The sequence below is a fragment of the Sorex araneus genome, chromosome 4, assembly GCF_027595985.1.
Source record: "Sorex araneus isolate mSorAra2 chromosome 4, mSorAra2.pri, whole genome shotgun sequence".
Classification (NCBI taxonomy): domain Eukaryota; kingdom Metazoa; phylum Chordata; class Mammalia; order Eulipotyphla; family Soricidae; genus Sorex; species Sorex araneus.
This window is the reverse complement of record NC_073305.1, coordinates 169,141,759-169,387,171: the sequence shown is the minus strand read 5'-3', so window position 1 is coordinate 169,387,171 and position 245,413 is coordinate 169,141,759. Positions and strand designations below refer to the sequence as shown.

Genomic DNA, 245,413 nt, shown 5'->3' with positions numbered 1-245,413 from the left:
CAACTGCTTAATCTTCTCTATTAAGCAATTATATAAAACGGGCGCAGAGTGTGGAGCAGGTGGGATTGCAAGTGGGAAAAAAAAACACACTGCAAAAATCACGTATTGCGTTCAAAGCCATGTTTTAAAACGCAAAGGCATATATTTAAGAGACAATGTTGAAGGGGAACTTGCTTCCATTTAACTTAAGAAAGACTGATTATTAAAGAACTTAGACAATGAAAGGAGAAGCCTCTTAAGTGGAAGTAGGCCCTACATTTGGCTGGGATCACCCTATAAAGAAACAGCCCCAATCTGGGAGCTTTTCCTCCTTGGGAGAAAACCCTGGACAAAATCACGGACCACTGCTTTGTTGGGTGGAGTTGTCTGTGCCTTGGGGGGAGGTTGGGGGGCGGGGGGGTGCTTCAGAAATACAACGAGCATAGGTCGAAATAAAAACCCAAACCCAAACGAAACCAGTAGTGCTATTCTCTTAGCCATTCAAAGGGCTGCCTCCCCCCGCCCCCCCAACCGTTTTTCTTTCTTTCTTTTTTTTTTTTTTTTAGTGAAAAAGGAAAGGGGGCACATTTGATCCGTCTTGACATTCGGTCCCTTTCCGCGAAATCTGAAACTCGAGACGGCCAAACATTCCGCAGTTGTTGGTGAAATACCTGCCTTAAAAGCACAACCACAGTTAATGTCTGGGCCCGGAATTCCAGAGACTAATTTCCACCCCTCCCACGGAGTCACCTGCTCAGGGGGAACCCCGGCCAGAAAGCCGGGTCGCGCCAGGTCAAATCTTGCTCATCTCTTGTTTACTCCGCCCCGGGCAGGGCGGCGGCGAGGCCAGCGGGTGGGGAGGGCCGGCGGGGCCCGCGGCGCTCGGCTCCCCGCTGCAGGGCGAGGCTGCCCCGGCGCCCCGGAGGTTGCCGCGCCGCCGTCCCCACCCCGCGGGGAGACCACCCGGGGGAGGCGCTCTGGGGCGCCAGGCTGGCCCCAGCAGCAGCCACTCGCCGCGCTCCGGGGCGCCGCCGCCTCCTGGGAACCTCCCCTGCGGGTGCACACGAGTCCACACTTGCAGGGTAACGGCCCGAGGGAGACCCGGTGTTCCCCGGGTGTCACCCGGCTGGGGAGGAAGCCCAGAGCACCAGCCCCTACTTGCCTGGGCTTCCCCGCCCTCTCTCCTCCCCCCTATCCCCGCCGGGCCCGGTTGTCCCCGCTCTGGGTGAGGTGGCCCTGGAGTCCGACGGGAGGGAGGCGCCGCGGCTGGAGACTGCAGCTCGACCCCGGACTCTGCACCGTCCCCCACCCCCCCACCCCCACCCCACGCTGCAACTGCAGGAAAGCCGCAGCTGCTCGCAGTGCGGCGGCTGCCCCCAGACCCTTTCGAAAAGCACTGGAGCAGGGGGCCGAGCCCGGTTTTCTCAGGTCGGAGCGTGGCGGATACCCCCGGGGTGCGACCCCCCGTCACCCCCTCCCCCCCAACGGGTGGCAAGCGGGGCTTTTCGAGCCCTGGAAAAAGTTCGCGCTTCCACGGAGGCGCGGCAAGTGCTACTCCGACACTTTGCAAAAAAAAAAAAAAAAAAAAAAAAAAAAAAACCTCTCCCCAAACGCAGGCGCCAACTATGAACCGATTTGGGGTGTTTTATTTTTCACCCCTCATCTAACAGTGAATCCAGGCGGCGGCGGGTGGGAGGGGGGTAACGGAGGGGGGGGAGGTGAGGGGCGAGAAAGAGGATAAGCGATCGCGACCCAAGGTTAATGACGATCCTCTCCGACGATCCTAACGTTTGTCGTCAGGGCACGATTATGTGGGAAATGGGGAAGTTGGGGGGAGGGGGCGGGAGGTTCCTACATCCCTAAAGGAAATTCTCAAGCTCCTAGAAACGCCCAAAGCTTTTTCTTTTTTTTTCTTTCTTTCTTTTTTTTTTTTTTCCTGCATGACAAGTACGGACCGGCTCTCCCGGGAGTTCCCCCATCCCGGCGAAGCGGGATGAGGTGGTGATCTCCCCGCTCCTAGCGGCCGCGGCCCGGCCCTGCCCTCGCGGCCGCCTCCCTCCCGGGTCGCCCCGCGCGCCGCGCATCCCTCTCGCGCTCGCCGCTCCAGACTGGTTTTTCTGGTTCAGCCTCCCTCCCTGGGACGCGCTGGGGGATCCGATGACGTCGCTGGCTGAGTCTCTCCTTCTTCCTCCCGCCCTCCCCCGCCCGCCCTCGCCGCGCACTCCTCCTAGTAACTTCTGTTCGGGGAGGCGCTGCCAGGAATAACCCGGTGCGTCCACCGCCCGGGAGGGGAGGCGGCCGCTGCGGCTCCCGCACGCAGACAGCTGCGGCCCGGGTCTCGCGGCTCCCTCCCGAGCCCCGCGGCCCCGGCCGGCCCCCCGGGCTCCTCGCCCTACAGTGTCAGAAAAATTAAAAAAAAGAAAAGGGGAAAAAAAAAAAGGGAAAGAGGAGCGCGGGCAGGCGGTCGGGATCTCTTCCCTCCCTCCGCGCCCGCCCTCCCTCTGTCCTTAAGGAAATGCTACCAGACACCCCCCACCAGACACGCTCAGCCTTGGCGAGGAGCGGCCGCCGCGGCAGCGAGAACAAGGGCACCAGGGGGGTTTCCTCCCCCTCCTCCTCTCCCTTCTCTTCCTCCTCCTCCTCTCCGTCCTCCTCCTTCTCCGCCGTGACTTTCCAGGTGAGCGGCCGCCGCTGCTGCGAGGATCTCCCCCCCTCCCTCCCCTCTAGCTCGCTCGGGCTCGGGTCGCCGTGGCGCGCCCTCCCGCTGCCCCTGTCACCCCGCGGCGACCGGGAGCTGACAGCCGCCCGAGGGGGCTCGCGGCCCGGAGGCAGGGCGGGCGGGAGGCGGGCTGGAGGTGAGGGGGTGGAGGGGAGCGGAGCGGGGCGCCGCCGAGCGCCGGCTCTCCCCGCCGGAGGAGGGTCTCCACCGCACCTCTCCGGGGGGAACCCGGGCACGAGTCCGGCGCCAAGTTGCCTCTCGGACGCCGGAGCTCCCGGGAGCCCGAAGCAACTTGGAGGGTCTCCTGGCTCTTTAAACCGTCCTTCCTCCCCGCCTCGACTTTGGGGTGCTGGGTGCAGCCTGGCGGGGGGTGTGTGGGGGGGAAGCGGTGCGCGCGCGGAGAGCGCACCGAGCGCTGGGGAGAGCGGAGCGGCGGGAATCCGGGTTCGTCGGCGGGGTAAGTGGCCTGGGCGCGGGGAATCTGCCTGCCGCGGGGAGCCCGGGGCTCTCGTTTCACTTTAGGGCCACCTCGCCTCCGCCGGGACCCCCGCGGCCCGCGGGGCGCGCGCCCCCCGCCCCTGGCCGGCCGGCCGGGGACGCGGGTGGGAGGGGGCGGGGATGGGGAGCCCGGGGCCGGGGGGGGGGGGGGTGGTCTGGCGCGTTGGGAAATGCGGGGAATACCCTGGCCGCGGCTCCATGCAGATGAGGGGAGGCTGCTTTGCGTAATGTCCTGGGGGGAGGGGGCGGCGCGGGAGCGCCGGAGGCAGGAATGTGCCTGGTTACTAATGAGGGACGTGCACCGGCGCGCACCGCCCGGCCACCGCTGCGGCTGCCGCGGCCGCCGGCCGCCAGTCGCCAGGTAGCGGGGGGAAGGGGCGGGCGGGCCGGGGCCGGGGCCGCGGCGGGGCGGGCGCGGGGGGCGCGGGGCCGCCGGCCTGGGGCCGAGCGCGCGGCGCCGGGGCTCGGGCCGTGGGCACGGGGGCGCCGGCTTGCTGCCCGGGCGCCGGGAGCAGGCCGGCGGGCAGGAGGGAAGGAAGGAAGCGCGGGGAAGGAGGGGACTGTCTCCATGGAAGGCTCCGGCGGCGGCGCCCGCGCCCTGCGGTTCGGCGGCGGGGCTGAGCCGGGGCGCGTGGAGCCGGCCGGGGGCGGTTTGCCCGCGCGTCGGTCGGTGCGTCCGGCCCGGGAGCCCGGCAGGGACGTGTGTGTTGGGGCTGTGCACGGCGGGGCGCTGGGTCTGCGCCTTTATGTCGGTTCCCTGAAGTGGGTGGAACGTTGGCCCGTTCCGGGAATGTTCCATGACGTGGTGCAGCCACAGGAAGGGGGTTAACGAGGGGCTCTCTGCCGCGGCGGCTTCGCCGGCTGCTATCAAAGCAGATGTGCTGCCACCGCTCCCCCCCTCCTCTCTCACCTCCTGTCACCCCTCCCCCGCCCCCCCGCCTTGCCAGTCGGTGCGTCTGGTACTGGTAGGGGTGAGACAGGAGCACACGGGTGTCTCTGTGTGTGTGCGTGTGTGTGTGCGTGTGTGTGTGTGTGTGTGTGTGTGTGTGTGTGTGTGTGCATGGGTGCGGGTGCGGTGGGGGCTGATGTGTGGTGTCTGGCGTCTTCGGTGGGGGAGACTCCGGATCGGCTGTGCCACCCCAGCTGTTATCACAGATCGGTGCGCTTTATACGCATGTGCCTCCCGCGTCCTGGCCCTCTTACATAACACCGCCGGTGCAGCAGCAGAGGACGCGGGGAGATGCGACCCGAGTCCCCCCGGCCCCGTAGGGGCGAGGGTACATGGAAGGTCGGGAAGTGTCCCTGGTTGTTGCCCTTCAGGGCCGTGGCTCCCGGGGGTGTGTGGGAGGGGGGGCGGAGGAGGAGGAGAAGGAGGTTTTTCTCTGCCACTGGCTCCTCCCCGCTCGGACTTGAAAGCATCCAACTATAGAAAGGACTGCAGGAGCTGGTCCTCTCCGGTGGGAAAGCTTTTTGCCCAGGAAAAGTGGGTACTTGCACCCCGGGAGTGCAGGGGAGAGAGGGTCCTTGATAAAGACCCGTGGGAGAGCCGGGCAGGGAGGTGTTCGGGTTAGGGGGTATTGGGGATGTGTCTGAGGGGTCTGGCAGCCGGAGGAATCCCCTGATAATACAGGTCTCACTGGAGGCTTCTAGACACCTGTAATGGATTCGCATTCGCATTCACACCGGAAGCTGTGTGTGCAACTGACTTTGCAAAAGGCTTATTCGCTGCACGGTAACTTAGGCCTAAAATGCACTTAAAAAAAAAAAAAAGAAAGGCTTGTTTCCGGAACTTTCATGATAATGGAAAATTTGAACTGATTTTTCGCTTTTCTATTTTTGGGGCCATTTTAAAAATAACTCAGTTTACCTCCGAATAAATATTGGTGCTCTCCCCCAGCCCTAAAGGCTAGACCTTGGGTATTCATGAGAGGATTGTGTTTTTCTGGCATACTCAGAGTCCCAGTCAAGGGCTATTGATTTTTCTCTTCAGTACAGTTGTTTCTTTTGTAGTGCATATTAAAGCCGAGAAATTACTTGAAATATTAATAAGATCCATTTTAATTAAATTTGCAATGATCTGTCCTCCTAGAAAAAGGGCATTTAACTTTATTACAAAATTTCCTCCAGTGATACTGTGATATTTGGTGATGCTTGTCCTTGACCAGACCAAGTTGTTTTAACTATTTGCACATACACTGCAGCACATTAAGTTTTGCAAATGCCTGGTTGCTTTTTTTTTTTTTAACCTTACAAGAGTCCCAAGAAAAATTTCAACTAAGCAGACTGTGTAAGAGTAGATTAGATGAGATTTTTAGGATACAGGCCAAATGGGTTATCCAAAGAGGCATGCTATTTGTTCAAGTAAAGTGGATATCCTTTTCATTATTAAGAAATTTCTGTGGAATACCAAGAAATCTTGGTATCAAGAAGAAGATTGCGTTTTTATTTTGAGGTGAGAGAGACTTGGCAGCATTCACTTAATGATAGTTTGCTTCTGTTGTAATCCCTTTTGACCACTAGGTTCAAAATATGTGCTATAGTTTTCATACACAGGAACATGTTTTATTAGCATGAGGAATCTTTTGAAAATTGAGTTTCTTTGAACAAAGGTGAGGTATGAATCATGATTTGCCGATTGGCACTATTTTCTGTTACATTGATTGTGTTTTGTGTTATTGACTTTGCTAAAGAGTGTTTATATAATGATGTTTAGTGAAACTGATTTAGGTGGCAATTTCAGGAATGGTAGCATATTAATGATATCACAGACTTTAACATTTAATTCATTTTAAATTGGAGAGATGCTTGAGCTGTTTAGAAAATAGCCTTGAAGCAGATATTTCTGTATTTCTATTAAACACGGAATGCAAAAAAAAATGTATTTTCTCTGTGTATCTTATCACATAGTGAAATCACATTAGACTATATTGGAAGATTAGCTAGCAGAATCTTTTGATTGATCATGTTCACATGAGATGTGTTTTCTAAATGCTCCTGTTACTATGAAAACAAAACAAGGACAACTTGTATGCAGGAGATCCTTGTGGAATAATGGTGCATGTACTTGCTTGAACTCTTGGCACTTTGTCAGTATTCAGAAGACCAAGTTGAATCTTTTGCTGATACAATTTAGAATCTAAGATCTTACTTGTCTTATTTTAAATTGTAACTAATTTATTTTTCTTACCCTGTTTTTAAAAGCAGGCCTTAGTTCAGAAGTATTAAGACCAAATAATAAATATTCTATTTGTGTTGATTTCTGGTTTTTGAGTTTCCTTTAATTAGCTGAAGTTCATTTGATGCGTCGACATAGGAAAAGTAATTTTAAAGATCTGTAGAAAATGTTTTGGCAAGATTGAAAGTGTAATCCATTAGGATGTGGGATATTTTAATATGTGATGTGGTAACTATTATTATAATGGAAAAGTGGCTGAGATCAACTGGATGGATGGCCATGGAATTATGCTGATTGATAATCACCTAAGTCTGTTGAAATGAAACACAATTTTCATATTTTGGTTCATAGCATCAGAAGAACTCACTGTTGGTCTCTGTGGTAACTCTGTCTTTGGGGAAATGGCTCACAATTTTAGTCTCACCTGAAAATTCCAATGATCTGCTTCAGGTTAATGAATTTAGATACGAATTCATTGTGAACGGATGCTTTCAATAGACCCTGCAAGTGTTGCAACCTTTTAAGTGACTCTATAAAAAAGGAGCAAAGGAAGTTTGCTCACTCATCTCAGTAGACTTTAGATTTCGTGAGGAACTTCAGAACATCCAGTACACACTGTAGTCATAGAGGCAGAAACTTCATTACTGCTTTGACTGGAACTTTAGTGAATGTTTCACTTAAAAAAAAAAAAAAAGTGTTTAAAGCCATGGATGAAACTTGGATTGATGGAACTCGGAGAAATTGATGAACACAAGATGTGTTTATTTGAAGGAAATTGCATGAAAAGTGATGTAATAATCTTTCTCTGGCCCTAATACTTAATCAGAACCCACCCCCAAATTGCTTTCTCTATGCTTTTTATAGCAATGCTAACAAAAAGAAGGTTATGATTCAATCTGTGTAGCTTAGGAGATGGCTGGAAGGAATTCGGGAAGATCTTTCTGCACTTTACTATTACTATTACTATTATTACTATTATTATTATTATTAGTTTTGGTTTTTGGGTCGCACCCCGTGATGCTCAGGGGTTATTCCTGGCTCTGCACTCAGAAATCACTCCTGGCGGTGCTCAGGGGACCATATGGGATGCCCGGGATCGAACCTGGGTCGGCCTCGTGCAGGGCAGATGCCCTCCCTGCTGTGCTGTTGCTCCGGCCCCTCTGCACTTTATTATTGTGAAATAATGCAAGTCTCCATGCAGAAGAGGGTGATACAGCTTCCATGGTCTTTGCAGTCTTGGGCTTCATTGAGGTCAACCCTGGATACTCACTTTAAAAGACAGGCAAAGACTAAACTGTTGCCAAGACTGTGTTTAGAAAAGGGCTGAAGCTGCCTGATTAATTGGGTCACTATTGTTCTGGACCAAATATGTGCTAACCTTAACATATTTTCCCTGCCCATCACTTGGGGTGTTAATTATCACTTAGTCTATTCTTTAGGAATTCATGACTTTTAGAATTCTTGTTGACTTATAATTTGGGAATCTAATGATTGAGACATATTTGAAAAATAATATTTTGAGATAAGAGATAAAAATGATGCTTGTCCTCTGGACACTGAAGATGGGAACTGAGGTTACCGGAGGGGCAAGTTGGGGGGGGGAAGGGAAAACTTGGCAACCAGTGCGGGGGGGGGGGGGGGGGCGGGTGTGGCTGTGGAGGGCAATTCAATAGATTGTGGCAGAGAGATTTCTACTCAAATCACAGGTGAGTGTGGCGCATATTCGAAAGAAGTGTGAAGTTGTAGCACTAAAACATAGTCATGTAAGACAGTGTCATCTCACTTAAAAATGTTCAAGGGGAAAAAACAAAGAAGAAAATGAGGTCTGTGTCTCTGAAGGTGATTCCAGGCAGGAAGCATGTGTAGCCTCTGACCTGCCACTTCGGGATCAGCAGAGGGTTGAAGCTGAGGTCAGGAAGTCCTCGGAAGCCCAGCCTTTGAGTCTTGTCTTTCATATATCATCTAAGCCCTTTCTTTAGATGACCGTGCCCTGTCATCACTGATTAATACAATTTACATATCGATTCATTCAACAAGTATTTATTGTGGGTCAGGCCTTGTGCTCGGTCCCGGGAATATGAAGACGGTCCAAACCAGAAAGGGTGTGTCTCCTCTAGTTAGCTAGAAGGATATTAATCACCACGAGCTGAATCAATGCAGGCAACGCCTCCTGATAGAGGTGTAGTGCAAGATGCTGGGAAGAGAGCAGACCAAGGCATATGTCACCTCCGTCTCGGGGGAAGAAAGTGTCCCTCAGAGGAGGTGATATTTGAGCTGAGGCTGAAGGAGAAATAAGAGTCAAGGAGTAAAAGGTGAGTGGGGACTGGGGATTGAGTTGTCCTTGCATGTGTGAGGACTTGGGTTTGATCTTTGGTACCACATGTTCTTACCCCTCAGAGTAGTCCCCGTGACCCTAAGCTCCTCTGGGAGTGCTCTTCCCTCAAAAGGAAAAAACAAAAAAGATGGATGGGAGAAGGCTAGTGTTAGACCAAAGAGGAGAGAATGCAAATGTCCTGAGGTCAGGAGATGTGTGTGCAGTGTTGGAGGAAGGGGGGGTCAACAGGCAGATAGCGGGGGATGGTACAGGTGGGAACAGAACTCTGGGCTGGCTGAGCACATGAATCATTCTGAGACTTGGCATTCTGAAACTGGCAGAACCCCGGTGTGGACCATGTTAGGGATAGATCACTGGGGCGGGAGGATGTGTTTGTGTGGCACACAGGCTTAGTAGATGTGAAGGCAGACACAAAGCACTTACCTATAGCACTTCATAGTGCTTCCTCGTTAATGATGCTTGACCTTCTGGACTTCCTGTATGGTTTTATGTGCTGAATTCAGCTTGAGGGGCTTGGTTGTATAGGCCAGCTATTATGTATTGTAGAAAAAAAAATCATAAGGAAGATATGAAGATTAAGAAATACTTGTTTGGGCCTCCAGCAAATTAATTGGCCGGCAGCATCGAGGCAGTTAATAAAAGACTACAATCGAGAAATCTTTGCGAGGTCACTATGTGAGATTAGCTGTTAATCTTTGGACCCCTGGACTGAATTGGGTCTATATTTCTAAATAACTAGGGAACACTTCAGTCCCCTAGATAATTTGCTCCATGACTTCTCTGTATGTAAGTATCAGGGTCATTGAAGAAATTGAGATCTGATTTTTGTCAAAAATCTGATTAGGGGTCAGTGAATTATTTACTCAAAAAGTGTCAATAAAATAATAGAAAACAAGGTTAGTGAAAATAGCATTTGTAATGTTGGATTGAAATTCCACGTGTCGTTGGTATCATTTAATTAGTTTGCTCCATTTTGCCATTTCCAGAAGGTGGAAATTCAAGTTCGACGGCATAAAAGAGATCTCATATGTAGGACTTCCAGGTTTGGGCTCTGGAGTCAGATGGGGATAAATGGAGTTTCTCAGAGAGGAAAGGAAGATGATCCCGGACTTAGGAAAGGTCCAGCCTAGAGGAGACATAGGGTTTAAAAGTACACTTTATTTACACTTAGATGTGCAAATAGAGTGTACATGGAGGGAGCTATTCTTCCACCTGGCAAGATCTGTCTGGGAAGAAGAGGCTTTGGTCTGGAGGCCTTGAAGATTGTAGAGAATTTTCAGTAAGTAAAGAGCAGAGGAGGCTCTCGGCATTGTTGCTCAGGGTGGGGTTCCAGTTCCAGTTCAGTGAACCTGGCCTGGTGCATTGCTTGGCGATCTTGTGGGGCTGTGAAGCCTTCTTGTGAAAGCCGGATTTCACTTCAGGCTTTCCAGCAGAGACCTGGTACTAGACGAGCAAGAAGCGTATGTGGGATGGTGGTGGAAGGCATAATAGCAGTTAAGTTGCCATTATGCCCAAAAGACAAGAACTAGAGGTTGTCAAGACCTCCAGGAATTTTTCATCCTATTAATGGATATCTTATAACACATAAAAAAATAATTAAACTATTTTAATAAACATGGCCGACTGTGCATGGCAACCTTTCTACTCGCACTGTAGTTTTATTTGTTCTTGTTTTACTGATTTTTTTCAATCGACTGTGAAACTATTGTTTTGCTTTTTGGGCCACACCAGGCGGTGCTTAGGGCTTACTCCTGGCTCTGTGCTCAGGTATCACTCCTCAGGGGGTTTAGGAGACCATGTGGGCTTGCCAGAGCAAACCTGGCACTGCCCCGTGCAAGGCAAGAAGGACCTTACCTTGTTGTCTTGCCTCTCCAGTCCAGAAGGTGCCACTTTTTTAGTTGATTTGCAGTTGTATTTAGAGCCAGCAAATACAGGATGGATGATATTGTGCAGTGTATTTGAAAGGTGGTGGTTTTTTGACAAAGATTTATTGGGTGGATTCTTTTTCTCTGAATAAGGAAACAGGGATCAAGATGCCCTCATTATCTGCAGTGCTGCAGATGCACTTGATTTCAGCAGCCCAACGCCAAGGTGGGACTTTTGAGACGAGGCTGTATGTAAATGTAGACACACCCTCATTTCTGTTTGGTTGGTTCACTGTAGGCGTGCGTATCTGTATAGGCATGTATGCGCAGCCCCCGTGTATACTATGTTTTCACTGAGAGAAATTTTGGGGCTTCCCAAGGGGTGCACTGGAGGCCAGGGGACGCCTCCTGGAAGTCTGCCAGCCTGGATGGTGATTCAGAGCCAGGGCGTGTGTGCTGCTAGGGCACAGGACGGCCCAAGATGCTCCCGGAGCCCTTGACAGTGCTCGGGTCTCCAGGGTCAGACGCTGTGGGTACCCGGGCTTCCAGGGCTGCACCCCGAGATAATCAGGGGACATTGCTTGGTGCTGGGGATCGAACCAGGGTTGACGAAGTGGAAATCATGTGCCTTAATGCTCATACTACCTCTTGCCCAGGGAAGGAAAGTTTTAATACTTAAAATAACTACATGAATTTTCATCCCAAAGGCTGCAGAAAGCATTCCCCCCCCTAAAACTGAGATTATATCTAATGCCATAAAAGAAGATTACAGGAACGATCATTTAAATTGTAAGTAGCTTTGTTCCCTCAAATGCTAGATTCATTTGAAACAGTGTTTTATTTCTTTTGGAAGCCAGACAACTAGTTTAATAGTGTACATATGAAGCACTAATTTGGCTTGTTAATTGGATGCAATTAAACTGAGGTTATATTATACTGCTTAATTGTCTGAAAATTTCACGCAATGCCATGCCTGTGTAATGTGAGGTAAAAACACGGTACAGTGGGGGCGGGGTGGAGGAACGGAAGGTCTCGTTGTGTTCTTTGCAATTAACTTTCTGTAAAAACTTGGAAACAAGTCCCTTAAACTCTCTGGGCTTTATTTGGAAACGGAAAGGATTGAAACAGATGGCCTGGAAAGCCTCTTCAAACTCCGATCAGTTTATAAATTCGACTTTGTAGCTATAGAATGCATTGTCATTATATTCTGTAATTATGGTATTACAAGGATGAACTAAACACTTAAAAAAATCAGCACAGTGCCAATTTAGCAAATCCATTAGAAGGAAGGGAATTTAGGCTCAAAGAGCAGAGACTCCCTGCCAGGCTTCCTAGCAGGCACTCCGCAGTAAGAACCCGGAGAATATGTGGAATCCTTCCCTTCGTTTCTCCACTTAGGTAAGTGGCACCCAGCGAGGGGGCGTGGTTTTTGCAAGGACTCTGAAGAGTCAGTGAAGAAGCAGCAGTGGGGTCTGAACTCATGGCTATTTGTTCCAATCAGCCCCAAAGAAATGGCCAACCATTTTTTATCACGGAGGACAGTGTCGTCCCCTCCCCTTCTATCAGCAGTGTATCTTTTTTAGAATTTTTTTTAAGAACAGTTTATATTTACTTAGTTTTTATTTTGGGGTCACACCTGTGTTGCTTAGGGATCACTCACGGAGGGCTTGGGGTACCGTAGGATGCTGAGGATTGAACCTGGCTCGGCTGTGTATAAGGCAAGGGCTCTACCTGCATTATCCCTCCTGTCCGGCAGTTTATGGATTTTGTTTGTTTTTGTTCGGGGGTCATATCTGGCTGTGATCAGGGCTTCCTCCTGGTACCGTGCTCAGGGATTATTCCTGCTGCTCAGGGATTATTCCTGCCTTACTCCAGGGGCGCCACATGTGGTGCTTGGGGTCAAACCCAGGTTGGCTACATAAAAGGCAAGAACCTAACCCCTGTGTAATCTCAGGTCCCCCAGCAGAAATTGTAGCGAGTCCATCAGCTGGTAGAATAGGCAGGTAGGCTAGGACTTCAGAGCCTGGGTAGGAAGTCAGACAGAACAGTGTGGATTCCAGCTCTGTGTTCTACCACCAGCTGAGAGAAATTTAGAAAAGTCACTTAACCTCCCCAGGTTACAAAATAAGAATAATAATACCTGTCTAAGAGTCATTGTGAAATTTTTATGAGACTGTGTGTGTGGATCTTAATGAGTACATAGTAAATGTTTAATACTTGGCAGTTAGATTATTATTAAGAAGGGATTAGAACAAAAGAAAAGCACAAAGCACCTTAAATTGGTGTGATCGTAAATATTACTCTGCACATTTTTAAATGGTCCGTTAAATTCTTGATTGACATGGGTGGGGAAACGAATGGACATGTTTCTCAATAGCTATATATGAAAAGATCAAAGTTTGGGATGGTTCTCATTTAGATCTGCCAGTGCCACAGGAGTGAGGTGAACTCAATTCTCTGGTACTCACTGGATTACTCTCCTGGAGGTTTTGGTCTAAAAATAGCCCTGGGGGCCTGAATTACCCAATCTGAACTTGTATGTACATCACAAGAGCAGGAGAGCTAGTGTTTACTCTGAGGACTTGGGTCTTGCTTTGGAGATACAACTGGAGTGTTCATAGGTCTTCTAGCTCTAACACAAACATCTATTAATGCAACAAAGATTGGTAAAGGACCTGGAAGAGGTGTTGGTGTAGTCACTAGGAATTTGTCAGTGAATAAAATAGCAGTACAAACAAAAACCAAAAGTTCTGTCTCATGGCGTTTACATTCCAGTCGACTCATTTAGAAGATATTAATGGCAAATGAAGTCACTGGACTATTTTCCAGTGTCTTTGAGAATTCCTAGCTTTGTATTTGGTCTTTGAACCGAACTAATAGTTCAGGACTCATTGAGTCAACATAAATGAAAATATTTTATTTATTATTTCTATACCTATGTATTTTTTCATTCAGGAACTATTTCTATTGGACTATTACAGTTCAAATTGGGTGTATTCTTTGTTTTTTTTTAAAAAGTCTTGTGTAAAATTCAGCATTGCAACCCTTCATATCTGTAGACTCAAGTCATGCCTATTTTTTCACAGGGAAGAGAATGGTTTCCAAGTGACACATTCTATTGGAAAATGTACTAGGAACCTTGTTAGAAGGAAGAGATGACCACGACTTGTGCCAGGAAATGTTTACTTGCAGTCTTATTTAAGGGAATTTTTCACATTTTATTGGTCCCTTTTGCTCTAAAGTTTCTATTGGATTAGAATGTTTTTTTTTTTCCTATTCTAAAAAGTGGGACACTGCATGGTGTGTGTAGTAAACACACTAATATAACTAGTTGATGAGCACCAGTTGGTGTTGAAAGTCTTAATTCTCAAGAAGACTATGGCCTGAATGGCAAGAGAAGGCACCGTCCGCCCGTCTGGCATGGGACTGTGCTGTGTGATGGGGGGATCAGAATGAACGGAGGAGGAAGAGTCTCTGCTCTGACACCGGTCTGTGTTGTGTTTCAGTTTTTATCAAGTCATCCAGGGGAGAGGTAGGTGGCCTAACACCCACCCACGGGTGGGGCCAGACGGAATATGTCTAAACACTCATACTCAGGTCTCTCTGGGTCTGAGCTTCCGTTTGACCTACAGTCAATGAACGGATGGACCATCTTGAGGTTATTGTGGGTTTTGGGGGGGAGCTGGGGGTGGGGGATAAGTGTGGGTGGGGCATATCTGTGCTCAGGGCTTACTCCTGGCTTTGCACGCAGGGATCACTCCTAGGGGGTTTCTGGGGACTGGATGGATCAAATCCAGTTAAGCCGTGTGCAAGGCAGGTGCCCTACCCACTTCCTGAGGTCATTGCGAGTTGCCCTACTGTCGGAGAGGGTCGTTTACTCCCCGCCCCTTCCCTTCCGTTAATGGCTGTTGTGTTGATGGGGACCCCACTTACCACTTGTGGTGGTGCTTGAGCAGGGTCACACGTACCGTTGTTGCAGGTACTGGTGGTAAGGGGATGGGGATCCCTTTCTTAGTGGTGGTGCCCCAGTGCGTTCTGCAGTTACCGGCTGCTTCCACAGGTGCTCCCCTGGGGTTGCATTCCTGGCACTTGGTGCTTGGTGCTGTTTTCAGTATTGCTCACAGGGGGCTGCATGCTTTGCTTGTGGCACTCACACATACCAGACTGTGTGTGGCAGCTGCGCAGTCTGTCGTGGCACCTCCAGCAGCCTGCAAGATGCCATGGGCTATTAGCCCTCAGGGAGGGTACTTTGATCTGGGTTGCTTCCGTATAGAACAAATTTCTCATTTATTTTATTTATTTATTTATTTGAATTGCCCCTCATGGTGTTCGGGGCCTGTGGTGTCAAGAACCAAACTTAGGGCTGTGGCATGCAAAGCTTGAGTTCTAATCCTTTAAACTGCTCCTCAGTCCCTGGACAGATTTCTCTGGTCACATTTGCTTCATTGTGTCTGAGGAAGGTGCCCCCACCCCTGCCCGCACCCCCAGTCTGGGGTTGAGGAACAGTAATTTCCTGGTGGACTTGTTTGAGTAAATTGCATAAAGAGGGATTGTGCGGGAGGTCGTTGACTAGTGTCATTTTGTTCAATATCATTTTATTTTAATGAGGAAAGCAGGACATTCTCAACCAGGGTCCTTCTGTGTGGAGCTTGTACATTCTTATGATGTCTGTATGGATTTTCTCTGAGTATTTTGGTTGTCTTTCACATCTCAGGGATGTGTAGGTTGGGGTTTATTAGCAATCTGGATTTACCCAGTGTGAATGGTCATGGATGTGCGTGTGTGTGTGTGTGTGTGTGTGTGTGTGTGTGTGTGCGAGAGAGAGAGAGAGAGAGAGAGAGAGAGAGAGAGAGAGAGAGAGAGAGAGAGACAGAGACAGAGAGAGAGACAGAGAGAGACAGAGAGAGACAGAGAGAGAGACAGAGACAGAGAGAGAGACAGAGAGAGAGACAGAGAGAGCGCTTGAGTGTGTGTGCCGAATGCTTATGGCCAGGGTTGGGTCCCATCTTGTGCCCTGAGGTACCCGGATGGGCTCTGAATACTTGTGACTTTTACAGGAAAGAGGCAGGCTGCACGTTGAGTGAATGAATACTTTTATGTGCCTATATATACATAAGTATATGTGTATATGCATTTGGGACCTTTTTAGGAGTCTGGTTTTACTTTTGTGATCAGAAATACTCTGGAACTTTTATTCCTATCTATCAATTAGTTGTTGGTAAAGCTGGTTTGTTTCTTTATATATTATTTTACTTCACTTTGTAGTGGTCAAGAACTTATTGACATTGAGAACCTCATATAGTTCTTTCCTCTTTGCTCAGTTAAGGCAAAGAAAGCTTGTGTGTATGTGATTTTTTTTTCCTCTCATCTGAAGCTAGTGATGAAATCTGTCTTTGCAACCCAACCTTACCCCATGGGAAAATCCTGATGGCTTGTCCAACCCTTTTAGGCTAGGTCAGGGGAAGTTCAGCTTTTAATTATTCATGGAAGAAGTATCAAACTTTATTTTTCTTTTTTGTCCTGATACTTTCATTTTGAATAAACTCTAATGCTTGAAGCAAGAAAAAATACAGGAATCTTCTGCTCCCCCTGTTTTTGGTCAATATAAATGTATCAAAATGTATATTGGATGGATTATTGGCTTTGGGGTGAAGGGATGATTTTAAATACCTTTCCTGCCCTTGTTTTGAGGATGTGCTTATTATCAGAGTAGAGCTAACAGTGTCTGGGGCTCCCGAGAACACTGAAATGACTGATCCTGCATCCTGATCCCATTGGTTTATAGCCTGCCTCATTATTGATTTTCAAAATGATTCAGGCCAAGTGGCTGCATTTCTGTTATATTTCATTACTGCTGCGTCTATAAAAATGAAGCATTGTTTATTGCACTGCCCTACCTCCTGGGAACAGAACAGGGTAACACAAGAGAATTGGAGTGGCTATTTTTAGGATATGAAGCAAGACTAAGTTTTGAGAATAATTTAGTTGTTGAAAAGAAGGCAATGTACAGCAGTACATTTGTGTCCAGGGTTAGTAGAGTGTTGTTGAGATAATTGACTGCTATTGATGTAATTTACTATAGGTATAGGTGATTGTTTGAAGAAAAGACTTTGTTCAGCCATAGGCCTCATCGAATTAGCACCTGGTTCAGTTAAATTTTGAGTAGCTCACTAATGCTATGTATGTGTAACAAGGCTGAGATAGTTCTGCTCACATTGAGGCCAAAGCAAAGGAATCCTCAGACATTTGCTGTGGGGTTTGTAACCTGTTTTGCAGACCTCAGTAATATTTGTAATGAACTTGTGCCCATTTCTAATCAAGTGTAGCTTTTTAAAATGGGCCACATGCTAAGAATATTAAAAATGAGTTTTGAAAGATCACCAATGTAGTATTTAGCAAATAATTGGACTCTAAAATGTGGAGGTAGGATTTGTTTTTTTTTTTTTTTTAGTGGACAAATCCAAATTCATTTAGTGATAAGTTGAGTTTTGAGCATGTCTGGGGATTTGTTCAAGTAAACCTAATGAGGTCTGGGGCAGGAGAGAGAGAGGGCTCAGTGGACTGGAGCACCTGCTTTGCATGGTGGAGGTCTGGCTTCTCTTCCCTACGTGCCCCCTCGTGTGACCCTGCGACCCTCCCGCCACCAAACAACAATGAACAACACATCTAATGATACCTGAAATTACTTGTGGTGGATGTCAATAGCTGATCTGAAATCACTTTACATTTTATAAAGCAAATCATCTACAGAGTTTATATTATGAGAAACTTACTAATCTGTCTCTCTTTTCCAGTGTTCTTATGAATTACATGACATGGGGACAAGGAGAAGCACAGAGAAGACATTTTGAAACATTACAAAGTTGGCCTGGCTTTTGAAGCTAGATTAGGGTATTAACCCGTCAAACTACGCTTTTTAGTTGTAAAAGCATGCAGTGCCTAACTATGGATCTCACACTTTTTAAATCTTCTTTATGGCAACTCTTTTGGTTTAAATTTCCTAACACATTTTTACAGTATTCCACTGTAGCACTGTAGCACTATCGTCCCCGTTGTTCATCGATTTGCTCAAGCGGGCACCATAAAGTCTCCATTGTGAGACTTCTTGTTACTGTTTTTGGCATATCAAATACGCCACGGGTAGCTTGCCAGGCTCTGCCGTGAGGGCGGGATACTCTTGGTAGCTTGCCGGGCTCTCCGAGAGGGATGGAGGAATAGAACCCGGGTTGGCTGCTTGCAAGGCAAACACCCTACCCTCTGTGCTCCAGTCCATACCATGCAGTGTACTACTAAGTTGTATAAATCATACTGTTGTTCTTATGTCTGACATGTATTTCTGAAAAATGAGGGAGAGGGGGAGCAGTGAAGAAATGGGATTCCGAGGGTCTTTTGAAAAACATAATTATACAACCTAACATTTCCCAGTGCCTGATGCCAGATTGGGCAGAACCTGGCTCTGAGCAAGCAGCGTCCTCAATATCTGGTCAGCATTTTCCTGAGAAGCTTTGCTGTTTTGTTGTTCCAATGTCTTTTGCAGTTCTGCTATGAGGCTTATTTTGGGGCATCCTCTTAAATTATGCTGATTAATTTGCTTAGGTGTAGGATGTGACGTACTGATTTGTCAAATAGTGACAGGACCCTTTTCTACGTGAAGTCTTTTGAACAATTTCAGAATTAGATAAAACTATTGGAGGCATCATTTAATTCCCAACCGAGCAAGGAGAAATCACTTAGGACAAATCACGAAGGACTGCCTGCATTCAATCTCTCCTTAAATACCTTTTCCTGCTTTCCCTATTCTACTCCTGGACATTTCAGTTTATCAGTAGTTGAGCCTTCTGTGAAGGCTTTGGAGCAAGTTTCTCATAGACTTGCATGACAATCCTACAATTACTTAAAGATAGTAATCATGTTTACCTTAAGTATTCTTCTCTCCAGGCTAAATATTCCTTGTGCCTCTCAACTAGATCATGGAGTTTCCATTTTCATCTTATTAATTTCTTCAGGTTGTTTATATCTGAAATTGACTCCAGGCTATTTTTTTAAATGAATCTTCAAAAATAAATTCCTTATCTCTAGTTACTCCTAGACTTTCTACTCCTTGCCAACTGATTTAGAAACATTCTTCAGAAAAGGCCCAGGAATGCATGTGGAGAGTTTTGGAACTAGAACAGAGTTGAAATGTATAAGGCTATAATGAAAATATAATTTTAACAAGTATGATTGAGATTCTGACATATATAAAATGCTCTGGAATCTAAAATCAAACAAAGATATGATGGAAAAGAAAATATAAGGAAGGTTTCACTGTTTTTATCCTCAGAGCGTCTATAATAGTCCCTTTGCATATTACAAAAAAAAAACTGTGCAAAGGAGATGATTATAATTAAAAGAAGGATAAGAGAGTCAGAAATGGAGGAATTCAAGCAAAAAATCACCCATGTCTGAAAGATGGGGGTTATTTTATGGGAAAAGGGGATGCTTTAGATAGGCCGTGGTTCAGACAGACACCAATGTGGGAAAATTCAGAGTAATTTCAGAGAAGCATCTAGTTCGAAATGCATGCTAATTGAATGTTGGGGTGGTGGAAGGTTCAGAAGGTTGGCTGTATTAAGGACTTTCGTTCTAGCTTCAAGCGATTATATCTCAAACTGTACTTAATGATAGATATACTTGCTGTTGCTCACCAGAAGTTTGGTTTCTGATTTAGATAACTTTACACACATAACTAAATGAAATGCAAGAGATAAAACATATGTAAATGAAAATTCCCATGAAGAATTTTTTTTTGCATTTATAAGTCAGAATCGTGTATTTTATTTTTTGCATAGGAGACATAATGACTTTGCATTAGCATGTTATTACTGTAGTCCTTCCTCGTCTGCAAGATATATGTTCCGGGATTCCCAGTAAATATCTGCCTGACATGTGGGTAGTGCCACACCCCATCTATAACAGAAGCTCAGAAAAGTGAAACTACAGATTGGGGACCACAGTGATGCCACCTGTCTTTGTTCTAGGAGCCCAGAAAACTCAAGGGTAAGGACTTGAATTCTATAGGTATATAGGGCTGGAGCGATAGCACAGCTGGTTGGGTGTTTGCCTTGCACATGGTTGACCTGGGTTCATTTCCTCCTCCCCTCTCGGAGAGCCTGGCAAGCTACCCGTGGCGTATTCTATATGCCAAAAACATTAACTAGAAGTCTCACAATGGAGATGTTACTGGTGCCCGCTTGAGCAAATTGATGAGCAATGGGATGACAGTGATACAGTGACAGTGATTGCTATATTCATACCTATGCCAGTTATTCACACCTTGCCTACGTCCTTTTTCGGTCCATTTAAATGACATGTTACACTGAATGTAGCTCAAATGGTGGATACTTTAGCATAAAGTATATCAACCTTTTCTCTTGCACTTTTTATTCATTACAAATGGGAATATCGAATATTGGAAGTAGTTTAAGTCAGGCACATTACTTGTAAGAACATTTTCTACATCAGGGCTTCTTAAACTTCAACTTGCTTTCCCTTTCACGAGAATTTTTTACATGAGCCAGGTATGTAGGTATATATGATAGATAAATTGATAATACATTTGCTGATACTAAATTATAATAAATAAATTTATTTTATTTTGTTTTGGAGTTATACCCAGCATTGCTCAGGACTTACTCCTGGTGGGGGCTTGGGGTATCATATAGGATGCTAGGATTGAATTTTGGTCTGTTGCATGCAAGACTAGTGTCCTACCTACTGTACTAGTGCTCTGGCCCCAAATAAATTAATTTGAAACAATTCACTTACAAGTTACACACATGACCCACAGTTTAAGAAGGAACTGCAGTACTGTATAAGGTACATAGTGACTTTATTATACCTTAATAAGAGTATTTATGTTTAAATGTTGTGTATATGAGAAAATATTTTTACTTTAAATCAGACTGCCTGTAGTTTCTACAAGAAAACTCCCTTTTAACTTGCCTGCATACATTGCTTAATGGTCCACTTTATAGTTCATATAATGGATAGTCAAGTAGGTGAGTAAGCTTAGATGCACACAAATTTGAGAAGTCCATGTAGATCTATGTGCAGGTGTGATACATCTGAGAATAACTGAGCCTTAGTAATTGCATGTTGGGAAAACAAGTTACCACCTCTTCTTGGACAGGTATTTTGATACAGAAAGAACTCTTGTTTTAGCCACAGTTGAAAGTAATGTAGTTTTAATTGCAGATCTAGTCACACATTTACTCTCTGGAGAAATACACAGGACTTTATGAGGGACTAGAAACAAATAAAAATACTGTATTGTAATAAAATGGTGCAGATCATTTCTAATTTTTCATGCATGTGGGAACACTGATGTTTCAATAAGACAGTTAATTAAAGATCATATGAGCACTTACTATTATTTAGACTTTATTGAGGACCTGTTCTGAAACATTAAGCATTGCTAGGAACTTAAAAAGGAAGTGTACTCTTAAACACTTGAATACTCTGCAGAGCTATTTGGGGAACATATTCATTTTTCCTACGGCCTGAATGTATGAGGTGATGATGCCTCATCGTGTTGCTGTCTGGAGAAGAATGAGTGGTCCTGGATCATCTCTAGGTCTTGGGAGTATCTTGGTGACAGATGCTGTACTTTGTATAGTTACAGTTATCTGGCCTTGAAGGGACCCAGAAACTAGTGATTTGTGCTGAGTGACATCTAATAAAAGACTGCTAAAAATTGTAATGAAAACTAATCATGGGACTTGAACATATTTAAGTAGAAATAGGTTCTCATTGGAACAAAATTGCAAAGCATGTAAGTTGGTAGGTGTGTGTGTGTGTTTCTATCTGTCTACCTATTTTTCTCACTCCTCTCTTTATTCCAGTGCATTCCCATGCATTTGGTGAACAATACCATTATTTTGCTGTGCTTTACATTGCTTTGAGCTGGGCTGTGATGTGGGAAAGTGTGGATATTAGAGCCACAATGCAATCCTAATCTTTATAATGGAAATAAGATGTGGGCCTAAGAAAGCGGGGCTTCCAGTGATGCTTGATTTTGTCATTGCAGTTCTTGGGAGTCCTATTTCTGGGAAAATGAATGATTGGATGCATACTCACTTGAAAAAAACCTCCTCTACATTGACTATAAGAGAAGAATAAAAACCTAGTATGCACTGAATATTTTTAGAGCAACCAGCTTGTGAGGCAAATAAGCCTCTCATAGACAAATATGTTTTGGAAGAATAAGATTTATGGTTAAAATGATGATTGCTATGGGAAGAACTCTTTCTTTTTTTCTCGAAGTGAAAAGGAATGTACCATCTTTATCAAGGAGAGTAGACCTGGATGTTGAGGTTTGGAAAAGCGCCAACATACATCTGTTCATGCAGATTCATTTGCTTGGGAGTCTCTAAGTTGCAAATTTTAAATATACATTTAATTCTTGTGTTATTAGAAATCCTTCATTTTTTTAAAGATTAATTTTAGGGTCACAAAGAATTGAGTGGGAGAGAGATTTCCCATATATTCCCTGCCCCACCCCGTATGGCCTGCCCCAGTATCGCAGTCCTCCACCTGAGCATACATTTAAAAAAAATATTTTTTGATTCACCGTGAGATGCATAGTTGCAAAGCTGTTCATGAATAGGTTACAGTTATACAATGATCTAACACCCACCACTAGTGTCCATTTCCCATCACCAATGACCCTAGTTTCCCTCCTATGCGCCCCCTTCCCCCCCTCCCCCCCCCCCCGCCACACACACACACACACACACACACACACACACACACACACACACACACACACACACACACACCAACCACAGCCTGCCTGTATGGCTGAATGGCAGGCACTTGCCTTCTCTCTCTCTCTCTCTCTCTCTCTCTCTCTCTCTCTCTCTCTTTCTCTCTCTCTCTTTCTCTGAGTGCACATTTGTTACTCTTGATAAACCTACATTGATAATGTCATTACATCCCAAGACCAGAGCCCGCATTTGGTAAAAGCCTAAGTATTTTAATTCCATGTTCCAAAGCAAAAGTTTACTTAATTCAAATACTAGGGAGGGCTATGGGCACAATGTAGCATTTGTAACATTGATTCACCATAAGACCCATTTGATTTGTAACTGACAGTCCCATTCCCGAACTCAAATTTAACTTTAAGTTTTCATCTAAAAAGCAATTATGCAATGCCTTGTGGTTTTAATTTAAGTCCTTAATAACCTCAAGGCACTGCTCCTCTACAATTACACATGTTTATAATCTGGTTTATGATTTGAATGCAAATGGAAGACTGAAAATTTAGAATTGAGAACACTTTAAAAGGTCATTATTTTATATAAATGGGTAATTTCTATCTTAAAACACTAGTCCAAAGTTTTGTCTGCTAATTAAAAATCGGGGCAAAATTGAGGATTATTGAGACATTTTAAAAAACAATGACATTTGATACATAGTCAGGAAACTAATAGCTGAAATAATGTTCTATGTTTCAATAATAAAAACACGAAGTATAAATTTAGAAGCATTAGGGGTGTCTAGTCTTCATCGACCACACAGAAGCTGGACTTTTCCTTCTCCTATCTGACAGTTGCTTAAGAGTAATCCACAATTAGGAGACATAATTGCGACAATACTGAAATGATTTTCGGTTGTGATTTAAAAAAAAAGTAATAATAATCCTAGTAGAAGAAAGAGTCATCTTTCGGGAAATGACGTTAAATATTAAACCAAGAAACTTGCGCAAGGAAGCACCTACACAGGCTTGCGCGACACACACACACACACACACACACGCACGCACACACACACACACACACACACACACACACACACCGCCTGTATCTGCGAAAAATAAAGGGGAGAAAGGGGAGACACGGGGATGCCACACACACACACACACACACACACACACACACACACACACACACACACACACACACCCGCACACACACCCCTCTCCTGTATTTGTGAAAAATAAAGTGACAGGGGAGACATGGGGATGCCAGCTCTGGGTGCGCACGCGGTTCCAGGTGGCTCCGCCCAGTCCCCCCACCCCACCCCGCCCGCGCCCCGCCACGCGGTCCGGGCCTGGGGAGTCCTGGCCCCACCCGGGACCCTCTGCAGCCGGGTCCTCTTGCCCGCCGCTCTGGGCACTTAAGGGCAGGGGCTGAACTTTGGCCCCCGGGGCCGCTGTCCTCCAGGGACTGTGAATGCAGTGACGTCTAGGCTTGTTGCAGCTGCACAACAGGAAATGCTCTTGGCCTTCCCCCCTTCCTGCCCAGAGAAAGTGGGGCTCGCCTCTCCCGGCGCCTCCGCAGCGCTCTCGCCGAGACCTAGTTTCAGGGTTGTGGCGCCCGTGGCCCTCCCACCCGAGCCTTCCTCCGGGGTTTGTGGCGACCCAGAGGAGACGCCTGCCCCGCTGTCGCTGTCGCACAGGGCTCACTTGGGCCCGCCTGCTAGGGGACTCTGCAGTGCTGAAATGACTGGGGTGTCCCGTGATCGCTGGCCTTGGGGAGACCCTGTCACTTAATAGCGCCTGGCAGGTGGCCGAAAGCACTGTCGCCCAGAGCACTTAGGTGTGCTGAAAGCTGCTGATTTAGAGAGGGCCCGGGAGAGCTTCTCTTCCTGTCTGTTGTTTGTTTTGGGGTCACACTAATCAGTGTTCAGGACCTACTGCTGACTTAGTGGCAGGGGGTGAATCTTGCAGATTCTGGGGGGAGGGGGAGGGGAGGGCAGGGGACCATGCCAGGTACTGAACTCGACCCTTCCACCTGGCAAGTGTGCAGCCCAGCCCTTGAACCTTCCATCTGTGCAAAGTTTCCCATCCTTTTCCACAGAGCCCCATGGAAACCCTCTTCTTTGAAGCCTCCTCCAGACTGTCACCGTTGTACTTTGTTGTGGATACAAAACAATGACTCTTTAGAGGAAAGCACAAACAAGTTGCTCTTAAGCATTTGGAGGCAGCTCGTTGCAAGAAAATGGTCATAGTATTCGTAATTGTAATCATGACTTAGGTTATACATCGTGTTTCAAAAAGGACTAGTTTGCTTATAGGACGACCCAGGCTGATCCTTGGTAACATATGCTTTCTCCAGCACTCTTTGGTGTGTTTCCCCCAAACTGTTTCCTCCTCCCCCCAATAAAGGAAATAAATACAGCCATTTTAATGAAAATTTTAAATTTGCAATTGCATCAATGAAACTTCAGGTTACATTTTAGAATCAATGTTTGGGATAATTCTAATTTAGCAACATGCTTCTCTGTGCGTCTGAGCATGTTTATGAAGAATAGTATCAGCTGGACAGGCATTGTGGTCACTTCTCTCCTGGACTCATGAATAGGCTCTGTAGTGGTGGATTGTTCTTTCAGCCACATGGCCAAAATGCCAAAGTTCAGTGGGAGGTCTGCTAAGTATTCTTATGCCAAGGACTTGAACGAGTTAGGATTTAGAAATGAAAATGTTAGGAAATTATTCTGAATGGTAACCCTCTTATACTGTTTACATGTTTTAAGATCAACTGAGTCATGAAGCTAATCATCCACCTATGTTACGGTAATTGTAGCCTAAATATTTTTTTTTAAAAAAAGTCCCTGCAGACCATTAGAGATGTGTTTCGTTTAATGTCATTTCCCTTGGGAAATTTTTTGCTGATTTATGCAATAAGGAAATTTAAGATTGAGTACATTAAGAATAAAAGCTATGGATTTGAAAGGTCTATAGCTTTTCTGTCTGTTCTTAAGTAGGCTTTTGCTTTTTTCCTTTGACAGAATATAAGACAAAGATCTTCTCATGCCATTTGAATCTCACTTAAGTTGTTGTTGTAGTACTCCTCATTGGTTGTGAAAACATAAACTATTTGTAAAGATATGCTCAATGACTCAGGAGAGGAAATACAGTCAGAAGTTAAGACAAGAAGGGAAGTTGTGGGTCTTTGGTATTTTGCCAAGAAGAGTAGATTTCATTAAAACATACTCTTCATGATTAAGTGGACTTAAGGAGCAAATGGATGGGGTGAATGAAAATGTTTTGTAAAACTGGAAAGCACTGTGTTGAGTAACCTTAGTGTTTATGATTCTTGTTTTCCTTTGCTCCCCTTACAGTAACATGTACAGAAGATATTTCTGATCTAACAAGAAACACTGTAGGAGTGAATGCTAGTGTCAGCCTTTATGGCTGTGTTATAGTTTGGTCCCCTGTACTGTGCTTATGTGCTCTCTAATAAGATTGAACTGCTTTTAGAGCTTAGAATGCATTCATAGCATAATGAATGCATTTCATAGTATTATGAAATAATTTATTTAGGAGAATTAATATATATACCAGTCACCCCAGGTTTGTATTAGAATAGCCCTCAGTTTTTATGTGACATGTCAGTTGAGGTGCCAAGTAGGATCTTTAGACACATTAATGAAATCTCACAACAAGCAGAAGATTAGCATTCTCTTTTATGAAAACCACTGTATGAGGCATTCTGTGGACTGTATATGCAATCTGAATGTTTGTAATGTTAATGCAAACTCAACACCTCATCTGTAATTGGGACCCATACTTGCATAATTCACTTCATTCATGAGTTACGAATATATCTTCTTCCACATCTTATGCTGCAGAATTTTATACCTATGCTGTCACCAAAACTACAGTTATGATTAGCGTGTGGAGGATATCTTATTATGAATTTATGCTATGAATTGAAGCTATGAATTTATGCTTTGGGGGAGGAGAATCTTAGAAGAAATATAATCTGTTGTTAGAGTCACGAGTCGTAACATAAAATATCTTTATATGTTTTTTTGAAAAGAATTTCTTCTCGATTTGCTGCATTTCCCAGTAAACTGTGCTTCTACCGCAGAGCTTGTCTTGTTCTTGTTCAATCCCGGATGTCCAGAACAGTGCCTACTTAAGCAGAAACAGGCACAGGAGAAAGACATTAGGAAGATAAGTTGGCATCTCTTATCTTTACAATACTGTTTCATGTTCCTGGGTAATAATTTAGAACCATCTTTTTGATACATAGGTTTATTTTCCAGTGAAAAGTACCTAGAATACTTAACTAGAGGTGCACAATGGACATTTAGTTAGTTGAGAAATATTAAAAGATGTCTTAATTTTTAGTACTTATCCTATCCTGGTGCTGTATTGACTTTTCTTCTTAAAATATTTTTTGTCTTTACTTTTCTAATCATGTGCAACCCTCCTTTTTCATAAAATGAGTGGCATTTTTAAAGAAGCTTATTGACCTGTTGACTTAACAAAGACATTCAGCAAAGCTAAAAAGCAGAGCCCTTGAATTTGAGATAATTTTGCTAGGCGTAACCACAAAACTCTACATAGTTTGAGATACAGATTCTTAAGTATAATTTATATTTGAAGATTCATTGCCTAACAGGATGTTTGATGGAGTGTTTGAACCTTTTTGGAAAATTAAATTGTGGATTCAAGATATTGTTGGATTTCCAGCACCTAGAGTGGTGCTAGGTTTAGAATCCAGGATCCCACAGGGTCTGTAGAACCCTTTATGATCTGCAAAGAGTCCTGAGTTAGGTTTGATGCTCTTGGTTCATGTCTTGAAAATGTTAACATTTAAACAGTGTCCCTTATTTTGTTTTTCACTGGACTCTGCAATGCTGACTTTGGGGCTCAAAATATATTTGTGACACAATGAGTGATGAGTGTAGGATGGAGAAATTATTCTACCATCAAAGTATTTGTTACTGAGCTTTAGCTTCCACATCACTCTGAGGTGTAAGGAAATAAAAAGTAAATTGTTTGGGATCTATTAATTAATGTTTCTCAATGAGAATATTATCTGGAAATGAATATGACTGGCCTTTGAAGAAGAAATTTCCTAGAAAGAATGACTTTAAACACAAATCAATGCAGAAAACTTCTTCAGTCAGTGTGTTTAGCATAACCTCTGGATTAGGCCAAAAAGTAAAACTGATAGAAGACAGACACACAATGGGAAGTGTAAGAAATCAACTCCATCTTAATTTTCTTTATACATTCAGTTATATTTTGCTTTATTATTAAAATATTTCTTTTAATGAATTTTGACTAAAGTGTATTAGTTATTGGACAAGAATAATTGTATGAAACATTCTCTTTCTGGAGAATACAAATGATTATGTAAAATAATGCTGGAGGCTGTATAAGAAGGAAGTTTCTGTGGTCATCTGGTCCTTTGCCTCGAGGGTCATCAGTCTTTAAAAAAATATGTGTACTAAGTCTCTCCAGGGTGTACATTTCATAATTTTTGTTGAGATCCAGTTTTGTTGCTTAATCAGATTTGTGTCTGGAAAAGAGGCAGAATAGAGCATGATGGAGCTTTGGGTGTTGGTGGTCAGCTACCTGGGCTTGGACACTCCCTTCACCACTTTCTTGTGTGTTACTGGGCAACTTACATCATTTCTCTTAGTTTCGTTTTCCCCCTTCCACGTTAACAGGAAAAACCTGAAATCAGAACTCAAAGTCTTGTGAGGTTTGAATGAATTGGCATGTACAATACTTAGTTTATAGTAACCATTTAGATCTGCAAAGATATTATAGCCTAGCACACGGATAATTGGTGCTAACCCTGGCACCTCAGATGGCCTCTGAATCTCACCAGGAGTGATCTCTGAGCACAGAACTAGATTAAGCCCTAAGCACTGCCAGCCTCGCCCCCCCCCACCCCAATAAAAGGGCAAAAGTGGTAAGTATTCAATACTTGGTAGATAAAGAAATAAATGTAAAAAGTATTGCACTTATTTATTTATGTTCCATGTATTATTAAATAATAGCGAAACACATTGAAATGTTCAAAGGTATCATGATCATGGGTTAGTATATTGTGTAATAAGTGCAAACTTGAGAGGAATTGAGGCTAATAAAAGGACCAAGGAATAGTTCTGAGCTAGCCATGAGGAAAGGGTGAATTGAAATGTTCCTTTACCTGCTCTTCCAAGGGGATGTTTGCTACCCAAATTGGCTTGGGGAGAGTTTGAGAATGTTGGATGAGATCTAAATAGTTTAAAATAACTAAAGTGTAAAGAACAAGAGGGAGCTAAAAAAATATTTGGGTCGAGGTGTAAATTGAAGTCAGATCAGGAAGATGAGGAGCACGTGCAGGTTGTAGGAATCCAAATGGGGATGTTCTATCTCATGAGTCCAGAAAGCTGGTTTTCCTCCAAGTGAGAGTTTAAGCACCATCTTGCTATATGGTGTGAATAAACAACTTTGAGTTGTTATTGGTGAGTGTAGGGGAAACATTTAAATGAGAAATTTCTAATTAAGGGCAGGTTGAATCCTCTGATTATCAAAAGTCTTACAATCCTTTTTTTTCTCTAGTGCTTCCAGATTAGGACACATCACTGGTTTGAAATTAGTTCATTGCCCCAGGATATTGTAATCTTTAGTAGGAAGGGAAAACAGAGTCTTACTTATAGAATCTGTTTGAGTTTGTTAATGATAATAAATGGCAACCTGTTTTTAGTATTAGTATTAATCACCTTACTCTTTCTATGTTGCTATCTCATATCTTTAAACCATTCTCCTCTTAAGAGATTGATCTATTAGTCTCATTTTATGGATGAAAAGAAACCAAAACAGAATGCAGAGAGGTTAAGTATCTTGTCCATGGTCATATGTTGATTTGTTTTGGGCCTTGGGTTTAGAAGGTAGCCTGTATTCCAGTTCCCAAATCCTCTTAAAATTTTTTTTTCTAACTTTATTTAAACATCAAGGTTTACAGAGTTGTTGTTCATAACACAGTTGTTTTGGGCATTCAGTATTCCAACACCATTTTCACTACCAGTGTGACCTTGCCTCCACCATTGTCCCCTGCCCCCCACTCTCCCAGGTCTGCAAACTTAACAGGCACAAATGATTCATTTGATATTGCTTGTTACAACAAAATAGCAAATGGAATTACCAAAAATTTGTTCAGTCAGAGAAAATTTGTGAAAATTGTTATATCTCACAGTGGTGCTACTAAAGTCATTGTCCGAGGATTTCCTGAGATGTTTGTTGCTAGTTGAACTTTTTGTGTTAGAGCTCTTAGAGTACGCAGCCACATATGAGGCTGCACCAAGCCTCCAAATTGCACAATACTGGCAGCCCCGTGGGAGCCAGCAAATTCAATGGGAAAGTAGCAAGAAGCTCACTAAATCCAAGTCCTCATTGTTAGGGTTGCCTCATCTGCTTCCTTCCTCTACATTAGTCCTCTAAAATGTGAAGAATGGATGAAGGAGTGAAAATAAATGGATTGTTTAGGTGTGTTTTTTTTTTTTTCACTAGATTAGTAAATCTCACTTAAAACAATTTTTCCTTTCCTGGTTGGTGGATTGTTCTATTTTTCAGTCCTAAGGGAAGTTTATTTTAGTGCTTGAAAGAATTACACAGCTTTTAAATTCTTGATTTTTCAAGATATTGGGAAAGTTGTTTCTTGCTGTTGGTGAAGAGTCGAGAGAATTTTCCTTCCGGTGTGGGCATGGAGATTTAGTTTGTTGGAGAGGTCCTCCACATAACAGACTAGTGAGAATGGTCCGCCACTGGAACACTGCTGGCGAAACTGTGAGCTATTGGTGCAAGGCCAGCTCCGACTACCTTGACCTTTGGAAGTCATGGCTTAGAAGATACAGAGATAACCAAGTGACAAATAAGTAGCCTTATGGGACAGAAGGGGCATTATTCTTCTGTATGTGACTTTCTTTTTAGCTGTAACTCTGTGATCTTCTGTCTCAATTATGTAAAGTGGAGCTATAATTCTTATCTTTGGAGATGAAATAAATGTGAACGGAAATGTTTGCCAGGTTTATGGAAAGATTGAACCACTCCATCTTTACAACGAACAGATTAACTTTAGATCGTGAAATAGAACTTTCCTATTATAGAAATAGTTTTAAATAGTTCTGTGTCCAAGGATGCAGATATGCAAACTTTTCCATTTTTACCTAGAAGAGAATATATTTTAGTTTCAATGGTTGAATATTGCAAAAAGGTAATTTTTGAATTCTTCCTGCCTCCATTAAGGAATAGGATTCTTTGGTACTTGACATAGTAATTATGTGAAGTTAGCATACACTTATTTACTACTTCTTAATAATTGAGACTGATGATTTTAATATTAAAGGAAAGACAGGGAAACCATGTCAAGATATCATTCTTCACTAAGATGTTTTTGTAATCATCAGTATTTTAAAGTGCTACTTTGCTATTACATATATAATGTGCATTACCGTTGCTAAACCTTAATGGTTTAGGACATGGAAGTTACATGTATGGCATAAGTATAAAGCATAAAAGTGGGCCACAGAATAGGATAACAATGAACTTAACTATACCATAAGCTACATTCTGACATATGTTTCATTAAAGGAAATATGATTCTTAAAAAAATGGATATGAAAAGATGATTGTGGATATTTACTTAGAGGATCTTTGGAGAGGTTCCTGATTCGAGCTACAGTTGGTCAGGCACATTCTTGACCTCACACTGATGAGAATCTGTTAGTACTACTGGTAAAATTTTTAAAGCACAGTTGTGAATCAAGCATAAACATACAAAGCTTTGAAGCTGGTTAAGAAAATTGGTAGCGGTGCTGGAGCAATAGCACAGTGGTAGGGCGTTTGCCTTGCACGCAGCTGACCAGGGGGTTTGATTCTCAGCATCCCACATGATCCCCCCATGCACCACCAGGAGTAATTCTTGAGTGCATGAGCCAGGAGTAACCCCTGTGCATCGCCGGGTGTGACCCAAAAAAAGCAAAAAAAAAAAAAAAAAAAAAAAAGCAAAAAAAAAAAAAAGAAAATTGTAGCATTAGGAACAGGAACTTTCCTTATTATCAGAATTTGTTTTGTGCGTTTCACACACAACATCCAATAACTGATTTCTAATTTTCCCTTTTTTTAAATTTAGATCTTGTTCTCGAATAGATTGTTTAGCAGGCTTATTTGAAAGGCCTTTATGATTCTTGAGAATTCCTTTTGCATGTGTTTTTGTAGATCTAAATAAAACCATATTGTAATGGAAAATACACTAGAATAAAGAAAGGCAGTGTGAGAGATTGGCAGCGTTGTTAGACTAGATAAGAGTTATGGGATGGGTGGATGACTTGAATTTAATAAAGTAATTTAAATCAAAGCCAAAGAATATGTTCTTAAAACAAAACAGACAGGGGCTAGAGTGATAGTCCAGTGGGCAGGTTATTTGCGTTACATGTGGCCAACCCAGTTTGATTTCCAGCACTATAAGGTCCTTGGAGCCCACTAGGAGGGATTCTAAGCAGAGTTAGCCCAGAGAATGCAGGGTATGGCCCCAAGTACAATAACAAAACAAAACCCCAAATAATCTAAATAGAATAACTTAAAGGAATATGTAGTGAATTATGTGCTATAAGAAACAACACTTGAAGTATGTTCATTATAGATATTTTTATTTACTGGCTGGAGCGATAACACAGCGGTAGGGCGTTCGCCTTTCACGCGGTCGACCCGGGTTCGATTCCTCCGCCCCTCTTCGAGAGCCCGGCAAGCTACTGAGAGTATCTCGCCTGCACAGCAGAGCTTGGCAAGCTACCCGTGGCGTATTGGATATGCCAAAAACAGTAACAAATAAGTCTCACAATCGAGAGACGTTACTGGTGCCCGCTCGAACCAATCTATGATCAACGGGATGACAGTGACAGTGAATTTTATTTATAAGAAAAGCGGGTGACAGAGATTTAATCTGAGGCTTCAGCCTCTTTCAGTTAAATTGGTTTTATGCCATCGCTTTTCTAAATTACTTGAACTGCCATGTTGTTAAAAGTTAATTTTTACCTTCTTTGATCACAGGAAAGTATATCTGTGTAAGTTTCACTTTGTATTCTGAACATATTACTTCTTTAAAAATGAATAAACCTTATATATAGTGGTGATTGGTGGATAGAAGTTTTTATAATATGCTTTTTTTAATAGCTTTCCTTCAGTGAATCAAGTACTGAAGAGGTCATCTGGGAATGAATAACCTGAAAGCCAGGAATTTTGGGGATACATTTCTGGAACAGTCTTAAGACTGCAGAGCCTCAATTCTGTAGAAGGCCCAAATGCTGGTATCTCAGCCATCTAGTCCATTAAATTCATCTAAATCCAAAACTCAGTCTGAGATAATCTGATGTAAGAGAGGACCGGTGAGTAGTATCAAGAGGAGGTAGTTAGAAGGAAGTAACAATTGGTCCATGAAAATATCCTGGATCCTGTTGCTCGTTAAATTCTACTTGGGTAGCACTGTAGCACTGTTGTCCGTCCCGTTGTTCATCAATTTGCTCAAGCGGGCACCAGTAACATTTCTGTTGTGAGGCTTCTGTTTAATTCTATTAAATTCTATTTAATTGGAAAAATAGAGGAGAGGGATTGAGGGAAGAAAATATTGAGAAGGGAAATAGATTATTGCAGTTGATTTCATGACTATCATAATTCTCATGAAAATTCTGATAAAATGCTATGGCTCGGAAAGCCTAAGTGTATCTACTTGGGAAATAGAAGTTGTTCATCTGATGTACAGCTATGATTATGTTTGGGATATTGTTTGATGGTGCTGTCTTTGAAACAATCAGGTCCAGGCTTGTGGTAGCTAATGTGGATATACATATCACTAGAAACTGTGCTTTTTATGAAGCAAAGCAAAATCTAAAAATTTTTCTATCTTTAGGCAGGCTATACTATGCTATTTTATTTTATTTTTTTCCATCACCCTTAAGAGAGGTAAAATGTGTGAGCTCGAGATTCACATGCGTTTCTAGTTGCCAGCTTGCTGGTGTGTTTTAAAAGGAAGACATAGGTGATTTTGTTGTCACTTTCTCACCACGATACCGACACAAGTGCTCAGAAAATGTGAGGAAAATATTGAAATAGTTCTAGAGTGAATAAGCGACTTTTATTTTGGTGGCCTGACATCAGTATTTTATTTTTCTGTTATTGACATATTTATTTTTTGTATTACACAGATTGATTGGGGGAAGGAAGAGTTGATGATAAAATAAGTAGTACATCATGTACAAAACTGATTAAATTTTCACTTGTATGTGAGCTCTTAGCTTGAGAGTAGGGAAGAAGTGACCAGTTCTCAGGTTGGACATCTGTAGGTACAAGCTAGTAGTTGCTTATGGCAGCATAACTATCAACTAATTATGCTATCTTGGAAGAAGTGTATTTAAAATCCAGTGAACAAAAATCAAGATATTCCTGTAGCATTTATTTCTTATTCATACTGTTAAGATAGAAGTTTTTTGAAAGTTAAAACAACCATATATGCCTTCTAAAGAATGTCTCTGCTGACAATAAGATAAACACAATAGCTTCTTACAACACATATTTGATTTTGCTTTACTATTTATCGCTGAATAAATTTGTATCAAGTGTTATGTGTCAGGCACTAAGAGTTGGGGACACAGCAGAAACAAAATAAATATGGCTTCAGCCCTGTGGGGACCACTTATCCTTATTAATCCAATAATCAGACATATGATTACAAATTATTCTTAAGTGCTGCAAAGGAGATGATTAAGGAGCTGAGAGATGGGAGAGTAGGGATGCTTTATCCGTTGGTGAAGTTAAGGAAAGATTCTTGAGGGAGTCTGATGAGCCCAGAGTGAGAGCTGACACTAGCTAAATGAAATGGGGGGGGGCCTTCCTGTAGAGACCACTGAGGCCAGAGCACGGAGGGCAAGGAAGAGCAGGTAGGGATCACTCCAGGCAGTGATCAACTCAGTGCAGGCAGTCTTTATTTTATATTTATTTATTTATTTATTTGTTTTGTTTTTGGGTCACAGCCAGCGATGCTCAGGGGTTACTCTTGGCTCTGCACTCAGGAATTACTCCTGGCAGTGCTCAGGGTACCATATGGGATGCTGGGAATTGAACCCGGGTCGGCCGTGTGCAAAGCAAATGCCCTACCCGCTGTGCAATGGCTCCAGCCCCTAGTCTTTATTTTAGAATGAATGAAATGAAATGGAAATTTAGCATGGGAATGAAAGGGTCGGATGCACAATTTGAATATTGTTCAATCTGTGTGAGAGCCAAGTGAAAGGTACCAAGAGTGAATCCAGAAGTGGACAAGAGGCAGGTATTGAGGAGATAGCTCAAGTGATAGAGCACACATGCCTGGCACTGGAGAGACCCTCCTGCACTGCATGCTTCCCCCCACCTCCGCCCCCATCCAGCAGCATGGCCGGACAGAGAGGTCTGATGACTCAACTACGATGTTGTCTGTCTGAGAGCTGACCCTTAGACCCCCACCTATGGACAGTGCATCATAGGGAGTGATGCATCATGGGGAGTCGGGAGTCCAACCTTCCCCAACTCCCAGCATTACTGGGGGATGAATTTTATTGAAAAATGAGGTTATTGCAAAAGTTCAGGGGGCGGATTACAATCACATTGATCTAGTTGAGTTGGGAATGGGAGAATTGGAAACAAGATAATTTGAGAGATTTCTTGGAAAACTAGATAAGATTTGATGGATGGGTTGTGGAGAAGAAATAGCCAAGGTTGGGTGCTGGGTGTGGTCCGTGTCCCTGAATGGGAGAGTGACCATCCATCCAGATGAGACTCCCTGTTGAAGAGGCACTAGTGACTTTTGGTTTTGGTCTTCTTGAGTTCAAATGATTTTAAGATGATTTGTGATCAGTGGAACGTGTGTATCTAGAAGAGTTAGTCGAGACATCGGCAGTGGAAAGCCATCAACATGTAAGTGGCACTTGGGCTGGGGAAGGTGAGAGGAAAATAGATAGCGGAGAATATATAGTAAAAGCAGAAGAGAAGGCTTGAGTCAGATGCTGGATGACTTTGAAAGTCCCACAGAAAGGAGTGAGCCTACACACAAGATTAGGAAAACTAGCTAGAGAAGGTCAGAAGAGTGTCCATCCTGTGTCACAGCGTGTCTGTGAGGAAGAGATTAGTTTCCGAGAGCTCCTGTGACAAATTACCATAAATCAGGTGGCTGAAAGCAACAGAAATGAATTTTCTCACAGTTTTGGACGTGAGCAGTGGGAAGGTGTTAGGGCTGTTCCCTTCTGAGGCAGCTGAGGAAAAACTCTCCTATAGCCACGACATGAAAATGAAAGTAGGTCTTGACAGGTGAGGCTCGGGATTTTTAGACGTGTGGAAGGTTGAGCGGGGGGCACTACGGGAGGAAAAAAAAAATCTGTGTGATGTCTGGAGCTTGAAAAATGTTCCCAGCCTTGAGAAAATAGGAATCTGTTCTATATAATTAGCATTAGGGAGCCGTGTGCGTACTGGTTTCCCTGCAGATAGAGGCATAGTAGATGTTTTGTGTGTTGTGGGGGAGTTTTTTGGCATGAATAGGGCTGGATCGTACATTCAGTTGAGTTAGTCAACAGTTATTTACTGAGAATTTAAAATGTGCCAGGCTTGGTGCCAAGATCTGGGGACAATTTTGATCAGGAATTTAACTATCTCTTCACCTGACTTCATCTTAATGTGTCATTATGGTGATAATGAGAGAACCTTGTCTTACAGCTATATCCATTTTCAGAGTCAGATATTTCATAAAAAGTAGCTAATAATAATAATAGTGTATTTTATTCAGGGCAAAACATGACTTCAAATTCTTAACATTAGCTGATTTAATGTTTACTGAAATCTTATCAAGTTTATCAGAATCTATCTATTCTATAGATTCTGACTGTAAGTTGGCCTTTGATGCACCAGTAAGAGTAAGAAAGCTCCCAATTAATGGAAAGAGATCCTGAATCTTAAGATTTGCTCTGATTTCAGAAATGTCGAAATGTGGGGGCTGGAGCGATAGCACAGCGGGTAGGGCATTTGCCTTGCACACGGCCGACCCGGGTTCGATTCCCAGCATCCCATATGGTCCCCTGAGCACCGCCAGGAGTAATTCCTGAGTACAGAGCCAGGAGTAACCCCTGTGTATCCCCAGGTGTGACCCAAAAAGCAAAAAAAAAAAAAAAAAAAAAAAAGCAGAAATGTCGAAATGTGAAAAAAAAAGTGAATATTAGAATTGGTGAACCCCTTAAATTTGATGGCAGGTGGTAACTGTCACTGGCAGCTCAAGAGTGGAGCTTTATGAAAGTCAAGTGTTTGCTTCAGAGGCCTACCTGGCCATCCCGATTCATTGCTTGTTGTAAAATGGCATTGTCTGAGCGCATGCTCACTGTTTTCATGGACCGGGAGCCTGGTAATATTTCAGGACTTGAGTGTGGCTAAGTTTGGAATTTGTTGTGGTGGGAAAATTTGTGTAAAGTGTTTGTTAGGAATCTGGCTCATCCCAGAAACTTTGCTGGCTGTGTCTTTCGTTATTAGTCGGAAATATGAACAATGAAGAAACTCAGTGCTGTGGATCCCTTCTCCTGTTATGTTGTCTTTGGACCTTTGCTGCTTCCTTGCCGGGTATCTTTAAGTCCCACACATTAGAGAGATTGTTTTCTGTCTGCCCCTATACTGCCGACCGACTTCACGTAGAACTCAATAACGACACCATAGAACAAAAAAAGACCATATGGATGGGTCTAGAAAAGGGGGTGAAGATGAGGTTGGGGCAAGATTAGTGACTTCCCTTGTGGAAATGGATGCCTGAGCTGAGTTTCAAAGTTTCACTTCCTCTGACGTCCCCTGTACTGTCCCTCCCCCCCATCTTTATCATGCGTCTCTCTGATTGTCATCTGTTGTGCTGTTTTCTTGGTTTCATTTCCTGTGAAGTTACCTTTCTCTTCGGTTGAAGACATCTCGCGTCTGTGGGAAAGTGTCCAGAAGTTTGGTTAAATGTGGAAAACTGCATTGAAGTTGGCAAAAGAAAACAGTGATGAGTGTGATAACTTTTCCTTTCTAATATTTTCCCTTCTAATATATTCCATCGAGTGTAACCTGGTACATGGGTTTTCCCCCCCTAAACATGTATTTTTTTAAAATGACATTGTTCATATTTCAGATACTTTGAAACTATCCAAAATGAGAACATGAAAGCAATTTTTTTTTTTGTAGTGGTCCAGAAGAAGTTCTCAGAGTGAAAGTATGTTATTTCTGGATCATGGCTTAAGTTTTGATGATGTTATAATCGTATGAATAATAATCTCATTGATCTGAACTTTCTGGGGGAAGGCAGCATACATCCTGCAGTGCTTGGGGGCCACTCCTATGAATGTTGTGGCATTGTGTGGTTCAGGGGACCGTATGGTATGGGAGATCCAACTCAGGACTCTGACATACAAAGCATGTGCTCTGCTCCAGTGGTTCTCTGTGTGTGTGTATGTCTCTCTCTCTCTCTCTCTCTCTCTCTCTCTCTCTCTCATAGGTAGAGGGATACATCTGGCTGTGCTCAGGGCTTATTCCTGGCTTTGTGCTCAGGGACCACTTATGGTGGTCTTCAGGGGAGCATACGTGGTGCAGAGAATCAAACTTGACTTGGTCACTTGCAGGGCAGCACCTTGGCCATTGTACTATCTCTCTGGCTCCAACCAGTGTGTCTCAAGCGGGAGGAGGGCAGCATGACCCTTTATGGGCCTCCATGATATTCTAAGAGGACCACAGATGAAATGAGGTGCGATGGCAAAAGACTCAGGGCAGCCACTAGGATGAGGGCGGGTGTGGCGGGGGGCACAGGAAGGAAGCAAGGGCAGAAGGAGCCCAGGGTCAAAAAAAAGTCAAGCAGCATTGCTTTTAATTCCTTTGAGTCATCTCCAGGTTTTGATGAGCTCCTGATGAACCATGCAGGTAAGCTCTAAGGGGTCACCCTGAGCATCAGGTTACTCATCCTGTGCTGGGGAAGGGCTCTTCTGATTTATACCAGCAACTGCATTTTGGAACCACTTCTAATTTTTCTCTTAAAAGTGGAACACAGACAATATTGCCATCTAAGAAGTTGCCTTTTAGGAATGATTCCAAAATCATACCATGCTTTGACTTCTTATTTTTTTCCCCCCTCCCTTTTATATCAGCATCTTTTTTTCCCATTAGTCATACATTCGACCTAGTAATCTTTCAATTAAGAATATACCCTGTGTTTATGGGACTCTCTGGCTGTGTTTGGCTGTGAGTGTGCTCAGTGGAATCTGAGCCCACTGACTGCAGAGCTCTTTGTAGCGGGAGGGATGTGACAGGGCTTGAGTAGCCACCAAGCTCACAGGAAGACAACCTTGAGAGGGGCAGGATGAGCTGAAGGGGTTAAGAAATCTCTGGGGGAGGCTGGCATAAATGTCTCTTGGAGGGACTTCGGATGGCTCAGTGAAAGGGATAGAACTTGGACCACTCATCTCTGCAGAGTGGTCCAACAGTCGTCCTTTCCACTGAGACATCTCTATGTCTATACTGCCCCTGCATGAGCCAGTCCTCTCCTGTGGCTTGGAACTCTTGAAATGCGGATAGCACATTTTGAGTTGCCCTTTCACTGAGTCAACTCAAGGCCCTCCAAGAGACACTCACATCTCTTGGTTATCTTTCTGTTACGTTGATGGCTACTCAAGCCATGTGGAAAGTAAATTTTTAATGTTGCAAAATGATAAATTTAAATTTATCTATAAGAGCTATATGTGGCTCTTATGTTGGATAACCCTAGGAAACATAACTACCAACAAGTATGGTGACTTTGATGAAGATCATTTTGATCACAAAACATAGAGGTTGATTTTTACTTTATGGTATAATTTATTGGACTAAATGGTACGAGAACACTAATACATAGTGTGCAGACAGACGTGTGTGTATATACCCATCCACACATGTACGTGTGCACACAACACATTGGTTTGCCTGGCTTCTTGTAATGGAAAGAGAGAGAAATGATGTTTTTGAATGGCACGCTATTTGAAGAACTGACAATAAAGAAATGAATAAATAATCTTTCTTTTTTTACCGAGTTAAAATTTAATTCAAAATTAAATGAAAAAATGTATTCAAAGACATTCCAACATCCTAGATCATTCATTCATTCATTAGTATTGAACGATTTGAGGCTCTTCCTGTTCCTGAAGCAAGCAGATATCACTGGGCTGCACTAGCTCTCGACAGGGACAAATGGAGACATTACTGGAGCCAGCTCGAGCAAATCGAAGATCAACGGGACTACAAGTGATACAAGTGATTCATTAGTAATCATGGATCTACATTTACTATACTCTCCAAATGACAATATTTACTAGCTATTAGAATATCAAAAAATTTGACAATTTTAACATAAGTTTTAAAAAGATAATTCTACGTTGGAAATAGATGGTTGAGGTTGAATTGTGTCCAATATCATGATGTCATTATCCAAATAAATAATCTTTTTAATGAGGATAGTGTGAAGAGGACAAGAATGGCTGTCTATTAATAAAATATCTCCCTTTAAAAAAAATATCAGTACCAGATGGGTTTTGGAAGTCTCTTGGGCTGAGTTTTGAGGATATTTTGCTCTATTCTGCTCCTCACAGAATCTCTGGAAGTAGACTGTGACCTCTCCAACCCCCAAAAGTAAGACTTCAAACCTTAATGACTCTCCCGACATCTGTTTGTCCTTCTGATTGAAATGAAAGCTCCTTGGGCAGAGACAGATTTAAATTTCATTCCTTTAAAATTGTTTTTTTGAGGGTGAGGGTTGTTTCCCCAGCCATGCTTGGGGTTCAAACTGAGGGCCAAGGACGCAGTACTGACCACGACCTCAGCCATACCCGGCGACGCACTGGGGAACCGACAGCCTGGGTATTAGATCTTGGCCTGCTAATCTCTACCCACTTCTCTTTTGGAGTTGTAAATTTTATCTAGTGCTTTGTAGAAAGTGCCACATAGTTAGCAGACTGATAGAAAAATAAAGGCTTCGGGTCCTTAGGACTCCGACTACCAACTATCATAAAGACTCTGACTATTAGATCAGTGGTTTCAAGCTTTATCTTGCACAACAAGCTTCCATGGTGTTTAAAGAAACACCTCCAAGTTCTTTAGTTCTATAAATATGATTCTCTGGGTCTGAGGTATTGGGGCACAGTAAACCAGGTTTTGAGAAGCGTATCAGTCATTCTGCCATATGAGTCTGAGGACATGCCTTGAGAAATAGTGGTCTGTATATTACAATATTATTTCTGGTCACTGTTTTAAGACATTTCTTCTTTTTTTATTTTCCTTTTTTTTTTGAGTCACACCCAGCGATGCACAGGGGTTACTCATGCACTCAGGAATCGATTCTGGCGGTGCTTGGGAGACCATATGGGATGCTGGGAATCGAACCTGGGTTGGCTGCATGCAAGGCAAATGCCCTATCCACTGTGCTATCACTCCAGCGCCCTACATCTCTTCTTGTACCAGGACTATTTCTTCAAGCAGAAGTGTAATCTCTTTAAAAAAATTTTTTTTTAATAAAAAAGGGCCTGGATGAAAGGTTGGGGATTTTGTGGACAAAACACCGCTTTAAATTGTCTTCTCAAATATATTCCTGGGCCTGTGAGATACGAGAAGTGTGACATAAGGAAGAACTGGATAATTTTATCAAACCCACTGACAGATTCACTCCGAGTTTATTTGCCCTTATTTCAGGCTCAGTTTTAACAGCCTTAATAATTTTCTGGAGACGCTTAAGAGCTGTACATTGAACGTGAGGAGAGGAATGTCATTGATAAAGGCCGGGACATTGATTGCAAAAGTAATAGCTGACAGAGTGAAAGTGCAGAAGGAAATAGACAAGCTAAACAAATCAGACGTAAGATCTTAAAAAGACAGAGCCCAATGTAGGCCAACGGGAAGCTGAAGAGTGAAGGGCTGAGAAGATGCACACGGCGCAGTCACTTCAAAGGCGTTACTGAGTTACTGCTTCACAATGGCTGCTTGTTGATGGGGCAGTCTCTGCTGTGATCAGACCCATCCCATCTCTGACAGAATCTCTCGCTGATACACCGTGGGCCTCATGGAAGAAACACAGTGCTTTTTCTAGTCATTTTACATAAATAGTAAATAAACAAGCTAGTAAACAGATTCATTGAGGTGATGTATGTTCAGGATAATGATCAGGGAAATTTTATGGCTGAGAGCCAAGTTTCTGGTTTTTTTTTTTTAACACACTCACAAATCTCAAACGTTTTTGATATGTGGAGGCATATTCTAGGTGCTTAGTCCATAGTTCATTTTCCAACTCTCTCTAATTGTGTTACCCTGTCCCCCTACCTACTTCATACAGAAATTTCTTAAAACGCATGAAATTTTTTTTTCAGATGGCAAATGCTCATATATGTATCAAAACAAATATGTTTTGAATCTGTTAGTGTTGGCCCTGAGTAAAATACACTTATTATCACTTTCTGCTATTGAATTTATGACTCTGAGAAAGAACACAGCTCTAAGATAAAATCTTCCTATTATCACCCATAACTGTATTTTCAAATGATGGCTAATTCAGAGGTGCAGAGGGGGTAGTTAAATACCTAATCAAAATCTGATTTGTTCCCAGCTCTTGGCACCAAGCACATACAGTTTTATATGATTAGTTATTCTCTAACTGATTATATTAGTTTCCTTGTAACACACCTATTAAAATTGGTATTTTAGTATGCATCTTAATTAAGAAAATGTGTGTTATGTGCTGGGCAGGCCCATGTGCTCCTTCAAGTCAAGAAAACCAGGATTAGAGAAATCTGAAATGGTTTTCCTGGGCCAGGTATTTCAGGTTAGTGTTCTTAAACATAGTTCTTTAATAGACTTCTCTTAAAAAGTATTATGATTTCTTAGTCTTTTGGACCACACCTAGCTCTGCTCAGGACTTATTCCTGACTCTCTGCCTAAGGATCATTCTTGAGGGTGGGGTTAGGGCTTCATATTGGGTGTTGGAGACTGAAACCCAGTTGGCTGTGTGCAAGACAAGCACCTACCTGCTGTACTATCTCCCCACCCTGAAAAAATGATTATTTTTTTAAAATTATGTGAACCATGCTAAGTTGTGCTTTGTTCCTCTGTTTCATAATTTTGCTGTTATTGTTAGTTGCTGTTGTTATTGTGGGTGGGGCCCACACCCTAAGTACAGGTCTATTGCAGATGGGTGCTTAGATCTCACTTGGTGTTAGAGAATAAACTCAGGACCTCAATAAGACATATGCTCTTCCCCTGGATGACCACATCTCAGGCCTCTCTCTCTCTCTCTCTCTCTCTCTCTCTCTCTCTCTCTCTCTCTCACTCAATATCTGTATACATACATACATATATAATAGATATACATGTATGCACATATATGTGAATTGAGAAGTCACTAGTGTTCAGATGTGTACAAAGTTGCTCTCTCTCTTTTTTTTTTGCTTTTTGGGTCACACCCAGCAATGCACAGGGGTCACTCCTGTCCTGGCTCATGCACTCAGGAATCACCCCTGGCGATGCTCAGGGGACCATATGGGATGCTGGGATTCGAACCCGGGTCGACTGCGTACAAGGCAGACGCCCTACCCGCTGTGCTATCACTCCAGCCCCCTCTTTTTTTTTTTTTTTTGTTTTTTGAGTCACACCCAGTGATGCACAGGGGTTGCTCTTGGCTCTGCACTCAGGAATTACTGCTGTTGGTGCTCAGGGGACCATATGGGATGCTGGGAATCGAACCCGGGTTGGCCGAGTGCAAGGCAAACGCCTTACCTGCTGTGCTAATTTTCCAGCCCCTAAAATTGCTCTCTTCTTAACTAAGGCCATCTGTGTGAACTTGGAGTAATGTGTCAAGCAAGTGTTCTAATCACAAGATGATCCCACAAATCAGGCCCAGGTCACCATCTCCTTGATACCATCTTTACTTCAGTATCACACTGGGCCTTAAATTCTTTTAATGTCTTACTGGCATTCTTCTTGATAAGCTTTGCGAGTGGTTCAGCTCCTGACTTTTACCATCTCTTCCCTCTCCTGTCTTTTTGTATGTCACACTCATGCGCTTTTGAAAGTTGGTCTTTTGTATTGATTCTGGATCGGGACCCTTGCCAGTGAGTGCGTAAGTTGAAAAGTCTGTTGTTTGTCCACTGTTTGCTTATGAGTTTCTTTGTTCTTTGGGTGGTGCCAGGGATTGAACCCAGAGTCCTCTCACCTGGAAGACAAGTGCTCTAATACCGAACTCCATCCCTGCCCCCTTGTTTCTGGATTTCAGCTCCTTGCTATGACTCGAGCTGCATGAAACAGGAGCCCAAGAAGCAGGCCTGGGCTTGCCTAGTCAGAACAGAATGGCCCAAGGAGTCATCGGGCTTACACGATGGGAGTGAACATGGAATTTCATGCATTCAGTCATTCCGTGTGGATTGGGCGTTAGGGAGAGGGAATCAGAACTTGGGGTGGCTTCCTAAGAAGTTCCTTGGGGGAACTCTCTCCCTTCACTTTCTCTAAGAAACTTCCAGTACTTTCACAACAGCTGAGCCCCTCTCTGGGACTCTCTTCGAGACCTCTGGTAGTGGCAGAAGGCGACAACCCCGGGGACAGCAACAGCTGGTTTTATTTTTGGTTCGTGCCAGTCAGGTGTTTGTAAGTTGAGAGCTGCCTGTGTTCAAACATGATTTGGAATGCGACACGCACTACCAAAGAAGTAATGGATGTGGTGCAGTGAACGCGGTAACAGTGAGTGGCCTTGGACATCAAACGGGACAGCCAACTCTTAAAAACCTGGTCATAGATCAATGGCAGGGAACTTATGGATTTTCGGCGGTGGCTCATTCACAGTCTCATTGCGCGTAACGGTCCAGCGGGTGCGTTGGACACAGGGATCTCGCCATTGGGGAACTTGCCTGTGGGACAGACATTGATTCCTGGTAGGTACTGCTTGTTGCATTGGGACGTTTGCCTTTGAAGCTAACTAGATTACTGTAATTGATTTGTCTTATCAAGTTTTCATTGTTCCCTCAAGGAACAGTATATCATGAGTAAGGAAGGGTATAACTCTCTGATTATATTTTTTATAATGAGTCCACTTGATTTAAAATTTTCCTTTGTATATTTTTATCTTTGCTCAAATGCAAACAGTGAAGTAATAACCATGACATTTGAATAGTTCTTATTTTTAAAATCAAATTTCATAATACTTTTCATCCTGTTAGTATCTAGGCTCCAATTTTAATGGCTGTTTATTTTCATAGCTGTTAATTAAATGGCTGTTAATGAAACGGTTCTGATTTTCTTAAAATTTCCTTATATCTGCATATTTAGTTTTTCTCCTGGGGGATTGTTTGTCAGAGAATGCAAATATTTATAGAATACATGGTTCATATTTTGTGATTTCTTTCTGTTTTTATCTCCACTATGCTAAAGTAAAAAGTTTTACTACATTGTTGGTATAGTTTGCCTTCATTTATTTTGCTCTTTCTGAATTGGCCTGTACTATTTTCTATGAGTTATTTTCTAGTTATTAAAATTAGTTTTTGTGAATTCTTTATGTTAACAAATATTAGTTCTGGTTATTTACACTTGGCACTAATTTTTTAATATGATTTAACAATTTTAACAGTATTTTCTGACAAGTTTATGATGAATTTCAAATTTTTTTAAGTTATTAGAAAGTTAGTCATAAAGATAGTACATATTTCTGATGATCTTGTTACTTTTAAAAATCTATTTTCAAGTGGATTATATTCTTAGTAGACATGCATCTTCTAAATACTAGGAAGTGAGCTTGGTAGAAGTGAATTATCTTTTTATTTTTATTGTGTGGGGATGTAAAATAGATTTAAAGGTAAATATAGATAGATTGAGTCAAAAAAGGAGATGATCGCTGCATTTAAGAACTCATACAGTGAATCTGATGGTAAATTAGCATATTTAACTGGGTTTAAGTAACAAAAATAACTATATTTATTTGTAAACACTAAAATAATTTTTTATGTGTTTTTTATGTTTATGATATGGCTTTCTGGTGTCATGATTTTAAAATCTAAGTCTAATTATAGAAATGTCACTTCATATAATTGATATTTTGCAGATAGTTTAGTGATTTCTTATTGTCTTAATTTTGTCTTGCTGGTGTCTTTTTTCTAAGGAAATGATAATTTTATTTTGTAATGGGGATATACATTTGGAAAGTTTAATACATTTTAATATTTTATTTGTGTTGACTTAATTGCTTTTATCTAAGTTATTTGGTGAATTTAGTTTATTGATAGATAGTTGATCTCATAACCAACCAGAACTGTCTTATTGGTAGACATTTATCAACGGTGACTCAAAGACAGGAGTTGAATATATTTTCCAGCATTTCATAGAGTATAGGAAGAATTAAAAGTTAATGCAAGATTGCTTCCCTTGAGTAATATTATAAGATAGTTTTTATATCAAAATATTATAAAATTTAATTGTCAGAAAATAAGCAAAAGTTATTAAGAAACTGTAGGGGACCAGAGAGATAGTACAGGGGTTATGAGTGAATACTTTGCTTGTGTCTGACCCTGTTTAATGCTCAACACTGTGCGGCCATCCAGACATGACCACAAAAAGTCCTGGAGGCTCCTGAGTTCCTCTGTAGGTGGCCTTGCTGGCCTCTGGGTGACCCTGGTGTCTCTCAGCCCTACAGGGCCCAAGTTGTACTGCATCTTTCTAAGTTGTACTGCATCTTTCCAAGTTGTACTGCATCTTTGAGCTGCTCCGTTGGACCACCAGCATGGATAGTTGAGAATTGATGGGAGTGGCCTCTAGATTCTTTTGGGTCACTTGGAAAGCACCCACAGTAAATGTAGTTAAAATTAATTTTAGTAAGCTATAGAGGAAGAGAAATTATAGCAGTTGTATATTTACTATATACCAATCTCTTATTCCAGCCAATAAATACAAAAATCAGGGTTTTCCCCTGTTACCTAACTGACAAATATATTCTTACAATATATTATAGGTCTGTGTCTACCTTTATTTTTTTTTTATATATATATATATATATATTTTGCTTTTTGGGTCATACCCAGTGATGCTTAGGGGTCACTCCTGGCTCTGCACTCAGGAATTATCCCTGGCTGTGCTCAGGGGACCACATGGGATGCTGGGAATTGAACCCAGGTCGGCCGCGTGCAAGGCAGACGCCCTACCGGCTGTGCTATCACTCCAGCCCCAGCCTTTATAATATCTTAAGTCTTATTAGAGATGTTCTTGAGTGTGGGGCTTTTCTTCAAAGGGTAAAAAGTGTATTTTATCTCCCTTGGTCTCTTTTTTTGAGTTGCTGTATTTTCATTCAGAAAGGTAGGAACTTCATAGTCATTTACTTTTGAGACCTAGGTACACTGATAGGAAATGTATCGATTGTGATAATGGCTGGAATGAACTATCTGATTCTGTACCTATTGACTTTTCTCATAGGCTTTCCTTTGCTCTTCTAAGTTTGATACAGAAACATATCTAATATTATTAAAGGAGAATATATGTGATGCTCTGATCTTTTTACTCCGACATTGCTTTTGAAATGTTGATTACTAAGTTCTTTAGGAAATGACTGTTGAGAAGAAATTTAATAAATAGATTGAGAAATCTTGTTTGGGAATGAGTAGCATCACAGAAGGAAGAGAGTAGATTTGTCTTTAAATTCATTTATCACTTTCTACTTCATTTGTCAAATTTTTCAAATGCCGGTTGAAATTCAGTCAAGGCAATTTGAGCTTTGTAAATCTAAAAACAATTGGGAGTTCTAGTTCTCTATTGATACAGATTTCTCTATTTATATTTAGTCTGAAGGCAAGAAGATGCTATACTTGTCTTAGTTCTTCCTTGTCTCCAAACCCTGTCGCTGTACCCTCTGGTGATACAGCAAAATGATTGATCTGTATAAAATCATTTTCAGTAGAAGAGATATTAAGAAACACATTTAAAGTAGAAAATTGGGGTGTTGCTTTAGTTTTGCTGTTTAGTTGTTGTTTTTTGTTGTATTTTAGCAAAATAATCAGTAATAAAGACAGTTGTGAAGTAAATAAGACATGTTTTGTGGGCTCCAAAAAGGCATTGGTGGTGATAAACACTTCACTTCCTCTTTCCCTTCCTCCCTCCCTCTCTCTTTTCCTTCCCTGCTTTCTTCCATCCTTCCCTCCTTCCCTCCTTTCTTCCTTCCATCCACCAAACCTGGGTTGGCTGGATACAAGACAAAGACACCCCACCCCCTTCCCCCACTGCACTATATCTCTAATTCTGGTAGAGTTTTCTTGAAAAAAAAAATTGATCTAAAGGAACATTACCTTGTTGATGATTTCACCATTTTGTTTTGTTTCCTAAATTGTTCTTAGTATCAGAATCATTATGTGAATAAGTGGAAACCATTTGAATCACTCCTGAATACTCTGACTGCACATAACTTAATTTTGAGTCTTGCTACTCAATATAAATGATATACAGTGTTTTATTTCACAATTTCTTGAATATACTATTGATGAGAAGCTCCTGAGCCTGTTATTAATAGTATTACTGTTATTCTCATAGATGAGAGGCTTAAGCTGGTGAATAATCATTTCAATTATATGTTGAATCAGCAAAAAAGGCAGGTCTGTAGAAAATGCCTTCTCTGACCTAATTAAAAATAATATATTTTTTTCACATCATTGTCTCTTTTGGCTTCAGTGGATGCTCATAGCATTTGCGGAGGGTAGAGCGTTCAATGACTCAACTGGTTCAGTGTCTAAAGTCTTAAATTCTGTGCCTAGGGAATGAGGTTGTACACTAGTGATTCTGGAGATTGTTTGTAACAAAGAGGTAAGGACTGTTCGTTGCTCTGAGTTTTGTGAGAGGGGAGCACGATTTCAGTCCCAGTAGCTCAGTAGTTAAGATATTCTCCCTCTCTACCCCTCCTCTTTAACATCCTGTTTCATCGCAAATATTTATCATTTTATTCATTGGTTCTCCACCCTCCTTGTAGACTGTTGTGGTTACTGTCACCCTGCCAAGAGACTGGGGAATGCCTCTGCGAGCAGCCTGGGCGCCCGCTCTGGTACTCAACGTGGCCTGTTACTGGCTCATAATGAACTCCCCACCTTGTTCTACCATTGCAGTAGACACAATATATATCTATTTAAGAAAATGCCAGAATCAACAGTTGAAGACTTGGGGCTGCGAGTCATAGTGAAAGAACATATATGCTTTATGTTAAGAAAAAAATTGGTTTATAGCATTTGGAGGTGCTTTGGCAATATAGAAATCAAAGGAAAGTAAAAAATCACTTTCTAAATAAAATGATTAGGCTCTGTGAGTCATTGGTTAACAGAGAATTGTTTGGTTTTCCTGAGAAGTTTACTTTATATTAATTGGTTACTCACTTAACAATGTTTAATGTAGTGAAATATAAATGCAATATATAAGGGCATGACTGTAGCATACAAGGACATACTGCTTGTTTCAGAAAAGAGAGACTTTTGGGAAGAGTTTTGGCCAGGAAGTAGACTGGAGTATGAATGGGTTTGGCAAGAACAGACCCCAGAGCTGATAGGTCCTTTTCATTGCTGCTATTATTAGAAATGCCATCAGCGTTCATCAGGAGGATAAGGTAGAATGGGCCGGACTTTTCCATGATGAAGTTACCATTTAGCTCTTTCCATATTTCACTCATTGGAAATCAGCCCACACTTCACTGGAGACTAGTTTTTACTCCTTGAAGGACGGGGATTATCTAAACAATCTATGAACTTTGATGTGGTTATTTATTTTATTTTTTGGGTTATCCTACAGTGTCATCACTATTTATCTTGATGCTCATAAACTCTTTTTTAACTTGCTGCATTTAAGTTTGTGTACTCATCACACTGTTGCCCAAAGTGGGTAAGACATCTGGCAAGGGTGCGGGGTGCAGAGGGCAAGGGGTTAGACCAGGGAAGTCACTTTCTATTTGTTTGCTTAAAGAAGATAAAGTTTTAGGGTGGAGGTGGGGGCGCTGAGTAATTTATTTTTTTTCCTGTAAAGGCATACCACAGGCCAAATACATTTAGGAACCTCTGATCTAGTACTATAACGGCTAACTTGGTACAGCAAGCAGTACCCATAGTTTTGATTTCTTCCCTCCTCTATATGTTTATGCTGCTATTCTTCAAGCCAACAAATTTCGGTTTGCTTTTTTTGCTTGCTCTAGTTAGCATTTCAGGTCATTTTCATTATCAAGTTTTTTTTTTTTTTTTGGTCTTCAGGACTCATTCCAGGCTCTACACACTCAGGGGTCACTCCTAGCAGGGTTCCAGGACACCAGGCATTGAACCCTGGTCTGTTGCATGCAAGGCAAGCGCTCTACCTGCTGTCCTATTGCTCAGGTCCTCGATGCCAAGTTCTGAGGTATGCACAAGTTTTGATGTGGGAGAAGTCATAATATAAAACTTCTTGTCTGCAGATTGGCGAATTGACCTGAGAAACCGAAACTCAAGATTGTGAAAATGTGTGAATAAGACCGAAGGCAGATTTTCAGGTAGGAAAACGATTCATTTCGTTCACTCCTTTCCATGTGGTTTTGTACCAATCCCATCACCATTTTCTTATAAAACGCCAAATCCAGGAAAGGGTGGCAAAACGGTTGAGGTTGCATTAGAAAATCCCTTTGTGGTCTTCTTCGGGGGGTTTGTTTTGAAGATTCCTTCTTTGACTTTCAAATAATGAGGTAGGAGCAGAGCAGCTTAGAAACGAAAGCCAAGAGCTCCTCACAGAAGTAGATCTATATTTGCAAAAGTCTTATCCATGTGATTTTGATTGTTAAAGTTAAGTGCTCATCCGAGTATTAAAAAAAAAGTATCATGTCAAAGAAATTAGCTACTGGTTAGAGGGTATTTATGTGATTCACAGAATGTTTATTAAATATGGATGGGTTCCTATTTTGCATGTCTTACAAATTCCCCAAAGATGCGTCAAGGCTGCAAACTCTCTGTGAGAAGGAGAGGAGCCCCCAGAGAGGAAGCTCACAGATGACATGTGCTAACGTTTCTGCATACTGATTGACAAAAACAAGAGTCAGTTTGCTCTCGGCTTCCGTGGTGGTAATCGTACAGAAAGTAAGGGCAAACAGTATAGCGTGTATGCTACTGGGGGCTGGTGGGGCAGGGGGCACAACAGCTGAAAATCTGGAATCCAGGCAGAGCTAATATTATGCAGTGATTCGTATGGTGTTGTAAGGAGGAGTGCAGTGTGATCCTTCTCTCTAGACTACAGAGGTTTCAGCTCCATGGCAACGTGAAGAACCGGTCCTGTCAGAGGGTGCGTGTACACAAATGCATTCAAAGCGTGGCGTTGGGAGTGAGTTTGGTGGGGGGGATGGTGGTGGTGGTGGTGGGGGGACCAACCCTCCAAGTCTTGCCCACGCATATCTGTGTGTGGCTTATAATAAGGCCTTTGTGCACGGAGGCCAGCGAGAAGTTCATGTCAGCTGCCCTCTGTTTTTTTTTTTTTTTTTTTTACATGTTCTAGCTGCCATTGCCTGGTTTTCTGCTTGTTCCAGACAGGGTGCAAGAGAAGGTTCAGTCCAGAGTGCGGCTTCATGGAAATTTCTCTTCTCCCTTTCTCTGTGTGGAATGTCAACGTAGTGACTGCCTCTCGGAATGTCCTCAGGGCGACTTGACTGCTGCTTTTCTAGGGAGAGTCTTTAAATTGCAGCCTGCACGTCAAGGAGGGGCTTTGGAAAGCTGTAATCAGTGCTCTCTGCTGTGGCAAAGAGTGAGTTTTGTAGGTTGGTCATCTGATGTCCTGCCTTTCACTTAAGGCTCTGAAGTGTCATGGAGTGATGGGTGAATTAATTATTCCTGCCCACAATAACTTGGCCTCCGGCTCAACTCTGACACTTCAAGTTTCTCCTCTCCTGCGTCACGGCCACCCTCATCTGTGTCCTCTGACCCCTAGGCCATTGCTTACTTTTTTCACTTTGAAGCCATAACTCTCACTATGTGGCCCTTTATTTTATGTGCAGGGGCCCTGTCTTTCACATTAGAAATGATAGGACAATCTGAAAGATGGCTTTTGTGTGTTTAGTGGGTGGATGGTGCTCCCAGGAGTGTTCAGGAGATCTGGTGATTCACATCTCGCTGGATCAGTTCAGTGCTCGGGCCTGAGGATCCTCCGTGCTTCTTGGGCCCTGTACTGTTTGGGGCCAGCGAGGCTACTTTGATGGTGCACAGGGACCTCCAACGCTATACCAAGTGATGCTCAGGGAACCACGTGATGTTCGAGATCGAACCCTGAAGGGCACAGGCAAGATAGGCACTTGACCACCTGTATTGTCTCTCCAGCTTCGCTAGGACTTTCATTTATTTATTTATTGTTTTGAGGCCATATTAAGTGCTGTTCAGGGGAAATTCTTGTTTGGGGATTGCTCCCGGAGATTGTCAGCTAGCAGTTCTGGGGATTGAACCTGGAACCTCTGGATGTGAAGCACGTACATCTAGCCCTCTGAGCTATCTCCTGGACTCCTGAAAGATGTTTATTTTTGCTCTGTTTCAGTTTAGCTGATCTAGGGCATAGATCCAGTGTTCTAATGTATCCAGATTAACTCAAAATAATCTCTAATAAGCCTTAGGCCATATATTTTCCATCTAGAGTTTGAAGTTGAGCATGCGTGGTTAGCCACACTAGGCGCAGAGATTTGGGATCTGGAGGATATTGTCCTCAACACAGACCACCTGAGTCCCTTTCGTTTCTCTCCAGGATGGAATCCTGAGCATGATAGGTGGCTCTGGAGGAGGAAGAAGGAGGTTACTGATGTGAGACTTAGGTCTTAGGTTCTTGTGGCTACATATACAAAGCTGAATTGTGTACAAAACACAACAGCTTAGACTTCTGGCTCTACTCATCACTTCTAACATGAATGGTCTGATTTACCATTGTTTAGCACATTTTCTTATTTTACCCTCAGACTGAACTTGGGACTGAAGTTGTCTATACCTTCCTACTATTCATGTTCTTTATTAGTCTACTTGCTTAAGTATTTTGGACTTCACTGTTGTCTTCCCAAGCATGCAAGGAAGAAAAAAGAAAAAAAAGAAGAGGCACATGTCTGCCCCTGCAGATAAGTTTCAAGAAGTTGAGTTCAGAGTGCAGTACATTATAAAGTGGGTTTGAAGAGAAGGATGTGTAGACTGTAGATGTGACATTAAAGGGATGCAGATAGCTATACTTGGAAGCTTGACAAAGAGTAAATGTTTGAGTTGCATCTTGCAAGATGAGTAGAAGTTTGCCCGGTAAGAAAAGCAGTCCAGATGAAGAGAATCCTGACATGCAAAATCTCAAAATCTCAAAAACGTTCTTGGTAAATAGGAAGAGAAGGAGTGTAAGTTAACAGGAAGGCTCTTGAATGCTTGGCTGTCAAGGAAGGTAGACCATGGTGGTGTATTGTAATTTTAGCCTGTGTGTCAGTGAGAGGAGACAGGCTTTGATTTGCATTGAACAAAGAACTCTTAGGCAGCATCATGAGAATGCAATAGAGGAACTCAAGCCTGGGTGAGGAGACAGTTGGCATGCCATTCAAGTAATATTTAAAAGAAATAAAGTTGACCTCTGAATAAATGCTGTGATGTTCATGCTTAGGAAATAGTACTCGTGACTGAATCAGCAGTGAGGAGGGGGAGAGAAAGAGGTAATTCGAAGAGAAGGTGGCCTTTCAGAAAAAAAACGTGACTATCTCTTGATTTGTCCTATCTTTGGCCATATGTAATTTGTGGGGAAACCCTTGACTTGGACATAAGAAAAATCTAAGTTTTAATTTACTTTTTTTTTTTTTAACTCCCCTGCACATTTTAATCTCAGGATAGTTAGCTTCCTGGTCTGTAACATGGGCGTGATAATTATATCTTGCAGTCCATTTGTGAGTGGTACGGAGATCATCTTTGTGAACTTATGACTCAAAGCCAGTTCTTGAATAAAGGGCAGCTTACTATCACTGCCCTGTTGTGCAAGCAGATCGCAAGACCTGGATGAAGCCCATCGGACAGGCTGGAAATGCCAGAGTCTTTTTGGAGTCAGTGCAACAAAGAAATTTATCCCGGGGTGGGGGTGCGCTGCTAGAATCCATGGTTGATAACTGGTATTTTCCAATTTCTGTGCAATGAAGCCAAGATGTAAAAAATTAGCTTTTCAGGATCATAGATTCGATAAGGGTGACAGTGAAGAAAATCCAAGAGTTTCTTCAAGTAAAGAGGAGGAGGGCAAATCCTTTTTATCACACTTAAAAAAAATCCAAATATCTAACAAAGGAGATAGACAATAGGAGTTTTCACAAATAAAAGAATCAATGAAAAACTAGAACATTATTATTATTTCTTGTACTTTACCAGTTGCAATACTGACCATGGCTAGCTTGTATCTAATTTTTATTATTCTATAGATTTACCTTTTTTGGCACATGTATGCAGTCCCATGCTGTGTTTTATTTAGTGACTAGTACTTGGCTCCGGAGGAAGTGGAAGAGTGAATGAATGACTTGAGCATTGTGAGATGATAATGCTTCCAAAAGGCGCAATAGAGATTTCATCATATTTGAAGTTGATGACTTTTCCTCAGATTTTTGAGTAGATGATATGGGAACACAAAGGACAGATGCAAAACATGTGGCAAAACAGGGTGGCACATGACCTAGGATGCCGGCACCGGGAATGGTGAAATGGCTCACTGTTGACCCTAGAGAAGAGAGGGAAAGAAGCCTTGAAAAGGAGAGGAAGGAGCCCAAGGAGGTTAGAATGGAGAGGCGCGGGGATTGGTGGGAGGATGGAAAGGAGGAACTAGAGAACTTGAGATCTCTTCAAGATTGAAAATAAAGTGTGACTGTAACAGGTTAGGTGATATAACAAGCTTGACTATGGAGTGTGTATCGTATTGGCTCAGAGCTGAGCTCTCTTAAGATTTTTGTGGGAAATGATTGCTTTAGCACACACCTTTTCAAAAGCGTTAGCCTGTCTCCTGTAGTATTTGTCAACAACCATTTTTCAGTAAGATGATATTTGAAGAAGTTTGAGTATATTTTTCTGATACTATTCCTTGGTTCTTAGCTGGGTCAATAAAGTTGGGCTTATTTAGTAAGGTCAAACATAGAGACTCAAATGACTAGGTTTTACACTTAAAGAAATATGAATTTGTTGAAAATTTACTGAAAACACATATCTGTGCTTCAAAGTCACAATTGGACAATGTAAGTGATAAGTGATTACATGTGTAGTTCTTATGATCCACTCCATTTTCCTCTTGTAGTTTTCTTATTACTAAGCTTTGAAATAAATAATGAACCATGTATATTCCTCAATAAAAATTCCTTTGATTGAAGAACTGTTTATAGGAATTGGAATGTTAATGTTAAAAAGTCTATGTCTTAGCTATACAGTTTACCTTGGAAATATCAGTTGTGGATTTTACCTAGGAAACCTGCTGAAAATATAGACCTGGGAGCCTGTCCTTATTGACAATAATGAGAATTTCCAACAGATTCGACTTGGAGAAACTTCTAGTAGAGTTCATAGTTTTGCAAGATTGCTACAGTATGAGACATCATACATACACATCTTGACAAAGAAAATAAATAAGAATGTAAAAATAGGAAAAAAGATAAGAACAAGTAAGATAGGTAAAGGAAAGAAGAGATATAAACATATGATTTTTTTTCTTTTTTTTGGGGGGGTCACATCTGGCAATGCTCAGGGGTTACCCCTGGCTCTGCACTCAGGAATTACTCCTGGCAGTGCTCAGGAGACCATTTGGGTTGCTGGAGATCCAGCCTGGGTTGGCTGCGTGCAAGACAAATGCCCTACCCGCTGGACTATGACTCCGGCCCAAAATTTGAGACATAAGCATTTTTCTGCCAATTTCTGTATTCACAGAGTTCAACTCCAAAAGACCCGAGACACTAGTTAGGATCATAATAGTTTAAAAATTAGAAACTCAAACTAATTCGAGGTGTGCAAGTTTGCCTGGGAAAATATATCAAAAGATACTATCATTGAAGAAATAAATTAGATATTCATACCCAGTACTAATGTGGGGGCCTGAGTAATGGTACAGAGGGTAGGGCATGTGCTTTTCACGAGGTCAACCTGGGTTCCTTCCCTGGCAACTCCTATGGTCCCCTGAGTCCTGCCAGGATTGATCCCTTAGTACAGAGCCAGAAGTAAACTCTGAGCACCTTTGAGTGTTGCCCCAAACCAATAAATACATAAACGTAGGCCTTATTTTTATTTTCCCATCAGCATTTAAAATTACAATGTGGGGCTGGAGCGATAGCACAGCAGGTAGGGCGTTTGTCTTGCATGCGGCCGACCTGGGGTTCGATTCTCAGCATCCCATATGGTCCCCTGAGCACCACCAGGAGTAATTCCTGAGTGCATGAGCCAGAAGTAACTCCTTTGCATCGCCGGGTGTGACCCAAAAAGCCAAAAAATATTATAATGTGATAAATATATTACTGAGATAAGTTTTGGTTATGGAACAGTAATGTTACAAGCAATTATTTTGACAGCCTTCAAGATTATTTATTGTCTTAATGTGCCCCCCTAACACTGCTGAGAATGGCTCCTATTTTAAAAATACACTGTTCTAGATATATCCTAGGTATAAATTGTTAGACTTAAACCTGTGATATCCACAAAACGAAAATCTATAGTGAATACATAAAAGATAAAGGGAATGAAATGCACATATTCCACAAAAGAAAGTGTAAAATCTCCCAACTAAATATTAGCAAGCCAAATTCAGCCATATGTTAAAAAGATCATACACCATGATTAAGAGGATGGCAAGAGTGGTTCAGCATCTGCAAATCAGTCAACATGATACATCATGATAACAAGTGAAAGATAAAAATCATGCTTATCTTCATAGAGGAAGAAAATTCAACAAAGAAAAATAGTGTTCATTTATGATATGAACTCCCATCAAAGCAGAATAGTGGGCGCATACTCAGCATCGTTAAAATATGTATGTCAAGCCTATAGCTAACATCAGATTGAAGGAAGAAATCTTCATCTTAGAAGAAAAACTTTCAGCTAAGATCAGGAATAAGGCAAGAATGACCACTGTGAGCACTGTTAATGATGACCATACTGGAATTCCTAGTCAGAGTAATTATGTAATCAAAAATAAAAGCATCCAAAGTAAAAAAAAAAAACAAACAACTGATACTGATTTTACATATGTATAGAAAACTGCAGTGTCTACCATCAGACTATTAGAAGTGTCCTGAAATACAACTTCTATTTCCAATTTCTCTGTAAAAATTGTCTAATTAAAAAGAAAACTATTAAAAATAAGGATATACTTGTGGTTTTATACTTTGAAGTTAAAGTTCTCTTAAGCCATATTCATTGATTCTCTATACTAAGTACAGTAGACACTGTACAATGCTAAGTCAGACATGGTCCTACCACCAGATATTGAAGGTTTGGGAAATTATCCTGTTGCACTTGATTTGTATGGATAGAGGTATCACCCACTTAGGGTCAGTGAAACTATGCTTTTCAGTATAAGTAAAGGACAATGCATGAAGACAGGGAAATGTTTATACTTGACTACACCTGGATATATTTCTAAGCGTAATAGCAGCACACAAAATTATCTAGAGCAAGATATAGTATGGAACATGGAACAGGGAACATGGGTATGAAATCCAAACATCTGGGAACTCAAGTGCTGGGTCTCCTATTTCTTTATTATGTAATTATAGACAGCTATCCTGACTTATGTCTCTGTTTCTGCATCTTACATAGCTGCCTTGAGTAGGGTGATTAAATATGGAGTGTTTCTGAAGATGTTTTTTGAAATATAAGATATTATGCATGTCTGTGTTGTTTTAAATATACGTGATGTAAGGGTTTGTGAATCTCTGAAGATCTGTGGCTCAGATTGTTAATAGGATGGCAGAACACTTCCAATTGTCTGTAGAATTGCTTCTAGATTAATAGTGTATGGTTAACTTTGTGTAGAGTAAAGCTCCCTTTCCTCCCCACCTCCCCCCCAACATGCAAAAAATTATAACGGGGGTTGGGGGGAAGAAAGTTTCGAGAAACTGTGACAACAATCCAAGGGAAGGGTTAAGTTCCTGATAGGAACTGCATGGGGGTTCCTCCTTTCCCTGTACTAAGCCCTTGAGTTCTCCATCCTGGGAGGCATGCAAGCTTTGAAGTCAGAATCCAGTTAGAATCTCTACTCTGCATCTTACTAGTTGTTACTAAGGCAAATGACTGAACCTCTGAGAGTTTCTTTTCTCACCTGTGCTTAGGGCAGTGGAATCATTTGTCTGCAGAGTTATGAGCCCCGCAGGTCATGTCTGTAAAGTACCTGCCCTACAACTTGCTGGTTTATTATTTTTCTTAACAATTAACCCGTCGCCACATTTCAAGACAACTTGAATGACACACTTGCTCAAGAGGAATACGAATGCAGCTAATAATAGCCACTATTTAACGGAAGGGTTCCGTGTGCCAGACACCTTTCCAAATATACTACACCTAACAGTGATTGTATTTAATCTCCAAACAGCCTGATGATGTAGGTATTACTGCTCTTGTGACTGAGTCTCCGGGAATATAACCAGTGGGGGAGCACATTTAGAAAGGGAAGCATTTGTATCTCCACATTCCACTCTCCTAGTTACTGGGTTATTCTTGTGCCTCCCCCAGCCAGGTTAGGGATGTGGGACAGAGAATGAAAGGACTAGTTGTTTCCTGGAGCATTGTTGTTTAAATAGGGTGAGTTTTTGCTTTCAGAATCTTCACTATCCCGGTCAGCAGCGCTGGAAGGGGCCTGTACTGACGTGTCATAGACCCGAATGTTCTGAAACCTGCTGAGCTCCACTTTGCTTTTCCCTCCAACAGAATTATTACGCTTGTAAAGGCTGCAGTGAGCATATAAACAGGATAATAACTGTCCTGGCAGCCACCTGCACCTTTAATCTCTACTCCCCACTCCCTTCTTAAATAGCGGGCTCACTCTGAGGACACAGCCTTGGGGGATTCCTTTTTTCCTTCTTCACCCTTTAAGCCAGCGGGGGTTCTGGTTAGTCAGCATTCTAATTTTTTTTTCCCCAACCAATGATGTTCTAGCACAGCCTATTACAGTTCATCCTTTTGAACGGATGTTAAAATATCTTCTAGGATCTACTCTAGACTCTCAGTAGAGGGCTTCTGAGGAAGACTGCTCTGGCCCATCTGCTTCTCATTGAGTTGCATTCTGTGTCAGGATGGGCACACATAGAACGCAGTCCCTTTAAGAACCACCAACGCTCAGCAAAAAATAACCTAGAGCTGCTCAGGTTACTGCCAAGCTCCAAAGACTCTTCAGGGGGTCAGGTTGCTTATTTCTCTGGCACCTTCTCCAGCAGGGATGGAGAAAGAGCTTGATCCATGCCAGCAGATGGGGGCTGGCCTGCCTTTAGCCAGGATCCCTAAACTATGACTCTCTTGGCGGTTGAAAGTTCTTGGTTGGTCACTTATATTGCTCTAAATTAATTGTGATCCTGTCTTTGCGCCTAGATGCAGGGATTGCTCTATCCTTTTCCAATCAACCCTGGATCGGTACTGTTTCTTAGAAAAATACATGAAAAGCTAGTAAAACAGACACACATCTCCCTTCTCCAAATGGTAAATGGCAGCACAGTGAGAAAGGGCATGGATGGACAGACCTGCTCCCCAGACTCCTTGCTTCCCTACCGGTCTGGCTCTCCTAGCCAGCCTTTCTTGTTGCAGAAGTTCCCAAACTTATTTAGCTTACCACCCCCTCCTCAGTGGAAAAAAGATCTCTCAGTGACCTCCTGGAAATCTACTTTAAGAAACAAAGCTCCCCATCCCCTGCCCCAACCCGCCCTTCAGCAAACATAATTGCATCGGAGGCTACTTGAACTCCCTTGGATCAAAAGAGCTCATTTATTATGTCCAGTCCAATTGTAAAAAGATAGATGATTAAGATAAAATAAAAGTAAAATAAAATAAAATAAAATAAAGAAAAATACCTCATTAAGAAGTATTATGGTTTGTCAAAGAAACAAGAACCACCAAGGCCTTAGACCACCTGAAATCTTATTTCAGTGACGTTACTGAATTAGTTTGGTTGCTAAATAACAGTGTTATTAGCTAGGTGGTATCTGTGAGTAACCCTGATATTCTCTTTTCATATTCTAGCAAGAATATGAATAAAAGGCTTTGGAAGATTGGATGACTTATCTGGGGTCACTCAGCTGGTTATTGTCCATCTGAACCCATAGCCCTTAGAATTTTTCCAGCTTCCTCACTTCGACTTGAAGGTGAAGTTTTTTGACCTGGCATATTACATATTTGTAAGGTATAATAAGGGTGTGCTCAATGAGTGTGGATGAGCCCACTTTAAAAAATGATTCAGCTACATATTGATATTAAATATAGATGAGTCGAATATCAAAGTTGAAAAAAATCTACACTGATTTAATCAATAAGGTAGGCCTCAAACCCCCGTTCTCACTGGGTCTTTACATTTAAATTAATTAAACTTTAAAATCAGGTCCTCAGTCAGACTAGCCATATTTCAAGTTCCAATAGCTTTGTATGACTACTAATGGCTATTGTATTAGGTGACACCAATAAAAAGACAGAGTATCAGTGCTGCAGTACTTTTGATGTCGGATATATGTGAGTTATAATTCACATTGGAAATGAAATTATTCTTTTAAACACACTTTAGAGATAATAATAGTTAAGATTAAGTTTCCTTTGAGGGAATAATAGTGATCATTTTTACCTTTTACATATTGTAGTAGGTACAAAATGTATGTTATTCCATTTTATCCTAACACCGTTTTATAGATTGGGAACCTAAGGTTTAGAGCCCTCTTTGGCTGTCCATCTATTAGTGGGCAGTTCTATTATGTGGTCTACTTTCATTCAGCCAATGCACCAGATACTTTACTGGGTCTGAAGATAGAGCAATGAGTATAGCATAGGGTCAAACCTCAAGGCACTATAATTCCAATAGAAATTCAGATATACACTGATACATATATTGATTTTAATCATGTAGAATCTCTGATACAAAACTTTATCTGAGAAAACCAGGAGCCATTGAAGGATCCATGATGTCCAGTAGTGCTATGATGAGATTTATGCCTTAATAAATTCACTTTTTTTCATGTAGAACACTTCTTGGGAGGAAAGGGTAACCTTGGACTATTGACTAAGGCTAAAACTAAGGCTGTGGTGTTGGATTTAGAAAGAAGATGAAAAAGAAGGAAGGTAACAGTACATGACTGGGCCTTGGTGATTAGCTATGGGAGCAGAGCTTAAAGAGAAATGAAAGATGAAACTCACTTGTTATAGGTGTGTGGTGAATAAATGATTATGATGGTCAAAGATTAGATATGAGGAAAGTGTTTGTGCATGTGTTTGTGTAGATATTTTTCCAATTGGTAAGGATAAAGCTAATAACTCAATTGACCATAACCCCAACCACTGTTTCCAAATCAGTCTTATTTACCAGTTGAAAAAGGCCTCTCTTAAGCAATGAGAAATATTCATAATCTAATGGAAAAAAATTGAAAATAAAACAGAAATCTGCTATAATACTGAAACTCAAAAGGAGACCTAGCCTTATCATATGGAGTGATAGATCTAGCTTCAGACTGGAAACAGGAAAATGAACCAGGAATATATTTTCCCAATTTTTTTTGTAGTCATAATATGATAAAATTATCAGAATATTTTATTCTATCAGTAATATCAAGGATGAATTTATGAGGATATCCTCTAGGGAGCTTCCTACTAATTAAAACAGTTATGTTTTGCTTTAATATCTTTAGAATACACCCTTCTCATTTGTTCAAATAATTAATGTAGTCAGAATTTGGTGATCAAATGATTATGTTGCTTATAACACAAAGAAAAGGCTTAGTAAATGATGTCTAATATATATTATATATAGGGTTATATGTATATAACCCTATATATACATACATATATATATATATATATATGTGGGTGTACACTCAGCTATGCTCAAGGATCACTTCTGGCAGACTCAGGGGACCATTTGGGATGCCCAAGATCAAACTGAAGTGCCCACTGTATTATCCAGCTCCTGGTCTCTAATGTTTTTGGGGTAGACTTCAGAATTTTTAGACAATGGATTATTTAACCTCTTCATTGTAGCAGAAAATAATCTCATATTTAAATAATGATAGCATCATTGATTCTAATCTAAGGTAAAGGAGTTCTTGTTTTTTTTAAAAAACTTTGGGATGAGGTTCAGTGATATAGCACCTGTTTTGCACGTGTGAGGCCCTGGGTTTGATTTCTGGCCCTGCAAGCAACACCAAAAGCAAAGTTCTATTTTCCTTTCAAACAGGTAGGGGATTTAACAGTTATGAAATTTAACCTGTAAATCTAACAGATATGGAATTACTAAAAGCACAAGTGATGAGAAAATAATTTTTTTGATATTAAACTTGTGATCTCTGGATTAGTATTATGCCTATGCCATTTAAAACAGTGCCTTCTTTTGAAAATGATATTATTTAAAACTATATGTGTGTCCTTATATGTGTATGTGTATCTCTCCTCTCGGAGAGCCTGGCAAGCTACCAAGAGTACCTCACCCACACGGCAGAGCCTGGCAAGCTACCTGGGGCGTATTCGATATGCCAAAAACAGTAATAAGTCTCACAATGGAGACGTAACTGGTACCCACTTGAGCAAATTGATGAGCAACAGGATGATAGTGATACAGTGATGGGAATCCTAAATTCAGACCTAAGCAGCATAGACCACAAGGATAGAAGGCTGTCAAAAACCCCACTATGTATGGGTGCTGTGTCGACTTTTGAGCTATCTTAAAACATCAGTTTTGGCAAAATTCATGAACCATTTTTGGTTTGTCAGATAGTTAAGTCCATGTTCCCTTTTTCAAATATAAGAATGTTTCTTTTCTTTCTCGTTTCCCCCCTAAATTTTTTCTTTACTTTAAAAATGAAAGCATCAGGTAGAATAGATTAAAACTTCTTTTGTCTTGTTATTTCATATTTTTGCCAGGTATCTCACATTTATGCCATTTAATTCCTGGACTGATGATGAGTAGGTACTTGACAGTATTTTTGAGTGGGGTAAGATAAGTCCATACATGTCTCCTTAACGTTGCCTTAGTGACTGCTGATCAACTGGAGGGGACGAAATTTCTAATTTGTTAAACTAGGCCACATACTGTTGACACATATGCAAAGGAGAGAAACGTGAATGCTTTGTGAAACCTTTGGACTAAAAATAATTCTCACCTGTATTTATAGCAGTGTTACCATACTTGAGGAAAGTGATGGAGAATCTACCAGCAGAGGAAAATGTCATTCTGTTCCTTTTGCTCTCTACCTTCTGCCAGAGGTGCCCACGTTGATTTAACCCACCTGCACCCTTAGGAATTCACCTTTATTAAGTGACCAAACAGAAGGCACTCCTTTATTGCGCCAGTCTATCACTGCACTCCCCCAAAACGTCACCTCATCATTTCAGCACCCTCTGTGGAGTAATACCTCCCACTTCAGGCCACATTGCAATAAGTTTGTTCAAAGTTAGAACTGTGTTGCTAATAGACTTTTGCCAATTGGGTGGGCAGAATTGTTAATAGCATTAAGCACTAAGATAAATCCTATCACAGGAAAGAAATGTTCTTTGGCTAATAATTAACTGGGCAACAATGAAAATCTGTCCACTATTAGGAGAGGATTGGTAATTAAGATGAATAGAGTAGGCGAGTAGAAAGTATTCAAGCTCAGAGGCAGACTTTTGGGGTTTGTCACAGCCCGTTGCTTTTATTAATTGTTGTGTTGGCCACATATTTACAGAAAGAAAATGGTGAAGGGAGCACGTTTAGATATTCAAGGATTCAAATGTGCCAAGAATCCAGCATTTTCTAATTTGAAAGCTAAGTAAGTGAAAGGCCTTTCTCTGCAGCGGAGCTGTGCATATGTTTGAGTGGGAAGCAAAGGAGAACAGATGACTTCAAAACTATTCAAATTGTTACACATGTAAAAATTATTTTCCTCTTCACAATCTTTTTTTTTTTAAAGCCTGAATTTTAGTCTTTGTTAAAATCTTGTTACTGACTCAGTTAAGATAGTTGCATATAGCATTTCAGTGAGTCCTTTATTTACTTGTTTGACCAATAATAATGCAACTATGCTTAATATTACACAATAGATTTATAAAATGTATTAATTACTTATAAACATGATCAAGCCAATTCAGGAAGGGCATAATTGCAAATTGAGTGTGTAGATTATCTATTTCTTTGGTAACACTTATTATTAAGCTGATTTCTACTTAAAGAAGTATTTTTTAAAGATTATAGCTACTGCATAACAGTTTGTGTTTTTTTTTGTTTACCATTGTGTTTTCTTAACACTTATTTGGAAATCAAGAAGTGCTGTTTGTTCTTTGACTGCTTAAGCATTAATGCTTGGCAGTGCTCTTGAGAACAGAAGAATTGTTATATGACAGAGAACATCATAATAAATGGAAATATTCAGTGGCATTTTATAGGACAGTTGGGCTACTATTTCATGCTTATAGTTTTAAAATTTACTGAGCAGCTTGTTATTGCAGGAGATTATTTAAAATTGTTGCTTGTGGTTAGGTCTGTTGAGGAAGCTTAAACTTCAACTGTCTCCAGTGATCTAAGCTCAGCACTTTGACTTCAGGTCTCTTGTAAGAAAGGCTAAATGTAGGCTGTTGAATAATCCCTTTGAGGGCCCTGTAACTATTTTTATGCCTGGATATGCGTCATCCGTGGGTATTTTCTCTGGTGACTTGCTTACATCAGGTCTCCTACCATACATTCTATCAGTGAGTGACTTATGATTGATGGGAACCACGGTTGTTGTTTAGCTTTATCTGTGACCTCAGCGAGCGGACAACAGGAATTGCCAGGCTGTTAAATTCTCTGAACGCTTGAAGACTGGCGCTCAAGGCAGGTAGCAGAGTGTTATTATTCACCAGCTGATGATGGGAGGAGGGACAGAAGAAAGGGGAGGGAGAAGGAGGGGAAGGGAGGGGGAATTCCTTTTATGAACAGCGGCAATTCCGGCTCAGCTTCGGCTTGCTCCTTAGTCCTGGGAGACTCGCGCGCGCGAGTGTGTGAGCGTGTGAGTGTGAGTGTGTGTGTGTGTGTGTGTGTGTGTGTGTGTGTGTGTGTGTGCGCACTCATGCTTAGTGTGCGTGTGTGTGTATTGGATGGACAGTCAGAACCAGCCACCCACCCACGCGCCTCTGTGTGTGTGTGTGTGTGTGTGTGTGTGTGTGTGCGCGCGCGCGCGCGCTCATGCTTAGTGTGCATGTGTGTGTATTGGATGGACAGCCACAACCAGCCACCCGCCTGCTGCCTCTGCCGGCTTGGCCAGGAACAGGGTTGAGTTCTCTTTAATTAGTTGGGGTTTTGTTTTTCACCTCAGTTACTCCAGATCTAGGAGCAACTTGGCTCTGAGGATCTTGTTTGGAAACCGAGGCAGGGATTTCAGAAGCCTGCCGGTGTTCCCAGAGATCACAGGGAGTTAGTGTTTTCCTACGTCTATGTCTTTTCTATGTCTTGGGGTGACTCCGCACCCCACATCAGCAGGCTTTGGGAGTAAAGCCGTGCATTGGTGTGTGCACGTGGAAGTGACTGCACACTGAATTTGAAACATGTTTTCTCCTTCGCTTCGTTGTATGAAGTTGTTTCCTGAACTGTAGTGAGATGTACACATCTACATTTGCCTACAGAGAAGTGTGTTCATCTCGGAAACTCTTTTTTTTTTTCTTTCTATTTCCCCATTTCTTCCATTTCTTCCTCTTCTTTTTATTTTCTAGTCCATTTCTAGCATTGTCTGTTTGCCTTTGCAGTTTCCTGACCCCTTCTGAGTTAAAGAAGACCAGGTTCTTGGAGGGCTGGGTGAGTTGCAGGTGGCAGTGAAAGGGACTCTGGTGTGTCCTTGCTTGCAGGCTCTCTTTACAGTGATTACTCATTGTTTTAAAAATGACAATTAGACAACATTTTAAAAGTCCTTTTCATAACATGCAGTGCCATCATTTAAGTTTCTTTTCTATGACCAAGTTGGTTCCTGATTTTTTAAAAGAGCTATTTTTATTGTGGAAATATAATGTTCATTATTTTGGTTTATTAAATTCATTATTATTTTCTCCCAGAAATTATGCATATCCCTTAATGTCACACGTTAGCAAGGTTACTAGTCACTTCAACTTCTTTTTTGCTTTTTTGGTTCTATTTTTTTCCCTTGTGAAACTCAGGTTTTATTGAAAGCAGCTTGTGGCCCACTTTAATTTCTTAGTGGCGTGCCTCCCAGAACCAGATTCTGAGGTATTTCTTGACTTTCTACCCCTCAGATAAGTAATGTGTTGGGTCAAAATGCTGTTGTGGAGAAATGAGATTTTTATCCCCATAATTTTTGCCTCTTATAATTCCATTGAGAGGGCATGGACATTCATGATTATTTATATAATTCCAGGTCCAATTAACTATCTTAATGGTAACCATAGAGCCAGCTGTCAAGTCGTTACTGTTTCAGTTTTAGATGCTTAAAAATTTGAGAAACCTTTCACAAATAATATGTGGAATAATACCTGGAAGCCTCACTCTAAAAATTTTTTTCAGAAATTTGCTTCTTGAATAAGCACTATGACTCATGACAAGCAATCCATAATTTGAAGTTTGTGAAAGATTAAAATGCAGAGATTTTGGAGTAAGCTTGGAGTCATTTGTAGTTGAATGCATGAAGCCCTCATAATGCAGCTAATCAGAAAAAAATCATTAAAATATTGGAGAGATCCCTGGTTTATGGGTATTTTATTGTTCAGTCCCCCAGGGGTCTTTTGGTTAACTGGTTTTACCTTCCTAAGAGTCACATTAATTCAATGAGATACAGTCAGGGTTAGTTAAAATACTAATATTCTTCTTTGCCCTGCATTGTTGGAGTTGTTAGACTCTAAAATTCTTCCTGTTTTAAAAACATATGTATACTTGGATGTGGGGGAGTGTGAGAGCAGAAGCAGATATGTAGGAGGGCTTTGCATTCTTCATTAAAATATATATATTTCACAAAAGATTATAGTTTGTGTGGGAGGGAAATAGTTGCTTGTCTGTTGATTGCATTGTTCTTACTCTTCGTAAGAACTATTTGAATTTAGGCAGGATAACATCATTTTGATAATCTGATGACTGCTGTTGATCAGAGAAGAGAATATAATTTCAAGGCTTCATGCTGATGGGAGACAATAATTACTCTCTTTTTGGCAGAATTTAGCCTGGAATCTGCTTTGATATTTTTATAACTACATATGCAAATCCTTTTTAGAAAACCAACCTACCTTCCTTCCTTCCTTCCTTCCTTCCTTCCTTCCTTCCTTCCTTCCTTCCTTCCTTCCTTCCTTCCTTCCTTCCTTCCTTCCTTCCTCTTTCTCTCTTCCTTTCATTCTCTTTCCTTTTCATTCTTTCTTTCCTTCTTTCTCTCTACTTTCTCTCTTTCTTTCTCTCCTTCCTTCCTTCCTTCCTTCCTTCCTTCCTTCCTTCCTTCCTTCCTTCCTTCCTTCCTTCCTTCCTTCCTTCCTTCCTTCCTTCCTTCCTTCCTTCCTTCCCTCCTCTCTCTCTCTCTCTCTCTTTCTTTCTTTCTTTCTTTCTTTCTTTCTTTCTTTCTTTCTTTCTTTCTTTCTTTCTTTCTTTCTTTCTTTCTTTCTTTCTTTCTTTCTTTCTTTCTTTCTTTCCATGTGCATGGCTTTTTTGTAATCTTCACGACTAAAATTCCGAAGATGTAATATCTAATGATATACTTTGGGGTTGTTGTATAAACCCAAGTTAAAGCAAAAATCTCAGACTTTTTTTTTTGTGAAAATGCAGAGCCTTTATTATGAACAGATTCTTCAGTATTTTTGGTTCTATGGGGACACTCATATTACAGACAGGAAAAATGAATGATCGCTATATGGACTTTGGGGTTTTAGAGAGGGGATTCTTGGTGCATGGGGGCTACTCTTAGCTCTGTGCTTCAGTATTGTTCCTGATAGTATTTGGGGTACACAGCACTGGGATGAAATACAGGTCTCCCCAACCCCCAGCAAACACTCAGTCTGTTGAGGTCCTTCCTAGGTATGTGGACTTTTGTCCAGTTAGTATGTTATCATTTCACGAAAGTCCTGTTCTATTACAGGGTTTGAGTGGGTGCTGAAAACATGAACAAATCACCCTAAAATATTTATGTGACATGCATGTCACTTAATTTTGCCTTTGTATACGTGTGCTATACCAGAATTAAATAAAAACATGAAACTCTCAAGGTTGGGGATTTAGCTCAGTAGCAGAGATTATGCTTTGCCAAATGAGGTCCTGGGTTTAACAGCTCTACATGTGTTCCCCCTCCCTCCACACACACACACACACACACACACACACACACACACACACACACGAAACTCTAACATTTACATGTAAGTAGGAAAATGCCTAATTGATGGTATCAGAACAATTGAAAGACCCACTTAGAAAGCTCATTCTGGGAAGGTGTAAAAATATTTCATTTGATAAATGATTCCTTCACTTTTGATGTATGTAATTAGCACATTAACAGCATTGAAGCATTCTTTAATTTATGAGTTCTTCTTAGTGATTACTCAAGTTTTAAGATGTTTTATATTTCACTGTCATTTTACATAGATGAAGAAGACTATAAGACCTTTACTCTCAAAATTACACACTGTACTGACAGTATGTACAGACAATCCTTATCTGCTAAGTGACAATAACCTTGTATGTTTTATGTCAGAAAAAAGGTGCATGACCTTATGTCTATGATGTCAGGAGAATATGGGTGATGTTGGGCCATGTCCTTCTGTAGTTCACTGATGGTAATAGAACTCTGCTCATTAGTCAGGGCAGAGCTTGCTGCTTTGAGTGCGTTGTCTTAATCTTTCTGCGACAAAGTTTGGCAGTGTCTCTCCGTGATTGATGTGTAGATCTACTCCATGACTGGTACATGGGGTTCTCAGATTTCTGCAACAAGATGTCCGCATTTGAGTCAGCAGAGTAGAAGTTCCTGTCGAACGCTGGCAAAAGAAAGAGTTTTTGTAGAGATGGAGACTGGGAGACCAGTGGTAGATGCAAACCACCCTATAGTCAACAGCGGATGGAGATAAGTGTATTTATAGTATGAATATTTCATCCTACTCTTTAACAGTGCAGGAGAAAGTTTTCTTTAAGTGAATGTTCTCTGAATGAGTCTAACGGTCCAGAAAATGAGACCTCGGAGCGCATCTCTTTGAATAGAGGTGAGAAGCCTTAAGTTCAAGAATTTTTACCTAAGGTGGGGCTAGAGCAATAGCACAGCAGGTAGGGTGTTCGCCTTGCACGTGGCTGACCCGGGTTCGATTCCCAGCATTTCATATGGTGCCCTGAGCACTGCCAGGAGAAATTCCTAAGTGCAGAGCCAGGAGTAACCCCTGTGCATTGCTGGGTGTGACCCAAAAAGCAAAAAAAAAAAAAAAAAAAAGAATTTTCACCTAAGGGGCTTAGAGATATTAAAGTGAGTAGGCCATTTGCCTTGTACATCCAGGTTCAATCCCTGGCACACGTATTGTCCCCTGAACCTGCCAGAAGTGATCCTTGAGTGCGGAAGTAAGCCCTGAGCTTACTGGGTATGGACCCTAATCCAAGCCAAACCAATCCCCCCCTTTTTTTTCACCTAAGGCTTTCAATCTTGTTAAAGTTAGAAAACATTATCTGATTGCTTCAAAACTAATGACTATATGGGAATATCCTCAAAGTCCATCTACAGGGGAGTTCTTGCTATGTCTTAAGTAGGTCTCTGCAGTTATTTACTCTCATCCTTTTGGAATTTGCTTACTGCAGGCTTTTATTAAAAAAAAATGCCCCCCTTTAGATTTTTACTAGACATTTAAAAATTCTTAACATGGAAATTTACAGATATTTAAGTAACTAATTGCCCACAAACACCTCATTTTCTATAAAAATCCCAGCCAGGCTGCTTTGTGAACTAGTTAAGGCCATACTGAAAAAGGTTTCCTTCTGTTATTCAGGTTAGTTTTATATGACTGGGGAGGTTTCCATAAGCTCACACAGTATAGTCCAATAAAAATTTATCTTCCTCCTGAGAGAGTCCATTTAAGAAGTACCAGAAACATGTAGTACCAACCATATAAAAGGGCCTGTACCTTTTAACCATCCCGCATAAGATAAAACCCTCCCACCCACGGAGGGGAAAAGATGGCGCCTGTCCACAACTTCATCCAAGCCGAGCACTGGCTACATAAGGATGCTTGAGATTTGATCCTTGTGGCTTGGAGAAAGTTGGCTCCCAGTCACAGAGCTAAGAAAGACCAGACCACTGGTGTGAAGACAAATTTAAATTTGACTCTATATAAGTGCTCTGTCCAGGCAGGGCTATGAAGCATCTGTGGTTACAGTTCTGGGTTTCAGCAGGGCATGGACATTGATGGGGGCCGGGGGGGGGGGCAGATTGGGGACTAAATCAAGACGGACCCCAACCAAAGTTGCACTTTTCCTGCACATTTTGTCAAAGCCGTGTAAGCTCAAGGGGCAAGGACAGGCTAGTATCTAGATAGTATGAGTGAATCCCCCCATTTTAATAAAGCATGGATACAAATTATTCTGTTGGTTTTTTTGGAGGGGGAGGGGCTTTTTGGACCACAGTTGGCAATACTCAGGGGTTACTTTTAGTTCTGCATTCAGGAATCATTCCTGGCAGTGCTTGGGGACCATAGGGATGCAGGAATTGAACCCAAGTCGGCTGCAAGGCAAAAGCGCAACCTGCTATGCTATGGTGCCAGACCCTCTTTCTGGTTCATATAGGAGACTGTCTTCCTTCACGAGGAAGGGCACCAAATGCCTTTAAAGGTGCAAAACTCTCAGGCTACTAAAGGCAAGTAATGATCCCTGAGTAAAGAGGCTTCTTTGTCACTTATGTAGGACACTTTGGTGACTGTCTCAGTAGCAAAGGCTTGCTTGTCAGTTCCACTTGAAGCTCAGCTGTCCCCATGGGGAGGGTTCAGTTCTTCTCTCACATTTTCCCCTTTCTGTTGCAGTTTGTTTGTTTATTTATTTATATATTTATTTATTTATGTGGTGGGCATGTGACTTCATCTGTTAGAGCAGGGTTCAAGTTGTGGGCCTTTTATTAGGAATGTTGAATTTGTGTCCTCACTAGAAGAATTCAAATATTTGGATGTCCTACTGGGTTTGTGGGTGGGAACTGGAGAGAGAGAGACAATAAAGGAAATGTGAGAAAACTGAGTTTAGAGCCTTGAGAAAGTCTTATTTGGAAGCTAGGAAGAAAAAATTTGTATATGATCAATAGGAATAGTAAGGGATAAGTGGAAGTGAAGTAATTATTGAGTGGAGTATAGATCGGCTTTACTTGCATTGTTATTTTCACACAATATATATTGAGGATGATCAATAGATCCATTATCTAGCAACATATTGTACTGCAAACGATATATTGCCAGAGCCTGTGATAAACCCGAGATCATGTTTGTCCTGAAACATCATATTGAAATTCAGAGACTTTATTGGAATTCAGAGATTCTGTGAAGATCTAATACCTCTACTGAGTACCATTGTTTACAGATTGAAGGATCATTTTCTCCATTGCTATATTACTGTCATCCCATTGCTCATCGATTTGCTCAAGCGATAACATGATAAAATTCATTTTATCAAAGTTTAGTCTGCACATGCCTACAGACTCACTGGCCTCTACGACAGTGCTACAGTGCATGGTTTCTTTTTTTTTTTTTTTTTTAATTTTTTATTAGTGAATCACCATGGCCTCTTTAAAACCCATATGGTGGCTAGGACAGGGGATGCTTTCTTTCTTTCTTTCTTTCTTTCTTTCTTTCTTTCTTTCTTTCTTTCTTTCTTTCTTTCTTTCTTTCTTTCTTTCTTTCTTTCTTTCTTTCTTTCTTTCTTTCTTTCTTTCCTTCCTCCCTCCCTCCCTCCCTCCCTCCCTCCCTCCCTCCCTCCCTCCCTCCCTCCCTCCCTCCCTCCCTCCCTTCTTTCTTTCTTTCTTTCTTTCTTTCTTTCTTTCTTTCTTTCTTTCTTTCTTTCTTTCTTTCTTTCTTTCTTTCTTTCTTTCTTTCTTTCTTTCTTTCTTTCTTTCTTTCTTTCTCTCTTTCTTCTTTGGGTCACACTCAGCAATGCTCAGGAGTTATTCCTGGCTCAGCCTCAGGAATTACCCCTGGAGGTGGCTGGGGGACCATATGGGATGCTGAAGATTGAATTCGAGTCGCTGTGTTCAAGGCAAATACCCTACCCACTGTACTATCACTTTCTTTCTAAGCTTATAAATGACACAATCGATGATTCACAGTTTCACTGATAAACTTAGAGCCACATAGTTCATGACTCTCAGAGCCAAGAAGGGCTTCTGAGCTCAAAGTCAAGGTTTGAGCTTGACTTTGGGCTCTGGACTTTCACCTCCTTTCCAGCCCTGTGATTTCTGTATATGGATTAGAAGATGATGCATCTTCAGTTCCAGCAGGAAGGCAAGAGGCAGCCAGCCATCACTGTTATATCTGTGATCAGAAGTTGTCATCAAGGTGACTGACACACATTTTCTGACTGATGTTTCCTTAAATTAGTAATAGTCCATCTCCTGCCAGGTTACCTGGGAATGCTCAGCAAGCACTCTGGACTTCCCTGATAGCATCCTCAGTGCCTGCTGTGTCAAGGCAGCTTGGAGAGGTGGTCACTGAGTTTGCACAGGCCTATTAGATGTGTGTGTGTATGTGGTGCCAAGGATCCAACCCTGGTCTCATGCATGCATGTGTCTTGCCACAGACTCACACTCCCAGACTCTTGGAGGACTTTGGCCCCTGAGGGCCTTTCACTTCCTCTAACTCATATATCCAAGAAAGTCTGTCTCTGAAACATGCTGTGAGTTTTGATCTGGAAGAAAATTTATTTGAAAATTTATTTGAAAGTGTATCCTATTTATTAATAAATGTACAGATTTATTACCTATTAGACATGGATTGTTCTTAAAAATACAATATACAAAAGGATATAAAGCTATGCTTTGTGAATCACATAAATTCATGAAAAATTTGTTAGCAATACAGTGATTAATGAATGGGTTAATGTGACTTTAGAGTAGGATCAGTTTTTATCATTCTCTCCTTGTACTAGAGACCAGTATCATTTTAATTTAAAAAAAAATCACATTTTGTTTTATTTGGGGAACTCCTTTCAAGCAGTGCTCAGGGGAGCTGGGGACTACTCATGTGCTACTCAGCCAACCAAGGCCAAAGATTTGCTGTTAAGGCCCAGTCATGCTAGGGGACCACCAGGGCTACATCTGGCAGTGCTGGGGTGGGGGGCATGTGAATTTGGGGATTGATATTGGAGCTACACGTGCAAACATTGTACCTTTTACACCTGAATTATCTCCCCAGCCCCTCTGAACTTTTATGCAGTTTTTGGACACAATTGGCTGCATTAGAAGCTTAAATAAAATAAAAAATATACCTGACCATAGTCTAAAGTTTTGAGAATTTCTTCTGTTGCTGTGAAAATTGGTGAAGGAAACAGAAGCTTGAAGATTGGGTAAACAATAGATTGCAAGAGTGCTGTGTTGCCTCTGGGCTCCATCCTTGCTAATGTCAGCATCTGTTATTTGCTTATTTATTTACTTCAAATTATTTGTGTACTTATTGGAAATACTGATTTCTATTGTGACCGTATATCAGAGGGCCTTAGTTCTAACTTGCTAGCCAGCTAATCAAATTCAATAAAGAGGATGTTCTTCCTTAAAAATAGTTGGACAACAGGATGGCCTCTCTGTATATGGATTGCAAATCATAATGCCCAAAAGGCGGGGGAGAGAGTGAGAGAGAGAGAGAGAGAGAGAGAGAGAGAGAGAGAGAGAGAGAGAGACAGAGAGAGACAGAGACAGAGAGAGACAGAGAGAGTGACAGAGAGAGACAGAGAGAGTGACAGAGAGAGACAGAGAGAGTGACAGACAGACAGACAGACAGAGACAGAGACAGAGACAGAGAAGGAAAGTACCTGCCAATAGAGGCATAGAAGCAGGCAGGGTGGGGGGTTGGTGGGAGGGAAGCTGGGGACATTGGTGGTGGGAAATATACACTGGTGGAGGGATGGTATGGAACATTGTATGACTGAAACCAAATATATATATGGGCTGGAGTGATAGTACAGTGGGTAGGGTGTTTGCCTTATACACGGCTGACCCGGGTTCGATTCCCAGCATCCCATATGGTTCCCCCGAGCAAAGCCAGGAGTTAACTCCTGTGCATCACCGGGTATGACCCAAAAAGAAAAAAAGAATTAAAAAATCCTTTGCCCAGAGGCAACACAGCACTCTTGCAAAGTACACACAAAAAATATGTACTCTGGGCTTGTTACTAAACATGCTGGGCTGCTCAATAGAGAAAAAGGTAGTTAGGAAGATGAACTTATATTTTATTCAAATATTAACCATGATAAAAACAACCTACTCGGTGGTATCATAACAAAAGGAGACAACAAAAATTTGGAAAGTCGATGTTTTTGTAGGTAACAGTCTTTTAAAAAAGAATGTCACGTTGGTGCATTCTATCAGCAAGTCATCTGAATGCTCACCTTTATTGGTTACCACCATAATATTTGCTCTCACATTGTTGAGTGACTTTGGGTGTCAGTGGCTTCAGGGTAAAGTCATTGTAGCTTCCCGACCATGGCGTTGTGGTCTCTTTAGAACGGCTCCGTGGCTGGCTCACCCACTTGCTTGCCTCCACTCAGGGAGATTTTCATCACTCAGCATAGTACGGCCTGGTTTATCTCCATCACATGAATTCAACCTTACAAGAACTTTCTTTCTGCTCCCCCTTTCTCCAGATCAAGATTCTTATTTAAAGTACACTAGAGGCAGCGTAAAGTAGGACAGTAGCACAGGAAGTTGAATTCAGGACCCACTTTTATGTTGCGGGGGCTGGAAACATCACAGTGCATCTACATTTCAGATGTCTATAACTCTGCTATCTTGAAGTTCCTTCCCATCGAGAACTCTTGCCACAGCCAGTAGTTTTCTTCCACCTTCTATTTTCAACTTTGAACAGTGTTCAGAGCCGTTCACCACCATGCCTTGCTTAGTGCAACGCTGATTCTCTCTGGTTTCCATAATACTTCACTTGGGAGGCATGCCTCCCTCCTACCTGCCTTTTTACCCTTTGTTTGCTTTTCCCTAAGTGTTGTAGGTCCTAGAGCTCTGTCCCCAAGTTCTTTAACTTTCTTATCTAAAATATAGGGGATATTACCCCTCACTTTAAATATCTGTATGCTAACAATTTGGGAAGTTTCAATCATAGAAATGGATCTTCGAAGCTAGAATGATAGTACAGCAGGTAGGGCGTTTGCCTTAATGCAGCCTGCCTGGATTCGATTCCCAGCATCCTATATGGTCCCTGGAGCACTGCCAGGAGTAATTCCTGAATGCAGAGCCAGGAGTAACCCCTGTACATGGCTGGGTGTGACCCAAAAAGAAAAAAAAAGAAATGGATCTTCTTCTAAGTTCTCAACTAAAACACTTATTTAGGGGACAGAGAAATAGTAACAGTGGGTGAGTCATTTGCCTTGCATGCCACTGACCTGGGTTCAATCCCCAGCATCACATATGATTCCCTGAGTACTGCCAGGGTGATTCCTGAGTAATCGCTGGGTGTGGCCCCAAACAAAACAAAGCAAAACCAAATACTTCTTTAATATCTGCACTTGGCTGTCCTGGGAATATCTTTGTATTACTGTCATCCGTTGATCATTGGTTTGCTCGAGCAGGCACCAGTAATGTCTCCATTGTGAGACTTGTTACTGTTTTTGGCATATCTAATACGCCACGGGGAGCTTGCCAGGCTCAGATGGAGGAATCAAACCCAGGTCGGCTGCGTGCGAGGCAAACGCCCTACCTGCTGTGCTACCGCTCCAGCCCTGGGAATATATCAAAATTAAGTGCCAAAGGAGAGTTCCCTGCCCCCTGCCACCTCCCCCCTTATGTACAGCCTTTCCACTTAGGTAAGCAGAATACCCAGGGTCCCCATTGCTCGGGGCCCAAGCTCAGAATTCATTCTTGCTTTCACATCTCTCCCCTGGTCTCACCTAAGTCTTTTAAGGTGTTTGCTTTGTCTTCCAAGTACATGTTGAATGAGCCTTCTCGCCTTATCTGCATCTGGCCTGGTCTGCTGCGAAAGCTTTCAACTGGCTTCCCAGACTCAACACTCCCCAGAGTTTCCTACTTAATATTAATTATCTAATGCATTTTCTTGCTAAAAATTCACCAATAGATTTTTCAGTGCTTCTAATAAAATCTAAATGAGTCACCACGGCTTGCGAGCCTTTTCCTTCCTTAGCGCCGTTCCCTCCCACCTCCCCATTCAGCTAGAGTCACACAGACCTTCATTCTGCACCTTCAGCCTGCCGGGTTGGCTCTGTCATGGCCTTTGCAGACACCGTTATTCATGTCTAATCTTAAACGGCACTTCTGTGGCTAGGTCATCAGTCACCCTAGATGAGGAGTTTCCTTCCTCACAGGTCAGTTTACCTTTTATCACATCGTTTTCTTCATTGAATTTGCCAGAAGCTGAACACACACACACACACACACACACACACACACACACACACCACACACCACACACACACACACCCACATACACACACACTTTTTTCTCACTTTATTGTTCGGCTCCAGGCTTCCTGTGTGCCTGTAAGAGTTAAGAGGAGACAGCAGGTTCTTCCAAGTGTCTGTTGACTCACTATTTTGAGCTTAGTTTTATCAGGAAATCATAGGTGTTAGGACAGGTGACCTATGAACTTCTTTTACCCAGACAGCTTTGATGCTTATCATTTTCAGCCCCCTACTTGACCTCCATGGTGTCCCCGAAATGGACTGTGTTTATTCATGTCTTAGGCCTTTGCTTACTCTCTTCCTTCCCAGGTGACTTTCTTTCCCTACTGTGCAAGCTTCCTTAAATTCCTTAAGGAATTCCTTGAAGATTTCCTTCTTCTCCCGAGAAATGTGTACTCCTCTTTGGGGAACAGTTTATGTTGGTGAGCATTGTTTGTCCAAGTAGAGTGTCAGCTTTTAAGCATGGGGCTCTGATTTCTAGTTTAACTGCTTTTATTTTATTTTTTTTGCTTTTTGGGTCACACCCGGCGATGCACAGGGGTTACTCCTGGCTCATGCACTCAGGAATTACTCCTGGCAGTGCTCAGGGGACCATATGGGATGCTGGGAATCAAACCCGGGTCGACTGCGTGCAAGGCAAAGGCCCTACCCGCTGTGCTATTGCTCCAGCCCCAAGTTTAACTGCTTTTAACTTCCCAAGGCAGCTGTTAGAGACCTAGTACTATATGACACACTCAGGTCATGCTTTATAATTCAATATTACGGGCATAATGTTTTCCCAAAACCTTGATTTCAGAACGCTTAAGAATGTTTGGGCCATTTTATTGGTTTCTGTTTGCTGAGAAAAGAGATATTCTGTTTTAAGTTACCAAGTAGGTGTATGTTTGTTATGTCTGGACTGGAGACAGAACATAATCAGAAAATGAAATTTAGACTTAAGATGATGTAGTACTTTGTAAACATTGTAAACAATCCTATGAAAAGATTTAAATTTTTTTTTTTGGTATTTAAAAAAGATTTGGTAAGTTACTATTATACTTAGAGTTTTAAAAACTCTGTATTCAGATATTTGAAAAGTAAAATAAATGGGCATGGTTTATAATTTTAACTCAGACCGAAGCTTGAGTCAAGACTCTACTTTGGCTTGGTTTGTTCAGGTATTTGGAATTTAGAGCTCTATGAAAATATCCCGCCTACACATTTTGAATATCCTCTTCCTGCTTATCTTCAGAACAGCTTGGTTCTTTTAATAGCAAATGGCTGAGGGGAAATTTAAGTACAGTATGTCCTCCCTTTCCAAGCAGAAGTCATAGTAACGGCTCAGGGAATGGGACAATTTTTTTTTTCAATAGCCATTCATTGGACCCTGAATCCGGCCTTTAGGAAGGATGTTAATCACACCTCATATGAGCAGAAGAGTTATTGGTACACTAATTCAGAAACTAGGGAACACTTTACATATTCTTTTTACAAACCTGTAGAAAGGTAGGGTAGGAAGATCTCCTGCCAAGGAGAACCACAGGTTGGTTTGTTTACTTAATCTGTAAATCTAATGCTATCTGATCTTCCTTCTTTCAGTATTTGCAAGTGATAAATATTTCTTAATTTGCAGTGACTGGGAAGTGTATGCTCAAAATAAAGAGTAACCCTATATTTTACTCATGGACGAGCTGATTTCAAATAATTCAGCCAAGTGTCTCAGTAGTACAGTTTTCTTTAATAACATAAGGCAATGTAGTGACCCATGATAATCACAGTGAATTTTAGTTCTTGGTGAGTTCTGTAATAATATTAGATTTTTTTTCTTCTCAGTCTATGACAAAATTTGCTGTTTTTCATAATTAGTTTGTTTTTAAGGCATCTATATTTTTCTGGATGATAGAGAAAAAAAATCTGCCTTTATTAATGCCTTGTTTGGATTTAACGTAAATTGCTATTTTGTGTGTGTGTGTGTGTGTGTATTTTCTTAACTCCTCTTCTCTCCCACTAGATAGCAATAGATTTCCCAAAAAGTAGTAATCCAAGTGTTTTTTTTCCCCCCCATGGGAGAACTGATACTTGTTGGGTATCAGTTGAGGTTTAAACAAGTTGGATTATATTCTCTGTATATGCCATAGCCTCACCAGGGGCCTAAGGTGGATGGTATCTATAAAAAGGATTGCTATGTAATACCATAGGATTGCTTTGCAATTTTTCTCTGTTAGGGGGCCATTGTTAATATTGGCGGTAGAAAAGTTAGATCATAGAGACTGGGGCTAGGGACACCAGGGACATTAGCAGTGCATTCAAGTGGGGGCTCAGTCAATAAAAGGTGGGAAGTTTGAGGCAAGTGGGAAATTTATGAACTGGTAAGAAAAACTATTAAAAAAAAGAAAAAAATGCAAACTAAACTTCATAAAATCTTTATCCAGCTCCCCAGTTTGATAAGAAACTAAACTTTGTAAAATCTTTATCCAGCTGCCCAATTTGTCAGTGTCTGACTTTAATTGTAGGAAAAGGGTGAATATTTAAATCATATAAATATATATTTTCTTAAACTTCTTTTTAAGTAAATCTCAGTATCTCCTTAGTTCTGGTTTGGTCTTATGCCTTGAACTGTTTTTCTCTGATTTTTAGGATGTGAATACTGGCTTTCTGATTGTTGTTTTTTGTTTTGTTTGTTTCTGGGCCACACCCAACTGGGCTCAGACTTACTCCTGGCTCTGTGCTCAAGGGATCATTCGAAGTGGATTCAGGGGACCACACGGGTGTATGCATGCGTGTGTGTGTGTGTGTGTGTGTGAGTGTGTGTCTGTGTGTGTGTGTGTGTGTCTGTGTGTGTGTGTCTGTGTTTTAGGGGGGTGGATCAAACCTGGGTGAGATGCGTGCAAGGCAAAAACCCTACCCACTTCACTCTCTCTCACCCCTTGACTGCTCTTTCGGTGAGTGTTGACTCGGTGACATTCTATGATTTTCTTCCAGGTGAGCTCATTGTCTTGCCAGCCCCTAGACTCACAGGTGCTGGGTTTTCACCTGGTAACTGCTGCCATGTTTACCAACCATTAGCTGGCACAGAAGCCATCACTTTATATTTGAAAGCAAACTGAGTTGGAAAGGTTTGATGGACTCACCCTCCACTTTGATTCATTTTCGCCAGCAGCTGCGTGTCCTTAGGCTGTGTTCTTGTGGGCCAGAATCATTCAGGAAAGATTGCGGCTTGTCGTTCCAAAGACTCATTGTTCCAGACGTCGGACATCCTCCTGTTATTGAGGCCCCACAGTACTTGGTCTAAGACAGATTCATTACTAAACTTCTGGTGAATAATTAACCGTTTGACTTGTTCCCAAGTTATACACTCACAGGGTTAGAAATGATTTCCTAAACGACTGGAGATAAGGGAAGGTTATTCCTGGTTTCACAATGTCTCCATTATTAGGGTTTGTGTGTATGTGTAAGAGTCATCAGCTGATCCCTACGCACTGGTCCAGCTACTCAATCAAACCACTTCCTGGGGTTTTCTCGAGTAATGGCAGTGATTCAGAAGATACCACAGTAGTTTTAGCGGCTGGCTCCCATGTGTTACTCTGAGCCTGAATGCCTGGGAACTGTCAAATTCAAAAGGAGCATTTTTGTTGCAGTGCCATTAAGTCTTCCTTTCACTTTTGCTCAAAGTTGCTTTTCCGCTGAATTCATTGTAAACGTGTCTCTATCTTTTCAACAATGTACTTTTAAGACCATTTATTTTGTAATAGTAGTAGGCTGTTCACCAGTTTTCATTAATTAACTACTCAATGTCTTAATTCAGTAGTTTCTATATTAGGTCTAGGGAGAGACAGATTTATCATTTGTAGCTTCTTTCAAGGGGTAGTTATGATTAAATAATAATAGATAAAAAGGAAATAATAGATAAAAGTGGGACCTACCAACTAACTAGCAGATGAATGCAAAGTTACATATTTACATGCATAATTTGCATATTAAATATATAATATTCAAATACTGCATATTTGATATATTATTATATGAATTTAATTTTTGAACCTACTTTATTAAGTTGGGCCACAAGGTGAATTTTGCATTTGGGGGCTTTATTTGGAATCTAAAAGTGTAGGTAGAATATTTTTCATAAGGTTTTTGTTTGCCTTACCATTGTCCTTAAAAACAATAAGAATTTTCAATATTATTTTGAAATCAAAAGATAACGTGTTCAGGGCTGGAAAGATAGCACATTTGCGTCCTTTGCCTTGCATGCGGCTGACCCGGGTTCGATTCCCAGCATCCCTTATGGTCCCCTGAGCACCGCCAGGAGTAATTTCTGAGTGCATGAGCCAGGAGTAACCTTTGTACATTGCCAGGTGTGACCCAAAAAGCAAAAAATAAAAATAAAAAAAGAGTAACGTATTGTATTCTTTTCTGGCATATAGCAGCTCAAAAACTGTGTTTTTAATTGCAGAGCAAATAAGAAGCTTGAAAATTTTGAACACTAGTTCTGTTTTTGATTAACCCAATGCTTCATTTGCCTTTTCCATTCTAATACTTGGAAATCTCTTCTCTTCATGGCTGGATGATCTACACCTGATGAGATAATGTACACGGAGGTGTAATCCTGAAAGCATGCATGATTATTATCATCCTTACTGTTTTCAGTGTGTGGCGTTTCCCACCCAAGATACCAGCAATTAATTCCCCAATGTCAGAGAGGATTGTGACTGACTTAGCTAGAATCTACTTTCTTAAGCTGAAGGAAAATGTGGTTTTCTCATGGGACCCTGTCTCAGGCAAAGTGTTGGTTTTTCCAGCCCTGCTGATGGAGGGGATTGGGATATTTATGAAGAGAAAGGGTTCCACATATTTATAGTGTGTAGCAACAGTGCATTGTTTGATCATCTACACATAGTAAGGCTAGCTTTATGGAAACTGCCTTTTGATGTTCAAGATAACCTTAAGTGAAAAGACTGTTCCTGGTGATGATTAAGAGTTTGGGTTTTGGAGTTGCCATGTTGTCCTGGTCCCTCATTTTCAGCTGTGTGTAATTAGGCATGTTTTAAATCTTTCTGTGCCTCAGTGATCTAAACTGTAAAATATATATTATGATTACATTGGTGGGGGATGATTATAGAAATTATATGAAATAATGCATTCAAAGCACTTCAGGTTTAAAAAGAAAATCAAATAGAAGAGGAAGTAGAATGCCATGCTGGTGGGATGAAATATCCCCTATTCATCACTTCTGATTTCGGTTCTATTTGGTGGAATTTGGTTGCATAGGATGATAGATCTCCTGGAAGAGGAGAAAGGAGGAGGGTTGGGTGCTTAGAGAAACTCAAAGGAAGAAATGGGCAATCACACAGGTGAGGCACTTTGGTACCTACAACAAAACAAACTCATCTGTTTCATGCTGCTTTCCAGTTTGTAAAATTCTCTCTCATTTAACTCTGTAATACTGGAGCGATAGCACAGCGAGTAGGGCGTTTGCCTTGCACTTGGCCTACCCGGGTTCGATTCCTCTGCCCCTACCGGAGAGCCCAGCAAGCTATTGAGAGTATCCCGCCCGCATGGCAGAGCCTGGCAAGTTACCCGTGTCATGTTCAATATGCTAAAAATAGTAACAACAAGTCTCACAATGGAGACTTTACTGGTGCCCGCTCGAGCAAATTGATGAACAACGGGGATGACAGGGACAGTGACAACTCCATAATAATACTGATCTTGCAGACATGAGAACTGGGAACAGTGCCCAAGAGATACCAAGCGACTGGCACACAGTATAGTGGACCAGGGTAGTGCCAGGATGTCAGGGAAGTGGATCTCCTGTGCGTGTGTGGTCATTTTCTTTGGTGTATGGTCCTCCTCAGCTCTGGAAAAATGGTTATATTTATGTCAGGGCTAAATCCCACAGAGAGGTCCAAAAACCCAACTTATCCGAGAAAATTCAATGTAGTACTTGAGAATGCGAAAAATACCAAAGCTGTAGTTATTGGAATTGTTTCATACATTTTGAAAAGGCAAGATTGTGTGATTTCAGTATTATACTTAATAATATTATGCTTAACTTTTATGAGTCTCCTATTTTAAATAAGAAATTTGTGGTGTATAGTTGGTACAGTGTTTGTGAAATGAATACATTTTTATGCACTAAAATTTTGAATAAGCATTACTCTAAAAATCTGTCTGCATTTGGTTTTTCAGAGAAGACATAGGAAACAATGGCAGGGTTTTTTTTTTGCCCTGTTTTTATTTTAAATTTCTTTAGCAACATTGCGGCCAGGATTTCTCAAGCATTCACTGTTGGCTATTTTGTGCTTGGTAGGATGCTTCAAGGCATCCCAGCCATTAATTAGTAGATAGCAGCATTGTCTGCCATTCTTAGTCTCGACCATCAAAAATATCTGCCAACATTTCCAAATGTCCCTGAGGTTATAAAAATTCTCCCTGGTTGAAAACTAATGTACTAGAATTTTGAATTTATATTCAGATGTTTTGGGCTGGTGCCATAGCACAATGGGTGGGGTGTTTGCCTTATACGCTGCTGACCCGGGTTCGATTCCTTTGCTCCTCTTGGAGAGCTTGGCAAGCTACTGAGAGTATCCTGCCCACATGGCAGAGCCTGGCAAGCTACCCATGATGTATTTGATATGCCAAAAACAGTGACAACAAGTCTTACAATGGAGACATTACTGGTGCCTGCTCGAGCAAATCGATGAGTAATGGGATGACAGTGACAGTGACATAGTCACACTTGAGCATTCAAATGTTTCAGAGGCTAGAGTGATAGGACAGCAGGTAGAGAGCACTTGCCTCTGTGCAGCTGACCTGACCTTGACACCCAGCACACAAATGGTCCCCTGAGCACCATCAGGGTGATCACTGAGTGGAGAGAGGAATAACCTTACCTAAAAACAGCTGGGTGTGACCCCCAAAACAAAAGTAACTAAGTTTATATTCAAATTTAAATTTATATTCAATTTTGCATTTATATTTGATAACACTGAAATCTGTATTACACTGTAATTTTAAATGTTTATAGTCCACATCAATATGGAGAAAGTATGACATTTTATAGTCAATTATTAAAAATTGTTTAGCAATTATTTAAAATAACTTTATTATTAAAGTGTATTTAGAAATTGTTAAAAAATAAGTTTTTTCCACAATCTGATTAATTTTTTTTACTGAAATACATAAAATTAGTAAGAATTCTGAACATTTTTAGTAATACTGTACCTACTTATTTTCTTTCAAAGTAGATATATTCCCTTGGTTCTGAATTATGTTTAACAATGGCTATGTAAACAAAGTGGTTTTTCTTTAAAAAAAAATTGAAATACAAGGAAATAATAGACCGGTTTGAGATCTATTAAATATTCCTCCGATTAGAATGATCTTGTTCCTCATGCACAGAACGGGAAGTTCAATGGATTTTACAGATAGAATTACATTCATACATATATGTGTGTGTATATTCCCGATTATTAACTATCACGGGGATACAGACATTTCACTTGGCCCAGGCATTAAGTGACCGCTTTTTAAAATGTGTTTTGCTAATGATAAAACATATTTTTATTCCTGTGAACTATGGTTCGAAGCTTTAGCCAATCAGAGGAAGGAATTTACTGTATGGCAAAGGAAGTATTTGTTCCGTTATCGTAGGACATGGCCTCTTGCCATATTTGATAAAGGATTGAAGTGTTGTGCACCCAAAGTCTGCTACCCTCTTGACCCTTCATCAATCATCAGCTGCTCTGTGAGGTTAAGTGAACTATAGCTCAGTAGGGGAACCATTGTTTTAGCATTGTGTAACCCTTGAAAACGGAAATTACTGACACAGCAGTCTTGCAGTGTGATGTCTTTCTAGTTCTAAGATTATAGTCCTGTTTCCTTTGTTTGGCTAATCTATGCCAGATTAGAGGTATAGATGGTAATATGTAAGACATGAAGTTTGAGTTATTCCCTGATGGATGGACGCTGAGGCTCTTGGAAATGATTTTGAAAACTCAGTACATAGACAAAAAACAAAATGACCTATTCTAGCCCCTAATTTCAAGAATTTCACACAGGATCCTATTGGAATTTTTATGACCTTAAAACCGCTAGGGTGCCTGTTAACTCTTCCATGCTCACGCTTTGCTCTAAATGTATCCATTACTCAGCCATCTACCTGTTCCCAGGTTTTCTGAGTGACTGATGGCACGTAGAGACTCTTTAGTCACATGTTTTTTTTGTGTTTTTTTTTTCTTTTCCTGACCAGCTCAGGAAAACTTTATGAGTTATGTCCAATATTCACAGCTCTATGCCACCTAATCTTTCTATTTATGCTGTGTTCTTAATCAAGTAGAGTAATATATCAGCTGCAGCTGTTGCTGGCCAAAGCAGTCATGAAAGTGGGTGGAGGAAGAATTGGAGATGGTGTGTTCAGGTTCTGTGTATCAAAATCTGTTGCAATCAATCTGGGAAGATAACAACTGGCATGTCACAGGCAATTTAAACCAGACTTTTTCTTTATTTTTGACCAGATGTACAGGAGATTGGATGCCATAGTGATAAATACCGCAGAAAGATAATAAAAATGGGCATGGTGTATGTAATTGCCTGACTTGTATAATAAGAGATTCTTACTGACATGTTGTATCTGTTGGTTTTGTTCTGCATGATTTTTGCATGCAGAAGTTAATTTCAAACTTGGTCTTAGTGGTATGTAGAGTTTAAAACAACATAACAAATGAAAATACATACTCCTAAAAGGGTACTATTTTTGTTTATTAGTTTCTCATATTAGTAGGTAGTGATGCTTTCTGAATGAGATATTTCAATTAAGATGAATTTTGCACTCAGGAACCTATCTAATTGCTTAGAGGAATACTCAGACAATACATATCAGAGTCTGGCGGAAGGGCTGGAGCAATAACCTCCTTGCCGAGATTCTTTATCATCCACTGGCTCTCATCTCACTTCTCACCTATTTCAGCTGGCTGAGGGTTTGTAAGAGAATTAAGCACCCCCATTAAAAAATTGAAGCTTGATTTTTATCTTATTTTAAAAATATTTAGACTGTTCAAGGATTATTCCTTTGTAATTGTAAAGGGATAATTGGCCATTTTGGACTACATATTCTGGCCCTTTAACCATATTAAGGAAAAATGAAAGCAAATCACATAAGAAAAAGACTTCACTTATAGATAAAAAGAGAGCCTTCTGTACAGCTTTATACATACTGTAAATATATCAGCTCTTTCATATATCTTGTTTATATCCCATCTTTCCAATAATTCTCTTTGTTTTCATTAACATCACAATGCTTATTGCTTTTTAGATGGTCCACAATTTTCTGTGAGAGCATTCACCAATTCATAAGGCTGTTGGTGCCTTCTGAAGAGAGTCTCTCAGACTAAATATTTGTGTTCTGTAATCTTAAGGGTGGGTTTTTCATCATGAATCCATAGCATAGGATAAAGGGATAATCAAGGAATTAGTTCTTCCTGAGTTCTAAAGGAAAGCTTCACAGTAGAAAGAGAGATCCAAGAACTGCTTGTTGCTGGGAATATCTGTGTCAGTAGGGTCTGGGGCGGGAAGGGCGGGGTGCAATAGTGATGCTCAGTGATTCATTAACAGCCAACGTTTACCGAGGATTTTCTGTGGACCATGGGCTTTAACTTAGTTCTTCCACAAGCTTTTGAGGAAATTACTGTTGTTATTGCCATTTTTATTGATGAGAAAACTGAAACACAAAGAAAATAAATAGTTGCCTATATTCAAGGAGCAGTAAGAGTGTAACTCTTTCCCCACATGCATTCTATTTAAGTTTTATTGCAGCCTTGCAAAGTTGATCTTTATTTTATATATGAGGGGAAAAGAGATTTTGAGAAGGTAACATTGTCAACATCACAGCTGACCAATGGCAAAGGAAGGATTTGAACCAAGGTTTGTGTTTTTACTGCCAGAGGACATCTAATGGGAAGTCACAGATACATAACTGGCATAGTACAAGCATGAGAGTTCTGTTAAGAAGCCCATATTGTTCCTAACCTATTGACAGGCAGTAGGGCCCTTGTTTGCCGAAGAATCGGAGTCTCCTTTTGGTTCAATACTACCTCATAGGAAATTCTGTTTCTGTAGTCATCCTGGATTGGGCTTCATTTCATTTGCTCTGCCCCTTTCCAGTGTACTTTGGTTTTTCTATTCCTCTTGATAAATCTTTCAAAGGTGCACATTAAAGGAGCAATTAAATTGTCATTATAATTTATAGTATGCCCGAAGTCAATCACTAATTAAGTTGCAAGAGAGGAGAGGTGGTGGGTTCTCAGGCATTTAATAAATATCACTGTATTAATTATGCAAGAATTATAAACCAAGTAAAGGAGAAAACTAATGGGAGCACTAGTTCCTGAGAATTTTTGCATTTTCCCACTCTCCCTTAGATACTTGGGAATCTCTAATTTGTTAGCAGCATAATGCTATTGTTTTTCAAACAAATTTTAATGAGGTTGGGGTTTTCAATTAATTAATTTTTTTCCTTAGGCCACACTTGGTGGTGTGTCAGGGCATACTCCTGGTTTGATGCTTAGGATCATTCCTTAGAGAACTTAAGGAAGCATCTGGGGTGCCAGGGATTGAACCTGGGTCAGTTGCGTGCAAGGACCTATTTTTCCAACCCCTAAAGTTGGTATGTTTAATGTTTTTCAGTATTTTCTTGTGATGCTTTTGATAGTATTAATGTACACGCACTATATTCTAGCTAAGAAATGCAAATACAATCACTGTCATCACTGTCACTGTCATCCTGTTGCTCATCGATTTGCTCGAGCGGGCACCAGTAATGTCTTCATTGTGAGACTTGTTGTTACTGTTTTTGGCATATTGATTACGACCGCTCTGTTGTGCGGTCGAGATACTCTCGGTAGCTTGCCGGGCTCTCCGAGAGGGGTGGAGGATGGGTCCGCCTCGGGCAAGGCAAATGGCCTACCCACTGTGCTATCGCTCCAGCCCCTCTCTTGGCGGTTGAAAGTTCTTCGTTGGTCACTTATATTGCTCTAAATTAATTGTGATCCTGTCTTTGCGCCTAGATGCAGGAACTGCTCTCTCCTTTTCCAATCAACCCTGGGTTGGTACTGTTTCTTAGAAAAATACATGAAAAGCTAGTAAAACAGACACACATCTTCCTTCTCCAAATGGTAATTGGTAGCACAGTGAGAAAGGGCATGGATGGACAGACAAATACAATAGAAAACAAAATTTAGAATTCATAGGTTATTTGTTGCAACCCAAATTTTATATTGAGTTATCAAAATTATAGCATATTAAATGCATAGAATCATTCAGAGGTTTGTTTCCTTAGTTCAGCAGTGATTGTCATGCTACTAATTTTCTCATAGGGGACTGAAAACCTCCAAAAAAAAAAAGACAGTAATAAAACTCTTGTTGGAGTAAGGAAGTTAGAGGAAACTATTTTTGGAGTATCTATTTTTCACTTCTAACTTCTAGTACACACACACACACACACACACACACACACATATATATATATATACATATATATTTTATGAGGTAAGAGGTAAGAATCACCTTTGGGAGGTAATTGCATTTTCATTGGAATTGAGCTGTATTCTGCTTTTGGAGTCATCAGGGAAAGAAGAATACTGAATGGACATGATCAAGTATCATCCATGTGCGTGACAGGTGTAATGAATTTTCCTATCCTTGTATTTGATCTGTTTCAGGGTGCATGTTGAATTACAGGATGTAGTCTACAAAGAGGGAATTTATTAAAAAAAGAAAGGCAGTAGATAACTTAACAGTAAAGGCATTTAACTGAAGCATGTAAAACAAATATATACCTATAAGTTTTTAGATACTTGGAGGATCATTGGGTAAACAAGTGTCATATGCAAAGATTCCAGTCTCTTTGTGCTCTTTGTACCTATTGACTTATCAACGGTCCACTTCAAGACTAGTTATTTTCCTCTGCTGAGTCACAGAAGCTGGGTCGATCTGTGACATATTTGAATTAGTGATAGTTAAGGCGCTGTATGTCTGGGAGAGAATTTCTCAGGGAAAAATACATCCTGAGTGTTAAGTGTCTCTTCCACTCTTGATTTTCAGGCTACTCTCGGACATCTTGGTTAAGGGGATCTTTAGGCTGTTGAGGGCTGACACTGCTATAAACTAGAGTAGGGTGGGGAAGGAGGAACCACTCAAGGCCCTTTCTGGCTCCAGCACGAAGAACCCAAGGGCAGATGGAGGGTACAAATCTTCACTCTGGGTGCAGAGAAGAAAGAAAGGAAGCCTGCGGTCTTTTCACTAGTCTGACAGCTCACTGGGTGGTTTTTCCAGTGGCAGAGGCCAAAGTTAGTTGTGCAGGTTTGATTAAAAAGTTGCAGACACATGTAAGCCTTTTAAATATGGTATTTACTCAGAACATTTCTCCATACTGGAACAAAAGCTACATAAAACAATAAGAATGCGATTGAAACAAATATTTTTGCTTGTAATATGTTTAGGGACTTGCCCATAGTTCCTTGAATGTGAAATTGTCCATAGAAAGAATTGTAGCCTATTTCTTATAAAATCCTAACATCTGCCCTACTGTTTGCTACAGAGGAAGTTCTCAAAATATGTGAAAGCATGGCTAGATAAGGCTAGAAGCAAGCTATTGTGAAAACCATGATTATTTGATGTTTTTCCTTGACAAGTTGGAAAAAGCCAAAACAGAGCTTGTATATTTTGAATACAATACATTTTTTTTAGCATCAGCCTGACTACAAAGTGTGTATTGTCTGTGCCTCCTAAAAATCTTTGTCATTTATATGGTGGTATTCTACTTTATTCAGCTAAGCTGCAAAAATCAGAAATCTTTTGCACTGGTCATGTTGCTCAAAGTTCATTGCTCAGAATTCATTAAGTGCTATTATTGAGTTAGACTGACCGTTTCTATGACACAAAACACGTTTTCCATATAGAAGAACTGTAATTTAGGCATCTGAAACTTGTGCTAGTTTTCCATAAGAAATTGCTTTATACAGCTTTATACAGATCAGCCATGAGTATTAATATTAGAATGTCCATTGTCACTGATCTGTCAATGAATAGGGAAAGACTTCACTGCTCCGCCATAGTAAAGTACAACAATGATCTTGTTGATTTCCAAATGTATAGAAGCAAAGAGCTTTTGTTGCCCCAACCACCATTTTCCTTTGTAAATGTACTTCAGCAATTGAATATGTTCTTTGTGTTGCCTTCATTGGCTCTTGTTGGTGTGTGGTTCTGTGGTGTTTCTCAGCTATCTGGTGTATGCATGTCATAAATGAATTTTTAACTTCCTTGACATCAATCCAGTTACTTGGTGAAAGGATGATTGGCTTAACTTTTTTGTTTTTAATTTTTCGTGATAGATAAATGAAGCTTATAGAAGTTACAGAGAATGTTCTTTATTTTTTAAAAATGACTACTTATTACTGGGAAAAGTTGCAATATTTGTTAGGAATAAGGCCTGGCGGGCAAGTGATGACAAGTGGGCAATACCTTACGAGTATATATATAAGTCATCTTTTAAAATTCTTGAAATAGCTAACAGGGGCAACCAGTTAAGTTTCTCTACTATCGGGAACTCATTCAAATTTCCATTTCCTTGGTGGCTCCTCACATGAGTGGGAATCCCATCAAACCAACACATGTTTATTTAAATATAGTAGAATGTCCTGGAGATTTTCTTATTCCTTTCACTGTGCCCGCAAACCTTAGCTCTGAGAGGATATTAAGTCTGTTGAATTTTTAAGAACTTAGAAGTGGGAAGAACGTGTTTATACTTGACCTATTGTGTAGTTTCGCCCAAAGGAAGATTTTGATTTTGGTTAGAATCCTTCCCTTTCAGTGACTTTCTAAGGATATTACCTCAGCTTCTTGTTTAGCAGGATAGTAATAAACATTTCATTTTTGACTTCCTTTAAAGACTCTCAGGTCTTTGTTTTGACAGATTTATGTGGATTAAGCTTTTGTTGTTGTTGTTATTGTTGTCATGATGTGCAGGGGTACAGGGGGGGACAGCATGCTCAGACACTGGGCCCCTGGTGCTCTCCACGGCCACAGTTTCTACTTGCACACATTCTGCTTGTGATACTTGCCAGGGTTTGCTGCAGTGCTCATATACCAGTTTTGCTGGGGGCGTACCCCTGAGTGCAGTGCTCTATTTGTAGTGTGGTGCACGCCAGGGTTCAAACACTTTAGTTGTAGTGCTAGTACACACCTGGATTCACATCAGAGTTCACATACTGTGTTGTGTACCAGGGGGCCCCCACAGAAGGGCCGCTGGGTCTGTGTTCTCTGTATGCAGGAAGCCCTGGGCTAGACTTATGACCTCACTTTCAAGGCTTTCACCATTGAACCATCCCTGGGCCCAAGCATTAAGTTCAAATGCGTTAAGACAAATCATATCCTGTTGACTGCGAAACTTCAAATACTTATCTTGTAGTGACCGAAAAATTTGACTAGTGTAAAAGACACTTATGGATAGAAATCTGGGCTTTGCTTTTTTCTTTATTTCTACAGAGTCTGCATAGTACCTGCCCCACAGAAGGCAATTATGAGTGATTCATTTAACAATGTCTAGCAAAATTTATTGAGCAATTACTAGGTGCTGAGTTCACTGTTGATTACAGGTTCCATAAGAAAAGCAGGCATAAACAGCTGTGCTATGGTGGAGGAGTGTTTCCATAGAGGCATGTTAATGTTAATCAATCACTGGCTATTTCCCAGGAACTTTTCAAGATGCCGGGAATAAAACAGTATTGTCTCCCCTGAGAAGCTTCTCTCTTTGAGTCGGAGACAGATAGTTATCTTCTTTTCCAGTACATGTGCTGTGCTGTGCATGTATGTGTGTGTGTGTGTGGTATATATATATATATATATATATATATATATATATATATATATATATATATATAGAGAGAGAGAGAGAGAGAGAGAGAGAGAGAGAGAGAGAGTAAGGTCTGGAGCAAGAGGGACCCAGTGTGTGTGTGTGTGTGTGTGTGTGTGTGTGTGTGTGATGGGGTCAGGCAGAAGGAACAGCCATGCCATGAGCTCTGCATGTACAGTTAGAACTCCCTTTGGGAAAAAAGGGATTCGCACTTCAAAGTCAGGAAGAGGAATAGTTTAGTATAAATGGGCTGATGCCTAGGGCCGGGCACTTAAGGGGGCTGCCAGGTGACATCCACCAGATTTCCTCCTCGAAGTTGAGCCAGTTTGGAGCACCTTTGTTCCAGCCCGGATCCCGGGCCCAGTTGTGCAGCTGTGGGTGTTGCAAACTCCCTCTCTCCCTGGGCACTTTCCTGCCCCCCCCCCCAGTGCCCTCAGCTCCTTTTCCTTCAGGCTTTTGTGTGGGGGTGTCCAGGGTTTGCAAAGTACAAATGTGACTTAAATTTAACCTGGGGCAATAATGTATTTTTTAAAAAAAATGCCCATGATCAGGTGTTTACAAGCACCAAATCTTCAACAATTACAGAGAAAAGGTGTGGGTGGGGTAAAAAATAGCAATACCCACACTCTGAAGTTTTTGAGAAAAACAGGAAACTAGCCTTTTTTAATGAGTGATGCCCAGAACTGGTTATTGCAAAGAGGGTTGTTTTTCTAATGTGTTGTGGTTCCCGCAGCTGTGCCAGAGCCGATTTCTGCTCATTATGAGGCTATCTGTGGATTTCTTGAGCTGACAAACCTATAGACGGGCAAGCATAATTATCAGTAGTAACCTGGTCATTATGGCCGGATGGTGCTTGGAAAACAATTTGCACAAGTTCTGAAAGCTGGTGAGAACGCACAAAATAAGAGCATTTGGCGAACAGGCAGCTATTTCCGGGAGCTGTGAATGACCCAGACCTAGGAGCCATACAATAGCGTCTTGTAGAAGAACTCTTTGAATTCCCTCTTTATTTGGATTATTTTTTTTTTCACGTTGACAGACAGCATTTGATGGCCAGTGACAGAATATTTTTTCGGATCTGCTTGTTAACTCAGGATTTGCTTTTTACCAACATTTTACACTGCTCCCCTCTATTTTCTTTTGCTTATATTTCTTGGTTGGTGGTAGTTAAATAAAGACTTAAAAATGGAAAATTGAGGTCTACAAGATGTCCCCTGCTCCCAGTCTTTCAAAAATTCACCATTACCACTTCATTTGTGGGGAACATCGGGAAAACGATTCTAGGAAAGATTGTTTGGATAATTATGAGTTCGATTTGTGCTCACTTGGGTAACCTAAAATGCAATCAAAGCCAATGGAAATCAAGGCATTCCCTCAGTGCACCCTGTATCTGTATACAGAAGACCAAGTTAGTATGGACAAATCACTGAGGCTTTCTCTCAACTTCCACTGTGGGTTCAGTGTAAATGGGGAGCCCGTCTAAATCAGACCTCTCCCTCCTCCTTGCAGCGTTATTTTAAAATGCATGTGGATCTGTCATCTTTTTAAGGCTGGAAAGAGAAATCTTGAGTTTTGGAAGTTGAATAACAGAACCTCAAGCGCCTTCCTTTTTTTTTTTTTTTTTTCATTTATGGTTGCCACACTAAGCGTTTGGTCTGTGCGTTGAAGGATTTACGCTTGTCTGTTTGTATCAGCCTTTACAGTTATCTCTTTAATAAGTAAATTACTCACGCTTCTCTGTTGCAAAGTGTGCTGGCCGAGCTAGGTGCAGGCAGTGTGCCTGGGCTTAGCAGAACCCCCTCTCCAGCTGACTGCCCGGGCCAATCCAAAAAAGGCAATCGTTACTGCTATTGATTTTTGCAGCCCATCAGGCATGTTGGTTATTTGCAGCGAGGGGGAAGTCAGCAACTTGCATCTGTCTTTTTGTTTGTTTGTTTCATCACCGAATTACTGAACATCTTCAAGGCCCTCACTGGCAGGGATGTGAGTCAAAGGAGATTGTTTTCATCTCTTTCTCTGTGCGGGGGTGGGGGTGGGGTGGCCTGGGGAGAAGTCTGGATATTAAAGAGGAACAGAACCCGGAACTGGGGAGACTTCTATTTATAACCCCGACTGTATCTTAGTGAAGGAGGGGATGGGACTCCCCGCCATTGGTTTCCCTCTCCCTGGCATGGTACAAAAAATAACAAGACAATGGCTGTCAAGTCTTCTCACAGGCAGATGACAGATGGTTTAAAAAGTACCAGCGCTTCCTTGAAAGAAAAAAAAATTAAAACAAAAAAGTCCCCCACCCCGCACCCCCGCTCCAAATCAGCTCAGCAAACAAATTGAATCAGAAATGTATTACAAACCCATGTTAAAAATCCTGGCATTTCAGCTGTGGAAACAGCCCCGGGAGTTTATAAGAATGTTGAGAGGAAGGAAAAATGGATCCATCCCACCGACCCATCTCCTGGTATATTTTTTCCATACTTTCCTTTGCAGCTTTCTTTAAATCTGGAGGACGATCAATCTGACTTTTGACTTTCCTAGCCGCGTGGGGCTGGAGCGTTGCTCTGAACTTGACCCTGAGCAGGCCGAGACACAGGAGGAAAGTCCCGGGGTTGTAGACACGGGGAAGCAGTTGCCGTCCTGTTGGAACAGTGAGTCAATGAACTCTCAGTTCATCCTTCTGGACAGCTGAACACTCCCTGGAACCTCTGCGGATCTCTCCCAAGTGGATAGAAATACGCCAAGTATTTACCTGGGACAACCAAAGGCTCCTAAAAATCATCTCGTGGCTGCCACCCCTTCCTCCCTTTCTCGGCCTTTGTTTTTGCTGACAAAGACATAGTGAGAGCCACCCTGTGCCCTGCTGTTCTTCCTAATGAGCAGAGGGTGCTCCGGAGGTGATGACTATCTGTGCAGGAGGCTGTGACAGAGCGGGCCTGGGTGGAATGATTAGTCCTGTCCCTGCTGCGCACTCCTGGGGATGGTTCCTGGATTTTGTTCCGGCTTCATTTCTCACACAGCCTGGAGCTAAGTGGAGACTTGCTCCAGCCAGCTCAGGGCCATTTGTTTGCCTTTGTTCAAAATGTTTTCTCTTGGGGGACGGCTTCATCGCCAGCCTGATTTGGCTGCCAGGTTCCTAGCCGATGCCCCCTTTCATGGAGCCCCCAGTGAGGAGAGTTTCGCAGGATCTGTCCACTGCTTTCTGGAAGCTTCCCTCTTCTCTTTGCCATCTGGTAAGAAAACCATCATGGGGCCCAGGTGATGGTACCATGTCAGGAGGGCGCTTGCATTGGCCTGTCGTCAGGCCGGGCTCAATCCCAGGCAGCCCACACTCTAATGTGAATCAAAGGAGGTTGTGTCCATCTCTTTTAATAACGGCAATAATAATAAATCCCTGAGCACTGCCAGGAGTGTTCCTTGAGTGTGCAGTCAGGAGTAATCCCTACGCAATGCTGGAGGAGGCCACAAAACTAAAAAGAGAAAAAGAGAGAAAACCATCAGGGCTGTGAACACTTGCAAGGGAGATGGGAAATGATTCTTAGTCATAGATTCCTAGGCATAGACTTCATAGTTGATGAAGTCGACTATGCCATTTTTTTTCTTTTTTGGGTCACACCCGGCGATGCACAGGGGTCACTCCTGGCTCTGCACTCAGGAATTACCCCTGGCGGAGCTCAGGAGACCATATGGGATGCTGGGGATCGAACCCGGATCAGCCGCGTGCAAGGCAAACGCCCTACCTGCTGAGCTATCACTCCAGCCCCCGACTATGCCATTTTTGTTAGGGGAAGAGAAGGGCAGAAAGAGGCAACATCCCTTGCCCCCGGTGTTTGCCCTGTTTTCATTTCTGCCACAAATTCTGCCACAGGACTGTTCCTGGAGGTGAGGGTAGCTTTAGCTTTAACACTAGGGAAAGGTGAGCATTTCAGAAATTAGCTGGCGTTGCTGGGCTCTTACTGGATGCCCCTCGAGGAATATAGTTATTTCTAAAAATGCTTTGGAGCAGTCTGACATTGGTGGCAGGGCTTACCTTCACCCAGCACCTTGCTCCCCACCCTGCTTTAGAAAAGTAAGTTGGAACCAGGTGAGACCAAGTTCAAGCTGTCTCTCCAAACTCTGCCGGCCCCCCCATCTTTAGCCCTCTTGGTTTGGTTTCTTCAGTTAAAGGAACTAAGGCCATGCATTATCATCCTGAGAAGACTGTTGGTGTGTAGAGTTCTCTGAGTGTGTGAGCTTTGCAACTGGCCTTTGAATAACCAAGCTGTCTGCAAGATTTTGTATTAATTCCTCGCTCCAGCACATCAGGGACACAATGACATGTCACCAAAAAAAAAAAAAAAAAATAGACCAGGCAGCATGAGTACAAAGTTGAAGGGCTTTTCTTCTTGGGCGTGATTGGCACTTGGGGCATGATTCTGCATGATGGAGGTTATCCTGTGGATTTAAGAAATTCACCAGCGTCCCGGGGCCTCTCCACCTGCGAAGGACAGAAGTGCAACTTCACAGTGGCATCAGGAAGAAATTACCGTAGATATTACCTCGTGTTTTCTGCACCCTGAGTGAGAATCTTTGTAGGCTAAAGATAAATCTGAGAAGGAATGCACATTTGCTAGCCTAAGCCCGTTTTTGCTTAACCACACAAAGCTTGACTGCAAGAAGCCAGAACGACAAGAACTTTGAGGGTTAAGTCACTAATGAATTTTCTAGTCTGTGACTGAGAGAAGGGCAATCCGAACCAGGGGATTTCCTTTGCTGGCTTGTGGCAGGAATTCCCTTTCTCTTCCTCTTGACCTCAGCTTTAGGACACACCCTTCTCATGATTGCCTATGTGTCAGATTCGCTTATTTTCTGTGCCCTCTTTTCTCTTACTCTCTCATTGCATTGTTGCGGCTCATGGCTGGACACCACAAGGATATTTGACAAAAGACCAGAGCCCCTGGGAGCTTCCTGCTAAGGCCTCTGGCTCATCTTTCTGCCCTTGGAGAAAGCTTCTTGCTATTCTTACTGTTTTGACTTCTTAGCCCTCTACCTAGACTTTTAGTGAGGGACAGTTTCATATCTTTGATTGTAACCTTCCATGTAAAGTTTCTTTACCAATCAAGGCTCTCATATGTTAGGAATAGATTAATCCTCTTTCTACATGGTCGTATGCTAATTCTCAATCAGGTTATATCCTTTCAAAGGATAGTCTGTCATATCAACCACAGTTTGTGACAGTAGCTCTAGGAAGTCACATTCCAAATCTTCAGTCGTCGACATAGAAACCAAGTTTTGAACCCTGAATGCTTTTATGTGGAGTTACTTTGAGAGATGGGAAGAGAACTGCTAATCCAGCTCTTTCAATGCTTATGCTTCATGGAAACCACGAAAAGAGAATTGGGTAGAAAAGATGGACTCCCTCCCTTTCCCAAGGACCACACTGTTTCATAGTTCCAGACTTGGGGCATAGACAGGCTGACCAGCTGTGACTAGCTGTTCTGATATGGGGGGAAAAAAGCTATCTGGCCATATCCTTGGGTTCCCTTTGGGCATGCTGTTGTTTATGCTCTTTGCCAGAATCAACCAAAAGAGAAATAACCAAGAATACCTTATTCTATGAGTTGAGATGCTAACTGAAGCAAATCAGTAAGAATAATAAAAGGCAACTGGAATCTTGGCAGCTTCTATGAAAAGTGAAAGAAACACATATTGCACATATAGATAGATAGATATTTAAACCATGGAGAATTTAGAGTAACTGAAAGCTAACAAAAATGTCTTGATTTTGTTTCTGCATCAAGTAGCAAATGCTTATATAAAATTTGTCCATACAAAGAATGTGTCTTGTTTCAGATTATGAAAACATAATGAGAAGAAACTGTCATGGTAGGTCTTGAAAGGCTCTTCTAAGTCCGGTAATTCTGTTTATTTTCTTTTCCCTTTAAATTGGTTAAAATTTTGCACACTTTGATGGGTTAGTGATAACAATATGCACATGAGGACATAAGAATGATGTCCTGTGACTTTGGGGAGGAAGTTTCTAGTGTAGCTATTCTAGATAGTTTTCAAGTTGGATTCAGAGTACCCAGGGACTCTGGCAGTTTTGAAAGGAAATAAGTTATGGTATATTTAACATTGTCAGTTTTAATTTCCTTTTAAAGTGAGCTTCAAATTATGTCAGGAGGAATACAGAGCACCTCAGTCTTATCTCTAGTCATATAATTTCTCATCACCTAGTGTGTCTTTGCCTCTGTATAGCAACCCACTCTTCCTCAGTGCCTGCCCTTCACTAACTAGCCCTAACTTCCATACAAGCATGAGCCATGGATTTGGGTAAATACGATTGTTGTTTGGTGAATGAATACTTGAGTAAAGGAGGGGAATAAAGAGTTCTTGATGAACATTTTATGAGAAAGTATGCTGATATTTTGGACATTTCCCATTAGTATGTAATGTTTGATTAATAAAATTAGAACACAACTTTAAAGCTTAATCTTTTTTAAAAAATCTAATAATTAAAACAAAATGTAAAAGATAACTGTGCAGTAATATATTTTAGACTGGAGCTATAGCACAGAAGGTAGGGTGTTTACCTTGCACGTGGCCCACCCGGGTTCAATTCCTCCACCTCTCTCAAAGCTACCGCAGTATTTCGCCTTCACGGCAGAGCCTAGCAAGTTACCCATGGCATATTTGATATGCCAAAGACAGTAACAACATGTCTCACAATGGAGACGTTACTGGTGCCCGCTTGAGCAAATCGATGAACAAAGGGACAACAGTGCTATAGTGTTAATATTTTTATTATTATTATTTTTTTAATTGTCTTCATTTTTTTAAGAAAAAAAATGCTTCGTTTTCTAGAGAAAGAGAAAATGACATGGTCCCTAAAATTAATCTAATGGAACATTGGCATATAGAATCATCCAAGCACATCAATTTTAGTCTTACTTTATAGTAATAAACACTTTTCAGTGCCAAAGGAAATGAGGACAGTGATCTGGGTAAAAGAATACTCTTGAGCTGTATAAGAAAGATTTTGAGTCTGTTTCCAAATTTGGAGCAGTGACCTTCATTCTGAGTGTGAAAGCATCCATCAGGCTTGTACAAGAAATGAATAGGCCACCTGAAATAATTGCCATATGGCTCTGTCATCCCACGTCAGATAATGAGAACTCAGCAATGTTCCAGTATATAAAACCTTCTCTACTTTGCCATTGGTGGTTCGTTTTTTTAGATCAGGATCTTGGGTGGACTGGAATATTGTGTGCCATGTGACTCCTAGGTACATGGCTTTCTTGAAGCCAAATGTCTGTTTTTGTTTGTTTTTTGGTTTGGGACACACCCCGTGATGCGTGATGCGAGGGTTTTCTCCCATCTCTGCCCGGAGCTCATTCCTGCAAGCTCCAGGGATCCTATGGGGTGCAGGGGATCGAACCTGAGTTGGCTGCATGTTAGACTAGCTCCCTGTCCACTGTTCTGTTCTCTTTGGTTCCCAAATATCTTCTTAGATAATATCCCAGACTATGTGTTTGCAAGTAAAATTTAAAATTCTCTATCAAGCACTAATCTTGGTTTGGGGAACCAACAGCAATCAGTAAGAACTCACATACAACTGGAGAAACTGGTTTTCTTTAGCTAAATTTTATTGTTGGGTTAGAATTAGACTATGTGGATTTTAAAAATTCCTTTTCAGTGCTTGTATGGTACCATGACTGGCTCCTTGAACGCTTGAGGCTTCCAGTCCTCAGCCAGGAAGGTCATAAAAAAAGCACCTATCTCATAAAAGATTTAATAAGAAAACACACATAAATCAATGTGCACAGTGCTGAAACACAAGGACTCAGTCAGTGTTGACGATTTTTCTCATTCATTGTGATTAATGATCATTTCAAACTTCATTGCTATTTCTAGATCTTTCATTTTCTTAATGTTTTCAGTCATAAGCCCAAACTTTTTAGTTTTTTCTTATTTTCATATTAATGGAAATAAGAGCAGTTTAAGCAAAATTTTATTTAGTATTTGAATGGAAATTAAAGCAGTTTAAGCAGAATTTTCTTTCTTATTTTTATTTTAATGGAAACAAAAGCAGTTTCGACAGGATTTTGGGGGCAGTTTAAACAGACTGCCAAAGAAATCTGTAACTTCTTCGATAGAAATTCACCAATGCTTGGTATAAATGTGTGTTTACATTTTCAAAGAGCCACATACTAAGTCTTACCAAACTCCGGACAGAGAGAGACTCAGTCGGGGCTAGTAATCAAAATCTATGTCACCAGCCCTGTAGATTTCAAACCTGGAAAAAAAGTGCTGCTTTTAGATTTTTTTTTTCTCTCTCTCTCTTTCTCATATCTTATTCACAGCTTAAAGACAAAGGGAGTTGGAAAACTCTTAAATTTGTAGCAGAAGTGATGCATTTCCCAGGAACTGATTTAATTAGTCATTTTCAAAGTTCTAAAGAGGCAATTTCTTTCCTGAAATTTTCATCCGCTGAATAAAACTGGCTTTTCAGTCACGGCCATGCAACTCAAACCATCACCCTACAAAAGGGATGTTTTTCACTTGGTGTAATTCCTTGTTTATTCTTTTCATTCAAGTATTTCCTGTCATGTAGTTGCTTCCAGGGTGAGAGCCACTGACAGGCAGGACCTGCCCCAGAGCCAGATGAGGCCAGTCATTCATTAGCCACTGGGACTGTGTTCTTGGTGGATTCTTTCGAGGTGCCTCTTCCGAAATCATCCTGGTGTACACTCACTGGTAAATAGTCATCGCCGGGTGTAGGCTGGATAAATGTTTAAGTTTCTAAAACGGGTTTTAGAAACCCTGTTTTGGCAGTTGCACAATCTAAACTTGGCTTTGGTTTTTTTTTTTTTTTTTTTGCAGTGGAAGTTGTTTTTATTGTGCTGATTAAAAATCTGAAAATAAGAGACTTATGTAGATGGTCTGTAAACTTTCACTCAGCTCAAATTGTATGATCAAAATTTACCATTGCCTTTTAATGGCCTTTTTTGTTTGTTTTGTTTGAGGGCCACACCCAGCTGTGTTCAGGACTTACTCTTGGCTCTGTGCTCAGGGTGCTGGGGTTATAGCATGAACTATATGTCATGCTTGGGTTGGCTGCATGCAAGGCAAGCGCCTTCCTTCGTTTTTATTCGATTTTATATGTTTTTTTAGTTATGTATGATTTCTTCCTGATTAATTTTGACTCGCAAAACAATATTAATGATTAGTTAATGGCTGTGGATTTGACATTTCAACCAGTCAGGTTGTAACTATGTCTCTTCACTGGGGTTCAAATTTAGTTATAGTAAAATCTTGTTAGGATATTTGTTTTTAGGGCCCTAGTTATTAAAGGTTACTAAACCTGGAAAAACAAACACGCTAAAATAGCTTCCACTTTGAAAAGTAAACACACAAATTCAAACCCATAATTTGGTTGACCCTTCTAGCTCCTGTATATCTCAGCCACATCAGTCTTGTGGCTTTTCCACCAGTTTTCCACCTGCTTGAGAAATGAGTATTCAGTACCCTCTGCATTTTGAAATTCAGTGAAATATTTTATTTTAGGTCTTTGAAGAATTTGACCTCTTATCGATTTGTATGTTGACTCCATTTATCATTTAATTATTTTTTTCCATACTTCCCTTGCTGGTGGCTTTCTCCGAGATGCAGTTCTTTGGCATTTTACTCCCTGAAGCTTCCTCAACTGTGATGTATTGTTTCACTACCTTCCTTCCCATGTCATTGTTATTATCGCAGTTTGAGGGTCTCACAGGTTGACTTTGGTGGACCAGAGATTGCAACAGCTCTTCTGGCTCCAGGGAACACAGCAGTGTTGAGGAACACACCCAGATGTGGGCAAGTGTAGGGATCAAACCAGTGACCTTCTATGTTCCAGGTCGGTGCTCTACCACTTAGCCACTCCACAGCCTTATGAATTTTCCTCTAGATGCTGATGATGTTTATGGTTTTCCAGATGGATTTTCAACTCCCATATTCTGCAGATTCCATTAAAATCTGTCTGTCTTCTTGGACATTTTTACAGGCATGTTTTAAGACATCCCAAATCTACTTTGTTCTAAAATTGAATATCCTGTATTTCTTCTCACACTTGCAGCTCTTTCTTTTGACCCGACTTTGGATTCCATTTACTGAGCATGCAGATCCTTGTAGCCCTTCTTTGCTACTTCTCTCTGCCTCTCCTGAGCATGCACCCTCCTGTGCCTGTTCTAGAACACTTTTCTTTTTTTTGATTTTTGGGTCACACCTGGTGATGCACAAGGATTACTCCTGGCTGTGCACTCAGGAACCACCTCTGTCGGTGCTCAGGGGACCATATGGGATGCTGGAATTCAAACCTGGGTCGGCCGCGTGCAAGGCAAACGCCCTACCCGCTGTGCTATCACTCCAGCCCCTCTAGAGCACTTTTCATTTTGTCTGCAAGCCAGGTATTCAATGAAGTCAGAAAGCTCCTAACCAATGTGCTGCCTGGCGCATGCTTGTTGAGTGACTTTTGTACTGGATAACAAAAGAGAGAGATAGCAGGTCGTAGACATTGTGGTCAAGAACAGCATTTTTATTTAACCTGGCAGAAAAATTTGAAAATGGTTAGATGTTTTATAGCACTGTAGCACTGTAGTCCTGTTGTTCATCGATTTGCTCAAGCAGGCACCAGTAATGTCTCCATTGTGAGACTTGTTGTTACTGTATTTGGCATATCGATTATGGCACGGGTGGCTTGCCAGGCTCTGCCGTGTGGGCGGGATACTCTCGGTAGCTTGCCAGGCTCTGCAAGAGAGATGGAGGAATCAAACCCAGGTCGGCCGTATGCAAGGCAAATGCCCTAACCACTGTGCTAAGTGAGAACTATGAGTAGTCTCGATTTAATATAGCCCCTAGAAGGGGAAGAGGAGTCTTTTCTTCCCTTCCCATACTCCAGGTTGATTGACCCAAGCTAACATTCATCTTCAGTGGAGACCCATTCATAATTTCATGGAAGCACACGTGGGATTTTGAGTGATTTTCTTTCCCCCCAGCCTTTCAAAAAAAAAACAACCCAAATAGTATTGGACAAAGGAGAGTCAGTTATCCATGTAGATTCCTTGCACTTCTTCCAGTTTCTCTCCATTCCATTTTTATTTTCTGTCTTTGAGGCCACATCTGGCAATACTCCGTGGTTACTCCTGCCTCTGCACTCAGGAATAACTCCTGGCAGTGATTGGGGGACCATATGTGATGCCTGGGGTTGAACCAGGAGCAGCTGTGTGCAAGGCAAATGTCCTACCCGCTGTACTATCTTACAGTACAATGGCCCGAGTCCCCAGTCATAACTGGGCATGGGTCAGGATAAGAGGATGGCATGTATGCTTAGGTAGAAAGTAGTAAAAAGTTGGGATTTCACTGACACACACGAAAACTCACCCTCCCTCCTCCCACAGAGGGAAGATTACATACCTGGGGGTACTGATCAGACCCATGTAAACTCATCTATGAGTCCACTGATCTGGAATTCATCTTCTGGGGCCAGTAAATTCATCACATGGCACTGAAGTAACATTCGAAAAAGTTGGTTACTGCAGTCCTGTGCTGTTAGGATTCACTTCTCAGTGACTGGACCAGCGATCTAGTTACACAGAGTTAATCCATGTTCATTTGGAAATTAAGTGTTCACAGTGAAGATTTAGCCCGCTGTCCTGAAAATGAGGACACTGTGGCAGAAGGCTGGACCCCAGCACTCTCGGTCACTGCCTTTCCTTGGGCATTCCAAATAATAAGAATAAAAAAAGGCAAGAAAGATTTTTCTAGAATTCATCTCTCAATGAGAAAAAATTTTAAATACATAAATAATGCATTCGGCATTTTATTAATACTAGCATTCTTCACATAGAATCGGTAGTTTTGATGTATTTTGTAGTTTTATTCTGCTTTTGTACAAGCCTTTTATAGGAACAAACAAAACATCCTGTTTTTCTAATATCCAGCACAAATCCCAGTGGAATTATCACAGAAATAGCTAAGGTTGTTCCTATATCAGTTAGCCGTTTGTTTCCATTATTTAATGTTTTCTTCAAAGTCTTTGAAGTGTGGCTAAAACAAAATTGATTTGCTCCCCTAGACACTGAAGTCTTGCAAAGTGGTAATTGTCCAGGGTTTTTGTTAAGAGTTTGAAAATAATCTGAAGGAAACATAGGGCCAAGTTCCAAATATTTGTAAAATTATTTTCTTTTCCTTTTTTTCCCCCCTTGCTTCTATGGCAGAGATTCATTATTAGAAACTTTGCAGAATGACTTTATATATTCGCTTAGGTTAAAATGAGTGAAAATGGAATGTAAAATATATCTTAAAAGGCTTGTAATATGCCTTTAGGACTGGTGAAAGTGCCAGAAGGATGATTCACAGTCTGAAAATAGCTCTCGATTTTATGCAATCAAATAAAACTCTGTACCGTGGCCTTCCCCACACGGGCTTAGCAAGGACTTGGAAGTGATTCCACCCCCAGCGTGCCTCTCTGGGTGACTCTCGGCTTGTGACAAACTGCTGCCGAGAGGTAGCATGTGCTGGTAGCAGGATAACCCTGATGCACAGGGAGGATTAGAGTTGAGTGACCTCAACTCATATTCATTTCCTCTGAAAGGAAAACTCCCAGGGCTCGCTCTGTTCTAATGAGTGTTTACGTAGCGTGGGTTCTTAGGACACCCAGTCACTCCAGCGACCTGAGCGGGCCGAGTTTCTCTCTCATGTTTTGCTCCCCCTGAAAGCGTTGCCGCACGCTGGAAATAACTGCTCATCTTGGCCCCATCAGGATCTCGCCTTTGGCTCATGGAAGGAAGAATGATGGATTTTCCTTTTGCTTTCTTCCAGGTCCCTCCCACCCACCCGCCCCTTCCACTCCCCGCCCTCTCCCGCAGCACCCCGCTCTTTATTTTCCTGCAAGAAACTATAGCAGAAGGAGGATAGAAAACTGATTCTTGAACTCGCTCCACTTTCATTGGGCAGGACGGCAAAGATAACTGGGTAGAGATTCCTCGGTTAGGAGCTGAGTCATGTTTGAGAGGGAGAGTCCCACGCCTCACCTTATGTCCTTGTTATCCCCCCCCCTCCCCCGGGGGGGACTCTATGCTGTGTCTTGTCAAATAAATAAAACTGTCAGGTTCTAATTCGCGTGTGATGACACTCCAATTAAAAAGAATTGATGGGAACTATCGGGGAGGATATTAGCAATGGAACAGTGAGGTTTGCATTTAAATGATCTTAATTACCCCTTCCACTCAATGCCCTATTAAGATGAACCGGGAGAATGTCACATCTCACTTAGCTGTATTGTTTTAGACAGTGGCTGCTGGCTGACAAGGACCAGAGAGCATTAGCTTGCATTGTCCTGTCTGCTGTTGCAGCCAGAAGGCTGAGGAATGTAGGATCTTGTCTTTTCTCTCTTTCTCTTTTACTTGTTTTCTTCCAAGGCAATGAAATCACAGCCCTGACAGGACAGGGTGAAGTCTCAGGAGCAGACCTCCCGGGCACTTGGACTCTCCCAGCTCCCAGGGCCCAGTTTGCTATTGTCCTCGGGCCACAAGCTCCCCTGCTGCCTCTCTTTGTCTTTGGCCACTGGCCAGCCTCCTGGGGCCTGGGGCTTTGAAGTGAGGAGCAGACTGTCCTCTGGCCAGGCTGTTGTTCCCCTTGCCTGGGCTTCACTCCCTCCGAGTGCCAGGAGGGATGCCCTGTCTCCTTAGGCGTTTTCCACGGCTCTGACAGCAGCGGCAGAGGTTTCAAGCGCTCACAATGGAGGAGGCCTGCCTGGGTGTCAGCTGCTGGTGTGGCTGTCCCCGGCTGCCCAGCTGGCCTCTCTCTTTGGTGCCTGTCATCTCGGGGAGGGCCTCCGGGCCTGGGGAGACACCAGCTCTGCCAGGTCGGCTGTCAGTCTGCAGGGTCTCCCTGGCAGGACTCAGGGGAACCGAGCAGGCGAGTTCAGCAGCTTCCTCTGGGGACACGGCATCGACTGACCTTCCTTTGATCTAGGCCGGGGCAGCCTGGTGCGTCAAGGATGTACATTCTGGCTTGGGGAATCATTCTTCGCTGTACCTCTTGGTCACCAAGGTTCCAGACATGCAGTTAGAAATTGGTAAATTGGGGGCCGGAGCAATAGCACAGCGGGTACGGCGTTCGCCTTGCACGCGGCTGACCCGGGTTCGATCCCCGGCATCTCATATGGTCCCCCGAGCACCACCAGGAGTAATTCCTGAGTGCAAAACCAGGAGTAACCCCTGACCATCGCTGGGTGTGACCCAAAAAGCAAAAAAAAAAAAAAAAGAAATTGGTAAATTGAACTCTTATCTCTCCTGGCCTTGGTCGTTATCAAAGCAGATGGACATAAGTTGAGGATGAAGGTGGTTGAAAATGGGGACGGCCAAAATAAAAAAATAAAATAGAATAAAATTTTAAAAAAAGGACTGTGCTTTCTCGATGACCAAAAGGCTGGTCAAAGATTTAGGACACGGACGGAGGCAGAGAAGCAGGGGTGAAGAAGACTGTCTCATTGCTGACCTGTCTTTGGAAGGGCCCATTTGATTCCAAAAGAAATTGCCTCAGAGAACCAAAAGTAGAGACCAGTATCTTGTAGTTGAGATGACACAGTACCTTGTACTCTATCTTAATAGAATGAGTAATACCAATGTCTCTCTCACTGGGAGACTATAGGGCTTTGATTCTAGTCATACCCATTCCCCAAATCTGTCTTTTCACCAGACATTAATTTTTGTACTAAGTTTTATGATATCCCTAGAGTTCATACATATATATGTGTGTATATATATGTGTGTGTATATATACACATATATTTATACATCTGTATATATGTGTATACATATGTGTATATATATATACATACATATATATATATATATGCATGCATATGTTAGACATAAATCGTCTTCTTCTCCTAAGGGTAACACGTGCTTATTTGGCAGTCTGGTTTGAAGAAGACTGTTAGTCCTTTTTTTCAGTAGAGATGGAGACAGCAGCGGCACCACCTCATGACCCATGAGGGGCACCCGGAAGGATTCTAAACAAACCAAGGGGAAGAGATTTGTCAAAGACAGACATAGCTGGCTTTTTGAGGGTTGGGCACGTCTGTTAGCAGTTTCTCAAGTGCTTTGCGGCCAACCTTGGGCAGCAGTTTGGCACCCTCAGGCCTGTTTCTGGTCAGTTCTGAGTCTTTGTACATGAGTGTGTATACTAGACTGCAGTGGAGATAAACGATGCCATTGGTTTCTGTGCCGCATCCTGGATTCTGGCATTTTGCTTCACACGGCTGTGGCCAAACTAGAAATCCTAAACTGTGTTAGTCTATGTACTTCGAAATAGCAAAATCTTGCCCTAATCCCTGGCCCAAGTTCCTATTCCAGCAAGCCAGGCGGGGTTGGTGGGACAGGAATGTGGAAGGAATAGTACTTGTGGCTAAACTGTGCTCATGGCATTTAACATTAATATGGCATGTTCTTAGTGCTTATAGTAAGGTGATGATGAGGGTAGAGACTGAACTGAAGATTGTTAACCACACCAAGGAATGTGACAATGCCAAATTTCTTTGATCCACGCTTCCATTTTCTCCTCCAGTTTATAGGTTCCCTCATCTCCTTGTACTTTCATTCTGCCAAAAAAAAAAAAAAAACCCAAAATGCTTAGAGGTGGAATTGTTGTATTTCCTTGACCTTTGCAGTTCTCTGTTCTGTTTCTGTTGACTCCACTGGGTTTGCTGTACAACATATTGTAGATTGACAGGAAAAACCTCTCAAAGGGGATTTAAAAAAAATTACAGTAAGGTGTAGGTAATTCATTAATAATTTCATTCTTTTTCTGGATGTGTTTTCTTCCCGTTGTCAGCCAGTGTGGGAGGGAAGGGAAGAAAAATGTTGGAGCTGAGGGTGTTGTGTGGGTATGTGCCATCCAAAAGGATCTTATGGGAAAAATGCTCTATTCTTAATAATAAAAGTAAAATTCAAAGGAAATAACAGGAAGTAACTGAAGCTGATTCTATTGGAAAGCTATATTCTAAGGCTGTAAAATTGTTCATTATTAGAGCATATGCTTACCAAAGGCACTCACATGCATTACTTAGAGTTTGTATATAAATATGCATATATACAAAAATGGTAATTTTTTGCTAACCAGACTCGAACTTAGAATGTCATTAAGAACATTCCTGCTGCTGCCAAAGAAGAAAATTTGAGGAAGACCAAGGCAGATCTCCCCATTTCTTTTAGACAGGTTTTAAACAAGGGAAAGCATCTCTTTGTCTTGGTTAACTCTGAGTTCTGGTTAAAATCCCAGTGACCATCACTGTAACCCCACAGTAGAGGCAAGTGTACTTCTCTTGGAGCTTGAGGCTGCCCTTTCTTGTCTTCTGCTGCTCTGCTCACTCTCTAGATGTCCTGCCACCCCTAACCTGGTGACACCTCTGCTATTGAAGCCATTGGTCTCTTGATGCCTCCTTGTACTCAGCTTTAGTTTGGTTTAAATTCTGTGCACACACATTTTAGCATTAGTGCTTTATTTTGGGGGGGATGTGATGTATGGGGTACACTCAGCAGTACTTAGTGCTTACTCCTGGCTCTGCACTCAGGGGTTACTCCCGGAGGACTTAGGGGACCATTTGGGATGCTGGGGATTGAACTCCAATCAACTGTGTGCAAGGCAAGCACCTTACCCATTGTACTGTGCCTCTGGCTCCAGTACTTTAAGTTTTCACAGATAAGTTTTGTTTTCTGTGGCTCAGAGCTTATGTTATTATGCACTTCATTATCTCCTGTAAGAGCTGGTCCTGGGTTAGGTACCCTGCACACAGAAGGAATTGGATGGTTATTGCTGTTGAAGGGCTTTCGGAAACTATTGTTAGAGACTAGAACAGTGGTTTTCAGCCTCTTCGCACCTGCCATCCAGCTGCAGTGTGTGGCCAGCAGTCAAAAACCACTTCGAGAAAGCTGTGGGTCAGTCTGGACTTCACTAGCATTTCAGCACCCGCCGGGACTTGAACAAGTTGGACCCTGCCCAGACCTCCAGAAATCAAATCTTTCTTTTAACAAACCCTTTCAGTGACTTATATGCGTGTTTTAAAAATAAAGTCGAGTTAGGTGCCTCTCTTTAGGAGGGGTCTAAGACCCAGGACTTGTACCTCCCACTTTTGAGGGGCAGAGGCGTGAATCTGGGGCAAAACTCAGGAATCATGGTATAAATATCAGCCTCTCGATGCAAAGAGAAAGGGTTTAAGTTGGTCAGGGGCTCTTCAAGACTTCAGGCTCTGCATTTGTGCTCTGATTCAGGACAACTGCTATAATCAGGTCATTAAAAATCTTCCCCAACTTCTTATACCGAGGAACAGAAAGTATGATTTCCTTTTCCTTTCTTACCTCTCTCTTTTTTTTTTTCCTTTGCACTTGAAGTGCTTACACCCACTCAGCTGGCTATTTTGAACTCTGGGAAAGAAAATTTGTGGGCATCTTGCAGTCTTTCAGGAAACTAGGCTTAGGTTAAGTAGTTGCCACATTTTCTATGCATTTCTTTCTTTAGGGAGGTGGGAAAGTGCTATAGTGCAGCTTGACACACAGTGTGACTTTCGAAGTGTGGCTGGAAATCAGCTTCTGTCCTTATTTATCAACCATCAGGCAACCATCCTTTTTTCATCCCAGGCTTTCCATGAATTTCCCTCTCACCCCAATGTCCCGAGACTTTTGTCTAGTCCATTTTATGAAGTTTAAGACTGCTTAAGAGTGCATAAGTTTGCAACTGCTTAAGTTTGCAACTATGTTGGGTTGATTAAATTAAGGAAGGCAATAACGTTCTTCTACTTAGTGTTCACTAGCATGTAAAAAGAGCAAAGCCAGCAAATCTTCAGAAAATTTTTGTGGTGCCGGGGACCCAGCCCCGGCCTCACACATGCAAGGCGAGTGCTACATAGCTGGCCGAGCCCTTCCTGACTGTTACCCAATGCAAAGTTGATTGCTCAGGGAAAAGCATTTATTCAGGGGGAATTTATGAGAAGCGAACACAACCTAGTTGTTGGACTTGAGAAATGCAGTGTTTCCAGGCAAGTAAGATGGAAATGAGGCCAAGAAAGAGGAGGGAGTCGTAGAATCTAAAGATTTATTAAATATAAAAGTTGAAATGTGAATAAGAGAGGCATTATAATGTACATGGCTTTATTTATTTCATGGTAAAATAAAACTGCGCGGGTGGTCATGCGAGAGCGCCAACTCTCCTGAGGGAAACTTCGGAGGGAACCAGCTACTAGATGGTTCCATTAGTCTTTCACCCCTATACCCAGGTTGGATGACTGACTTGCACGTCAGGACCGCTACAGACCTCCAGCTTCGCGCTGCCCAGGCATAGTTCACAGTCTTTCAGGTCTTAACAAACGCCCAACCCTTTCACAGTTGTGCTATCACTCAAGGCCAGTATAAAAAATATTATAAATAATTAATAAAATGATGGACTGGAGTGATAGCACAGTGGGTAGGACGTTTGCCTTGCATGCGGCCAACCCAGGTTCAATTCTTCTGTCCCTCTTGGAGAGCATGGTAAGCTACCAAGAGTATCCCGCCCGCATGGCAGAGCCTGGCAAGCTACCCATGGCATATTCGATATGCTAAAAACAGTAACAACAAGTCTCACAATGGAGACATTACTGGTACCCGCTCGAGCAAATCGATGAACAACAGGATAACAGTGCTACTGTGCGACAATCAAATAATATTCTCTGGGTAAATTAAGCAATAATTTTGCAAATATGTGTGCAAATAATAAATAGAAAAGAATATCTTAAAAAAGAGAGGCAAGAAGTATACTCTCACTCTATCAGCCACCCAAATCTATTACAAAATAGTAACTAACAGAGAGATACGTGGGCAGAGTGCTTGTCTGGCACGGGGCTGAGGCAGGTTTGAACCCCCACATCTCCCCCTAGCAGCACCAAGTGTGATCCATTGAGTACTGAGTGAGGAGTGAGTACTGAGCAAGGAGTGAGCACAGCTGGTTGTGTCCCCAAACTAAGCAAACAAAAAAAATGATTCCTTTTTAGGACTATTCCTTACCCTTCAACTAAATTTTTCACAGGCTTGCAAAGCTGGTTGATTGTCACCATGATAAAAGAGGGTGACCCAAATGTTTTTTAAAAAATTTTCTCTCACTTCACACTCATGTTCTTCTCCAATTTCTTTCTGTTCTGCTCCTTTCTTTGTGTGTGTGTGTGTGTAACAGGGTTGGGGGCACACCTGGCCCTGCTCAAGGCCTACTCCTGGCTCTGTGCATAGATGTTATTCCAGGGGGGACTCCAGGAACCCTAAGGGGTACTGGGGATTGAACCTGGGTCGACTGTATGCAAAGCAAGCATCCTGCCCGCTGTTCTGTTAATCTAGTCCTCCTATTCTGAATTGAAAAACATCTTTATTATGATAGTTCTAAATAAGCTCCTGCTAAATATTAATAAACATTGCCTACAGAAGGCAAAGGAGCTCTGTGGCATGTTGAACGCGTTGGAAAACGTGCTCTTTTTGATACACAACCATAGGCAAGGACCTCCTAGGCTCAGGGTCATCCTCTGTGAAGAGAAAGTGTTTGATGATGAAGGGTTGCAAGTCACAGACTTACTGCAGGATACCATTTAGAAAAACACCACACTCCCTTCAGGAGGGAATTTAGTGACATGGTTGCAGTGACAAGGACAAGTATAGTGCTACCAGAGTCCAGATGTGTCTCTCTCATCTGGCGAGGAACTTTCTGTTTACCACATGGCGGTAAATTACTCAGCTGGCGAAAGTTACTCAAGTTCAGCCTTATATGCACATCTAATTCATTGTATATAAATAATAGAAGCATTTAAAAAAACATTAGCTCAGGATAAATAACTCAATTGTTTAGATCTTGTAGCTGATTGAACTACAACATTCATATTTATTTAGGTTTGCCCATGGAGTCAAAATAGGACTGCTAAAGGTATCTGGGGTTTTTTTGTTTGTTTTCTTCTGAGATGATGAGGCAGACAATTAAAACATGAAGACAAGATGGTTTAGACTTAACTGCTTTCATCAGTTTATTAAGCTGTTTTAATTGGATAATTCTGTGGTATAGAAATTGTAGAGGACCTACTATTATCAGTTTGGTGTTATTCACTTTTAAAGAATATTTTGTAGTGGTTTGTATGTATAAGACTCACCTATTATGCAGACAACAGATCTCTATCTTCTCTGCTAATTAGGGGCAGTATTTAACTGAATTGTCCTTATAGGTGACTAATATTTTTTTGCTTTGGAAAGTTAATGATGCCCGTGGGGGTCTCTGGGTGACCTGTGTATTGAGGAGGAGAGAGGCCACCGCCTCTGCTGGTTTCTCTCTGTCACCTCTGCCCCAGGGAATGGCTGGGGAAGTCTGGGACTAATTGAGTCTGCTGTCAGCCTTGCTCCTTGCAGGAGAGTCAGCCCTAAGCCTAGACCTGTTTGGAAGTTCTGAGGAAGGGTGAGGGGATGGGAAGAGAGAGAGGGAGAGAAAGAGTAAGAGAGATGGACAGACAGACAAGACAGAGACAGAAAGAGACAGAGAAACAGAGAGGGGAGAGATAGACAAACAGACAGAGACAGAGAGACAGAGACAGAGGCAGAGTGAGAAAGAGGCAGAGAGGCAGAGGAAATCAATTGGTACACATGTTCAAGTTCAAGTATGAAAGTTCACGTGTCTATTAGGGAGATAGGGGCGACCCCTATGCACCACCTGCGCACAGCAGCGATGTGCTCCTGCAGCCTCCGGACCCTCTGTCTTTGTTCCAGTGCTTTCTATAGGGTTTCTCCCAACCCGCCCCACATGGGCCTTTCTATCTAGGTGAGTCCCTTGCTCGAGTGGTTACCAAGGAGACAACTTAAGACTAGTTGAGGATCTTCTTTGATACCCCTTTGCTGGCCTTGTTTCTGCGGGAGCTTCTCTCTGATGGGGGTCCAGCCTTCTCCAGTCTGTGCTGGCATCAGGCAAAGGTTAAATTAGGCCTTAATTCCTCTGTTCACAAGGCAGGTTTGTTTTTTTTTTTTTTAAATCAACCTTGGGGTTATTTGGTTTTATTACCTCTTAAGAACTCATTGCCTGGAAGTGAGAGGTCCTGCTTCATTAATATGAGGTGTCCATACCGCAGCCATTGAAAAATGTCTTTTTTTTCTTTACAAATACCTGTTTTTATTTTGATCTGGAAAAAGAGAAAAATTTCTAAATAATTTGAAATCACTGACCACTTAGGTAACCATAGTTATATTGAAATTAGAGTGTATTTGCTAGGTTATTGGTGAAAAAAAATTTTTTTTTAATATTCTCAAGAACCAATATAGTAGGTACCTTCGAAATGGGAAAGAACAGAAAGAGGATTGACAGATCTTTTGGGAGCTGAGCTGGGAGTGGGGGGTGGCGGATGGAGCAGGAGTCCACCCCTCGTGGTATTCATGGGATAGTCTTGGCTTTGTGCTCAGGACTGCCCGATAGTGGGTGGAGATCCTTTCCACAGTACAGTAGCCAGCCAGAGTTGGCTGCACGCAAGAAGTGCAAGGAAGCACGTTGTCTCCTATACTGTCTCTTTGGCCCCAGATCTTGACTTTCATACAACGTCACATTATACATGGAAAAAAATCACAGAACACAAGTTCTTGAGAACCTTTCAGGTCAATCCACTTCACGGGGTATGGGTTATAGCTCATTTCTTGGAAAGTGATAACAATGAATACTTAAACTGTGAACTAGCACAAAAACCATCTTGGAAAAAATTCAGAGATCATATTATGAAGCTAGCTACCAAACATTTGAAAGAGCCTTTGTAATGCTTTCATAAAAGCCCTGGAAAAGTACAATAGTATTTTTACAGCTCTAAATATTCAAATGTGAAAACTCTGTAGTGCCTTTTTGCAGTTTATTGTTTAGGTGCTTACATTTGTCGATCATTGTAATTTAAAATAACCAAACCATTTGGCATTTATCTTCTCATATTTATGGCAAGAGCCCTAGAATAATACATAAAGACTTTAATCTCTGTGAATACAGATCTCTTTTTGCTCCATATCCAAATTAAGTAACTATTTCTTGAATAACAGTAAGATTAGAATCTAGACAAGGTTATACTGGAAGTGAAATTATATTTCTCACATCTGCTCAGGATGTCTTAGCAGGTATAGTTATTGTATTTTCTTTTCATTAGCATTGTTTCTGTTTTACCTGGCCTACCTTAAAATAGTAGAGAGTAGATTTATTGTCACTTGTTATTTTTAATGAAGGCATTCGTGGCTGCGTGACCTCTTATTGTCTAGTTCTCCCTCTCAAAGAACCCAGCAAGCTACCGAGAATATCCTGCCTGCATGGCAGAGCCTGGCAAGCTCCCTGTGGCTTATTCAATATGCCAAAAACAATAACAATGATGTGTCTCATTCCCCTGACCCTGAAAGAGCCTCCAATGCGGCACCATTGGGAAGGACGAGTAAAGAGAGGCTGCTAAAATGTCAGGGCTAGGAAGAATGGAGATGTTACTGGCGCCTGCTTGAGCAAATAGGTGAACAACGGAATGACAGTGATGCAGTGATACTGTCATTGTCACTGTCACCCCGTTGTACATCGATTTGCTCAAGCAGGCACCAGTAACGTCTCCGTTGTGAGATTTATTACAGTTTTTGGCATATCCAATACGCCACGGGTAGCCTTGCCCCTGGCAGAGCCTCTCTGCCGTGTGAGCGGAATACTCTCAGTAGCTTGCCGCGCTCTCGGAGAGGATGCAGTGATACAGTGACTTTAAATGAAATGCTATGAATTAAGACTTTATATGGTGGAATTGCGGGAGTGACAGTATATGACTAATTTCAAATTGCATAATCAATGCAATTTTGACTTTGGAATAGGATAGGTTTTTGACTTTAACTAGAACATGATTATGTTTGATGTTATGGGATTCAAAAACATACTAAATTTATCACAAAATTTATCCCCTGATACCTGAGTTTGGAGTAACTGAATAATGGTCCAGTTTTCTGTTGCATCCTTCTGTTCGACCTTCAAACATCCTGTTCATTTTAAACTCTTGCCTATGGAAAGATAACTTGCTTTCTCTTAAACATTCTCTTGGAGCTGAGATAGTAATTTTAATATTTGACCTTCAGAAATAAAGTGAATTACTGATTATATATATCATATGTATAATGTGCTTATATATACACACACTGTGATAAAGCTATGTATGGATCTTTGGTAGAATAAATTATTTCTGTGAAAAACTTGGTATAAGGTTCTTGGAATGATTTGGAAACTCATGCTAGTTTTCAGTTTACAGTCTACCACATGGAGGGAATACATGTAGCTAGAACTTAACTTGATGGAACTGCAACCTGTACATTTTCATTGAATCATGAATTAGAACCGATGACTAGAGTTCCAGAGCCATCAATTGCTTCTTTCTTCATCTCTAATTTTGGGTTTTATAACTGACTTAGAGAACTATTATTTCCTTCTACCAATTAGTACTGGATATGAAACTTCTGCCCTCACATTTTGTTATTATTTTATTGTTTTCTTTATGCTTGAGCACTCATTTGACCCAGAAACAGAAAATTTAATCTAGTAGCCAGATTCTTTTGTGGTTTTATAGTTTTTCACTGGCACAGTAATTTAGGAGGAGACCTAATAGTAAGTTTGATCTTATTTCTGTGTTACTAATGTATACATCATATAATGCTGCTCTATGTAAACCATATCCTTTTTCTTTCTTCATTAGGTGGCATCTTTGAATTTTTAAAAAGAAAATGATAATTAGATCTACTTGAAGAATTAAGTGAATTTATTTGGTTGGAACATTTTTGCCAATTCTTTAACATTCAGCCTCTGGGTAAGTTAAGTCGAATACTTTCTGTATGATTTTATTTTAAAATTATTTTTAAAAATCCCTCAAGTGAAATATTAAGCTTTGTATGAGAATTTGATGGTAATAATAAGAGGAGAATCTTAAAATCTGCCGAAATTAAAATCTAAAATCTGATAAAATTTTCATAAAATTTGTCTTTACTGCATTAAAAATGTATTCTAAGTAAAAAGGTGAGTTTAGAAAATGTCACTATAATTTGAATCTAAATAGTTTTTTACTGGCTATTCTTTTTTGTGGAGAGGATTGGGCCACATTCAGCAGTGCTCAGGGTTTGTTCTGAATACAGTGCTGTGGTTTACTCGTGCAGTACCAGGCATTCCACTGGGGTCAGCTATATGCAAGGCTAGTGTTTTACCTCCTGTACTATCTCTCCAGCTTAGATAATGTTTTAATGATTATTTGCTTGTATTCTTGAGCTAATGTGAGAATATAATAATTTACTCTTATTAAGATATTTATAATTATGTTGTACTATATGAAGTGTAAATTCTAGATATAATCAATATAGCAATTCTCTGTATTTTAAAATCACATTTCTGTTTGACAGATAGCTTTCTGTAGGAAGACTAGAAATTTTAAGCACTTGATCTGTTCAACTTATTTGCTGCTGTGTGTCTTGCTTCAGAAATCTCTGGAGGTAGAAAACTTTTAGACAGGAAGAGTTTAGGCTTTTAACAAATTATTGGTGGTGCCAAGACAGAATTTAGTAGGAACAGGACTTTGGCTACGGTTAAAATGTCAGAATAGTAAAAGCCTGCTCTGTCAAACAGATTTTTGGCATCAGGAGCCTAAATGATACTGATTTTAGGGTTTGGCTTTTTTTTTTTTTTAATCCAGGCAAATGCAAGTTTTAATTAACCCTTTACACAGTGACAGAAAAAAATAGAAAATTTTTTAATGTAGATTGAATCACAAGATTTGAGTTTCTGAAATTCTAAACATTTACTGATGATTCCCGGTTGTACAGCATATTACTTAACATTCCCCTGAGTAAACAGGAGCAATTTTAAAACTTGATGACCAACCGTGAATAGGAGAGGAAAATGCCTTGCTATTTGGGGTGGAGACTCAGAAGCCAACTGAGTGCTTTACCTGCAGGCACCTTGGTGCAGGTTGAGGGCAAGTGGCCCTGCAGGGATGTTGTCGCATCATCCATGCAGTGCCACCTGTGCCTCTGCCTGTCTGAAGTCTGCTCCCTTGAGCCTACTGCCATGGACTACTCTTTGCTAATAGAGCTTTTGAGTGTTTATGAATACAGAGATATCAAGCTTAGGAAACATGGGAGTCTCTTCATCGTGCCTGTAAGGTTTATAACGCAGCATTTTTTTTTTCTTTTTGGGTCACACCTGGCGATGCTCAGGGGTTACTCCTGGCTCTGTGACCCAGCATTTTTGTGATCAATAATTTCCATTGTTTTAATCGATTTTATTTTTTAAATTTAATGACCATGGGATACAGTTACAAAGCTTTTGTGATTAGGTTTCAGTCATACAGTTCCAACACCCATCCCTCACCAGTGTACATTTCCCACCACCAATATCCCCCATATCCCTCCTTGCTCCCTCGCCCCAGCCAGAGTATATGGGAGATACTTTTCTTTTCTCCCTCCCTCCCTCCCTCCCTCCCTCCCTCCCTCCCTCCCTCCCTCCCTCCCTCCCTCTCTCTCTCACTCTCTCTCCTTTTGGGCATTATGGTTTGCAATACAGATACGAAGAGGCCATCATGTTTGGTCCTTTACCCACTTTCAGCACACATCTCCTATCCAGAGCGATCCCTTGCAACCATCATTGTCATAATGGTTCCTTCTCTGTCCCAACTTCCCTCTCCCCCTGCCCTTGAGGCAGGCCTCCAACTGTGGTCCATTCATCATCATTATGGGCAAATGGTGCCATTTGGATTTTTTATAAGTAATTAAAGGCGGGGGGGGGGAGTTAAGGCAGCTAGATGGAAAATCCATCAGGAAGAGAACTGTTTTTTAGAAAGTTTTGAAAGCAAAGCTTTAATTTCTTCAATAACTATAGTAGATGCTAAAAGATGAAAATTAATACTCTAAACCACTGACTTAATGTCTTTGTCTACCACACTGAATTTTCCATCTACTCAAGAGGCTGTCTTTACAATTATTCCTACAGAATCTCAGTGTTAGAGTTCAATATTGTCAGTGGCACTGAGTTGTTTTATTTTATTTTTAAGTTGTTGGGCCATACCCAGTGATGTGCAGGGATTACTTCTGACTCTGTGCTCAGGAATTACTCCTAGTAGTTCTCCAGGAATCACGTAGGATGCCTGAAATTGAAGCTGAGTCAGACGTATGAAAGGCCAGCGTCCTACCCTCTGTACTCTCTCACCAGTCCCCAAAATGAAATTGTTTAGGAGACTGTTCTGCCCAGGCTTCCTGGGGCGTGAGTGGGTTTCGGCTTCCTTGAGAATCCTGGCAGCAGGAGCTCTGAACTTCTTTGGTTCAAGCTTGCTCTTTGGGGTCAGAGTATTAAAGGAAATTATTTTGTGTTAGGTTAAATAAGTATGCTACTTCATTCATGAAGTTACGTGAGGTTTGAACACCAGTATGTACAAGAGGTTAGTAACTGGTAGTGATGATGATGCTGCTGATTAGTAATGGTGATTGTTGAAACAAAACAATAATTATCCCATTAGTCATGTGAACTGATTTCTTACTTTGTGGGTATAACTGGAAAGTTGGGCACATTTTTCTCAATGAAGTTAAATGCTTATTTTAGTAAAGTAGCGCTTCCTTGGAAATTAGAGAGCTGTTTCTATGACCTTTGTCATGTAAACCAGCAACTTCTCCAGGATTTTATCTGTGAACTTGGCCTTATCCAGGAGCTCAAGTAAGGATTATTTTTTCCAAATTATAAATTTTAAAATTGATATTTTTTGAGTTTCCAGATCTCAAATTGTTGGTAGAAAGAAAATATTTTGCAAAGTAAGAAGGAATCCCTCACTATAAGAATTATCTTCCTTTAAAGGAATTGTGAACAAAGAGTAAATTCAAGTGATTTTATCTTTACAGTAATGTTGCTTTTCATATCCTGCCATTTTCTTTCAAGTAGCTAATGCATTTGACCAATCTTGACATTATTCATTTTCAAGTAATTATCTGTATTATGGACCTGTAACCACAAGCACCTATTTATATTCATCACTGCACTGAATGTAACAATTTAGGAATTATGTTAGTGATAATTTTCCTTTAGCTGAGGAAGGGTAAGAGTGCAGGTAAAAATTAACATTCACTGGGCATGTCCTGAGTGAGGTTCTGTGCTATACAGGTCCTTCATATTTTTAAGGTAAAGATTTTGATTACCATATTTATTTGAGGAAGTCAGATATCAGAGCATTAATTAATTTGCTGAGAATTTTGTGATTATTGTGGCTAATACTTTTTGATTTCAGACGTTATTATGATTTTAGTTTAAAAGAAGACATATATGACATGTAATTCTTTTTTTCTGTGGAAGTTTCACTTATATATTTTCCCAAGAATTAAAATATTTATCCCTCTCTTCTTCCTTTCTCTTTGGATATAGCTTTATATGAATTATTTTGTCATTGTATATTACAGAAAATAGAGTGAGGAAAACTTCTAATCATTCTAGTTTGATAAACTTTAGCATGTTTTATAACAATTTGATACAGCTGCAAATTAATCCTGCTGTTTAAAGGATCTGATATAAGTTTTCCTGGTATCAGACATAATGCAGAGTAAACTTTGCACATCAGTGTAGTAAGCCATTCGAAATGTTTATTTTGGCATAGGGTCTTTTTACAGCCTTTCAAATGAACATAGTTCTTAGGTTTATGTTTTAAGGGAACTAAGGGAGATAACAATATTTATGATTGAGAATTGCAAGTAGATGGGTAACCCATAGCCACTCGATGTCCTGCTTACGGTGCCCACATTTTACTTTGTCATTATGACCAATGAAAATGGACTGCATTTCTGTTAGCTTCTTGGGTTATTATATGGTCTTATTTTTCCAAAATTCTATTCTTACCTTTCACACGACTTGGCACATTTTCATTTTGTGTGTCAAGTATTTAATTTGGCTATAGTTATTTTGTTTCAATATTCAGTACACCTCTTGATGGAATCATTGTTAACTCAACATACAGTAATTAAGCCTGTAGCATGAGCAAAGCACATCCCCCCCAACCCTGAGTATTCTTGGCCACTTGATAGATGGACTGAAGATTTTCTTTGGTATTATTTCATAGTTTTCCTCTGACTGTTAGTGTTATCTCTTCATTTTCGCTTACAGTAGAAGATGGTTTGGTTGAGGGAGAACTTTTATCTTTTACTCTTCACAAAAAAACCTGCAAAAGGAACTGAGCAATTGTTCTGGTAGATAGATAGAGTATAGATGCACACTCTCTGGGATTTCAGAATTAACGGGATCCATTGAATTTAGCTTGTGGTAGTGGGAAGCCCCTGAACATTTTTTCTTTTAAGCTAAAGAACAATATTATCTGAGCTGTGCTTTGGGAAGGTGAGTCGGTGGATTGTGTTGGATGACGTAGGGTGTAGGATGCGGGCGGGTGGGGTGAGTGGGCGCTAGAGTCCCTGAAAGTACAGAAGCCACTTAGGAAGCACTCACATTAATTCACACAAGAGCTGTCACCTCATGTTGTGCCCTTTATGAATCCTCCCACACGTAGATCACAAACGAAAGCACTACTCAGAAGACTTTAAGAGAACATTGAATTCCAGGATCAGGGAATTCGGACTTAACTTCCATCTCTTCCTCAGTTTGCTGCTTCTCATGTTTTGCAATGATGCCCAGATTGCTTCCTTTCCACTCAGCTCATTCTTCTTATGCCTATCCTTATACTTCCCCATTAGTGACTTGAGTGATTGTCCCTGGGTTCTGTGTACTGTTACCCTGTCCAGATGGTCCTTTGGACATTTGCCAGTTGTACCCAGAGTTTCTTCTGGGTACAGTAAGACTTTGTGCATCGGGAGATCAGCAAGGTACTGAGAGTCATATTGGGGTGGTAGCAATAAGATTGACAGGACACAGACAAACAGTAGGAGGTGAATGTACAGGAAGTCTATGTGGGGCACCTGTTAGGAAGTAAGAGGTGTGTGTGGGGGGAGTGCATGCACATTTAAGTGTGTGCACTCTGAGGGTGGGGAACAGGAGGAAGCTGTCAGAAATGATACCATTGAGTGTTCAGCCTGGGAATTTGAATATTTCTTTTAATAGAAAAAGGGAAGTAAAGAAAGTTGGTTTGGTTAGCAGGATGATGAATTTGAGTGCATACCAGTTGAGTTAGAGATAAAAGTAGCTGGAAAAACATGTTTTATATTTCTTTGCTTTTCTTTTTTTTACATGATGGTCTATGTTTGAAGCCAAAATTCACTAGAAGGCTTGAGTCTTCTTCCTTTTTTTTTTTTTTTTTTTTGCTACCTCGAACTCCTTAAATACTACCCAATTGTTTAGAATGATTTTTAGCTCTTGTCAGTCTTACCTCTGACAAAACCCTACACAAATTCACCTCCTCAGGAACATGTGTACTTGTTAGAGTGTTTGCACCAGTCAGAATTGTGCCTTTCAGCCTCCTAAAATAAAAACATACAGGGAAAAGTAGCTATCTTTTCCTTCTGAAGAGCATGATCATTGTCATCTCACGACTTGCTGAAATAGCACAGCAAAGGAACATTTTTTGGCAGACTGGAAAGTCTAGGGACTGCGCAAACATATGCACTTCTCCTTGGCTATGATGTGTTCAACACAGGCAGTTGAGTTCAGGAAAGCAGGGGGGTTTTTACTTGAGTGCTGCACTCAACAGCAAAGAAAGTATTAGCTGCTCATTATTCTTGTAACTGGTTGTATTTGTAACAACAGAGTCCATAGGTTCTTAACTGTGCTGGTAGCAATGAATTGGCTGGCTCTAGTGTAATCTCCCTCCCACCCGACCCCCCCCCACACACACATATACTGAGGACTTTTTGAATTTAAGAAGAGAGGCTCTTGATTAAATCAGTTTAAGAGCATATATAATGATCCTGTAATTATCATTTGTCATTATCTTCAGTACTAATGATTAAAGCAAACACTTAATAACTATAGGGCAGTAAATATATTTTAGATCTTGAGCCATAAAGAGATTTCCACTAACAGGATGTTTTGTGCACAAATAAATGATTCATTGACTGTAGCAGATCTTGATTCTGTCATCAGCCTAAAGTGGAAATTTTGAGAATACCAATCATCACAGACGCCAACACTAAGTTGGCTTGAACCGCCATCCTTCTTACAGGGAACCTGAGCTTTTTTGGCTATTTGTAGCAGTTTTACTTCAGTTAAACTCAATGAATATTTATGGCATTTCTGTCACATGTAATTTAGTGTTCTGATAGAGGAATACAATGATGAGTTAGCCTCCATTTTAGCCTACCACTTGTTTAAAAACATAAAACAGAAGAAAGACTAGTATGTCCCTGATTCAGATATAAGAGAGCTTAATAATGCCCCCAGAGATGTATAAATAAAAAGTGTTGCAACTTCACAGGAGAAAGAAATCATAGGCTTTAACTTGTGGGTATGTGGGGGTGTGTTGGTACAAAAGGACGTGGGGATCAAGGAGTATTTCCTGAGAAAGTCTTTGAAAGATAGAAAATGTGTCTATGAGTAAGCCATTGTGCTTGGTGTTAAATGTATGAAAAATGAGCATTTTTTTTCTCCATGTAGCAGACCACTTCATTGAGGATGTAAAATATGTACATAATTACTAACATCCAGACAGTTTTCATCATCAGTGTGATAACTGGAATGAATGGAGGAAAGGGTTATGAGAATGCAGAAGAGCAAGATACTAATTTTGACAGGGAAACGGGATCCTTGCATGGGGGTAAAATTTATAATTGAGGCCTGAACATTTAGTTAGAAGATTCAAAAGTATTTTCACTGTCAGAAATGTAGCTGGAAACCAAACAGAAACAAGAATCAAAGAAATTAAAAGTGCCAGATATATAGAGAGAAGTTCTTGCTTGTTAACTATTATAAGTCAGATTCTAATCCAGGAACTTTGTATTTCAGGAAGTATGCTCAGAAATGTAAAATGCTATAAAGTCACCCATGTAATGATCTGAAAAAGAGTCCAAAGCATTTGGAAACTTAAGGATCAGGAATGGCTTCTGAACGAGTAACAGTAGGGTAGGGATTCTAAAGATTATTACTTGTCTCGGAAATAGGAATGAATTCCATTAATGAGAAGACACTAAGCTTTCTTCAGTGATTCCTTCTAGATGGATTTCTCATAGAAGCTTATTTTTATGCTTCATTAGATTTTATTTTTTAGCTGGTTTAAGAGATATCACTGGAGCATGTGCTAGTCTTTGAAAACTTTAAAATATTGAGAGAAAAAAAAACACATTAGCTTCCAAGATTGTTTTCTCACAAGTGAGAGATGGAAGGACGAGCTTCTCCTTCCTCCCTTCTTCCTTTTTCCTCCTTCCCACTCCTTTCCCGGGCAGTAACCAGCTGATTATCTGGAGTTCCATCGCCACACCCTTGGCTCAAGGTCAGGGAAGTCCTCGGGCTCTCCTTGGCTCTTTTCCCATGTGGAGGGAGATTTCCACCGAGAACAATCCCGGGAAGTACGTGCCCACATAGACACACAAATATGCACATACACACACAGTTCTTTTCCTGTTCTCAAGGATATTCATGTGCCAATAAACAGACAAAACAAACAGCCATAGACATGCGTCCAGTGTCACATCCAATCACAGAAATGTAAGGCGGGACTTTAGCAGTCTGGCAGGAGGTAGTAGGGTTAGATTATTAACCATTTCACATTTAGGAATAATAATGGAGGAGCTAAAAAAAATTGCTTTGTTAAGATGAATAGCGACATTGAGCTATGGAATGCAAAGAGGTAAAATTTACATTAGAGTTTGGTTTGGTTGATTTGATGTGTTTAGTAAAATACAATGATTAGAGCAAGTTGGCCAGAGTGAAGGAACTTTCAGTAACACCTTAAATTGTATTATGTCACCCCATAATTTAAAGGGAGAGGAACTGAAAGGCCGAGTGGCATGGAAGGAAAAGCAGTTGCTCTTTAAGATAGTATATAAGTTTGGTGAGTGTGAATGTATTTAGAATCACTCTTTCATTCATCAATTCTCTTGCTTGATTGCAGGGTCAATAAACATGTACTTGAGTTCATGGTGTGTCCCAGGTTCAGGCTGAGAATTGGAGTTGAGAAAAGACATGCATAATGTAAAATAAATTGTATTCTACTTATTGGAAACTATATCATAAAAATAAGTTTTCCTATCTTGTATAGAGAGACAAGATGAAATGGCATTGTGACATATAGTAATGCTTCCTTTATACCCCTCAAAGCTATTTCCTGCCACTGGGACCCCTAAAATGTCTTCAGTATGCTAGAATATAGTAACCCGTTATTGATCTGTGATAGCGGGACTGCTCAAATCATCTCAGGAAATCACCATTTATTCTGCTTATTACTCTTCACTTAGTAGAACATTCGGGTTCTTTACCCCACTCCCAGTGACAGAGAAAGATTGAATTGGCAAATTGTTTCATCCAGTTGCTATTCTCCTGTCTTATCAGATATTTAGAAATAAATAGGACTAGTTTTGAGAAATTTTATAAATATCCTATTCTCCTGGCAAGCTCCCCGTGGCTATTCGATATGCCAAAAAACAGTAACAAGTCTCACAATGGAGACGTTACTGGTGCCCACTCAAGCAAATCGATGAACAGCAGGATGACAGTGCTACAGTGCTCCTCAGGCAGGGCTATTTTCTATAGGTCATTGTAGCAGTGATCAAATTCAAAGGAGGGACAGTGGACAGTGAGGCTGTTTTGGGCTTTTCTTTGGGGCCCATAAATCTGACAGTATCGTGATAGATCCCTGGCCAGGTAATAAAAATCTCTTTTTAGCCAACTTTTTTTATTGCCTCTGCATTTTTCAAAGTTTTCAAATTTTCTGCTTTTCTGTAAACTGACACCTATAACTGAAAAGTTTGAGTACTATGGGCTTTGTTCATACTTTAATTTCAGCATGGTTATGTTGTATGAGAAAAAAATTTCATTTTATCCACCTACTTATAGCGTTTATGAGTACTTGGGCAAAAGAGAACATTCTACCCTATTTACATCTATTTTGTACTGCAGAAACTTCACTTCAATATAGAAAATTTGTCATAGAACTCATAGTCTTGATTTGTTTATGCTTTCCAAGCAACTATAAAAGACATATATGGAATAAGAATAAATTAAAATAATTATCATTATTCAAAAAATGTATAAATTTTTAATTTGGGGAAGTGTTGAACATTTTAGCAAATGTTTTGTAGAGACAGTTGTATAATATAAATTAAATTTGAAAGTATTTTATAAAAAATGCTTGTGTGAATTTATTTTCTAGAGGGAAAAATGTTGATTTTTACTTTAGCATTTTATTTGCTAAAAAAACTTTCATTTTTTTCCTGATTTTTTAAATGTCTTCTTTCATCTGAATGTTCCTTATAAGAGACAAAAACAGGTATATATATTTAGATCTTTCATTTACTTATGTAGGTATGAAGGAGGTTGGTCAATGATATGTTTTATTTTGATAAATGCAAACAGTCTAAATATTTTTAATGGGGAATACATAATGGAGAGGGTACTAAACAACATATGGAAATACAAGGTTGTTCTAAGTGGATAAAAAAATGCTGTCAGGTTAGGAAATACCTAATCACATTTTGATAAATTAGAGCTTTTCAGACTCCTTTATTGTTAAACTGTTTAAACACATATCTACTGGGAATGTCTTCTGAATGAATAGTTTTGTAATTAGAGACATTTCACTTTAACATGATATTTAAAGGACTTTCTAAATCAGATTATTTTGTATTTGTGTTTTTGAAAAGAGCTTGGTTAGCCTTCTCACCTTTTTGTTTATATGGTCTGTTCACAGGATTCTGCTTAGAGTATAGAGGCGAACCTCTATATTCTAGCACCATCTCTGTAGGTATATGTGCTACTTTATCTAAATATTTACTGCTCAATTATAATAATTTATGATGTTAAAAATTATAATAATTTATGTTTTAAATGATTATGGTTGATCCATTTTGGAAATTTAATCATTAGATTAAAGGACTGCCAATGTATATACTGCACACATACCGTGCTGTGTGAAGTGCAGAATTCAAACCCAGACAACCGTACCATCCCTGCTCCCAGCATCCTCTCTGCCACATCAACTCTGGTGGTCCCACATTATCTTTCTCTTCCCATTCTTGGCTCCCAGAGCCTCTGGATGTGGTCTGCACAACTGACAACAATAACAACAAAAATTCAATTAAAATGAATTAATTCCATTTTCAGGTTGGCACTGTGAATTGTACTTCAGAGCAGATGCAATTAGGTAACATTTTCTGAAGAGCCCACTTTAAAATCTTTTTACCCATAATAACATTATTATTCAAATACTCTTTAGGCATCTTGGGGACTTAAGTTTGGAAGTGTTCTATGTAATTTCTATAACCTTCATTATAATTAGACATACTTGAGTTTATATACTAAGTAATAATACAAAATAACATCTAGTGGGGAGAGCTATTGATTGATAACTTAGTGATCTTTCTACTTTATAACCTTTGAAAACCGTAACAGTGATTTCGGAATTGAATTTGATAATATTACATTTTAACTCATAAACTTTGACTAGTTAACTGTGGTGCGGAGGGAGCAGCCATTACCTGGAAAGGTCACTGTTGAAAGGTCAGAAAAATTGAGGTTCCTGCCCTGTATCATTAAATAGCCAACAAAAGAGTCATGTGTAAGTAAATAACTTCTCACCCCACCACTATTGATTTTTGGTAATGTATGTATACGTGGTATATTTTCTTGACTTCAAAGTTGGTGAATGAAAAGAATTTCTGTACTCATAGCTGCTGGACCTCTGAGTCTTTCTATTTACAATATGAAAGTCAATATTTATACAGACCTTTAAACAAAACTTGATACGGATTATTGTAGGAGTCAATCCCTTAATCCATATGTCTAGGAAATATCCCTGCTCTAAACATTAGGTGTAAAGGTACAACTCTATCCAAAATATTCTCTATAAATTATTGGGTAAAGAACTTGCCATGAAATTTATACTCCAACTTTAAGGTCTAGATAATAAGCAGAAAGCAGGGGGATACTTTTTTGAGACCTGTTTCTTTTTTGCTCTCTTTTATTTTTTCTTTTCTTTTCACCTCCAACCCTGTTCTTCTTATGAGACCTTTGAGTAAGCTTGATAGAGTTATGAGCGTATGATACAGGGCTGGTAGAATCCATGGCAGCTCCACACTTTGTCATCTGACGGAGAAGACAACACAGACAGAAGAGGGAGAAGTGCAGTCAGTGGCTCTGTTTCTGAAAGTATGTTGACTTTTTCAGACTCAGAACTGCAGCCCTAGCTGCTTGCTTCCACAATCCAAAATTTCCGCCATACCCCTGGCCTAATACCACTGTCTCAGGATGGACCTCACCAAGATATAATCTGTTGAAAATTCTGGTATGCAGGTTTTGTGACTGAAATCTCCAGGCTTTCCCAGAGGTGGGGTGGGCAACCTCCCCCTACTTCCCAATACTCATAGAAGCACTGACAGTCACCCAATGAACCAATTCCAGTGCCATTCTGTAAGCTCTACTACTGGCCTTGCTTCAGAGACCCATAAATAAATCTCAAAAGAGATCAAAAGCCACAGGTGAGCTTGAACCTGTGCATGGTTGAACAGACCAGGGTAAATTGGAGTGGAGCGGGTTGGCCTGTGCCCACCCAAGCAGTGCCCCTGGCAGCCACTTGCTTCCACAGTCCAAAATTGCCACCATACCCTCGGCCTGACTCCACCATCTCAGGATGGGCTTCACCAAAAATATAATCTGCTGAAAATTTTGGTACTCAGGTTTTGTGACTGAAATTTCCAGACTTTCTTGGTGTCGAGATGGGCTACCTCCCCCCACCTCCCTGTACTTCTGGAAGCCTCCGCAGTTACATCCACACCCCAAAGCTGTTGAAAAGCTGTTCCATCCTTACCATCCTGTTAAAAATACCAAATGCCCTGAACAAACACCATGACCTCTTAGCACCTGTATTGCAAACCATAATGCATAAAGGGAAAAAAAGAGAGAGTGTGCAAGAAGGAAAATACCTCCCATAGATGGAGACTGGGGTTAGGGGTTGGAGGGAGGCGGGTTGGAGGATGGTGGTGGGGAAACGGGGAACATTGGTGGTGGGGAATGTACAGTGGTGGAGGGATGGGTGCTGGATTATTGTATGACTGAAACCCAATTATGAACAGCTTTGTAATGGTCTATCTCATGGATATCCAATTAAAAAAAATTTAAAAAAGAAAAGAACTACAGCCCTTTCCTCTCATCAGGTTATCACTCATTGATCAGCAGTGGTTTCTAGTATGGCCAAGATGGAACAGAAGATTTCCAGGATGGATGATGAAAGGCATGCTACTTTCTCTGACGCCTCAGGTTGGAGCCAAGCTGTTGTGTTACATGAATTTAGTGAGATTCAGAATAGTAAGGCGGAAAAATCTGGTCAAACTGCTTTCCTCACAGTTTGAGGGTGCATTGGCTGGAAGCCAAGCTTGGTTTGGATCTTAAGATGTCAGAACTCTGGATTCAGCGATTAGTGCCAACATTTGGGGGGGCCTTCAGGGTAAAAGTTCAGACAGAGGCCCACATACGTTGCTCTTCCTAATTTCATCAGTGATTTGGTTTTGCTTTGTGAAGAATATGACAGTACAGGGATTTCATCTGACCTGTTGAAGTTGTGGATTTGATGAGAATAATTTTCTGGCTCATTCTTATTGCTTTGAGCAGTAATTAAATCTTCACTAAATGAAGAAATTGTAATGTCCTGTTTGGGAATTTTATATGGGTACTTGACAAAAATGGTGCTTTCTCTGTTTCCAGCTTAGAAAAAAATTGAAGCGGACAGACTGATGTTAGGTTTTCTGTTGCTTTTGTCTTGACTTTCAAAGTTGCTGAGTGACAAGAACCAAACTACATATACCAAGATTTTGGTTTGTAATAATTCTCAGTGACTTAAGGGATTTAAAAGTAAAATGTAATTAAATTAAAAATATACGAAGGGAGCCGGGGATGTTGCTCAGCCATACATCATGTCTCCTACTTGTGAAACCTGGAGTTTGATCCCCTGCATTGCAAAAGCTAAAAGAAGGGAAAGCAATTTATATGTTTGCCAATTAGAGTAAGAAAAATTTAAAGCGCCGAGGTATCTCCAAAAATTATTATCCTTATGAGATATTCAGAATTACATGTTAAAATGTAAAGGCAAATTCATACTATAAAATATTGTAAATTCAGAATGATATGAGGAAAGCTAAAGCTTTAAAATATCTATTTGAAATGTTATTCCACTTTAAATATTTTAATAGAAGTAAATTTATGTATAGATTTAAGGTTCACTGTCCCTTTGGTTGCTAATGAAAAGAATTAATGTCATGCTAGATGCAGTTTCCTTCAAATTTAAAATTCAAATTTAAATGTAATGCAGTTTCCATTTTCACATTTAAAATTTAGAAATAAGGTGGTTTAATTGCAAAACGTTTTTCCTGTGCCAGGGTCAGTTGTTTTAAATACTGTACCAATCCATTTATAACTGGAAGCACTGATGAGAGCAGTAAGATAAACAAGGGAAGAGATAGTTGGCACTGGTGTGTTATACAAGAATCTCTTGAATTCCTGCCATCTCAGAGAAATGCCTTGGAAATTGGCTCTTTCACCTAAGAAGTGCTGCGCACCTCTTGGCTGCTTTTGGAATCATGCCCAACTCTGCCCCTCATGGTTTCAGGGCATTCAGGACTCAGTTTCTGATCAGAGCCAAAGAAGTTGCTTATGCAACGTGAGGAAAAGTAAGATATTTAAGGCTCCAGGACATCTGGATGCCAATGACAAAAGGAAGTCGTGTCTTTTTCTAAAGAAAAAAAAAATGTCTTTGTGGGTGTCTGTGGTATGTGGTCTTTGTCAAACATGGGCCCTGGGCAGGAACTCCCCCTTGCCTGAGTGCACGGGCTATTCTCCTTGCGGGAGCATCTGGACATTAGTATTCTCAGGAGGGGCACCATCTGCAGAGACAGCAAGGGGTTCCTTCCTGAGGACACTAGGGGGAGCTGGCAGAGGAAGAAATGGCAGATGGTGTTGTGACTGGCTGTCAGACTGCCTATGGGCTCTTGTAGGACTCCCTTGGTGGCTCCTAGAAATCCTTGGTTGGGGACTTTTCAAGAAGACTGGAGGTGCTCTATGAGCAGGTGGGCTGTAACAGGAGCTGTGGATAATTGGTGTTAATGCCACTTCATCTGTATTTGCCGTGGGCTAGGCGGGCCTGAGAGTGTGTGGGTGCCTCATTTCCAAGTCAATAAATGCTCTCTTACTTCACTTGGACAGGATGAGGAAAGACACTTCCTCCTTGTAAACCTTTTCCTCTACACTTTTGGACTGGCTAGGATATTTCTCATTTCCTTTGAGAATATTCTGGGTGGGGAGAGCCAGGGACAAAATGGAATCATTGATCCTAGATCATTGGCATGATAAAGGGACTTTAAAAATGTACCTTTTAGATTAGGAACTAGACTCCAGAGGGAGACCATTCAAAGGGTTTGAGAGTTTGGTAGAGAAAATTTTTCTTTCTTTTCACTGACCTCGAGTTGAACTTTAGCGCTCCTTGCATAATTAATGTTGCCAACACATGGCAGTGGTTTTAGCAGTGCCTGTGACTTTGACACAAGGCGAAACACACAGATATATCATATTACTGCTGTATCTCAAAATATCTTTATGATTATAACTTTCAGAATAATAGTGGATATTGTTCCGTCTCTTGTTTGAATTGTTAATGAAGAGTGAGCTATGTTATGCTCAACAATTTGTTTTAGAACTTGTTTTGAGATAACAATTTCATTAGAATCGGTAACCTAGTGGAATTATATGTATTTATTACAAAAAAAGGGGGTTGAGAATTTCATCAAACTGTAGTAGTTTGGGCTGGAGCAGGTTTGCTTGTGTGTGGCAGATCAAGGTTAGATCACCGGCACACGATATAGTCCCCTGAGCACAGAGCCAGGAGTAAGACCTGAGCACAACTGATTATGACCCCTCTTCACCGTACCTCCAAATCTCCATTCCCACCCTCCCCTGCCAAGAAAGAAAATACAAGTTACCTCAGGTCATGTGGTGGGCCAGCCATTTAAAGTGGTGTCCTTCCTGCTCTGTGTGACCTCCCGAAATCCTCATTGCCAGGGGAATACACTTTTTACACGATGATGATGTCCCCAGCCAGATTCCACTTCATTGTTCCTTCTTTGTCCTGAGGTAGCGGTCTTCCCATCTTCCCATCTCTCCTTCCTGGGCCTTTCTGTTGGTGCTGATGAGGTATGATAATGTGCTGTGGTACTTGCCTATTGTTGTCCATTGTTCATCAATTTGCTCGAGTGCACAACAGTAATGTCTTCATTGTGAGACTTGTTGTTACTGTTTTGGGCATATTGAATATGCCACGGGGAGCTTGCCAGACTCTGCCGTGCAGGCAGGATACGCTCGGTAGCTTGCCGGGCTCTCTGAGAGGGACAGAGAATTGAACCTGGGTCGGCCGCGTGCAAGGCAAATGCCCTACCCACTGTGCTGTCGCTCCAGTCCATTATAATGCTATAATGCTCCATAGCATTATAGAGCATGGAATCTTAATACCCCTTAAATTCCACAGAAGAACAGAAACTTCCATCCTAACCCAGACCCTGTCTGGGTGGTGTTATTTCAGGCAATCTTGATATCCCCATACTAGTGACACAATTTTTCAGTCAACACAGTGGGTTTCCATAAGTAAATTGAGGAGCTATTGTCAAAGTGTTCCTCCTTATGTTGGGGTGAACACAAGCTTAGCATAGCAACTGAGAAGTATAGAATCTTAATAGCTGGTACATAGAGTTTCCTACTATCATTTCCTAGCACGGCTTTGTTCTCTTCGTAGTTTTAATATTGAGTCGACCCCTTTTCACAAATGAGAAAAGCTAAGGCAAGGAAGATTAGTTAACTTGCCAGAAATTACTCATATGTCTGCATGTCACAAGTGGCATCTGAAAGCAGGTATGTAGCTCCAGTATCTATGATGGGAACCACAGGTCCAGTTAATCAGCAGTGCCAAACACCATCATAGTAAGTATTTCAGTGTCTGGTTTTCTCTGATTTGGGGTTGGACTCAGAACCTACGTGAAGGAAATGAAGGGAGCCTTTGGATTGTTTTGATGCAGTCCTAGGAGAAACTCTTCCCGGTACTTCAGAGCTGTCTCTGATAAGGTACCACGTCATTTGGTTCACAGTCTGCTGAGCTTTAATTCCTTGCTCATACATTATTTTGGTGATACGGAGAAACATTTTTCTTTCTTTTCTTTATAATTCCAAAAGTTCAGTAGAGCTGCAAAGTGCTAGATTTGGATGGACTCTGTATTTTGGGGATGCGATAGAGCTTTGATCTTTGCTTTTTGAAGCTTTCTTGTCAGTCACACAGGCAAGGACACCTTTGAAAATTTATATCTGAATTCTTGTGTTTTGAAATAAAAAAAAACTGTTTGTTAATATTTTTCTTCTTGAATATGTGTTGGGGTTTTGCCAGCCAGTTAAATCTGCAAGAAAAGAAAAAAAAAATCAGTTTTCAAGTCCGAGTGCCGGTGAAGCAGCTAACTTCTGGGGCCAGTTAGCTACAGATGGGCACGGTTTGTTGTGCAGCACTTGTATAGAAGCTCATTGGTGACATGCTTATGCTTATGAGGTGCACCACTCCGCTTGTTTTTGCCAGTCATGCACAGTGCCTTATATGATAGGTTGAAACAGATGGCATAGCTCAAACTAAAATGATGTGGGAGAAAAGAAAGTGGGGAAAAAAAAAACCCAACAGAAAAAGGTCACTTGATTTTCTAATTCTCCTTTCGGAAGTGAATTTTCGCTTCTGTGATTGATTAATAAATGCACTGTTGCTATAAGACTTGAATTCATTAAGGTCTGTTTAAGTAGATATAGCTGAATAATCAGCAGGAAGCAATCTTTTCCTTCATGAATGCTGTTCCAAATTTCCTAGGGTCTCCTTCAGATTTCAACATGTTTGAACCAGAGCCAGGGAAATAGTTCAGCAGTAGAGCACTTGCACACTTGCATATGTGAGGCCCTAGGTTCGATCCCTGATAACACACACACACACACACACACACACACACACACACACACACACACACGCCACATAACCACATAGCACCTCCCCCACAAAGAATGTAAGGACTTTGGGGGTCAGGTAGAATAACTTACAGGGCTAGAGGGCATGTCTGTTATGCTGAGGTTCTTAAGTTCATCCCCCCCAGGTGTAGATCTGTGGAGAGCTACACTTCCACCAGCGCCCCCAGAAATAAAAATAATAATAATAATAAATGATTTGAGCCACTGGAAGCTGTCAAAAAATAGCCCTGAGTTAATTATTTGACTAACACCAATACAACCAAAATAGAAAAACGGTGAAATAAATTTCATTTAAAAGCTGAAGCATATTTATCTTTCTATTCCTATAGAGGCCGACGAAATGGTGGTGATAAGAACTATTAATCAGTTTTTGTGCAGCTGCTTCCTGACATTTCTGCAAATTGTTGTGGAAAAATTAATGAAGGTTAGATCAGTAATGGTTTCAAGCTTGGGTAGTGGAAAGTATGACAGTGTTTCCATCAGCAATTAAGCCGGGCTGCTTGCTTTTTTTTTCTTTTTTTCTATAGGGGAAGTGGTATGATGTGTGTTCTCCACAGGAAATGGAAAGCGACAGCTGAACTCCAGCGCAGGTACCGGGGAGCACTCCGGGAGGGGAGCCCCAGGAGTGCACTGGCTACCCGGCACTTGCAGGATGCATTGGCCTTTCCTGCAGAACGAACAGACTTTGCCATCTAGCACCGGGAAGTGGCTGCTTTGCCAAAGAGAGGGAGCATGTGGGATGTTTCTTGAGCTGCCACTTCAGAGAGATGGCAAAGCCCTGCCGCTAAACTTTGGGAGCCAGAAGGTGGAACTTCTGACAAACAGAAAGTGAAACTCACCTCATTCTTATTTTTTAAGCTGAAGGTAGTTCGTCCCGGCCCCTGTTCACATCCTGTGTAACCCTATGGGATTTTCCCCAGCATTACTTTCAAATTTTCCCATAGGGTCACACAGGATGTGAATTAAAGTAAACACTTAACAAGCATGATGAAAAGGAAATTAGCTTTCTAAATGATCCTTTCACTGCTGACATCCTGCGTAGTTATTGGGAACATGGGAAAGGGTCACTGCAGTGTCTTTACTGCTCAGTGGTTACATTAGCGATCAAGTTATAGTCCCTTCCAATTCCATAGGAACTAGATTGACTTATGTATGAAGCCAAACTATATACTTCTTCCTTTTTTTTCAAATTCATGATTATGGAGGAAGAACTGGTTTACAGGATTGTAAACGTTGATATTGTAAACGTTGACATGCTGTGGGGGACACACCTTCCAAGTACCGTTATCCGGCTAATCAGAGTCCCTGGGATCTTTGGCCTTCCCCCTACTCACGATGAGCTCAGTTAGTATACTTTTCTTTTTCCCTGCTTGGAAAACATGAAAAAGCCTAGCCGAACATTCTCTAGATCAGGGAGCTTATCATTTGCTGGGAGAGATTCTTAGACCTCTGACTCTGATAAACTGTTCTTGACCTTTGCCCTCAGAAACATTCACATATGCAGTATTTTGAGAACCATGTTAGAAGTTTCATAAATCTCTCAGGTAATGTTAAATTCCAAGTTTTTTTTTGTTTGTTTGTTTTGTTTTGCTTTTTGGGTCACATCCAGCAATGCACAGGGCTTACTCCTGGCTTTGCACTAAGGACTTACTTCTGGCGTGCTCAGGGGACCATATGAGATGCTGGGAATTGAACCCGGGTTGGCCGTGTGCAAGGCAAACACCCTACCTGCTGTGCTATTGCTCCAGCCCCAAAATTCAAACTATGTTTAATGTCACTGGGTTTTTTATGTTTTCTGTAGACAGAAAATTATAATTATAGCCGTAAAATTCGTAAAGTAAAGAGGAATTTTGTAAGAGGCACTTTGGTGGGGGTTGGGGGGTGGCAGATTTCACAGCTGGTGCATCTCAGGAACTACTTTTGGCTCTTTGTTTAAGGGTCTCTTCTAGTAGTGTTTGTGGGGACCTGGGCCTCCTACATGCAATGGATGTGCTTCATCTGATTCCATCAAGAAACCTTAATATGACAATCAGAATTCTTTCCATTCTCTACCTGAATCAGTGATTTCTTTGCTTTAGAATGGAGTCTGTAAATTATAATGCCCTGAATTGAAGCTGGCTATGTGTCATTTTAGCGAGTAACTTTGATTATTCTGCCCAGTTTCCCCCCCCACCCCCCAATAAATGGCCTTAATAAGGTAGTTTGTGACTGTAGCTGGCAAATAGTCATACTAACTGTATATGTCTTTCTTTCCTTCTCTTTTTCCTCCTTTGGGGTATGCCTTAAAGGCCACTTTCCTTTTTGTTGTTTGTTTATTTTGGGGGGATGAGTTGGGCACACCCAGCGGTGCTTAGAGCTTATTTCTGGCTCCGCATTCAGGGATCAATCCTGGCAGTGATGTCAGGAATCCTAGCTGCCTGCAAATCAAGTACCTACCCACGTAACTGTTGCTTTAAACCCGTCACTTTCTTTCTGAGATTTTTTTAAAAAACGAAAACTCAAGGCAGATTTTTATTTATTTATTTATTTATTCTTTATTTACTTTACCTTTGCCCTCAGTGTTCTATTACTTTGTGAAATGATCTCTTCCTAGAGTTCTGTTCTCATTCATTGTTCCAGCTCATCACTGCCATTTTCCTTGCATCACTATCGTTGTGTTGACCAGGAGTCACGAGTTTATGACACATACACGTACTTGCTTGTGGGGCATCAGAGATTGTAATGTGTGGAGCTGGCTACCCAAAGCTAGCACTGTTGGGATCACACTCACTGTCATCCCAATGTGGGGCAGTGCTGAGGATTGAACTCTTGGCTTGTGTGTGCAAGGGAAGTGCATTGCTGCTGACTTACCTCCAACATCTATATTTTATTTCTTTATAATCTGGGGTCAGATGCTATCTTGGCATATATACTGATATGCCATTCTTTGGATTGTTTAAGTTCTTACAGCCCTGGCCCATGCTGTCAATTGTAGTTGAACAGAAATGTAACTTTTCCTCAAGGAACTGTCATTCTTCCACTCCCATTTCTCCTACTTTCCTTGTAAGCAAAAGCATATGCATCTATATATATAAATATATATGTGTGTGTGTATATATATATATACATATATATTGTTCACTTGGTAGAGATGGCTTTGTAGACATCTTAAACTTTGTATCAAATAAGATTATCTTGATACTTGAAAAACTCACTAGCAATAAGTTCTCTTCTCTCTGTATGTGATTAATGGTTTCCAAGCAGTAAATTATGACTTCGGGCCTTACTCATAAAGACTGAATTGAGGCCAGGGGAGGCTTGAAAGAGAAAAATGGGATAATTAACTATAAGAGAACTTAGCACAAATTTGTGTGAAAACAATAGTGGATTTGAGTGGAAAAAAATGTTAAAAAGAGAAGAGAGGGGAGAAAAAAAACATGTAGTGGGTAGAAGATAATTTCTGGTGGTCTGGAAAAGTTTTGACACAAAAGCTAGTGATATTAATATGTACATTACTAGGAATCTCTGGTAAAATCTCTGAGGTGATATATAAACTGCATCAATGGGGAAGGGACTTTAGAGGTAGAAACCAGGACTGACAGAGCTGCTAATGGAATTGAATGATCGGGAGGTTGCTATAGTTGAAACAGCATATGAACAGTGTTGTGCATGTAAATAATGGAGAAAAAGATGAAATTTGGAGACTAGGCTAAAGGAAAAAAATGTATAAGTTGGAAACTGCATTGGGAGCAAAGAATAGTAGCAGGGTTAAATATTTTGCTCAATAAATCACTAGCCATGGATTCTTGGCTCTGGTGAAGTGCACAACCGTTCCTTTGCTGAGGCATTTCCACCTCCTGGAAAGCCTTGTCTTTGCCTGTCAGAATTTTCAAGCCCTTATTTAACTTCTACCAGCTGCATAAATATTTCTTCCGCAACACAAGCTCATAGCACTCTTCCCTTTCCTGAGTTCCTATAGTACAATTACAAATGGAGTGGCACTTAATTGATGTTTAAAGCTGTAATTTGAATTTTCATCTGCATGTCTTGTCTTTTCAATGAGCCTTCAAACTTGTGTAGAATTGGATAGTATTAAATTTTTTTTATCGTCTGATACAAATTTATGCTTACAATAAGCAATCAATACTTTTTGAGAATTTTAAAGGATAATGAGGGTTATTTTTTTTAAATTTCTTTGTTTCCAGTGAAAACTATTGGACAAAGTAGGAAGAATGTTTAAGAAAGTGATTATTTTTAAAGAAAACTAATCAAAAATGGATATTTTATTCAGATTATTCAAAACTCAGTGGAAATTGGGCATTACAATAGACTAGTGTTATCAGATTTTCTAGAATTAAACAAGATTGTGCAGATAAGAGCCTGAAAGATAGTAAGTACTCTATAGTTGTACTTTAGGGCCACAATTATTACTACTAGTGGTAGTAGAAGAAATAGTGTATATGTTGACAAAGTTTTACATCATGGAAGTTCTTAAAATGAATCTATGTTAGTGATGTAAGTTCCTTTGCCTCCTATTTCATGAAAATAGGTTTTCAACATTGTGTGATTGTGTTAAACATAACAGTGATCTTTTACTTGACAGCTCCAACAGACCATTTTTAGTTCCTATTTAATATAACATTTCTGTTGCAGTTGAGCTTTGTTCTTGAAATATTCTCTTCTGTTGGTTTCCTTGATACCTTTCTCCTGTTCTGTAGTGCTTTTCTGATTATTTCTTTTTCATCATTGCTTCTGTCCTCCATCAGTTGTCTAATTCTATCTTAGGATTTCTTTCTTTGCTTTCTTACTCTACATACTTACTAGGACTGTATGATTTTTTTTAATCCCCTTTGTTTTCTTTTATGACTGTTTTGCAGCAAAAGCTCTCATTTTCCATTTTCACCTTTCTAGATATTTTCTAAACACACCTGGTTAAACTGCCCAAAGAAACCTCACATTCAGTGTTTCCAGATTAATAGGTCTTTTTTCTCAAAACATTTGTTCTTCCTTCTAGAAAAGTTCTAACTTTTCTCGAATCATTCAAGCTATAACTCTTGGATTTTCTTTCACAATGTCCTTACCTTCATGTTACATGGACACATGGAATATATCTTGAATTTTTGTGGCTCTGTATATTTGTTTTTCCCAGTTTCTCCATTAGCAATTCTTATTTTTTGTTTTGGGGGCCACACCTGGGGGTGCTCAGGGCTTAATCCTAGCTCTGCTTTCAGTTATCAATCCTAGCAGACTTGGGTGACAATATGAGGTGTTGGGGTTTGAACCCAGTTGAGCCATGTGCAAGGCAAACTCCCTACCTTCTATACTGTTGACCCAACTGCCACTCTCACTGTCATCCCATTGCTCATCAATTTGTTTGACCTGGCACCAGTAATGTCTCTCATTGTGAGACTTACTGTTACTGTTTTTGGCATATTGAATACACCACGGGTAGCTTGCCAGGCTCTGCCATGCGGGCACGATACTCTCGGTAGCTTGCTGGGCTCTCCAAGAGGGGTGGAGGAATCGAACATGGGTAGGCCACATGAAAGGCGAACGCCCTACCGCTGTGCTGTCGCTTCAGCCCGTTGACCCAACAATCATAGATATTTTAAGACGTGATGATCACCTCCAATGTGAAGTTTTCTTACTTCTTTTGCTTATCCTGAAGCCCAGATAGCTTTTTTTTTAAACTTCTATTTATATTTAGTGCAAAAAATTTTTCTTTGCCAATGTGATGCTAAATAATAAATTTGTCTTTGAGGGTTACCTTATTTGTCATATTTTTTGTGAATAGAATGGGCCTGCTATTCATTTAGTTGACTGATAGGGGAAAGATTGTTAAAAGAAACTGAATGTATGTTCTCTTACAAAACATCTGAATTGATGATGGGGTATTCAGATTTAAATAACTTGTTTTATTATTTAATTTAAATGATTTAACAATTTCTTTCTGCATTATATGGTGCAGTTGAAGTAAAATTAATTAAATATGTATATCATCCATGTATGAAGAATGTGATGATATGTTAATTCTGAGTGTTAATGATCTGTTCTAGAATCCAGAAAATTCAATAGAAAAAGCTGGGAGAAGTTGAACCAAAAAAATGAATCTACTAGAAAATAGATTATAAGGCAGAAATATTAATTTTTTGAGTGAAAAAACCTTTTATTGCACTAATACAATATAACTCATCCATAATTATTGAAAATTAATAGGTTTCCCATAGGTCTTTATAATTGTACACCATACACAGAATGTATATATAGTTGGTGAAGCTTGTTGTTTTAAACTTAAAATCATTTGTTTTAAAAAACTTACCTATATTTTGCTAGTCATCAGTTAAGTTTCTATATCAATAACCTTTCTTCATTTTTGAACAAAAGAATAACCATCAATGGAAATATTATAAAATGAAACAAGTCTGTAAATTTATGTACTTTTATAATAGAAAAATAAAACTTTTTTTGTTATTAAATGCTTCATTTTTTTAGCAATAAGGTGAATTTTATCTTAGCTTCACAATTACTGACCTTGTTTATCTTTCAGAGACACTTTTGGAATTATAGATTTTGAGTAGGGCCAAGTATTCTATCAGTGTTTAATTTTAGATATTCAGTTGTTATGTCTTCAAGTTCACTCATCTTTTCTTCTGCAGTGTCATGCTTGCCTTAATGTCAAATCTACCAACCAGTGTATTTTCCCTGTGAGATATTAAGGCTGTTTTCTCTAAAAGTTTATTTTGGCCCCATTTTAACACTTTCTCACTTATTACTAATTAACATATTTATTCTTTAACCTGGTTTCTTTAACATAAGGGCAAAAGTTAAAATAATTTTTATTGACCTTTTCTGCTAATTTGGTCATGTGCATCTTTGTCAATTTTGATCCAACAGTTTTTCACCTTGTGGTAGTTCATATTTTTCTGCTTCTTTTCGTGCCTTGTAATTTTCTGTTTGGTTCTTGAAGTTTTCCTTTGGGGGCATAGAAAGTTTGTGTTCCTAAAAATATTTTTGAACTTTTTAGATGAACATGGTTATTTGGAAATCCTTTAATTTTTTTTTTTAAACTCTTGCTTTTAAGCTCTGGAATGAAGGAGCAGGTCAATATTTTGTCTAAAGTTAATTTTTTCCTCCTACCAAAGCAAGATTTTTCTTAATACTGTAATCAATGATCCTTAAATTATGAGGCTGTTTACTCCAACTATTGGGAACTGGTACTATTCTTGGTCCTTTGTGAATATAAGGCCTGTTTCCTCTAATTCTTTCCTGGTTCTTCCCCTGCTGTGGATTGTTATCTCATGTGATGTGCTGGTCGATATTCAACCGACTATTTGCACATCTTCTGAGTTCTCTGTGCCCTGTGTGTACTGTGCCCTGTGCTCAGGGATCACTGGTCACCTTAGGTGACCTGCACTTCCCTGCCTATGCCTTCAACACAGAGACCACTCGTCTCTCCTGAGCTCCATCACCTGAATACCTTCTTAGGAAGTAAGCTGAAAAAAAAAAATTGTAGGCCCGACTTCATTTTCTTCCTCTCAGGAATCCTTCTCCTGCTTTGCTAGGTGTCCTGTATCTTGAAAGCTATGAGTTTGTATTTGTTGTTTCGATCACGCTTTTCTAGCAAGCGCATACAAACTGCTATTCCATTGATCTAAGTGAGGTTAAATCAACGGCTCTTTCAGTATTTGTGTACTTATTTCTAAAACTTCACTCAGAAAAAAATTAGTCCTGTCAGAATGATTGCTAGGAGAGTACTGAAGTTAATACACACAGGTAACATAGGGAGTTAGGCCTGTGGAATCTATTGAGAGAATATCTGAGGAAGTGTTTTCCTAGCATGATGTAACATTGTTGGCTCTATCTTTTTTAGACCTTTATCCATATTTAAACAAAAAGTTGTATAATTTAAATTCCATTGTGAACTTACTGAAATTTCAAAATAACAGCTCTCTCTTCTCCTTATTCTCAATCTGATATTTTAAAAAGCAGCTACATTGTGTGGTAGGAGAGAAGGGAAAAGATTCGTGATGTGCATGAAATTTTGGACATTACTCAAAATTACAGGGCTTAGAGAATTGTAAATAGCTTTGTTTGGACAAATCCACCTACTTACTCCAATTTGTAAGAAGCTAGGTTTCTTAAATTGATCTTTAGTGATCATTTTGCTTCCACTAGCCTCTCTGCACCTACAATGGAAGAGAGTTTGCATGTGATGAATTTTTAATGATATATCTTATAATGCTTCTGAGGTCATTCTATGGCAGAATACTATCATCTCTTTCTCTCTCTTTCCTTCTCTCTCTCCCTCTCTCTCTTCATGCACTCATGTGCGTGTGCGAGCACGCACACACACACACACACACACACACACACTCATGAAACAGACATCTTCCAGAGAATTTCCTGATATACTGTTCTTTGAGTGAGATGACATTTGTTTACACAGGAAGCTACACATTAGATTCTTTTCTTTGGAGACTGTGTCAGAAACATATTTTCCACATTGATTTTTCCTTAATATGGCATGCATATGTATAATGTACATATTTTATATTTGGGCAGCATGGAGACTGATAAAAAAAAACCTGCTATAAAGTGCTCTTATCGATCTACTTTAAATATTTTATGTTGAGAAAACATCCTCTTTCCTCCCCACTGACTTTTTTATTTCCTCGGCAGACCATGGAACAGAAATCAGATTGAAGGCAGATCCTATAACCCACCTTTTGTTGTATGCATTGTTTTTCTGTAAACTCAGTATGCCCCCTGTACATTCCAATGTTTTCTTTACCATTGGGATTGAGATTCATACTGGAAGCATGGCAAATAATTTATATACCTAGAGTGTGAACCGTATCTGTACGGATTACTATATTTTTAAGTTTGGTTAGCTTTTGCATTTTGCTTAAAATAGATAAAAAATTTTAAGTGTTTTATATGTATTCCTTGAAAAAAGTATGTCCCCTCTTACCTGTCCTTTTAGCGTAGTAATTATAATGGCAATTATAATTATTATTGAGCACTAAGCAAGTTGCTAGAAACTGTTAAGTGCCTTATTTACATAACCTCCTGTCCTCAGGATCCCCTGAAGCAGGGTAGGTGCTCTTAGCCCGTTGGGAGATGGAGAAAACCAGGCCAGACATTCAAGTGACTTTTTCTCTTAAGGAGAAGCAGAGCTGATTCCAGGCTAAGTTCTATGGCCCCAAGATATTTAACAGCGTACCCTGAGTTTTGGAAAGGGATGTTTGTACTTAGTCAATTAAAAACAAATCAGATTATTAGCTAAATGCTTTGGGAAAACAAAAAAATCTACACCAAGAAAGCTTTATTGAGCGCCGGTGTGTGCCAGCTCCTGTTCTGGAGGCGGTGGATTGCAGTGAGGCCGAGCCAAGCTTCTGCCCTGCAGAGACACACGGGGTGAAGCAGTTACTCAGCGGTCTGCCCAGCCTTGTTCCTGAAGTCTGCCAAGGAGCCTGGGGGTGGGGGCCAGGGTGAGGGAGCTAGTCCGGTCTTGTGGGAATGTGGTGGAGTGAGTCTTCTCAAAAGACTTCAAGAAGAGTAAGTGCCTGTGGAGCGTCCTGAAGGAGCAAGCGAAGAGGTCATGAACTTGATCGTCTCTGGCAAGAGTTGTCTTCAGGCTAGCCACCTAAACTTCCGGAAACAGTTATGGCCGATTTACCAACTGACCAGTCCTGACATGGGCGTCTCTCTTTCTTGTTTTAGGCTTCTTGTCATGCACACCTGCCATAGGCCACCAAGGCTGCCCATCTTGCTTTATTTCGTGTGATATATATTCTGGGAGACCTTGTTCTCAGAATTCTGTGGGTTACAGTGATCAGGCTGTTTTTTGTGTATTTTGGTATACAGTGATATCAGGTGGAAAGTCTTTTGGTGTCTTTGGCTTAGCGGAGAGAAGAGCTACGCCTCACTTAATGAGGGAGGAGAGGACTCTATTATTTATGAGAAAACGAAGCATGGATAGAAATGGATTATGGCATACTCAAGAGAATGATCACAGTGAGCTAAGAAATTCTTGATACAATCCACTCATCCATCCAAGAGATCTATACAGATCATTTGTTGGGTACTGGGCTTTGTGGAACAGTTGGCATATGAGCTGGTGTTACACAGAGTTTTGGGAAGTTGTGGTAAATCATGGTGGTCGTGATAAGGAAAGTTTGACTAGCAGAACTCATACCTTGCACAGAGGCCGTAAGAATGGAATAGGCAGTCATTCTTGAGAAAAACAACCGAGCCATTGTTCCATAGTCTTTGTTACTGGAATAGATATGTAGAAAGACTAGTTTGGATAGTCAGATAAGTAGCATGTACTGGACGGTTAGAAATGAGCCCCCTGAGAATTGGAAATGGGTAAAGATGGGAATCATTAAAAGTTTTCAGGAGAAGGAGATGAAACCAATTGCTTTAGAAAGTTTTATATGGCAGCTATGGTCTATGACTTAGGTTGGTGAGAGGAAGCTGGAGAGGGGTGTTGGCCTTAGTACTTTGTTTCAAAGGCTTTGGGCCACTGGTCACCCTTTCATGGCAGCTTGGCTCCAAACAATCGGCTTCAAACTTTGCACAGCTTCTCCTGGGAGACATGTTGGTCTCCATTCCCACAGGTTCCACTTCCCTCCAATCATGAAAAGGCTTTTTCTCTAGGGATAGTGTCACTTCATTTAGAATTATATGACTGACATCACTCTAATTTATATCACACAGTAAGAGATTCGTTTTTAGCAAGTTTTTAGAAAACATAAATTAGGGGACTGTTAATTATGGTATTGGGGTTCTTCCTGTGGACTATGAGTACTTAGCCACTGATATTTATTACCCTTATTATATTATTACATTTCTGGAAGACATAAGATTAGACTAATGTTATATCAATTTAATAGGGGCAGAAGCGATAGCACAGCGGGTATGGCATTTGCCTTGCACTCGGCCAACCTGGGTTTGATTCCTCTGCCCCTCTCGAAGAGCCCAGCAAGCTACCAAGAGTATCTCACCTGCAGGACAGAACCTGATAAGCTATCCATGTCATATTCGATATGCCAAAAATAGCTACAACAAGTGTCATAATGCAGACATTACTGGTGCCCGCTCGAGAAATCAATGAGCAATGGATGACAGTGATACAGTGATACAATTTAATAGGAACTTCCTGAGAATGCTTACAGCTACAAATTGGCATATACATGGTTGTGTCTGTGGATAATATACGTATCTGCTTGTGTTCCTTCTAGCAGCTGCCTTGATTCTTTCAGCCTTATGTTGCACTACTCCTATAAGATGAATTGATTTGGATCACTGGTCAGCCTTAATGCAAATTAAATATGACCTGTACTCGAGGCATGCAGACTGAGTTTCATATTTGCTTAAATTAAACATTAAGTCAGGCTTGGCCTCAGATGACCTCTCCAGCGATAGTGCTCTCAGTTCTCTAACAGAACTATGAAATATGGACCAAGTTCTGTCTTCAAGGTCTTTTTAGTGCTATCTTTTAGTGCTTCAAGCACAGATACATTCTTAACTTTTCTGAGTTATTTTTGTAGAAGTTGTCACATATAAAGAGTTGGGGCTACTAAGAGTAGATCAGTGCCAGCCCCTGATTTAAATTACTCTGTCATCCTTTCTAGGAAGTAATATTCCAGGAATTAATATTTCTATAATATTATTCTATAATATTATTATATTACAATATTTCTGTATTACTTCGATATTACTTAACCACAGTAAACCTCACTTATGAAACCATGGAACTACTACTTACTGCCTAGACTGTTTGATTAAATGAGTTAGGGATGAAAATGTGTGCTTAGAGATATGTTAAATGGTATGTGTCTAAAAATGTTGAAAACTGGTTATGCTCTTCTTGCCTGGGAATAAATTAATGAGGTCAAGAATTTTATCTTATCTGTGTGAACTTTTCCCTAAAGCCTACAGATGGTGCTTTGCATATTGTAAATATCCTATAGATACTTCTTTGAAGAAGGAGCTCAATATGGTGTTATTTGTTTTTACTTATGGACCACATCCTGTAATGCTCAGGGGCTACAACCCCAGATCTGTGCTCAGGGGTTGCTCCTGGGAGTATTTAAGGATGCATTATGGTGTTGGAACCCAACCTGGGCTTCCTGCATTCAAACATGTGCTCAACGCATTGAAAACTCTTTGACTTCTAAGTATATTCAAATTGCAGAACTCACCCCCTCTAGAAAAGAGTAAAGAAAAAAGCTACCAAGTAGGCCCAAGTTTGACATGGTCAGTCCCCTGCGATAAGAATCAACAGCCCTTTTGCTCTGAAAAGTGTAGTGGTTTGGATAATAAATTTTATGGAATATTTGATGCATTTGTCATTAACGTTCATGTAGATATATTTCTTCTTAGAGGAGGTTATGAGTTTGAGAACTATCATTTTCTATATAATTTGTCCAAATCCTGCTGAATGCATTGGGAGAGGAACAGTGACCCAGGAGACACTAAAGATGTTACATTCTCCATGGTGTAAATGCTGTTGGAAAATGGAAGAGTTAATATGCATGTAGATAAGTTAGACCCTCTGAAAGTAGTGAACAATCAGAGATGTAATATGGGGATGTTTGATCAACTTGACAGGACTTGTCTAGGACAGAGATTATGTCTATTTTAGACAGATAGTATCTATATGCCTATATATCTGAATATCACTACCTACCCACCACTTCACACAGCCCACAAAACATGAAATGTCCTTGAGAAATATTTGTTGAACAAATGAAGACATGGTGAGGCACCCACATGAACCTCTGCCTATTTTCTTTTGGACCTTTTGTGGCCTCCTGAAATGCCTTGTAGAGTCTGAAGAACTCGGGTGTATCCAGAGAGGAGCAAAAACAATTTACGAGAGGATGGATCTGGGTTAGGACACTCCCAAATTTCTCAAACCTCTGGAAACTCGTGTAGACCCTGTTTTCTGGCACGCTCCTCTTCTAATCGATAAGCAGACAGTTCTTCTTCCTGCCAGACTCGTCACTACTTGAGAAAACTCCGTAGAAGGGCAACACTAAAGGCAGAACCTCTTTGCCTCTCTGACTTTCCTCTTCCGGTTGAGGAAAGAACAACCTTTGTGCCAGAGGTTCTCCTGAGAAGCGGAGGAGGATCCTGCTTTTCACTGTCACACTCTCTGAGGCATGTTGGAGTCGGGGAGGAGCTGGAGGACTCCTTGCATAGGAATGTTGGCATTGCTCGCTTCCCTTTCCCTCAGTGCAGAGCACAGGCTGTACCCTGTGGGGCTGGCTGCAAGTAGCCCTGGTCACGTGCTCATCTTCTCTAACTCTTGATTTCCCTGGGGATGCCTGCTGGGCCTAGCCATGTAATTACCTCCCTGTCCACACACATCTTCCTATCCAGTTACATTTTGCATCACCGAGTGGACAAGACAGGCCATGACCATAGAACTTAGTCATGTATAATTATTCCCCAGTCTTTTGAGTTCTTTGCCCCTGCTTAAGTTTGGTGCAAATTCTTCCAACTAGAATTTATACCTGTTAGCTAAAAGTTCCCTGGCATTGTGATCCCGTTGGCCAATGAGTGTGTTCCTCTACCGTCTTGTTGTAAGCCCGTTTGCAATCTTTTTCAAGTAATGAAGGGAGGTTAGGAAAAGAGGTGAAAATAGCTTTTGACATTCATGCTTAATTGCCCCTTCAAAGCTGAGCTTTATCCACTTACCCCACTTAGAAATTGAAACCCTTGGGGCCAGAAAGATACTACAAAGAGCATGCAAGGTGCCTGCCTTGCACATGACTGACCTGGGTTCCATCCCCAGCATCCCATATGTAACCTGAGCCCTGCTAAGATTCCTGAACACAGAGCCAGGAGTAACCCTTGAGCACCACTGGATGTGACCCACAAAAAAAAAGAATAAATCAATCAAAAAATTTTTAAAGGAAGAAAGAAACTAAAACCCTAATGAGTTCAGCAGGGAGTTATATGAAAACATGGTTCTTTTCCTGGTGCTTTCAACTTGCCCTTGGTGCGTGAGGAGAGGGCATGACCGGGCATGAAAAGAAATAATTTCTTTATGACTTGGGCAAGTAAGTAGAGGCTCTTGGATAGAGCGGGGAGGACTCGCTTTATTATTCTCCTATTTGGGGGAAGGAAGTTTCCTCTTTGTGTTATTTCTTGTGTATGTCAGTGAGGGGTGGTGATTGCCTCAGTGTTGGTTACAGCTGTGCAAGAAACAGACAGCAGTTGTTTCACAGTTAATCCTAAGTCTGTGCCCACGTTGTGTAGGTGAAGTCTTTTTTTACCCTCTTCTTCAACTAATTATATGCCTTGCCTCTGCAACTGTAATTATTTCACCAGCATCTGCAAAGCCTATGTCATTTCTCTTTGAAGATGTAGTCAGAAAAATAGCAGAAATAAGCCTATTTTGAGTGGTGAAGCAAATTCCACTAACGCAAGAAATCCTATGGCTTGGAGTATACCTCAGCATCTTATCAGCTAAGAATTGCAGGTGATGATTTGATATTTTCAGATCCACTTAATTTCCAATAGGAGCTTAAACTTACACTTGATATATTTCATTTAATAAGAATGAAATACTCCAAGGGCCAGCAAAATAGTATGGGAGTTAAGGCACTTGCCTTGCACTCAGCCAACACCGATGCAATTCCCAGCACTGCGTATGCATGTAGGGTCCCCGGAGCACTGGCAGGTGGGGCCCCCCAACAAAACCAAAAACACTAATTAAATACAGTTGGTTGGTAAAATGACTTTTTAAAAAACTAATTTACAGATCACAAAGCTTTATGCGATACCTTTGATATACTACGCATTCATTCATGTTGTACTGAGTTTGTTTAAACCCAAAAATGTATTCAGGGGTATTTTTCATCCTTTCATTTAATTACCTTTTAAATTCAACAAGCCATTTAGACTCAAAAACATTAATAATGGAGTTTTATGATGTGAAGTCAAGCTTTACTCCAGAAACATGCCTTTATCTAACATTATAAAAATTAATTTGTAAATTGCACAGCAAGAAAACTTTGTTATGGTTCTTCTGTCTTTTCTTTATTTCAGTGGTAGCAAATTTTGCCTCTCTTAATGACTCTAGTCTCTATAATAGCCCTTTGACATGGGGTGTTTCTTTATGGAGATCTTGGGATTTGGGTTTAATATTTTTCGTCTTTTGGGAATAGGTGTTTCATCTTTAATATGAGTAGTGATTTTAAGCAAATTAGATTAGTGAACATGCTCTACATAGAATGCTTTCCATTGCCCTCTCTTCCTCCCGCCCCCCCCCCTCCTGCCCCTTTATTACTGCACCATGAAGACCAGAGGGCCCTGGTTGGTCCATTTGTATATCAGGGCACATTAAGGACGTTTCCAGTGTCAGTGGGGACAAAGACTGGCCAAGCCCTTCCTTTTTTCCAGTGCTGTGGCATTTTCCAGCCTCTCCTGCAATTAGCTCCGCTGTGTTCGAGCGAATGGAATGTGGGTGGAAGTACTGTGCATAACGTCAGTGATTGATTCATAAAAACTTCTCACGGGGGAAGGGGAAGCCTTCCATGTTTTTCCCCTTTTGCTATCTTGCAGCAGATTATTATGGTAGCTTTGGAAGCCTTTTTGCAGCTGGTGAATCAAAATTTTGATGTGAGCTCGACTTCTTGAATTACCCTAAAAATGGAGCCACCCATCTATTAGGGAGTTCATTTTAACTAAGGTGAATAATCTGAAGCACATTTTCTTCTGTTCTGTTACTGTAGCTAGTAAAGCATTAACAAATGCATAGAATTCATGTCTCCAAAGGCCTCCCACTCTAGTCTGAGGGGTAAGTATATCAGAACTCCGGCCAGTGAACCATTGGAATGAACATCTTATGGATGTCATCCTATCAGATCAGAGAGGAGGACTTGGTAAAATTGTCAAAGAGGAAGAATATGCCTGCATGTTTTAAAGATGAGTAGGAATAATCTAGATACTTCCAAGAGCTGTATTTAGATTATATCTGGAAAGCTCAGATTTGAATTTAGATCAGCATGCAGAAAACCTGTGATGAGGACATTTATAAAGTTTGTGACTGAGAAAAACCCTGCATTTAACATATACCATTTTAATGAGTTAGGGGACTTCCATTTTCATGCTATTTTTATATACATAGATTTTTTTTTTTGGTTCTTAAGATAACTCAGAGAGGTATCAGGATAGGAAATAAATGTTGTCCATTTTGTAGAAAGGAAAACCAGGGGCAGTTAACTGGTCCCACTGAATTTTCTAAGAACTTAGCATTTGGTTCATCAGGACTGCTGAATTACTGTGCTAATTGGAAGATTCCAGAATCATTGGAAACCTTTGAGGCACTACAATTGTATTAGAATTTTGTTGCTATTACTTGTGTGAGTTTTGATCTAATGTCACCTTTTTAGATGTAAAAATGTCATGTTTTGTGTGTGGAGAACTGACTGAACTAAAGTCTTGAAAAGGTACAGGTGTTTTCTTTAATCTAGTGCATTTAAAAAATTATCCTGCACTTGCATTTGAATAGCAATGCCTCTTTTTGTGACTTGTTCCTGCTTTTCATGGCCCCTGACCTCTGCTTGACTTCATTCATGGTAAGACCTGACAACAGACCATTTTACTCTGAACATATCAGTCCTGAAAGTAGCAGAATAGTATGGAAAGGCTGAGCCAGGCATGAGCCATCCTGAACTAGGACATGATGTTCTCCATGCCACACAGTGAGGCATTTCTGCCATCCTCCGTCTGTTACAACTGTAGGCATTTCTACATAATTATCATTGAGTAATCAGTGTTTGTCAGGTAATGCCACTAAATTTAGTTACGATGCCTCTAAAGTTATTGTCTGTATAGATCACCATTTGTGTATAATTTAGATACTTCTACATAGTCCTCTACTTAGGGAGGAAAAATTCAGTATTTCAATAAACACAAATATTTTCCCTGAAGTTTTGAGAATTTCTTTTCCCTAACCCCCTCCCCCCAATTATGGTCTTTTTTTTCTGCTCCTAATATTCATATTAGAAGTCATTTAAAAAATTTTATCTTCAAAATTCCAATCTCTCTTAAATATGCTATTTTGTAGAGTTTCATATGTAAGTGTAATCCTTGTGATTACTCAGTTTTTTCAGTCTATAAATATATTGGGCAATATGAAAATGAAAGCCATGTACTTGAGGTGATTCACTTGGAAAGGATTGAAATGTTTCAAAGAGAAGCATAAATCAAGGAAAGATGCCATCTGACAGTATGAATCCCATCTTATTAAACTTGAATTCGGTACTTGTCATGGTAGAGGTGCTTAAGCTCTAATAATGACTAATATCATAATAGGGATGTTATAATTGAATGTTGACAAATACCTAAAAATCACAGTAATAAAGACATAGTGCAGAAGCTGAATGGGGTGCCTAGGTTTAATGACTCAGACATTTGTAATTGATGAAGATAATGAAGACACCAATCAAATGCAGGCATTTTCTTTTCTTTTTTTTTTGCTACCCCCTCATAGCACCTTCACACTCACCTCTTCTTCCCTGACGTCTACTACAAATCAGGCACTATAAGTTAGTTTGAAGGCAAAGAAAAATATATTTGCTGTTTAGTCTCTAAGCCTGGCAAGCTCCCCGTGGCATAGTCAATATGTCAAAAACAGTAACAAGAAGTCTTACAATGGAGACGTTACTGGTGCCCACTGGAGCAAATTGATGAGCAGTGGGATGACAGTGATACAGATACAGTGATACAGTCTCTAGGAAAGTTATTGGGTTAAAATGACAAAAATGTTTCTAACCTACTAAGGTCAATCAGGGATGGGGGAGATAGAAATTAACAATTTGATCTGCCTTTGGTGAGCCTTCATTATTCAGCATTATATGGCATATAGAGTTTCATGTTCAAGTGTCAGTTAAATTTCTGAATTTCTGAAGTGAGGCAGGTGTAATGTGGCCACATTATTCCGTCCTAACCTGCAGGGGGCTTGTGCTCGCTCACCCACTGTATCTTAGCCCGGAGGGTTCCCTCCTTTCTGATGTCACGAGTTTGCACCTGTTGCACCCAGAATTTTAATTATAGTTTCAGATTGCAGGTTCGAAGTTAATTGGTAGAATGGAAAGGAGTAGAACTTTAATCTTGGAAAATAACTTTTTGCTAGCGTTGACTTTTCAAATCTCTTGTTGATTTTGTAGCTAGCTATTTAGGACCAGAAATTAATTTTCATTCACTATTCTGTAGGATCTGAGGAAATAGTAGACATGCAAATATCCATTCTTTAACTTAGTGTTTTAAGCTTTCCAGAAAATGATTGTCAAAATTCATATTGTCATATATCGTTAAGCGATCCCAAGACACTGCTCATGGGTTCCTTTGGGGTAGAAGGACTTTCTTGTAACAAACCAAGAAATGAGTTACATATTTTCCCTAACTATTGTCATTATACCTATGAAAATTTTACATTGATAATTTTGCTTCATGAAATGCAGTAAAAGCAGCTTGCCTTTAAAACATTTTCACACTTTAAAGCATTCCTGGACTGAGACAAGTATATATTCACACTCACAAATTCCCATTCCCATATGCTTGTATCAATGGAAAATCAAGGAACCATTTTCCAAAGCTGATTTGATATACTTGTTATTCTTACTGTTTCAATAAGAGTCAAACACCTACTTTTGTAAATATAGTGTGTACCTGTTTACACCCACTGGAAATGGAACCATGCTAGGATATTTTAAAATTCCAATACTTTATGAGTATACATAAAATGTAAGTGCCAGGTATAGTCCTGAATGATTTGCTTGTGGCATGCCATTCAATACCAGAACCTTCTGGCCTGATCTCCATTTCTGGAGGAAACAGATCTTAGGAGCCTTAACTTATTCAATGGAGTTATCTTAGGTGATATATTAGACTGGACTTTTAGTTCTCCAAAATCTAAATACTTCCTTATCCTGATACTACACTCATGGAGTCACCCTCGACTCTGAGAAATCAAGGGCAGTGTTAGTTTTCATTTTGAAAGAGTGAATGTAGGGGAAAAAAATCATGGGTCCTTTTGCTTCTACCTGGCTATGCTGACACATTTAGGATGTGGGGAATAACATCTGCTGTGGTGATTTACTAGTGGTGTTTGCATAATGATGCCTGTGTTGATAATTATTTTTGTTCTGCATCCTATGTCCATATTCTTTCTCTTCGCTTGCTTTTTTTTTCTTCTGAGGAAATACTTCTATTTGGTATCCCCCTTTGTGTCTGAGGGGAAAAGAATTAAAGACCTAATTTTTGAAGTAAGCCTGGGGTTTATTTATTATACTACTTTAGCTCTTTCCCCGCAGCATTTTTAAAAAAGTAATTTAATGTTTGGAACGGGCTGGAGCGATAGCACAGTGGGTAGGGCGTTTGCCTTGCATGTGGCCGACCTGGGTTTAATTCTTCCATCCCTTTCGGAGAGCCCGGCAAGGTATCGAGAGTATCCCACCCGCACGGCAGAGCCTGGCAAGCAACCTGTGGCATATTTGATATGCCAAAAACAGTAACAAGTCTCACAATGGAGACATTACTGGTGCCCGCTCGAGCAAATCCATGAACAACAGGGTGACAGTGCTATGACAGTGCTAATGTTTGGAAAGTTTGAAGAAAAGGGCCCTGGTCAAGTTATAGAAACATTAATGCCAATAAGCCTGTCTTCAAGGGCAGAGCCTTCCATTTTCATGGACTAAGTATCACTAAGCAAATGCCAATGCTTAAGTGTTTCAAAGGATACCAATGATTCTTTTTTTAATTTATTTTTAATTTTTTTAAATTGTATTGAATCACCATGAGATAGTTACAAGCTTTCATGTTTGGGTTACAATCTCACAATGATCAAACATCCATCCCTCCACCAGTGCACATTCCCCACCACCAATATCCCGGGTATAACCCCCCCTTCCCACCCTCCCCCTGCCTCTAAGGCAGACAATATTCCCTATACTCCCTCTCTCTACTTTCGGGCATTATAGCTTGCAACACAGACACTGAGAAGTCATCATGTTTGTCCATTATCTACTTTCGGCATGCAACCAATGATTCTTGACATTTGAAAAAGCTAGTTATCCTGGTGGGTTATGTTTTGCTTACCTATTTATTTTTTCTTGCCTTTACCATTTATTATACTTAAGGACAATGTCTAAAGTAAAATATCCCGGGAGCAATAGTGAGAAAGACTGTTTTTAGTCTCCAGTTTAGGTGTGTTGCAATGCCAGAACCAGAAGAACAGTAAGCTCCCCTAACTCTGGGCACCTTCCCAACCTCAGACCATTCCCACAGTGGGCTGGGCTCTGCAGGTTTATTTATCAATGGCGAAACACCATTAGGTAGATGCTACAGTGATGTCTGTTGGATGGATAAAATGTAGGTTTGCTTCTGGCAAAGGGCCACAGAACATTTACGCTGACCACAATTAACCATAGAGTTATCACATAACTCTTGTGTAAAAGCTTTCTGACTGGTTACTTGTTGAAGTTGGAAGAATAAGTTGGGGTCTAAATTGTGTATTCATCTGCTTTATGGATTAGTATTAATAACAGGAACAGTCTCTCAATTTTCGTTCACCCTCAGAGCAATTTCAAAATAAAACACTGTTATTCCTACTTAACTGGAAATTTGAGCTCGGAAAAAACAAGGACATCACCCAAATTTGGTCCAGGACACCAGTGGTCTTATACCTAAATCTTCCCAGAAAACCCACACATGTTCCCTTTAAATTGTTTATAAGATCTGTGTAGTCCATGGAAATAGTGTTGGGTTGGAAAACAGGAGTTGCTCATTGATGGTTTAATTTTTGAGAGATGCTTTGACAGTTGCTTAACCTTTCAGAATCTCAATTTCCTTCTGCCCTTTTTAATTTAGAGGGACATGATGCAGTGAAAGTAGTAAGCTTTAAACAACATTATGTACATATTCAAAGTGTTTTAGAACTATTTCCTCTGTGTATTATATTGCTAGATATCAGTTAAAATATTATAAAGGAAATATATTACATTCTGCTGTTCAAATAATTTAACACCCATGTTAAAAACAGGGAGCAGATGCTGTAATAAAATTGGTTCTGGCACCTTGTCTAAGGCCCTTAATAAAATCAGAGCAAGCCTGATAAATTAGACAATATGATAAAATATTTAATTTTGTAGTCTTAGTATTTTCATTTCCTTAAATAATTTTCTTATATTTCTACTTTTGTTTTGATGAGAATATGGGCAAATGAAGGATTCTTAATAAATTTTTAAAACATATTCTTTTCCCTTCACTGATACATCAGAGAGAATAAAAGCAAGGTTCCAAATAGCATCAGTTAATATGGACTGAATAAATATTGTGTGAATTAATACTATTGGTGAGCTTGTGCACTTTAGAAAACTGCTTAAAAGAGTATTTTTTCCCCTTATCATTTTTTGAAGTTGAATCATTTCTGGTTGTATTGTCCAAACTGACTTCATACTACGGATTATGGTCATGAACAATAGATAAATTACTATGTTTATATTAGATATTGGTCAGTATTGACTAAAACCAAACTTATGCATTCTAAACATACTTTCTTTAGTATTTGGATTGAAAACAAAAGTAACATTCTCACATGTAATTGATGAACCAAACTGTTGAGGCAAAAGGCATTTAGACTTAGTTTTTCACATTTTAATAGCATTTAGAGTAGTTGGTACTTATAATTTAAAAGTAGATTGGCTTTAGACTTTAAATTCTCTCTAATAAAATGGATTTTAAACTTGTTCAAGGAGGTGTGTTTTAAACTGATTTTTTTTTTACCCTATGGATGTTTAATAAATAGAAACCGCTCATTAGATCCCCTCCATATTCTAACATGATTTACATATAGCATTTGTCTGTGTAAGATACCAGTGTCCAAGAATATGTCAGATGCATTTCCCCTATCTGCTGAACCTGGACAGTAGCTGGAAATTTGACCAGGTCTCAAAGATAATATAATTTGATCATGTTATTTTAATATTATTCATATGCAATCTCTTAGAAAAGACAATTTTTCCCAAGTTGTGGTATATATGCCTTTTCTGTTGTATTTACAAAAATCTTTTCTTGGAATCAAGACAGTTGAAGGCTAAAGTAAAAGACTAATATTTAGGGAGCTTCCGCAGTTCTTTTTACATACCTGGAACCAATTACATTTTACACATGTGCTGCCCACACTCCACTGAAATATACAAATGGATTCAATTTTGGCAGGTTTCTAGTTTTATTGTGTCTTTTGTAATAGTTCCCATTATTGAGGTGAGTGTGTATCATTTTACTGAGTATGAAAATGAGACAGTGGAAAATTCAAGAAATGGTACTTGAACTTAGAAATGTTAGTGATCAAAATATATGCCAAAAAGGCCTAGATATTTCCCAAAGGATGTTTCCAAAATTTGCCCCTTCTTTTCTGGAAGATGGCCTAATGTGGGACAGTAACTAGACATAGTGTCTATTAAAGCCCATCTCAATAAGAATAAAATTCTTGGCACCAAAATGAGATAAAATTCTTCCATAAATATTATTTTTATTCATTTTTTGGATTTATCATAGTTTATCATACTTTTGAAGTCATTTTTACTTGCAGTTACTTTGTCAGTCCCTCCATCAGTGTGTCAGGATCTTTGCACCATTATCCCATAGTCTCTTCCCTCAGACTTTCCCTTCTAACCTCAATTCCCATTCTATTGATCATGTCCTAGCATTTGCACTGGGGACTGTCTAATCCCCTTATTTGTTTACATAGTACAGGGATTAAAGCACTTGCCTTGCCCCATGTTGACCCTGGTTCCACCCCAACACTGCATGTGTGGCTCCCTGAACACCTAAATTTTGAGCATAGAACCAGGAGTATTCACTGAGCTCTGTCAGATGGGGCCCTCAAACCCAAAATGTACATCTAAAATTCAAAAAAGCATTTCTAAATAGGGGTTGGGGATGTGGCTCAGTGTTAAAGCATGAGCCTTATATGAGTGAGGTCCTGAATTTTTTGAACTCAGTGCTCAGTGCTCTTCAAAACAACAAAAACTGGCGAAAAGAGGCATATTTTCTTTTTAAAAAAGGTATTACAAATTGGAAACCAGATTTGGAGATAAGGTCTCAGTGTAGAACACTTTTCCAAATGTCCTGATTTTGGTCCCAGAGCCAAGGGAGAAAGAAAATCAAACTCAACTTTCTGACCCATCTTCTCTCTAATTGCTAAATTTAAAAGCTGTTTTGTTCCTTCCTCCAAGAAAAGGCTATCTTGCCTTGGCAATGTGCATTTTTATTTAGTTAATCATCGAATGGAGCATAGGTGGGCAGGGGTGGTGGTGGTGTATAGGAACATTATCAGTTTCCTTTGGTAAATTATTAATTACAATGCTGAAAAGAAAAAACTCAAACATTACTGATATCATAAAAGGTGGATAATTAGATGATACTGTTTGTAGAATGAGGATTGATATCACTATTCTAATGTTCTGTAGGTAGTAATACAGAATTAAGAGATGCAATATCTTTTGATTCCCACATTCTTTAATTCACGGGATTCCCTTGTGATACTGCTAACCTTTTAAATGCCAAATCATTGAGTATGTACATGTAGCAGACTTTCTGTATATTAAACCATGCACGAGAGGACTTATTATTACCATTTTCTGCGTAGAAAAAAAATGGCCATAAAAAGTGTTAAAAGGTTATAGCTTGGCAATAGAGCACATGTTTCAGATATGTGAAGCCCTGTGTCAATCCTGAACAATGAAGAAATATTACAGTTGTCCACAATTGTTCAACTACAAGGTGTTAGACCTAGCACAGAAGGACAGATTTCTTGTGAGTTTTTTTTTTCAAATCTAGTTTTCAAATTAAGAATGCTTAAAAACTATAGCAATTAATTTTTGAAGATTGACTTTTATTGATTTATTTTCTAATAATTCTAATAATTGCTATTTTTTTTAAGTTTTTGGACCAAGTAATAGGAAACAAATTTGTTATATGCCTGCCAAAGGGGCAAGAAAAAAATCTAGTTTTCTTTTCATTGAATCTTTTTCTCTCTCATCGCAACCCATTATTGAATTATTCTCTCTAGTTGGTCATAACAAACTCCATCAGACAAGATGACTTAAACCATAGAAATTCACTCCTCACAGTTCTGCAGGCCACATGTTCAAGATCAAAGTATCAGCAGGCAGGTTTGCTGAGGCCTCTTCTCTTGGCTTGTAGACGGCTGCCCTCTCTGGGATATTCACGTGACCTAGTTACTGCGTGCTGCAGAGAGAGGGAGAAAGTGAGAGCAAGCTCTAGTATGCCTTGTGATGCCATCAGAGCTATGGGTTCCAGGCCTCACCCTTGTGACCTCACGGAACCTCCGTGTTCCGGAGAAGCTCCTCTCCAAGCACAGTCACAAGGAGGGCTAGGGTATTGGCATGTGAACGGCGGGGCACGGGGGAGGGGGGTGTGGAACACACAAACATCTGATCTATAGAATTGATGAATGATGACAAAACTTCATGTAAAAGAATGTCCCGGTTACTCCTGTCCTTGAATGTGCACTATGGTCTCAACCCAAACTCAAGGACTGCTGGTAATACCAGGGCAGGGCTTGAATGAGCCATCGTCATCCAGAGCTGTGGCCTCACACGCTGAACTGTTTGCATCTAGTGCCAGTGGGAATGGTGTGACCAAGTCCTGAGCCTGAATGCGGTGCTGCTCTGACCCTGTGGTTCTGGGCGCCACCACAGCTACTTGGCAGTGCTCGGGAGCCTCTTGAGTCACACCAGGTACGGCCAGGCATCAAATTGATGTCCTCTGTACTAGATCTCTTGGCCTTGCCTCTGTCCAGTAGCATCTACCACTCTAACCTCCTGTTTATTAATGAAAGATTCTCAACGCTGAAAGGATAGCGATATGTAACTCAGACTGGAGAGAAAATATAGTGGGCAAGGAACTTGCCAGGCATATGGTGCCCTGAGCACCACTAGGAGTTATCCCAGAGCGAAGAGTCAGGAATAAGTCCTGAGCATCATAAGGGGTATTAAATCACTGCTCCCCCGCCCCTGCAAAAAAAAAAAAAAAAAAAAAACCAACCAAATCCCAAATAAAAAGTACTGAACTCCAAGTTAAGTCTTTTTGTATGTCTCGCATCACTGATGTCAGCACTTATTTATTTGTCCATCAATTGGGACTGATGCAGAAGTGATCACATTATTTTATTAAAATAATGACCACCATCATTAACAAGGAGGCACAAAAGAAAAATGTAATAAATTGGGAGGCCAACTTAAATTAATAATGCATTCTTTATATTTTGGGTTATTTATTACTGTAATGAGTTGAAATGCTTGAATAAAGGTAAAGTAGTTGGATGTCTAAAATTATTTGGGACCAGGGATGTAGTTGAGTGGTAGAGGGGTAACCTTGCATGTAGGCAGCCTTAGATTTGGTCCCTAGCATGGCAAGATAATATAATCACTGTATCACTGTCATCCCATTGCTCATCGATTTATTCGAGTGGGCACCAGTAACGTCTCCATTGTGCCATTTGTTGTTACTGTTTTTTGCATATCGAATATGTCATGGGTAGCTTGCCAGGCTCTGCCATGTGGGGATAATATAATGTATATATTAATATATATAATGTAATCTAATATAATAGATAATATAGACAGATGGCTAGATAAACACAGTTGGGATGTAATATTAGTGTCCAAATTTCTAAATATAACTTCCTTTAAACATTTTAACTGCCCACCCCGATTATTTTTGTGATTCTGAGCTGGGAAAGTATCAGATACTCTAAGAACAATGCTGTGAGAGCTTTGGGGGTGAGCTGAGTCCACTCATCTTGTCATTGAGTCGCAGCAGCACCAGGGCTGGATGTGGACCCGGAATCACCACAGTCTTTTACCTGGTCCTTGTCTAAAGGTTTCTGATGTTCTTTTTCAGTCATTAAGCAAGAGGAATGTTTTCCCAGGTGCTAGAGACAACCATTTAAATATAGGAGATTTTTAAGCTGTGCTTTGATGGAAGTCTTGAGACACTATATTAAGATTTTTTATATTGTCTTAAATGTACAGTTCATAGATTACAGCTTATAGGAGAATTTTATTGAGAAACATGATGTTATGTATGGTTTTATACTGTTTGATATAATTATGTGTTTATTTGCTTAGATAAAGTTTGCATGTGCATGTTATACATTTTTTTTAATTCACAAGTTAGAAATAATATAGTTCCTAAGATTACTGCATGCATTCATTACTTAGGACAAATGGCTGTTTAAACTCATCAAATCTTTCCACCAATGCTAACTTCTTCTCTCCCATCAGATAACTGGCTTTCCACTTTTCTGAGCACATTATGAACACCTTAGAGATACTATTCAGTTTCTGTTCTTTCTAAAAAGTTATCTTGCTTCATTATTGTTTTCTTTTCTCTTGTATAACTCAGTGACGTTTCTCTAAAACTGACCCTCAATGCATGCTTTTATGCCTCCTTTTCTTTCCTGCTTTTGGAAGAATTTATTCCACTAATTTATCTTACCACTGGGTCTTTTTCCACTAGCTTCAAGTCTCTTTGACTTAAGACAAACTTCCTTTCAATGTGAATTCTTTTTTCAGATTACATTTTTTTCAAAGTTTGCTCCAAAAGGGATAGAAAACAATGAGTTGTGTGAACTTTCTAAAGTGTTTCTGTGCTTGTGGAACCCAAATGTTCATTGCCTCTGATGGCTTTGTCTATCAGATAAACTCCCTTTGATCGTGTGTCTTTCCATCTCCGCCTCAGTCCCCAATACCTCAGTTGCCTAATGTTCCAGTCACACAGTTTCTTCAACGCCCATTGGTTTTCTCTATTACACAATAATCTGTTCACATTAAATTCCTTTTTGAGGCATCTCTTCCAGTGAAATCTTGGTCTTATTTCATGACATATAAGAAAATGTTTCTTAAATACAGCACTCCCAAGCATTCTCTTATTTCTTTATTTCGATAATATTATTTTGTGCTTCTCTTGCTTTAATAATGACTTATTGTTTATATGGTATTTTAATTATTACTTGGTAAGTATATTGAAGTGGATTTAAATTGTATGTGACTGGAGCAATAGCACAGCGGGTTGGGCATTTGCCTTGCACACAGCTGACCCAGGTTCTATTCTTCCGTCCCTCTCGGAGAGCCCGGCAAGCTACCAAGAGTATCCTGCCTGTATGGCAGAGTCTGCCAAGCTACCCTGGGCGTATTTGATATGCCAAAAACAGTAACAACAAGTCTCACAATGGAGATATTACCCGCTCGAGCAAATCGATGAACAATGGGATGACAGTGCTAAAGTGCATATGTATATATTTCAAAATATGTGGGTATTTCAGAAATGGCAATATGTAGTTTTTCTTAAATATATTTGAAATTTAAATTTGAAGTTGTTTTATTTTGTTTGAGGGCTATACCTAGCAATGCTCAGGGATTACTCTGAATTCTATGCTCAGGAATTTTTCCTACTTGTTCTCAAGAGAATATGCAAAGCCAAGAATTCAAACCAGAGTCAACAGCATGCAAAGCTAGCATCTTATCACTGTATAGTCTCACTGGCCTGAAATTGGACATTTAATTCACTGCATTTTGTATAAATACGTTGGGAGAAAATATTTGGTGGAAATAGTAGAATGAAATTAGACAACTCACAAAAATTTACCAATAGGATCTTATAAGTACCGCTCAAATTGAGTACATTTCTAGGTTTAAACTGCATAGGCCAAATAAAACTGAAGATATGAACATCATGCATGTATAAAAGATTGCTAGAGGAATACCTGAATAGCCAGGTAGCATAGTGACTTTGCTTACTTAAGTCTTTTTCTGGTGTCTTAATTTGGATGAAATACACTTCACTTCTGATGAGTATCACTTGGTCGTTCAGGCCCTTTGGTTCATGTGCTTTCTTGAACCCTGACAATGACTGATGTTCAGGTTATTTGCTTGTGTGCTGTGTCCATTACTAAGGTTTCGAGAAATAATCCATTGTCATTTATTTACCCTGTATGCCTCACTGATTCTGGAACAGTGTTGAATCAAGGTTTCCTCTTTGATTTACTGCTGTGATTGATATACCTCTGCCCTGGTACAGGGGTCCGTTTTCCCATTCTCTGTGAAGACTTTCAAGTGAGAAAATAGAATTGCTTCTTTCAGTAGCTCAGTTGTCAGTGGTGGGTCAGGCCCATCTGGTTAGGTGATAAATAACTGACCTTGGTTTCTTTTCGAGGGATCTTTATTGTGTGTGGATCTATTATAGGGAGACTGAAGATAGTGCCCCTCCTCTCCTCCCTCCCCCATTGCATCAGAGAATCAGTTGTAGCAGGAAATACAGAATGCGCTCAAGTTATCAGCTGTGCTTTTATTGCCTTTGGGAGAATTTCCACTGTGCAAGGTCTTTCCTAACTAATGCATATGCGAGGTTAGCCCATTCTTTGCATACTTAGGTATATACTGCATAACTTGAAAGTTGATGGCTTCATTCTCTTTGTTTATATACTTATAAACAGTGGTCTTGCTTTATGCAAGTCTTTAGCACATCCAGGAGTAATAGGAAAAGTGGGAAAGAAACATGACTTGAACAGTGTATACCTGTGGCAGCCTCTTAGTAAACTTAGTTGCTATAAAAAGCAATACACAGGAGCTCTGACTTCATAGTCACCTAGTTTTTCATTACAGCACAGTAGTCGATTAGTCCTCCTTAAGTATGTAAAGAGTAAATATTTAAGCTAGTTTAGCCAAAGGAGAATTAATTCTTTTAAAGAATATAATAAATGTAATTGTAAGGAAAGAGAATAAAAATAAAAATGGGAAGATGTCACAAGTGATTAAAAAAATATTTGGGAAGCAGGGGGACCCTCCAATTCAGTGCCCAAGATTGCCCTAGGCCAAGCTGGTGGTTCCTGAGATGGGGGTAGGGGTAGGGGAACCACCTTCAGGGCTATACCAAGTGATCAGAGATCATGTGGTAATTAGGGGGTGAGAGGAATCATACTGAAGTTGACTTAATGCAAGGCCTAGGTCTATCTCTGATCCCCCAAAATATTTGCAATTAAACAATATATAATTATCCTTACTCTTTTTGCCAGGATCAGGCAGCATCTCTCATGGGTAGAAGTCAGGTCTCTGTAAAAAGAGATATTCAGTCTTCACAGGCATTTTACAGTTTTGATTTTATCAACCAATGGACTTACCTTCAATAACTGTGAAAGAACTGTCCTAGGTATGGGAAAAATGGCCTCACAAACCTCATACCTCTAATCAGAGTATTTACATTAAATTTTTTTTACATTACAACAAGACATAAAAAAGTAAAGTGTTTTATTATAGAAGCACAAGAAGTTTGCTAATGGAATGTAGCTTAAATGCTATAGGATATTATTATTGTTGCTTTGGATGCTAAAACAAAGTTCTTTTGTACAGTGCGTTGCCAAAGAAGTAGGCACACTGTACTTTGCTACCTCTTACTCATTCTGGAGAAACTTAAATTTTCATTAAGGCTGTTTTTATTTTCCATAAAAATAGAGTTCTGGAGTGCATTGGCTTTTGGTCCGTGTTTCTATCTGTTTCTTTGATTATTAGTTTTACAGCATGGATAACAAATATCTTGAATCATTCTATGTTCAATATAATTTATTCTTCATTTTCTATTCCTTTACTCTTTCAGTCAGTTTCTAGAGTAGGGCCAAATAAACTTTTATTAAGACGACATAGTGTGAACTGTGGGAGATAATTTGTTTAGAGGGCTTGGGCAATAGCGCAGCGGGTAGGGTGTTTGCCTTGCACAAGGCCGACCTGGGTTCGATTCATCCGCCCCTCGCAGAGAGCCCGGCAAGCTACAGAGTATCTTGCCCGAGAGGCAGAGCCTGGCAAGCTACCCGTGGTGTATTCAATATGCCAAAAACAGTAACAAGTCTCACAATGGAAATGTTACTGGTGCCCACTCTAGCAAATCGATGAACAATGGGATGACAGTGACACTGACAATTTGTTTAGAAGTTGAAAGAAAACAATGTATAACCCAGATGCATGGTAGTCACCTATGGGTACTAAAGAAATACTCTTTTTTTTTTAAATTTATTTATTAGTGAGTCACAATGAGGGTACAGTTACAGATTTAGACATTTTCGTGCTCATGTTTCCCTCATACAAAGTTCAAGAACCCATCCCTTCACCAGTGCCCATTCTCCACCACAAAAAAACCCGACATCCCTCCCACCCCCCAATCCCATCCCCCCCACTGTGGCAGGGTATTCCCTTTTGTTCTCTCTCTCTAATTAGGTGTTGTGGTTTGCAATAAAGGTGTTGAGTGGCCATTGTGTTCAGTCTCTAGTCTACATTCAGCATGCTTCACCCTTCCCCAGCGTGGCCTCCAATGACATTTTGCTTGGTGTTCCCTTCTCTATCTGAGCTGCCTTTTCCCCAGAATGTGAGGCCAGCTTCCAAGCCATGGAGTCAACCTCCTGGTACTTATTTCTACTATTCTTGGGTGTTAGTCTCCTACTCTGTTATTCTGTATTCCACAGATGAGTGCAATCTTTCTATGTCTGTCTCTTTCTTTAAAGAAGTACTCTTGACTTCACTGTGTTTCATGTCTTTTATCTGTTTGCTAATAGGTATAATATTTAAAAACAAGCTTCCACAGTACTAAACACTATAGGAATAAGTACAAAAACTAATAACCATGGGAGTGAATGGTTACATTTTTGATCCTAAAACAGGTTAGGCAGAGTTAACTTATTTGATGTCAAATACATGGCCAAGAAAACAAGCTTCTGCTGTAAATCTGATCTTGGAAAACGTGACATGTTTTTAAGAACACATGTGAAGTTTGCATTGCCAATACTAGACCATCACAGCCCAGATGGAGATTAAGGACTGGAGGGCACTATACAATCCTGAATCATCAAAGGAGGATTAAATGATGTTCAGGAGACTAATTAACTCAAGGAGAAGGCTGATGTACTTTGGAAAAATAATCACTAGCAGATGTTAAAACAAAATTATTTTCTCTCTGTCTTTACCTAACAGTAAGGTTGTATCAATTAAAACATCGTATTCTCCAGGCATCCTTATGAATCCAATGTTTCAGCACTCACAAAATAGTATAGAAACTATTAAAAACTAGGATGATGGTCTTAGGTTTTTCATTTCATCTGACAGATGTGTTCATTTCTAAACCTGCCATTTAGAATGGTATGCCTTTGTATATCAGCGTACATAGCTTTTTGGTTTTGTTTAAGGACTTTTGTTTAAGGGCATCGTCCTGCTAAGCCTTTCCTAATTCCCATGGTAAGACTAATTCCTCCTGTTTGGTCTCTACCCTATGTTTATGTTTATTTCAATGCACCTAAGACATTTTATTGAATTTGTTTGTAAATGTCTCCTTCCTCACTTCTGAGCTCTTCAATACATATTTTTTCTCCTTTCTTCCTTTCTTCCTTCCTTCCTGTTTATAAATGTATCCCATTTCTTGGCACACAGTTGGCATCCAATACATGTGTTAAAATGTCATTAAACAATCAGGAACCCTAATTAAAGAGGCCTAGGCTGTAATCATTAATTTACATGTGCCTGTTTTTTGTTTCATTGGGGGAGGCCTAGTTTTGATTCATACAGTACTTTATTTTCTATATAGTCTATGCTCTTGCTTGGATCTAAACTCTTATGGCCATCACGCTGATCAGTTTGTATATGTGTGTCTGTACGTCCTCAAGTCTCTTGGCTCTGACTTCTTTGCCACCTACCAAGCTCTACTTATGTTACATCTCTAGAGACCCCAAAGTGGAATATTTGGGCTAGATGAATCCTTTTTTTTTTCTCTCCTTGAAAATGTGCAGAGAAGATATCTCTCTACAAAAAAAAATTATGTAATTGATGAAGCGTATCTTGGAACATGTTTTCTCATTCGGTCCTCTTACCACATCACTACTTACTACATTTGAATATTTTCTACTCCCTACTGTAAAATAAGTATTTCCTTTAACCATGGAATAGAAGTACCATTAATTTACTAGATATTATTTGTTGTGTTTTCACAGCACTCATGATTATAATCTTTATGGCTGTGACTACTCTCATGTACAACTGGTCTAACTTTTTCAGCTTTTCTTCTAAAATTATATAATATTTATTTAAACTCAGAAAAAAAGTATTTAAACTCAGAAAAAGAGTAATGTGAGGTAGTATTTCTTTATGCAAGAGAAGTTTATCAGTGAATCATTAACCTCTTATAATATTCATCAAAGAAGTATATTAGCCACTAAACTGTGACTTACTTAACTATTTTGAAAAAACAGAATTGAATTAAGAAATTAACCAACATTTTTTTAAAAAAATCTATTGATCTATCCATTTATCATATTTCAACATGACCCTTGCTCAATTCCATGATACTAACCCATAAGCACCCAGGAATAACTATGTAACACCAAGAATTTTTTTCTGAGTAGAAAAAAATAAGAAACGATTGAGATAGGAACAGTTAAACTCAACTTTTCAAGTTTTGGCTGTTAACAAGATAATAGAAAATACGTTTAAAATTCTCTCCCACAAACATGTAAGCAGACAGAAAAAGCACTCCATACTTTGCTAGTAAGGTGGAAGATAATTTTCACCTCATCTTTAGAAATTAATTTAAAATGGCCTGGAGATATGTAACAAGTTCTGTTAGCACTATTTTTTTAAAACTTGTTATTTCTATTGAATATTAAACTTTCATTGCATAGCATTTCTTTTGAATCCAACAACAAAAATATAAAGTAAAGAGAGAAATCTATTCTCTTTCTTATATTCCATTATTTTCAGTAGTAAACTATGGGATCTGTTGACTTCTTGAGGAACCTTGCATGCAGTGTCTGTATCATACATTTTCGAGCTGTTTGGAGAAAGATTTTTATTTTAATGAAACAAAAATACAAAAACTAACTTAACACAAAACTAATTTTCTGAGATGGTTATCTCTGTATTTATTGCTCTAGCAAAATTACCTACTCATTTCAACTTGCAACAAAAGTAGTTGTGCAAAAAAATGACATTGGTATCCTTTTTTGTGTGTTAATATTGATCAAATCTTTGCTTAAAATTTTACTGATTTCTAGGTGGTTTCTATGAAGTAAACTAAATATAACCCCATTATCATTGTTTTCTTGTTCTTTAAGGGAAAAGTTAACATTAAATAAAATCATGAATTATAAGTGATGCAACTGAAACAATTTTTGAATACTCATAGAAGAGGGAGGCATCTTTATCTTCTAAAATTTCAAATATATGTGCATGATGTCATGGCACAAATGTTTCCTTCATTTACAGTAGCCATAGATGGTTCATAAATAAGACTAGAAAAGCGAGATTAGAGCTGGGAACATAGCTCCAGTCACCCTTTGTCTAAGGCTCCTGGACTCTGCTATTGAGGCTGTCATTAGTAGTACTGATTTCGAGTTTGAGAATCATTGGGTCCTTGTCTTTAATTCCAGCTCAGCTTGAAAAAGTAGTTCTCATTGTTTTTTGATAATTGCTCTCTCTTTCTTTTTTCCCTTTTAGTTTAGTGTGACTCTGGTTTGTCAATCACAGGTAGTTACTGAATACAGCAAGTTATTGATACCTAGAAGTAGCTATATCCAAAGAATCTTGACCCATTTATGTTGTTGGTGGATTTGACTTGGAGTACAATATAGTTTCATGATTTATTTTTTTCCTTCTCATAAAAAATATCATAATTCAGAGGCTGGGACAATAGTCTTGTGGGTAGGGTGTTTGTCATGCAGGGGGCAACCTGGGTTCAATTCCCGGCATCCCATATGGTCCTTTGAGCACTGCCAGGAGTAATTCCTAGGGAGTAACCCAGAGCATTGCTGGGTGTGGCTCAAAGGAAACAAACAAAAAAAAGGAATGTCATACTTTAGCTTATAGTGTCAGAAACAGTTTTGTTTTTTTTTTAAGTAATTTACCATTAGTTTACCCTGAAACAGAGATCCTCTGCCTCCTTCCCCCAATCTCTGGCATCCCAGGGATCACACACAGATGACCCCCCCTACCCGCACCAGATAAATAGATAAATACCTCATCGGCAGACCTCCACTACCTCCACTATCCAGCCACCGCCACACTCCAGGCTGCTTTCTGGACACTCGGGCCAAGCCTCACGCATGAGTGAAGCCCCACAGAACCAGGTAAAGCAGAACTTTGTGACCTTGGACTCCAGGCTCAGTGGGATCCGGAAACAGAGATCCTCTGCCTGCTTCCCCCAATCTGGCACCTGATAAATACCTCATTGGCCCACCTCCACAACCTCATCCACCCAGCCTCCACCATGCCTCAGGACGCTTTCCAGACACATCATAATACAATTAATACCCATTTTCCATAATTACCGCACCATATTTGATGGGGTTCAAATATGGTGTGAACCATGGGAACACCTATAAGGGTGATTGGAGCACTTCCATTCCTCTCGGAGAGCGAGGCAAGCTACCACCAGAGTATCCCTCCTGCACAGCAGAGCCTGGCAAGCTACCCTTGGTTTATTCCATATGCCAAAAACAGTAACAACAATGGGCCTCATTCCCCTGACACTGAAAGAGCCCCCAATAAGGCAGCATTAATAAGGATGAGCAAGGAAAAGCTGATAAAATATCAGGGACTAACTGGACTGCCAAAACAAAGAAGGACTAAAATAACTGTCTGTACTTTCAACACATGTATGCCGGCATCTCAGAAGATCAAGTATGACATCATTGGTCTGATCGAGACAAGAAGGCATCACATCACACCATTTGCAACACTGGAGAACTGTTCCTCGAAACATGCTACAGTAGAGGCATCAGTGGTGTCGGTGTCCTTGTCAACATGAACTTCACCATAAGCATTGATTCATTCGAATGCATAACAACCCGAATCAGACGATTACACTTGAATAGATGTGGCTCATTGCCCGGCAGTTTCTACCTTTGTCATCTATGCACCAACATCCAACTATGATGAAGAAGAAATTGAGAAGTTCTACATGGAGCTGGAAAAGTTCTATAAAGAAAACCACACCTTCTACAAGATCATTGTTGGTGATTTTAATGCCAAGATAGGACTGAGAAGGTTGCCTGCAGAACTCCACATCAGGACCCATGACCTAGAATGGAATGAACAGGGTGAGACACTGTCTGAGTTCATCATGTCGACCAAGACTATCCATGGTAACTCACAGTTCCAGAAGGAAGAATCTAAACGTTGGACATGGGAGTCTCCCAGTAGACTGTTCCACAACAAAATTGACCACATCATATTCAATTGACGGTTTTGCCTGACTGATGTTGCTGTTGTTCCAAAATTCCAAATGGGATTGGACCACCGTCTCCTTTATGCAAAATTCTGCTTCACAGACTGGGTAGAAAGGACTGCAAAGTTTAATAAGAGAACTCCCAGAATGACCACCAACTGGGAGCTCTTTGGCACTATTGCGGCAATGTGGGAAGATGCCCTTGCTGATGACATTGACGAGGAATACGATTGGATGGTTCAGCACCTCCATGACTGTGCGAGGAATGCCCAGAGTGGGAAAGCCACAAACAAATGCCTTTCTTCAGAAACTCGAGCTCATTCGCCAACATGGTTTGGCACAAGCCTCCGACAGTCACAAGCTAACATTAAAGCTCGCAAAGTTGTGCAAAGAAGCGATCAAGGAAGACCTCAAAGAGAGAATAGCAGCAGTGTTGGCTGATGCAGCAGAAGCTGGGAAAAGTATTCGCAATGCTCGTTTGTCCTTCGCCAACTACAAGACCAAAATGACTCTCTTCCGACGTCTTCATGGATCTATCACATCTTCCAGAAGGGCAATGGAGAGGATTATTCAAAACTTCTACTCGGATTTCTTCAATTGCCAGATCCACCTGCCCACTTACCAAATTCCGCAAGATGGATATGTCATTCCCAATGTCCTTCCTTTCGAAATCCGACACGCCATTTCATCAGTAAAGACACATAAAGCACCCGGTCCAGACAAAGTCAGACCCGAACACCTGACAAATCTCCTGCCAGTACTCATCAAATCTCTGGCTTGGCTCTTCATACACTACCTGTCCAAATGCAAGTTTCCATACCAATGGAAAACCAGCAGGACCGCTCTGTTGTACAAGGAGACATCCATGACATTGGCAACTATCACCCAATCTGCCTATTGTCCGTTTTCTACACATTGTTCCCTCGAGTCATCCTGAATAAAATAGGCAGAACACTAGATGAAGGACAAGCATGCGAGCAAGCCGGATTCTGAAACGGAATCAGCACGATCAGCCATATCCACATGGTGACCGAGATCATTGAAGTTTCGAGAGAGTTCAAGATGCTGCTCTGTTGAACGTTCATCAATTTAAAGAAGGCCTTTGATTCTGTTGAGACTGAAGAAGTCATAGAAGTCTAGCCAAAAAGGGCGCTCAAACTCAATACATTAGGATTCTCTGCAAACTATATTATGGATTCACAACCAGGATCTCACTATTCTACAAGAAGTGATCATTGGTGTAAAGAGAGGGGTTTGGTAGGGTGATACCATTTCACCGAAACTCTTCAGTGCCACCCTCGAGAACATCGTGCGATGACTGGAATGGGAAGGAATGGGAGTGAAGGTAGATGGTTGGCAACTACACCACCTCCGCTTCGATGATGACATAATTCAAATAACAGCAAGCATTAGCCAAGCAGCACAAATGCTGGCCGACTTCAACCGCAAGTGTGGAAAGGTCAGACTACAGCTGAATCTCACCAAGACAATGTTCATGAAAAACGAACTAGTCCCTAAGGTTCCATTTGCTCTCAATGGAAGGAACAACTCTGAATGCAGCAGCTATGTGTATCTGGTTCGAGAACTAAACATGAGGAATGACTTGGCGCCAGAACTGTGCAGGAAGAAGAGAACAGCATGGAATGCCTTCAAGAGCGTTGAGGAAGTGGTTAAGAGGATGAAGCAGCTTTGGCTCCAGGCACATCTTTCGACTCCACTGTTCTTCCTGCACTAAAATATGCCTGAGATACCTCGGACCTACGCAAACAGGACGAGAAGGAGAACGCTATTCAGGTATCCCAAAGAGGAATTGAAAGAGCTATGCTTGGAATATCAAATTTCACTCAAGTGAGAGAAGGAATCCGGAGTTTCGACCTCTGTCGACGATTGAGAATCAGGGACACTGTCTCGTTTGCCAAGGCATTGAAAATCAGATGGTCGGACACATAATTCTATTTGGAGACCACCACTGGACTAGAGCCCTTACTGACTAGATTCCAAGGAACGTCAAAAGAACGCCTGGCCACCCACCTACAAGGTCAGACTTCTTCGTCAAAACCCTGAATGAATGATTTGAGGCTCTTCCTGTTCCTGGAGCGAGCAGATACCATTGGACTACACAAACAGGTGACAGGGACAAATGGAGATGGTACTGGTGCCCGCTTGAGCAAATCGAAGATCAATGGAATGACAAGTGATTCAAGTCATACCATGAGTTTTATTTTTAAATTAGTTTCATTTGTTAAAAAGAAATAATTATCATACGTAGTTGTAAAGAAGGTAATAACAAATGATCCAAAGCAACAAAATCTTCAAACTACTTTTACAGAACTTACCGGGACAGGGAGATGGTGGGGGGATTGAATGAAGGGCAGGCATTTGGGGGACCCTAATAGAACAGTTCAAAAAAGTGGACACTCTCTGGTGTAGGATGTGATGTGGGAGCATAATATGCATCAAACCCTATCATTAACAGTACTGTAATGAACATTTTAAAATAAATTTTAAAAAGTTCTCTTACAAAAAAGATACTCCCAATAAACCTTTGATTTTTAACCAATCAGACTCTGTCTCTGATAAAGTTTTCAATATTGAGAATAGTAGAAGTTGTCAGTTGTCATTTTAGCACTAGGAAATAAATGGTTGATTTGAGGCAGGAGGAACAAAGTTTAGAAAGGAAAATAAATCTACCATTTGCTTAATAATTTGCCCTTTGTAGCAACAGAGTCTTATCTGACCACCCACATTCATCTGGCTGTTGACGTAGTTCTTGCTTCAATTGCAGAAGCTATTTTTGCACCTTTTGTGTCTTTTGAGGAACCGAGTGGGCCTACTTGCTTATAATGATTCATGTCTCAAAGTGCACAGGGTGTCCCGACGTGCTGTTGCGGTGATGTGCAGAAGGGGGAGGACATGAGTTGCTTCCTTTAAGCACTTGGAACAGTCTCATGTCATGGCACTTCAAAGGCACATTTTACCTGTCATGTCTTGGTACTTTGCTTCTTCATATGAGACAATACATTGTTGAAAAGCAAGAACACTGTTTAATTTTTAATTAACAAAAATATGAGACTTGTCTGTGGGGAGTGTCATGGACCTTTTATAGCAGAAGAGAAACCATCTGAAGATGGTTGACTGATTGAGGAAGTTTGACCTGAATGCATTTCTTTAGATAAGATTGGAGCATTAATTTTAAGTATGAGAAAATTCCTTTCTTCATTACTTCCCAGAGTTTGCTATGTCTCAGGATTTTACTTGGCTTAGTTTTGGCTTTCTATGTTAGAAATTAATTTTAGCACAGAACATAACTATGCTGAAATAAACTATAGAAAAGAATTTGCTATGAGGTTATCTGAGATTTCATCCTGTGGAACGGCCCATGTGTGAAAGGGTATTTTGGGGAATCTTAGCGTTATACAGAACTGTATCCTGGATTGCAGTGGCCTGATTTCTCATTCCAGTAGGTTAAGTTTAACTCTAGCATCATTTTCCTAATTGCCTTCACTTTTGCTGTACAGGCAAAACTTTTATACCAGTACTTGTGCGAAAGATTTAAACGATGTCAAAAATAGGAAATTTGGTGGGTTGGAAAGGGAAGTCTTGATATATCTAGTTCCAGTTATCCTCAAGGAAGGATTTTTGTGAGTGAAGAACTCATGTGCATGCTTATAAATTGACTGCTTATGTCACTATCTTAATCCCCCTCTTCTTCATCTTTTAGATCCCCAGAAGTTATGTATGTACGAGTTCCTGTGGAGAAAGTTGGCCTCGTGGAAAGCAAAAACCATTGTGATGCAGTTTTTTGATATGAGGATAACAGGTTAATAACCAAAAATCATTATTTTATGCAATTGTTTTTGCATTTAGTTTAAAATTTTGTCTTAGGCCTACTATACCTAAATGAAAACTGTCTAGTCGGGGGGAAGTCAGGGGCTGGCGGGGTAAGGAACACGTACAGTGTATATGTGATTTAGAAATATATACTCAAGGTTTGGTTTTTTTTTTTTTGCCTTTCATAGTAGACCAATTTTAATTGTAACTTCTTTTTTTTTTTTTTTGGTTTTTGGGTCACACCTGGAGATGCACAGGGGTTACTCCTGGCTCATGCACTCAGGAATCACTCCTGCCGGTGCTCAGGGGACCATATGGGATGCTGGGAATCGAACCCGGGTCGACCGCGTGCAAGGCAAACGCCCTACCCGCTGTGCTATCGCTCCAGCCCCCTAATTGTAACTTCTTAACCAGAGACAACCTCATTAAAAGATTTTCATTTTGGCAAAGTTGATTTTCCTTTAAGTTCTACTTAATAAATCTGGATAACTTTGGCAATACAATGAGAAAACATTCCACCAGAAAACCTTGGCCACCACTGTCATGAAAAGCAGTATGACAATATTGTCATAAAAAGCAGTGTGAAAATATTGAAAGAAGCAGGCTTTAGTCAAAGCAAATCATAAATATCTTAAGTAAATGTGAAACTATGTAAATATCTACAGTCGAGCCCTTAAAGTAACCCACACAGAAAAAAAAGTCAAGTTTTCCATTTTGTTTTGAATTTCAAATGAGATTAGATTTTCATGTACGTCAAATTAGCATGATCATCCCAATCGTTTTAATTTTCTCCAGAAGTTCTCTAAATTGTTTGGCAGGGTTTTCTAGAACATGCAGCATCTACCTTGAATGGGAGACTCTCTCCTTTGAGAGAGAAATCAAGTTGTTATGGGAACATTTACCAATAAAGGAAGCACTTATAATGATTTTGGCTCACAGAAAGGTGTCTTTTTTAAATCATCCTGTGGAAAAAAGTCCGTGTTCAGCTGGACTCTGCCACTGGCTGTTTTGTCAGCAGATCCTTTTCTACCTCCTCCTAGCTTGTAACATCTGACTGTCTCTGCTAAAGCTGCACTACTCTACCATGCTATCTGGTTTGTTTTTTTTAAAAAAATGTATACTTGATCTGTGACATTTAAATGCAGATGTACTGATCTCAAATTTTGCTCAGGAATTATTATTATCCTAGGATAGATCTTTGATTCACACGTATAATACTGCGATGTTTAAAAAAAAATGAAAAAACAAAGACCAAATGGCCAATTCAAAAAAAAAAAATGTTTTCTTAGTAAGATATTGACAGTAGAGAAGTAGTGTTTGTTGCCAGTCATTTTTATACCACTATTGTTTAGGATGTTATTATTTAATGCTCACTTGACTCTTACCACCACTCAAGTAATAATTAATTTCCTGAGGCAAAGTTTTGTTCCCTTAAGATCATGTTTTTCCAAGCAAAAGAGCCCAGATTGACAACCCTGGATACTGTAGGCCTTTATTCATCAGCAGAGCGGGCCTGCTTCCTTCCAGTTCTGCCCAGCTGTTATCCTGAAGAGACCTCTGTGGAGGTCTATAGGGGAGGCTGTTTTGGGGCCTTGCCTTTCAGGGCCTGTCTGGGGAAATTATTTCACTGAGTGCCAAACTTATTTGAGTGGAGCTTTGTAAAGAAGCCAAAAGAGTGAACACGTTTTTGGTTTGTTGGGTTTTTTTTGTTTGTTTGTTTTAAGTGGCAAGCCTTTCTTGGAATATCATTTTCTTTTCTTTTGCTCAGTTTTTTTTTAAATGTTTTATTAGCCTTGACATGGCCTTGTAGAGGGTGATATCTTTCTCAACAGTACTCTTTGAAAAACGTGCAGAGCCTATAAGACAATGCCTGTCTTCACTAATTGAAAGATTCCTATGGACTGGAGCACCCTCCAGAGGAAACCCTAAAAAGTCATATCCTTTGGCAAAATACCACTCTCCTTTTGTAGCACTCAAAGGCATAAGGGAAAATTTTAGATGTGAATGTGAAGCTGTGTTTGAAATACCTCTCCTTTGTTGGCAATGGCTGCCTAAAACGACTTTGCCGGGGTTTGGTTACCATAAAAAGAAATCTCAGAGAATGAAATGATTTCTGGCTTTCCATAGGAGAATTGAGAATATGGAAGATTTTATTTTTACATATGATGAGAGGGTATGAAAAATGAAATGATCCTACATGACATAAGAGAAATTATGTAGCTATAACCAGCCACACTGCTATAGATCTTGGTAACTCCAAGGAGATAGGTATTGAGAAAATCAAAATAAGAGCACATACATATGCAATTGTTCATTTAACAGTGTGTGTGTATATATATATATGTTTATAATGTTTATATATAGGCATATGTAATAGTATATATGTGTATATATGTAGGTTTATATATATAGCCATACATATGGGAAAATACATTGGTATTATATATTCTGTGAGACCCAAAGTAAATATGTAGGAAAACTCTGTACATAGAAAGTTTTATAGAAACATGTAAAAGTAACAAAGCACAAGATCAAGCTCTGAGATGTATGCCATTGTTGATAGAGGTTTGTCAACAAAAGATGAACAGTCTTTGTCAGACCTTAACACTTTGAAAACTTTGTGATTTTTCATGGGAACTTCTCTTCCTAAGTATAAATTGAAGAGAGCAGCAAAAAAACTTTTGAGCACTCCAAAGTCCTGCTAAATCCTCTTTGCTTTGAGAGTCAGATACACCAGGCCCAGCATATATTGCAAACAATTTACATTTTTTAATTATTTCAGTTCCCAAAGTAAAATAACATTAGACAACAGATGAATGAAGGGCATTCACATTTTAATATTATTAGCAAACCCTCCCCAAAGATCCTTTACTTATTGTATCTTTCATTTGCCTTTATCCATATGCCCACAGAAACTCTTGAGAAGGAAAGTTACTGCCTTTAGAACCCTTAGTCAAAAACTCCTTAAAGATGGTGTTAGGAAGAATATTATATCCCCTAGTAAGTTTCAAATCTAAAGATTTCATGTAGAATAGGAATAATTTCCAGTTCCTTTTCACTAAAGTGAAAAATTAGACATCGCTGTTAGAGAACTATAAGCCAGAGGGATCCCTGAGACTGCTTAGATCTCATCTAAGACATACAGTCAGAAGTTCTTCTGAACAAAAGTACAGAACAAGGGAGAGAGTACCCTGTGCCGGGATAAAATGGCAGGACAGCTTATATAGGCTTGTCAGAGAAATTGAAAAGGAAGTGATTTCCTGACTGAAACTATTTTCCTGATTAAGTCAGTGTGTTGGAATTTATCGTGTTTTTTTTTTTTTTTTTGGTTTGGTTTAGTTTTAGTTTGGGGCCATATCCCGTGATGTTAAAGATCTACTCAAGGCATGATGCTCATGGAACCATGTGATGCCAGAGATTAAACTCAGGGCTCCCACATACACACCATATGCTCCAGCCCGTTGAGTTATCTCATTGGCCTAATGTATTTGATTTTAATTATTTTCTGGACAATAAATGCCACTGGGATATGGGATAACCCAATAGTATCTCTGTATCACTGTCATCCCATTGCTCATCAATTTGCTCAAGTGGGCACCAGTAACATCTCCATTGTAAGACTTGTTGTTAGGACTCTTATAATATGGATGTCCTTTTTTCAATTTTTACTAGCTCTCTGTAAGCCCAACAATAATTAGATGAATATCTTACACTATTTTTGCTTCAGCCAGGAAGTGACCTCTTTTTAATTCTATGTAAATTCTATGTAAAGATGCCTTCATCTTCTGGTCTGATGTTTAATAACAAAATTTTGTTACCTTTATTTGAATTTTTTATTGCTGTTTTGGGGGATATCTAGTGAGGGTTGGACGTCATTCTCAGTGGTGCTCAGAGAACAATGTAGTGTTGGGGATCAAACCCAAAAGTTGCAGGGAGAACATCTACTCGGCTCCTTCAGCCAACTTTCCAGCTCAAAGCGTTCTTTAACTTTTTACTTGGTGAATCTCTTATACATGATATAAATTGTCCTTCACAATTAAGCAATGTATTTGTCATTTAAACAATAATAGTTTGAACTGAAAATCCTAAAAATTACATGATTTACAAAGATCTTACCCCATTGTTATATGCAAGCACAATACTTTATTAAATCTATTACTCCAGACCTGTTTGTCATAAAATTCTATGTGCTTGTTTAACTCGAAATCTGTGTTTTAAGAACATCTATCTGTTCTTTGTAAACTAATGAATGGAAGATAATCATGGGCCTAATTTTCACTTGTCAAATTCTTTTCTTAAAAAGAATGCTTTTTAAGGAATAAAGTAAAACAAATGTTTGTCATGAGACTCGAGTATATCCTTATGAGGAATGCTCATATTAGTGCTTTGATAAATAGATTTTGAAAACTATTTAAATTATGGATGTGGTTGGTTTCTGGGAAATGCTATTTGGGGGTCATTTTCCATTTTTTCTATACAATTAATTAAAACTCATACATTCTCTCAGGGTCACAAACTATTCAGGCACTTGAAATACTAAAGTCATATGGAACTGTGTTTTGAAGACATTTTAAGTAGTGGAACGGGAGGTGGGGGTCCTTAGGGGTTGGGAAGGTGAAATCTCTGAGGCTTAAGAGTCAGCCAATCTTGATTGGATTCTTCCATTCAGCTTCTCTTAATGACTGTTTGCAAAGGAAATTTCTATAATTGTAGTATTCTCTAGTATGTTGCTATTAGATATAGAACTAAGACCAGTGCTTGAGAGTTTTTGTTAGGAAACTGTAGTGCATTTACATAACATCGATTTTTATTAACCAAGATTTTACTTAAAAAAATAGAATGTGCTCATGACCTGACAAACAAAAACCAAAGGTGGAAAATTAAAAGTCTCATGCCATGTGCTTTCTCTCACTCCCTGGTTTCACTTCTGTGATTTAACATCTGTTAAAAGCAACATGAAATCCTTGCTGAAACATGCTTTTTATTGCTTGCTTCTCTTACAGAAATAGCTTTATAAACTACATCCTAGGATTCAGTATTCCCACAATCCACCATATCTAATGCTACTCATTTCTGGATGAGGCTATATAGCAGTGCTTATAGTTACACTTCCTTTTTTTCCTAATGGCTACGTTTTACGATGAGCCATAATTTATTTTAGCAATCTTTATGCACCCATCTTTGTGGACTTTGCAGGTAGATCTGTAAGGATGCATTTTCAGCAATGTAATTTCTGTGACAAATAGATAAGCATTGTTACTTTGCTTAGTAACAAAAGATCTCATCTTGTATCATCATTAGCAGACCTGAGCATTGAAGTTTCCAGAGTTCTCTGGGTCCAACATTGACTATTCTCTTATGGGACTTAAGTTTTCACCTTAAAATGGAATCATTTCTAAGTAGCAAAGTTTTTAAAAGCCACTCCTACACATCTGAAGGACACTTGTAAACTTTCTCAAAAGGAAAAAAGTATTCTTGCAAGTATTCAAACCTATATGTTCAGTTTTAAAAGATTAAAAAAAATGGAGGGTGTGGGATAACACTTGCTGGAGGCCCAGACTCCATGCCCTGTATCACTGTGAACCACCATGGAGTATCAATGCAAGTGACCCCGCACATACACACACACAAGCACTGTGTCAGGCATAACTCCCTGAGCAACACAGACTGAAGGGCTGGAAATATAACTGACCCGAAGGCCCTGACTATTACCCAGAGATTACTCCGGGGTTCCCTAAGCACTGGCTGCCTGACTCCGTATGTTCCAGAACACACCCACCTGTTCTCAAACTCTTAATATCTGAGGAATTAGAAGTTGATTGTGTCAAATTTAAGATGCTGAAGTACAGCAGGAGGGTGCTTGTCTTCAATGCAGCCAGACCCAGGGTTGGATCCCCAACACTAAATTTGCTCCCCTGAGCCCACCAGGAGTGATTCCCTGAGCACAGAGCCAGGAGTGAGTACAAAGCACAGCTGGTATGACACACACACACACAAAATAAAAAATTGAAGATTTCTTGAAAAAAAAATTATCTTAGAACATATTTCACTGATGTTTTGGCAATATTTTCTCTTGCGTTACTTCTTAAGCACAGTGTCTTATTTCCTTTTATTTTTTTTGCTTTTTGGGTCACACCCAGCGATGCTCAGGGGTTACTCCTGGCTCTGCACTCAGGAATTACTCCTGGCAGTGCTTGGGGGACCATATGGGATGCCGGGGATCGAACCCGGGTCGGCCGCGTGCAAGGCAAACGCCCTACCCGCTGTGCTATCGCTCCGGCCCCTTATTTCCTTTTTTTAAAAAATGGCCCTTAACATTGAGTGCTCTGTACAATCAATTCTAAATTTATATTTGTATTTAGTAATGTTGTAATTTAATGTAAGAACTTTCCCTAACTGTATTTATCTCCTGTCTAGGAAACGTGAAGACAATCATGTCCATGAGAACTCTACACCATTCAGGTAATAAGAAGGGTTATATATATGGGAGGGATTCCCAAGTAATGCTTAGGGGCCCAGGGACCATCCCTCTGGGATACTTGTTGAACTGGGCCTGATGGTTCAGTAGTACATGGGTGCCAGTGATGTGGCACTGCCCGGGAGAGTGGTGCTCAGGTCACTAAGGCAACCCTGACTAGTGGGGAGGAGAATTGCGGGAGCATCTGATGCCGGGAATCTGTCTTGGGTTCCTGTGCTTGCAAGGCATGTGCCCCTGACCACTTAGCTATATCCCTGACCCTTATAATGATATTTTTCTATTTTCTCCAAAGTATATTATGGTCTTCATATGTGAAGATTTTTTTCTAATTTAAATAAAACATTTCTCCTCCCAAATTTAAGTATAAAATATGTATATTTCATATTAATACATTATTAGATGTAACATTTTATATTAATTTTGGATTGGTTAATAATTTACATGAATCTATAAAGTAGATATATTTTCATATAAAGCTATCAAAATAAACACATAGAAATAGATAATATATTTAGCTTAGAAGAATCTTGTTTAGAAATGACTATGAAGGCTTTAAAAATATTAATGAATTTATAAATAATATCTATCAAAAGTTTTCCTTTGAATATGATTCTGACAAAAATTAACAAGTATTTTAAAGGATGTTGAAAGACCAAGATCAAAGAAATTTATGCTTATGACTTGGTGCTACGTTTGAAATTAATATCTTTAATTGTGGAATTAACATAATTCTAAAAGGAATTTGTTGGTGTAAAAGTCATCTTCACTTTTTTCCCAATTTCAGTCTTGTTATGTAGGATTGAGTGTTTTCTTATCTTTTCTGATTGGAGAATAAAAGTTTATTAGAAAGTAGAAGAGGAAGGACAAGAAACTCCCCATGTGGGGAAGAATGCTATAAGACTAAGTTTTTGTGTTTCCTTTTCTTCCAGATCATTTTATCCTAGTGAAACTCGCAATTAAAGTTTGCTCTAGTTGATGGGCAAACTTTCTCCAGGACTATTCGTCACCCCGATTTCATCATCCTAGTTGAAAATATTCAAATGCCATAAGAAACCTTGATAGATTTGCACTTAGCTTTTGCGTTGGACCTTTCTACAATGGAGAGAACTGTGTTATAGCCCTGGTCAAAAACAAAACCATCGGATGCCCACAGTCTACGGCTGGGCGTGGCAAGTTTCCAAGAAAAGGAGCACCGGCACGTTTGCAGACGCCCTGGAACATGGAAGCAAGCAAGTTCTGAAAAGCACAGCTTCGAGGACACTCCATGAGTCTGCACGGCTTTCAAGCCACTAGCACTTAAGACCTTGTATACAACAAAATGGACACTGGGGACACAACTCTCGGACAAAAAGCTACCTCAAGGTCTGGAGAAACTGAGAACGCGTCAGGTAGATGGAGACAGGAACAATCAGCCGTTATTAAGATGAGCACTTTCGGCAGTCAGGAAGGACAGCGGCAGCCCCAAATAGATCCTGAGCAAATTGGAAACACAGCATCAGCACAACTCTTCGGTTCTAGCAAACTGGCCTCGCCTGGCGAAGTGGCCCAGCAAGTCGCCGAGAAGCAATACGCACCACACCGACCGACTCCTTACTCATGCCAACATTCGCTCTCTTTCCCTCAGCACTCATTGCCACAGGGGGTCATGCACAGCAGCAAGCCGCATCACAGCCTCGAGGGCCCTCCGTGGCTCTTCCCCGGCCCGTTGCCATCCGTTGCCTCCGAGGACTTATTTTCCTTCCCCATCCCCGGCCACAGCGGAGGGTACCCCCGAAAAAAGATCTCCAGTCTGAATCCCGCTTACAGCCAATACTCCCAGAAGAGTTTCGACCAGTCTGAAGATGCTCACAAGAAAGAGCACAAACCCAAGAAGCCCGGCAAGTACATTTGCCCTTACTGCAGCAGGGCGTGTGCCAAACCCAGCGTACTGAAAAAACACATCCGGTCCCACACCGGGGAGCGGCCCTACCCGTGCATACCCTGCGGCTTCTCCTTCAAGACGAAGAGCAATCTGTACAAGCACAGGAAGTCGCACGCCCATGCCATCAAGGCGGGCTTGGTCCCTTTCACCGAGTCGGCCGTCTCGAAGTTGGACCTGGAGGCCGGCTTCATCGACGTCGAGGCGGAAATCCATTCGGACGGCGAGCAGAGCACCGACACGGACGAGGAGAGCTCTTTGTTTGTGGACGCCGCCGACAAGATGAGCCCCGTGGGGCCCCCCATCCCGCTGGACATCGGCGGCCGGGCCGGCTACCACGGGTCGCTGGAGGACTCGCTGGGCGGCCCCATGAAGGTGCCCATTCTGATCATCCCCAAGAGCGGGCTTCCGCTGCCCCACGAGAGCTCCTACGTCGGCTCCGACCTGCTTCCCGCGCCGTCGCTCAGCACCAAGGCCGACGACTCGCACACGGTGAAGCAGAAGCTGGCCTTGCGGCTGTCGGAGAAGAAGGGCCAAGACTCCGAGCCGTCGCTCAACCTCCTCAGCCCGCACAGCAAAGGTAGCACCGACTCGGGCTACTTCTCCCGCTCGGAGAGCGCCGAGCAGCAGATCAGCCCCCCCAACACCAACGCCAAGTCTTACGAAGAGATCATCTTCGGCAAGTACTGCCGGCTCAGCCCGCGGAACACGCTCAGCGTCACCTCGGCCAGTCAGGAGCGCGCGCCCGCGGGGCGGAAGGGCCGGCTGGACGCCCTGGTCCCTCACGTCAACACCCGGTTGGACGTGCAGATGTTTGAAGACCCCGTCTCCCAGCTCCTCCCGAGCCCGGGCGACCCGTCGTCGTTGTCGTCGTCGTCGTCGTCGGAGCCGGGTCCCGCGGGCGTGCTGAAGGCGGCCAAGTTCGACGGCGAGCCCAGACCCTCCCAGCCGCTCGCGCCTTCCGTCAGGAACGAAGGGAAGCTCTACCCGGCCGGCTTCCAAGGCAGCAACCCGGCTCTGCTCGAGGCGCCGGTGGACGCCTCCCCGCTGATCAGGAGCAACTCCATGCCCACGTCCTCCGCCACGAATCTCAGCGTGCCCCCTGCCCTGCGAGGAAGCCACTCGTTCGATGAGCGGATGACGGGCTCGGACGACGTGTTCTACCCCGGCACGGTGGGCATCCCCCCTCAGCGCATGCTGAGGCGCCAGGCGGCCTTCGAGCTGCCGTCGGTGCAGGAGGGGCACCCGGAGGCCGAGCACCACCACCACCACCAGCACCACCAGCACCACCCCCACCACCCCCATCCCCACCCCCACCCCCACCACCACCACGGCCGGGCGCCCAAGGCCCTGGCGGCCTCGTCGCTCAAGGAGAAGAAACTGATGTCAGACAGCAGGCTCGGCTATGACTATGACGTCGGCCGGAAGCCCTATAAGAAGTGGGACGACTCGGACCCCCTCAAGCCTGCCTACAGGGACCTTTCCTGCCCGGGCGCGCTGAAGCACGGCGGAGACTACTTCATGGACCCCGCCGTGCCGCTGCCCACGGCCGTGCCCACCCTGTTCGGCACCACCTGCGAGACCCGCAAGCGCCGGAAGGAGAAGAGCGTGGGCGACGAGGAGGACACGCCGATGATCTGCGGCGGCTCGGGCGGGGCGCCCCTGGGCCTGGCGGGCCCCGAGTACGACCCCAAGATGCAGCAGCAGCAGCAGCAGGAGGCGGCCCGGAGCGGCTTCCCCGAGCGCTTCGACCCCGCTCGGCCGCCGCCGCCGCCGCCGGGCAGCCCCTCGCTGGGCTCAGACGAGTCCCCCTCGGCCGTCGCCGACGCCGCCGACAGGGTGTCGGAGGTGGGGTGCCGGAAGCCCCCCGGGAACGTGATCTCCGTGATCCAGCACACCAACTCGCTGAGCCGCCCCAACTCCTTCGAGAGGTCCGAGTCGGCCGAGCTGGCGGGCAGCGCCCAGGACAAAGCGTCCTCCCCGTCCGAGGCCTGCGACAGCGACGCCGTGTCCGAGGCCCCCGTGAGCCCCGAGAGCGCGGACGGCGGCGGGGGGCGGCCCTCCCCGTCGCAGCCAGGCCCGCAGCCGCCCCCCTACCACGCGCAGCCCCGGCTGGTCCGCCAGCACAACATCCAGGTGCCCGAGATCCGCGTGACCGAGGAGCCCGACAAGCCCGACAAGGAGAAAGAAGCGCCCAGCAAGGAGCCCGAAAAGCCCGCCGAGGAGTTCCAGTGGCCGCAGCGGAGCGAGACGCTGTCGCAGCTGCCCGCCGAGAAGCTGCCGCCCAAGAAGAAGCGGCTGCGCCTGGCCGACATGGAGCACTCGTCCGGAGAGTCCAGCTTCGAGTCGGCCGGCACCGGCCTCTCGCGCAGCCCCAGCCAGGAGAGCAACCTGTCGCACAGCTCCAGCTTCTCCATGTCGTTCGAGAGGGACGACCCCCTGAAGCTGCCCGCGCCCCCCAGCCGGCAGGAGGAGCTGGGGAAGCACTCGGAGTTCCTGACGGTGCCTGCCGGCTCCTACTCCCTGTCCGTGCCCGGCCACCACCACCAGAAGGAGATGCGGCGCTGCTCGTCCGAGCAGATGCCCTGTCCGCATCCCCCCGAAGTCCCGGAAATCCGAAGCAAATCGTTCGATTACGGGAATCTGTCCCATGCCCCCGGGGCCGGGGGCTCTGCCTCCACCTTGTCCCCTTCGCGGGAGAGGAAGAAGTGCTTCCTGGTGCGGCAGGCGTCCTTCAGTGGCTCCCCGGAGACCGCCCAGGGGGAGGCCGGGCCGGACCTGAGCGTCAAGCAGGAACAGCTGGAGCAGCTGCACACCGCCAGCCTCAGGTCCACGTGGCACCCGGCCGCCTGCCCGGTGCTCCCGCCTCTGCAGGCCGAGGAGCCCGGAAAGCAGGTGGTGGGACCCTGCGCCCCGCTGAGCTCAGGCCCGCTCCACCTGGCTCAGCCGCAGATCATGCACCTGGACAGTCAGGAACCGCTGCGGAACCCGCTGATGCAGCCCGGCTCCTACATTCCCGGCAAGCACCTGTCAGAGCAGCCGCCCTTATTTGCACATCAAGAGTCTCTTCCCTTCTCTCCCATCCAGAACGCCTTGTTTCAGTTTCAGTACCCGACTGTCTGCATGGTGCATTTACCAGCTCCACAGCCTCCCTGGTGGCAGGCACATTTCCCACACTACGGCAAACCTTTCCAGGCCGACATGCCTCCTGCCTATCCCTTAGAGCACGTGGCAGAACACGCTGGAAAGAAATCCTCTGATTACGCACATCTGAAAGAGCCAGCCCACCCGTGCTATGCAGGAACGTCAGGGCTACACGCAAAGAACCTTCTTCCCAAGTTCCCACTGGACCAGAGCACCAAGTCAGCAGATATTCCCTCTGAGCAGATGCTCCAAGAAGATTTCGGCTCTGCCAGCGCCGGCTCGCTCCAGTCCTTGCCGGGAACCGTGGTCCCGGTGAGGATCCAGACCCACGTGCCATCCTATGGGAGCGTCATGTACACGAGCATCTCTCAGATCCTGGGGCAGAACAGCCCGGCCATTGTCATCTGTAAAGTCGACGAGAATGTGACCCAGAGAACCCTGGTGACCAACGCGGCCATGCAAGGGATGGGATTTAACATCGCCCAGGTCCTGGGACAGCATGCAAGCTTGGAAAAATACCCCATCTGGAAAGTCCCCCAGACCTTACCCCTGGGCTTAGAATCCTCCATCCCCCTCTGCTTACCGTCCACCTCGGACGGCGTGGCCACGCTGGGAGGCAGCAAGCGCATGCTCTCTCCTGCCAGCAGTCTGGAGCTCTTCATGGAGACCAAGCAGCAGAAAAGGGTGAAAGAAGAAAAGATGTACGGGCAGATCGTGGAGGAGCTCAGCGCTGTGGAGCTCACCAACTCGGACATCAAGAAGGATCTCTCCCGCCCTCAGAAACCCCAGCTGGTCCGGCAAGGCTGTGCTTCCGAGCCCAAAGACGGCTCACAGTCGGCGTCCTCTTCCTTCTCCTCGCTGTCCCCCTCCTCATCTCAAGACCACCCCTCAGGCAACACACCCCTGAGGGAGCCGTTTCCCCCAGGCTCCAGGGCACCCCTGCTCGGGCAGAAGTCCAGCGGGCCATCGGAAAGCAGAGAGTCCTCCGATGAATTAGATATCGATGAGACGGCGTCTGACATGAGCATGAGCCCACAGAGCTCCTTGGCGCAGGGAGACGGGCAGCTGGAAGAGCACAGGAAGGGCCACAGGATGCCGATCGGCATGCTGGTACATATGGCCTCAGGGCCCAGCGGGAAGGCGGCAAACTCTACTCTTCTTCTCACGGACGTGGCAGATTTCCAGCAGATTCTGCAGTTCCCCAGTCTGCGGACAACTACTACTGTGAGTTGGTGCTTTTTGAATTATACAAAACCCAGTTCTGTGCAACAGGCCACCTTCAAATCCTCAGTTTATGCTTCATGGTGCATTAGTTCCTGCAACCCAAATCCATCAGGATTGAACACCAAGACTACGCTGGCGCTTCTGAGGTCCAAGCAAAAAATCACCGCAGAAATTTACACTCTGGCTGCTATGCACAGGCCCGGAACCGGCAAACTTACATCGTCAAGTGCTTGGAAGCAGTTTGCTCAGGTAACATATGTTGCTCCCCAAAGCATTCTTGGTTGTGAATTTTATGGCTGCTGAGAAGAATGCATGGTTCAGACAGTCTGAAAAGTACAAGTAAAATGATGCCCAGAGGTTGGGCAGACATTGTCACCACTGGTCCTAACTTTGGGTGAGAGTCACCCACTGACCTTCTTAAACAATGCTGAGCACAAACCAACCCCTTCATCCAGGTGTGAAATTCTACCGCAGGGGCTCCTTCCTTGGGAGTCAGCTCCCAGGTTATGTTAATGACCTAGTTATAGACTTCACTACCTGCATACTCTCAGGGAAATTGTGGATTGGGGACATAGAAGAGGGATTGGATACTGAGGGAGAGATGGGTAAGATACACAAGTTGTCATTTGACCTTGGCAATCTTCTGAGGACTTGTTCCCATTGACAATGTTATTTTCTAAATTGTATTGTCTTTTGTAGCTCTCTCAAAACTCTTTCCAAGTGGTGAACTGTTTCATTCTGCATGAACCATGAATACTTTACATGTAAAATGTTTTCAATATTGATGAAGAATCCTTTGGAATGAATGCTAAATCATCCAAGAGGCAAATGGAAGATTAAAAAACCTACTTGCTTGTTCTAGATGCCATTTCCCTTCTGTTTATTTTTTTTATTTTTTTAGACTATTCCCTAATTACTAGAGGTAGCTTTAATTCCTCATTAAAAGAATAGGACACTTTTCAGAGTTTTTATTGGTGTTGTACTGTGTATGTGCTCACGGAGTTCTTCTGTTTTTCTCTCCAACAAAATGTTGTCTTTATTCTACAGAAACTCATTGTTTTCTGATTTTTGTCCCTGTTGTGCTTTATTTTATGTGACCATGGCCTTTCAGTAGGGGAATTCAGCTATTTTCACAGCTTGAGGCTAGGGAAGAGGGGTGTGTGATGGACTCGTCTGTGTTGGAGAAAACATTTGACATGATCATTAATTTTTGTCCCGCAGATGAAACCAGATTCATCCTTTTTGTTTGGAAGCAAATTAGAAAGGAAACTAGTGGGAAATATCTTAAAGGAAAGAGGAAAAGGAGATATTCATGGAGACAAAGATATTGGATCCAAACAAAATGAGCCAATTCGAATTAAAATCTTTGAAGGAGGGTAAGTTAACCTAAGTGCAAAAGTGAACTATTCTGTCATTTCAGAATAAATATTTGGGGGAACAAAAAGCAATATTACCTGCTCTGGATGGAAGCATAAGGCAAATTCCCTTTCTAGGCATATTTCTGGAGACCAGATACTAATAGGTAATGAGTTCCTGTCTTTACTTTCATGACTTGCTTTTAATGAAAACATCCCATTTGTGGATGGCTCAAGCGTCTGCCTTCAATTTTCACACCTCAGATTTAGTATGAAATCCACTAAATGGGTAGGCTCAAACTGTCACCCGAATCCGTGTATTCTTTAATACGGTTTTCTGAGTGTTATTCTTGAGCATTTCTGGTCTGTGCTTTCCAAGTTACAGTCAGGTACACGTGTATCTTCCTAGGAACTGGTTCATTTATTTTACTGATTGTATTGCAACCTTGATTGCAGACTTCACTGGGATTTCACCAGGTCCATCCGGGTTTTCTTTGTGTTCAGGACTCAAGCCAAGGCACCTCATTGCTTTTCAGTTGTCAGTTTCTCCAAACTCTTCCTGTTGAAGGAAGTTTCTTTGTTTTTATGAATTTCTTTTTAAATAATTGAATTTGGGGTCATAAAAACTCCAGTAATAAAGTTCAGTGATGTTTTGAGTAGTTCAGAGAAATTACATGTAAGGGTTAATGTTGAGTTTTACATTTTGTTAGAAGTGTGTGTTCCATCCAGTCACGTGGGCAAAAAGGACCAGACTTATGCTTTGGAAATATAAACCATGTCCATGTACATTTACCACAGCTGAGGGATTATGATATAGCTACCCTTACCTCAATAGCATATCTCTAATTTATCTAATTCCCGTGAGTATGACTTTATTCCAGTGGTATTTCTAAGGCGGAAATAATGTCATGTGACTCTAAAATGTAGAATGTAGAATGACCTGAAAAATGAATTTCTCACTTAGGCTAGCCAGCTTGGATATGGATTATTAAAGTTGGTTTCATAGAGATGGCCCTCTCTGGGTGAATCCCTCATGTTCTCTCCACTAAACCCGCAGTTATCATGAAGTTGTCCTGGTATTATTTAGCATCCCTCAGAACACAAATGAGAGAAAGATGGAGTTTATCTTTCCTCAGGTACTTAGAGGACCCTGTGTTTGAATCAATCTTTCACATCGAGTAGTATCTTCATAACACTGAACTGATACTAGATTAGCAAAATCTTCAATTACTATATGCTTTGGGGGATCCAATCTCCACTAACAAAAGAGAATGTAGACATCCATTCCCTTTTGTGTACATTTTATTACTGTGTTTTGATGATAAAAGGATTATACCATGTCTTATTTATTCTGCCTTTTGTTGCTCATGTCATAAGTTCTGTCCTAGTCATTTCTTAGTCCTTTGACCCAGTTTCTGCCGGGTGGTGACCAGAGTGTCATTACAAGCAATGTGTTATTTCCACCTTTCCTTTTGGCAATTGTAAATAACTTATAGAAAATATCCCTGACATTTTTAAGTATGTTACTTTTATTATCTAATATATTGATTTAGTCATTTAATTAAATCTACTTTACTATTATTTTTAAGTGCCCATTAACTCTCCTATTAAGCAGATGCACAGGTGCAGCTGTATAGCCCTTAATATTCATTAAATGGTGAATATTTTATTTGTACAGATTTTTCTAATACACAGCTACATGCTCTGTAGAATCTAACTGCATCTTTATTCTGAAAGTAAGTAAATCAGCTAAGACACTAAAAATAAAATGAATGCTATTTAAATATAAAATGCATTTCCCTGTCAATCATGATAACAGACCACAGTAAGCTCAAAGCATCCTTGATTAAAGAAAACTAGCTTTCTATAAAATTATTTATTTGATTCTGTGGCTGGAGGAATAGCACAACGTGTAGGGCATTTGCCTTGCACGCTGCCGACCTGGGTTCGATTCCTCCGCCCTTCTCAGAGAGCCCGGCAAGCTACCGAGCGTATCTCGTCCGCACAGCAGAGCCTGACAAGCTCCCCGTGGTGTATTCTATATGCCAAAAACAGTAACAAACAAGTCTCACAATGGAGATGTTACTGGTGCCCGCAAGAGCAAATTGATGAGCAACGGGATGACAGTGATACAGTGACAGTGATTTGATTCTGTATTCTTTGAGTAATGTCATCATCTGGGGCTGGAGCAATAGCACATCAGGTAGGGCATTTGCCTTGCATGCGGCCGACCCGGGTTCGATTCCCAGAACCTCATATGGTCCCCTGAGCACCGCCAGGAGTGATTCCTGAGTGCATGAGCCAGGAGTAACCCCTGTGCAATGCCGGGTGTGACCCAAAAAGCAAAAACAATAATAATAATAATAATAATATAAAAATAAGTAATGTCATCTAGTAGGGCCAGTAACTAGAGAAAATAAAGGTCAAGAAATTTTGCATTGTCAGGTTCTTTTCTACTACATTACAAAAGACAAAGTTTAATATGCCTTTGAAGAACACATTGATGTTGGAAGTTCCTTATGAATGTGGAATGATTTAAGGCACAAAAATCTGGCAGACTTGACTATCTTTATTCTTTGTTGCTACTTTTTACCCACATTGACACTAAAACCAAAGAATATAATGTTAAGATAAAGTAGAATTCTTAGTAGAGTTAGTATTTAAATATGTAGACTTGGGGCCAGAGTGATAGCACAGCGGGTAAGGCGTTTGCCTGGCATGCGGCCGACCCGGGTTCGATCTCCGGCATCCCATATGGTCCCCCAAATGCCGCCAAGAGTAATTCCTGAGTGTATAGCCAGGAGTAACCCCTGAGCATCGCTGGGTGTGACCCCAAAAACAAAATAAATAAATAAAAGTTTAAATATGTAGACTTGTTTTTTTCTCTCTTTAAAATTTTGTAGTATATTAAATAAATAAGATGAACTTGCTCTTTATTTCCAATGATGGATTAGCTAAGACAAAATAGAGATGTTTTCTCTGCTCTTAGAATGTAAAACACTGTAGTTCTAGTGCCATTATGTCCATCCTAATACTGGATTTGGGCATATGATAAGTAATTTTACCTTTGAAATTATAAAATACACCCTTCAAAAGGAATATTGGTTCAAAAGAATGGCATCATATTTATAATTATAGCATAGGAGGAATTTAGGAAATAACTATGTTGAATTACTATTTTAATAATTATAAATTTGTTGAATTTATTGGATTATTTAGCTGCAGGAGGTTGTGTTTCATTGTTTTCTAAATCTAAAATGATGGTTGAGCTCTAGAACCGCTGGTCTATTCCATTGATAATCACAGTGAACCTAACTTACTTGAATAAAGTAGAGGAACTCAGATGTGACTTCAAACCTCTGTTAAAACCTTCCAGAAATAAATGCAAATATTATCAAGAAATAGAATCTTGAGTTTTCATTATGTAACGGTATCTTTCAAAAGCCATTTGAAATTTAGACTTCACTTCAGTACCAATTCACAGTGCTTTGGATGAACAAAGCAAATCTGTAGACAACAGTTGGTGAGATCAGCTCAGCTTGTGTAAGCTAGAAATTTCTGCATCACTCCCATGCCAGCATTGTAAAAATAGAGTAGAAACTTGCAATGAAGAATTCTATTATCAGTTATATTTATTTTAGCAATTTTAGAGGAGTATATGTGTTGAACACTCTCATCTTGGATGATGTAATATTCAGTGTCAGTGATGCATGATAACTTAATGATGTAGATTAGATTTACTTTAAAAAATTTTTTGTTGAAGGTTATATTGTAATCCAAAATAAGAGCTGGAGTGGTTGCACAGCAGGTAGAGCACTTGCCTTTCATGCAGGGACCCCATATGGTCCCCTGACCCTGCCAGAAGTTATCCTTGAGTGCAGAGTCAGGAATAAGCCCTGAGTACCACCAGGTGTGGCCCTGTAAATGGTAATAAGATACGACCCTCTTACTCTGAATTCTGCATTTAAATATCAATACAGTACAACCCATCAATACAAAACCCATCTATTTACACTTAATAAATTCAATTTTGAATTTATTGTTAAACAATAACAAAAATGTTGAACTTGGGCTTGAGCGATATCACAGTGGTTAGGGCATTTGCCTTGCACATGGCCAACCCGTGTTCGACTCCTCCATCCCTCTCGAAGAGCCTGGTAAGCTACCGGGAGTATTCCGCCCTCATGGCAGAGCCTGGCAAGCTCTCAGTGGCATATTCGATATGCCAAAAACAGTACCAACAAGTCTCAGAATGGAGACGTTACTGGTGCCCGCTCGAGCAAATCTATGAGAAACAGGATGACAGTGATAGTGATGTTGAACTTAATGTACAAAAATAAGTGACATTTTGCTAAATCATATATGATCTATGATATGATCACACATGCAAATATGTGATCTAGTTCTTCCAAGCAATAACTACCTAAATTTCCTAGGCTTTGCAGAAGTAAAACTGAATAATTGTTTCTAAAACATCCTCATACAAACCTGCCATGCAGACAATTATTTTTTGTTTCCATAGATAACCTGTGGGTTTCACGTTTGTTAACAGGTATAAGTCAAATGAAGATTATGTATATGTCAGAGGACGTGGACGTGGAAAGTATATATGTGAAGAATGTGGGATTCGCTGTAAGAAGCCTAGTATGCTCAAGAAACACATCCGTACTCACACTGATGTCCGGCCTTATGTATGCAAGTTATGTAACTTCGCTTTCAAAACGAAAGGTACAGGTTGCGCTTTTTGCTGCTGTTGATGTTTAATGGGTACTTTGAATTCTCAATAGCATTTTATAACTCTTATAGACAAGAAGATGGTTTTGTTTGTGAAAATAGGATGCCATGAAATATATATTTTCCTTCATGTAAGCTATCAAAGGATGTACGTGAGACAGCCAGACTCCTTTTATGACTTGACTAAGAGCTGGAGTCTTTGGTCCAGGCCCAGTTGTCTCCAAAGGAAGTGGCTAAGAATTGCCTCGATAGCTATTATTTCATGTTGGAAATGTTATGTGGTTTAGATAATCTTTGAGCCCGTACTGAAACGCCGGGAGACAGTCCATGCAGTGGCATTAAAAAAGCAAGACAGCAGCTGGAAAGAAAACATGTGCCCGTGGTCAGTTTCAGGATTATAAATAATGTAGAGATTCACAGACTCCCAGGTGGGCCTCTCCATCCACAGCTGCATTAATTATGCATAGAAGCTTAATAGCTTATGTTTTGTGTATTTATCAGCACGGAGACATTTTCTTACTCTCAAGCCACAATGGTTAATCTTATAAAACGATATTATTTCTTTAAAATATCATTTTTTACCTTGTAGATTTATATTGATATTTTCTGCAGAATATGGCTTGTTGTATTGTTTTACAAAATCGAAAAGTCGTAAATCCAGTCTTTTTAGTGTACATTAGTAAATTTAGAGGTGTTATACTTCTGTAAAAAAACACATTTTACTTACTAATGTATCCTTCACTAATCTTACATCATTTTCCAATTTTTTACTCTAGCGACAACCTGCTCTATTAGCCATAAAGAAAGTCAAGTATCAAATGAAATAATTTTTGGCATTGTGTTCCTATTTTCTCTTTGAACCAAAACCCTAAGTTGTCCTCATTGATTTGTCAGGAGTATAAATATGTGGATTTCTAACATTCTTGTTTCTTTATTTAAAAATGTATGCGTAGTATGCAAATCCCTGGCCCACGGGGCTAGCTCAATGGGTTGGAGTAATTGCATGGTATACCAAGCTCTTGGATTCAATTTCCAAAATCCCATGGTCACTGAATATCACCCAGAGTGACCTCGTGACCCTCTGGACACTGCTTGGGAGACCCCTCTCCCAAAAAAGTCTTTTTTTTTTTGCTTTTTGGGTCACACCCCAGCGATGCACAGGGGATACTCCTGGCTCTGCACTAAGGAACTACTCCTGGCAGTGATCGGGGGACCATATGGGATGCTGGGATTTGAACCCGGGTCAGCTGTGTGCAAGGCAAACACCCTACCCTCTGTGCTATGGCTCTAGTCCCAGCAAAGAAGTCTTTATATTACTGTGCTCCCCTCTTTTGATGCCTGAGAAGGGGAGTGTTCATTTGCATTTCAGAGGACAACCCTAAAGTTCTTTAAATATCACCCATTTTGCATAACCGAGCCTTTTATATAGAACTTTGCTGAGAGAAATTTCTGGGAGAGAACATGTAAACTTTGGTTTTAGGAAATGCAGCAAATCTGCCTCTAGCTGTCATGTCAGCTGATAAACCTTGATTGGGCATATGGATTGGCTGCAGGTATAGCTGTTGAAACAGTGGATGAAGAACTATCACATTGCTATATTTCTTCAAAGCAAATTAAATAGGCCTACAAATCATTATCCTGGAGGTTTGCAGCAAATAATGTATCTGTGGCCATTACTGGATTTTCCTTGCCGCCCTTTGGGAATAGAGAGATGACTTGAACTATTAAAATGAGTAAATCACCCTGAGAAACCCTGAGTCCATTTTCACTTAGTTGAAGTTCCTGTTAGCAGGTCATCTCACTGAACACATTTCTGAAGTACATTGGTAGTTCTAGTTCCTCCCTCAGGCCTGGGTCATGAATCTGGAGCCTTTCTCATCCTATTCTCCTCCCCTTGTCTTGCTGAAATCCATCCTTTAGAAGTTTGAGACTTTAATAACCTGGAGCCAGACTGAGATTGTTTCAGAATTCAACATCTAATTGCAAACCAAGACTGAATAATGAAAGCCCCAAGTCTGCTCGCCTGCTTGCAATGGGTGGAGAGAAAAAAATAAGAGAAGAGATCATATTAAGATGGAAATAATTTTACTCCTTATGTACCTAACATCCATATCAATGCACAAACACAGAATACATGTATCCTTGCAGAATATAACTTCCAGGAATTGTAGATATACTTAATTTCCATATTTTTAGAATTCTTGGTAATCTCTAAAAATTTTTTGACATCTGTAGAAAAAGGGCATAAATAACATTTTTAAATCAATAAGAGAACTGGGAGCCTGGAAATATTTTTGTATTTGGAGTTATCAAAATAGCAAATAGAAATGACAGGCATATTAGCAAATAAGGTTAAAAAAAACAAATATCCAGCATTAGAATTCTATTTCATGTACATTACTATTCATTTACATTAGTAGGAAGCTAAATACCTCTGGAAGGAGAAATTAGTTACTTTCCACTAGGATGCAATGCATCTACTCTTATAAATAAAGTATTTTCTGGTGCAGTGCTAAGGCTGCATCAGATAGTATAGGTAATAATATGGCCTTTATTACTGGATCTCTTTTGATAAGTTATACATATGACATGAAATAATAGAAATGCATATGGTATTATCAGATCCTAAGTGAGAGGTGTTTGCTTCAGTGTTTTGATCATTTCTTAATTCCAAAACTTATAAAATATGCAAAACCGTAAAGATATATATATGTATACAATTTTACATATATATTTATGTCATCATAATACATATTTGACATAACATTTCTTAAAATAATGGAAGATCTGACAATATTTTTATAATGGGAATTTAAAAATAAATAAAGGACTATCAGGGCTTAGGAACTGTAGAAACCACTTTCATAAAGTTTGCTAACATATGCTGATAGATATTAATAACTAAAAGTAATGTTTGCTTGGTTAGCTAAGTATTTGTGTGGATATGAAGTCATTTGCAGGGTTGACTCGTTTGTTTTGCTTTTTGAATCACTATAAGATAAAACGTTACAAAGTTGTTTATGATTGGGTTTCAGTCATCAATGTTCCAACATCCATAGGTTAATTTACTTTTAATATTAGTTTGTACAGTTAGGTTCTTCTGACAAATGAGTCTCCTCTCAGTTTTCTCTGTAAACTGATCAATTCCTGAGGTCCAGAGTCCAGTGGGTATGTTGATGATATTTTGCACTGAAGTTTCTTCAGGACGTGTAACAGATTTATGTCACACTATTTATATGAAATCCTAGGAATATGGTCATTTGGACCAAAAATTTTATATCACTTCTCATCCAGAAAAGCTTGAATTTCCCAGTCATATCTGGAGCCTACTCTTAATTCATTGAGAATGAAGAACATTAGTTCAAAGCTCTCAATCATTGGCATCTTCAAAAATCCCATTATTCATCTTAAATGTGAGACAAATTTGGGGGAACCAAAACACATCTATGTTTTTCATTTTTTGGTATGAGGGAGAGTTTTCCCAGTAGTGCTCCAGGAGCACTTCCTACCATACTCTGCCCTACTATGCAGATCTGATGATTTTTTGCACAACCTGAGTCTGCAGTCCAATGCTGCTTTGTCCCCAAAGTCCTGGTGGCCACTAGAGCCAGCTCTGGGAACCCTGCATTGTGCCAGGGATTGAACCCATAGCCTGGTGCTTGCAAGGTGTACACATCTATGGGTTGTCTCCCAGGATCCCATCTACGTTATCTTTACTTCACGTCAGATTGAATTTTAAAGCAATCACCACTCGTTGATAAACAATTGATTCCAGGGCTGGAGCGATAGCACAGTGGGTAGGGCATTTGCCTTGCATGCAGCTGACCCGGGTTCTATTCCCAGCATCCCATATGGTCCCCTGAGCACCGCCAGGAGTGAATTCCTGAGTGCATGAGCCAGGAGTAACCCTTGTGCATTGCCAGGTGTGACCCAAAAAGCAAACAAACAAACAAGCAAACAATTGATTCCTAGGTTTTGATGATTTTGTTCTGTTTGGGGCTGTGGTTTCTAGGAAACCTAACGAAGCATATGAAATCTAAAGCACACATGAAAAAATGCCTGGAGTTGGGGGTTTCGATGACATCGGTGGAAGACACAGAGACGGAGGAAGCAGGTATTTTACCATTTTGTTGACTTACCTAATCCCTTCTAATGCGAGAGCTTTGTAGCCAAGATGGTAACATAAGTAGATATATTTTTCAAAAACTGATCATATTTCATTTTACTAAATACTAAAGATAGAAAAGAAGCTTGACATATTGAATTGCTTGAAACCTACTGAGAGGAAATAGATGTATTTCTGTTCTGATGGGAGAGAAGAAAGGCCCTAACTATGAAAATACTTTTATCTAGAACCATAAAAAAAATCTAATTGCCCATGTATTGTGAGATGCATTTAAATATTAATGTAATGCTGCCTTTTAATGGGATGTAATTTGGGTTTTATGAAAAATTTGAGGGAATTAGATAAGCATTTTCATGTTTATTTTTTCCTATTAAGAAATATAGTAGAAAAATTGTCATTAACCTCTAGAGACAATCTGAGGGTCATCCAAACCTCCTGTGTTGTATGTTATGTAAGCTTATACCTGTAGGGATAATTGTATCTAAACTTAAACCTTCAGGGACAGGGACATAATCACTGCTTTTCTTTCACTCAAGCATCTTTAGTATTCACATTGTATACCCATTTGTTGAGGGGTTTCTGAGTGGTGTGATGTCTAAGATACAAGGTCCTATGGTGAAATACTTACTGTAAGATGAGGAAGAAATCAGATCAGCGAAGAAAAACTTAGACCAGGGGCACAGAACTAAGTTTCCAGTGAGTCTCACTCGAGTTAAAGAGGAAGTTCTCTTTGCAGGGTTGATAGTGCCTTACTTAGGGCCTCACCTTGATGATTGGGTCCGAATCATTATTGTCTCTCTTTAATATTTTCAGAAACGATGGAAGATTTGCACAAAGGGGCTGAGAAGCATAGCATGTCCAGCATTTCAACTGACCATCAATTCTCAGATGCTGAAGAATCAGATGGTGAAGATGGAGATGATAACGATGACGATGATGAAGATGAAGATGACTTTGATGACCAGGGAGATTTGACACCAAAAACAAGATCAAGAAGCACCAGTCCTCAGCCTCCTCGATTTTCTTCCTTGCCCGTGAATGTTGGCGCTGTACCCCATGGGGTTCCTTCGGATAGTTCCCTGGGGCATTCTTCGTTGATTAGCTATTTGGTTACTCTGCCAAGTATTCAGGTCACTCAGCTCATGACACCAAGTGACTCTTGTGAAGATACCCAGATGACAGAATACCAGAGATTATTCCAGAGCAAAAGTACAGACTCCGAACCAGACAAAGATAGGCTGGACATACCGAGTGGTATGGATGAAGAGTACATGCTGTCTTCAGAGCCCAGCTCCTCACCGAGGGACTTCTCACCCTCAAGCCGCCATTCCTCACCGGGATACGATTCGTCACCCTGTCGAGATAATTCACCAAAGAGGTATCTGATACCCAAAGGAGATTTATCACCCAGAAGACATTTGTCACCTAGGAGAGAGCTGTCACCTATGAGACATCTCTCACCAAGAAAAGAAGCAGCTCTGAGAAGAGAGATGTCACAGAGAGATATTTCACCAAGAAGGCATCTGTCCCCAAGGAGGCCAGTGTCACCTGGGAAAGATATCATCACAAGAAGAGACCTCTCTCCCAGAAGAGAGAGAAGGTACATGACCACCATCAGAGCGCCATCTCCTCGAAGGGCTTTATACCACAATCCACCACTGTCCATGGGACCGTATTTGCAAGCAGAGCCAATTGTCTTGGGGCCTCCTGTAAGTATGATCCAATCTCTAGTTCTGCTAAACAAGTGAAATCATGTTAGAGCCTCTTGATAACACGTCACTGTGAAATGGACTATAACTTGGGTGTCTTGAGGGTCAAAGAGATAGTACAAAGATTTAAAACACTTGCTTTGCCTTCCCCACCCGCCTACCCTTGGTCTCAGCCCTTCCTCCCCCACCCCCCTGTCCCCTACACACAGTGAAATCAAGTCACTCACCTCAAAACAAACAAAATGAACAATCAAAACCTCTTGCCTTACATGCAGCCAATCCCGATTCGCTTCCCAGCGCAACATATGGTCCCCTGAGCACCACTAGGTCCACTCCCCAAATCAAAAAATCAAAACCAATAACCCCTGGGTTTCTCATGGTAGTGAGTGACCTTGGTTCTGAAAATAGCAGGACAATTTGGGCTCCAGTGGTTGTCACTAACGTGGATGTGGCATTATTCCCCAGTGCAGGATTACCTCAGCACCAGTGCCTGAGCCTTTCCATAAGTAGAAAAAGTAAATTTTTGAATGACATGCCTACATTGGCAGTTACTTTCAGGGCCATTGACTTGTGTGTGATAAAATCCTTAGCAAGTTCATGATTCTGATTTAAGCATTCATATTGAATTTCAATGATTTTTCTTTTTGGTCTTTTAAATAGACTAATTATATTGCCTTCTGAGTGGACATGTAAAAGTAGTGAGGGGCTGGCAGAGGAGACATGGCCCTGGGCATGTTTGTAAATCAAAGGCAGGCACATATGTGCATTTCTTCCTCCTGCTGCCAAGTGCATTGGGAGAGTCAAGGGAGAAGGGATCAGAAATTCTGTCCTACGTCCTGATTAGAAATTCAGATAACAGCAGCAGTCATTGGGTCCAATTTAGGTCGCAGGTTTAATAAGTCAAAAAGCACCTGCTCTGCCTCATTTAAGCACCTACCCTTGCCTCATTCCTTGGCATCATAAACTCTGATGTCCTTTTATAATTTGTGTAGGATTTTTAAAAAAACAGTCAACTGACCGTGTAGCATAGACAGGATCACTACATTTTCAGTTTCTTTGCTTTCCTGTGTTTGAATGTTGACTACCAGCCTTCTGTTCCTTGCTGCTCCCACTTGATTCTAAATCCTTGTCTGTGGGTTAGCTCTTCATAGCCAAAGGAAGTCCTTGTGGCTGATACCTGGCTCCGTCTTCCTGTGCTGATGGAAGCCATGATCTTTGGCTCATCAACTCTTCAGCCTGATTCAGAAGCTTAGATGGCGTTTTTGAACCTTAGGAATGCTCCAGACTCTCAGAATAGGAGGGTCTTTTTCACAGACCTGCCACCACCAGATTAGTCTTCATAATGTCATGACTGAAGAAACATGGGTAATAGCAGAATGGAATTTATTTGCCAGGATAATTAGCAAGCGCATAAAAATAAGTACACATCTATAAGTTTTTGTGCCTTGGCATTGCTAAGAAAAATTAAAACGGGGCGGGGGGGGCGGATTTTCTCATGTTTATGCCTCTGCATCCTAAATAGAAAACAGCAGTCACTCCCTCAGGTGCTAGGATCTAGCTTTGGAAGTGGAAAATGCCTTTTGGGGGGTAGATCATGATCTTTGCAGGTGTGAGACAGGAACTCCTGTTCTGACATTGATCAGGTGGACTGAGACTGTAGATCAGAGTCCAATATCAACCTCACACTGGTAGATTCTTAGAAACTGTGAAGAAAATAGCTAGATCAGATCCTACAATGGGCAGTGATGTCTTGGATTCCTCATTCTTATCAACTTTAGAAGAAAACAGCATAGAACCTATTTTATTCAAGGACTTGCTGTACTCACAAAAACTTAAGCTGTTACTATCTGCACATTACTGTTAATAAAAAATGAAAGCAACCCCAATTTAGGCGAAGAAATCGAAGGCTTGGATGAAGGCAGTTTTTTCTTGAATATATGCCTAGAAAGTTGTTGGAAGGAGATTGGTCTTATTAATTACTAAGTTTATAACATATTTTTGAAAATAACAGTTCAACTCTATATTTAATAGAATTATTGGACTTATGAAGCCCATATTTTGAGTCTGATCTCTTCAGAATAAATAGCTCGTTGCTTTGGTAGATGATATGAGGGAAATATCTGAAGTCCTTTCTGAAGAGCAGGCAATTGGTTTCAAACACCTACCATTTTGTGCTTTATCAAACCGTTTTTAGTGTGGATTTTCATCTTCCTGCAACATGTGAAGGAGACTCTTGTCGCCAGAGCCAAATAAATTTGTTGATGCCATGAGAAGTCCTTTAATTAATTAATATAGCCTGGTTGCTATATTAATTGGAGAATTTAATATTATATTCAGTTAGAATAACTATTCAAGTATTTATTTCTTTTTGATGGAAATTGCATTTAAAGAAATCCCTTGGGGCCGGAGAGATAGTGTAATAGGTAGGGCACTTACATGCCTAGTTTTTATCCCCAGAACTCCATATGGCCCAAAAGCCTGCTAAGGGTGATCCCTGAGTGCAGAGCCATAATTGGACTGATACTGCTGAGTCATGTATATTTTATATATTTATAATTTTATAATTAATCCCTTGTCTGTTGCTTGTCATGAAGGAAGAGCTCACACAGCAGGAATCAAGGCTAAAATGGACCTTGTAACCAGTTTACACATTTATTATCTAATTCTGTCCGAATGGGGAGGCCCAAGAAGCAAGTTTAGAGAAAACAGTATGCTCGCAATCTACCCCGAAGCTATGATACCTTTTAATGGACTGATAATAGATATGAAAGTAAGAATATGTTGGATAGATATTTATTTGAGGACAAACTATCTATGTCTCAAGGATCAGAATTAAAAATTTATGGCTTCTGACCCTTTATTATTAAAGAAAATTTCCTTTCTGTTTTCAAAGATTTGGCAAATAATTAGCAAGGAGACAAAAGTATACATATTGTAGATGAACACTGTCTAATGGAAGAGTCAGTTTCAGCTCTTGCTGTTTCTGTGATCTTGGATAAGTCAGCTAACTTCTTGGCTGCACAGTTTTCTTGTTTGTGTCAGCCAGGAAGGTGGACTAATAAGCAGGTTTCTGTCTTGGAAGGAGCTTGCTGTTCTAAGAGGAATGCAGGGAGGTGACATTACTCCCGTTGCTAGCAACTTTAGGATGGGCCTTATTCTCAAGCCATGGCAATGCTTTTCTCTGTAGTGAATTTATGAGCTGGGGTCACTCACAGCCTAGCACTTCTCCCTGTTACCATTATGTGTGTCAACTCCCCTTGGCCCTCTCTCTCATTCCCTGACCTCCCTTACACAAGGAACTTCACTCTCCCACCTCCTTAGCATTTGGTTCTGAAAGACCTACTGATACTGCTGAGCCATGTATATTTTATATATATATATGTATATATATAATATATAGTGATATATATATGGCACAGGGCATTTCCTTGGTTTTCATGAGTATATCTTTATATCACACAATGCAATGTGAATACATGTGAATTCATCATTTGTATTATGTATCAGATAGGAATGTTACCACAGTATGATGATAAACTTAAATTATGAAATAATATAGTATTGCAAATGAAATGGAAAAAGCACAGTGAGTTGACTAGGATGTGAAGATGGAGTCAAAAGGAGGAGAGAGGTTATGTGAAGATTCTTGACAGTTTGGGGACATGCTAATATGGTGTAAACTGTACTTTTACACTTAACTTTTTTTGGTTGCAGTGGTTTCATTTCTGATCCATAAAGACCTGAGTATAGAAGTTACACTCAGTACAAATAAAATTCTATTGGAGCAGCAACATGTTGATTAGAGAACTCATGTAACAGGACAACTTGGTCTTATTTCTTCATCTTTCTTGTTTATTCACCTTTCTCATAAACATATACATACACAGACACACACACACACACACTTAACACAATTTAAATTTCTTAAACAAGTTCAAATAAAAACAAATGGAGTCCCCTTTTTATAAAAATACATTAAGCCAAGAATCTTAATAATTGAAATCTGAAAAATCTCATTAAAGTCTAATCATTTCACAGTCTGTTGTTTTGCTAAAGAAAATAATTTTTCCATTTTAATACATGTGATTCATCATTTGGCTGTCTCACCCATCCCCATTCTGATTATGTGTGAGCGGTGGACATCACAAAACAGCAACCAAATTGGAAAAATTAGCAAGCCATATTTCATTTTAAACCTCAAATCTGTAACCATTGTGTTTGAAAGGAAAATTGATTTTGGACAAGATTACTATTAAAGGTATTATAGTTATTTAATTTTAATAAGTATTTGACAAAAGAAACAGCCTATTCCTACGGCCAGTTGAATGTAAGAGAAATTTTGGGAATAGTAGCATTTAAATGAGTTTTAATACCATAAAAGAGTCATGTCACCTAATTTATAAGGCCTTTGTGATTAAAGAATTAATGACTACTTGATTTTTTTTTCACTTTTAGGCAAGTAATTTATTTTTAGCTTGACTGAGGTGTAGTCCAGAATAGGATAAGTGAGTAGTACCAAGCAGCAGGGGTGATGCTTCACCTGTTACTTCCTGATCCAGTCTGATCATCTAATAGAAGTAAATGAATGTTTATTTTTTTTTTGAGTCAAGCATACCCTGAGTTTCAGAACTAAAACTTCCTTGAAGTGAATTAAAAACGTCTATGTGTTGGTCCATCTAGCTCCTGGACTTAGTGGTACATGTGGCTTTAACCTAAATGATTTTAGTTCTTAGAAATAATATAAGTTCTTAAAAAATTAAAATAAAAACAGAGTTTCTTTTAGATGATAATACATTAAAAGCAAGAATATTTATCATTGAAATCTGAAAAATCTCATTAATCTAATCATGCCACGTCTGTTGTTTTGCTAAAGAAAATAATTTTTCCTTATTATGGGCCCTATAAGCACGAACTATAGGCCAGAATCTAAAATTTTGGCCTAAATCTGAAGAATCTTTAACTCATTTTTTAAAAGTATGTAAATGAACTAATATAAACAAATGTTTTTGGGTCTCAGTTGTGTAGCTGAATGAGTCCTATTAGAAATATTTCACATTGAGAAATTATTCTGATGGATAGATATTTTTCTTACAAGAACTGGCCCTAATTTGTGACTTGATGAAGAAGCTGAGTTCCACCCAGGGTATCTCTGGAGCAAGAATTCATTCCTTTGGAGGAACCAGTTTGTATGCCTCACCCATATTGTCATCTGTTCTGTGGAAAACTTAAAATAAGATAGAAAGAAAACAAGTCTCGGTTTGAAAGTGACACTCCAGTTACACTCACCAGAATTTGAGACAAATATCAAAAATCTGCCCACTATATAAACAGATGGCAATCTTTCTACTTTCTTTTGAATTTAAAAATCTTTCTGTAAATTTTTTATGTCTCGTGAATTTTACCTGGCAATTATCCATTATTTTCTTTGCATTCCTTCGTATCAAAACCAGAAAAACAGAAAAACCACACAAAATAGCTGACACGTGTCTCTCTATGTGGAGTGGTGAACACACTGCATGTTTTATCACATTAATGTTTAAAAACAAAAGTAACTTTCACAGAGCAACAGTTTCATTCAAAGTTTTTAAGAGACAACTGAGAAAATTTCATTTGTCTTGAAAAATGAAAATGTTGCTAAAAGAGACGAAGTTATCCTCATAGCATTTTGACTGAGTGAGTACAGGAACTAGCTTGACCTTGCATGAGGAGTACTGGTGGATCCTAAGTGTTGTGCTGTCTCCCCTTGCAGAATTTAAGAAGAGGATTACCTCAGGTTCCTTACTTCAGTCTCTATGGAGACCAAGAAGGTGCTTATGAACATCCAGGCTCCAGCCTTTTCCCTGAGGGTCCTAATGACTATGTCTTCAGTCATCTTCCACTCCACTCCCAGCAACAAGTGCGAGCTCCTATCCCAATGGTGCCAGTTGGTGGGATCCAAATGGTTCACTCCATGCCGCCGGCCCTTTCCGGTTTACATCCTCCACCCACTTTGCCTCTGCCAATGGAGAGCTCTGAAGAGAAGAAGGGCGCTTCCGGGGACGCCTTCTCCAAGGATCCCTACCTTCTTTCTAAGCAGCAGGAGAAACGAGCGCCACATCTTCTGCAGTCATCTGGTCCACCTAGCACACCCTCCTCTCCTCGGCTCCTGATGAAACAGAGCACTTCAGAAGACAGCCTGAACGCCACAGAGAGGGAACAGGAAGAAAACATTCAGACTTGTACAAAAGCCATTGCCTCTCTCCGGATTGCCACAGAAGAGGCCGCTCTGCTCGGGGCATCAGATCAGCCCGCAAGGGTGCTTGAGTCCCCTCAGAAACCCTTAGAAAGTGCACATGTTAGCATTAGACACTTTAGTGGACCTGAGCCAGGCCAGCCCTGTCCCTCAGCTACCCACCCTGACTTGCATGATGGTGAAAAGGACAATTTTGGTACATCACAGACTGCGTTAGTTCACTCCACGTTTTACGGTAAGAGGTGTATGGAAGACAAGCAGTCGGGTTTTCATGGCAGCAAAGAATTACCTTCAAGCACAGAGGAAGGCAAAGAGTCTTCATCAGAAAAGAGTCAGTTACATTGATCTAAGATGCATGGAGACTTTCATTTCCACATCTCCCCATTTCGTTTTTGTTTTTCTAGAAATAGAGGTAATCAAGTTTATAGCATGCCTGTCCTAAGTTACAGTAGTTTGCTATTATATATACTTTTGTTATTTCAAAAGAATTAGGTGAATTAACAAGTCATCATGAGCCTGACCAAAACAAAAATTTGAAATTAACCTATTGGGTCTGGTACTTTTAACTTGTACAGATGTTTGTGCCTTTTCTTTACTTTGCTTATATTCTTATAAGCATTTTTTAGCAGTAATTTGTACATATTTTAGAATTTGTGTATCTGCTTTGTAATAAATGTAATTTCTTTCCTTTTTTGGACACTTGATCTAAATGATGTAAAGCAAAACAGCATCAAAATATATGTGAGGTTGCACTAAAACATATTTTTATATGATTAAAACTGAACAGCTTTTATGTACAGCTCTGATTCTGTAATACTAATATTTATTTACTTTGTTTCATAAATTGTACATTTTTTCTTAATGTTGTGGATTGCTTTTCTATGTGAAGCATGGGATTTACTGTTGCGTAAGTAGAACAAAAAATGTATATTGTAAACAAGATATTTAAACTAGAGTATCTTATTCTGCACTTATGCATTAGTTTAAAAAAGATAAAGGATGTATCAGTCAGTTCTTAACGCTTGTAAATTTTTTTCTCTCTTGTTTGCTGGATTGACTATAACTTAAGTGCTGATTGTGATTTTAAACTGATAGTACCGTAAAGCATTAAAGTAAACAATGTGCTATTGTGAGTTTTTTCAAAGCTTTATAAATCAGTTATAAATAATATTAAAAGTATTTGGTCTTATGTGAACATGTTGATCTATATACTCATCTGAAAATATGGGAAAACATTCCGCCCCATGTAAATATGTACAAGTGCATCACTGGTACAATTTAATGTAACTCGATTGGACACTAGGTTGCCACAGACCTATGCTAGGGTGTCTTTAAAAATTAAAGTGACAAAGCACATGGGACTGTGTAGAGCTTGGTTATCGGCCGGCCCGGTGGCTTGGCAGGCAGTGCTGTGCGCTGTCTATGGAGAAGACCTGGGCGTAAGAGTGTCCTTGGTTCTTGGTGACAGGAACTAAGGCTACTACAGAGGAATTGCGCTTGGACTCTGAAGGTGGGGTGTGGAAGCAGGAAGGGGCATGGAGATCCGCTCACTGGCTCTTCCTGCCAGCCAATCCACACGGTAACAGGGTGGGCATCAGCTTTAGGGGAAGTCACTTTACCTATTGGAAGAGGGAAGAGTGTCATACTCCTGGCTATCTCAGGGGGAATGGGGAAAGAAGCTTTCCAGGGAAAAGAACTCACGGGAGGATGACGTCTTTTGTAGAGAACATTGAGAAGGGGCTTTGGAGAGTGTTGGTGGTGAGCAGAGCCTTTGTAGGTCCGGAAGAATAAAAGAAAGGGAGGGGGGACAACACATGTGCACACACGCACACATACAATCTGGGTTACCTTTGTGCTATATAGTGGATTATAATTCTGTGAAACCAAGTTTGTATATTGAATTACATTAAGGAGTGTTCTTTAAAAAGAGAAATAAATATACAGTTACATGCCTGAGGTGTCTAGTTTGTATGTGTTGTTTTCCATTTTAATCTCCCAATTTTGTTTCTAAAGGAATACTGATGCTACCACCAATGTACCATCTGTGATGTTCATTGCTGGACTCTGCCCAGCCTGAGGTGTGCAGAGTATGAATGCTTTGAACAAGTGAGAAGACAACCATTGGCTTCCATATGTCATCAAATTAGAGCACAGTGTGAATCACAAACTGGAGTCCTGGGAGTCAAAGCCTGGGTCAGGCCTGATCCATTCAGGCTGAATTAGAGATACAGAAAGCAAACGATCACTTCCTCCCAGCATGCATCCATACCTGAAATCCCACCCGGGAAGCCTCTGTTTTAGTTTAACAGAGTGAAAAGACAAAAACCATCTGAAATAAATATGAATTATCAAGAAATCATAGTTCTTTTAACATGAAAGATCTGAACCTTTTTAATAATGAAAGAAAAAGCTCATTAAAGGTCAAAATCCTAACAGCATCTCCTTACAAAAACCTCAGATCAGTGGATTTACAATTTACCTACTTTGTTTTATGAGTCAGACTGTCTTTTTAAACTATGTTTTACAAAGACAAATTAAAGGTCAGCACAGTCAGTGAGTCAAATATCTATCTCAGAGAACATTTTTTGAAGCATTTGATTACATAAGATTTTTCTGTCTTGGTGCATCTGTGATTTTGAGCAAATTGAAATCACTCCTTCCTCCTCTACCTAATTTATCTTATGTACCTACTCATTCACAAAATGGTCTTTGAGTGCCTACTCTGAACTGAGCACCATATTAAGTATTATTTAGAATAAAATACAGTATTCCTGCCATAAAGAACTCAAATAGACCTATATGTGAGAAAAAATATGCACAAACACATACATATATGTTTAGTGCTAAAATAGAAGTACACTCGGTATGTTTAATTAACACAAAGGAAAGCAGTCACTGCTGAAACAGGAAGGAGCAAACTTTGTCACAGATGTGACTTGGGGATAGATTCTTGAAACTATATTGATTTAATCATGTAGTGGTTGTTTAATTGTCTACATTGGGACACAGGTCTGTGTCAGGAAGCAATACTGCATTAAACCATTAAGGAACCCTTCACCAAACTTACAGAAAAGAAGGAAGGAAGTGATGATATTAGAGTTGAATAAATTGAAGAGATACAAGAAACAAAATATTTCCCTCAGATGACAAAGACTATTAGTTTAGAACATGTCAAATATGGTCACAGCTACATTGCCACAATACAATCCTTATCTCCTTTTTGCATCAAAATGTTTTCATTGATTCTGAGTTTCTCTATTCATACTCTGCCTTCATAAATCAATCAGGCTTGAACATTAATACTCATCATCAAAATAAATCAAACTATCATATTTTCTTTTCATTCACAACCTAAAACAAGTCTCAGATTACTAGTACCCAAATTGTTTAACGTATTGGTCTGGCCAACCTTATTATTCAAGAATATTAAAATTTGTATAATTAGAATAAAAATTTAAGAATTATCATTTGGTGTTAATAAAACCCAGAAAAATACTTTCATAAATTTTATACACCAAGATCAAATAAATGAATTTATTAAAATAGTGCAAAAGATTCTTGAATAGTTCCATTGAAAGTTCTCACTGATCATATCCCCAACCTAAACTAAGTTTTATCAGCTTGTGTTTTTTAAAAAAGGAAAAAGTAAAAAAAGGTGAAGTAGGATTTCTATAATGGATATAAGTTCAGAGGCTCTTAAGTAACGTAATTATTTTATATATTCAAAAGTAACATCAAAGAGAATTCTATAGGTATCTTACCTACCTGTCAGAGCTAATGAGAATCCACATCTCCACAGGCAGTGGCCATTTATAGACAGCTTTGGGAGGGACAAAATCCAAGGGAATCATTTAGTCTTAAGTATCTTAGTCTTAGTGAGAATCAATCTTGAGTTTTAGTTCTGACTGTAAATGAATCACAGACTGAAAATTCTCATTTTTTATGGTTTAAAATAGGTGTTGACTTTAGACTTTGCATGCTCAAAATTGTTATCCTTGATTCAGTCTCTAAGTTGAACCACAGAGGATGAGCTATATATTTACATAATGTGCCTGGACTCGGGATCCAGGTCCTTTTTCTGGGGACAGAACCATCAATGAAAAAGCAAAAAATGAAATTACATTTTTAACTAGGAATTGGGCTGGAATGATAGCACAGCTGTAGGGCATTCGCCTTTCACGAGGCTGACCCGTGTTCGATTCCTCTGCCCTTCTCGGAGAGCCCGGCAAGCTATGGAGAGTATCGCGCCTACATGGCAGAGCCTGGCAAGCTACCCGTGGCGTGTTGGATATGGCAAAAACAGTAATAATAAGTCTCATCATGAGAGATGTTACTGGTGCCCACTCAAACAAATCGATGAGCAATGGGATGACAGTGACAGTGAGAACTAGGAACCATCAGGAAACAATTTGAGGAGCAATGTGCTATTAGGTGGAAAAGCAGGCACCTGGGATCTAGCTCTGTGTTCAATAGAACTTTCTGTAATAAATAGAAAGTTTTTTTTTTTAAAAAAAGATGCTCTCTAGCTGTACTTCTATTACTGCTACCTGGCTACCAGTGACCACTGAGTACTTGAAATGTAGAGATTTAACTGACATGCTAGGTGTGTCAGAACCAGAGGGAGCCTCAGTGTCCCCCAGATCTCAGGGGCCGCATGAAGCCGCTGCTGTGTTAGTGCCATTGCTGGGACACTTGCAGCGCCCGTGTCGGTCACAGGGGTGGGATGAGGGTCCTCCAGGAGTGTCCCCAGGTGGCCCTTTTCTGGCTGCCTTTCATTCCTTAGGCTGCTTACAGAGTCAGGGCTAAAATGTCAATTTTTCTCATCAAAGGGATCGGGGGGCACTTTCTTTTCTTAAAAAGAACTCAGATTTTTTTTCTTTTGGGGTCACACCTGGCGGTGCACAGGGTTTACTCCTGGCTCTGCACTCAGGAATCACTCCTGGCAGTGCTCAAGGGACCATATGGGATGCTGAGAATCGAACCTGGGTCAGCCGCATGCAAGGCAAACACCCCCTACCCACTGTGCTATTGCTCCAGCCCCAAGAACTCGGATTTTTGAGCCAGGGCCAGTACTGTTCTGGGATCACTCCTGACTCTGCACTCAGGGATCTCTCCTGTTGGTAGTCAGGGGATACTATCGATACTGGGGTGCAATCCGGGTCATGTCCATGCAAGTCAAACACCATCCCAGTGTATGAGCCTCCTGCCCTTGGATGGTGGGGGACGGAGGCCTATTTTTCACATTCTTGGGGCTGGAAAACATTCGGCAGTGCATTTTGATTTTCACATGTTTTAACACATTCAGTGGATTCTGGGGGGTCCGGGGATATGCAGAGATTTTAGAGAACACAGAGTGTAGGTGGGGGGATGCTTCAGGGTGGGTTCACTCCTCCTGCCACTGCACTCAGGCAGCACTCCTTGCAGTGCTCAGGAACTTTTGGGAGGTCAGTAATGAAACCTGAGTCAAATGCTTGCAAGACGAGCACCTCGTCCACTTTACTGTATCTCCAGTGCCTTTGTACAGGAAATTTTGAATTTATTATTTATCTTAGAGCCTACTTCTCCCTCTCAGAGAACCTGGCAAGCTACCAAGAGCTTCCTGCCCAAATGGGAGAGCCTAGCAAGCTCCCCGTGGCATATTCATATGCCAAAACCATAACAATGCTGGGTCTCATTCCCCTGACCCTGAAGAGCCTTCAATGTGGCACCGTTGGGAAGGATGAGTAAAGAGAAGCTGCTAAAATCTCAGGGCTAGGATGAATGGAGACGTTACTGGGCCTGCTCAAGCAAACCGACGATCAATGGGATGATAGTGATAGTGATACTTAAAATTTACTTTATACTAAACTTATACCTAAATGTTTATTAGGCACACATGTTCCAGAACTGGACAAACCAGCTCAAGAAGTTGCACACTTACCTTTGGCATAAACTCTCTCCATATGCATTCATTTCTTGAACTATAACATGCCCCAGGCTTTTTTCTTAGTACTGGGAACATAACAACGGACAAAAACATAACCAATCAAAGGAAAACATATGTCATCATTAGAACTTGTGTTCAGTGTTCACCATTAAATACCCAGTTAAGGATTTTAGTGACAGATCTACTGTTACTCCTGTTTTTGAATTTTGAACCTTAGAGCTCAGGCATGTAATAACTGCCAAGTGGTGATTTTTATGTAGAGGTAAACTTTAGATAGGCAACTCTTCCGGCCGCTCCTGCAGCCCTGCATTGAAAGCTTGGGTAGAGAACATATCATATTCCTAGGCCTCAGCTAGGCTCCCCCACCTCTTGCCTTAGCCCAAAAGAATAAGCCAATTTGTATTAGAGAAAAAGAATAATTGTACCCCAAGAAAAGTCCTGAAAGCCTACAACTAAGAATGGGTAATAGATGTTTTGGGACAGAGCTGTCTATTCCGGGTTCCCTGGAAGTCCCACCTTACTTTTCAGCTTATCACATGTAGATAAACAGGAAGAAAGAAGAAAAAGAATCATGGACGGGTTGACAGGGTCATAGGAGAGTTTGGTCATATCTTCCCACACAATAATAAGGAGGTAGAGAAAGTAGGAGGAAATACCCAAGCAACCATGTTTTTGAAGCAAGGATTCTGGTAGAAAGGGTTTCAGCCACTTCTTATTGTTCTAAGATCATATGTATGTACATAAATATATACATATACGTACATATATACATATTCTTTTACCCATTCAGAAAAATAATCAAGTACCCCTTGTTCCACTTAAATACTTTGGGAGAAAGTGAGATTATATGATTATACATCAACTGATACTCAACTGAAACACACTAGACAAAGAGTTTCAAGTATTTTCCTCATGTAAGTCTGCATCTTAATGTAAAAGATGATTAGATTTGGCAGGCTGTTTTTGGAAGAATTAATCTCATGAGAAAATAATTTGAGTCAATATTTTCATGAATTTTCTAAGGACAATATATAACTAGTGTCATCCTCATAAACAAATTCACTGTTACTGTCACTGTCATCCCGTAGTTCATTAATTTGCTCCAGGGGGCACCAGTAACGTCTCCGTTGTGAGACTTGTTACTGTTTTTCGCATATTGAATGCACCACGGGTAGCTTGCCAGCTCTGCTTTGCTGACAGGATACTCTCGGTAGCTTGCCAGGCTCTCCAAGAGGAACGGAGGAATTGAACCCGGGTTGGCCATGTGCAAGGCAAATGCCTTACCCGCTGTGCTATCGCTCCAGTCCATAAACAAATTAGTACATATATTATATAACTCGGGTCATTAGAACTTACCACTCTCAAGGAATATTATATGTGAAGGTACAAATATGCTATATTGGGGCTGGAACAATAGCGTAGCGGGTAGGGCATTTGCCTTGCACACTGCCAACCCGGGTTCGATTCCCAGCATCCCACATGGTCCCCTGAGCACCACCAGGGGTAATTCCTGAGTGCAGAGCCAGCCCTGTGCATCACCAGGTATGACCCAAAAAAGCAAAAAATCAAAAACAAAAACAAAAAACCAAATATGCTATATTTCCCAGCAAAGCTCATTAAATTTGGCTTACCAGAAATAACACATTAGGTATCATAGAACAGCACAAAAGCATTTGAAATTGCATTTGAAATGAGGGTAGTCTACATTGATATGTGCTATAAATGTAAAATCTGTACTGGAATTTACAAAGCAAAAGATGCCAAATATTCTATTAATTTGTTCCTGTTGATAACAGGTAGAGATGACTAAAGTTTAGATAGTGTGGGTTAAAAAAGATCACTAAAAGTGATATCTTGTATTTTCTAACTTTGTTCCAAAACTGGAATAGCACATGTAGTTCTCATCAGCAGGCTCTGCAATCGGGCAGAGATGGTGTGATTACCATTGGAAGGTACTAGGGAGAGAAGAGCTCTGATGAGATGGAGGGAAACATATAGCTTTGAAACACATGGAATATGTAGAATTTATGAAGATAGTGGCTAACTAGCTCAGGCTTCTAAGATTGGACAAGAAACTCTGATACTACTGTATTTCTATATTAGCCAATACTGAGTTAATGATGTCTTTTTATCACAGTTAAATTCCTGGTGAAGGATCTCATCTGGGTATTGATAAGATGGTTGGCGACATGATCTCAGTTTGAGGAACCCCTGAGCTATGCAAGGAAAAAATTTGGGGAGTGATTAGATTAGCCTGCTTGGATCGGGACTGGGCCTCTTCTGCCCAGATCCCCCATTTTCCAGTAGCTAGGCGGTCACACCCAGAAACTACCCCCAGTGCCTTGTCATCCCATCAATGGCCAAACCCAGAGACTATAAAACCAAGCTCCAGGAGACATTTTATATCTTACTTCTCCCTCTTGGAGAACCTGGCAAGCTACTGAGAGTTTCCTGCCCGCATGGGAGAGCCTGGCAAGCTCCCCATGGTGTATTCATATGCCAAAACCAGTAGCAATGATGGGGCTCATTCCTCTGACCCTGAAAGATCCTCCAATGCAGCACCATTGGAAAGGATGAGTAAAGAGAGGCTTCTAAAATCTCAGGGCTAGGACAAATGGAGACGTTACTGAGGCCACTCAAGAAAATCGATAATCAATGGGATGATTATGATGATGATGATGATTCTCCTGATACTATAACACCAATGATAATATCATGTTTACTTTATTATAATCTCACCATATAGCAGACAGTTAACTCCCACTTGCCTTCATAAAAATATACCAATATTTTTTTTAATTTCTCTATATCAGTGATTCAGGTTCTTAACAAACCTAGTGCCACCCTCCATTCCCAACTCATAAGTGCCCTTTATATATATATGGTCTCTGTATGTCATTTAAAAATGTTCAATATCAGAATATCAATAAAATTATTAAATTTCACTATCATATTCTAAGACTGGAGTGATAGCACAGTGGGTAGGGCATTTGCCTTGCATGCAGCTAACCCAGTTTCGATTCTTTTGTCCCTCTCCAAGAGACCAGCAAGCTACCAAGAGTATCCCGCCCTCACAGCAGAGCCTGGAAAGTTACCTGTGGTGTTTTCTATATGCCAGAAACAGTACCAACAAGTCTCACAATGGAGACGTTACTGGTGCCCGCTTGAGCAAATCGATGAACAACGGGACAACAGTGTTAGAGTGCTATCATATTCTAACTATATAAGGGGAAAATGACAGAATGGCAATCTGTAATAAAATATTATTTATGTATTCAAAAGTTAAATGCACCTTATTATTAGAGTGCAAGATTAATATAGTGATTGCCCTTCTACATAGATTACCATGAATATAACAGACACAAATGCACGCTCCAACAGGGATCAGGTTCTCCTGGAAACTCATGAAAATATAATTTTTTGAAATAGTAAACAAATGTTGGAGAATTGTAAAATACTTTTTTTTCCTTCTTGATCTGAAAGCTCACTGTCCTAGAAAATTCAGTTGGTTCTTCTATATTTGCTTTAGAATATAGTCTAATATAATTGATATATTAGGGGACAGATTTTGCATTTGCTTATTCATGGTTTTTCCATGTGAAGCACTAACTGAAGCCAGAAAACTATCCTTCCCTGCAAGGAGCATGTAGATAGACACTTGTGCATACTAACATGCTTCTAACACTAATCATTCTCCTCTCTCTTTACCGCTTGGGTGAAGAACCATTTTTCTCATTAGTAAGTCCTATGATTTTTATGTCACTTGGTAGGCAGTGATTTTTTTTAGAAATGCACTTAGTGAAAATCCTTGTCCACCCCCCATCAAAAAAAATATCTTTATAGCACATTTAATTTCACAGTTCATTTAATTCTAAATACATTTTTTATTTTCTTAAATATCTCATGTGGAGGGGAACTCTAATGCTATATGAAACAGTTCTGAATTTTTGAACCACCAGCATTCCATAACTTTGGCCATGAAAACCCTATGGGGTCCTCTAAATCGGCACCAATAAAATAAAATCTCTGTGAATGTCCAAAGATCACTGGGAGTGTGTAAGTGTGATCTTGTCCCATTGGCCTATTAGAAACTGGTAGATGTCGAGGGATAGAAAACTATCATACAGAAATTATTTATCCCCAAGTGCACCCTCTGTATCATAGAACCCATGAAAAACAGACCCAGAGAAAATATTTAAAAGCTTTGAACAGTTTTTATAAATCTATTTTGAATGTAGTCTGAAAATAGTTGCTACACTTAGAGTGTTAAGACTGCACTATTTAAGTCAATACAAAAATAATAATGTCAATAACAGCTTTTTTAAAAGAAGACTATTGAATTTTCTCTATTGCAAGATGATCAATTTCAAATTGATATGTTAACCACTAAGGTTATGTTCAAATTGATATGTTAACCACTACTGTTTCAATAATGCTGTTGTCCATGCACTTTTACTATTGCATGTTTATTTAATTGTAGCAGTGCAATGTAAAAAAATACAAATATACAAGCATTATTTTTATTATATTCAAAACCCTTCAAGTCTATGTAATTGATTTATGAATTATGATTTTTCTTCATTTCCCTCAAAACTAAGTCAAATGCTTAATATTCTTTACCGAGGTGTACATCTTTTCTGTCACAAATTAAATTTAATGCACTAAAGTTTATATCAATACAAGATACACATATTTTATGGATTATTTAACCTATATTACTTAATATTACATAAACCTATGAAACATGAGTACAGAAAAAAATGGATTCATGTGCATGGCTACCAGATCAAATGCTATGAAAGATGAAAGATTAATTACTAAAAATCATCATTAAGGATTAGGATATAACTTAGCAGTAGGAAATATGCCTCACAAATTTTAGGTCCTCTAATACTGTAAAAATTGTTTTTAGTTGAAATTGACTTATGTGTGAGTGATATAAGTATAAAAGTATCAAACCAAAAAAATAAAATAAACTGCCCTATAATTGATTTTTGAATGTTGTTAGATGCTTACTCTCCCTTACAAAAATGAAATTGGAATGTAAGCAATGCATCATGATTATATTTATCTACACTACATAATTGAATCCCTAGTTACAGGCTCAAGTTCAGAGGAAACGTGGCCTAGTAAGCTACATGGAAAGATGTTTGGCTTTTAAGCAATTAAAAGCAGTTGAACATTATGTATGTACTTATATATGTACTAATATTTTTATTTATATGTGTGATTATATTAAAGATTTTTATTTCAGTAGCTAGCCAACAATTAGGTTTTGTTACTCCGAATAAGACAACGTTCCTAAGCATTTTATCTCTAGAATTTAGCATGATAGGTCAAACAAACCAAAAAACAATCAGTAATGGAATGCTGCAAAATAAGGCAATTTCTATACAGAGAGAATATGGGCCCCAGGGGAGAGGGAGAGTAACTTTTAAATTAAAATTAAACATGTCTTACTGTTAATTTTATTGATGAAAACAGTTTTTCAAAAGTTGGAAAACTACAAAGCCCAACTGTATTTTTTCTTCCAGCAACCTGCTTCCATATTAATCACCCTCTTTTTCAGAGATGATAGATTAATTGGCTACACCCTTAATTTAAAAATGCAAGCGTCACTACAGAAACCTCCTTTACACATTCTTTAGCCATGAGTGAGATCTCAGGATTCAAATACCTATTTTGATGCCAACCAGTAACTATAAACACTAATGTACACAAATCATGCCTGATAGGGAAAGATAGCAAGAATCAGCAGGAAGACTGGTGTCTATTTAGAATGCCGATCTATCTCTTTCATAATACTAGGGAGATCGGCCTGTTTTTTTTTTTTTAGGGACCTGTACAGTTTAGATGTGGACATGTTCAGGATAGTATACATTGACTTCCTTTCTTTTCTGTTTACTTTCCATAAAGTTCCAGGAACAAATGCTTAGTCTGTTTCCGTTGTTACTTTAAATAAGGCGTCAAAAAACCTCTATGAGATGTAGACATTGGAAAGTTTGCAGTGATCCCAGAAACCGGCCTTATGCATCTCTCCCTTCAGCAGAACTGCAGCATGTTCCCAGATGTGAGTGGACTCGGGATTTGGAAACGGTCCTAAGAGGGTGGAAGGTAGATCTGGGTTTAGAAAAAAAATGATCCATGGGAAAATGTATACTATGCAAAACTTGAGTTCACTCCTTGAAAGAATTATAAAGACCACAATCCTGGGCACTGTCAAACGAGATCTCTGCCAACTAAATATCTCTTGTCAATTTAGTCACAGGATTCGGTGAATGTTCGAGGTTTGTTTATCTAAAATATAACTTTGACTACTTGGTTTTTGGTTTTCTCCTAGCTTAAGATGAGAACAAAGGGAGCTAGAGAGATAGCACAGGGGATATGGTGCGTGTCTTGCATCCTTGTCATCAGAGATGACACCCCATGTGACACCACATATGATCCCCTGGGCACTGCCAAGGCTCACTTCTTGGCAGAGCGAGGCATTGTTCCTGTGACTGCCAGGTGAAGTCAAATCCCTATGCTCCCACAAAAAAGCATTAGAGTGAGGATGGAAATATGAAGCACATGAGCTCCTCCCAGCCACTTCTTCCTCTTTGGTGGATATCAGTAATGTTATTTATCTGCTTTCTCCAGAGGTATAGCTTCCTAGAGTATCAGAGAGGAGAGGCTCAGAAACCAGACTACATAAGGTCAAATGTATAATTGCTGCTTCTTGCTCTGTGGTCTTTGGTGAGGTATAGAGGGCTAATTGTCTCCAAATTTCAGTGGCTTGGTATACAAGCAGTCTATTAATTGCTCACAGAAAGAGTTCCAGCTCATCAGCTGAGTTTCCTATAAACAAAAATTTAGGACAAGGGTGTAGTAAACTAAGGGCTGGATTTGTCCTACTGAATATGTGGAATAAAATAAGAATATGTATCTGTGTTCCCCTATGTTTATTGGAGTAGTAATTATAATCATGAAGATATGTAAACAATTCAACTCAACAACTATCCATGAGTGAATAAAGAATGATATGGCCTATACTAGTGCACACACACACATACACATATATATGTACATATATATATATATTTTAAATGGACACCTTTAAAATGGTTTTAGATATATTTACATACTCTTTCCAATTCTGCCTCAAAAACTAAAGTACTATCTGGTATTAAGAGACATGTTGAGTACCGGCCCCGCTCTTCCCCGAGATGTGATCCTAGCAGCCGCACGTGTGTAGCCTATCTGCAGCTGCACGAGCATGACTCCAGAGGCCAGCTAAACTACTTTTGGTACCGGCAGCTCCTTGCAGAAATGTCTCCAGACTGAGAACTAAGCCACGGCCCCATGCCTGCCCAGGAGGGGAAAGGTTTTTCTCTCGCGCCTTTTCCTTGCCGGGGGAGGGAGATGTGGGGAAGGGTGTGTGGACCCCCATATTATGAGGACCACTAATGAGAGATACAAGCTTGCAATGATCCAACTTCTGGAAGAAATTTCCCTGGACTTAGTTGCTAAAATACAGAAATCTGCGGCCGCGTGACCTCATATCTCTTCACAGCAGGTCTGACTCTAGTGAGAACTCCTAACAATAATAGTGAGTTCTTTTGTTGAAATATTGAATGTAACCAAAGTAAAGAGAAAGTAAAGTGAAATTTATCAGTTACACAGGCGGGGATGGCTGGTAGAAAGGCTGTTTCAGTCATTTCAGTGCTCTAATGGTCTTGCACCAGGTCCTGGGGTGACTAGGGCAGGTGGATAGACTCCCAAATAGAAAAGGTCAAAGAAAGAGCCAGAAGGCCTGTGGGTTCTTCGGTGTTGTTTGGTTTGCTGATGGAAGGCATGCATGCAGGTCGTTGGTTTACCATCGCGGTAATTAACTTTGGTGAAAGGACAGTCCCTTTAGGGTCAGTCAGGCCCCAGCTGTCAGAGCACCAAACTATAGCAAAGAAGGAGAAGGGTAACATCACCACGATCCTGCAGCCTCGTCGCTTGCGTTGCTCTTCCATCCCTCCCTGTCCCTTGAGACTAAGGCTTCCTTCCTGCTGGCAGAGTGACCTTTCGATAGTCTACATTTGATTGTGTCAACAGCAAAGTTAAAACCTAGCAAGAGCTTCCTGATGCCTTTGGGAGAAAGATCAAAGTCTTCACAGGCTACGGTGCCCATGTGTGTAAGCCTCTCTCTCACAACCTCCCCATATTGCTTTTCCCTGGGGTCCCTGAGCTTCAGACAGCCTGGCCCGTCAGTTCTGAAGTGCTCTGTTGGTGCCTGCACAGTGCTTTGATTCTCCACCTGGGCCTTGCACCTGGCCTGCCTTCTGCCAGAAAAGCGCTTGGTCCTCTATATTCTTGTCTCCTTCTCTGTTTAACTCATGCTTCCAATTTCAGTCCCACTCACTTCCTCCAAAAATTTTGTATGGCCTCCACACCAAGTGATCAGTTCTGTGAGTACCGTAGGCTAAATTACAAAGGTAAATTTCACTCAATAAATGAAATCTCAAATTTTTAAAAAGAAAAAATGATGACAGTGATAATTTTATTTTCTCTTGTTTAGGATGTATCCAAGGGAATCTTAATTTTTTTTATTACTGAAGAGGTCAGGAGTATTGTTTGTATGTTCATATGACCATGATCTAGTGAGAACTCAAGTTTAGAACAAACTGCAAAATGGCTCAATAATATTGATGCAAACATGCTTGCCAGGTATGCTTGAAACTGGATAATGGGGAGAGCAGATAAAATCTAATATCTAGGAGGAGCTACCGGAGATTTCAGTCCTACCTAAAGCAAGAAACAAGCACTTTCTGGGGATTGTTTTTGTAAAAATGATGCAATACTTTTATAACTTCTTCAGTGGGTCCCTGTGGGTTGTGGAAGCAAGCCAGGTCTGCATGATCAAAGAAATCTCTGAAAACCCTGAGTATATCATTAGGGAAAGATTTTTTTTTAATATAACATTTTAACACACTTCTCTATCTTCAGTGAAATAGTTGGGATACAAAAATCCTAGAGGGGGAATAACACACATGGGAAATGTGCTGGTATTTTCAGTATGGATACATTCTTAGAGCATAGCAAGGAAGTCTGCATTCCAGATATTCCTTCCATTGATATTACTTCATATACTTTTGGTGCAAGGAACAGAACTGCAGGACCTCCTACACGTTCCCTAGTACTTTCTCACTGAGCTACACTTCTGGGCCTCCATTGAATTAATTCCTTATATACTTTTAAGGTGGCGACACTTAATATAAGATGTGCCCTCTCAACGAATTTAAGTTTGGGAAATGGAATTGAAGCCTCTATGTACAATGTTGATCTCTAATGTACTAAAATGAAACTACTCTCAACATTTAGTCAAAGAAATGCTGCAGGGAACAGGAATTACTGTCTACTGTTCATCATAATTGTAATGATTCAGGGTTGAGTGGGCATGATGAAAGATACAATGACCATCAAGAACTTAACTACTTTCATTTCTTTGTTTCCTCCAAGCCCTGTGAATAGACACACAATTTCTACACCAAGGTCATCATCACATTCTTTATATTGTGCTTAACTTCTGTTTGGATATTGAAAACCATTACATAAGCTTTTCAACATGCTTGTGATTATTCTTTATTGGGGATTATTTAGCTCACCTTACTAAAATCTTGATTCCTTCTCTGCCTGCCCATATCCTTCTGGCCCCCCCTCCTCCCAATAACCTTCCAAATCAATTAAAGCTGCCAAAACGCAGACATCATAGCTCATTATGATTTACCTTATTGCTTATATACTACCTTGCTTCAGGGTAGGAATGTGTTTCATGTCATGTAAAGAAAAATAATGAAAAATCCATCTAGTGATCCATTTAATCCTCTAACTAGACTCTGAGTTGTCAAATCCAAGTCAGGTTTCTCATGCAGACCTGCTGAACACGGAGGGGTCTGCTTTCCTCCCCCCCTCCAATGGACATTGCTCCCATGAATGAATTTCTTCAACAATAGCTGGAGAGGACTTAATTTGGAGTTTATCTATCCATGCACACGGCCACATAGCTCCTCATCAAGCCCAGCGAGCAGTGCTGGTTATTCACATTTCCCAGTGGGTGATGACACCTGAGTACAGCTTCCTGTCTCTCCAGCTCAGACTTTGTACTCCATATCTCATGCAAAATTCCAGTGGTCTCTCTACAAGTCTGAACATTGTAAGAGCTTCCTTATCTCTGGGAGCACAGGGACTTACAGAACGCATGCTTCCTGCATCACAGAACTAGGAGGAATAGCAAGTATGATTTATGTAAGATGCTCCGTGCTGCACTTACCCCCTCATCAAAGCCCCTGATAATCTGTGTGGCTATTCATCTCCTCTGCTTGTGATGTCACTCAGGTCTGTGATACACTCACCAGGGAGATCAACATGAGACTCTGGGTGTGGAATATATAACTTTTGATTGTTTGAGAAATCAGATTTGGGTTTACTGATAGGAGGAGGATGTCGAGGCAAAAACACACAGAACTTAAAGTCAGTTGTTTAAACACTGCAAAGTCTCTGGGAATGTGATCTTATAATTGTTTTCCCATGACAGTTTGTCTTTTGTCTATTCTTCATCCACCCTGCCCCAGAGCAGAAGTGTTTAAAACTGTATGAGGCAAGGGATTTTAGCCTTTGCCCCGAGACAGATCAAGCTTTGAACCTCAATATCTAATCACACACACATGGGAATAAAAAAATAAAATTATTACACTGGAGAAAACTGCAACTTGCAAGTCATATCCATTTCTTCTCTTGGCATTTCAGTAGCAATTTCCTGATAGCCTGTTCTCTGTGAGGTGTTACCTGGAACTCTGCCAAGTCGGTCTTATGCAATTTGTTACAATGACTGTAGGTCATAATCTTTAACTGTTGGCAGGTGCTCTGGGCTTGCCCTCACTTGAGTCCTCCCCCTAATCCAGGTTGGTGCAATTCTTTTACTGTTTAGTTGTTGCAGATCCTTCTTCTTCTTCTTTTTTTTAGCACCTAAACCAGGAAAATGAGCTAATGTGAGCTCGCCCACTCAGTTCCCTATAGTGCTTAGGATGTCAATTTCCAAGAGTTGTGGAAATCTTTTGAGAGCTCTTCACATATCTTGGTCTATTCTCAAAAGGCTTTTCAGTGAGTCTGTGAAAATAAAAGGACTGTAATAGATAACAGCACACTGCCAATTCACCTAACCTCTTCCTGTAGCTGTGTGTATTAGCTAGCTTAGGCTACCCTAACAAAACATCATAAACTAGGTGACTTAATATGTGCATCTTTCTCACATTTCTGAAGATTAGAAAGTTTAAGGTCATTGCACCAGCTGATTCTATTTCAGGAGAGTCAAAAGGCTGTTTTTCTTGGGGTCCGGGACATGGGTCAAAGGGCTCATGTAAAGTTATTTGCATGTGGAAGGCCTGGGTTTGATCTCTGACACCACATGGTACCCTGAGCATTATGTTGGATGCTCTGAACACCATCGGGATGTGGGTTCTAAACCCAAATCAAACAAATCTACAACCTTCTTACTGTGTTTTCACATGGCAGAGAGATATTATTTGCTTTCCTCTTATGAAAGCCCCACAGCCACAACTTCATCTGAACTTAGTGATCCTCCAAAAATCCCACTTTCAAAATATCATCACATTCAGGGCAAGGACTTCTACACATGAAATCTGAGGCTGAATCGTGACCCATGAAATGATACAACTGAAAAAGTAAGCCCAACAAGTTGGTTCGTTGAAGGTTGGCTCCTATAACCCAGACCTTTAATCTGGGACAGCAACTACCCTAAGTACCTAGAGTTTCAGTAAGTCCAAGACGGTAGAACACGTTGTTGTTCTAGGCTGAGAAGGTGTTGGCAGTTTCAGTGATATCCTCTTGCATTCATTCAAAGCCCAGGGGCGAAGGATAGCTTTGACTGTAGAAATTGTGTTAGTGATTCACTTTGGTGGCAGTTCAGGCCACATGGCAGCTTTTTAATTGGTGCTTGCCCATATTTCAGGAGTGGATCCCAGAAGAGAAGAATGTTATTCCTAGCCATCTGGGACCCTAGGTTTTCTCTTCTGCTCAACTCTGTTCAGTCTACAGACATGATTGTGTTCTTGGATTCTTGCCATACTTCCCTGATGGTGATGGGCTAAACCATCCTGACTATAATGTCGTCTCTCATTCCTGAACTACCATCTTGCTCGGGAGAGTTTCCTCTAAACTCCAACTGGTCTCATGGTCACCACTCAGATGGTGGTTAGAGATTGGGACAGCAAAAACACCACCGAAACATACTTATTCAGTGTTCCTGATATTCTTGAGGTGATTTCTACCATACTTCATATTTTTATTATAATTGAGCACGGACCTGATTTTCCTTCCCTACCACTATAAATTCCCTTACTTTTGTCAGTCTGCCTCTCTTACTTGCCCAGGATAATACTAATCAAATGGCTAGATTGTTCTTTCGGACCTGGTCAGTTTTGTGATCAACTTTTATCTTATACAAGTGCTCACCTTTCTTTGTTTCCTGAATGTTGTAGGATTGTTGTGTGTTGGGGAGAAATAAAGAAGTTAGTTGCATCTTTATAAACAGATGTTTGCTTTTACTAATATTCAAATCAAGTCATCTGGTTTTGTCTCCAGGCCCTCCTTTTATTTTGAAGACTTTGTTGCGTTCAAATTGTATGTGTAAAAAAATCATTATATACAGCCTTACAAAAGCATGTGAAAACCTGAAATAGTTTAAAAATGCTCAGAAATCTTCATTTTCTTATTTGAAGAGCAGAATTCAGTATTCAAGGCTCCTTTCCCTTCTTACAGCCTAAACAAGTTTCCTTAATTATTTTTTTAAACACATAAAAAATGCTTAAAAAATCTTTCTCATGTTAAAACAAAACAATTATTATGGCGAGGGAAATGTTGACTCAGAAAATATTATCTTAATTGAATACTGTGATAATTTGAACATAATTTTAAAACATAGTTAAATTTTATCTGTAGTAAAATGATCTATACACTTGTAAATTGATAGCACAAATGTGAGATAAATTTACTCAGCATACGGAAAAGCTTGAGTAAAGCATAGTAAGTACTTGAGAAATATTTATTGAAGATACTCTCTATTACAGACTAATTTCTGTTCTATGGCTATCAATTATTTATTATAATTAAAAATGATAAAATCCATACATATATGTGAGTCACACAGAAACATTCTGAAATTTGTGTACCTTTTTATATTACAGATCTATTTAAATATATATAATAAGATAGCCTGGAATATTATGGTCTGGCCTAGTTGACCCCTGGAAAAAGTTGTTTAATAATAATGTCTGAGAGGGAACAAGGTCTAAGAAATAATTTTTTTATTCCTGGAGCTCTTCCTTTCAAAGTCTTAGGAGCCCAGAGAATATCTCAGTGGCGAAAGCCTAACTTCTTGACTTGGATCCCCAGGGACACCCACATCCACTCAGTATGGTCCCAGTGGCTAATTAGGAGTCTTGTTGTCACAACAAAGCATTTGGTCTATGGAATGCTGCAGCCAGGTGTGTATAAACACCTCAACTAAAGTGTGTAACTCATGTGAGCACATTTGTAAGTAAACAGCAACCCCAGGAAAGCACTTGAACCAAACGTTTTCATTCACTACAGCTAAGAGTAAGTCACATGTGGTCACATGTACTGGTAAGTACATGTGACCACATGTGACAAATAAGTAGGCGTGTGACTCTTGGAGCACTGTGACTGAGAGGGCAACCACCACAACTAGATATGCAAACACCACAATGAACTGTGTGTGCATGTGTGTCACACCTGCACATTAAAGCAACAGCAATAGCAGAGACAAAGGAAGGAGAGAAGTAGAAGCCAACCAACTCATCTTAGTCATCATAAGTGATAAATTTGCTAAGAAAAGTTGGGAAGCCTCCTTGTTCTTTTTGCCCTTGGGAATCTTTGAAGGACATCAGAGAATTCTTGGTGCTCTGGAGCAAATTTTGAAATCACTGATCCCTTGGGCCAGGAATTTGGTCATCCCAGTTCCTTTAATTATGGCAAATCACATCTCTAGGTTTCGACTTCCTCATCTGCTAAGTGAGTTTGGAAGTAGATCTGCTAAGACCTTTGCTCTTCTCAGTGATAAGCTCCCTCCCTGACTCTTAATGATCTTACCCTCTTTCCTTTTTCTAAGAAGCCGAGTTCTCTCTTAAGCAAGACCTGTTCCCTGTGTGCGCCTGCCTGCCTGTGTTTATTCCTGGGACAGGCGGACACCTGGGAATCATCATGCTGGGGCTGTTGTACAAGAAAGTGACTCAGTCTGTACCGAAGTTCTAGAAAATCTACTCCTTGAATGCCAGAGGCACCGCTGGATCCCTAGAGAAGAAAGAGAGCTGTGTCAGGGAGAGGACTGGAAGTGAAGGGGGACAAGCTTGGCTCTCACCTGGGTGGGGATTTCCGTTCCTAAGCAAACGCTGCCTCCATTCCTTCATGTGCGAGTCCTTCTCGTCAGAGAACATTTTCTGGCACCTGCCATATACCACTCCAGTCCAGAAATAAATATAAAGCTCTATCCTTAGAGAAGCTGCTTAGAAACGGAATTTTTACATGGAACCATAATGTAAAAGATAATAATTTAAACATGGTCTGTGCCCACCACTACACACCAGCTTTTTTGCATGCACTAAGTTGAAATCTCACTGCCAGCCTTTGTGGCACACGTGACGCTCATTCTTACTCTATAAGAAACAGAGCGCTGTTGCGGTGATGAGTTCTCCAGGGTGCCCTGAGAGACCTCAGAGGAGGAATTCTCATTCGAACCCAGGCCTGGCTCTTTGCTTCCCTCTTTCCTCTCACCCCAGAAAAATGCTTGCATCTCTTTATTTGACTCACATTTTGTAAGTGCCTCTTTCCCTTTATTGCTGCCGTAGTTGTGCTGGCTGGGGTCATAAATGCTCGGGAGTGGTCCTTGCACACCGATGTGAATTAGTCTCCTTCAGCTGGTGCCCCCTCACGGTCTGAGGGGAGTGCTTCCTTGGATCACTAGGGTGTTCAAACAGGTGCTCTCTGTAGCTGGCACTCCTGACTGCAGTGTTTAAACAACTTTGAGCTGGGGTGCTGGCTGATGGTTGCACACCTTAACGGCCATACTCCATATACACTGTGCTGCGGGTTAGTGTTTGCACACTCTTGGCATTGTGGACTGGGGGACCAGGCAACAGAGCTGATGGGAGCAGGCTTATTGTTAGCACAGGGAACCAAGTCATGGTCTCACACCTGCATACTTCGAGTCACTCAGGCCAGATGCGGGACCCTGTCATCCTCTCTTTACCTCAGATCTGTCCATGAAATTCTTTGCTTCTGTTCTCAAATGCCCATCAGTGATGAATTCTTTCTATTTTTTTTAATATTGAACCACTATAATTACAAAATTATTGAGTATTTTTTAATGATTTTCAGGTAGGCAATGTTCCAACCCCTGACCCTCCACCAGTGTCTGAGTGCCTCCGCCAAGGTCCCCTGTTTCTCTCAGTCTGTCAGCTTGTGTCTATGAAAGGTACTTTATTCCTCCCTTCAGCACCCCTAGAGTGGCCAGTCCCTCCACTATTGTCCTAGCGTTTTCTTCCCTGACCTATTTCCCCACTCTCACCCCAAGTGGAAACAAGTTCTCATGCTCTTTGTTTCTCTTGCCTCTGGGCATTTGTCATTTCCCTATGTATAGGGAATAAAGAAATTTATATCCCACATATGAAAGAAATTATTTTGTGTCTGTCCCTCTTCTCCTTCTAACTACACTGACCAAGATTTTCTCCAGATCTATCCACAGAATAGCAAATTACAATGACTTCATTTTTTCTTCTGGTGGAATATGATTCTATTGTGTGTATATACCACAGTTTCTTTATCCCGGTCAGTGGATCTTGGTGACTTGGGTTGTTTCCATATTTTGACTACTCTGAGTAGTGCTACAGTGAACATAGGAGTGAAAATGACTTTTCTGCATTGTGCTTTTGGGCCTGGTAACCCTCAAAATGCACTGCTACTGAGCCAGAGAGGTAGTCCAGGGGTGAAGGTGCTTGTGTTACATTACATGTGGTCCCCTGAGGCCCGACAGGAATGATCTCTAAGCACAGAACCAGGAATAAGCTCTGGGCACTGCTGGGTGTGGCTCAATCTGCCTTCCCGTGCTGTTTATTAAAATAATCTATTTTACAAAATGTAAGTTCTCAAGTCCCAAGCTCTGCAACATCACCTGCGGGGTCCTGGCATAAGAGCCCTGCAACTTCAGGTAAGCTCCTTCATCACCTTCTGCCTTGGTTTTCTCTTCCTTAAAATGGGATGAAGAATAAGTCACCTCAACTTATGATTTGATGCTGAAATTAAGCAAGAGGAGACCAATGTAGGAGTCTCTAAGTGTGCAGTATGCATTCAATAAGAGGCAAGTGTTATTTCCCTCTCAATAAGAGAGCTACTAGGCCTTCGCATTGGGTGGCACTTGTGAGGTCTGGTGATCCGCAAAAACAGGGATGACAAGGCCAGACTCCTTCTATCAGTATCATTCGCCACACTGTCATGTCAAACCAGACTTCTGTCAAAATGCCTTGTGGATTATTGTGACAGTCAGCTCAGGTGTTGCTAGCGAAAACCATCATAGACAAAGTAGCTTCAACAACAAACTGATTTCTCACAGCTCAAGACTCTGAGCAGTTCCAGACTGGGGCCCTGGGCAGGTCTGGTGACTGGTAAGGACTGACTTTGCTTCACCCATGAGTAGATTTACCCTGATTCTTGATGTGGCAGAAGTGACAAAGCCCTTCACAGGGGACCTTTTTCTCTAAAGGATCCAGGACCTAATCACCTCCCAAAGGCAGTGTCTTCACATTGAGTTTCTCATATTTGAACACACTTGAACGTATTGTCTTGGGTGGGAAGGAACACAAACATCAGTGTAGAGTGTTGGTGCAATGAAATGCATTAATTTGAAAAGCTATGACATGAGCTCCTCCCTCGGGGTCATGTGCTCCTTGCAGAGTAGATGTCTGGGTGTCAATAGACCGGGACCTTCCGTTCCTCAGTCCATCTTTACTTCTCTCACTGTGGATAAGAAAACTGAAGATTCCTAAAATCTTGGCAGTGCCGCATGATGTTTTCCATGTCTGAGACAGATTGAATTATTTGATGCTCCAGAAAATTCCCTTCTTGGGAGGAAAAAAAATAACCAACACTTTTCTTATACTAAAAATGAGTTCAGAGGGGCTGGAGTGATAGTACAGCGGGTAGGGCATTTGCCTTGCACATGGCCGTCTCGGGTTCAATTCCCAGTGTCCCATATAGTCCCCTGAGCACCACCAGGGGTAAATCCTGAGTGCAGAACCAGGAGTATTCCCTATGCATCACCAAGTGTAACCCAAAAAGATAAAAAAAAAAGTGAGTTCAGAGGCCCCTGTTTAACCCTTGTAGAACACAGTGAGTTCAATCCTTCTACAAAAAGTTTACTCAGAAACCTGTGGAAACACTGTTTTCTTCAGCAATATTCATTTTAGCTTAACGTTTCTCTCCATTGCAGACTTCGCAAAAAAAAAAAAGCCCTTTAAATAGCCACATTATTATTGCTCTTTTTGTTAATAGAAATAACAGGAACACCACGCAACAAACAAAATATTTTTCACATTTTACTTTTGTTGATATTCCTGACAACACTCTGAGGAAAGTAGAACAAATCCATCAGAAAACTGACTTTGTTTTCTCAGCAGCTACAAGGTATGAAATCCTCATTTTAACTTCTTTTCAGCACTGTGCAATGTGGAACCATAATGACATTCTGCTCAGTCTTCATGTTTGAGGACATTTGACTTTGATTATCCCTGTCCTCCCCACTCCCACTAAAACTGTATTAATTAAAGCTTCTATTATTTTCTTTTGTGTGTCTTACAACAGCTCCAGTAGTTCTCTTTACCTCAGCTCTAAACCAGTTGTCATTGCTGTCAAAATCCTGTTCAACCTTTAAATGCTCACATCTATGCTCATGTCCTTCTTGTTTATCAGATTCTTCCATCACAATGAATGTTCTTGTCATTGTTCAAACTTTTCCTCAAACTTCTTAAGATCACATACAGTTAATTTACTTTGAACTCTACCTATATGTAGATCATATAACTATATACGATCTATAACTATACTGTCTCCTGTGTTGTTCTTTGAGAGTCAGAACTGTGGTTTGTCAAGAGGTACTGTAGGATAACATAGCCTCAGGTAGTTTAGGTTTATTGGGTTACTCCCATTACAGTGCTCCCATTCCTTCTTGTTTATTTGTAGCTTCTTTCTTAGTGTTCTGTTGATTTGTAAATATTGTTTTTCTCTTCTCCTTGAGTCCTTTGCCTAGTTTATTCAGAGCAATGTCCTTTTTGTACAGACACAGGAAGACTTAGCAAATGCTATGCTTTTGTAACCTGGGAGTCATTTGACACTACATGATATTTTCCTACTGGGCATCTGTTCTCTATACCTTAGCCTCAGCTGTCCTTACTTCCTAGCACCCCCAAAAACAGGGTCCCAACGAGGGACGAGACGGACCCAGGGCAAGCGGTGAGTAGTGTGCTACCCTGGCATCGAGATGGGCCTGGCCAAAGTGCCTAATGCTTAACTGTAAGTTAAGAGCTTGATCATGGACAAATGTTGTCATGATCCAAACAGTGATAACTAGATTCAGACCCTGCTAGGGTGAGGAATGATTAATCTGGTCTGAGTGCTGTAGTTGAGTCTGGCAGGATGTTCCCAGGAGAGCTGCCTTGCAAGCCTCAATGTATCTCTTGCTATGTCCATACCAAAATAACTAGGATTAAGATGTTAATGAGTCTTTGAACTAAGGAAAGGAGAAAAACACCTTAAGAGTCAGGAAAGACTTTGGAACGCCCCTTAGGTTGTGTTCCCTTTGAACCTGACAGCCCTCAGGAAGGGCTTTCTTTATGTTGATTTTGCTACCTGGCTGTGGGCAAGGGGAGAGAGAAGAAGGGAGGAGAGAGATAAGAGAATCCAAAGAGATGCTGCAGTAGATCCAGAGAGAGGACAGAGCTGGGAGTGCGGGAGATGAGAAAGATGGAAGATTGAATAAACGGTAACTAATCAGCAAACAGTTTAATACTCGTTCTTTCTTCGCCTGTCCTTGACCAATGGCTGTCCCTATCCAGCCCATACACAGCAGTTTCAGAGCACCAAACACGGGCGGTGAGACAGATCAGCCCGGAGAGCCCGAGAGTGCACACGCCTGTCGGTTGGCATGCCTTAGTTTTTGACAAGGTACAAATTACAATTGCTCAGTCCTTGACCTACTCTATCCCTCTGGCACTATTACACTATTACATGAAAAAAGAATGTGTTAAATTAAAAGAAAGAAAGATTGCATTAAAGTACTCAAAGAATGTCTATTAAATGAGCTAATATCAGCTACTCTTCATTGTTGTTGCTCATTTGTTTTGGGGCCACACCTGGCAATGCTCAATGGTTACTCCTAGCTCTGTGCTCAGGGATCACTCCTGGCAGTGTATAGGGGGCCATATGGAATGTCGGGGATCAAACCCGGATTTGGCCACATACAAGGTAAACACCCTATTAACTGTATTATCTTTCTGGCCACCAGCAACTCTCACTGCACAGTGCCAACAAACTAATTTTCAATGTTAGTTTTGTTTTGAAAACCAAATATAGGTTTTGCTTTTTAATTTTTTTGCTTTGCACTAAAATTACTTTAACTGATAAAGTAATAGACACTCTACTGTGATCACAATTTAGGGTGTGCTTCCATGGATATCTTCTCATGCAGCAAATATAGAATTAAAAACCTCCTTGATGTTTATAGAAATGTTTAGAAAGAAGCAAGGAAGTTCATGTGAATTGGGACAAAGCCATTCACAGTGCATCCTCAAATGAAGCAAATTGTGGTTTACTTGAAAAGTTCTCAAAGATCATACTTAGAGAAAATTAAGCATTAAGAAAAGTGGAGTTAGTGATAGAGGGTAATATATTTACAGTTGGGCAGAATAAGGAGGAACTTTTCTCTTAAAACTGTGCTTTATTGGAATGGGAGAGATAGCTCAAAGGGCTGATTGCCTGTTTTGTAAAAGACCTAGGTTCAATTCCTGACACTGCATGGTCCCTTGAAATTTGTCACAGTCACCCCTGAGCACTAATCCAGTGACTCCCTAATGTTGCGGAGCATGACACAAATAACCAAACTGTGTTTTAGTTAAAACTTTTATTGTTTATAATAGCAATGGTTTTAAAATTATTATTTGTACATAGGGCTGGAGCGATAGCACAGCAGTTGGGCTTTTGCCTTTCACGCGGCCAACCTGTGTTCGATTCTTCCGCCCCTCTCGGAGAGCCCGGCAAGCTACTGAGAGTATGGAGCCTGCACGGCAGAGCCTGGCAAGCTACCCGTGCCTATTGGATATGCCAAAAACAGTAACAATAAGTCTCTCAATGAGAGACGTTACTGGTGCCCACTCGAACAAATCGATGAGCAACGGGATGACAGTGATACAGTGATTCGTACATATTATTTATATTTGGGCAAATTTTAAGAGTGTTTGACTAATAAAACAGAGGCAAATATTTTTTCATACTTGATATTAGGTAAGGTAGCAATAATGTTAGGGGAGCTATCATGATGAGATGTTAAAACACTATTGTTCCAAGTAAGTTTTATTTACATATTCATTTTACCGGTTTGCTATGTTTAATTACATACCAATGAAACATCTCTTTTGTAGTGTATAGCAAGTTCATAGTGCATAATAACACTACATCATTTATTGTTCAGTGCAAAGAAAAAATAATAGTGTTTATATACAGCAATAAGGAAAGGGTTAACTTTTGGTTATAAAAATAGGAGAGACAGTACAGTGAATAGAATGCTTGCCTTCCATGTGGTCCACCTAGCTTAGATCCCCGGAATCCTATATGGTCCCCTGAGTTCTACAGGAGTGATTCCTGACTTCAGAGTCAGGAGGAACCCCTGAGCATTTCTGAGAGTAGCTCAAAAGCAAAATAACAAAATTAAATAGAGAAAAGTAAAGGAAACAATAATATATATATATATATTTAAGCAATATATGTAAAAATTTAAACATATACTATTAAGTATGTTTACAGATTGCATATGTATGCATACATATTGTTAGATCTTTTTAAAAAGTAACAGGAAAAAGAAGCAGTAGCTAATATGGTTAACTCTAAAAAGTTTACGATAGTGAGTTACAGAGGGTGTCATAGGAGTGACATTTTTTCTGCTCATTTTTACCTTTGTTTCAATAAACTATCATACACTATCAAAAATAAAATTTTATTAATAATGACAAGGTAAGAGCAAGCAAAATTTTACAAAGGAACTTAAATATATACCAAATTATAACTAAATCACAGACAAAATTAATACAAACACAAATAATTTTGAAGCTGGAACTCTGACTTATGTTAGAAATACTTATCTTATGTAAAAAATAGTTTAAAGATGGGCTTGAGTCATAGCACAGCGGGTAGGGCGTTTGTCTTGCACCTGGCCGACCCAGGTTCGATTCCCAACATCCCATATGGTTTCCTGAGCGCTGCCAGGGGAATCCCTGAGCGCAGAGTCAGGAGTGACCCCTGTGCATTGCCGGGTTTTACCCAAAAAGCAAAAAAAAAAAAAAAGAAGAAGAAAGTCAAACATTAATGAAAATAAAAAATAGTTTAAAGATAAAAAAATTGTAAAAGAATCTGAAACTTTAGCTAGTAGATTTGTTGATTTTTTTTTTTTTGGTTTTTGGGTCACACCCGGCGATGCACAGGGGTTACTCCTGGCCCTTCACTCAGGAAGAACCCCTGGCGGTGCTCAGGGGACCATATGGGATGCTGGGATTAGAACCCGGGTCGGCCACGTGCAAGGCAAACGCCCTACCCGCTGAGCTATCGCTCCAGCCCCAGTAGATTTGTTATATAGTGGTGTTGATATGATAATTATGGTTAGTTTTGTGTGCATAAACATTGTCTGTAAGAAAATAGGTAAATATACTGCTATTTCAGGAACCAGGGTTCTTGTAATAAAGGGAGCAAGGTGAGATGGAAAGGTGAGAAAAATGTTATCGAATTTAAATTTGTTATGTTCACATATGTATTAATTTAAAAGTTACAGATCGGGGGACAGGAATGTTGCTCAGTGACAGAGCACTTGTCTTGCATGTGCAAAGCCTTTGGGTCCAACCCCAGTACCATGCAATCTCCTGAACACCAAGGGAGCACCCCTGCTTACTGAGTTAGGAGAAGCTTCCAACACAGCTGATTGTGGCCCCCAAATATACACCTTGAATCTCAAACTAACAAAATGTTACAAATGAAATTGTCTAACAGTTTCACTGAGCAAATGTCATACATTGCTTTCCAGATACTATTACCTACAAAAAAAAAAACTGGAGTTCTTTGCACATATGGCTAATTCTGTGTATGGCAATGACAAAGCACAAGATGAAGAAAATTCAGTTGGTTCAGAACGAAAAAGATAATCACACGCCAATGGCCATGTGATAAGAAGACCAGTAATCTTTTCTCTCTCATCAATAATGGAGTAATAGGCAATAATTTAGTTTCTTGACTATAAACCTGGGCAAAAACCAAGAGTTATAGACTTTGGACAATAGCTATAAAAGGAGTATAAATCATAAGGAAAGGAAATAAAGTTAACTCTATAAGTGATTCCATTTACTGTTAGAAGGAAAATTTTAAGCTACACTGCACAGAGAGAAAACCAAAGAAATTTAGGAGAATTATCAGGGGTATAACTCAAAGAGCAGGGGCAAATACTTTGTATACACAAGTCCTGGAGTTCAGTCTGTGAACCTATTATGGAGCCTGAGAACAATTAAGTGAGAACTTGGAGGCCTCTAAGGATGAGTGGATGGCGAGGTCTTGGCGAGGTCCGAGCAGTGCTGCATTGTTGGACTCAAGTATGAATGGCCTAGCGGAGAATCATGGGGAGTGGCCCCTGGATCCTTTAAGCATTCTTTGCCGACCCTCCCCAGAAATAGGAGAAAATGATTAGAATGAGAAGATTCCATGTCAGTTCGAATTTCTGTGCCAGAATACTCAGAAGGAAAAAACTACACAGAGAGTACTCCAGATGTCCATTTACAGAGGGTTCCTTAAGGGGCTAGTGGAGTCCTGTTATGCACGTGCCTGACTACAAAATACCCAAGACCAAAGAAAGAACTATTGAAATCTTTTATTTTTATTTTTATTTTTTTGCTTTTTGGGTCACACTCGGCGATGCGCAGGGGTTACTCCTGGTTCTACACTCAGGAATCACTCCTGGCAGTGCTCAGGGGACCATATGGGATGCTGGGATTCAAACCCAGGTTGGCTGCGTGCAAGGCAAATGCCCTACCCGCTGTGCTATTGCTCCAGCCCCGAACTATTGAAATCTTGGGAATTTTCAGAAATTCAGAAATTTTCAGCAGTTCAGAAAATTCCTACAGCTCTCCCAGGGCTAAGGGCAGTCTGTGTTTCTATCGGCTAGAAGAAAAAGGCCTCATTACATATGGCACAACTGATAGAGTCCTCAAAATATACCACTTTTGTGATGGGAATTAATTCACCTACGTTTAAGGCAGATTTTGACTGACCCATCGAAACTTATTTTGACTTTTCTTTTGCTCTTTTGGTTTTTTTGGGGTCACACCTGGTTGCCCTCAGGGCTCTGTATTTGGGGATCATGCCTGGCAATGCTCAGGAGAACACAGAGGGTGCTGAGGAGTGAACTCAAGTTATCTGTGAATGAGACAAATGCTTTATTTGCTGTAGTCTCCTCTCTGGTCCCCCAGATTTAATTTTCACATATCAAAAACACAATATTTGGAGAAAAAAAATATGCTAGGGGCTGGAGCAATAGCACAGGGAGTAGGGTGTTTGCCTTGCATGTGGCTAATCTGGGTTCAATTCCTAGAATCCCATATGGTCCCCTGAGCACCGCCAGGAATAATTCCCGAGTGCATGAGCCAGTAGTAACACTTGTGCATCGATGAGTGTGACCCAAAAAGCAAAAAAATTTAAAAAAAATCATCATCTCGTTGATTGTTGATTTGCTCAAGCAGACTCAGTAACATCTCCATTCGTCCTAGCCCTGAGATGTCCTAGCCCTGAGATTTTAGAAGCCTCTCTTTACTTGTCTTTCCCAACGGTGCTGCATTGGAGGTTCTTTCAGGGTCAGGGGAATGAGACCCATCATTGTTACTGGTTTTGGAATATGAATACGCCACAGGGAGCTTGCCAGGCTCTCCCATGCGGGCAGGAAACTCTCAGTAGCTTATTATATATTATTATAATTATTAAAGAGCTTGAATCTATTCTCCACTCTAAAGAGATTATCAACCAATAATACAGGACACATCTGCCTTGGTTGCACACATCTGCTTATTTTGTAGAACCCAAAGGAATATCTTAACCAAAATTTAGAGTCATTGTATTTTGCAAGGGGGCACACACACACACTCACACACACACACACACACACACACACACACACACACATACACACACCCTAAACAAATAAAAGGGAGAATAAAGGTGGCCTAAGCAGAATCTGTAACACAAGAGATTAGTCAGCCATATGTGCTTTAAGACTCCGGGGTGATCTCACAAAGATGGACCATCCTAGACTAGTGATAAACACAGACTTCTATTTATGTGCATATACATATGCACATGTACACAAGTGCTCACATGTACACACAAACACACACACAATTGTGCTAGATGATAATAGTAGTAGAATGATAAGAGAAGAAAAGCCAATATACTTGAAACATAGACACTAAGAAAAGAATCTTTAACAAGTGAAAAAGGAATCCAGAAGAAGAAGGAAATATAGGAGAAAATTATACCCAAAATAGATAAATAAAAGTATAAGGGGAGGAGCAAAAGGACGAAAAACTGCCCTCACTAAACACAATACATATAGAAATAGAAAAGCTCTCTGAGGCCCTCCCCCCAGTATTACAGCATTAAGCAACATCATATTCATATACCTGAGCTCTAAGAAGTAAGTCATAAAAACATTTGATGAAATAATGACAACAGTTTACAAATTTGATTATAATTTGTATACCTAAAGATGCAAAAGCATTGTAAACGCAAAACAGAATAGACCTAATAAAACCACACAAAATAACTTCATAATACCATGCTGAAGTGAGTACTTAGAAAATAAAGCAACCACAAAAGAGGACACATTATTTAAATTTTTTAATTTTTAGGACACATTATTAATGAATATATAAATGTGAGAATCTAAGCTCTTTTTTGTCATAAGTTAAATAAAAATGAAATATCACAGCGGGTAGGGTGTTTGTCTTGCACATGACGGACCTGGGTTTGATTCTTCTGTCCCTCTTGGAGAGCCCCACAAGCTACCGAGAATATTCTGCCCCCGCATGGCAGGGCCTGGCAAGATACCTATGGCGTATTCAATATGCCAAAAGCAGTAACAACCAGTCTCACAATGAAGACGTTACTGGTGCCCGCTGGAGCAAATTGATGAACAACAAGATGACAGTGCTACAGTGCTACAGTGCTAAACTAAAGAAAAAAGCAGCCTACAATGCCATAGCCAGAAAATTATCTTTCAAATATGAAGCAAAAAAGAGATGTGTTTTTACAACCAACCCAACAGAATTTAGCCCCACTAGACCTGCAGTGGAAGGGATGTTATAACTACTGGATCTGAGAGTTAGTACTGAAATTTAGGCACTAGTCTTGCATGTTCAACCTTGTGCACAGCATATGGTTCCCAAGCACTACAAGAGTGAATTATGAGCACAGAGCCAAGAGTAAGCCCTAAGCACAGTTGATTGTTACCCAGAAAATAAAAAACAAACAAACAAAAACAGAAATGTTAAAGCTCTGAAGTAAATATAAAACAATCATCATCATCATCATCATCATCATCATCATCATCATCCTCATCATCATCCTCATCCTCATCATCATCATCATCATTCTGTTGATCGTTGATTTTCTCGAGCGGTCTCAGTGATGTCTCCATTTGTCCTAACCCTCAGATTTTAGAAGCTTCTCTTTATGGCGCTGGGGGCAGTTTCTGAGTGTGACTGCCTACCTACTGGAAAATGGGGGATCTGGGCAGAAAAGGCCCAGTCCTGATCCGAGCAGGCTTGGAGATCTTGGCACCTTACCAATGGTGCCACATTGGAGGCTCTTTCAGGGTCAGGGGAATGAGACCCATCATTGTTACTGGTTTTGTCATATGAATACATTATGCAGAGCTTATCAGGCTCTCCCATGTGGGCAGGAAACTCTCAGTAGCTTGAGTTCCTCCAAGAGGGACAACTAGGCTATAAGATGTCACACAGCTGCCTGCTTCCGGGAGCTTGGTTTTACAGTCTCTGGATGTTGGCCATTGATGGAATTACACGGTGTTGGGGGCAGTTTCTGGGTGTGACCGCCTAGCTACTGGAAAATAGGGATCTGGGCAGAAGAGGCCCAGTCCCATCCGAGCAGACTTGGAGATCTCAGCCCTGGGTCCCACACACCTGGGTTCCTCTGCCGGTTCCCTCATGCGTGAGGCTTGTCCGTATGGAGAGGGGCCTTGAGCATGGCTGTGGCTGGGTTCCGGAAGTCTTCAGCTGCTGGGGCTCTGTTCAAGTCTGGGAGGGAAACTCAACCGACCCCCTCTGAGGGGCCCCGGTGAAAACAGCCAGGCATGAGGGCAAGAGACTGTGTAGCTCTCTTCTGGGAGCTTGGCTTTATAGTCTCTGGATGTTGGCCATTGATGGGACTACACAGCACTGAGGGCAGTTTCTGGGTGTGACCGGTGTGACCGCCTACCTATCACTCCATAACACAAAGCCAGGAGTAGCCCCAGCACTGCCAGGTTTGGCCCAACTCTGGCCCACCCCCACAAATAAAACGTCATTCTAGATTCCTAGATTAAGTGCAGAGAAGTCAAGAGCAGAGGGCAAGAGAGATAGCGCAATGGATCAAGGGCTTGCCTGGAATGCAACTGACTCAGTTTGATCCCCAGCAACCGTATGATTCCCCAAGCCTTAAGCCCCATCAGGAGTGATCCATGAGTGAAGAGCCAGGAGTAAGTCCTGAGCACAGGCAAACCAGAAAAAATAGAAGAAGAAGAAGAAGAAAAGGAAAGAAAAGAAGAAAAAAAGAAAAAAAGAAAAGAAGAAAAGAAAAGAGGAAAAGAAAAGAGCAGAAACAGAAAAGTCCATTACATAGCTGTTGCGCAGATAGCACTATCCTATTTATGGGCAGAAATACTGGCTGGGAAAACTGGGAGTAACCAGTTGGAGAGGAAAAACTTGTAGTTGGAATATTTTATAAAGGGAAAGTCAACAAGATGAGGTGGGATGGTGTTGAAACACTGTCTGGAACAACTCTACAATGAATAACTTTGTAAATCACAGTATTATAATAAAATAGAAAAGATTATCTCAGATTTCACCCTCTCCAAAAGTAATCTTTGATTGGGTGACCATAATTCTCTATTACTCTTCATCAGCTCATTATTTTCTGTGCTCCTATAGCACCCATGCAATTATCTCTGAAATTTGGAGTATCTTTTCTCTCTATACCATCATAACCACATATAGATGGTCTAAAGTTTGGTGACTTAAGAATTAAACACAACATAATATGGTCACAACCAACACAATCATGTGCAAGGGAAGTGCCTTACTTCTTGTACCATCTCTCTGGCCCTAAAATCGTACTTTTAAAAAACACACTTCTCTGCTTCACAAACCTTTCTGTAGATCTCTATCTCAGGTAATGTAAAAGCCACATACTGCCTGATAATATTGTTTATTACTATTATTATTGCTATTATTATTATTATTAGGCCTCTTCTGCACAGATCCCCCATTTTCCAGTAGCTAGGCGATCACATCAAGAAATAAAACAAATATATAAATTTATACAAAGGATCATGAACTGCTAAAAAGTTACATTTGTATGTACACATGAAAGTAAATTTTAAAATAGTGTATTTAAGTGTAACAGTGCATTTAAAGCAAGGATAACAAATTTTATTGTGCTTATAATACACTATGTAAACAATTTCATGATGATTACATGAGAATAGTACAAAGGGTGGGGGATAAACAAAGTATTCTATTATAAAGTTTTAAATATGTTTGCTGAGCAGTATAATATTATTGAAAGTAGCACTGTTGTCCCGTTGTTCATCAAATTCGTCAAGCAGGCACCAGTAATGTCTCCATTGTGAGACTTGTTATTACTATGTTTGGCATATCAAATATGCCAAGGGTACCTTGCCAGGCTCTGCCGTGCGGGTGGGATACTCTTGGTAGCTTGCCGGGCTCTCCGGGAGGGACAATATTATATTATATTATATTATATTATATTAATATTATTGAAATTAGACTAAAAAATGTCTATTCAGAATGTAAACTCTAATGTGATCACTACAATGGTAACACAAAAAGAAATAGCTCAAGATTTCACAGGAGCCCAAGTCTGACCACATATGCGAAAATTTCCACGCACACACAAAAAAATGGCAATAGTATGCATTGTTTTTATTTTTTAAAGATCAGTATCTAAACAGTGAAAAGTCACTTGTCAAAAAGTGATGTTTAAAATTAACATCTAACCATGGGTTTGATCACTGGCAAACCTTGCCCCCCTAGAATCCCCACCGAGGCAAAACAAACAAATCAAACCAAACTAAAATGAAGCAAACTAAAACAAACCACAAGGGGAAAAAAATAACACTTTGGCTGGGAAATTGCTCAAAGGGCTGAGTACATACTTTGCATGTGATTTGAGCCTTGACATTTTGTGCTGCACTACGCCCCTCCCCCAGCTCCTCGGAGTGGGTCCAAAGCTTAGCCAAGGCCACTGTCCCAAACCCAAATTATCTATCTTTTAAAATGCTAAATTTGGGGTATTACAAAAACCTCATGCATATTAACAGAACGTTGAGCGCATAGGCTTTTTAGAACATAACCAATTCACTCCTGTTATTGTAGCTTGTGATTTGTGACTTTAGACAAGGATTTAGATTTGAGGTGCCCAACAGGCAATAAGAATGCTTCATACAAAAATTGTGAGTGATATGTAAAGCCATTCGGTATAATGTTTTTGAAGACCTGAACAGTCATACACTTTCAAAATTTTATCCCACGTAATATTGTTAACAGCCAAAAGAAATTCCTTTAAGTTGAAAGTTCTGGGGGCTATACATTTCCTTAAATAAAAGAAGCACCATCCCAAGTGCTTTTTGGAACATTAACTCGAATGGCAAGGGAAACAAATACTTTTTTTAAAATGGATCAAACGCAAGAAAATAGTAGGACAAATTCTGAATATGGGACATTTTTCAAAATGCTTGTCCTGAATTATTAAAACGAGGCAGTATTAAGAATGACAATAGGGACCAGGGTGATAGCTTAGTGGGTAAGGTGCCTTGAACGTGGATGACCTGGGTTCTAGCCTGGAACTACTCCATGTGGTCCTCAGAGCACTGCTAGGAGAGATTCTTGAGCACAGAGTGGGGAGCAAGCCCTGAAGATTTCTGTGTGTGCTCCAACAAACAAACAAAATTGACAGCAATAAACTATTAAAAAGAAAACACAGAGGAGCTCTTTGATATTAAAGAAAACTAAAGAGATACTACACTTCAAAGCAATGTGGGAGTCTTGATTGGGAAACTGAGAAAACAGCTTAAGGTTACAAGACAGAGTTATCCAGAGCCTGGCATTCAGGTTTTGGTCACTCTTCATGGACTTTCATAAGACCCACGTTCAAATTGTCAAAAATCAGATGAGAATTTTAAGCACTAGTCTTCCAGAAGTGCCATTTTCACTCTCCTTCTGCCCAACTGACCACACAACAGTAGGCATTTCAAATTTCAGGACCAAAAAAGAGACAGGTGATTTACGCTACTTCCATGGAAAGTTATAGATAGAGATGATATTTAGACCTAATGCTAGATCTAGTGTATGAAGCGTAGCCTTGACCTCCAGGGCTCCAGTTATAGGCAACTGCTTTTTAGAAACAAAGGAGGAAATGAGTTACTGTTAAGCAGAGGAGGCAATAACACGTGGAGTAAAACATTTAGCAGGAACAAAATGTGACCGTAACTTTTGTCTCCATATTTAGCTCTGCTACCATCCATCATTTGCACAGGGAAGTATGAGAAGCATCAAGTTTGCATTGAAAGGAGGAAAAATGTGAGTGGCATCCTTGCTAGGGAAGCTTGGGAGGTGGGGGGCGGCCAAGAGCTATATATTATACCTGGAATTTAGGCGTATTGGTGCCAGCCTCAGAAACGGATTTGAGACAGAAGAAAGAGCTAAAATTTTAACAGAATCTGGAGCCTGAGGAAGTGTGAATGAATGAAATGAGATGTGTGAACATGAGCAGACCCGTCCTTCTGTTCATCCTCGGAAGCTCCCAGCTTGCAGATCCCCAGATCCCCACAGAGGAAAAGACCTTCTGGAGGAGGACACATCGTGGGTTTCCCTGTCAGAACAGTGTGGGACCCTACGCTTGTGTGTCAGACTACTCTCTGGCCAGTTTTAGGTTTCTCGAGTGATGGGGCTTGCGTGGGTCCAGGAGAGAGCAGCCTGGGATTTCAGGGGGGGCATCTTCAGATATCCCCTCGCATATTCACGGAGTAGATCTATCTGTGAAACACATTTGGCTCTTTGTCTCATCTTGATGGTTGCCTGCCATTCTCGGCATTATTGAGGGAGCGCTGAAAAGCTGGAGCTGGCATCTTACAAGCTTTCCCTGTGGGGACTTCATTTGGACCCAATATCCCTTTAGAATTTCATTTCCCAGGGGATCCAAGTTGGAAGCCAAGTCATTAGATGCAAAATCATCCCTGTTTTACAAGACTTTGGCATTCAGAATACTTTTGATGAGGAGTGGGTGCACAGAGCATAGATAGCAGCATTTGTAGAACAAAGGCTCTGTATATTCAGAGAAGGGGAACATTCAATTCTTTTATGTGAAATCAGTGATCCAAAGATTAATAATTGGATTTTGTCATTAAATTTAGAGAATGCAAGCCTTGTTCCACATACTGTTCTTTTCATGTGTATTTATGTTGTAAGGCACTTAAGACATATTTATGTCTTAAGGTATTGAATGTGTATGCTGCCCAGTACTGTTTCTCAGATACGTTTTTTTCTTTTTTTCTGTGATCCAGTTGTGTTTCTTTTCAGATTTCAGGCTACAGATATACCAATGTCATGTCATTCTCACTGGGATTTCTATGGAGATTATTTTGCTTTACAGATGTGCATATGGATGCTTGCCCTTGCTCCCATGCACTTTAATGATGCTCCTGAGACCAGACTTCATAATTCCTAACTCTGGAATTATTACCCCACTTCCCCACCTGCCTTAGAAAAGCGCCTCTTGTCTACTTTCAACACGCATCTCCCTTCAGGATGACCACTCAATACCCCTATTTCAGGCCACAACACCCAAAAGGAAAGAGAGATATCAAATTGGAATGCCTCGCCACAGAGGCGGGGTGGGGTGGGGGGATGGGACTGGGGGGTGGGAGGGATACTGGGTTCATGGGTGGTGGAGAATGGACACTGGTGGAGGGATGGGCTCTTAAACATTGCATGAGGGAAAAACAAGAACAAAAATCAAAAATGTGTGAATCTGTAACTGTACCCTCACTGTGACTCACTAATTAACAAATAAATAAATAAATAAAAGAAAAGTGCCTCTTACTCCCCAATATTCACAGGCACAGTACAGAGTAGGTTTTCAGGAAATGCCTACTAATTGAACAGCTACACAGGTACCAAGAATGCAATAACATTCATAGGGGGATGACTTCATTGTCAGCTTTCTACTTCACAGTTTTAGTCTTCCTCTTTAGAGGAGAATCTCATGTTGCCAGGCACCTCCTGGGTGAATGGGGCACAGGAGATCTGCCAGGAAGCTAATCAGTCTCAGTCTAAACTGCCAGACTGCAAGGGTCATAAATACTTTGTTCCAGAATTGTTTGTACAGTGCTGGGCTCTACAGATGGAAGTTAAGCAGGAAAAGACATTTTAGTAAAGTGCCCCCTTTTTGCTAAAATGAATGCAGAGACTAGATATTATCATTCTATTCCAACTTCTCCATAACTCTATGAGTACTCTGAACAAATCATAAATATGCAACACGCTCCAAGTTCTGAGAGTTAATGAGGTGCATCTTCATTTTAAAGCTCCTGATGGGAAACTTCTAAGGGCTGCTTAGGATTCCTGCTTCCTCTTTCTGACATGAAAATGTAGGCTACAGCTTACCAAATGTAGCTAGGAAGAATTTCCAGTATCCAGAGATCTCAACCCTTTGCTTAGCCTCTGATTTTCATGAGATTTCTCAGGAAATTATGGAATAGTTATTTCCACTTCTACATTTTTGTTTGCCATTTAATATCTTGACTGGAGTGGTAGCACAGCCAGTAGGGCACTTGCCTTGCATACGACTGACCTGGGTTCGACTCCTCTGTCCTTCTTGGAGAGCCTGGCAAGCTACTGAGAGTATCCTGCCTGCATGGCAGAGCCTGGCAAGCTAGCTGTGGTGTATTTGATATGTCAAAAACAGTAACAAGTCTCACAATGGAGAAGTTGCTGGTGCCTGCTTGAGCAAATAAATAAACAATGGGATGACAGTTCAGTGCAGTGCAATTCTAGATGTATCTTAACTACTAACATGCTCTAAGCACCTAACCAGCATTCCTCTTCCTGGGTAGTGTATAAAAAATGCATACTCGGAGAATCAGGTAAATTCAATTCTTATTCCAACTCAAGTTAAATTGCTATTCAATTGAAAATCTTAACTTCTGGTTTTACTCATTAATGAAACAAAGGGTTGAACAAAATATCTCATTCTGAACACCTGTGCTACATTTTAAAAGCAAGAACACCTTTTCTTCAATAGAATATTAATGACAAGAGTCAGTATAAAAATGAATGCTCAGAAGTTTTTATTCATTGTGAGGTTTCAGGGGGATATAAGGCAATTTAGATTATTATTTTTCTCTTTTTATTAAAAGAATTCTTGGGGCTGGAGCGATAGCACAGCGGATAGGGTGTTTGCCTTGCACGCAGCAGACCCGGGTTCCATTCCCAGCATCCCATATGGTCCCCTGGGCACCACCAGGAGTAATTTCTGAGTGCAGAGCCAGGAGTAACCTCTGTGTGTTGTTGCATGTGACCCAAAAAGAAGCAAAAAAAAGAATTCTACAGAATTCCCAGAATATAAAAGTCTAAAACATTTCTGCAATGAGTTTAGGCCTGTTCTGCTCTATAATTCTCCGAATACACATGCACACATGTATGTATATGTATATGCACTGTTAACTGGGTTGGGTGAATAAGGCAGTCACTACAGTGGGCTAAGATTGATGAGGATTGGAAATGATAGGGGGTAGCAAGCAGAGGACAGTGCTTGGAAATGCACTGAGTTCATTTCTAGGGTTATCCAAGGAGCAACTTTGAAAATCATCAGCATTTGGAAACTAGCAGGATGCACAGTGGTCTTAGTTTCACAATTTATAACAGTTGATAACATTATAGAGGAGACCTTGTAAGTGGAAGACTAGGAGTGGGATACTGGAGAGAAGTCTATGAGGAAATAGACTAAAACAGGCTATTTAGGAAGCCTGTCTTTGTTCAAAGTGCTCATTGCCCATTGGAAGTACAATCTTAGGACCACTCTCTCTGAGCTAGTCTAGCAATTTCCAAGCAACTTATTTTATATTTTCTGCAATTAGAAACAGAACAGATCATGTTCTTTTATTTTGACTAGTCCTCTTGGATATTTTCATAATTCTAAATACTGCTCAGCTATCAATCAATAAACTTTCTCAAAAAATGTTTCCAGGGGCCGGAGCGATAGCACAACGGTTAGGGCGTTTGCCTTGCACGCGGCCGACCCTGGTTCGATCCCCGGCATCCCATATGGTCCCCTGAGCACCGCCAGGAGTAATTCCTGAGTGCAAAGCCAGGAGTAACCCCTGTGCATCACCGGGTGTGACCCAAAAAGCAAAAAAATAAAATAAAATAAAATAAAATAAAAAAATGTTTCAATGGACTTTCACTGAAAAAAAATTGCACTATCAGAATAGAGAGGAATACCAAGAACTAAATATATTAAGCAAAGTTAGAAATCCATTGTATAACTTGTATCACTTGTATCACTTGTCATCCTGTTGCTCATCGATTTTCCTGAGCGGGCGCCAGTAACGTCTCCATTTGTCCGTGTCACATGCTAGTGTAGCCCAATGGTGTCTGTTCACTCCAGAGCCTCAAACGTTCATTCAGGGTCTCAATGAAGAAGTATGACCATCTCATAGGTGGGTGGCCAGGCGTTCTTTTGACATCCTGTGGAATCCAGTTGGTAACAGCTCTAGTCCAGCCGTTGTCTGCAAATCAAATTACGTGTCTGGCCCATCTGATTTTTGATGCCTTGGCAAACAAGACAGCATCCCTGGTTCTCGACGACATAGGTCGGAATTCCAGATTCCTTCTCTCACTTGTGTGAAAAAAGATGCTCCAAGCAAAACTCTTTCAATTCCTCTTTGAGTGACCCAAATAGTATTCTTATCCTGTTTTTGTAGGGCCCAGGTCTCTGAGGCATATGTTAGTGCAGGAAGAATAGTGGAGTCGAAAAGATGTGCCAAGAACCGGAGGTTCTTTATCCTCTTAACCACTTCTTCGATGCTCTTGAAGGCGTTCCATGCCACTTTCTTTCTCCTATAAAGCTCAGGTGCCAGGTCTTTGGTCATGTTGAGTTCTTGATCTAGGTATACATAACTGCTGTATTCGGAGACGTTTGTTCCATTGAGAGCAAATGGAACGTCAGGAACTTGTCTGTTTCTCATGAACATTGTCTTCATGAGATTTAGCTGTAGTCTGACCTTTCCACACTTACGGTCGAAGTCGGCCAGCATTCATCCGCTTGGCTAATGTTTGGTGTTATTAGAACGATGTCATCAGTGAAGCGGAGGTAGTATAGTTGCCGACTGTCTATCTTCACTCCCATTCCTTCCCATAACAGTCATTGAATGATGTTCTCGAGGGTGGCACTGCACGGCAGAGCCTGGCAAGCTATTTTGACATATTCAATATACCAAAAACAGTAACAAAAATGGGCCTCATTCTTCTGACCCTGGAAGAGCCCCCAATACGGCAGCATTGAGAAGGACGAGCAAGGAGAAGCTGCTAAAATCTCAGGGTCAAACTAGGCTGCCAAAATGAAGAAGTACTAAAATGATTGTCTGCACTTTTAATGAACACATGCTGGCTGGCATCAGAAGCATCCATTGAGGACCCGATGGTGCAAGCACAGAAGATCCAGTGCGACATCATTGAACTGACCGAGACGAGAAGGCATTGATCACATCAGACCATTTTCTACACTGGAGAAGAATTGTTTCTCAGAACATGCGACAGTAGAGGCATCAGAGGTGTCGGTGTCCTCATCAATAGGAACTTGGGCATAAGCATTGATTTGTTCAAATGCCTAACAACCCAAAAATGGACGCTTACATTTGAATAGACATGACTCACTGCCAGCATTTCTATCTTTTTCATCCACGAACCAACATCCAACTACGACGAAGAAGAAATTAAGAAGTTCTACATGGAGAACTTCTACATGGAGCTGGAGGGAGAAGTTCTATAAAGAAGACCACACCTTCCACAAGGTCATTGTCAGTGATTTTAATGCCAAGATAGGACTGAGAAGGTCGTCCGAAGAACTCCATATTGGGACCCCAGCCTAGAATAGGATGAACAGGGTGAGAGACTGTCTGAGTTCATCATGTTGACCAAGACATCCATGGTAACTTGCATTTCTAGAAGGCCGAATCTAAACGCTGGACATGGGAGTCTCCAGGTGGACAGTTCCACAACGAAATTGACCACATCATATTCAAATGATAGTTTTTCCTGACTGATGTTGTTGTTGTCCCAAAATTCGAAATGGGATCAGGCTACCATCTCCTTTGTGCAAAATTCTACTTTACAGAGGGGGGAGAAAGGCCTGCAAAGTTTAAGAGGAGAACTCCCAGAATGACCACGAACTGGAAGCTGTTTGGCACTATTGTGGCAATATGGGAAGATGCCATTGTTGAAAACATCGACAAGGAATATTATCCACTGGTTCAGCACCTCCATGATTGTGCGAGGAATGCTGAGAGAGAGAAAACCACAAAAAAAGAAGCCTCTCTTCGGAAAGTCTTGAGCTCATTCGTCAATCTGAGGCTCATTTGCAAGCCTCAGGCAATCACAAGCTAAGGACTGAACTCTCAAAGCTGTGCAGAGAATAGATAAAGGAAGACCTCAAAGAGAGAAGAGCAGCAATGTTGGGAGATATGGTAGAAGCCGGGAAAAATATTCTCAATGCCTGCCTGTCCTTTGCCAACTATAAGACCAAAGTGACTGCCCTCCGATATCCTGATAGATCTATCACATCTTTCAGAAGGGCAATGGAAAAGGTTATCCACGACTTCTCCTCGGATCTCTTTGATAGCCACATCCACCTGCCTGCATATCAAATTCTGCAGGATGTATATGTCATTCCCAGCATTCTCCCTTCCAAAATCTGACACGCTATTTCGTCAGTAAAGAATCAGACAGCACCCAGTCCAGACAATGTCAGACCTGAACACCTGACTAGTTTTTAATTTTTTTATTATTATTTTTTTAACTTTTTTTGAATCACCATGTGGAAAGTTACAAAGTTCTCAGGTTTATGTCTCAGTTATACAATATTCAAACACCCATCCTTTCACCAGTGCCCATATTCCACCACCAAAAACCCCAGTATACCCCCCGCCCCCACCCTCCAAACCCCGACTGTATAACTGATGAATTTCACTTCATTTCCTCTTTACCTTGATTACGTTCCATATTTCAACACAAAACTCACTATTGTTGTTGGAGTTTCCACCCAAGAAAGACAGCCCTACTACCAAGGAAGCATTTGATAATTAGTTTTCCATTGCTGAGAATGAAGAGATATGTAGCCCCACTGCTCCAAGTACATAACTCTTTTTTTCCTTTTTCCTTTTCCTTTTTTTTTCCCCTCAACCCCCTTCCCGCGCCTCATAGTTTGGTGTATGCCACGCCGCGCTTCTCCCTGAAAATGGAAAACAACAGGGAAAGAGGGATATTTCCTCTTCTTGGCTGGCGTGGGGCTTTTGCTTAGTTCACAGTCCAGAGAGGTGGCTGCTACATTAATAACCTTCAATATTTCAACAAAAACTC

The 245,413-nt window shown here is 40.7% G+C and overlaps 1 protein-coding gene across 4 annotated transcripts; it reads left to right on the top strand.

The window, feature by feature from the left end:
- Nucleotides 1–2,214: 2,214 nt before the first annotated feature.
- Nucleotides 2,215–204,160, top strand: HIVEP2 (HIVEP zinc finger 2). Of its 4 annotated transcripts, none has more exons than XM_055136533.1 (11): nt 2,215–2,656; nt 49,820–49,894; nt 114,724–114,834; nt 171,175–171,273; nt 177,702–177,746; nt 178,692–184,297; nt 185,270–185,424; nt 189,956–190,131; nt 194,150–194,251; nt 195,077–195,972; nt 201,722–204,160. In XM_055136533.1, exons 6-11 carry the CDS (start codon nt 179,081–179,083, stop codon nt 202,547–202,549), a joined length of 7,374 nt encoding a protein of 2,457 aa, XP_054992508.1. In that variant the 5' UTR covers nt 2,215–2,656; nt 49,820–49,894; nt 114,724–114,834; nt 171,175–171,273; nt 177,702–177,746; nt 178,692–179,080; the 3' UTR covers nt 202,550–204,160. The 4 variants fall into 4 exon arrangements, with proteins under 4 accessions (XP_054992508.1, XP_054992509.1, XP_054992510.1 ...); XM_055136534.1 differs by lacking the exon at nt 2,215–2,656 and adding an exon at nt 2,869–3,155; XM_055136535.1 differs by lacking the exon at nt 2,215–2,656 and adding an exon at nt 3,413–3,557.
- Nucleotides 204,161–245,413: the final 41,253 nt, after the last annotated feature.

Excerpts from the sequence above, each read along its gene's own strand:
- HIVEP2 (XM_055136533.1), top strand. The coding sequence starts at position 179,081 with ATGGACACTGGGGACACAACTCTCGGACAAAAAGCTACCTCAAGGTCT. Across the intron at positions 184,298-185,269 it reads CTTGGAAGCAGTTTGCTCAG|ATGAAACCAGATTCATCCTT; the intron begins GTAACATATGTT and ends TTTGTCCCGCAG. Across the intron at positions 195,973-201,721 it reads CAATTGTCTTGGGGCCTCCT|AATTTAAGAAGAGGATTACC; the intron begins GTAAGTATGATC and ends CTCCCCTTGCAG.